This window comes from Vanellus vanellus (assembly GCF_965231255.1).
Source record: "Vanellus vanellus genome assembly, chromosome: 20".
Taxonomy (NCBI): Eukaryota; Metazoa; Chordata; class Aves; order Charadriiformes; family Charadriidae; genus Vanellus; species Vanellus vanellus.
In genome coordinates this window covers 4,467,677-4,756,034 of record NC_138925.1, presented here as the reverse complement: position 1 = coordinate 4,756,034, position 288,358 = coordinate 4,467,677, and the positions used below count along the sequence as shown (strand labels likewise).

The following is a 288,358-nucleotide window of genomic DNA, read 5'->3' as shown; positions in this document are numbered from 1 at the left end:
CATATAGAGTGAGATAATCAGAACTTTCTGTGTACTTTTTCTGGTGATTTTAATATCAAGATTGATACAGGAGATGACTGGTAAATAGCATGTCATTAAGTCACATATACAGCTGTGCACTGTTTCTCTGATCTTTTTAAAAGCTTTTTTTTTGTCTTAGGTTAAGAAGGATATTAAAACTGGCCACTCAAAAGGTTTTGGTTTTGTTCGGTTTACGGATTATGAAACCCAGGTGAAAGTAATGTCTCAGCGGCACATGATAGATGGAAGATGGTGTGACTGTAAACTTCCCAATTCTAAGGTACTTTGGTATATATTGCTAGTTTTGTTTTTACCAAACACTCGAAGTGCACCTCATAGCAAGCAGTAACTGTGTTAAGTGAGCAGATGAACAGATTATTAATCTGGTCTTGGATGTGGCTTTTGAGTCTGTGACAAGTACAGGACAAGTGAGAGCAAGGAAGGAAAATAGGGAGGAGGTGGGTGAGCAGGAAGTGAACAACAAGCGTTGGGAAAATAGCTCATTATGTGGGGGAATCAACTACAGATGGAAATCTGAAAATGTGTTTTAATGTCCAGCAGTACCTGCTTAACTTGTCTGCTGTATGAATGAATGGAGAATAACACAGATGGAATAACTAATCTAGGGAATGAGTCTTTGTTTGAATTCAAAACTGAACCTCAAGCTTCTGTTTATTTCCTGTGTGTATATATGCAGTTATTACAAAAAAAAAAAAAAGCATTTTCCTGCAGTGGCCTTGTCCCTGTTCTTGTGTATTGCTCCAGTCTTCATTTTTGTGTGACTCTTCTCCATCTATACCAAGGTGCAGGCATGTTTTGAACAGAACTTTGTTTTTTTTAAAGTCTGTAATTTACAATCTCAAACTTTCTTGATCTTCAGTCCTCAGAACAGGCGAGATTAAAAGAAGCCTTTACCATAATTGCTTCTCAAGGATAGTTGTGATTTCTTTCATTTTTTTTTTCTTTCCCGCCTTCAATGCTCTCCAGCAAAGTCCTGATGAACCTTTGCGTAGCAGAAAAGTGTTTGTTGGGCGCTGCACTGAGGACATGACAGCAGATGAACTCCAACAGTTCTTTGCCCAGTACGGAGAAGTGGTAGATGTCTTCATTCCTAAACCCTTCCGAGCTTTTGCTTTTGTTACATTTGCAGATGATCAGGTACGTCTTAAAATATTTTAACTTCACATTTCGACAGCCTACATTTCAGTAGCTTGATAAAGCATTATTTCTGGAACTACACATGGGACACTTACTTGTCCACTGTCTTGAGAATTCCAGCAGTACTAGCTTGGTTTGATTTATTGAACTGTCTAAGGTTACACTTTTCAGATGCTGTTGTACAGACAAGTTTTTATACTGCAGCTAGTATAGTAGTGAATGCAAAGATAAACCGCTTCAAATTGGATTAAGTATATGCATATGCTTCCTTTGCAGGTTAAATATCTGCTCAGAATCATGTGGGTTTTTTGTTTTGTTTTGTTTTTTGTGTTGTACTACTAACTTTAAAAGGAAAGAAGTCTAACGTATTTAATCAATCCCTTATTTCTTATAGGTTGCCCAATCTCTTTGTGGAGAGGACTTGATCATTAAAGGAATCAGCGTACATATATCCAATGCTGAACCTAAGCACAATAGCAATAGACAGTTAGAGAGAGGTGGAAGATTTGGTGGTAATCCGGGAGGCTTTGGGAATCAAGGGGGGTTTGGCAACAGCAGAGGAGGCGGGGGAGGACTGGGTAACAACCAGGGCAGTAACATGGGTGGAGGTATGAACTTTGGAGCCTTTAGCATCAACCCTGCCATGATGGCAGCGGCACAGGCAGCCCTGCAGAGCAGCTGGGGAATGATGGGCATGCTGGCTAGTCAGCAGAACCAGTCGGGGCCCTCGGGAAACAACCAGCCTCAAGGCAACATGCAGCGGGAGCAGAACCAGGGCTTTAGTTCAGGAAACAACTCGTATGGCGGTTCCAACTCGGGGGCAGCGATAGGCTGGGGCTCGGCCTCGAACGCAGGCTCCAGCAGTGGGTTTAATGGAGGCTTTGGTTCAAGCATGGATTCCAAATCGTCAGGCTGGGGAATGTAGACGCAGTGGGCTCTGATACTGACTCTATGGTGGGAAATCAAATTTTTCTAACTCCTGGTAAGTATACTGTAAATTACATATATACTAAAATTTTCCAAATCAGTTTGTTCAGTGTGCAGTATATTCAGCAGTATTTTTGACATTTTTCTTTTTTAAGAAAAAAAAAAAAAAGAAAAAGAAAAGAAAGGTAAAAGGAATTTTCTAAGTTTTGTTACATATCTTGTTGGAACACTGAATGTTTGGAAGCGGACTGCTGTTTGCCTGATAGGTAAACTAACACTACAATCGATAGGAAAGGGTTCTCCTGTAATACTTTGTTCCTTGTTTCCCGGCTACCTGAATTCTTTGCATGTTCAAAATGGAAACCATTGGTCAGAAACAGCATTCTCTCCCTCTTGTTTTTAATTTGATCCCACCATAAGACTCTCCAAGTGCCCCAGTTGGAGAACGCAGTGTCGTTTTTGTTTCATTTGTTTTTTTTAACACTGTCTCCCCTCCATACTAAAGTACGATATGAAGGCTTCATTTAATCTCCGCAGTTCATCTCATTTCAAATGTGTATGGAAGAAGCACTTCATTGAAAGCAGTGCTGTAAATATTCTGCCTTAGGAATACTTCTGTCTACATGCTTTCTCATCCAAGAATACTTCATCACACCGCACATGCTGCGTCTTAGACGGTGGGTGTTCCATTTTTATCCGCTACTCTTTATTTCATGGAGTCGTATCAACGCTATGAACGCAAGGCTGTGAGATGGAACCAGAAGGCTGTTTGAACTTTTGAAACCTTGTGTGGGATTGATGGTGGTGCCGAGGCATGAGAGGGCTGGTATGTGCGAGATAAAGGAGAGAGCGCATGCAGAGACCTGGTGGTGCATTATGGGATTTTATTTTACTTGGCGAGATGTCTCTCAATCCTGTGGCTTTGGTGAGAGAGTGTGCGGAGAGCAATGATAGCAAATAAAGTACGAGTGTTTATTGCATTCAAAGGACATCCATATGTGGAAGACTTTAAGTGGGTTTTATACCTAGTTAATCAATTAGTTGAATGTGTTATGTGAAATGAATATTTGTATTTTTTTTCCCTTATGTCAACTGCTGTGAATGCTGTATGGTGTGTGTTTTTTTTTCTGTTAATGATCTGTAAGTGTGGTAATGTGAATTGAAGATGATGGGGTTTGTGATGAGAACATTGAGCTTGTGGTGTGCTTTGCAGTAGCTCTTGTAGCAGAGATCACTGGCGAGCTCAGTGTGCCTCTTCAGGGTGGAAGTTCCACTGTCTGTAAGATATCCATAAGAATGCTGTTTGCTGCAGTTTCGTGTTTGGATGCTTTTTATAAGATTTGTCACTGTAGGAAATTCTTAAATAAAACTGATTTAAGTAATATGTGTCTTTGTTTTGCAGCCCTGAATGCAAAGAATTCATAGCAGTTAATTAATTTTACCCTTTTGAGATGAACTTCTGTAAAGCTTTTTCGCAGTAATTCAGTTTGTTTCAGATAAGCATGCTCTAAAAGTTGACAAGTCAAACGGAGCCACCGCTCACCACGTATCGATACCTGACACCCAACTTTAATCCACTGTATTTTTGCACTGTTCAGTGATACGTATAGATCTAAAATCCAGTTCCCACATGTTTGGGTGCCTGCACCTAGAATGGTAAGCAGTTCCTTCCAGATTGCATCTGTACCAAGGAACGTTACTTACTTCTTATTTTAGGAGTTGGAGTTCCTTATCAGAAGTGGGTTGGGGGAGACAAACACTGTCAAGGTGTATTTCTGTCCACAGCATCTCTGTTGGGGATGTAAGTTTTTAACTTGTTTTTAGACCGGTCCACTCATGGGAATTGGGCTTCTGCAACACTTGTAGCTCAGAAGAAAGCTATAAACTCATGTTTAAAACTAGGCACAGGAAAGACTTTCCAGCTGAATAAAGCATTAGTAAATGTATGTAGACTTTATTACAGGTGCAGAAGTGTCAACTAAGAGGCAGCCTCTTAACAAAGAGCAGGATGTTTCAGCAGAAACTGGTGGGACATCACTTCCCCTGGTGGCAGGAGCTTGAGGAATTGTTTCATCTACTTGCACCTGAAACCCACTGCAGCTCGATCCATATTTTTTATACACCATACTTCTGTGCTGTAGCTAAGAACATTCTTAATATGGATATTTACACAGTTTTTAACCTATTTAACTTTTATGGCTTCATTACTGTGTATTATATTGAGGCTTCTGAACAGAAGTGGACAAAACTGCACTACTGTTAGTTTTGCGCTTGCAGTATTAAAAAAGCTGGGTCTCAATGTACATCTTGAAGGGTTTAAAGAGGGGTTCTAAACACTCAGGCTGAGAAGTAATCCCACACTTCTGTTCATATCCCACTGCAAGAAGTTGCTTAGGTATTTTTTTTCCTGCACCTGTCAGAATAATCTCCAAACTGTACCATCTGTGAATTTTGCATTTTAGCACTTGCACTATTACCAGCTACTTCTGCTGAGTAACACTTAAAAATGGTATTCTGGGACCTCCAAAGACTAACTGTGACATCCCCTGCAAGGAACTTCATGGTAAGTTTTTGTAATTAGCATGGCTTTAATTTTGTTTAAATTGTCCAGGTTTAGGTTTTAACAGGCTGGTTTGCAGCATTGAGTAATCTTTGCTAATAATTTTAGCCTTCCTTCACCCTCAAACAAAATCTCTGAAAAATTTAGAATAATTTTCAAGTTTTACTAGTATTTTCTAACTGCATTGCATACTCTAGTGTTTCTAAGTGAGTAAATAAACTACTATTGTAAACATACTTAAGTGTTTGGAGTCATGTTTTTGTTTTTTTTTTTTTTAGAGACTTCATTTTCAGTTACATTAGAAAGTGAAATGCTAATGAATGCAAGATGCAAGAAAGAGGAAGTTTTATGTAAATTGTAAGGGAATATAGTCAAAACATGTTTTTTTATAACATTGCTTCTAGTTAGTTCTGAGAATCTGTTGTCAGCTGAACATGTACTGAAATTACAAATCTGAATGTGAAAGCTTATTCTTTATAAAACTATGTCCAGAAAAACAGAGGTTTTGCAGCTGACAGCAGGAGCTTCTTTAAGGCAAGTGCTGTACAGCTGCCCCTACACTGTACAGCAGGTACCTGCAGAGGTACTTGGAAGCGTACAGTATTGTACATAAATGCCCCCCAGTACAGCGTGCAGCTGGTGCTGCTGCGAGTCTTCCAACTACCAGCACCCAAGAGGAAGTGGCGTGGGTTACCTTGATGCTCTGTATGCTTTTGCTGGGTGTGCGTTTATACAGGAGCTGCAGTCTTACAGGAATCTACAGCGCTATTTTAAAAAAAGAAAACAAAATATACTTTAGTATGCCTTCTTTAGGCAGATGGCAATGTTGTAAGACTAAAGTTGTTTTTTTTTTTTAACAGCTTTTGGGACAGAAATAATTATTGTGTTTGGATACTCAGGTTTTTTTTTTCTTTAACAGAATTGTTAAGCTTAATAAGCATCAAGGACTTAATGTTGCTTTCTAAGTATTTACATACTCTAGATTTATAAGTAATTCTTACCAGCTGCTGCTTAAATTACATTAAAGTCTTTTAAGAATTATTTAAAATAATGTTTTCAATCCAAGGGCTGTAATTGGTATAGAACCCGTCCTGCCCTGCCACAGCACAGTCTGACCCCCAGGACCCAATACCAACCCTATACCACAGGCAGCCCCCGCCCTCAGCTCCACAGCACGTCTGCTGTTACCAGAAGGGCATTTCCATTAGACGGTTTATTTCCGTACACATCTGTACATCCTTTCCAGCTGATGACTATACTACTATACAGCAGCAGAACAGAAGAGCCTCTTGTCTCGGTTCTTCCCCACCCCAATACAGCTACCCCATCACCTGTCTCATTTAAAATCTATTTTTCCTGGTGAACAAATGCGTGTGATATTGGTGCTAATTGAGACTTTATGCTCCAGTCTAACCAACCCAATGTCATTATCAAAGTTGACAAGATCATTTTTATAACCTTTATGAATAACAATTTTTCCTGCCTGGGCTTCATAATAAAATGAGCATTTGTTCAAAATCCCCAATTTAATCCTCAAAGCTTGAGGGGTTTCTTTGATCAACTACAACACAAGCAGCTGTTAGAACCCAGTTGTCACACAAAAGCAAACCCACCTCCTAATCCTTGCTCTGTAATTAACAGCACTTGCCAGGGAAATTCTCCAGGCTTGGCTCGCCATCCTCCATGCGTACGCTCCACAGTTCCACTTCGCGTTCCACAAACTGAAAAACAATGAAGGCAGTAATAACTGTTAAACATTTTAAGATTTGGACAATGAATTATTATGATTGTATGGATTAAATTAAGTTAATGATTCTAAATGTAATTCCTAGATTGTTTTGGAATGGTAAAATTGCTTGCAAATGAATATTTGATTTAGAGTACAATTTTCATTAGTCAGTATTACATACATCCTTTGGAAATGTTCTGTAATCAAGAGCGACAGTTTTGTTTAGGAATTTAGGCATAGAGAAGTGAGTATTTGTTCTGAATGTAAATTAAGGTAATTGGAATATATGGATATTCTAATCTAAAAGATAAGAGGAACAATTATGCTTTTACATTGTAAAATGTTTCTTCCAAAACTCAGTCTTGAATCTTGAATAATTTTACAGAGTAACTAATTGAGCACTTCAAGCATTAAAAAAAAAAATATCAAAAATCCCCAGCCCAGTACTCTGCAGGAAGGGCATTCAGTGGCTTTTTCCCCCCCACAAATACCTCTGGAGCGTGGTTCATTTTTCCTGTCAGAAACAATGCCAACCAATTTAAAAGCAACAACAGTTTAGTTATTTAGGAAACTACATTCTCAAAAGAGCTGTAATAAACTGAAGGATCAGCTTTTTCCTCTCTTCAAAGGGAACAGAACTGAGTTTGTGGCAATACCCTGCAGCGCTAGCAGCAATAGGGGAGCCTCAGGCAAGACCAAGGCATGTTAAAATAGTAAACAATTTAACAGATAAATGTTAGGTCGGTATTAATAACTACAAGGAGTGCCAGTCACACGGTTATCGTAACATTTTTTAGTTTTGTTATTGTTCCTACCTGTTAAACAGCAATCGTAGCACTTGCTGTTTTGAAGATTAGTAACGTGAAGGGGGTAATCTGGTTTTTAAAGTGAACGTTCTACACTGGGGTGGTTCTGCCTCATCAACTTAAAGGTACCAAAAGAAAATCTGAGCAAGCCACACCATTATAGCTGCTACTGAACTCTTGACATGAGGAGTGGAATCACTTAGTTGAGTAACTTTTACTAGCCCAGCACTGGTGGGGCACTGCAGGGTGGTATTGCAACAAGCACTGCAGAATGGAGCCTCACCCCTTCATTGCAGGAGGCGCGATGAAGTTCCAACTCAGGGGCACGTAAGTGCATGACTTCAAAGCAAGCTGTGTCCTTCGGCCTCACCGTCTGTAACAGCGTGACTGTGGGCCAGCAACGGTCAGGACCAGCTGAGAGGTTGTTAATGATTTGGAGGCAACTGCTGATTCCAACTATTTTGTACATTCACGCATTACCTGGTTCACAGATGGGAGGGGTTATTTTACCTTTTGGGTTTTTACAGTATCCATCATCACTGCATATATATTTACCCGCATCTCACAGAGACAACAGAAATAAGAACAAGTGAATAGAACAGGCGGGCATTGTTTTAAAGCAACACACAAGTGACACCCTACACTATTTTAGGTCTCCTTTGAGTTTACTGCAGACCTATGCAAAGGCGACTCTGCATCACTTACCCTCCTCTGGCTATTCACAGAATCTAATACTATTAAACACCACTAACTGATAAAAACATGTTAAGGTCCCAGCTGTAACTGAATTAAGCCTACCTGGGGTATCTTTCAGTATGCTTAGGGATGCCTCCTTAAAAATGCAAGTAATACTTCCCAAAGTTAACAGCCTTTGCACTGTGTTTCAGGAAGGTTCTGCTGACTTTTACGGGCCTGTCTGTGTGTCAGGGGTGCTCACGCTGCACACCACCAGAACCAAGCACCACTCTTAATCTGATGTTTAGGACCCACCGTTACTATTAGCCTTTATGGTGCAGAAGGGGGCTTCACCCTGGTACTGAACTTCAGCGCAGCCGGTGGTCTTCTTGGGTCCTTTAACATAGCACTGCTGCCTATGTCTGCAGGTTGACCACAGTCAACAACTAAAGCAGTCAAAAAATACATTAAAAAAATGAAAAGCTAGTACACTGAAAAAAGCCAACCTAATCAAGCAGGACTCAACTGTGATCTCCAGGGAATGGTACAGGGCGTCTTTACTCGTGATAAGGGAAGCACCGGTGAAGGTTATGTGCTCCCAGCTGGGTGGGCAAACCAGGAACACTATGGCTGAGTGCTGGGAGCTGGAGAGGGTTTAGCAGATTCTGTGGTTTCCTCAGAAAGTTTGCACTCCCATCACTAGACTAAGCTGTGACTATGCAAGACTCACACTGCACACCGTGTACACAGGAAACCGATACATACATTAACAACCACAGACTAATTAAAGATAAATTGTACCAGTACTCTAAGAGTACAGGTACAGTATTTTTCTCCTGTGATGATTATGCTTTTGCTACTTACATAAAACTGTTGGCAGATCATACACTACTTCAAAAGACGCCGCATTTTTTTTCTTCTAAATAAAGTGCTTTTTAGAGATTATAAAGAATGGCAGAAATTGAAATATCTTCCAACTTACAAATACAAAATGCACTTTGACAAGAAATGGAACAGTTACCAAGCACAAGAAAATGTTTCTCATACTGGAACTTCTATCATTGTCTTTACAAAACCAATGGTTTAAATATAAATATTTACCCAGAAATTGTCAAATTCACAAATATTAACACTGACTTACTGATGCACTTTGCCACTGGTTTGTTCCATGAAGCTTCCCTTTGACATTCCTCTACAAAAGACTTCACAACATCTTATTTCTCCAAGAAGCAGGAATAGAAATAAAAGGTCAAAGGCAAATCATCGTATGTATCAGACTGTGGGCACTAATACAGGCCATAGCGGATGGCTGTGAATGGGAAGGAGCGTCACCCTTTCTGAATCTGGAGGCTACTTTGCCTTTGTTGTGTAGCAGTTCCACCACTTACAGCTGCCCTGTCACCAGCAGCGATGGCACAACATGCTGGTCAGTGCGCTTCAAGGCCGCCAAGGAACACAGCCACCATGGATCTCTTTCCACACACCCCCGGCTTTCCTACTACTTGCAGTTTAATACTAGTGCTCGCACCAGTTCAGTTATTCTGGGTTTCTACATAACCAGTAAATGTGTGCAACTATGAAATCAGATTATAAAACAGCTGCAGAGGTAAGCCTGTGCCTTCCTAAAACACAATCACCTAACTATGATTTAAAAATTTTACTGTAATCATACGTGCACTAGAGTATCTTCCAAAACTGCCTGCTGGGAAGTGGGATGTTTATTAAGAACCGAGTCTGAAATGTGGCATTCAGCAGGAATGCCTGAGTATTCCAGTTTTAACTTCCCTGGAGAGATGCAGTAAGAAATGAAAGAACATTAAAAATTCTCGCTACACTGATCTTGTGAAATCTTTTGTAAAATCATTCTTTTCTTCCAACATAATTACAAGCAAATCTCTAAGCAGCAGTGTTCAAAGAGCATCAGCACGCGCATGCATACACACAGGCGTACACAGAAACATCATTCTTTGGGGAGGATATCAAAGAAAGGACAATTGCTAACAAATTCCGTGCACTGAATACAGCTCTTAAGGTAAGCAACAGAAATTGTTAATGAGAAAAGGCACCTACATGTCTGATCCCTGAGAAATTAAGTCCAATAGGGCTGACAGCGCCATGGTTCACCTACTTCAAGTAGTACATATCCGATGTCACAAGAGAGTGCACAGTGGTCACCCAGAACGTACTGCACTTGCACCAGTGCGATGTGACCATGGGGTGGTGCTTCAGGACTGGGACACGGCAAACCTGCAGAGGATCAGAAAACAATATTCCCCTTAAAAATGACTTTGTTACTTACTGCTAAAGGCTCTTTGGGGAAACCCCACCCTTTCTCTACCCTTTCTCTACACTGTTTCACTCACATGGACACAGATCTACAATTACTGAGAAGGAAAGGAAGAACTGTGCCTGACTTACTGTGGTGCTTTCACATCAAAGGTGTGCATCGAGCAGTGCAGAGCCAGGCTACACTGACAGGACTAGCCCAGTACATCTGTTGCGTAAACATGCACTTTGTAACTCTTGACAAGTTGGGAAAATTGTTCCCTAAAATAAAATCATATGCCTGGACCTGAGTTGAACTGCAAGATCAGCTGGAATTCTGGAGTTCTCTTAAAACTTTATTTCAGAAGTAAACTACGTGGTAGCTATGTTGTTTAATAGATATGCTACTGAAAACTAAGCATGAAGCCAGTTTCAAAGCACCACTATTTGGTCGCTATTCAGGCCTTTCCAGGATGAAGTTCTGGGAATGGTTTGGACTTGAGAACTAAACAGAGGTCTCCCACCCACCTGTTGCTGTGTATTTTTCTTCTTTCACCCAGTGTGTGCTCCCGAGGTATCAGTTATGAAAGTAATAGTCACAACACTAGCCTGTGTCTCAATTTTTGCAGGCAAAGTCCTTCCACAGAATGGGCCAAATTGCTTTGTGGGTGTTTAAACCTGGAAAAAACGAGAAAAGGCAAACTAACTGTCTTTACTCCTTTCTCCATGAGGCTTATGGGAGAACAAACTGCTTTTAATACAGTGACTCCCCAAACTTGAACAGTCCTTTCTTGTAAATTTTAAGAAAACAGGCAGGTGGTTAGAGTGATGGCTCGTCACTCTGGTAACTCACAGAGTGCCTTTTCTCTGAGTATCCCAGCTGCTATGGAATTCCTGGGAAGCCACCAGGTCCATTTTATAGATGCAAACTGAATGCAACAGATTTAACTGACTCCCCTGGCATCACCCGTCTGTGATAATCACTGAGATTGTGATGAAATCTATCACACCTGTGTATGCTTCATTTTGGTTTTGGTGAGTTTTCCAAAAGACAAAGGTGTTGAAAGGGAGGGAAAAAAAAAAAAAAAAAACAAACAAAACCCAACAAAACTGAAGGGACGAGAAGAAGAAACAAATGAGAGATACAGGGAGACAAAATTGTAAATTAACATGGTGAAACACAGGCTGAAGAAGATGCAGTAAAAGAACTGGGCCTGTCTCACAACAGCTGTGATGAAATACAGTAAACTTCACCTTACATTCAGGACATCACAGGGGCACAACACTCCTGGGTGTGTCTCCACATTAAGGGTCTCCATGAATTCCAGCATGATTGGGAAGCCGTCTTCTACCTGGGTATTGTAGCTGCTGGAGCTGGGCAGGGGATAAGGTGTTGCACAGTCAGGGCTGGTGGATTCTCCAATTCTTTCAGTAAAAGTCTGACTCTGACAGTGGTCTAGTTAAAAAAAAAAAAAAAAAACACAACAGAAAACGATGATCATAGTCATAATAACTCAGTTCAGCTGTACTGGATAAAGGTAGTGGATCTTTTTCTACACTAGTCTATCCCTTCAAGAAAGTTTCAGCACCATGTATCTACCTACCTATGACACAGTGACACATTTCACCAGCGGGCATCTGTCACTATTGAGAAAATTGCCCTCTCTCTCTCTCTGTTGTGGTAGGACCAGGGCATGAGCATTACAGGCCTCCTACCTCAGAAGTGGTGCAGGGAAGGACATCGGGAAAGCAACACTTAGACAGTCACAGGGCTGGAGGTCAGAAACAAGTGTGATAGCTGAAAGCTCATCAGAAACATCCCAAGGTGTTAAATTTGCAGCTTGTCTGCTGCACTGGAGTGTGGAGAGTGATAGGATAGCTATCAGCTCCTCGATTCCAGAAGCCTCTGAATCCAGCTTTCTTTTTAATGCCTTTGTTGCCAGACATTTAGAATGTAATTGTATTCTCTGAGCAAAACCAGCTGTGCTTCTTGCCAACACAATTGGAGCCACAAATGCTCCCTGCTGAAGAGAAGCAAGAAGGAACAGCCACAAGTGCCCTGAGGATCTCTGCTTGTTGACAGCATCTGATCAGTGTGAAGTGGTGCTTTGATCAGATGGGAACAAAGGCTTTATGATGTGCTGCAAAAGCTGTATGAGCAATCCTTTAATTGATGAGGAATGCTGGACCGGCTGATAACACCGGCATAATTTTGCACCACTGTGACACTGAATTAATTCTAAGAGGGAAACTGTTTGACTTTGAATTGCATCCTCAAACACACCATGCTAACCTCCACCAACAAAAATGCCATTATCCAGTCATTAATTACAGACTGTCATCTAAAACAGACCATACAGTTTAAGGTTGTCATTTTAATGGAAGGGGACCAAGCTGTGAATGAGAAAATGAACATTATTGTCCCTTAAGTAACTATGGATTTCGTTAGCCAAGATTCTAAGCTCCTTTTACTTCAGAGAATGAAACCTGCTTCCACCCTACAACAGCCCTACATGCTGCTACAGGAAGTATTCCAATACAAGCGTTTACTTGGAAGGAAAGCAGCAGTAGGTAAAATCATAATCTTTTTATGTTTGTATGGCTCTTAGCGCAACTACAATACCACAACACAAGTAATGATGCACTTAGGTACTAAGTGTTTCTTTTAGCACAAGCTGTAATTTCAGAACAATCTTTCTCTGCCCATCTTCCCAGAAAGTTATGAGCAGCTGCTTTTATTTGACATAAACCTATCCATCACCACAGTGACCGAGCATGTGCGTGTGCTCTACTCTGAATTCATTGTCCTAGGTTTTCAAACACAGCTGACAAATACACAGTAAAACAGTTAATAAATACCTTGACTTGCCTATTCTGTTAAAACTGAGCACTTTCGTAATTTTTAAATCCTGTTTGAAATGCCTCTCTTGATCCAAAGAAGCAGAGAAAGCTTGACTAATTCACCTGGAGGTTCTGGCTGCCTCTGAATCTAACTGAACAGCACACAGCTTTGCACCAGCAGAAATTGAGCTACAATGGGAATTAAATCTTTTCCTTTCATGTTATACTTGTAGAGGATTATCATCAAGTGGGTTTTTTCCTTAATTGTTATTACCTCATTCTTCCCAGCCAAATGCATGTTTCTGTAATTCCACTGATTGTGCCACAAACTACAGAAGCATTTGATGGCTACGTAAGAATAAAGCATGTTTTTCAGCACACTCCTGAGCTGCTGCAGGTGCTCCTTACAATACAGCCAGTGACACAAAGTTCACTGTCTCTCTCCAGGGTTTAAGGTCCCACTACAATGCTTCCTTCTGCCTGCTGTAAGCCGAGGCTAAGAAACACCCCAAAACCTACTTGATATGCAGCTTTAGCAGTATACTGCTCACAGCCATTTAAGTGGAAAAAAAAAAAAAAAAAAAATCTGCTTCTCTTAAAAACTGAAATTTCCTCATGCTGCGAATATCTGTCCCAGCTCTACAGCTCCTACAGGAGTAGTCTGGAGGCAATTATAGGAAGAGATAGGAATGAAAACATGGACTCCTTGGGTGTGAAAAAAGACTCAGCGGGAAGTCCTACCATAAGCATACAAGCCACAATATAATGAGTACTACCCTTACACCTGTAACTCCCTACTGAAATCATTAGCAAGGCAGAATCTCAAATCTTCTGCTAGTTCTGCATCAGAATCCTATTACCTACATAACCCTTTTTCCCCGGGCATGGGATCTACAGTGTAAAGAAGGGATACTCAGGTTGGTGAGGTTAAATTCTCTACAAGAACCTCAGAGCTGGAAGGCAGCAACACCTTGGCTTCTATTTACCGTAATGATCATGTCATCTTCTTTCCTTGAAGTATGTTTAAAGGAACGTTATTAGACTAAAGCTCAGCATAAAAACATGTAAAAGAGAAATGGTGGAGAAAAGACCACTGTGTGGTAACATACACACACATATATACATGTAGAGACAGACAACCACTGCATATAACCAAACATTACAGTTTCTGAGGGCTGTTTACTTTCTCTAGTAATAAAAGGGCAAAGGGACACATGATGAAATTAAAGGCCGAAAACCACAACTCTGATACAAAATCAGGACTAAGAAATAGCATATAATTAATCTGTGCAACGCTCTGTCATATGAAATTTAAGGCAGATATACACTAGTGCTCTAAGTTCATCTTAAGCTAAGTAGCAGACAGCACAGGATCTGTTGCACAGGATCACGCTTCTGTATGGAAGTATACTTTAAAAATCACTTACTGAACTGTATCTTCCCCTGAAGCACAAGAAGCTGGCCGGTATCAGAGGCAGGAGATTGGACATGGGGGATCCTTAGCCTGGATCCATTCTAGCACACATATTCCAGAACTGCTCCGAGCTGCCCAGGTGCTGGTTGAGAGGCTCTTCAGGGCAGTGATTGCCCTGTGTTCACGTGGCAAGAAATAGCACCACGTGCCTGCACAGAGCTGGGATCCCCATATTTTGTTACAATACAAGCCAGAACAGTGACCCATTAATACCCCACTAATTCAGAAAACTGGCCTTCACCTTGTTTTGAAGGACTAAAGGAGGAGAAAGACAGAGACTAATAGTTCTTATGCTTCATTACATCTGTCTCCTTTAAACTCAATTTCCTAATTTTGACGTGAGATTTTCATAATACAGTTTGGAAAAATGTGAGTCATCACCAATAAACTCTCTTGACTTGTGCTCACATGAGTAGCCAAAATGAGCTGACCCAACAGAAGATACTCTGCTAGTCCAAGGGAATTTGCAGCTTGAAGATGAAAAGGCTTAGACTGGACCTTATTTTTCTCCTAATATCTCCTGGATGTGGCCACTGGGAGTTCTCTTTGTCAGGGCAGTATTTTTTTCCATAAGTTTGCAAGCAAGAAAGTCATAAACTAGCCAGCACAAAAAGGATCAAATAATTTTTTAACATCTGCTAGCAGAAATGCTGTCCCTTGCCTTCTCAGTGCAAGCTTTAGAGCTGTCCAGAGAGTGCTCAATTATGCTTAGGCCACATTTTTAATAGAATCACAGCGAGCTGTTTGCCAGAGGCTTGAACTCTGAAAAATGACCCCCTCAAAACCTGCAAGTCCATTGTCATTGGCTCATTAGGTCTCCAATGAAAGGTGGGTCATAAATTGTATCACCAAGCCATGACAAAATTTCAAGCTGCTTTGATCACAATGCACTGTGACCATGAAACAGCTTCTGAACAAGATTAAATACAGCAGAAATAAGCCTCGGTATCTGCTTGCACAGCTACTCTACCCCCAGATCAGTTCTATGCAGCATTTACCTTCTATGACACTTACTAAGCATCTTCCCAGTAAGTCAAGGCAGTGATGTTACCTCTTATTTTGCAGATGGATGCGCAAAGCTGGTAGCAAGCATAGCCCAAGGTAACACAGTAGTCTGCAAATGCAGTGTCCTGAAGTGAGTCAAGTGTCTCATCTAAAACTCTCCATCCCCTCCCACGCTCACTTGGAAAAGTTACCCCATTTACTCCAGGCACTAAAGAGTGGAGATGGGGTTGGAGAAACCGAGCCTCAGAAATTACAATTAAAAGCAACTCCTGCTAAATTGCAGAAATAAAGAAATGCTGACTGACTAATGTTCCTTAATGCCTTGAGCTTTTTAATCTTGAGCAGTTCACCTACAGCTGCTCAGCTCTGACTTGTTAACCTCTTGCAATAATTGTCATGTCTCCTACACAGATTTGGGGAGCTCCAGTCACTGACAAGCACGGAGCACTGCATTTCTCCAACAAGTTTTAAGAAGATGGTCCCTGCCCAAAGAGGGTACCGTCCAAAAGGACAACAAATGGATATTAATGGGGAGCAGTGAGAGGCACTATGAGGGACTGAGACAGTATCAATTAACGCCACAAGCAACTGAACTGAAGAACAACATTCCTTGTGTTGCATCTATTGCGGGGAGGGCACTGTTGCCTTCCCTTGTATGAAGGCAAGACACCTAAGCTGCCATGGTGACATTCATATTATTTTACTAAACTCCTGGAACTCTGAGGCTTTGCTCACCAGAACACATTTCAGCTATAAGGCTAGGCTCCCAATGGGAGATATAGCCAGAGTCACAAAATTTGGATCAAAAGAAAAAATAAATTTCAAACCTTTCCCAAGAGTGAATGGGCACTGAAAATAAATAGTTTCAATCTACAAATTTGGCTGCTGCCAACAGCATATCTAAAAGGAACATTAGGAAACAAATGTGTGGTTCTGTTCTTGCTGCAGTTTAAGAACTATGGAAGGTCAAGCAACAAGAGGTGGACAAGAGATTCAAGAATCTTCCGGTACCTGTGATGCTCAGGGGCCTTTCACAATGGCTTCTCTCTTATCAGTTCCTGCCTTATCTACTACCTTCTTTTTTCCCTAGTGACACATGGGAAATGTACAAAAATGAATGCCCCAGAGGCTGCTGTCAGCTTTCAACAAGGAACAGCCTCTTTATTGTCTGCAGGAGGCAGGTCTGAAAGGCAAGGAACCAAGACATACAAGCCACAGCACAAGAGAAGCCTGCAGCCCTTGGGCAGACTGCAACAGGCAGGTCAGGAGGGAGGGCAAACCAGCTCTTCCCAGCACATCTGTCTCCATCTCTGCCTAAGCGAGGAGAAGCTTAATTATCTCACGCTGGAAAATAAAGGAGAAAAAAAAAAAGAGCCTGTCAATATCAGCTTGCTCAGAGAGGAGCCCAAAAATCAAAGGGGCAGCTTTTGCTCTCATCTCATGAAGGCGATCCACAGAAAACTTTGCTTTGCAGCCCAGCCCAGTGGCTGGAGCAGCTTCAGCACTTGCCTCTTAAGGTCTCTGAAATCAAGTTCCAGCACATCAGCTGCCCCACAGTAACTCCTAATGTGCACATCTCCACCCATCAGGGTAGCCCAGCCCTTTGATATTGCAGATAAACTCCCTCTGCTAGCAATGTGTTCAAGGAGAGGGGCATAAGTGTGCACACATGAATGGTCAATGCAAAGCTGCTAGTCTGCTAGTTCACAGCTATTAATTTTGCACCTTCACATTAAGACCAGGCATATGCTTTATAGCATAAGTAAATCCATATACTTGTGCTAAAAGCCATCACTTTAGGAATCGCAGGTTGAATGAACAGGTCTGTTTGAATACACTGGAGATATGAGGAGTTTAAATCTTGACTCAGACCCGGGCAGCCATGGCTGGAGAGGGTTTGTAAGAGGCTGGAGTTGGGGAGCTAAGTGCCAAGGCACTTAGCACTGGAAATTAGATCCAATGCTGCATTTCAGCACGGGTGAGCTCAAAGAAACTATCTTCCCACCTATGACAATATTTAGTGAGCAGTATGTGTGCTGGTTCTTTCCAGACAGGATTCAGCTCCAGGAGGGCAAAGCTGCACCTACAAAGGATGAATCTGACACCACATGTAGGCACGCGTTTTACTGCAAAGTGAATCCTGAAGTGCTGATCACTGCTCTGATTCAGACAGACACTTTGCTGCCTGACAACACATAAGCTTTCCCTAGTTCTGAACTGAGAAGCAGAGCCAGGCAGGTGAGCCAGGTAAACCTCATGCTGTATGCCTTTCTGAACAAGAGATCTGTGCCTGGCCTTGTCTTCCACTTAATGAGTGGATCATTGTATCCGGTGTCAGTGATATGTGGACTGTGCTGTTTCTTGGCCTGTGTCCTTCCAGGGGGAGTAAGCAAACTATTTCTTCATTAAGACTTCACAACTTGATTTTAAGTCTACTTAAAATCTACTAACTTGGGTCCGGAACACGCAGTATCTCAGTACCCGGGGAGCAAGATACACTGGGTTTTGCAAGGCTGGCTGCATTGGCAGCCATGAAAACTGAAACTGTCTGCAGTGAGAAACATAAGACAAATTTCTTGCTTCTCCATTCAATCTGGCTAAAGCTGAACACTGGTGGATGTTGCCTAAGGAGTAACCAAAACCAACTGCCAGTGCACCATTTTGCTGTGACACAATATTGCTGTCCGTAACAGCATCAATTAGCCCACAGCCACTCTGCAAACCAGGGCCTCTGCTCACAGCCCTGACTAACCCCCTGTACATTCTTCCTGCTGTACCAGGCGTATAGGAAATACTGAAAACAACAACAAAAAAACCACAGCTTTCATCTTGATGCTAGTGTTGGGACTGGATTTAAGCAGATGCTGTAAGTAGGGAAGCATCTCCCAGATCTAGCAAGAGCTCACCTGTGCACGTCCTCTTGTTTTCATGCAGTGTGTAGCCAATCCGACAGCTGCAATAGTAGCCTCCCACGTAGTTGTGGCAGTGATGATTGCAGAAGGGTTCACCATCAAACAGCTCTTTGCACTCATTGATATCTAATGGGTGAAGCACAGAATTAGGCAACCTTCAACAACATTTTGTCTTGGACCAAGCCACTCTGTTTTGTGAGGTTGGCTCATTTGCTTTTGGTTCCTGCACCTTTTTGCATCTGCCTCCATACAATGAGACCGCCTTCTCCCACCTCCCGCCAGCAGCCACAGTCTATGAGAGCACAGAGAAGCACCAACCCCACTATAGCTGTGTCTCTTGCATCTACAAGAGGGGCTGGTCTCTTACCTTCGGCAGCATAAAAGGCCTCAAAGCCTGTGAATGGTTTCTCATTGGAGTAGTCAGACCGAAACACTACCATGAGGTTGTTGTCAACCGAGATGTATGTCTTGTTGCCTGGAGCCTCCTCAGTGTCTGTACTATCCTTTCCACACAGCGTAGCCAAGGTCCTCCCACCAGAGCTCAGCTGCAAAATGAGCAGACAAATCTACCAGATGAGCACAGAGCTTGGCTCTTCCCAACCTGCAGCCATGGTTTGGAAAGCATGTGTTTAATGGTGTGAGAAAGGAGGCTTGGATGCTCTCAAAAGCTGCTTCTGGAGGTCAGTCCAGATCCAGGGACAGATATGAGATTTCCCCTATTCTCTGTGACTTAAGCCTGTAATGTTGTCTCCCTTTTCCCTTTCAGAGGCCCACATAAAGCTGTGATACCAGCCTGGGCTATCAGCACCATGCTTTGTTTCTAATGCCCTTGTTAACTTGGCACTCTCAGTGACAATAAGATCTTGGTAAAGCCAGAGACAATTGGGGTAAAAAAAGTTTCATACACTGAGAAATTCAAATATATATAGTAAAAAGTCCCCTTAAACTAGTGACTCATTTGCTCTATGATTCACTTATTGCAGTTCCAGCTCTTCATTTATCTTGTTTTCAATACAAGAGAAATATTCTGATACATGGGGTTCGTGTTGTACACGGTAGTGAGAGAACTGTGTACTACAGACCTACCAGAAATGAGGACTCTGTCCCACCCAAAGGAAATTACATGAAGAACACCACCGGTTGGGGGAATGGGAGCTGCTTGCCATAAAAAAACATGGAAATGAGATCTTCCTTAATGGAAACAAGGCTGCCTGATTTATTTCCATCAGATTCAGAAGTACTGCTGATGCACTGGTCTTGCATACTCCCTGTGAATACAGCTCCCTCTTTAATGTATATCAAGCTGTGCAAACAACAAAACGAGTGCAGAGGTAGCACGGCCTCAAATCAGCGACAGTGCCACCTGACTAGAGCACATGCTAGCACATGGAGTACAAACCTTCCAGGGATACCACTGATCATCCAAACACTTCCCCAAGACAGTATCTTTGTTTCTTTTGCTGAAGTTGTTTCTCACATTAACTAGCAAGCACACTATAGCAAGTGTTCCAAGTGCATGTTTAGACAAGATGACAGTATCTTGTTTAGACTATCGCTTACACTTTTACAGTCTCCCATTATACTTTGTGTAAAGCACTACTTGTTAATTTAAAACACACACTGTAACTTCAGCAAAATGAAGCTCAAATGTTGTTTTGGGCAAGATTTCAAACCTTTTACTTCACGAGAGGGGAACATCAGAATTTTCTGAGCCCAAAGAACTCAAGTTTCAGATGTTCCAACATGACAATCAGTTCTGCTTCCTGGTCCAATGGGCCTCAATAAATACATCATTTAGAAATCAGCTGAGCCTGAACTTTACTAGCAGACTCGAATCAAGTGCTTACAACAGTTATGTTGGTCCTGCATGTGTCCAGGATAACATATACCCAGTTTTCAAGAACTTGGCCTGCTACACATCACCCTGCCCTACACATACCTTCACATAATCGTATTCACACAGGTAGGACAGCTCCAGGTTGAAGTGGGTGAAGTAGATGCGGACAGAATATCCTTTGGGGACAGTAATATTCCAGATTCTCTCCTTATGATTTGGGTAGACATTTGGGAAGTTGGGGGACGTGATCCTCCCATACATTTTCTGCAGCACAATGCTGCTGCTTGCTCCACTGTAAAGCACAGCTAGCAAGACAAAGAGCCTGTGTCAAAGGAACAGAGATTAATGGAGAAAGAGTGAGCTTCAAATCAGACCATACCCCAAACGCCACACATCCCAGTTGCCAGTCTCGATACCAAATCGGATTATCTGAAATAGATAACTGAAATTGTCATGCCCAACACCCTTCTCACTTGACAATGGAAGAAATCAAGAGGTATCAATGCAGTTACACTGTAGTAACGGCTAAACAAGAGGAGAATCACATTCGTGCCTTCTAAGGCCTGCACAGAGCCAAGTGGCCAGAGGAGCTGGGGAGGTCCCTGCGACTGCACTCACCTCATCGTGTTGCTCTCCTGTCTGAGCCTGCTCTGCTCTGAGCCCTGGGGAAGGAATCTCTTCTGATGTATTTGCATTTGGGGGTGGATGTATTTATTGTGTGTGCTCTGCTGTGTTTGTCTGGATGTTGAACTCTGATGTTTATCTCCCTTCCACCCCCTTCAGCCTGCTGAGTTCTGGGAACAGCAATCACTAAAAACCAGGCTTGTGTTCAGCGCATGAGGCCCCAGTCAATGACAGGGAGAGGCAGACAGAGATGAAGCGGATGGATTAGGAATGCTGCAGGCTCTTGGAGGGAGCCCTCGAATCGCAGCTCTGCAGGAAGGCAGGCAGTGGGAGGAGGCACAGAGCGGCTCCAGACAGTGTCTGGATGGGGCAGCGAGGGGAGCTGGGCAATGCTCCCCTAACCAGATGATCTACAATTACTATTAATGCAAACAGCATGTTACTGAAAGTACTGTTTCTTCCATTGTCAGAGCAGGAAGGTGTTGAAAACAAAATAAAGGGGCACATCACAGGATTTCAGAATAGTGAGCGAGTGTGGTTAGGTGGTTGCGTGTAATGGGACAGGAATACTCAGGCGACACCACACTACAACGCACGCAGGCACGAGTTTAAGAGATGCCAAAGTCTTCCAGTTCTCAGCTGCACATTTTAATCCCGTGTGAGCTTGTGTTCCCTGGAACCTGCTTCATGCCTTATTGATATGCATGGATGGCTTTTTATCCTGTCCACCCTGGAACACAAATACGGTAAAAATGCATACTTAATAAATTATGTCTTTTGAACCCGGCTTGCTACAGAAACAAGACAAAATTCCTCTGTGCTCACATCTGCCTGTGTAACCTAACTTATTAACTTTAAAAGCCCAATGGTCGATTTCTACCAAATTTGGCAGAAGAAAAGCAGTTCCAAGGATATCAGTGCAATGGAAATAGGTGGATGGATAAAATAAAATTAATTCCTATTACTGGGAATTCTCTGAGGAAAAAAATGAAGATAGAACTCAAATTTCTTTTAAACATTTGTGAATCCACACAGGGATTTCATACCACTACAAGACCCCAGCGAATTCAACTGGGAGAGCCAACGCTATAGCACATAAACCGTTATTAATTCCACTGCTTGAAGACTGCTCCATTCCAAGTCCACATTTAGGTTTCCCGTAAAATTCCTATTCCAGCACATACACCTAAGTTCATAAAGGGTAAGAAGTGAGATATTTTAATGCAGAAGCTAGGTCCCACCTCTTCCCTGACAAAAACAGAGAGATAGGAGGAAAACTGATTTACAGCAGGGAACAGACTACCCACACTGCACATGCAGGAAATTTATACTGAGATATCCTGTAATTAAATGGACACCTTTTCATACTCATTTTTGAACAGCCAAAAAATCATTACCCCAGGCGGTAAAGTTGGTGCTGGCAGGAAAACAGGAGTTATTGCATGAACAAAACTAAAGCCAACAAACCATTTAGCAGACTGCAAACAGAAAACACCATTTAATAAAAGTGAAGGAGAAACCAGTAGCAGTAAGAATTAATTGCATAGCAGCAGCACCTACAAGCATAGTTAACAGACAAGAACGCAGAGGGGAACAGCTTTTCCTAAGGCCCGGTAGCTGTTAAAATGATCCTACCAACACATGCAAGATGTGGACTTTATACTGGCTGAAAATGAGGGAACAGAAAGAAAATTTTGCAAAAAAATCAGTCCATGCCTAACTGAGCAGGTGCCTGATTCCCACAGACATAAATACTTCCAGAAGTTTCCCACATTAGACTTCCAGCTCAGTTCAGCAGCAGAGTCATGGAGAGTCAATTCTGATCTCAGGTCTGAAAAGTTTCTTACCGCCACAGAATTTGATGAGGCCCCTGAAGCTGACGATTGCCGCCTGGCACTGAAATAAGAGAATTTACTTAATAAACTGTAATCCTGGAGACTGAGAAACTGAATGCTTGGTGCACATACTGGCTTTCCTCTGGCACAGTCTGTGGAGAAGTAAGACTGCTGTGATTTTAGTCCTTAGCACCTGACATGAATGATACCAAAAATGTCCCTGTTTCTTTGGCCAGAAACCTTCCACCTCCAAAAGGCTGTTGAGCATCAGCTAGCCAGGTGCAGCAGTATCTTGCCCACAATTTCCCTTTTGCCTGTGCAAGACTAAGCCAGCCTGAAGGCTGAGTGGACTTCATCCATTTCACTGCAGTTTCCATCTGCCTGTAACTTGCTGAGTTACTGATCCACTTTAGGAAGCCTGGGTGTTATCTGAAATGACAGATGCCTCTTGAGAAGTCTGTCCAGCTGTCTTCTTGTGCCCCTGTCTCCTTCCATGCTCAAGAGCTGAGGTAGTACAAAGGCAAGCCATCATTTTCAAGAGAACCACCAACATGTGTGAAAGCCAAGGTTCAGAGAAAGATCTTTCCCTTGAAAAAAAAAAAAGACAACCTTCTGACGAATGGAGGAATATGGAATGACACAGAGATACTGGAGAGACCTCCTATAAGCCCATGATCTCCCTCAGACCCTGCAGAGTCTCTCAAAATACAGTTTTACTACTCAACGCTGAAGTCTGTCAAGGACAGGTTTCAAATCCCTCCTGTGGCAATAGTTAAGTGCAGACAGCTAAGCCAGACACATGAATAAATCAGCAAGCGCAGAGCTGCTCAGCCAACAGTGCCCCTCAGGCTGGTACCACTAAGATCCAGAGACCCGATCTCCACCTTCCCTGCAAAACCAGACAGCAGCAGGAACCAACTGAAAAGATGAAAAGGCTGGAAAGCAGCTCTGCAGCTAGATCCTTCATCGAAGTTGTGTGAGATCCAGGCTAAGTCCCAGGTTAGCTCTTCAGTTCAGACTTCCCTCTGACTCCAAGTTTTGAAACTAGAAAAATGTCATCTGAGGTAAATTCTGCCAAACCTGTGTTCCTACAGAAAGAGCTTCATTTGTGACAAACTCTGAGATCCTATAAAAATGAAGTCAATACAACCCCACACCCATTTAATCAAAAAAGACCCAGACAGCTCTATTCTCAAATGGCTCATGCAAAACCACACGCTGCCTCAGAATATCATCGTGTGCTGGGGGAGAAAACCATCTCCGGGCCTTTCAAAGGCAGCTCCTGCATTCTAACTGCAATTCCATGAAAAGCACTGCAATGACTGATCACAGTCAGGACCATATGCTTCAGGTCTAATAAACAGGACAGTGAACATCTGAATGTGCCTCCAGATCCAAAACACAGGTACAGTGCCGAAGCAAGAGTCTGGTTAATGAATGGAGGAAAAGCATGCACACGCCTTCCCAGCTTCTAAGATGAGACAGTGCAGTCATCCACCGTAGCAGTGGCTATCCTTGTGTCACAAACCAGGAGAGCAAATGAGCGCAATAGCTGCTTGCTGTGATCCCCGAAGACATTGCTCCCCACTGCCCCTTATTTCTCAAATGCCAGCTGCCTCTGCAGAGCCCTAAGAGATTGCCTTGATGCTTGCTGTTCCGTGGCTAAATCGAACCCTCCTGCACTGAGGGGTTCAGAGGACTGGGGGGAGAACGCAGCAAAGGAAAAGGCGTTCTGTTTTCTCATTACAAATCAAATAGCGTGACTGACATCAAAAGACAAGCACACAGACGGAGCAAGCAGAGCATAGAGTGGGACAGGGGGAAGAGCCTGGCTGCTGTGAAACAAGAAAAAAAATCTTGCTAGGGCAAAAATAACAGAGAAAGCTCATGCAATGGGACAAGATGTTTTCTCCCTTCAGTTAGCGCATGCCTTCCTCCTTCTCATACTTCCCTATTGCTATCTGATTGTTTTATATTCTCTTTGCAAAGATGAACTCCAGCTGCTACAGAGTGCTAAGGCACGTTTCTCCAGCAATGAAAAAAATCACTGAACATGTCCTCTCTACTCTGCACTAAATGACTTCCAAAGGACAGTCAACAGAATTCTACAGTGCCGTCCTTATTTGAAAGCACTCAGATCTGAGCTCAAATTGTCTAGGAAGATCAACAAAAACTCTGGGGTAAAGATACTGGTCAACAGCTTTGCTCCTCTGGCATGAACAGAGCTCTTAAAAACAAGGGTATGGTGGTGCTGGTCTCAGGCTGTGAAACCACAAAGTTCAGTGCAAAGCACATGTCTCTGAACATGTGTGTCTGTGCACACGTGCACATGCACATATTAGAGACCACACACACACAATTTATACATTATGTAAGTGTACACAATCACAATGATAATGTGCAAATACCTGTATAACTTCTGTTCAACTACGTAGCTACAGAATCCAACAGCATGTAATTTTCACGTGTGCCAGCCCATTTCAACCACTGCATGGATGCATATGTATGTATTTACGCACATGACTATACAAATTCCAGGGCAAACCCCTGCACTGCACACACTCATCCCCTTGGGGAGAGAATATGACAGCACACAAGTAAGAGATGCTGGTCACATTACTCTGCCTCCTCCTGGAAAAAACTCCTGTTCTGCCACGGGGAAGACAGCAGAACTGCGTAGGTCAGAATCTCTTTTCCCCTTGCCTGTCTCCCCAAACCCATTAGCCTGGCTCTCAAAGATTGAACTAGCTCACAAAGCTACTGCCTTGCTCCTGCCCACATCCTTGGTAGCTGCAGCACGTCTGCTGGGCTGGCTCCAAGTCCATGACTTCACTAGAGCAGCTGTTTGTGCTAGGAAGAGAGTTTGGTTACAATTCAGATACAGCTAGAGCCAAAGCGACAAAATAAAGTGCTGTCTTCTCTCCAAGCAAAGATGCTATGCACGTTACAAGCCCAGCCAACACATTTTCCTTGGTTAAGCCTGCCTCCAAACTAAGAGGAACAAAGGGGACGAGTGAATAGCACACGTCTAACATGTCTCTCTTGTCCAACATGAAGTCTCAAAGCAGGAAAGGCACACTGGGAGCAACAACAAAACAAAGCACAAGAAAAATGTGACCAATCTCTGTACTAGAGGACACAAAGACCAACCAAGGATGAGTCCATCAGGATCTCCCTATTGTGAATAGAGTGAGGTTAATCAAAAGCCACCCCTGTACCTATTATAGCCTCATTCAGCAAGCAGCTTGGCCTTGTGAACTAATTAGAAGACTTCTCAGCTCCCAGAACAGCACCCAGGAATGCCAATCTCATTTAGAGAGTGATTTGGGGTTACACACCTGCCATGATGCCTGGAAGGCCTGGAAAGTCACTTGCCAGCTTAGAAAAAGCTATTAGCATATGCCATTCCCTCCAGCACACAGTCTCCAACAACAGGATCCACTTGAGCAGTAGCCTCTCTCAAAAATCATTCTTTCTCAAGGGAGAATTGAAAAGCAAGCTTGGCAGAACCATATCGATCTCCTGCTGGAGTTTCCATATGATCCTCCACTGTTACATCCTTTCTTAAACAAAACTTAAACTCCTTCCTATCTGCAGAACCAGACTCTGCAGAGTACAGCAACCACCACTACATTTGGGATGTAGCCCTTGTTTTACAAAGAAGGGGAACCCAGACTTCGTCATCCACACTAAAACCACAGCAGGCAAGTTGCTCTCAGCAGAGAGCACAAGGTCTGCCTTTGGAAGTCAGAGTTTGGCTGCTTGTCTCTATTTTCATCTCCCTTTCATTTCTTCCTTCTTTCATGACTGCACTTCCTCTACATGCAATAATTAACACTGAAGAACTGTATTCACCTCCCAAACGTGTAACTTGCTGAGACTGGAGGAGACAGTAAATTCCTGAGGCTCCCTCCCCCCTCAGGAAGAGGGAGAAGCTGAAAAACGTGCTGAAGGATAGGTTTCAACAGCATTAGGACTGGCAAATTCATTAAACCCACTTGCGACAGGCTCCTTGTACATATATACATCAAAATACATTTTCTATTCACCCATTCAACTCAAAAACATTTTTCACCATTTCTCTTCCTCTGCAATTGTCCATAACCTCATTTTTTTCTAACAAAGAGGCTATTACCCCACTAATCTAGACAAACAATAAAGCCTGCCCAAAGCACTCCCAAAATAAGAGCTATTGCTCAGACATTAAAGAGTTAGTATGATACATTGAAATGGACAAATCTTCCCTCTGGCTAAATCCCCCACTGAATACACACAACCTCATTCCTGCCTTGGAGAAAATAGATTGAAGGCCATGTAAGAGCCAACAGTCGCATCAATCAGAACCTGTATATTAAAATGCCTGTAGCACTCCAGGAAAAAAACCAAAAACCTTCCAAGCAACCAGCTGTGCTAAACTTTTGCTTACCACCTCAATGGAATAATATGCCTTTCCCAACTATTTAAAATCAATCTCCCTTCAAAGAAGTCTCAGATCCCCAACTGTTCTCCTCTCTTCGGAGGAGAAATTAGGGATAAGCAACGTACCTTCTGCATGCATTGCCTTTTACAAAGGCTGGCCTTATCTATCTTATTTTTAAGGCATGAATGTCAAATCTGTTCCTGCTCAAAAGAACTAGAAGTGTTCAAACCGAACAGTATCTTTCAGTCTAGATCTAAGCTCACTTTTGCCAGAATTCCACCCTAAAGCTCTTGTTTCTTGCCCCAGGGAAAAAAAAAACAAGCCTAACAAAATGCAGGGCAAGAGTTCTGTGCTGCATGGCCACTTTACTCATTTTTTGCTTCTTTCACAGAAATCTTCACAAAGTGATAACCAGTGAAACATCCTTTGCTCCTGTGTGCTTTTGTTTTGGGTGATGACAAACACTTCAATTTGAGGTGAGATTGCTATTGTTTCATAGGGAAATTTAACAGAGTGGGAAACTTACCTGGGCTTCCTGCCCCTCACTTTTCAACACGGTTAGTGAAATCCACAATGCTGAAGTTTCTGCAGAAATCATGACTGAAGCTTGAAGAATAGCAGGAAACTGCAAAAAGAAAGTAACAGCATTTAAATACAGTTTTCAACAAAACACAATTAAACAGAAGCACTACAAAGGAGGAGTGAACTTGTGCCAACACAGCACTGTATTCTGCCTCAGAAAAAAATGCATTTCAGAGATAGGCAGAGCTATAACCTGGCGGTACAAAAGCAAATACTGAGGTGTTGGTACTCAAATACTCCTTGGATTAAGAGGTTACCAGACTGCTGAGTATAAGTGATTACATATGTGACTTCTTCACACCTGCTGGCCATATTGCCACTTGTTTTTACCTACTGACAGCAGGCCCATCACTTGTTGAGTCTCAAAGCTGCATGCAAAAAAAGCCCGCTAGAAATTGCTGACATATGCTGGAGGTGTTTGGCCTGCTGGCAAGCAAAGGGAGGCTTGCCGGATGCTATAGCCCTCTAATTTAAAATTAGGCACAGAGCCTGTGAAAGTATATTCTAAATTGCTCCCACCATAATACCTGCCAGTGACTTCTGGTAGCCACCAAACAGTTGCAAGAGCTTACTTTGCTCCAGCAACACTCACCTCTACTGGAAAGGCAAACAAAATCATTTGGTTATATGTGGAGTTAACTTGGTACAAGGATATAGGTTTTAACCTGGATTCCAACCTGCATGCCAAGGCACTCACAGCACAGAGGTTTTAGTTAAGCTCTGAGCCTCCTTTGCTAACAATTGAAAATAAAAGAAGAAACTCTGGGGAATCAAAATGAACATACTTCAGGTACACCTCTGTGGGGCAGGCAAGAGGGAAACAGTTTGCTCTATTTAGCTCTTGCTATAGCCTGTGTTTATCTGAAGTGGCAAGAGCAATACAGAGCCACCAAGCAGCCAGCAAATTAAAAGATCATTGCATGTAATTTAAATGTTTGGCTGGGATCCCTCGAGGCCTGGTAGGAAGAATCTCTGAGGAAAGGAAGATATTTTGTTTGATATATGTTAGCAAGGAGGAAACCGAGCCACAGCACTAGCACGGCTGGAAAAATTATTCTTGCTGAAGTCACATTATTCTAACTTGTCTGTTAGCCTCTGCTTAGCAGCACTGTAATGAACCAAAATTGCAGCTGACAGATTGGTGCTGAGAGTTTGTCTCATTGAGGCTACCACATGTGGATGGGCCATTACTCTTTCAATTTTGGTCTCTGATGCCTGTTAACATACATTAGGCTTTTCCATATGGTGCTTTTTAGCCTGGTGTCCAGGGCAGCTGCCTGGGCCTCTGTCCCCACCCACACGCTCAGGCCCTATCTAATGAAAATGGATGATGGCCCCAGCTTAGTAATGGGACACAGATGGACCAAATATTTTTTTGCTTTGAAACATATTTTCACTTAAGAAAGTCTCCAAAGACTGTGAGGTTTTTATTCTTGTATCACTGTAATATTCCCCCCTAATACACTGCAATCTTAGACAGCTGAGGAATACAAAGTTGCACACTTTCAGCTTAACTGGATTTGGAAGTCTACAGACCAATGTCCTATTCTAGTACTGCTATTCTGCTGATGGCCTTGACAGTCAATTGCACGTTCTCTCCCTCTCCTCCGCTCTTATCTCACCTCTTCTACTCATGCTGAAAGATCTTCAGCATGAGAAGCTGCATTTTTTTGGGCAGACCTGTTAAAAGAAGGCCTGACAGGCTGTCGAACCAGCGTTAGCTGAGGGACTGTACTGCCTCCTGCAATACAGATGGCAATGATAAATTAAACAACTGTTTTACTATTATGAAAGCCTTGTGCAGACACAGCAAAAGGAGCCCCCACAGCCACAAGTGAGAACACCACTGAAGGGACTGTGCAATGAGCATGGCAATCAAGGGTCATCTCCCAGCAGGACTCCTCATTCTTCAGGTTATTCTTCTTGTTAATAATATTTGTATTGCAAGAACAAATGGGCACAAGCAGAGTCCAAACGCTACAGAAAATTCAAACTTCCACATAATTTGTGGGAAAACAAAGCTCATCTTTTCGATGACACCAGCGTAGTACCAATAAATGTGCAGAATTAAGAGCCATCTGTACCTTGGGCCAAGTGTCCTATGCCATAAGTTGCCACTGCAGGCCTATAGCCCAGTACTGTTTTGCAAACAGCATTTCAAACACGTCTTATGCTAACTTGCTCTTGGTGGCCAGCCTGGCGCATCTCATACTCAATTCTACGCAGACTAGACAGGACTCAGTGTCAGGCTGCACAGAACGAACTCCCCTTTGCTGACTGCTTTGGTGACCCACTTGTTCTGCAGTACACCCTCTAGGAGATGGAGTTCCCTCGTGTTCTGTGTCTGTACTCTGCACCAGAAAGTTCCCCAGGGCTCATGAGGCTGTCTCCAACTTTCCAAAGTGCTCCTTGTTATTTATGGTTTCTGCCCTCGTGCTAAGTCTTTTCAAATAATTTGGAAATAATCCCCTTAATGCTAGGGCAGCGTTTGCCCATGACATCTCATTTACCAGGCAGTCTGTCTTCCCAGACAAGTGAAGCCTAGTTAAATGTTTCTGAGGGACAGGGCGCACGTCCGAACGTGCACGTGTGAAAATGGGATGGGACTCAGGAAAACAATTCTCCTTGAATCTCTCAGCCTTCATTACAATTCTTCTTTTAAGTGCCAGCTCTGATTTATGGCATGCCATTCAGAGGCTACAAAGGCCTGCAGCCAGAACTGACCAGCTCTCAGAACAGGGCATATAGAAACAGGAAACATATTAACCTGTCTCTCCGCCTGCCTAGATCCTGCAACTGATAGAGGAGCTGACAAAGATGGGCTGGTCGTGGCACGTTACTTCCCCCAAGGACATTGCTTGGGGCTGTGACTGTTCAAAGGTGGAGACACCCAGAGCTGGGTGAAGATTCCCCAGGTGCAGTAGTTTGGACATAGCCCTATCTTGTGCCCCAAGAAAGAGACTTCCTGGATTGTGGTCCCCACCCTCCTGCTTGCTTCCTGCAGGACCTTCAATATAGTGGCCGGGACTTTGGCTTTTCTCCTGTGAAATAGGAATAATCATTCTTGTTTGATGCACAAGAATGTCAGCAAAGGTGGATCATCTTGCAAAGACTCCTTCATGTAAACAGCTAGTTAAATAAAAGTGGAAGCAACTACTTACCTGAAAAAAAGAATACGCAAATAGAGACATGCACAGCCACTTTCTCCTTGCAGCAATAACACTGAGTGATTTCATATTTTATACCAAGCCACAGTAATAACATAAGACGACTGACAAAATGCAAGCCTGCCTGTGACTAAGTGGTTAAAGGGAGGGAGGACATACCCTTACCTCACTCTACTGGGTTTATATACCCTCTCACACAGCTTCTGAGCCACACACTATTTAGACAGCTTTGCAGCATGGAGACATTCCCATTTTTATTCTAAAATGGAGCAAAAGGCCACCAGTGGCATTTCTTCTCAGTTATTCTGCTTCTAGCCCACTGTGTCCCATGGCATGACAAGCTGCCTTCCAGCACTGAACAGGGTTCAGTTACCCTTTTCAGAAGAGCAATCATAAGGCACTTTCCAGCCCGCTGGCTCCCAGCAGTGGGTAAATTCATCAGTTCACTGACGAAGATGAGCATTGTTTGCAAGCCAATATTTCAGAGCACAAAAACTGCTGTTTGCTCCCCATGGTTCTGGGCCCCTAAACTGTAAATCCATGGCGTTTTGGGCAGCTGCAGCTCCCTGTCTGTACACCTGCACCTAAGCTTCTGGCAGCGCACCTCTCACCATGGGACTGATTTACCCCTGACTAGATTAGCAGCACAAGGCCAAGGACAGAGGCAGAGCTCTCAGAGCAAAGAAAGGCTTGCATGGAGACACGTTCTGACCTCTGGGTTTCACTCTGAGCAGGGGACTCCCTGCACAGAGTCTTGTCCCAACTGGAGGAGTTAAAAACTCTGTATAAAATATTATCACAGAAATAGTCTCCCTTTCTCTATTAATTAAGCTGCTGCCTGTGCCAGGTTCAGCAGATCAATACACCCAGTGCTATCCAGACAATCTGCTCTTGTTCAAATATATAAATAAAGTCACAGTGAAATCAACCAGGTTTGAAGAATCTTCCTTCTTTGTAACAGTGACTGAAGCTACAGTGTGTCTAAAATGATGGGCTCTAAAATCATCATCTAAGAGACCAAATGCCTCCTGGACAATTTCTGGAATGCACAAGCCAGAAGTGGGCAGCTTTCCACAGCCATAAATCCTTGGCTTCTTTCACTCTGTCAAGAAGAGACTAAAATACCCCAGCCAAGCACAGCACGGCGAAATTGAAGACATTTTTAACAGCAGACGTACCTAACCAGCAAACAGTCATACAATAGGAAGTTGACCTGACTTCAAGCCATATTCAACAAGGTCCCAGCTATAAAGATACGCTATTTTTTCATTTTTGCACTAAACATTAATCGGTTTAAAAAAAAGAGTCCTCCAGGTCCCCAAGGTACTGCTAGAACAGAAATTCCTTATTCCCAGCTGAATGCCCTGAGCCCAGGGAATTTGTATGCTCTCTCCTCTGGCATAGCTACTTATTCCCTTGTGCGCTGTGGTCCTTCTAGACAACAACCTTTATCCAGCCCAGCATACCACCTAAGGCTAAGACATTCTCTGGGGAGGTGGAAGACATGGATTTGTTCAGATTTCCTTCACCTTCCAAATGCTTCCTCTGAGACTACCACAAGGCCCACATAATCCTAACAAGTGGGAAGCAGACATGCTGGAAGATTTGAATCCAGATTCAAACAGTTCTCTCAAAAGCTCGTATCTTAAGGGACTGAAATGCTTGCTTTTTTTCATCTGGTACCTCCCTCCCAAGACTGCAAAATGAGACACAAATCTAAGAGGGAAAGCTCAGTCAGCTCCAGAGGTGCTGGAGTCAGCAAAGGGGAAGACACAGATCAGACACGTCTGTTAGAGAATGCTCACAGGCTCAGCACAGGTAAACTGACGGCCCTTTGCATGGGGTACAGCTGCTCCTCAGCAGTCTGGGTTACAGGCTGATAGCTTCTAGAGGCTCTGGTTGTATTCCCAGATTTTTGCAAAGGACTTATTCACACAAGGTGATTAACAGCAGTGTGCTGTTCTCCATTAGCTCCCGTCTTGCTTACGTGACACAGTCCCTTTGATTCCCAAATATTTCCTGCTTTAAAGACTCAGTGATTATTATGAAATAGAAATTTAACTTTAACCACGACAGATATTCTGCAGTAACATTCCGGCAGAATCTTCATTCTGAAAGTTCCCCTATACCGACAAGTCCCAGTTTGCTGTGTGTCTCCGGATAACTGATTTTTACCTACCCGCACTTCATCATCTACTGCCTTAGCAGTAACTCTGACTGTAACTCCTTATGAATCTCTGAAGAAAAGCAACATCTCTTAAATCCTTGTTGGAAAAGTAAAAAGCACCTTCTGATTTCCCCTCTCTCAAGCATTTACAGCATACAGACCTTCACACTGCAGTTTCACGCACAAAGCACAACACATTAACACTGCCTGTCCTTCTGACCTAGTCTATGACAACTACAGTGCTCTGGCAACTCCATCTCACTCCCTGTCATCCTCCTCTCAAATCCCTGCAAGTTCTATCAGGGTTCAGCAAAGACAGGAAAAATCCACTGTGTAAGACATCCTCCCAATTCACCAAGAGGTCATTTGTACTCAGGATTTCCTATGCTGCACATGTCTTACATGAAGCTACTGTACATTCTGAATGGTCAAGGTAATAGCTTCTTTCACTGAGCAGTCTCCATGGAATATAAAATGCATTTACAGCCTGCTATTGCTGAGGGGTTTGTGAACACAGGAGCTCAGAGAAGTAACTGAAGTTAAATCTTCAAAGCCCACTTCACAAGTAAGAGAGGCTTTCAGAGCTCAGGGAACAAGGTCACTGAACAAACTGTTTACAGTGAGTAACAAAAAGACAGTGAACAAATGCCTTATTTGACCTGTGTTATTCTTCCACTCAACAAAACTGAGTGTGGCAGGAAAGTCAGCAGAGCCGCAGGCAGAGAGAGGTACGTGTGACATCATGGTTAGAACAAGACACAGAGCAATGTCTCTTGGATCACTATCTCCCACCACCAACCCCAAGGCATAAGGCAAATCACCTAGCCCATACTGCCAAGAAAGATAAATAAAAGCAGTGCTTCTGTGTCACAGGGATGTTGTCAAGTTTGTTACTATCTAAACCACCAACTTATCAGACAAAGGTTGTCAAAACCAAGCAGCCTGTCAGAACACATTCCGTGAGCCACTACATTAATCTATGACCAAAAGCAACAGCAGAATTAACTTGACTCAGTGAAGAAAAGATTCCCCGTTAGTGCAAACCCACTTTATTTTAAATTAACGGACTCACTGCTTTTCAAACACTTTTAGTGTTTCTGAGCAGTCAAACATGATAACAACATAAGACAAAAGACACCCTGTGCAACCTTATGCTTCATTCTCTGTGCAATACTAGGTTTAACCTTAATTTTCTGTAGCTGTAATCAATGCTAAAGGTGCCTCACCTTTAGCTAAAGGCCCCGCATTGTTTGAAAATGACAGACATAGGCAGTACCGTTGTGTTCCCTCTAAATTTAACTCCATTTGCCAGTTACCTGCAGACAGACAGTATCTTTGTGAAGTCTAGTCAGATTGCAACTCTCTCCTTTGTCTGAGGCTGAAAATGCACAGTGAAGTATTGATTCCCTGCTAGCTTACTTGACAGTATCTATTAGAACAAGATCTTCACTACTAAAAGCACGTACAAACAAGTCACCATGGAGGGTACTAAATTTCAAATTAGTACCTCCCTAGTTCCTCTGTCATATCTGCCCACATATGCACATTCTTTGATTTCAGAGTAAATGAGATTTACTCTGTTTTCATCAAGGAATAAGCTGCCTCGGACTACTTCACATGGGATAGGATATGCACAAATGGAGTTACCCCTGGGTACTGAATATGCTGTAGGTTCACAGCTGAGCTTGTCCCCATGATAATTTCTTCGCTTGCCTGCAGCTCAATGCATAAGGTTAAAAAATAAAAAATAATAAAATAATAAAATAAATACCACTGGACCGTGTATTGAATTAGGTGAGGTCAACGCTATGTGTGCTAGCTGACTCTAAAAGTTTGCCTTCTGGCATCATTTTTACTTTTTAATGTGTCTTTTTAACTTTTTTAAAAATTTGGAGATTGCTCATAGGTATTATCCATTTGCTCATATACACACAATTATTCTGAGCTGTGACAAGACTTTAAAATGCATTGGCTATTGCATCTAAAAAAGAAAAAAACATACTCTCGCTCCTTTCTACTTGTTATGTACCACTATAAGACTTGCAATTCTTTTGTGAAAATTTAAATAGAAAATGCCCATATATGACACGTTATTTATAACCCTTCGTTAAGCCCCTCCCACTGAACTGATTTATCATGCTACACTCCCTAATATTAAATGCCGTCATTGGGCAGGATCTCACATTGCTTCAGCCTCACCACATTGACTTACCAAGGAAACAGCAAAATTAAATCCAACTCAAACACTAATTTCAGCACTGATGAACTAAGCTGCCTCAACTGTCCTGGCCGCTATCCACAGCACGTGCACTGGCGGTGCAGACTTCCTGCTTGGTGCTCAGCCAGTGTGCCTCAGCCTCCACTAGCAGGAATCATCTGTAAGGATGAAAGAAGAGTTCAACTTTCAAATTTACTTCCAACCTTGAGAGTAGCTGGACTACTCTCTCCTCCAGGAACCACTAAATAATACAGCATACACAGTTTGCTGAACAGGCAGTCTCTGTTAGGGGCAATCTCTATGTCCATGTGCTCTGGGGTTTCTCATTTTCAGTACACATTGTCTTGAACATTATTATCATAGACAAGATTTAATGGTGGATAATAAGGCAACTCTTATGAGAACACTTCTTCCTGGTTGGTCTCATACCGCTACACAGGTCTTAGTAACAATAACGGCTATAATTAGTTCTCAACAGTACTTGTCACCCACGTATCTCAAGAAAAATTGTAAAAGGATAAAACAGCTATCACCCCATTTTAAAGACAGGGAAATTGAGGTATTGAAAGGGAGGTAATGATAAAACGTGAATGCCAGCAGCAAAGTGAGGCATAAAACCAGGTCTCCTGTGTCTTAGGCTGGGTGCTCCAGGGAACACAGCTGGAAAGCTCCATATCCCATTACCCATATACTGAGTTGCTGAGTTGCCCCAGCAAGGATCTTATTTTTCATTATGGAGTGAAAAATAAAACAAGCCACAGGGCTCTAACTCCTCCTGCAAGCCAGAGACACACAGCCAGAAATTTCTATGGCAAACGAGGCAGTGAAAATGCAGCCTGACACACAGCAAAGTGGCAGCAGCAAGCCAGCCCATCTAGGTGCTGAAGTGGTTGTATCACTCATTATTCAGGGAGAGCGGGGGAGTTGGAAGCATTACTTCAACTGTAAGAAAACAGGCTGGCTGCTGATTAATCCAAAACGCTGCTGTTGAGATGTGAGACCTCATGGTTGCTGGCCTCCAAAACCAAAATGTAAACGTTCTAAAGCAAGCCCCTACAAATAACTACCTTCCAGTTCTCACCAGTGGCCAGTCAGGCCTTGGAGACAGGCTCAATAACATACAGCTGATCTGCTATTTTGGGTGGTCATTCCCAGCAATGTCATATAGCTCTGAAACTCAAGTTTGATGCTAAGAATGAAAGCAAATACAGCAAGTGAATTTCATACCTTTTTTTTTTTGCCAGCATGCAAGACCAAGGCCTCAGCAGTCTCCTTTAGAGGGGCATATCTGTGCCGAACTCAAATACGTCTACCTTCCATACCTCTACACTACCTGTAGTTCTAAAACAATGGTTCAAAAAGCTCCTCAGCAAGCCAAAAGAAATAAAACAACAGGTCCTACTACTCTGCAGACAGCAAATGGCACCCAAGAAGATGAGTAAGAGAAATCAGTTGTTTCATTTTTAGTTTTTTTTTAAGCAAGATGACAAGACACCAAGAAACCATGAGACAACCAGAGTCCAAGCTGTTAGCCCCAGGAACAGAGCTGCTTTATTTTAATCAGTTTCAGATGCAGAGCCCAGCACTGCAGATGCACATGCAGCCCCAGAGCACCCAGGGAATTGCAGATACCTGCTCTCAAACCAAAAGTGACCAAGGGCCATGCTCTGGGCACGTCTCTCCCTCCCACCCCCCAGCAGCCCCCAGACAATGCCCCTGCACCCCCCACATACAGAGCACTGCCTGGGTGCTTCTCTCAGCCACCCCTGTCACCACCAGCCTGGAAAGGAGCACAAGGAGCTGCTCACCCACATGCCTGGGACCAAATCATCCTCTCCAGATCACTGCATGGCAACTTATCCTGACTGGGGGCTGGCACAGAGGGCCCTCCTCATGGGGTACAAGCCCTGCTGCCCAGCGCCTGGGCCTCACCTCACCCTCCCACCCTGGCACAGAAAGGATGTGCACACCCACCTGGGTCCCTCAGAGGACGAGGGGGCAGCTTCAGCACCTTTAAGGGCGGCTTCATCCTTGGCTCCCACTGCGGAGCTCCTCTCGGGAGAGGGGAGAACCTCAAACCCCCGCCACAGCCCCACCGCACACCCTCAGCCCCTCGTCGCTGCGAAGCCCCTTTCCAAAATGGCCGCCGCCCCACCATGGCCGCCCCACAAGATGGCCGCCGCCTTCAACGGCTCCCCGCGGCCAGGCCCGCCCGCCTTCCCCGGTGCGGCCGGGCCCACCCCACCCCGGCCCGGCGGGGCGCAGAGAGGCAGAGACGAGTCCCCGAGGCGCCATGCTTTATTCTCAGGGTTGGAGAAGAAAAGGAAGGGAGCTCAGGGGACAGGGCAGCCGAGGGAGGGGAGGGTGTTTACAGGCGGGCGGCCCGGCAGGGCCAGGCCGGGCGGCACTAGCAGGAGGTGAAGGTTTTCCAGAAGAAGTTTTTGCAGGGGGCCTTGCGGTCCCGCTGTGATAGCTGGGCAAGCCGCCCCAGCACTGCCCGCTCCTCCTCCAGCTTGCCCTCCTCTTCCATGTCCGGGGAGGCTGCCTCGCGCCCTGTGTCCATGCTGTCCAGCAGGCCCGCCAGCATCTTCAGGATGGCGTCTTTCCGGACTGTGCTCTGTTCCTGCGGGCAGAGAGCAAGGGAAAGTGACGGATGGAGTCCTGTCCCCCATGGCTGTGGAGGCAAATGTCCCCTTGTGGGGTCCCTTCTTGATTCCCTGCCTGCTGCCGTGTCCTGTCCACGGAACCGATGCTTTTCCCATAAGCAAAGCTGTGCTGGAGCTGAGAAATCTGTGGCTGCAGAGGTCACTCCTCCCTTCTCCTGTCGTTCCCCCCCGCCACCTGATCCAGCTCAGCTGTGCCATGTTATAACTGGAAAAGAGCTGCTAACAAATAGGCATGAATTGGCTATAAAGTCCCTTGCTGCCTGCGCTAATTAAATTTCATTGAATGCCAAACTGCCTTCTCTCCTCGTAAGCCTGGGCTCCCTTCACTGCTCTGACTGCCCAGTGTCCACCATGGGAAGATCAGGGAAGAGGCATAGAGTCCTGAGCAATATTAAATTAAGTGCAGCAGGGGCTGCAACACTCCGTAAAATGCTGAGAATGAAATGCAACAAAGGAGAGGGCTGGGTTGGTGGGGAGAGAGACACCCTAAGTATCTGGCGCAAAATATTTAATCAGTGGGGACAGGCGGCTTGTATTTCAAGAACAAGAACCGGTATTTCAATAGCCTGACCTTGGGGGAAGGCAAAATAAAAGAGGAGCTGTGGAGCTCCATCCCTTTGCCATAGCAGTATACAAAAGAGCACAGCCTCGGGTTTGGGGCTTGAAGGATTTCCGCCAGTAACAAACTGTGAGTTACCTTGTTTCTCTTAACTTTACATCCAGCAAATCTGAGGAATTAGCTCTTGCCTGAGTATTCCTGGTCTCTGCGACTCATTAGCACAGACAGCTGGTACTGGACAAGCTGGGATAGATGGTTTGACAGGAACAGATCCTGTTTCCCATGCAGATGGGAATGTTGGAAGCACATTTCCACGTCACTTCTCACAAATGCCATGTTTATTGCTGGGACTGCTGTATCTATCCACTGGCGCTGTCAGCACTGGTATTCACTAAGGACCACTTGGTAAGCAACTCAGAAGATGGATAAATACAGGCAGCGGCAATTGTTTTTTATGTTACAGAATGTTTATGGATATTTTTTAATCACTTTCCTAGCTCTATTAACTAACTCTGCTTCCACACAAGAGAAACTGAGGGACAGAAAAATTACATGCTATATTTGTAGCAAGAGAAAAAATAAAAGCCAGCTTGTGCCCAACCTGATTCCTATTCCTGTGCTGCAAGTACAGAAATGTCTTGAGCCTTCAGGAGATGGAGCAGGGCTGGGGAACCCAGCTAAATGTGTCACCTGGGTCACGTCTTCCTTGTAAGCCTCTTTCCTAGATGTAAGTGCTGTTTTGAAATAACCTGTTCCAAGCAGAGCCAGCAGCTTCAGACTCAGGGGTGGGGAAGGCAAAGCTCAGCCTGCTGTTAGGGGATATTCCTTACGCATGATCGGCTGTGGCTGTTAGTGAAACTAGGCAGCTCTTCCCCTGCACTAATCCGTTGCCAACATCCTTTCCACTTATAGCTGTTCCTGAGCTGCAAGAGATCAAGGCACTCTGGCAGCAGCAGAGATCTTAGCATGGGTGGTTTGTGGCACACCTTTGGGTAGCTGCTCAATTCCCTGTACTACATCCACCAGTGCGTCAGAACGTGCAGATCTTTCTTTTGCATTGTTATGCATTTTATGGTGGTTTATATGTAAAATCCCAATATTCTTCATACTTAAAACATTTGTCTGAGTTACAGCAATGGTGGCTGTAGGGATTGGTTCATTAGTATCTAACTATTTTTTGGTTTGTAGAATGCTCTAAAGAGAATCATTATATCTATCATAATTATATTATTATTTTGTAAGCAACAGTGTGTAGAAGACTGAGTCATTACACTTGAATTCATTTTCACCAAAGCCTCATTTACTGATTTATTCCCTACAACTTGTTTCTTTTTTCCCCAGCAGCTAGGATTTGCACCAGAAAGTTTACTTTTTAAGCACTGGATTTGTTATTGTAAGAACCTACAGCTGAAAGTTTACAGTTATCCCCAGAAGGGTTAATCCCAGCCAGCTGCAGAAGCTCTGATCTCTAACAGAATGCTAGCCCTAGCACCTCACACTATATACGTTTCCTTCTTGCAGCCAGTTCTGTTGTTAATGGGATGTGAGCCCACTCCTGAAGCAGTAAGACACTGATGGATGAGCTGGAGCCAACGCAAAGACAGAAAAAACGATGTGGATACGCACAAAGGAGAAGTTAGTGTCTTTGAAACCAACACTGCGATCTTTCACTTCTCTGGGTAGCTCCTCTGCAGGACCGAAATAACAGCAGCCGTATGGATACAGCTGTGAACTGGGCTGGCAGAGCGCGGGGTGACTAACCACAGCTCAAAGAAACCTCAGGGATGGCAAGGAACATGCAGGTGAGACAACTGCGGGGCAAGGGCAAGCAGAACAGAGCACTCGCTTGTGATTATGTTATGCTATTGCTTCCTACCCCTTTGGCCTCTTAGGGAAATAGTCCAGCAAAACAAAGTTATTATAGTGCTATAGCCATTATAATATTAGAGTTTTGCCAGTTGGTAGGATAATTATATTGCTATAATAAGTTCTGCCACTGCATAGAGCTGTGCTGGTTCAGAGTGTAATTATTCTAGCAGAACTATGTCAGTATAACTCCCCTTGTGAATACTACTCTGGAAAAAGCAATTTTATTCTGATATAATTACTTCATTTATTATTCCTCTGTTACTTTCCTACTGAACCCATCTTTTAAACATTTGTCCTTCCCATGAGTCCTATTTAAAATATCATCTCCCTTGATCATTTTACCAATTACGTATCTTTTCTCTCCCTCCCTAGTACTCTGCTTTATTCTCTCATGCTGCACTCTTTCAGCAATATTACTTTCTCCTTTTCCCTCCCCTCTTTGCTCTCTTCTTTTTGACAGTTTTTGCTTAGCTCAGACTTCACTTTTGCAGTTTTCTGGCATCTGCCCTAGTACCTTTCCTAAATAAACTGGCTAGTAAGCTGTAGTAATAGCCTGTGCTTCAGCAGCGCATGAAGCGTAGCGCCTTGGAATATAGAGGGGTGGACGAGTTGTTTGCATCAGGTAAAGCCTAATTGCCCTTATTACCCCTCCCCTGGCTCCAGCCTGCTTCTTCATGCTCCCACCTCACCCAGTTCCTGCACAGGGTACATTATACTCACCCTAGTGTTCTGTATTGCGAGTCTCTCTTCTCCAGGCAGTGCAGTGGCTCTCACGCTCCATACCAGCAGCAGAACGGACACCAGGCTGGCCACCAGCTGCATGATGTACAGGCTGTGACTCCTGTGCTGAATGAGGAAGACTGGGAGAGGGAGCTGCTTCTGGGCTCTCTTCTGCCTCAGACAATGGCTGCAGCCCCTTTTATAGCCCTCCCCCTAGCCCAGTGGGTGACGCAAACAATTAAGTCTATATCAAAGGCAAATTAGACTTTGGAGAGGTTGTTAACACTTGGCTGCTTGAGTGGGATACTTCAGTGCCTCTGTGCTTTCCATGTGCCAGACCTGCAGAGACTGAGGAAGTAAAGGTTTGGGACTCTCCAGTAACATGCTGTTTCTTCACTCTGAGAAATTGTAGGCACTATCTGTGCCTCTCCTAGCTAGCTGAATTCTGCTTGGGAACGTAATGTTGGACAGAATAGGCCACCAGCTTGCACAAACCTCTGGCCAATGCTGCATGATTCAGAGGGAAGAGGTAAAACTTCTGGCCACCGGTACTTAGATATGGGCTCGGACCCTTGGCCTGTGTCTCCAAACAGCTCCAGACTCTAAGGGTATTTGGATCTGGATCTCTGCATCCAGTCATGCGTCTCACTGTGGAATGCCAATATGCCTCGCTTTCCCTGTATGGGAACACGGGGACACAGGCTGCAGCTATGCAGTAATATAATCTACCTTGAAAATATACATAAGACTACCTGGAAGCTAGTTGAGGGTTTTTGTTTTACTGGCTTTTATTCCTAGTATTGTTTCAGTATATCTTGAACCTACCACAGAAGTATAAGTCAAGACAGTGAATCCTGACTTAGAGATGTTGGGTTTAAATGTATTAAAGGGAAAACAAAGTACTGAAAGGGTGGTTAGAGCTGGAGCTGCTCTGATCAATGAGGCTTCAGAAAAAAAAAGCTCATGGTATGCTGGCACTGATTAATTGGACTGAGTTCCTACCATTTCAACCTCTGCTTAGCAGTTGGCAATAATGCTTCTCCCTTTGCCCAAAAGGCTGTCCCACCAGTGGGATTGATTTGTGGGCCAGCAGAAGGTGCTATTAAGCACTGCTATCTGCTTTGCATTGTCCCCATCACACTGGGATGGCATCCACTGTCACATGCCTGTGAGATACAGAGACAGAGCTAAGATCCCATCTCACCACTAGCCCTTTCTCCAGAAGCATTCGCCTCAGGGCAAGTCCTCTTCTGACCCTAAAAAACGACAGTCAAAAAGTAAATTCTTATCCAAATTCAACACATTAAAAAAAAAAAACCACTGGGAGGTGACTTGGCCAAGGGGATGCTGTGGCAGAACTAAGAACAGAAGGCAGAAAAACCTGTTCCCCGCTTCTACGCTTACCAGCATTACAGCTCCTGGAAACGGCATGATGAAGCTTTGCCTGCAAATAATCCAGCTCCTAATGCCAGTTACACCACACTGGATGCTCTTGAGGGAAAAGATGCCATCACTTGCATGCATATTTGAAAAGAAATGCTGGATTCCCTCACTGAAAGATACAAAGAAAAAAACCTTGTCTGAGTCATATGGACTTGTGGGGAAAATCTAGCAATTTCTAGAAATGAATTTTCCTCAGAAAACTTTGTAACCTCATTGTTTCTCACCCCCGTCTTGTGAGAGCTGGCTTCCATGCACCACTTTCAGATGAAACATTATCTGTTTCCTTTTAAACTGATCTTGCCAGTTTATCAGAATTGCTGTGTTAGTCCTTCGTAATGGATTCTGTCAAACACTTCCCAGCCAGCCTGGGGCTCGAGACAGAGCAGTGAGGTACCAGGCTCCAGCAAGCAGACAAATCACAGGGACTTGCCAAATGACCCGCGGCTGATTTGCTCCAGGAGAGGTGAAAGTGGGAGAACAGCAAATGGAGAAAGCACACTTGGTTGCTCAAGAGGAACAAAGGGCAGGTACCTGTTCGTGTGAGCTGTGCCTGGGCTGACAGGCAGGCAGAAGGTGAATCCCGTACTGGTGGTGATGAGGCAGGACTAAACCTCATGGGCCTACTAGCCCAAAAGCTAGACAGACAGCAGAAGCAGTGCAGCCAGGTCTCCATGCTGGGGGCCATCTGGTCTAACCAAACTGCTTGTTCTGATAAATATGGTTTTGTTTGCAGCTTTGCTTTCTGAATGGGCTGTTTTCTACAATGCTTCATTGAGCGAATGGGGTCACAAGCGTGACAAGGCTCTTCTGCGAAAAAAGGGATGATGTGCTGAGCGAGAGATCAGCTTCTGGGGAGGCCCACAGGGATGTAAACAGTGACCAGGCTGCCGTGAATCTGTCCTGGAATTAAAGGGCAGTAATAAAATAGCTGTTACCCCTTGAGGGGGTTGGCTTTGGAGACAGTTTCTGCCAGATACGCCAGCATCAAACCTGTGGCCCCGCTGACAAGCACAGCACAGCCAAAACCTGTACCACTACCCTGGGCAAGGGACATCAAAGTGCTTACACTCTAGTGCCCACAGTAGGACTGGGTCTCTAAATCTAAACAAATTCCCTCCGGGCTCTGCTACAGCATCTCTCAATATCAGATGTGTCTTTTCCAGATTTCTCCATCCTCCCTAGCGCCCTTCCCTTCCCTCACATTCCTTCTGCTGCTTCCCCTACATTAGTCTGTCCTCCTCAAGCTCTGGTCCTCTGGCCCCTTTGCAGAGACCCTGCTGCCACCACTCCTGACCACCCCGCCATCATAGGCTATAGCACTATCTCCTTTTCCAAAAGTAGTAAAATAACTCTGTGGTGGTAAAATTTACTCTTTTTAGTAACTGGAAAGAGTTCATCATATAGCACCAGGATTGTTCTTCATTCCTACTGTTCCCTATTCCCTGTCCCCTTGGCTGGCTGACCTTTAAGGCGGCCCCAATTATTTTTTTGCCAACCCTTTAACCTTTCCTGTACAGTGATAAGCATTTAAGGTCTTCCCTTGGAGGAATAAATATTTCTGACAATTCTTTCCTTGATTTCCTCTTACCACTTTCTCTCTCTCTTTTCTGACTCACCCCTTTAGAAGTCTTCTTCCTTGATACTCTCTTCTGTCCGGAGTTCAACATGGTCTGAGTGGGTTTCTACCACTCTACAGTGAGGATAGATCTATCCGAAATCAGCATACCTGTGAACACATCCATGGGAACCCAGTAAAGGTGGGGATGCTCCAGAAGGAAGTTCAGCGTACATTAACTTGCAAAGGCCTGGTTATCCGAGGATTTTGGCTCACAGTTAGCATGGCTTCAGCAGAGGTGCAGACTGGGTTCAGAAGTATGGCAGAATATGCTTACACAATCACATAAGACAACCTCCATCTTTTTGTGATGAAGGGTGCAAAAGCAACACTTAATGGCAGAGGTTTTATCCTTCAAGAAAGAGGTCCCTGACGTCTCCTCAGCACGTCTGTACAGCAGTGAAGACTGGGCATTGCTGGAATACAAAAGCTAAGACTATGTCTGGCACCAAATGCCACATTAAGGAATGAGATAATTGCCTGGATATTTGCCGTCTTCTGCCCATTTGTTGCCTGGTCTGGGTTCAGATCACCATGTTTTGAAGCACGTAGCAGAATTGCATCAGGCTTCCAGAAAAAAGTCTGGTTCCCAAAGGTGAGGCACTCAGCTGCAGCTGAAGGAAGGGTTCAAATGCTTCTGCTTTCCTGTCACTGGAACCCTTATTCTCTGCCCTCAAGAGTCCCTAGTTACAAAGGCCAATGCAATAAATAAAGCAATAGTCAGCTGACAGTTGTGAGCCTTCCTGGAAGGGGAAACCAATTTGTTCATGGGCCTGAAATCACAGCTCATTTATCAGGCCAGGCTTGCAGTATTCCTTCACACTGTGCTCCCCAGGGGCATCTGAGAAGCATGCAGGTGGCCGTTCCAGCCATGGCTTTTCATCGGCACTAATCTAACAAACCCAAGGAAGAGACTGCGTGAGCGTGGGCTGGAGCCTCCTGCTCCCGCTCATCTCTGATAAGAGCTGCAGAGCAGGTGCAGGGAGGAGGAGGGGAGTACCGCAGGGATGCTGCTGTCAGAGCACGCACGACTACAAGCCTGTTACAGCTCTCTAGGGAGGTGGAGCAGGCGGAGTTGTGCTGCCTTCTCTGTCTGTCAACCCCAGAGGGACCGCAGGAGGACGAAGGGAGGGTGAGCATAACGCTTCAGGGGTATGCTCAAAACCTTTTGTTATTTCAAAGTGCACGCAAAGTTAAACATTTCAGTTATTCCACCAAAAACCTTCCTCAAAAATAACTACTTGCTATGAAACACTTCTATTTCAAAACACCTCTATTTTCCATTGAAAATGTTTTGCTCAGCTCCAAGTAAGAGGCTGTGAAGCAGGCTGAGGACACCTGGGGTTACTGCCTACTGACATATGAGCAGACCTCTGTTACTCCAGACCCATCCCGTTGGTGGCAAGATTGGCTGGACAAGACTTGGATAGAAATGTTTCTTTACCATCTGGATTTCCTGAGGGATTGCATGTGCACTGCGCCTTGTGGGAATTCAATCAGAAAGAGATCACCGGGGATTTTAACATGTGGGACTGTGAGACTGCCAGCAGCACAGAAGGGACCGCTCGGCTGGGAGAGCTTTAGACAGGAATCCACGTGCTCCAGATAGTGTAGGGTTCTGGTTACTCCTCTCCCCTGAAGATGGGGGGTGAAACACATGCACGGTCATCGCATACATTATCTTGCCCCTATCCCTGGCTCACAGAGTTAGCTTTGTTAAGTAAACTCCTTCCTGAAGATGCTGTGGGCTGCTGGCCATCTGATCAGTACCAAGGAGAGGGCAGCCACGTTCCACAGGGTCCCTGCTCCAGCCAGCCCTTGTCCTCACCACCAGTGTATATTTTAAAAGCACTTAACTCCATCCTATACATGACCCGGAAAAAGCATCACCTAGACTTCTCAGTATTTGACTTGGTTAAATTTCTCATCTTACTCTTTAACATTTTATCTGACTCTTTTGCTAGACCTGAGCTACTGTTTCATGCTTTTGTCCATACTTTTCCCTCTTCTTCCCCCACAATTTTATCAAAGGAACTCTCCTCTTCCTGAGCTTGGTGGCACCAGTTATTACTTTTTTGACTGTTTGCTTACTGAGGCTGCTGTTCTCTGATGAAAGATGAATTGTCATTCTTACTTCAGCAGTTTCTTGCTCCAGCCAAGCTTCATCAATAATTCAGCAAATAATTCGATAACATTAGCTCTGGATGAATGACACTCATGCCAATTAACTGGCTGAAAGGGCTCAAGAGATACAGGCAAGAGATTTCTCTTAATTTTTTTAAGCCCTTTTCTAAACTTCTAAAAATTGAGTTAGTTCAATGAGTAAAGCACAGAGCACAGAGTCTAACACAGTTCAAAAGGCGCCAAGAGACTTAAGCAATTGATGTGCTAAAGCCCATCAGGCTCTGTTCCCTCGCTTGTCTCCACCTGCTCTGACTGATATTACATTGTACGTTACTTGGGACAAAGCCTATCCCTGTTCATATGCTCCTAGCTTAATAAGATGCTGGAACATGACTGCAGCATGTCTAGACAAACAACATCTTTGTGGATCTTTGCTTATGAACAGCCTTGCTTGACTAGCCTTGAGCAAAAGCCAGCTAAAGCTTTGAAAAAGTTACTCAAGCCTTTTAGTTGCCCACCTGGAGACACTGCAAAGACTGCTTTCGAGTATTCAGTGCTCAGTTCTATACGAGGCCCCATTAGTTTTCTCCTGTTGGGCATTACCCAAATTGCCAGTCTCTTTTCAGTCCCCAGCATCCTTGGGCACAGCATCCTGCAGCTCACACATACATTTGTAGAAGGGATAATCAATCTGTAGACACAATTGCCTGACAGATGACTGCTGTGCCAAATACCATTGTAGCAGCATTAAACGGCATGCAGATCTGGTGGCAGCTCTCACACAGGGGTGACTTTTAACAGTCCTGAAGTGCTCAGAGCTGCTCAGATGAAACTAACTATAGATGAACAAAATCTTGCTCCCTCTCTTGCTGCACTGTTAGAGTGCTTGATTCAGGCACCGACCTCTGTCTTCACCTATTGCAAGGCACTGAGGTATTTGAAGCTGCCTGTAAAGAACAGTGATTTGAAATGACTCCGAAACTATATATAGGACCCTATAGACAGAGTATGTGAGACTCAAATGGCAAACAGCCTTGTCTTTCTGCTCTCATCACTGGCCACACACTGAACTTACAAATTTGGAGAGAGCTCCGAGAAACAAAAGGAATAATTAGCTGCATGAAGACTAGTAACAGGTTTGAGGAAGCTCCTTCCCCCCTGGGCATTGTTGTACTCACCAAGAGTAGGTGGAAGGCTTGAACTTGTTACTAGTTGGCAGCTGCTTTAAGGCCTTCCTGGACTACAGTCCTGGCCTTGATTCCCGTTCCAGGAGAGAGAAAATGCCAGAGGTAGTTTTCTATCAAGGCTGAAGGGCTGAGTGGGATTCAGGTCCCACAGCAATTTAAACAGGAGTAGCTAGAACCAGCCTCTATTACTGGTCTGCTCTTTATAATAAAAATACAAGAGTTGAGGAATGAAAATGCCTCAATAGCCCTAACTAATCAGAAGCTGTGGGAGAAAGGGGACTGTTACCCAGACAGTTAACAGACAAAAAGGTGCAACGTTCTCAACAAATACAAAGGAGATGCAGACTCAGCTCTGCAACTTAGCAATGCTTTGCAAACCCTTATGACCATAAAGAAGCTGTATTCATACTGGTAGTAGAAGGGGGCATTGGGAAAGAAGTGGCAAGTCTCATCAGAAAGGGGAGAAAATAGGAGGGTTGGTACTGGCACCACAGAAGTCCCTTGCCATAGGCACAGAGTGCCTGCATGACCTATGCTGTTTGTAGGGTTCAAAATTATGGCAAAGCTCAACCCCATCCTTTGCAAAAGTCTGCTCCTTCTGGTTTTCTCTTATCAAGCCAAAAAGCCTCCCTCAGAAGGAGCTTTTTTGTCTTCTCCTGATGCCACCTAGTGACTGTTCCCAGCCCGTTCAGCCTGAGCTCAGTACTTGGTTCGGGCCCTTGGAGCCAGTAAGCCACGGCAATTTTTGCAGAGGAAAGGATGGTGCAACTGAGTGGGGCCAGTGATTGACAGGAATTACGTGATGCTAGCAGGGAAATGGAGAGCTAGAAAACAGCTTGGAAAGTTGTACCAGAGGCAGCATTTGGACTAGAGAATAGCTTGGATAGAAGGTACTGACTTCTACAGCATAGAGGATGACAGAAGCCGGAGCTATTAGGCAGTCAGGTTATAATACAAAACATGCAATGGGATCACTCTCCGGAGCTTATTTTTGATGGTAACTTGTTATCCCTAGAGACAAGGAAGAGAGGAAGTCAGACCAACTACAGCACGACCCTGGATGTCTTCTGACAAGCACAGCAAACTTTCAGGATCTCTGTTTCTACCCCCACACTCTCCCCAAAGAAGCACAGCGACCCACACTGATATCACCTTAACCAGAGCCGAGTATTTAATTGATTGCAAGGGAGTGATAACTGCACAGTGGTTGTGCTGGGAAGATACCCACTGCACAGTGGTGGTACGGAGTCTTTAAAACAAAAGTAAAGAAGTGGAGGCAGATCCATCTCACCAAGTACAACGGAAAACAACTTATGCATCTGGGGATTCTGGGGGCAGCATTAGAAATAATAATGCTTCCTAAGGACTAGCAAGTACCCAGGCCTGAGGCATCTCAGCATGACTGAGATGAGATTTGTCAGCACAACCGACTCCCCAACATCAGTACTTAACAGCAGGCAATGGATTTAAGGTTTGTTTTTTATATATATATTTATATTTATATATATAAAGCGCCTATCACCATATTGATAAACATTCTTTGGAAACACTCTGATGGCAGAGGTAAGAACAGGCGTCAGCCCATTGGTACCTCAGCACTTCTGTTACCAACCAATTTAAAAAAAAAAAAAAAGCCACAAGACTTTGCTGCCAGCCTGCCTGGCTGGTGTTTAATACTGCTACTCCATCAGGGTTGGAGGGAGACCTATTGTGAATGGCAACAGTTTGCACTGTGACTTCTCCAGCTGTGCTGCAGAACAGTGCATGTGTCGCAGAAGGGCAGTGGGACATGAAGGCTCAGACCCGTTACCAGTCAAAACGTCTCAGCAGCTGGGAGCTCCTATTAGGAGAGAGCAAGCTAACTTTGCGCACAAAGCTCTCGCTCTCTGTGCTTAAGGCTGAGTCAGTGACCCTTCTGGACTCTTCCCAGGCTTCAGAAGATCACCAGACAGAAATACGTGTCAGTTATAAATATATCATGTCAGTTGCAGAGGGCAGAGGTGGGCACAGGGAGGGGAGAATTTAGAATGGGTACAGGGAGGAGAGAAAGGAAAAAGACATCTTACGTTTCCAGCACTGGAAAGAACAGTTTTGACCTCACGCAATAAGTCACTGGACCTTTTCAATAGTCTTATCTGGCTTATGCCCCATCATCTTTAACACATCATCAAAGGGAATGTTGGCTGGCAAAGGGTTAAACAATCCCACACAGTGGAGAGCAAATCTGTAGTCTGCTGGGAAGGTCCCCACCACATCACTGATGATCTCAGGGTCCAACTTGAAGGAAGGAAGCAGCTTCTCAGTCTCACACATCGCTCAGGGCCTGGAGACAGCCAAAGACAAAAAAGCATCAGGATGGACCTGCAGCAGCTTTACCAGTCCTCAACAGAAATATGGCTCTGAAACACAACCATGGCATTTGCCTTCATCCCTAGGACACTCCGAGGAATTTTTTTTCTGGAACCTGCAGTTGCAACCCAGTTAGGAGATGACGGAATGATGCAGAAATACAGACTATCCTTCAACAAGGCAGACTGAACTATGCTGCAGCATCTTTTCTTTACCCTCTGGTTTGCGCTAGAAACCACAACCACATTTTGTCTACGACTTTTGGAGCTTTCCAATGGGAAGCACCAGTTCTGCAGGGTCTTGGGCTTAGTTTTGGTAGGTGAAGTAGGAGTGATCTGCCATCAAGGCATGGGACATCACCCCAAAGAACAGTTCCAAACTGAACTCCTGTCTTCCCAGACTGACTCATACTCTGCTATGTCATACAAAATGCTGTCCTGCTCTGACTTGCCCACAGAAGCCTTTAGGGCTGCAAGAAATCCTCAGTCCTGTATACTCCCACTTCTGCTGAAGAAAAGTCATACCTCGTCCTTGATGGAGGAATAGCCGTGCAGCCTTGCTTACCTTCCGTGCAAACTCTGGCAGAATGAAAGCTGCCCGATGAATGTCAGAGTTGTAGTATTTCAGACTCCTCTCCTCTACTTGTTGCTGTGAGAGCTGCTGCACAGGCTCCCGGAAATTTGTGTTCTGCAATAAAAAAGCCAGGTAGCTCTGTAGCGTTTGGGTAATGAGCAAAAGGCTGTGTGACAGGCATCCTGATTCGTGGCAGAGAACCAAGAGGATTCACAGGAAAACAGATGACTTTCTGTTCTACTATGAGGTCAAAGGTTCTGCGCAGCTCCAGCCCCGAGGGCTGGAGTTTACACTGTGTACCTCATGTGACTAGCCCTTATTCACAGATGTCAGTGTATGAGGTCAGACTGCGTGTGAGCCATGTGCCAGATGAAGCTGTCAGATTGTGCCTGAGCATCGAAGAAGCAAGGCTTTTGCTCTTTGGAGCAGAATCCACATCTGCGTTAAGTCAGGCACAGCACATGCTGCCAGCACCCCAAATAAATCAAACACAGCAGCAGCGCTGCTGGCTCCCTAAACCAGTGTGACAGTTGCATCAGAGTTGCTGTAATGCAGCAGATTGGGAAGAGAGCAGACCTCAGAGATCTGACACAGAGGTACCAGCGCACATCCTAACACTGACTCTCACTTGGTGGCCTCTGTACAAGCAGATTACCAGTCACAAGCTGATTCTTATCAAGCAGGTGCCCACTTCATAACAGCCAGCATCAATAAGCCAAAGCCTTAATAGGCTCTGGAAACTGGTAGTGGCTTCCTCCCTTCCAAATTCAGTTGTACTAGACAGAAAACCATGTCATTGTCTAAGGCAACTGGTTACATTACTGGCCAATTCTACACTTCATTCAGCACTGAGCAAGCTGCGCTGCAGCTCTGGGGCCCTGAGCTGGTGGAGTTGGGCCCCAGCATGAGTCTCGAGGCCCCACAACTGGGAGAGCTCTGTGCCACAGCTCAGGCTCTGTAAGGGACAGCCTGAGGCAGGCTCTGCAGGTGCTTTAGGGAGTGGAAAAGGGCACTTCAGGTGCCTGAAACTAACCGGGTTCTTGCTGCAGAGCATGAAGCCAATCTGCCCGCTGGGATATGTGGGGATGGTGCAATAGGCGTATTCCACAACAGGGAACAGAGACTTGCAGAACTGACGCATCTCCTTAATGAGATCCAGGTGCAGCCACTGGCACTCACCTACAGGGAGAAAGGAAGACAGGATGCAAGGTGAGAGCTGCCCCTCTTCTCTGCACAGGCCTGTGCCAGGTTAACAGTGTTTCCAAGTCCAAACCTGCTCTACTCTGAGCAGCTCACATGGTGAGATAAGACCCTTAAACCAGTTTTACTAAGTGCAGTCCAGCAGTTAACGAGCTGATGTATACAGATCAAAACCGTTCCTGTACCTGGGAGCTGAAATAGATTTCACTCCCTGTGTCACGTCTCCCAAGAAGAGAGTCCTCTTTGTGCCTCACACTTTGCATGCAATGATCTGGCATCAGCCTCTGCCCAGAGACAGCATCCTCACCTTGGCAGCAAAGAATCCCATCTTCTCGGAGGGCTGTCTTCATCAGCTGGTAGTAAGATTCTTTGAATAAGCTTTCTGCAGGACCTGTGAGAAAAGTGAGTAAAGAGATGTGTCTAGAGAGAGGCTAAGACGGTGGGCTTGAGAGTTTTCCGAATGCCCAGGCTGCACAGGGACTGCGCTGGAAAAAAAGAGACTTCAAATGGCTTTTCAGTGATCAGAGCAAAAATGTTTTGACCCTGGGTGAACCCCAGCCTGCACCTACCACAGCAGAACCATCAGGATTTTAGCTTTGCTCAATAGCAAGCCCAGGACCTTTATCAAAGAAAGTCCTAGCAGCTGCCTCTTGCTTCAGCAAGCATTTTTTAAACTGAACTCCTGCTCTAAACTGCCTTTTAAAGATGCCTCTCTCTCTGTTGACTATAGCAAGAGTGAAGGTGACTCAGGCACTCATTGTTAGGTCCCTAAAATGAGGCGCCATAACTACATTTGGTTCCTCTTCTACTTCAGTTTTCCCCTTCAGAAATACAGCAACCTCACTACAGCCATCTTTAGGCTAGGTAGCTACACATTCAGTGTGTGAGCCACTGCTTCATTAGTGGACACATGTGCAAAGCTGTCTTTGCCAGCATGGTGCTGTATCCCCCACGGGATTGCTGGACTCAAGGATCAACTCTGCCAGAAGTAATAGCTGCTGGAGTTGAACTTTGAGGAGAGAAACGTGACAGCCGGCTTGAAGACTTGCCAATACAATTTTCTGGTCTTCATCCTTCCCTTTCTCAACCAAAAGGACCAAGTCAGTGACAATCTTTTCACCTGAAAGAAGCCTTGGCAGGCTGGCATTACTTCCAAGAGGGAGGCAGACGACAAAAGGAGGAGAAGTATGGAAAGCAGTACCCTTTTATAGCCAGAATTCTTACCCATGGGGTCAGACGAGTCCGTGATAATCACATCAAAGGCTTCTTGATTTTGTTTCATGAACTCAAAACCATCTCCCACATGCAAGGTGAGCTTAGCGCTGGAGTACCCCACTGCCATCCCTGGGAGGTATTTCTTAGATACCTGGATCACATCCTGCAACAGAGAGAGCACAAGTGGGTCAGTGGGGGCTACAAGGAGCTACTTCTCAGGCTACTGTGCAACTGCAGCTGAAAGAACAGCACAATGAGTCATTTCCTTCCATGCCTTCAGCACAAATCCAACTCGCTAGCTAGATCCTCAAGAGCTGTCAGCATCTTCAGCCAACACTCAGCCCTTTCCTATGGCCTCAGGGTTCAGTGACACTGTTGGTCTGTCCTTGCCAAACTCAACAAGAAGAACTTGAAGCTTCAAAAGCTCCCCAAGGAACTAAGAGAATACGATTACGGATCTGACTTCTCTGTGCTCCTTTTCCCTGCAGACACCACTTGCAGAGGTGATCTCAGCCAAAGACTTTTTTTTTCTTCCTAAATAAAACCATGCCAGCAGGTTTCTGGATGCAAGATAAGAAATATCCCCACCTCTGCTCTATATTTTATTAATCTCCCTATAAGATACAGTTTTCTCTCTAAAATGGTTAGACAGCCGCTGCTCTAGGCCCAGCAATTGTATTGAACACTACCAGCTTCTCACAGCTGGCAGGGACAAAAAAATATGCTGGTGTCAGGCAGTGCTTGTTCAAAACCAGGCACATATGCCTACTTAGCTTGGCAGCCTGTGTACACAATCTCATAGAGTAGCGTTTCCCATTCCTAATACAGCCTCGCTTTGAGGAGACAGCAAAACTTTCTAAGAAAGTAAAATATCCACACAAACTGACCGAGAGAAGGAGGACCAGCCCATCTATCACGGAAACAAATACCCCCTGCTTATTTCCTGCTTTCAGTCGCAGGAGACTGCTTAACAAAGCCACCATCCTCCTCTGGCAGGAACAGCGCTCTGTTCTGCATTGGGGGGAAACCAGCACCTTCACAAAGCCAGAGCTCTCCTCCTCCTCCTCCTGATCCCATGCTTGGCCCACGCTGGCCTGGAAGGGCCCTATCCTACGTGTGTGAAAGGAATCACATGAAAGAGGCAGCCAGCTGCCACGTAGATGACTCGTAAGGCAAAGAGGTGGCGCTGTCAGTGTCACGCCAGCAGAACCAGCAGCAAATGCACTCGCTGCTGACAAGGGACAGCAGGTGAAGCAGCAGCTCCCGTGGATGCTGTGAAGTAGGGGCTGCTTTTGGTTGGGCAGCCTGCCTGTCTGACCAAAGCCCCGGGGCACTTCCACACAGCTGGGGACCCCAACGCACCTCATCGATTTCACACTGCACCACGGACTCCACGGTCGGGTGTTTCACCACCTCACGCAGCACTCCCCCATCGCCGCCACCGATGATCAGCACCTGGGAGAGGAGAGGGCAGAAAACCGGCCATCAGCGGGGTCGGCTCATGGGGGGAACTTTGACGGCGAGGCCTAAAGAGCCCTCCGGGCTCGTCCTGCCCCGGCACTCGGCGATGTATTCCGGCGGCCCACGAGGGCTCTGTCAAGCGCCGAGGTGCGCCAGGAGCGACGGCCCACGCCAGCCTCTTGCCGCGGCAGCCCTGCAGGGGCCGGCTGGGAGGCCGGGGGCCGGTCTGCGGGCCCCGGGGTCGGCTCACGGGCCTCGGCTGGGGAAGACCCCGCGGAGGGGGCCGGGGACGACTCACCTTGCGGGGGTCGGGGTGGCTGCAGAGGGGCAGGTTGGCGATCATTTCCTGGTAGGAGAACTCGTCCCGCTCCGTGCACTGGATCACCCCGTCCAGGACCAGGACGTTGCCGTAGGTGGTGCTGGGCAGAGCGGGGAAGCGGGGTTGGAGCCGGCCCGGGCCCGGGCCCGCGCTCCCCCGCCCCCTCCCAGCGCCGCCAGGACCCGCCGCATGGCGCTGGGCGCCGCTTTCCCTCCACCACCGCCGCCTCCCCGGGCCGACCTCCCCGTCCGCGCCGCACCTGCGGAAGACGAGTATCTCCTGGTAGCGGGAGCGCTGGTGGTGCAGGAGCTCCTCCACCTGCAGCGACATGGCCTGTCCCGGCCACAACCGGCACGTCTCTCGGAACCAGCCCTCGCGGATCAGCCCCGCCGCTCCCCGCTCCATCCCGGCCCGGCCCGGCCCGGCCACCCCCGGGCACCTGCGCCGCCGCCGCCTGACCCCGCCGGCGCGGGAGCCTGAGCTGAGGGGACCCGCGCACCGCACCGCCCCTCCGGCCGCCAGCGCGCGCGCCGCCGCGCCCCCATTGGCGGAACCGCGTGGCCGCCGCGTCGCCATTGGCCCGAGGCGGCGGTGACGTCGGTGCCAGCAGGGTAGGCCGGCCGGCCGCCCCGGGGCCACGTGGGGCGGTGCGCCCGCTGCGGAGCCGCCCCCGACACGGCGGGGAAAGGGCGCGTCACCACCGCCCCCCCCCCCCCGCTTCCTTTTTTTTTTTGGGGGGGGGGGGGGCAATCGCGTTTGGATGTTCTGAAAGCACATTCCGTTCTGCCCTGGCGCGCACCCGGAAGCGTTACAAAAGGTGCTACAAGGAGCAGGCGGGGGAGACCCCCCCCAAGGTTACAGCGGGAGCTCCCCACGCACGTCACGCAAAGAGCCGCAACAACCGCAGTCTCAGATCGCGGAATTCCGGGGCTACAACTCCGTCCGATCCGTAGGTGAATAAAGCATCCAGGGATGTGCCCGTCGCTTCCATTAAAGGCATTTTTAAAGCCCACGGCAGTAAAGCCTCAGCTTATTAAGGGAAAGCAGAAACGGACTAAAATTACGATCATCCTTGAAATGTCACCTTGCACAGAATTTTAAGTAGAGGACTTAACGAAACTACAGAAATTTTAATGTCTCCACAGCCAATGGGGCTTTCAGGAGGAGTTACTCGTCCTTCAAGTCACAGAAATACCTGAAGCAGTAAAGCTGACAAGAAGGGGAACTGGCAGCCCCTGCAAACACACTTAAGAGACAATTGCTATTTAACCGCCTCTTTTCAAAAACATTCCCCAATATTCTGCCATGCAAGCAGATTTTATGAGCAGAAAGGGACTCTGTTCTACCATTACAAGGTGCTCGGTCAGCACTGCTCGCACTAAGATACCTAAGAAGGAAAAGCCCTTCTCTGTTCCTTCCATTACCTACTCCCCAGAAATACGTGAAAAGACTGAAAACAAACAAACAAGCAAAATCCCAAACCTCCTCACAGTCTTTGTAAAATAAAGCCCTCGGATTAGGGATGCAGAAGGAAGTTTTTACTGCTACCCACTCAGTCCTTGCACCTAGAGAGAAAGAAATTCTGTCATTGCCAAACAGGTGAGTATGAAATGGAAAATCCTTAGAAAAGGAAATCACAGGGCAAAGACAATGGGAAAGGGAGCAAGAGCCATGGGTCAGCACAGCCACCAGTAATCCAGGAGGCACGTCTGCCACTGATTTAGTGTGGCTTCAAGCAAAGTCCTGTCAGCCCTACCCTTCCATACTCCCCACTGTTAATGCTGCTTACCTCTCTCACAGCAGTGTTACAGCCTCGTTGCCAGCACTTAGCGTAAGCTCTGCCATCAATCCATCACTCTCTCTACAAAGGCTTCAGGGTAACTCACTGTGGGTATTTAAAGCTATGAAACGTTAGCATAGCTGTACGGAGATTCAGCTGCAGCACAGAACCTCACTGCCTTTCCCTGACCCAGTATTGCACTCTGTGCTTTTACCTTCTACCTAATACTGTTGCTTTCACTCTGCAACTTTGGGGCGAAACCACTGGTCTCTGATCCAAAAAGTACCCTAACTCTTTTTTCTCGTGAAAATCTTCGCTTAAAAATACACCAAACACTGCTAGGTAAACACACTCAGTTTTCGTATTACCTTGTCTTGGAAGACATGAGCTGTGCAGTCCAATTCGTAAGCAAGGTCTAACATAAGAGACAGTCTGTCCTTATTTCCTCCTCCGGACTGCTGGGGTTTCAGTCACATCTACTCAATCTCTCTATTATTTTTGTGCTGGCTTTAGAGATGCCAAGAGGTTCCTCTCATACTCCACTGACATGCTGGTTCTGGACTTCAAGCAACTCCAAGAAGTGACAAGTTAATTGTGTTTGAGGACACAGGATAAACTTTCAAAATTAGAAAAAAAACAACATTGCGAGTATAATTAGAAAAAACCCAATGTGAATATAATAAAAGTGAAATCAATTAAGATGCTTTTCCTTTTGGAAAAAAAGGATTTTAATGGGTTTAAAAACTTTTCTGTACAAAAACTGCTCAATGACTGGTATTTGCCTTCCCATGGTGACAATACTTCTGACTATTGTTCCATTCAGCAGCAACTCCTGCAGGTCCTGCAACAAGGACTATCTCTTTGGCCAGTGGTGCCTGGAACCCCTGCAAAAGACAGTTACAGACAGACTTTAACTCTTGCTCTAAATGCACTCAAGACTGAAAACCTAGGTTGACAGGTTACAATGATTCTACTGAGAAAGCATCATGGTGCAGACAGAACCCTTCTCCCTCTAATGCTGCCCATATGTAGTGCTGCTCTTTTATGGCTAAATAATACACAAGGATCAAGCCTCGTACGTTACACATCAAATATCTATTCAGAACAAGAATGTTAATATTTGGCAGTACTATTATTTATCTTCCTCCTAAGCTAGGCAAATGTTCTCCCCACCTCTACCCATCTTTTTGGCCAAGAAAGCAACTCCCACATCTATTAACACAAACTTTTACCTCAGCATTTCAAACCTTCCAGCCAGAATTGTCTTTGATTGCATTAATCCTGACTAAGCTTTTTTTTTTTTTTCCTTTTTCCTTTAAACTGACGTCAAACTGTGACGCAACCTCTTCCCATTAAACATGTGCTTATGCTCCTACAGCAACAGAGGACAATAGCTACACTTTGCCCATAGCTGCAGGGCACAGGCGTGAAAACGCTCAGACGAGAGCAGGCTCACAACACACCTCTCAGCTTTGCCCGCCAGGTAGGACATGCTTCGGTTTCCAGACTGTTGAAGTTTGTTAGCCCCAGCAAATTTCTGCACAGAAGAAAAAAAAAAAACAAAACAAAACACACCACCACCACAGTGAGGTACCTGCCAAATACAGTACATTCCATGACATTCACGTGCTGTCAGGTCCCTCCAACTTTAAGGAACACTGCTCATTTAGACCGTGAGCTTTGTTTTAGGACTTTATATGCATGTGCACTGAAAGCATCTGTGTAAGTGCTGTTCTACTGGTCTAACCTTGACATGTGAGGCACAATACCCCACTGACAACAAATCTTACTCCTCTAGACAGAAAGATCTGTACAGGTTGTCCCAAATTCACCCATTGATTTCTTTTTTTCCTCCTGAAACATGTTTTAACTGACACAGCAAAAGGACTGCACAGGAAACAGTTTCCCCCACTATCAGGCATAAACTTGTTCAGCTTCTAAAATATGATTTTTAATGAATATTTAAGATGCCTGGTACCATTTGCCCTCCAGTTAAACATGCAGGAAGGCAGCATGCACAGCAGAGAGGCTGAAATGCAAGAAATGAGCTTCAGAACTTAAAATTAAAACTCAAGCACCCAATGAGTTCATGCATGGGCACCCTATTACTTCATGCCCAAATGCCCACTGACGTCACACATCAGCACCCAAACACTCCACACCTGAGGAGGAGCAGGGTATACATGCAGGGTATACACGGCAGCTTTCAGGCAACCCAGGTCTGCAGCGGTGACACAAGGTGAGGGGACACAACAACACAGGAACTGCCCTGTGCTGGTCACAGGTTTCCCTAAGTACATGTTTGACTGTCTGTTTTCTTTCTTCTCTTCAATCTCTCAATGTCAATTAGCAATAAATTAAATATAATTTCTCTGAGCTGAGACTGTTTTCCCAACGACAGTACTTGTTGGAGAATGTGGGCAACACGCAGACCTGCCATGGCCTGAAATAACCAGACTGACTTTGAGGTTTTTGAGAGTGCCTTGAATTTGGTATCAGGAATTTGTGGTGGTGTGCTGTGGTCTAAGTGTCGTGCCTGTGATATATGGGGATGTAGGTGTGAACAATGTATGAAGAGGTGGGAAACAACATGAGAGTCTGAGGGGCCCCAAGAGAGCTTTTCCTGAATGGGAAGAGGCTATAATACAAAGTATGAGCTCGTGATTGAAAGCTGCACCTCAGTACCAAGTGCTGTTAGGGAACATTCTGCAGATCCAGCGTCATCTGCCTTTCCCAGTGATCCTCCAGCTGAGTACATGCTATCACCAACATTTCTTTTCCTTCTTTCATGACATACCCATACCTTGCCTGCGTAAGCTTGCTTGGCAGGATCAAATTGTGGCAACTGCTTCGTTTTACTGCTCCCTAAGGGAGAGAGGAGAGAAGCTATCACTAAAATTTTCCAGAAAGAACAGTACATTCCACGGTGTTCCTCTGATGATAAGGAGGTTTCACTGCTGTCTCCCACATGCTAAAAACCAGAACAGTCTCTTAAGGGCAGGAGACACTTTTCAATAGATGCTTATTACAAAGGAGTCAAATCTCCTTTGCCTCCTAGCTCCTGGGGTCCAATTAAACAGATGACTTTCTCAACAGAGAAAAGAAGCAAAATCCGAATCAACAATTGGCTGATGGTTTCAGGATTTTGTTTCCACATCAGAAAAGGGATGCTGAACTGTACATTCCCCAACTTAATTTCTTTTAGTATTTCCCCACTGAAAGGTAAGTGCATTGTAACAGTTTGTACTGTCTTGGCACCTACATTCATGCACAGCCTTCTCAGGGCTCGGCTGGCAACATTTTCCACTGCCTGCAGCACTCTCACAAGAGATCCAGATCTTACCCGCAAACACTTTGAAGTTGGACTTGCTGTAATCAAAGGGGGTAAACTGCTTCGGTGCTTCCAACTCCTCTGGTTGCTGGGAGGCTTTTGGCCGTTTCTTTTCTTGTTTTGGCAACTCTGTTCCCGTTTCACTCATGACCCTCTCCCTCTTCTTATTAGCTTGTTCCTGCTGTGAAAGCAACCCACAGAATAGAAACAAGGACAAGTTCAGGAGAGGAGAATGAAACATCTCTGTGTAGGCATGAACACCAGCATGAAGATGAACTGCCCAACGGACCTAGGCCCCAGTGACAGCCCCTGTGCCAATAACAGTGTGGGGAGAAAGCACTGTGCTCTTCTTTGGGTCTAAACTGCCTTTTTTCTTTTTTCCCCCCTCATAACAGGGACTTTTCATATGAAAAGCCAAGTTGGCTTTTCAAAGGATACGAGAGGCTGAGATCTGCTCTGGCCCCACAGGTGGGTTTGTGGGAATCTAGGCAAGCAAGGAACAGCAAGGTGCAGCAGTGGAAAACATTCCCTACTGAAGATATGGAGGGATGCCAAGATTTGCACAGCACAGTTGCTAGGGGCCTGTTGCTACACACAGAGCAGAACCATAGAACCGCTATCAGAAGACTGTCATTCAGGTATTTCAGAGTTATAGGGCTCAGGGTTTCACCCTGAATTGTGTTATAAAGCTCAAAAGAGGCAAAGGCTGTAAGTGGGGAATTCAGTGACATACCATAGCTTGCTGACGAACAGACACAATATTTTCTGTTGCCTCTTTATATACCTTCTGTGCCTGGTCACGAGCAGCTATGAAAGCAACAAACATTACTGTAAAAATCAGGAATAAGTTACACAGGAGCTTAGAAAAAGCAAGCAAATCAGCTTGTAGCAAGTCTTAAACTAAACAGAGTACAATCTTTGTTGAACAACCTCATCCATCAGGAAATCCATCATCTAAGGTTTTCTTTTAACTGGGAAACAACCTATGTGTGTTGGGAAAAAGCGTGCTAGCCAACGCATTAAGGAAGGGAAGAATGGCTGTACCTGACTGCTGGGCTGCTTTCTTTTTCATTTCATCCTTGGACTCCTTCTGTGCTTGTGTCTGACTCATCAACTTCCATCGATTGCTGATCTGCAATGAAAAAAAATTTCCTGGTTTCCTGGGAACACTTTCTTTGATGTTTTATGGCAAAAAGGAGTTTATAAACTTGCTACCACATGCTGGTCTTCATTAACAGTACAAAAGATCAAATTGGATTGTAAAAGAGATTAAGATCTGCTGCACCAGGTAAAGTAAAACCATGTGCTTTAAAAGTTCTGAGCTACAAACAAGCCATGAGAACAAAGGCAGACATAGACTTCAGTAGTAGTTCATAGCTTTGACAAACAGGGACATACAGTGGAATGTCTCCAATCCCTGATTCTTCCAAGGATCGAATGCTACTGAAACAATGAACTACAGATTCAGAAACATGTCAAGTTTCTCAAAACTTGTATTCTTTTTCTAAGGAGATTCTAAGGAGAAAAAAAAAAAAAATCTTATATTGCTGAGATTCCCAAGGCAAAATAATCTACTTATTTGTTTCTTTTATACCACTTGGCAGGAAATTTTAGCACGAGACTTACTTCATAAATTTTTGATGACGGGTCAAACTTTGCAGATTGTGAGACATAGGCAGGATTCTGTTCTGAAGGTAGGTACTGTGGAGAGGAAAAAACATTTTGCTTTAAATATAACATATGACATTTAGCTCATTGCTAAAATTCTATTTAAAGTGTTCCAAATCAACAAGTTCATATTTGAGAAATGTTCCACAGACAGATCACCTTTTGGAAAAAGAAAAGTTACCATAGCTATGTCCAAGAGAAATGTTAAAGAAAAAACACACGAAAAAACCCTGAAAAACCAACCCCCAACCACACACCAGAAAAAGTTGTATTGATATTATTTCCTAGTAATTTGCAACTCCAAATCTCTAGCAAAGCATTCTATTGTTCTTCTGATTCATTAGAAGAGTAAAATCAGCTCACTTACTCTAGCCATAAAGTAGAGATGAAAATGCGATGCAAATTAAAAAACCCTCAAACTTGATTAAAAAAAAAAAACAAACAAACAGTGAGATGTCTGTTTACTATGTAGAAAGACATATATCTAACAGGCATTTCAATGTGTTTTGAAAACAAGTCCACACGTGCGTGCTTTGCAAGAAGGACAATCTCTCTTGATTCCATTAAGAGCGCAGCAGCTGAAGCTATATCAAGCTCTTTCAGATATGCCTAGAAAAACAGCTCAGGGCATCCTCTGCACTAGGCAGTTTATGAGTCCCACTACAAACATGTATTGGGAGCTTTTACCATTCTAAATGGATTTTCAAAGGACTCCATTATACGCTGAGCTTTCTGCTGTGCAATGGTTAAAGCCTTCTCATTTCCTTCATCTTCATCACATTCCTAAAAAAAAAAAAAGAAAAAAGGAAGAAATATTAACATTAATAATTGCTGTTTCATGCATGCTATTTCTCACTCTATCCGAAACTCCACCGATGGCAGTAACCCTCCAGAAAGATGTAATTAACTTGCCGGCCTCCTAACCTATATGCCTTGGTTATGCCATATGTTTGACAGGAAGCCTGTATCATTTCCATGTATGTCCCACCTTACTATTTCTTGCAACACTTTCACACAGTTTTATCAGATTATTAAGTATGTTGTCTAATACTTAAATACTGACATTATTACAAACATGTTGCTTACACTGAATATGGTGACAGTGGCAGTAGCAACAAGACATGTTGACTCTGGCTGAACATCCTGAATATTCGTTGTCTTCTCACTGTCTGAAAAGAGACAACCGTGTTCCAAAATTGGTGCAGGCTCTGCATGAAAAGGAGACAAAATTTTTATTAGATATTTTACTGCTCTTTTGTGTAATGAGATTTCACTGAAAGTTTCTTCAGGGCTGCTTACTTCCCCATGTCAAAGCCACATCATGTCATTATTAGCACAGTCTTTAGGTTAAATCCAAATTACCCAAGGCAGAGTTGTTCTGAAAATCAGCCATAGGAATGCGGGAACTGTCATGCGGTCCAAAGAGGGTATTCTCCAGCTTCTGCAGAGAGATTCAAATTACAAACACCATTAATACACTACTCTATGAATCTATATATGTTTTCACATATTGCAGAGATGCACTAATGAAAATACAAATAAAAGTGTGAAATTCAGAGACTGAATATTCTTAATATAGCTCACCTGCCAGAACACATTGCATCTGGCATCAAAACGATATCAGTGCAAATACCCACTGGCTCATGGAGATACCTTACTTCATACACAAGAGGAGAGTAAATGAGTCAGCCTTAGAAACTCATCTGAAACTTCTGTTCTTACAGATCAGTCAATATAGACTACCACACATGAAACTGCCCAGCAGCCAGTGTTTGCTGATGAAGCCTTAAGTGCTGCTATTATGGTGCTTTGTAAAATACCAATTTACAGCTGGTAATATTATGAGCCTAGCACAGAAAAGTAACACTAAGCTAAAGCAGACAGCTGCCAAATGGATGACAATAAACAATTTACTAGAAGCTAAATTTTTGCTACCTTTGTTTCTGAGTTAAGGCTTAAGAAATTAGGTAACAAATATTAGGTAAACAGTACCTCGGGGTTGGATAGAGGTGCTCTCTTCTTGACTGCCACAGCAATCTCCGACTAGAATGGGAGAGAAAGATAAGTCAGTTAAATGCACCTGCCCTATTTCTTCTAGGTTGGCCTCCTTTATCAATGTTTTCAACACATTTATTACAAGCTAGCAGGTTAATAAAATTACATTTTTTCTTCTCCTGTAGTGGATACATTGAAACACCTCACACAAAAAGGACATGTTCATGTTCACAATTGGTTTTGTTTCACTAAAGGAGGAAGACTGTATTAATATCAACATGCTAACAATACATATTTTAACTAACGAACCTCTTACACCTAGGGTTTTTTTGCTTCACCACAGCTGAAAACGATTTATGAATCCATTTACATGGCAAACAAATTCCACAAGGTCCAGCTGTTCCTCACACAGGCAAACACGATGTGCAACGTATGACAGAGAACTGCACCCTGTTCAAGCAGCATCTGTTCTTTTACTGCTGTAATCCTCCAGCAAACCACACTGTGTGTAAGTCAGTACACAGCAGACAATAGACAGGCAAGAAGAAGTTGCAATATATCTTTCTGGTCTACTACAGAACACTATATTCACAGTGTTCGAAGAGCAAACTTTAGCATACACATCATCACAGGTCACCATTTAGCCCCAGTCCCTGGCTTATGGAAAGCAAGTGATGAGTCTCTCGTGTGGTAACAGCTACTCCTACCTTGAGAAGAGGCATCTCCCGGGCCTGCTGAATGAGAAGATGCAATTCATTAATCTGCTGGCGAACTAGTGGTGGGATTGGATTACAGCAAGCAATGATGCCCTGGGGTTCTCTAAAGAGAGATGAGAAAAATTCAGTGCGCTATATTTATGGCTGATATGTTCGGCATTTGCATTCACAAGACATGCAACCAGACATTACTACAGTCCTGACTGTAACAGAATAAGACAAGTCAGATTAATCTGTTAGAGTTTACTCTCTGTGATGAAAAATTCTCCTGTACCAGGTTTGTGCAGATAAGGAGGAACTGTTAATTCAGCTCTCCTCTCACTTTTCTTTTCTGTGGTCTGTCTATCTGTCGCCATCTTCATTTTGTTCCTTGTTCAGTATTCATCTATGGAAGTTGAGCCCAGCAGTGGACTTGCGTTTAAAGATGTTAGATGATGAGTGTGAAGTGTTCGACAAAAATGTTGTATAAATAGGGTGTTTTAAGGGGTCTGCCCCTTGCCCCCGCCCAATTTAGGAACTCATTCCTCTCTTGCTCTGTAATACTGTAGGAATCGCAGGGGGGGATGTGTTTTATTAGTGGAATAAAATCAGAGAGAGAGATATCACAGAAGAAGTTTGGAGCCTTCTGAAAGAGCATTGCTATTTATTTCTTTTCCAAACTGAAGAACTATAGAGAAAAGCAGTACTAAGAGCTGGAAGAAAGGGACTGACTGCAGAAGTAATTACACAAAAAACAACTTGCCCGATATTAAAATCAAATGAGACTCCTCAAGGGTGAACAAAACTTACTTGGGCAGCTCCTCTGATATCTTCAATAGCATATGATTTGGTAGCACATATCTACAACACAAAGAGGCAGTGTGAATGTAAGAGAATGTAAAAAACTCTTAAAAATACATTCAGAGTGCACAAGTCTGCCCCAATTACAAGGTCTGAAAAGATGAAATTGGTTAAAAAGCAGTTAAGTAGGGCTGATACAGATACCTGCAATAACTTACTGCTAACATACCAGGACTTCAAAAGCAGCCTGAGGTAGGCCACTAATTTCTGCAGGTAAGAAAGTGGTTCCACCTTGGGGCGGAGGGAAGGGGCACAATCCAAGAGACTCACTGAAGTATTAAGTCAGTGGCTGTAACAAAAGACTTCCTACCCTGTACTCTCATCCTCTTGACGCGCCATCTTGTCCCTCCATGCAAACAGCAACCTAAATGCTGCCAGCTGCTGTGTGTTGAGATGTTTTTTCTGCCTCCTGTAGAGCTCAAGGTAGGATTCATCTGAAAAGAGGGGCTTGATGTATTTCTGGACAGAAAAAACGAAACACTCATCATCAGTATCAGATTTGTGTTTTCCAGTTTGCCTTGCTTCACCGAGACAGGCAGAATCTCACACAGACATAAAGGAGAATGAATAAACTCAGGTACAATGTGTCTTGGAGCTTTCACCCTAACTGCTGGTAGGACCCTATTCCTGAGAAACATGTATCTCATCCATTTTTAGCGGAAAACCACCCTCACCAACTCCAGGAGCAGCTTTAGACATAGAACATCTTCAAGCTTTACTACATTAGACAAGCCTTACTTTCATAGATAGTATTTTCCACAGGCACAATATAATTATCTCATAGGCTTTGAACTTCTAGGAACATCCAGTAGAACTGGAAATGTAATACCTTTCTTAGGAAAGACACACCTAAAAGCATCAGGAGGCCAAGGAGTGACAGCATGCAAAAAATAGCAAGAGGGCATCTGAATCCAAGGATTTTAGCTAGTGAAACAAGTGACCGCACACAACCGGCTCACAGTTTATGAGCTGTTTTCAGATGCAAACAGAGGAAAAACACCTATGTCTATGCAACAGATGTAGAATAGGCAAAGAAGTTTCTGTCCTATTAGGTCCATACTCTGATCCAGGTAATGCAATCAGGTGAAGCTTTACCTTCAGGCAGATGTCCTTGCTGCGTTGCCACACAACCTGCAGCTGATTGGGCTGCTCATTCCCTCTCTCCCACAGCGCCTCCCTCACTTTATCATAGATGTAGAGCAAGTAGTGAGTGTCATCACGGGCATACCGAATCATTTCTTCTGGCAAAGGGCTAGAAAAAGAGCCAAAATTACACTAATAATACATTTAGTTCAGAGCAGTAACATGCTCTCCACTCTCCAATCAGATGGCATTTTGTTCGCATGCCGGAGAGCAGGATTGCCATGCAGCTATGGCACTAGAGTCAGATGGCAGAACTACTTGCCATGGTATTTGTCGTAACTCTTCTCTCTCTGCAGAGCCTACACAAAGTAGGCCTGGGATCTCTGTGGTGTGCAGGGTCCATCTGCTGAGCCAAGCTCATTGCTCCAGCAGCATGCTGCTCTTCCTAGTGCAGATGACTGAGTGTTTTTGTGGGGGCTCTAGAGGAGCAAATACTAACTTTCTTCATAAAAATACTGTAGTGGTTAAGCACCGTTCCTAAGAATTGAGCTTCCAGGAGCTTTTCTTTACTTAATCTTCCCTGATCTTCCTCAAAGACCTCATTTTTTAAAGAAACTTGGGCAAACGTAAAGCACAGCCTGGTAAATGCTGTACTCGTTCATTTTGAGACTAACCTACAAATATGGGGCTTGCAACTAGAAACATGCTCCTGCTCTAACAATACAAACAAGGATAAGTGCTACCTTGGAGCTCCAGCCCATTTAAGGGGTCAGTTTTTACCGTATCCTCCAGTCAGCCAGCTGGTACTGCTTGTCAGCATCTATGTTGCAATACAGCTTTAGCAAGTGGTCCAAAGAATGCCTGCCAAGATTGAGGAGACGAGCAGCTTGGTGAGTATCAAACATGTTCACCAAGTACAGACCAAAGTCTTTTTGCAGCCATTCCACATCTGAATCAGCACCATGAAGGACCTTGAAAAGCAAAACAAATTGAGAATGATATGAAGAACATTTCTACTCCAGGCTGGCAGTGCTATGGTTTCACATTCATGTGCCTAGGACTGGATTTCTCCTCTCTTTGTCCTTCACTGTTAAATGCAGAACTACTAAGTGAGTGGAATTGGCAAGTAAATCCCCACTTACTTGAAGGAAACAGGCACATGAACAAATTACAATGAAAGGAGAACCAAGTGACCAAAACAGAGCACACAGCATGCTTTTAACTATAATAAAGCTTAAACTAAGGAAAAGAAAAAAAAAAAAGGAATTGTGCTCGTCAACTGGTGAATTTGGCAGCTGACCTTCACAATTGCAGGGTCTGTGAAGGTCTCATTGAGAATGTTCATGTCGCTGCGCAATTCCAGTGTATCAATAATGAAGTCTTCTGTTCGGGTGGAAATCTGCATCAGACATGTCAAGCCCAGGAAGCTCCTGTAGGAATGGTGCTGAAAAACATGGAAGAGAGGTGTAAGCTAGGATCCATTACAGAAGTAATACTATAAACCAAACAGCACTCCAAATGAAGGAAGAAAAAGTAACAGAGGACTTCTTAAAGAAAAAGACAATTGGATGAGCAAGGCTTTCTCTTTGTAGTCACTAACATGACACAAAAATACATGGGATGAACTGAATGAAGATCAAATTCAGTATGAAGCATGCAGCCGGTACTACCATTGGAAAACCTATAATATTGACACAGTTTAATTCAACCTTCTAGATAATATCTGACAGGTCAGGGTCATGAACTGTCCTTTCACGTCAGAAAGTACAAAAAGCAGGAGAAAGGGAAGACTACAAAACAGATCAGAAGAATATAATGGTCTCCTAGGTACTAAAAGTATGCATGTAACTTTTAAACAGAAAAGGCAATTAGATTACCTCTAAGTCCAGGGCAAATTCTTTACAGTTCATAAGCTTTTCATTTAGTTCTACCAGCTCATCCAGTGTGGTGATAAAATGACAGGGTGTTTCCTTGATGGGCCTGTACATCTGGCAGAGCAAATTATTAGACACGGTATGTTCTCTGTCAATTCCCTCCCCTGACCTCCTCCCTCAATTCTGAAATTCGTCGAGTATGGCTGGCTGTAAACTTACTGCATCTGCATTAAGTTGAAATTAATGTGGGCACCAACCTGGGGTTCTGGTTTCTTGAGAACTTCATCTGGTGGAGAAAAATGCTCCAGTTCATACTGGTAAGGGTGAGCAAACCTGTGGAAATTAGGAAGATGGGCACAGACTAAGTTTTGGTCATCTTTATGAAGCCAGAGCACAGAGACTTTGAGAGCTATGGCAGTTTCCCTATTGAGTAGAAATTTTGTCTCTTATTAAGCATAGGTTTAAAATAACTGCAGATGTCTAAGGCAAATCACACGCAACATAGTGTGTGGACACAAACACATGCACAGCTGTTACACATGAATAGCATCAGCACAATGGGACCATACAAGTGCATGTTCACCAACGCTACTCCAAGAACCTTGCTGTCAGTTTAATTTCTTACATGTCTTGCTCAGTTTGCTGTGTCCTCTGCTGGTGTATGAAGTCTGCCAAAGCAGCTGGTACATCCAAGTCTTCAGGCCGCTCCTTTCGTTCCCGTCCACTTTTTGTGAGGGCTGAACAACCAATATGGAACAACTGGACTGGGTCCCACACATAACATGTTCCCAGCCTACTACTCTATCCCTCCACCCACCACAAGATCCTATTAAAATCATAAATCTTCACAGTTTAGACCTGCAGCTTTTGCTGTCAGCAAAATTTCTGTCTGCACCTCTAATGGCAATTCAGTTACTAGATTTCACCAGGCTGTTGTTAAGCAAGACCCAAGATGGTTCTGCTCAAAATCTTGGAAGGAGATTGAAAAATCTTCAGAAAAATCTTTCAATCTTTCCCAGTTACTAAAAGTACAACCGTGTCAGTGCAGACTAAGGATGAATCATCATCAGCATGTTGCCGAGACAGGATGTTATGCTGGTGGCTTTGATAAAGCACCCAAAGCAAAGGTATGTCTAACCATACACCTGCCGCTCCTAAATAATTAGAAAGAAGTATCTGTAAAGCCAACTAGACTAGTCACGACCAATTCTGGTGCCAGAGTGACTCTCATCACGCACGTTCAATGGTGGTAAAGAGAAGCAGCAGAGTATCTGCTTGTAACAGATTATTTACTGTATACCAACAAGAAGAGACTGTATGCTGACCTACCCTTACATTGCACATATGTAAACAACAGCGTCACAGAGCTTGCTACACCTAAATGGTCAACATCATCTGCTGTTACTTGTTTTTACAGTCAATGATTTCTCCTCTAGACTGTGAGGACAGATCTGTGTCAAATACTCTCAAGAGGTTACCCAACAAAAAATAAAGTCCTTACCTTCAGGCAAAGGTTTCAAAGCATTTGGCTTGATAAAAAGTTTAGGTACAAACGGAGTGTTGGAATTGTCAATCTTTTCACGAAACTTAAGCTGTGGTCGAGAGATATTCTTGGCATGAAGCAGTCGGAAGGTTTCAGATTGAGTTCTCTTGTGAGATTCTCCTGCCTATTTAAAAAAAGGTAAACCACAGGTAAAACTCACAGGATTTAACTGATTTTCAGTTTCTTTTACTCAGCCTGACCCAATATTCAGAGGAATAAAGTTATATCCCAAACTCAAAATTCTTTTGCAGTGAGTCCAGCACCCAAGACTGAAAGCTCACTGAATCAGGATCCTAAATTCATACGAATAAGAAGAAAGGCTGTTGGGTACATGAAACTGAAATCGCAATGGAAAGCACACAGAATCCAAAATCAAGTTTGAATAAACAGGAAAAGAAAAAAAGAGGGAGGGAGTTGGGACATGTACAAAACTTTGTCAGAACAGCTAACTACTCAAATCAATTGGAAAATCATTAGTGCCAATGCTGGGAAAAAAGCTAAGGTAACACAGCAAACTGAGCACAGAGGCCTCACCTTGCGGTTCCAGCTGGAAATGATCGTCTGTGGGGGCTGTAACCCAGCAGGGAGGACTGGTTGCTGGTTTTTGTTCACTCCTGCTGCTTCATCCAATAAAATACCCTAAATTCCAGAAAAGTGAGGTGAAAACCAAACACCTGTTAAATTACCATGCTCAGCCACTCTAGTCAGACTGAATAAAGAAAGTCACACAGGTGGATACCTCCACAGCCATTTCCCCTGAATTCTGTGCAACACGAGACAGACAAATGTAGGAAGGAGTATGCTGAATATCAGGGGTAGGAACAGTTTCCTCAGAGAGGCGGCTCTACAAATTTACAGATTTGTTCTCAGGTTGTGAAGTTCTTCTGCCAAAGTGTGTTTAGTTTCCTCACAAGTCACATATTACCTTCCTTCCCTTTGGGCCATAACCCCCCTGCCTTAGCTGCTGTGACCACCAGTCTACCACATGGAGATGTTTTTAAAATAAAAAGGGACACCATCAGATTGAGGACACACTAAACATAACTGTAAAAGCACTACCACTCAAATTCCTGCAATGAAAAAAAAAAACTTGAGGCAACTGAACAGTTTATAAGAACAACATCCAGAAATAATTTGCTTACCACTCTTTCAAGAATGACGTCATTGGAGTCAACCAGCATATCAAATTTATCATCCAGCTCTGTCACTTTGCTGCGATCTTTCATGTAGCTACGGCAGCCGTGGTATTGCATCACCTTGCTCATGCTTGCAGAAGAACAGTACAGCTATTAGCAATTTGAAAGCAGGCATGCTGAACACTAAACCGTTCCATTCTCTTCAACTCTCTACATCTTCAAAGTTTGAAAATCAAATGCGGTACCTATAGGTAACATCACCTTAGCAGTAAACAGAAGAAACATCTATAGAGTATTAACTGGTAGCATTGATTTCTTATGAACCATGTGACTTTTTAAATAGCCTAATGTGTTTTATATCAGCTTCTGCTTTCTGCTCAGCTCTTTATCCGATTCATTATGAAAAGCCCTCTTTAAACTTGTTACTTAAACTGTCAAGTGCTAGAAAGTAGCTAAAATTATGTACGTTGAAATAAAACATCTTTTATCTACAGAAAGTTTGGAGTCTCCAAAGAAGGGTGCTACCTTCTGTTTTGGATTGGAAGCAACAGCCCAGAGACACAAATGCATCCTTACCAGTGAAGGAGACGGTCACCCTGTGCTTCACAGTACGCCCGGAAGCCAGGGAAGCTTCGGTAGAAGTCGTACTCATCACCAGGCTGAGGAAGCCCATTAGACGCCTTTGTTGCAGCTACCACTGTGCCAAGAGCATACTGTGCAAGAATACCACGTTATTAACGGTTTTTCAGTATTTTGTTCCTCCATTTACCCAGGATACTACACGGTAGAAACACATTTTGCCTAGCTTGTTTGAATTGTGTGGTTCTAGTATATAACATCATGGGGCCTTTTAACATGAATAAGTTTACAGTCATTTAGTTCTAAGGAGACCTTCACACTGATGAAAGTCCAACAACAAGACTTAAAACTCAGTCTAGTATTTAAGGTCTGAAAGGAAGCTTGTTAATTCAGCATGAACGCAAATAATGACTTTATTATTTTAACATAAAAACCACCCTGCAACGCTTCCTGCTTGAGAACCGGCAGTGTTCCCTCTCTTGGAAGAAGTAGCAGCGTGCACAGGCGAAACACAACGAAGCTGATGCTGAGATCTGTAATCCGAGGGCAATGCCCATCGCCAGGTGTCCACCAACGGCCCTCACCAGGGTCCTCAGTCCTCTACAGTTCACGGACTTGCGTGGGGGAGGCGGCAAACCCCCCCCGCCCCCCCAGCACAGTGACGCTGGGCTCACACCACCGCGCTCAGCACACCGGACCCGAGCCCCGGGCGGCCACAGGCCCCAAGGCGCTGCCCTGCTCCCCGGCACCCTCCCTGCCCCGGCCGACGGGGAGCTCCCACCGGGGGGACTCCTCACGGGTGACAGCTCCCTCAGCGGGGGTCCCCAGGCCGCCCCCACAGACAAGAACTACAGCTCCCGGCATGCCCCGGGCCGCGCAGGGCACGCCGGGAGCGGTAGTGCACGGCGCCCGCCCCGCTCCCCCGGGCCCCGCCGCCCCGCACCTTGACGAAGGCGTCGGCGTCGTCGAAGCCAGGCAAAGCCGCCGCCGCGCTGCCCCTCTCCGCCTCCGCGGGAGGCTCCCCCGCTCCGCCGCCCCCTTCCTGCCCGGCGGGGCTCTCCGCTGCCGCGCTGCCGCTCCCCCCACCGACGGCGGCCGCCATGTTGCCCCCGCAGCCACGCGACGCTCAGGCGCTCTCGCGAGAACGCGGCGGTCGAGGGGCGGGGACCGACGGAGGGACGCGTGCGCATGAGGAGCGAGCGGCAGGGCTGCCCTCTAGCGCCCCCAGGCGGCGTGGCGGAACAACCTCCCGGCTGGGAAGACGGGGTGTCCCCGAGGTGGGGGGCGCTGAGGGGCAGCCCTCGGGCTGGAAAGTGGGGAAGCCCGGCCCTCTTCCCCGACGAGCACCCACTCTGCCCACCCAGCAGGGCCAGGGGACGGGACATTGCCACACAAAGCCCCCGACCGCCACTGCCCCTTCCCCATTTTTGGGGTGCAGCACGGGCCCAAGGGCTGGGGGAGCCCTGGCCGGGACAGCGACGCACCCCACGCTGTCCCTCGAGATGCGGGAGGGCCCCGAGGACCAAGAAAGCTGATGCTCTTACCGCATGGATGACATTCATCTGCTGGAAACGAAAATTTAGGGGTTGTATGGTCAGGTTTCTGTTCTACAAGTGACAGACACCATTCAGTCCCGGTAACTCTGCCTCCCGCTGCTATCAAAAGGGAACTTTAGCCAACCACCTGAACTGATGCAGAAAAAGACAAGTCAAATCCATGGCAACTGGCAACTTTAAAAAAAAAAAAAAATAAAAAAAATCTTAATCTGCTTCCCTGTCTCTTCCTAAGAAGTACTTGGGAATAAACAAGAACACATTCAAAACGTTTACATTTTGGTGTAATTTATTGGCACAAAAATATTCAAATACAACATGGCATCTAAACATGGCTACTCTGTTGTATTTTGTGCATTGCTTTTAATATGTTTAATTCATAAATCATAACTTTATCTTCACCCTCATGTTTTGTAACCATTATTTTCTGTTTCAAGTTATGACCAGTTCTCCCCACATCTGCCAAGTACTAACTTCCCCCTAGTTATTTCCCAATACTTCTTTTTAATCCAGACACCGCGGGAAGCTCCCAAGTGGTATTTCATTTGTACCCTGCATCCAGTTTGCCACCAATCAACCTGCATAGAGGCGCTGGGCTTTGCTCAGCTCCAGGTCTTCAATTCTTGGATCTGCCCCGACATCCTGATCTATGCCGAAGCATGACTCCTGCACTAGTGTAACGAGCACACATACAGTTTCCAATTCTGGGGCAAGAATCAAGTTTGAAAACAAGGTAACAGTATGAAACAAAGGTAAAATTCTCCTTCTCTTCGCTTTCTTTCCAGTTATCCAGCTCACCCCCAAACCTAAATGAAGCCTCCTGCATAAGCGCATTGAGCTCACTGCAGCCACACCACAGGACTGACCAGGGCAATAATTAATCTGCAAATGACTTAGTTACATTGCAAAGTAAGTCAAAACCCGTATATAGTTATTTTCAATGGATCACCAGTTCCTCAAAGACCAAGTGGAACCATAGACATCTGTGGTACAATCAGTCTTCACTGTCCTGGAAACCCAAATCAAGTGTTGTGTTTCAGACAGCTTGTGTTTTTCCAACAGCAGCTATACATTGGCTTAAACCAACTTTTAATATACAATAACTCTTTTCATTTACATTTCAAAATATTTGACAAAGGCTGTATTTCAGTCCAACGTTCAGTTTGTGTTTGTAGAAGAGCAAGTTTGGAGTGCAAAAGCCTCCAGAATAAAAGGCTGTGGATACTTTGGAATCTTCTGTTACCAGAAAGGACACCTAAAGAAAACAAAGACATTGTAGTAACTCTGACTTGCATATAGTTTCACAAAGGCAACATTGAGAAGGACTGAGATTCCATACTAACTAGGCACCATTTTAGTACAGGAAAAGTTGACAGTGATTCCCAAGCTTCTTTCCAGCTAACTAATGTTTAAAAATGTTAAAAAGGTCTATTTCCTTAATCATAGTCCAAAGAGCTAACTCTCAAAATGACAGTAAATCATCTTTTTTTTTTTTTTTTTCTTTAGAACACGTGGTTCTTCACTGTAACTGAAAGCAGTGACCACCACATGCCGTGTTTCAAACACTTTAAATGTTCAGGCTGACTGCAGTTTAAGTGTTCTAAAATCCCTGTCACTACTTACAACAGCAGCTTTCCGACAGAGGACTGGGTGGGATCGCTGTCACAGGCTTGCAAAATTCACCAGAGCAGATGCAACATGTGGTAAAGCTCCCACATATATTAACTACCCAAGTGACCTTTTCCTTACCCGTTCTCTGCTCAGATTATTCAGAGAAGAATTTTGCCAGGTTAGCTGAACAACAAACTCACCATCCAATGTAGCACTGGCACAGATTCTCGTGAGAAGTAGCTTGCTTAATGAGCAATTCTACTTGTGTGGGTACATCAAGAGTTTCGTCATGAGAGAAGTCTCGACCTTTGAAATTAAAGGATGAAAAAAACCCCATAAATGGAAGTCACAAATCATACAACAACTTGCGTCTGGGTGGCAAGTTAAGGACTGATAGGACTTTAAGCTACCTTTCCCTTACAGTATACAAAATGCTAAATTTTGCAAACATGGAGAACCTCTAAAGGCATACAGAGCCCAGAACTTCATTTTCCCTATTATTCCGAGTTCTTCCTTTTATCTGCTCCAAATAGTGGATAAACCAACAATAGATAGCTTTCCAGTAGCTGGAATCCTGGTCCTAATCCCTTCAAATACATTATTTGGCAGGTGGGGAGTAGTTTCTTACAAAATTTAAGAGCATAAAATTTCGCAACTAAATGCTGCTAATTATAAAGCAAGGATGGTAGAAATTCAGCTTCCACCCACAAGCTAAGATATGCAAAATATGAAGTCTGTTTAGTTACAAACACCTCTGTACTTTTCAAATCGGGCTCTTTTGTATCTAATTGCAGGCACCAGTACTTCGGTGTTAGACAAAAAGGCCTTATCCACTTTTTCAGAGTATGTAAAATTCAAGGATTAACACAAAATACAGATACTAAAAGTAGTGCTGATCCATCTCATCATATTTTATGTTTATCTTTTATAAACATAAAAACATGCTCACCAGTGAGCTTATCTCGAACCCTGTTGATGATTTGAATTGCCTTCTTATTTAGAGCTTCTGGCTTCACTAGACCATCTCCTACTAAAAGACAGAAGTAGGAAAGAGAATTAGGACTTCATCTGAACAATAAAAGCATTTGTACCGCTGTTACATCTGGGCTATTCCCAAATACCACAAATACCATTTTCAGAGGTAATTATATTCCTCATTTATGCTGACAAGGAACTGTATCTGTCCCATCCCATCTCATGTAATTGTATCTGGATCATGACTAAATTTTCTGATCTAAGAATAATTCCTGCATCAGTATAGAAACAATGAAACTTACTGAAGGAATGGATGGATTCAGGCACTGTGGTCCCAGTTTTCTTATGGGCTGTCTCACCCAATTCCACACTGTCCAACATTTCTATTGCAAAAAACATAAAAGCATAAATGTGAAGCTGAAAAGCAGATAAAATAATATTCTTCTGGAAACATTAACAAAATTGTTAATCAGCTCATTTGAAAAGCATATTTGACTGTGACCAAATGTACCACACATCTCTATCACTAATGGAAGCATATCACAGGAGCAGACATTCTTTTTCCCTGGCTAAGATACTGAAAGGGCTGATCCAACTTTTAGGAACATTTTGTATTAAAGTGTAATTAAAATATATTTTGAAACGACGTACAATTAACCTAAAATTACAATCACAAAAGTATGTTTATTTGTAGAGCTCTCCATAGGAAACACTGTTCCTATTTTGCAGTCCAATAGCAAATAACTGCTAAGATTCAACACAAAACTCTCACCCTTCAGTCAGGTGACTACTTGCAAGGTTTTGCACACTAATATTTGGTAGCTGAGTAAATAACTGTCACACGTCAACTAGACCTGGGATTACACCAGTTCATATGTGCTCCAGAAAGGTGTTAATGTAACTGTAAAGGAGCATCTGCTTTTTGAGCCAAAGTACTGAACTCGCCACTTCCAGTCCTAAAGCTAACAATAACAAGCTGTTTATCTGTCTACTTTTGAGAAAAGGGCTGAAAGTATTTATCCAGTCTTACGCACTGCTAAAAAACCCCGCTCCAAACATTCATGATGTACACCATCTTTTCTACTCACCTACTGACTGACTAGCTGAGTAGGAGTCTGTTCTTGTTCGTGAGCGCTTGTTGCCCTTTGTATTTGCTGCAAGAAAACAAGTTGAAAATTATGGCGTTTCAGTATTTCATAGCAAATTTGTCCACAAACAATACAGATTTGACTGCTTTTCTCTTTCTCCAAATTTTATGTAACCCGAAAATAGCTTTCAGTCTCCTGATGAAAACTAATACAAAAACCACCCAAACAATTATGCTTGTAGCTTAGTTTGGTGTCTGTTTAGACACTGTGGTAATTTCACATTACAATCCCTAAAACCGCGTGCACATAGAAATAGCATGCGCAAACCAACAATTTTATCAGATTGTCTTCAAACAGACGTTGGATTTCAGGCTTCTGGATTTCTTGTATGAAATCAGACTGATTGTTCTCTTGCTGTCACTGTTTTATCAGAATCACTTACTGTCCATCAGCCGCCAATTCAATAATGGATCATACACAAAGGCTTCAAGCACGGCCATGACACTGTCCTTATGTTCGCGCAGGACTTCCATCACTGTGTGACAGGTGATTCTGTAATTGCCATCGAGGCCCGTCACCTTCGGAAGAGAAAGAAGCGAATCAACCATGCTACGTCGTTCGCTGTGCAACTTCAAACCTAATGTTCAGGGAGCAGGCAGCAGCTTGTGCTTTGAACTGGAATTCACTACGCTTTGCTCATTAAGAGAACAAGACAGAAGTTCATTACAAACTAAGCAGCTCTCTTCTGCCACCAAGATGATCTTTCTGAACTACCGTGCCATTGGCTGTGTCTGGTTGATGCAAACAGCTATTTCAAATGAGGAAACTAAGGAAGGCCTAAGAAAATAGAAGAATTTAATGATTTTTTTTGCATTAGGAAAAAGTTGCTTTCCGCTGTAACGTAAAGATCACAGGAAATAGTTTAACTTACAGAAAATGTAGCTGAAATATTAACACCTTCAGTTCTTACAAGACTGGAGAGGTTTAGTGACAACAGAAAATACAGGAAAAACTGAGAAACGTGCCGTTTTCCCTAGAAACAATCCCCTCCATGTTAAAGAGGGGATGCTTACCTCCATAGCATTTGTCAGCATCCTCGTTAACCTAAATGGAATCTTCTCAGGGAACTTTTCTCTTGTCATTGCAACCTAAACACATGATGACAAAGAATTAATGAATTAATTGCTAACTTACTATTTAAGAGTTAATAAATATTGAGGGGGTTTTGCTACAGTCTTGAAGGCTGTATCCCAAATAGGAAATAAAGCCCCAGCTTTATGTTCCGCAGTTTCCACAAATTTCTGGGAGAAGCTAGAGTAACTCGGTAACAGAAGGAAAACTCAAGCGTGTGCCTAGCTGCTAGTGTCAATAACACAGACTGCCTATCAGCAGCTTGAATTGCTCAAAGAAATTTCATGAAACAGTGATATTAGCACTTCTTTGCTTGTTCCATTGGGCAGCTAATCCCCAAGCCATGCCTCTGAGATAAAGTATCTATTATTTTCATCTTGCCTGTAGGTAATGTGAAGCCCAAAAAAGAGCCAAAGGACTTGCCCAGGATCACACTTTAAGGTCAGTTTATCCTGGCTTAAAGATTCATTTCTGTTCCACCAGAAAATGGTGAAACACTGCGGCAAATTTAATGTCCAAATTCAAAGATTTACCTCAAAACAGTCCCCAAAGTCGATATGCAGGATCTTTCCACTCAGTCTGTCTAACATCAGATTGGAGGGGTGTCTTTGATGAAGGAGTAAGAGAAAAAACAGGGTGACAGACCGTTATAAAAACCCAAAGTAATTCACAGCAGCTCCAGTCTGAAATGATATTTATCTTCATGAACAAGAACAGTCAGTGACAGCCGGCTTGCCCGAGATCTTCAATCTCAGGATGAACAGAATAGGTTCCTGACAGTGCATCTATCACATTATTTTTGTAATTACCTCTCAGGAGCTAGAGATCTCACCTTGGAAGATAAACAACTTATTGGACCAGAACCATCAGTACATTTCTTTGATACGAACATTTATTTTGTAGTTAAGATAATTTTTTCTACTTGTTTTATGCTTTTTCATTTTTTTTGGTATTGAAAAATGTAATGAATTACGCTACAGGTGAAGTAATGCGAATTGGATTACCACCAGAAGAGAAGAGAATCAATCCAGACCAGGAAAACCACAGTGCTGCTATTCATGATGACCTGTTCAAATTTTGTTTTAATTAAAGTTTCAGAGGTTTATAGTTTCATAATCAAGACCTTTAAGTTCAGGAATAAAAGATTTTGGTACAAAAACATTTGAGGGTTTATCTGTATTTGCATTACAGACCTTAAATCTAAAATGACTTTTCTTCAAAAGTATTTGGGAAGTTACAATGCCCCCTTTTGACAGTAAGCCATTTACTAAATCAAACATCTGCTCATTTTATCTTTTTTTTTATTATTTGCCCAATCCATTCGGATTGTACATACTTCCCTCCAGAATACATCTGCATTGCAGATCAGAAAGAGCACCATATTAAGTAATAGTTAAACTAACATTAACTTTCATTTGTTCTAAGTCTAGAGCAGTCTTTGGGGAGTATTTACGGGGACTTTATGTGTGTCTCTGACAACTGCTGTGAACATACATAGCAGTAGAGCTTCCCACTTCACAGTATAAATATCCACCAGGCAAGAAAGTATGCAAAATAAGTAGTGTTACTGAACCCATTTGGAGGGAAACTCAGAAGACCTCTCCCACTAAATACTTTCTGGGTTTCTTTTTGCTGCTTCAGGGAAAAAAAACAGATGCTTGATCGTGGCGCTTTTTTCCTCCCCATAGGACTGTACATGTACATCCAGCTTTAACAGACTTTGGAAAAAAACACAATGCCATATGCACAAAAGCACACACAGATTGGTGGCAAAAGTCAACGATATTTCTGTTTCGTGGAATGGATGGAGAAAGATTTCCCATTCTGTGAGTAAAAGGAAAGGACAAAATTAGAACTTGCGGTCCTTGATGTAATTCTGTGTGCATTCCTCTCAAAATGGAAGAAACTCTTATTTGTACTCAAGATACACAAGCCCTACATCTCATGTCTGCAGTGATGAAAATAATGGCAGCACAATTACGTCCTAAAAGATGGTATCATTACAACTCAGCAATAACCACAACGAAAGATGTTATCATAAGAACAGATCCAAGGAATTAATTGATAGGCCTACACAGTCTGTGATTTTATTTAAAAGAAACCTTTACAGTTTCACTTACCTGTCTCCAAGGCCCAAAATGTACCCAACCATTGACATCACAGCTAGTGAACGAGTGTAGTTTGTTCTTCTGTCAAACCACACCTACAAGTGGAGACAAAATAGAAAAAGCCAGGCAGGCATGTTGCACGTTTCAGCTTGTACTTTAAATGTATACATTAACTACTTGCATTTTGCACTAAGTGAAACTGCGATATGCTTAGGTTCAATACACTCCATAAGCCCAAGGGGGTTCAAACATCCTGTGGCCTTGAATTAGATGTCTTCGCCATTAAGAGAATATATTCTGAGGATCCTGCTTTTCTGTCCCCATGCACAGTCTATGGAGCTTCAGTCTCTAGCCTTATGCTTTGGACTGCGCTCTGGCAGCCACGGTGATCTGAGCCTTATTAAGGCCCCTTGTGAGGGGATACACACGTGTAGATACACGTTCTGCAGTGATTCATCTGGAGTTTATGATGAATAAACACCATCTCTCACTCATTCTGCAGAGAAGGTAATTCCACGTTATGCTGATGGCCAAACAAAACCCATTACATGCACTGAACTCACCTCCGAGCTTGGACTTTTCAACCACAGCAGTTTGGCAAGATCATCACCAGCTGTGTTATTGACCGCATGTTCAAATACTTCTACTTTCTGCATCAGAGTCAGGTGGTCATAATCTGGAGCCATCTATAATTGAGAAATGACACTCAGCAACTTAAAAAAAAAACACCTCCAGTTTTACTAAGAGAAACACAGTAATCACAAACAACTTCCATATAAACTTAATATGAAATTATTTGTAGGCCGACCAGTATGTTCCCAAACACAGTGAGATGACTACCCAACAGTGAAGAATTCATTTTAAATGGGACAGCAAATGATTTAGCATCCACAAAGCAGTCCATGGCCATATTTAATTAAAATATTGCACAAGTAAATATGTTTCAAGAAACATTATCGAAATGAGTCTTCTGGGTTGGCACACGCTTTCCTTTTTGGCAGGCAATTCCAACTTTTTCAGTAATGTTCAGTTTCTGCAGTCTGTCTAATTTTGGCCCTGTTGCTTAGACACAGTGTTTGTAAATGCCAGCAGCACGGCACCTTGTATAAGGCACATCACAGTCATGCAAAATTCCAAACACATTTTAGTCACCAGATGGTAACAACTTGTGGTCACTGCTAAAACAGGAAAGGAGAAACAAATAAGCGTATGTCCAATTTTACCTGTTGGTAGGATTTTATAACTCTTGTCTGATATTTTTGCATTTATTACTGGTACCAATAACAATCAGAAAACAGGTAAAGGAAGAACAAGCTGTGCAACATTATTCTTTGTTAAGACACTGAAGTCCTAAAAGAATGTACCAAAACCTCTGCCAGCTTTGCCCTTTACCCTCAGCATGATGCGATGTTCAATGTTGAGCAGGATCTTTTTCTTCTCTCTGTAGTCTCGGATAAGTGCATGCAGCGTGTCACAGTGGGGGACCCAACCAATCAATCCTGAATTTGTAGACAGTGGAATAACAGCGTATCTCTGGATGCTACAGGAAAAAATGGAGGATCAGAGCTCAAGTTGTCGCGTGTTGTGAATTATTACGTTTCGAGATGCTTAAAACAACTACTACTAAATCTGATTCTGATCCTAATTGTCTCTTCAGTAGTTGCACTGCTTTTCTTCATTTCAAATGGACCCAAAACATGCATTTGAATAGAATGCTGCCAGATAATCTACAGACATCCTCAAAGCTTACGTGGTTTTCACTGAAAGACTGCTTTTAGAACATACATGTTCTGTCACCCACGATGATCTATTATTTGCACATGACACTTGGTATGTTCGTGCTTGAAAGACACTGTACAGAATTGCAGTCAGTAACTATTCACCAAGGTATTTAGAGACTGTAATAAAAAAAATCCTTGACAAAATCCCCTGTTGTCAGGCTCCTAAGGCAGCGCTCAAGCTATCTTGAAATAGGGGTTGCCTCAAAGACCATAACTATTTACGAGATGGGACTTCAATTAAATAAATCCCCTCAGGATACATTTCCTCCAAGTTTGAATTCTATGAATGTTTTTTTTCTTTCTCTCCCTTTTTTTTTTTTTAATTAACTTAGTTCCAAGATTCACCATTTCCTCACAGACCAGCTGGCTGTGCTGAGCGTTACTTGGAAACTGCACCTACGGAGGCTGTACTTGGGCATAAGCACATTCAGTGATTATCCACAACACATACCTGAGGTTTTTACGAAGAGAAGTTGGGTCATTTGCTAGCAGAGTGTTGACCAACCCAAAAAGCTGCATCACTCTTTCATCTTGGCGAAGGTCTTCATGACCTTTCAGAAGGAATACAAACTCATGCCCGTTGCTTCCTGCAAAAGAATACACACAAGTTTACTCTTGCTGAACAAACAGACAAGAGTAAATACACGTGCAGCCAAGAACTGGAAAGCGTGGCAGTCAGGCTGACCAGACCACTAAGAAATACCTCACTTGAAAGGAAACGTTGGAGAGGTTTTACCTCATAAATACACAGTTTGACCGAAAAGCAATGACTGTTTAAACACTAGAATAGCTACGTGAATACTGCTCTCTCTTACCCATTAGTGTTAACTTCCTGGGCCGCTGCTTGGAGGTGATGACTTGCAGCGAGGGTGCAATAGACTGAATGCGTATGATGGGCTGATTGGGATCATACGTTCCTGGCACTGCCAATTCCAGGTCCCGGCACATTAAGAGCTTTGGTGACACGTACTGTAGTTCCAAAGAAGTGAGCTACCAAAACCAAAAGAAATACAACACCCCCCCCAGCATTTCCGTTAAATCTCACCGAAACATCTGAAGAGTTCACACTGTCGAGGGATCTAGAACAGTTCAGTCAGTCGTCAATACTTCAGGTGTCTGCAGAAATGCTGCATAAGCAGTGCACTTGCAGCAAATCATATGCAGGTATTTTCAGAATATTGAATTTGAATGTTTTGAATAACCAGAAAACATGAAACAAAGACAAGTATTGACAACTTGCACTGCAAGACCCACAACAGAACTGTACCTCTCCCCCACCTGAGGCAGCTGCTTTGAGATACGCCGGAATACATGATAATATAGATCCCAAGCCTGAGTTAGGTCTTTGACGTTTCCTGATTTCATGTACTTCCTGCACCATTCCTGAGCTTCCATTAGATCTCTGCCATAGGCCTAAGGAGGAAGTGAAAAACAACAGAAGAAAAAAAACACATTTCTACAGACTACAATGGAACAGGTGGAGACTGCTTAGTATCTACAAAGAGCACCACAGTCTATTTTCAAATTGCATCACAAATATGTGACTTCACATTTTTATAGAGTAGCAGAATTAAAGATCCAGAAATTCCTGGATCCAAGACATGCACTGAGTTTATTAGACAACACTGCTCACGAACAGACTTCATGATAGGAGGCAACAGAAGGAATAGAATCACCCTTTAAGGGTAGGCTCACAAGCTCAAATTAATTCCCTTTGCCGGCTTGAGAGAGGTAACCTCTACTATCTGTGCTAGTGGTTACCATGAAGGAAAGCAGCCTGGAGTTAGAAGGATTAACTGCAGAGCAATTGTATGTTTTCCAGACCTTATCAGACACCCAGCCAATACAAAATTCCAGCACAATCTGTGCTACCATGGACCCTATAGCACTGTAGTCACTAAAAGCCATGCAGATCTGAAGAGAAATGTCAATAATGAAGTCCACAACTAACATAATGAGTCCCAACAGATTTACTCTTTCTGTTAGATTGCAAAGGTCCTTGTAACACATCTGGGGCAGGTGGCTGTCCTGCCTGTTTTTAGGGGCATGCAGAAGGTTATGCTCTTGGCAACTTGCTGATACCTGATTGAAGGATGTCTCTTTTAAAGTCTGAGGGCCACGCTCCATCATCGCATGAAGTGGTTCCAGCACCTCAAACATTCCCTTCACATTCCTTTCTCCAAAGTATAGACGAGATGCTTCTTCCAACCCTTCATGCCACATCTCATGCCACAGGATGGCTACACGGATTAGCTCTTCACTCACCTGGTTTAGGACAGGACAAAAGATTGAACTCCTAAAGAAAAACACTATGACTGTATACTGACTTACAAACGCAAAACTACTTTCTTCTCTAATGATTACGAAATATTTTTTACTGGCAGCTAGAGGGAGCCACAACAACTCCCACAAATCTGTCACACTTTTTTCTGTAAGAAGGTGATCAGGCTTTTCTCACCTTATTTGTTCCCTTTGAAATTTTCTATATATTTGTGTAGTTTGGCCTGAAAGCATTACTTTTCATATATTCATAAAAATCTTTAGCAAATTAATTAAATGACTCTTTCCATACTATGCTCAGTAATTTTTGTTTCCACTTTTCATTAAGCAAAAATATCTCTTTATGAAACAATGACTCTTCATTTATTTCTTCTCTAAATTTATTCATAAGGAACATAAGAACTCAGTGTTTGAATGTTAAGGTCCTTTTTAAATTAAAGCATTCTCTTGATATTATCCTAACGCTGCAACTTTTCCAAATGCAAAAAAACCCAAATTAATTGTACTTGAATAAAATTAACAATGAATAGTCATTTTGTGTTATTATACTTGTGGTACATCCATTCCTGAAAGACAGTACACTTTATGGTACAGTAAGTACTCACCATCATTGCCTGCTGCACCAGAGTGTTACTGTGCTCACACATGTTTTTCAAGATCTTATTTGCAGCGTTGTGACGAGCTGTGGTTGTAGATTTAGAGGCCACAGTCAAAGGATAGATCAAAGCCTACAAGGGACATCAGCCAATACTATTTTAGAACCACACAGAGGAGCTACATAAATTGAAAAATTAGCAAAGCATTAATAAATAGCAGCCTTAGGGCTAGGCAAAAGAAAGCAAGCTTGCTTCTGGATAGAAGTGATAGGAATTTGCTATTCAAAGTGTTCCAATCTGAAAAGCTTACAAGACTAATTTATTGAGTAGCAGAATGATTTTGAGAGCCTGTACCAACAGAAAGCTTTTTTTAGTATTCTGTGATTTTCCACACTGTAGGAAGAAATTCAGATAAAACGCCTGTGAAGTAGCCTCTTAATCATCACTTAATGAGATTTAAGAAGGTGATTTGCACTACCCAGTATTCTATGAGACAGACAGAACTTTCCCTGCTGCATGGCTCATCCACCTCTTCTTTCCATTTTTATGTGAACAGTGCTGAGGTGAAAGAAGCAGCAGCAGAAATAGTCCCCATCCGCACTATCCTCACTTGCTGTGATTTCCAGTGCAGGTATCTAAACTAGGTGAAATGGAACATATAGAATATGGAACATACAAAACGCCTGTCTATCAGTCTATGGAAATTCCTCCTCTAAGCCAAAGCTTACCTGGGGATGGTACCGTCCAATATCTGTGAGGAGCTGATGAATGAGACGCCCTACTAATGGTCGAGGGGTATCAATTCTTGCAATAAGCTGAGGAATAACCTAGTAGTAAGGATAAGTAAAATAAACATGCCTGTCATCTCGTGTTTAGGTCACAAGCTGTTCTGCCCTCTGCTACAGACCTCACTCTCTACAAGAGACAGAGAGGTTCACCACTCATTTTTGAGATGGTCAGAGGATAACACCAAGTCCCAGTGTCAGTAATGTTGAAGAGCTCAGCGAGATGACAAGCATTCTGTGCAAAACCGTTACAGGATCCTCTTATCGAAAGAGTTAGATGTGTCTTCAAGTGTAACACTCAAATAAGAAATAAAGCCTTTTTTAATTTATTTACAGAGTCATTCTAGAAAGCAATCTTGAAATAGACTGTCTGAATTACATCAGAGCAGCACAGTGGTGTTTTATACTTGATCACTACTGAATGCACATCATTTTCAATTTTAAAATTTTCATTTTCTCATTCATATGCACTAATCTGCATATAAATACAGAAATGCATGCAAGAATGTTTCTCATGTCTCTGTTCAAGATGCCTGTTAAATCAGTTACAAATTGTACTCCGCACTGCTCTCACCACTCACCTACAGAGGATTGTTTAGCAAAGGATCATCATGGATATTGTATAATAAATCCGCAAGCTACCCCCAGAACTAAGACTTGTCTTAGCCCTTTGCATTCCTTACCTGCAGCCAAGTGTCTATTTGGATTGCCTTGACTCCTTCTACCAAAGCCTCATTCACATCAGGCCAGTGACCATAGTCAAACCACAGAGTAAGGACTCTGAAGAAGAGAAATGCATTTGTTAGGAATGAAACAAAAAACCCCATTCCAGTAAAATACCTTCAGACCCGTTTATAAGTGACTCTTCTTCCCAGAACCCAGAGATAGTAGGACAAGGACTAATGTACCTAACATAAGTTAGCTTGGACTGAAGCATTCAGTTATTTTAACCATAAGGAAAAAGACCAGAAACAGGTTCTAACTAATCTTAAACCATGTGCCCTTATCAGCTGGATTTCATTTACTACGTGCTTTAATATGTACCTTAGAGTGTCTTGTAGGTTGTTTCCTCGAGACAAAGATATGGATCGGAAGAAACCCTGGACAGCAGGGACTGTGTACATCAAGAGGGTCTTGGACAAATCCTTTTGGAATGAGAATTGCTGCATTAGTTCTACACAAACACATCAGTCCACATGAATCCTGAACTCAGCAAGGGTAAAGAGGAAGAAGTACATGGAAATGTAATCCACATTATAGCTGACTTCTGCTCATACTCCTCACAGGACACGTTGCTCCTGGAATTTATGTTTTGCTTGATTACACGTAGGTCTTTCAGCCTGACAGGGAATACACTGTGAAGTGTTTTTATACTTCAGTTTGTTGGCAAAACTATGGACAGCAAAGCAGCGTAAAAACGACAACCTTACTATAACCGGTAAGTAAAGCAGATTCCTTACAGTCTTTCTCGAAGGGCTTAAGCAGCAGAACTTCTTAATGCACGTTGTATCACCTATGATAGCCATCCATGCCTTTGCCTTAGTTCACAGCTAACTTACAATCATTTGCATTAATTTAGTCCTCTTCCCTGAAGACTGAGTTAACCTGAACTTCCTCACTTTTGCTGTAAGCTATGAGCATATATATACATATATACAGACAGCTTCCACAAGCTAGGTACGCATGGTAGCTTGTTCGCCACCATAACGTTTTCCTGGGTCTAAGCAGTAAGCAACAATCTCTCAACATAAACAGAGAAGAAGTGTACCTCAGTGACTTTTTTCTGCACCGGAGATGGGATGGGACTGTTCTCTGTGCTCTCTGCATCACTCTCACTATTGCTGCCCTCGGTGTTAGCACTGGTGATGCTGGCTCCACTGGCATGACGTAGTTTCTTCTTCTCATCTCTGGCCTGGTTTTGATGTTTGTAGTGAAGTACTGCTTCAAAGTTCATCACTGCCCAGGCATGCCAGGCCTGCCAACAAGAGAGAACAAAAGTCAGAAGGAAGATGGATCCTTTCTGCAACCTGTACTTTCTAATTATTACAGACAACAATCCAACCTTTCTGAGTCCGCAGACAGCAGTACTAAATAATATCCAGCATACAACACAATGCTTTGCTTTCTCTAATCGCTTGTAGTTTTAACTCTCTTGTTATCTTAAATAACATCATGGTGAGTTCTTGGCCAGAAGCTCCCTGTTGAATATTAAGGCAAAGGAGCTCTGCAGCAGAAATTAAACCACATTCCATTCACATACATCATAATTTCTCAAATCTTAAAATTAAGATTAATGTGTTAGGATGAGGGGAGGTGTAACAGGAAGACATACAGAAGATGGCTGCCCCAGAGAAGATCTGGCACCAAGTATTAACAGAAATTTCACAACCTTGAAATCACAGGGTCTTTGGAGAATTAGCAATGAGGCTGCTTTCCTAGTTCAAGTATACTGAGTGTGAACAAATTAAAGTTTTTCCATTTAGATTATCCTTTCTCCTTCACTGTTAACTGACAGGAGAGAAAGTCCCAAAAGCTTTCTCAGTTTTTGCAATCCTACTTGCAGTAACAAGGCAGATAGTTATAGGAGACCTTCCTATGAACACCTTCCTTTCCTGTAGTATGGGATGAGATCAAACTTACTAATCTCTCTGCAATGGTGCCTGGATTCTTTTCCTTACTGACCTTGTACCAGTTGCGATCATGCTCTGTTGCAGCACTGTAGTATTGCAAGACTTTGGGGATGGTACTCTCGTTGATGCCTTGCAGGTTCAGCTGCCACTCACCCAGTTTCAGGAAACACCTGGTTAAGCAAAATGATTATTGACTCAGAACCTAGAATGGAAACGAAGCCTGATGGATTAAGAGGCAGACTTCTTATCTGAAGTCTGAAAGACATTTCTGTGGTAAACCCACTCAGTAAGCCTCTTCCGCAGTCTGGGAGCGTACGTGTTAACATGTAAGGTTCAAAACACCTACAGCCTCCTTGTAAGTGTGGAGCTAACCAGGTAACAGTTTAACTTGTAGGGAGAAAAATGAGGGTCAAACTTTTTTCCTCACTTATGTCAGCTGTAAATAAACATAAGAAGTAGCTAACAGTGGCATCAAAAGACTTCCTCAGTATTGATAAAATGCAGACAGCATACATGCTGGCTAGCTATACCTATCACCATACAAACCAGCCTTCTGGAGAGAACACTGTGACAAACAGCGGGAACAGAGAGCAACTGCTCTTCCCCCAAGCCAGAACCCCATTAAGTCATCCCCTCCCAGAGGAAAGGAAAAACAACATATTTTTACTGCAGCAGGGTGGGGCTGTGAAGGTTTGTGTAAAACATAATAGTTTGCTCCCTCGGTAGGCTTTAAATACCACAGTTACACAGCTGTCCTTTCTATATTTTGCATTTTCCAGAAAGCATTGTGCAAGAAAAATACTGTGCGCAACTCATTATAATTTGTCTTCCATGATAGTAACCCTGAAAAAAAATATCAGATGATGCTGTTATCAAGTTCTCATTCTCATAAAAGCAAATTAAGTGCATGTTTCCCTTTAAAAAAAAAAAACAACAACCCAAACCTTCAGTATTAAGCCCTACGCTATCTCTTCTGTACATTGGGAACAACAGATCTGGCACCTCCAGATCCATAGAGGAAAATGGAGGTTACAGATGTGTTTTTAATGCAACAATATTTTAAGAGACCATCACATGCTGGGCACTTATTGCCCAAAGCACTGCTGTTGTATTAAGGGCACACGTTGCCAAGCACAGATGTGCCAGGCATGCGGGAAATGTTTCTTTCCTACTGACTGGATCTCCTGAAAACCAAAGAAATAGCCACGCTGAGAGTTCCACCTTCTGCCAGTGAGACACAGTGCTGGAAAAATACAACCAGCCGCCAGTGACAAATACAAGCTTGCTTAGGCCGATGTGTCACAATACATTCACTAAAAATTTTATGATAGATAAGAAAGTAATACCACATGGGTCTCTACCAGCTAAGTGAGACACTCCCTGTTCCTTTTAATCAAAGCATGGGCCTTGTCTGAAATGTGGCATCTGCACAGACCCTGCAACCTCAGGAAGGACATCACTTTCACTGTATAGCTAAAAGGTGTCCAAGGACCAGGTGCTGACCGTGCCATGAGTTTGTGGAGTTCCTGCTTGTGCTGCTGGTCCTCAGTCGCAATAGCATGCTGTGCCTGCTGCTGCATTGTCTGCACGAAGTGCTGCATATGCTGGAACGCATCAATCTGTAATTGGATGATGGTTGCAGTAAGGACCACAGGGGTTAAATACAACTTCACAACAGAGGAAGACATTGTGGAAATAAATTTTCACTGAAAACAAAAAAATACGGTTTTGTTTTCTTTCAAAGCCTTTTAGCCATTTACACCCCTCTAAAATCAGGTTTATACTCTATATACGTAGCACCAAATAAATGAAGAGGTTACAGATTCTTGGCGTCTCCGAAACCTGGCCAATGAATTGCTACACTGAGCACCAAATAACTGCATCCTTCCGATGCTGGGCACACCTTCAGATCATACATACAGTCAAAAGCATGACTGACCATAACATAAGCTAACATTGTGCTTTGATGTGCAAGAACTCAACACTGGCAAAGTGACAAGGTCACCCGTACAAGAAGAAAAGTTCAGCAGCAGAGAATGTCCTGTTACTGCCCATGCAGAGTGAGATTCTAGTAATGATATAAACATGTCTCGTTCACAATTCAGCATACACATTGAAGACAGTCCAGCAATTCCAACAATCAAACAAACATTCATAGCTTACAAACTTCATCTGACCAGTGTTTGTATCATAACAAAGAGGATCACAGGTTCAGAGAAGCCTGTCTATAATATGCTTTGGCCTGAAAAAAAAACCCTGAGAAAATAGTGCCTGAAGCAAAACTTGCAGCTTCCTGATCTTCCCTCCTATCCCCTCAGCTTTGGCTACGCCGACAGCACACATCTTTCAACAAATTAAAGTCTAGATTCCTTCTAGGGCTGTTTAAGAAGTACAAATGTACATTGCTCCTTTGGCAGCAGATTACACAAGTCAGTAGCGCTAAAGCAACTTGCACTACCAAATTTTGAAGAAAGAGTCTTTTTGAAATTCCTTGGAAAGAATTGTGTGTTAAGAAAAATTCAAATTAAAGATTTAAGAAAAAAAAGCGTGCATGCTTCACTGGAAACAATTAGAGTAAAGCTCTTGCAATCTGCAAGGTCATTTCAGGTCAGAAACTGCAGAATATGCTATTAAGAGTCCAATTTACTTCTGTTCCATCTACAAGAATGAGCTACTATAGAGTGAGACAAGAATCACCTCATCTATCCCATTCAAATGTCAGCGTGCACAAGTCAGTTGTCAGGAAAAAGGGTATTAGCCCAAGGTGAAATAAAAGAAAGTATCACGCTATTAACATTAACAGGGGGCATTCCACAGCTGGGTTAGAAGGGGAGGGGGAAATAACAACCTTATAGATCGGTATGCTGTTATGCCAGACATTTATCCAAAATAGACAAAAAGATACTGTTGAACAGTTATGTGCCTCTCTCATATATAGACACCCCCAACAATCTGCTTTTCAGCTTCCATTAGTATTGAAAACTGATCACCATAAACTGCCCGGCAGAGCACTTAAAACTGAAAGCAGCAGGTTTTCTTTAACAAATTAATTCCTAAGTTTGTATGCAGCCTTGTTAAGGTATATGTCTGTAGAATGTAGCTGCTGGCAAAGGTCCTTGTTAGAAGAAATGAAATAGGGTCTACTTCTCCATCATTTTAGCTGATGTTTAAGAAAAGACTGTTGTGCAGCTCTGCAAGTGCTAGGTGCCTGGTTTCCATCTAGATGCCTTTTTTTTCCTGCTGGATCTGACAAGTGCCAAAATGACAGTAAGGAAAACATTTTAGGTCAACCAAGCAACCTTTAACTCCTTAGCTAGAGAAAGCAGTCATTTCCTACCATACCAGCCTACCTCAGCAGCTTAGTAGTTAGGATACCAAATGAAGTGAACATACACAGAGTTATATAAAACTGTGGTCTACATACATCACTAGGTATAACTATGTATTATTTAGTTAATGATAGTCACTCAAAATAGGACATAAGGATACACCCAAACATGTAATGCTCCCAGTACCAGGAGAATTCCCTAAACGCTTTCAGTATTTGGTATAAACAAACACTTAAGTCTCACTCCAGACTTCAAACTCTTGTACCATAACATAGCTGCTTCTGCCACAGAGCTGCACTTTTAACCATGAATTTCAAAAGTAAGCATCTACTTCCCAAGTGCCGCAAAGGACTCAATCATTGAGTCAGACCTTCCAGCAGAAGGGTGATCAGAGAAAGGGGTGAGACTTGCCTGCAGGTCTAGCATTAGACCTACCTTGGGTGAAGTATTTCTCCCTCAGCACTGTAAACAACATCCAGTTTTAATGTGTTAGAAAAAAGGGGAGGGAAAAGAAAAAAGCCCCTAAGCACAGAGCTTATGTACTGTATTTTAATAGGAAATCATTCAATGAGCAAGAGGAGGTGATTCTAACCACATCTGTTCCTCCTCATCTTTGCTGCTTTTCTTTTTTTTTTTTTTTCCTCTCTTCATGGGTTCCACATAACTCTTGCATCAGTTTATTTTAGATACCTTCTCTTCCCCCGTTCCCTTAATCTTTGTGACTTCTTTCGTTCTCCTTTCTACAACTACACCCATTTCCTGCATCTTGTCTATTTCTTTATCACAGGTCAAACACAGAAAAGTCCAGTTTCACTCAAAGAGGCAGGCAGAGAAGACCCGTGTAATTCTTGGGTCATTTACTGAAGAAAGTAAGAGATCATTACACTATCTTACAAAGCCAATAGAACAGGACCTCATCAGCAGCTCCTTCTGTTTTTTAAATTCAAATAAAGAATAGTTAGGTCATGGCAATGTTCCCATAGCAATGGCTCTGCTCCAGTGCTGGCAAACCCAACAACAGGAAAAATAAAAAAGATGTGGCAGAATATGAGGATAAATGGAGGCTTTAATGTATATTAAAAAAAAAAGATAAGTTATCCAGTCTGGAGCTTATTGGATTTGATTATGTAAATTCTGCCTGTGTTGCAATGTCAAAAACATTCACCCTAGGCTCTTTGGAGCCAAACTGTTCCCATGACAAAACCCCATGTACTTTTCAGCTCTCTTTCAGTTAGAAATTTTCAATAATGCCCTTAATAAAAGTCAGTTCTGCTCAGCAACTAAGTACAAAGTGTTCAGGATACTTTTCTGAAACTGCTAATAAAAAAACCCCTTACTTCCCTCTTTCAGCATGTAACCATGACCATAGATACAGTGTGGAGACCTGGCAATCAGAACAGTGGATGAAAAGTCAAGTACCACGCCTGCACAGTAAAAATCTGGTGAGGACAGAAGAGCTACTATCGACCATTAATCTTGGCTGCATCCCTTGGGTACCTGATACTGGTTTAACAAAAATAATCTTTCCATGTAGGAAATAAAATTAGGGCCAGGCCTTCTCTGTCGCTTCAGAGTTTTAAAGGAAAATTTCAAAAGCTTATCTTCTGAATAACAATAAGGAAAGGGATTAGTTACACTTTTAAGGATGAACAAAAATACAACTTTCAGCCTTGAATTTGTTCTGTGGGGATTATGAAGAGCTAATGTGTGTGGCACCACACAAAACCCGAGCAATGAAACTTAGAGTGCTATGTTCTTTTGTACCTTACGGGCGCTCTTCCACATGTGTTTCATGTATGCATAAGTCACTTGGGGATGTACTGTTGGCAGTGGGTGATCCAGCTGTCGAGATGGATCTACTCCCAAAAGCAGGACAAGTGTCTTATGGGCCAAAGCCTGGAGAAAGTTGCAAAGAGAAAAAGCAGGTTAAAATAAGCTTGTTCTCACCTCCACTTCATATTGACTGCAGAATTACCCTCCACTAAAAAATACCTCTGACCCTCCAGATAAAACACAGACATATCAACCTTATTACCATTCCCTGAACTCATAAGAATACCACATGATAAACCATATGTCTTCATTGGGCTCAGAGTATTAGAATCTAATTTCAGAAGCTGGTAGAGTGTGAAGTCTCTATTTCAAGTACTTTTGGTAGTAAATCTCGTGGCGTGTGTTGAAATAGGATTGTAATGTTCAACAATAACAACATCACATTCTAGATTTGACAAAGAGTGCTTTAGCAGAGAGAGCTGGTATTAATAATTACCAGTGCCGCATAAGATCTGCCAGGTATAGTATGCAACAAAAATTTGGCTCTGAGGCTCTCAGGTGTAATACTAGTTCCACCAAAATAACCTTGGCTTCAAGCATGAACTCTACACTGTTACAATTCTAGTATTTCAACAATTTTTGACTAGTCTCCTCCTCAGAGGAGAGAGAGCCCATTGCACTCAGGCAACAAAAGTATTTGGAAATGCGTAAGGTTGAAGCAGCATGATGAAGCCAATCATCTCAAAATCTGCTGTAGAGGGTAGAGCTTGACAATGCTCACCAGTCTCCCACTCTTGCCACACAAGCTGGCATACTTGAGCCAAGTTCTCATGTCCTCATGAGGATTCACAACAAGAGATCGGACCATCAATATTCTTTGCCAGTCTTCCACAATCCGTTGACAGCCCTGAGAGAAAAAGGAAGAGAGACCTTGTTAGCGTTTTATCTCCAATCTACTCCACAGAGCCTTAATTCAGAATTAGAAGGGACTTTTCCCAAGATGGAGAGACTTCAGTATCCATAATTCACAGCAGGCCGACATTACAAACTAGCTGGCTATTTTTTTAACACTGTAATGTGTGAAGCAGGTTAAGTCCTTGACTCTTACACTCTGCAGCTAGCTCAGTGTTTGCAGTCTAACGATATGCTCTAATGGAAAAAGGAGAAAAGCTTCTAAAGCAGAAATGCACACAAAAATCAGAAAAGCTCTTTGTGCAATTCCAAAACGAGTCAAGTGTTTTACAACCCTTCTCAACCTAGTTTTGGAGCCTATTTTTGGTTTAAACAGTGACAAATCTCAATAAGAAGATGGTACAAAACCAAATGGTTGCAAAGATATTTTTGTTATTGCCCTTTCTCCTCTCCTTGCATGCGTTGCTTTTAGAGGCTGGCATGACTGAACTGATATTCTGCCAGGAACTGCAGTTCCAATTGCTATGCTGCTTGTGCGAGCATTGTCTGGTCCTTGTCTGTCTGAAGGGAGAGGCACAACAGCATTGTGAGTCAGAGCAGGATGAGTCTGTATTTCAGACGTTCAAGGATGCCACAAGAGAAGTAGAATTGTGGAAGGGACAGCAACAACAAAATACACAGTGCTTGCTGTAATGGTCAAGTTTTTCAGTGTAACAGTGATGCTCTGAAGTTCATATTGATCCAGAGAGGACTTAGTTTTGAGGTAAACAAGAGAATTTCCAATGGCAGCAAGCACCTTAACACGAAAGCACCTATTTCTTTCCCTTTTCCTTTTCCCCCAAAATTGAGGGCTGGAAAGTTAGGCAAAACTTGTTCCCTAACACGCTCATAAACCTCATCCAATAAACATTTTAAAATTACTAAAAAGCAGCTATAAAATGTGTAAGAACTGTATGTACTGCTTTCAGGACTATAAACAGCTGTATTCAGACGTTACATTTCCTGTCACTCTCAGTTTCTCCACCCCAGTGGAATGCTCCTGAGCTTTTCCAGACAGGAATGCAGATGGGAGACGAAAAGCTTTGTCACAGTTTCCTGAACAGCTAAAAAATATGCAGCAGCAACAGCTTTTCATAAGGAGGCAGATACAGCAGTCACAGTGAAGAACTCTGCATAGGGAGAAATTCTTCCTCCAGGCAGTTGATCAAAATTTGGTATAATGAGAGCATTTTACCCTCATTATGCTTTCCCCCCACACTTCCCTTGCAGGAATCACCTCTTTAAACCATATTCTGATATGTGCTATTTCATCTGATGACACTGACTTTCACTCTAGGGATGTGTCTTGTAAGGAAAGAGTCTCAAAATATTTGGTTGATTTAAATCTTCAGAGGTGCTTTGGATTTTTGCTGTTGAGAGTAAGAAAGGCACAAACTTCTCCTCAAATACAGGGAAAGCAGCACTGCTAAAGAGGACAAGGCTAATCAATTGGAAATATTCTTGTAAGAGGTCAAAAAGGAACAAGACAGTCTTCTACAAGAATGTGAGTTCTCTGTACAGTTTTCCAGCACTGTGAGAGAATTCAGTTCTCCTTAAAATGCAGCCAGCCAGGTAAAAAGTTCAAATTAGCCTTATCCAAACCAGTATTTCCAGGTGCGATCCAACACTGAGATAAGCAGCCCTGAAGATATTACTAGTGTCTCCATTCTCTACACATCTATTTTAGTGCTTAAATCACACTACTACAATGTCACATCAGTAGACACTTCAGGAACGTTAACCAAACAACAACAACAAAAGCAGCCCAAGCAACCAGGACAAACGCAAGGGAGACAGAAAGCATGTAGCCATGTAAGCGCATATGCTCTCGGGATAAAAAGAGAAATGGAAAGATTTGCTGAGCCACCACACTGGCTCAAAAGGAAGCTGTTCATGCCAGAATAACAGCATCGCCATCCTTGATCTTTACATAGACGTACCTGCAGTCTTTCCCACCAGATCTGGCGGATGATCTCACGGCGTTCTGGTACAAGTTTATACTGGATAACCTCTTCCAGCTCTGACAGCATCTGGCAGGATACCATAGCCTGAAGGAAACAATCACATTCCATCCCAATCACTACAGAACAAATCTATAATTAAGGAACAGTATTTTGGCATCAAAATCTTACGTATGTATGCTGCCCAAGAGGTAAAGTACAGACTGCTATATACTGGTAGCTAGATGATCTGCTGATTCAAGCTTTCTAAATATTAATTCTTATTTCTTTTGAGGGGGGGCTCTCACTTCGCTGTTTAATTTGTCCCAAAGCTGGTCTTACAAAGTTCTATTTCTTATCTGACAGGAGTCATTTAGCTTGGGTGCCCACACAGGTCTTATGTTTGAGACCAGTGCTACTTAGAAGTTTTATGCAACTTCTAGAGACAGTCTGAAGCAGCAATACAGAGAATGAAGGCTGAGAGTTAGACACTTACCCCATAGGCTCGACTGTAGCTCTCTCCTGCCATGGCAGTCAGCTCAGCATCTAGCAGATCTCTGGCTTTGTCAATGCACTGAAATACAACAAGATATTGGGGCAAAGGTGGTATGTTTAATCTAGAGTCAACTGTTGGAACTGCTATTCGTCTGTTTCATCTCATGAACAAAGCTGGTATTGTTCCCATTCTCCAACAAGAACCAGGGAAGGATGTTATCAATTGACAGGAAAAAGAATTGACAGGAGAACAGTGTCCAGGGGCAGGTATAGGGGAAGTCAAGGGGGCTTAATTTATCATCTGCACAGTCCGAAGTTTGTCTTTCTACCGAATCAAAGTTTGCAGTATTTCTAATCCTACTGTCATTGTAGAGATCATCATTAACAACATTTGTAGAAGAAAAGAGAAGTTCACATTTTAGTGCATGAGAGTCAGTTGCAAAAAAGCCTCAAGAAATCTGTCTTGGTAATATACAATGATAGAAAATAGCTTTCACCGTTTTACATAACCCAACAGGTTTTTATGAATTTTACAGGACAGCAAATTCCATTTCTCCTCCTCCAACTAAGACATGCACTTCAAGCATGAAATAAATGCTGCTCTGGTTCCAGTCATTATATAATCTCTCATCTATAGGTTTTCCTGTTCAAAATGTTAAAGGTTGATCACAAACTCTACCCCTTTGAATGCCTGGCAATTTTTACTGTGCACATCACCCAGAAATCTATGTATGGGTTTTGACAGAGCAGAGTGAATTAGTCCTTTATCTAAGTTGGCAACCAGCACAGAATTCTGAGAAATGGTATTGAGCTTCCTTGGAAAGTAAGCAATATGCTTCACATCTACAGAGGGGAAAAACCAGCTCTTCAAATCTCCTGTGACAAACAAGCATACCAACGTGGCTCTGTTTAATAGACTTATTCCTTGCCTTGATTTCTCACCTCTAAGATTTATCACTGCTACCAGAAAAATTTGAGGAAAAGTTCTAGCACATGATATATACAAGCACTTCACTGAAAAAGCTGCAACAGATGGAAGTACACAGAACACCCATGAGGAATCGTATGTGTGTCTTATGCCGTGAATGCCTTTTATCAAGCAGTGCTTTGTAGAATGGAACCTCTGCTGAGATAATCCTTATGCACTGTCTAGAAAACAGACATAAAAGTAAAGAAGCCTAAGAATGACTAAGGCATTCTTACACTCTACAGCACTGGTGCACTACTGTCTGTACACATATTTACTGCTGGGTTTCTGGAAATACAAGATAAGCTCAATCACCAAGGTCTAATACATCAATGGAAGAAAGGTTATTGGGCAATTCAGAGTTTATAGGCAGCTGCTTTAAAACAGCTTGTCTTTCCATGCAGTAATATAGCATAGTTCATCTTAAACTAGCTTTTGGGATGCCAACAAGGAAGATAATTACCTGCTGAGCCAGTGAGAAAAGGTCCTGATGAAGAGCCAGTACAGCCCTGTAGAAAGCACCATCATGGGTGTCCCTTGGGATCATGCAGGTATATTCTTCCATGCTATCCCACTGACCTGCAGAGACACAGATATCCTCACTAATACAACAGCCTTCTCTGCAAGATAAGAACAGACCTATGCTACAGTGCTTAGACATCAGCAACTAGGCCTGAATGCTGTGTGGTACTTCTACAGTTAAGTTAGCTCTCCAACAGCTTGTCTTTATATACAGAAATTGTATATGTACACACACAGGAGAGTTATAGACAAGCAGAAAGATAGGCATTTTTCTTTAGGCAAATTGCTATCCTCATGGAGAAGGTTCTTGCATTCCTTGTGATGAAAAAGTTGAGATGCTGACATTTCCAGAACATTCGAATGAATTAGTGCCCCACGAAGGGAAAGATTAATTTTCCTCAGCAAAGGATGGCAGACAGCAAGTGATTTATAAGCTTTTACAGTATATATCTGGCTATCAGGATAACTGATATTTGGACCATTTATAGATTTATTCCACTCAAGATCGTGTACTCAGCAGACACAACCTATCAAATGCTCAATAGGTATTGTTCTAGTTTGTAAATAAGTCTGCCACGAATCTGAAAAATTCCATGAATCTCATCTCTTGTCTGAGCTATGTTCAATGTAAAACTAAGTACAAAGGACCAGTTATGCAACTGATTATCTGTACAGACCAATACAGCAGTCTCTTTGATACTTTAGACCACACCGGGACACCTTATGTAAATGTCGGTCTTCCAAAGGGCATCACTGCTGAATGACACTTACTTCATATCCCAACGCAAATAATTTTGTTCTTTGATTTTGCTGTTTCTTAGATTTTGTAATTCTGAAGTAAGTTAAAACTATCTGTGTTTCCATACTGTGGGTTGTCACATACTACCACACAAGGATACATTACCTAGACCCCAGGCGGCAGCAGCAGCCATCCTAGCCATCTTAGCTTGAGTTTCATCATTGACCTGTGTCCACTTTTCACAGCATTGTTGGTGGAGCTGCCCCCTAAGAAGAATCCACAATTTCTGATCAGCGAAAAGCCCCTCCTAAGAATTCCACCTTTTTAAACAACCACTTTCCACAGATAAGACCACAACCAGCCCCATCGTTCTTTTTATACAGAGTGTTGAATAGGGTTCTTCTCCCCTGCCCAACTCAGACACACTAGTCTGATGACCAATACCCCATCATCAGAAAATAATTTAAAGGCACACTATGCTTTGAGAACACAAATCCAGACAAAAGTTTGCATTTGTTCCTCAGCAGTTAGTAATGCCTACTTTACTAATTGAACTGTCAACTCCATTCTACAAATACAGAAAAAAACACCATTCCCAAGAAAAAAAACATACCACCACCAAACAAGGAATGCTTAAAATTTTTTGCAAGTGTCAGTACAAGGAACACATGATCTGAATATCTTGTATATGGCTCCTGCTATAAAACATTTTGTAGGAAAACATCGTCAAGTTTGAAGACAGACGCCTGAGAATCAATGCTTCTATAACCCAGTATGAAGACTTGTCATGGCAAGATCTCAGAGGGGATCCGAATCTTTCATCTCCAGTGGAGGGGAAGCATCAGGATTTTTTTATATTATTTCTTTTAAATCAACTGTGAATACTCCGTTAATCAAACCAATTACTGTGGGTGTTGCAGTTCCAGAATTTCTCAGGCTGGATACTCTGTAGCAGTGGAATAGCTGCCAACTGTGAGGGAGGGCAGCTTGCCTTCTCTACTGTCATCCGCTCCCCTCCCAAATAGGAAAATGAGTTAGTCAAACAGAACCGATGGGCTGCCACAGGCAAGATAGTCATTCTGACAGCTTAATGGCCCAGGAGGAAAAAAAAAAAAACAAAAACAAGCAGCCACAAAACAAATGAAAAACCAAGCCAAACCTAGCATCAGCAGTAAATCAGGACCTCAGAGATGCTAATAAAGTAGTATGGCTCTTGCAGACATGACTACATCAGGAGACAAATGGCTGAGAATATTTTGGCTGTACTTCCAAAACGTCACTGCACAGAGCACTGAAATAATGACACTGCATAGCATCGGTTCTAGAGTAACCATCATATTCTGCCAAGCAGACTGCAGGAGCACAAATAGTCAAGTTGAACACTATTGAAGAATATCAGCAGCCAAACCACGGGATTCTCAGTCTCAGGGTGATGTCTCTATAGTCAGTTGCAAGGTAGCAGACAGCACTTTGCAATGGCACTTCTGAATTGTAAAAACCATCTGCAGAGACGGAATGCAGTTCCACAACAGCAAGCAACAGATGTGTATATTTAGCTCCCACAGAAGAAAAGCATCCTTTTGTAATATATTTGTCACTGGTATGTGAAGAAGCAGGAGGTTCAGAGAGGACACTTTACAAAAAATACATGTCCTGCAGGAGGGAAAAATCCTGTAAATCCCTGGTGGGAATTGCCTACTCCTAGAAAAGATGATTGAGAAACACTCAGTAAGAGGATCTATTTTTCCTAGTGAAAAAGCTACGCCCAACACGCCTCACCCTCATCTAGAAACAAAAAGGGCAGAAAAATGCTGTCAGAATTATGTTTCTCAAACAGCTCTGTTTCTCTAACAGTAAAATGACTTTAGTGAAGAGGAATCTCCTCACTGTGTGCCATCCCATGGGTTCACGTCAGGACCCATCAGGAGAGAGCTCTAGTGACACGATAAGTTCAGTAGAAAGGCGGAACCTGGACCAAATCACATATGCCCCTGGGTAGAACTGCATGCTACAGTGCACAGGATGCCTTCTCCAATTACCTTCTTTGAATTGAAATGAACAAGGAGAAAAACAGAAGCCCCCAGTTAACTAGCAAGCTATAAGTCACTAGCAGCTCACCCTCTCAGAAAAACTGACTCTAATCAGTTACATGTTGACAACGCACATTTAACATGGGTTTTGAAATACCAAATATCCACAAAGACTTAATGAGTGCTAAAAGAGCATAGTAATGAAAAACTCAGCCATCTACAAGATGGGCAAAAGGGTTTTAAAGTGGGAGTAATTTATTTGGCATAATGTTATACCCAGGTGACTATTGGGAAGCAGACAATTTCACTAACAGTTGTGCCAAAGACCATGCATTCTGGATAGGCATAGGTCTGACCATGAACAAACATAGAAATCTCTCATGTCTTAATCAGCGTTTAAAAAGGAGGGCTACAACAAGGTCCTTTATGATTGTTTTTGACAAGTGCTGCCCAGTTAATGTTTCCTAAGAGGTCTCCTCCATTTACAATTTCTTCGTTACAAATGGGCTTGATCTGGTCACGAGACTGCAGATTCTCTTTCACAGAGACCTTACCAGATGGGCCGTCCCAAAAGCCTTAGAGATGTTATTACCAATTCCAACTTCAATGAACAAAGTGAGAATTCGCTGGAAATTATCAAACTATTAAGTAAGCAGGACTAAATAGGAATTCAGGCAAAAAAACTTCACCTGGATGACAGCATCCAGAGAAGAGCTAGGCACCATCTGTAAAGGCACCGTTTTCCTCATTCTTCAGGCATTCCCCTCTTACCATTCACCAAGTGCTTCCAAGCAACGCATCCGTCCTAGCATCAGCTCAGGATCATCTTTGTTTGTGTCCATCTTCTTGTCATAGGCCACCAGAGCATCTTCCCATTCATGAAGCTTTTCATACCAGGTAGCTTGAATTTCCTAAGGAGGGGGAAAAAATCAGAATAAATAGTGGGATTAGTATTCACCATTCTATATTAACTATACAGCTTTTCCTGAAAAATTCTGTCTATGGGGGTCACTTAGCCCTTTTTTCAATCTAAGTATCCTCGTAGACTTCAACAATACAGAGAAAAGCCTTGAGCTAGTGCAAAATTCCTGAGTATTGCTTAACCTGCACAGAAACGAACTCAGGTTTAGCAGGGGATCAATCCAACATCATCCCCTATTCAGTGCCACTGAAATACTAGCTCAGTAGCTGGTGCTTTTCTTTTTGGAGAGGGGAAGTGAGAAGAATAGGAAAAAGGGTAAACCTATAAAATATTCCACTTCCCATTCTTGCATTTAAACAAGAACAGCCCTGTGTTCAGGAATGGAATGTCTAACCAGAAAAAAAAACCCAAAGCCAAAGAGCACACTGTGTGTCTGGCTACTGCTAGACTGTTTTTTAATACAGCAGGTAGTATGATGTTGGGGTCTAATCATAGCCCTCACAAGGAAAGGCTGTGGTTTGTAACTTTAAAAGTTAGCCAAGCAGTGATCCTTATCAGCTGCACAAACTTTTTTTCAGTCTTTGTTTCTAGATTTTGTTTCTAATTTTCAAGAAATAAAATGCCTTAATATTTTTTCCATACTTATCTGTGCCAATGTTTTTCTGCTCAGTCCTTGGCAGCTCATGTCTTGACATAGACTGCAGAATAGATTCTTTTCTCAGCCCCGTGGGCAGGGTCAGTATAAACCACGCTCTGCATGCCAGGTCTTCCACTTAGGACATTTATATACCAGTCTTTTAACTTCTCAACTCAGTCATAATATTTCAAGTAAGTTTCTGAAAGTAGAGCTCACAGCTCCTCTTATTTCTTTTCACTGCCTATTCTGGCAAACTCTGTGTTTTGAACTAATTTACTGCTAGAACTACATTAATGCTAAAGAGTGAGGTCAGAATTAGGTAACGTAGAGCTTTGCTCAATCCACCCAAGGAATCATAAGAAGCTGCAAAGAAGTTCTGAAGTCCGTACTTCTCCCAGAAAGGATTTCTTTTCCAGTCTAGGTCAAAACCACACATAATCCTACACCAGAGGAGTTCCACCATTTTGTGCTTATACCTGTTCCCACTTTCAAGTGGTTCCTAATAAGAGGGGCTAGTCTATCCAGTGCTGCTTTCCTTTTCCCGATCACCCTCAGGCACTGCAAGAATTATCACTGCAAAATCATATTTTTAACAGAGTAGAATTGGCAGGACAGCATAGATGCTTTAGTCCTGAACACAAAAAAGAAGGAAAAAAAGGTAAGTCGTGTATAGAAAGACACAGAACAAAGACACAACGGGGTTATTTTATTTCTGTGAGCAGTCAAAATTGTGAGGGACTGGCTAATCTGCTATTCTAAATAATACCTGCGAACTCTCTGAAGGTTCACGTGCCTCCTGGATGAAAGAGGGTAGAGGCACAACTTCCATTAAATCCTTACCTTGAAGATGTTGATGCAGTTTCTCAAAAACCCTCAAGCATTTAAAGCTTAGAACAGGAACTTCCTCCCTCCCTTCTGAGATTCTTCTAAATAAAATGACTTATTTTGTGAAGTTGCTAGCTCCCCACAGCTGTGTTTAGTGTCAGTGATAGCTGCTAAATTCTCCTCCAAATCAGGTTCTTGCACAAATTCTTGCAGCTTTCCCTAGGTCTCTTACCTGTGTGCAGTGTTTGCTAATACACAGTTAAGTACGCAGTACACATCCCCATAGGCAGCAAGGCACCTTCAGGATGAACGAGGCAATATTATAAGCGGGGATAGAACCTCAATGTGATTGACTGAAAAAAAAACCACACCAGCACCACATACACACACAAAAAAAAAAAACCTACACAAAATATGAAACCATAAGACAAGAAACAGGACTCACCAACTCCCCAAAGTGCTTCATGGCATATTCCAGTACCCCAGCAGCTGCTTCTGGCTGTTGCAGTTTATTGTTAATGCTGAAAAGATAGGAAGAAAAAGACTATTTAACAAAGCTGGCAGTTATTAGGGGTTGCTATGAGCTTCTGCTTGATAATACCAAGCTCTATCAGTTAGAAATACCAATGGGACACCCTCCTTTTTCTTTAAAATTTTCAAGTGAACGATTAGACTACATAAGATGCACAATGACTACATATTTGCAGAAACATAGGTGCACACATACTTTCTGCACATATTCTCAAGACTTGTTACACAAAACAGTGACTGCATATGATTATCAATTCTAAATAGCAGCCTCCATAGGGAGAATAGTTTGAAAGGTATAATTTCTCAAACAGCTGCACTTATTAAGAGCTTTACAGTACTCATTTTTCCCCTCCTTTCTCTTAAACACACCACCAACACCTTTAAAAATCAGAGTAGAGATTTTAATGCTCCAGGAAACAATCTACACCATTAGAACAGTTGACAAATGTCACCAGGAACACACCTGCTGACTTCCCCAAAAGCTTGCAACCCTACTTTCAGTCTCGTTTCATATAATATCTCTGCACTGGTACTAACCAGTATTGCTGCTCTTCTTTTGCTGGTTTTCAAGTACCTGTCAGAAACTCCTGCCATCACAACCAGACCTCATTCTGTACCAGTGAGGCACCTTGCTTTGCAAGGCGAGTTGAATTTTGTGAAGCAGAAGCAAATAGGCTACTCATGAGCCTGGTTCTCCAGTTCAGCAACATGATGTACAGCTATTCTCTTAAATCATTTTTTTTTTTCTCCACATTGGTTTTCTGATCTTACTATCAGAAATGGCTCTGTCTGCATACTGGTGCTTAGTGATCAGTGCTTTGCTAAACCCCAATTTTAAGAGGAAATAAACTTTTTATGAAGCTCCTGCCATTTTACAAAGCAGCTTCCAGAAATGCCCCTTCTTGCCTGCTATCATGAGAATGACTGGAGATTTTTTCCCCCCTATGAGAGGCATGTTGATTTGTAAGAGACAAGAAAATCTATAGTATTAAAGGAAGTACTCTGAACAGATAAAACAGGGAAAAATTTCAAATGAGTGCTATGTTTCTTCTGTGTGTGGAAGTTTCCTTTCCTGACAACTAAAGAATGGAGCTCCTAGACACACTCTGCGTATCTGGGAAGGTCAAGTAAAATACTCTTGGAAATAGGACCTCAGAACGGTTGAGCTCAAATCAAGAAAACACCATAATCACAGTTCAGGAAGACAGGCACCCAAAAATGGGTAGCACTTGAAATACATCCATGCCTTTTTTTAGCAAGTTAGTCAAAGAATATACTACCTCCAACGCCTCCCAAGGGAAAGCTAGGCAGCACTGCCTCATAAAAGTGATAAACGACTGTACATTTCATATCCTGATGATTTAAAGAGCCATTGGCAGACACATCACTTCCAGCATGTCAGACAGTTAATTACTTCCAACTTATCTTTCTTTGTCAACGCTTCCTGACAAAATTGGCCATTATCTTTTATTCTTCAACAATTAGCACTGCTCTTTTGCTGGTGCTCCCTGGTGCACTCAATTACTCTTTTATTGTTTCTTACTTTCTTGGCTGTCCAATGTAGAATTAAATGTTTCAAGGCTGTCTATGGCCGGGTTTAAGCAAAAGGGAAAGAAGGGATGGGAAAGGAGAAAGACTTTGATTTAAAAGAACACATAACAGTAGATATAATACTGTGTTGTCATTATTAATCATAAAATATACTCTCTTGTAACAAATGGTCTAGCCCACACAGCAAGTAAAGATGATAAGCCACTGACTGGGAAATCTCCTGTCAATTATTTAATGTTTTGATGTACCGCATTAAAATAGTGTATACACAAAATGGGGGGCATGAAGGGGCAGCAACAACATTCACTGCTTTGGCAAAAATGGACCTAAACACAGACATGTACAACTGCCAGGAACAGTACAAAAGTCCCTCCAAAGCAAGACTCTTGCATCAAAGTGGGCTTTATTGCTATGGCTGAACATTCACTCACCTATTTCTTTGGAGTAATAAAACTTTGGTAATCATTCCATCACTTTGCTATTCAGTTTTACAGGCTGAGGGAAACACACTTATGTGGGGATTAAGTTCTGATGTTGTGTTTTGGAGGGGTTTTTTGTTTGTTTTGAAAGATCTCAGATTTCTGCTTTTTCTCATCTGCTGGATTCAGTGTGCTCTGATTGTTGGAAGTATATTGACAGTTGCAAAAAATCACTATCGGAATGTGTTTTCAACAGACCCACAGCTCTCTGCATACAGATTCTGTGAGAGCAGGCCAGCAGATTGTACTACTCTTGGAAAAGCATTTCCACATGGAGTCCTGTTAGCACATTCAAAATACCTGTTTAGAAATCATCCTGCCATTAAGGCATTGCCCCTCTCCCCGCAGATCTGATGAGGTCTGCGCTCCGGCAGAATCTTCTTGAATTTTGTAACACTCAAAGCACTACAGAGCTGGAGACCAGACAGAATGAACAACACTACAAAAAAGCATCCAGGCACAGAGAAGAGGCCCTGAAGGGCTAATACTGCAGCCAGGCAGAGTTGCCAGGGGGTTTTAGTCAGTGTTGCTGCTGGAAATCAGAGCAGTTTACCGGATTAGAATCAGGAGGATAGATTTCTCCTTGTATCTGGAAAAAGATAACTACAAAATCCATCTGGATTAAAGGAGAAGGTGGGAAAACATCTCTCAAGACAGAGACAATGCTGCTGGCTAACTCAGCAGACAGTAACTTAAGTCTTTGTTTACTGGGTGGTGTTCCTTGCAGTTGTTCCTAATTCAGGATAATATGAAGTTTAATATTAAGGCAAAGATCAATTGTTCTCCACATCCACTGAGGGTGGAACATACTCACCTGTTCATTTTTGTTTAGAAGCTAGAAAAAAGCCACCACTACCACCTACTTTACTTGAAGACTCAGCAGCAGGGCATAAAAGGAGACTACCACATCTCCTTTCTTGGAAGTTTTTAGGTATAGGTTTGGTAGGTCAGAGGTTACAGATGCCATCTTTCAGGAAAGGCGTAAGTATTCAGCTGTGCTGCCTGGTACAGACTGGCAGAGTCTTCCAGTATTAATGCTCAAATAAAATATTTCAAAATTATATATTTTAAATGCCACATGTATATACATAAAATCGTCTGAAACTATTTCAAGACAGAGCCGTCCTCATGTTTGCAGTCAGACTATTAAAATGGGAGTCCACAGAAATAACAAGATTGCCTAAGTCATATCAACAAGATTTTGGTATACTTTGAACTAATGCTTTAATTTCACTGTTTAATACCCACTGCTTAATTTCACATTTTATGCAATAAACAAAGTGATTAGAAGATACAACGAAACCACATAAGATCCTTATACTTTCCTTCAAAATGAGGATTAATCAGTTGCAAAACTGATTTCCATCAATAAAGTTTTGTATGAGTTTGGCTCACCTGGACTCACTGCCTAATTACACAATGCAGCACAGCAGAATTAAAATTGATGTCAGTCACAGTAACAAAAGCATTAATTCCTATAGATCTTAAGCAGCTGTAAGGGGCAGCTGGATAAGGAAATGAGACTGGCACAGAAAGCTTTGTGAGGAGAAGACAGTTAAGTCCAAGACTACAGATAATTTCCACCCTCCCTTTATTAATCAATACCTGTACTGTAGCCAGGATAACATCCAATCCTCCTGTCAAACCTTAACCTATTTGTAGCATGATCATGATGAGTGGGATATTAAAATATTACAAGCCTTCTGATGGAAAAAATTTTGTAGGGATGGAATGACATAGTAATTGGAAAAAGTGACCCTTGGCAAACTCCCTGATATAAATCTTGGGCAAAAATCTTAAATCTTTGAATTTTATTAGTAGTGAAATTTTACATAAACTTACCGTTTGCTTATTAAGATATCAAATAAAAATGGAAGTCTTAGATGTGCAAAGGACTAAAATGTAGCACACTGATCTAGAATCACAAAAAAGAACACTATTTAAGAGAAATATACTCCTATTGCTTGTATATTTTAAAGGCTCTTTAAACAGAAACCAGACACGAACAGGGAATGAAAAACAACTTTACTGTCTTCAGCAGGAAGAGCACTCAAATGATGGACTTTTCTTCTCCGCAAACCCCAGGCATAAATGTCTAATGTTTACTAGAAATATTATCTTTTATATAGTCCTTGGAGCTTTCCAGTCTTACAGTATCTTTGAGGGTCTCTAACATTATTATCTGTCACTCAAAGTATATTAAATTTTCAAGAACGTAGAAGTAAGAGACTGGACCCTTCCCTACATTCCCATAAAAATGAAAAGCTTTCTTTTAACAGAGCCCTTTCAGGAGGTCCCAAGCCTATCTGCGACAGAACACACACATTTCCTATTGCCAGAAAGCATCTCAAAATTTGGTAGAGAAACCTTTTTTTTTTTGTTGTTTTGTTTTGGTTTTTTTTTTTTTTTTTTGCAATAAAGCAGCTTGTGTGCAAAGTCTAGACAAGAAGGCAAACTATTCTTTTTTCCCGTCTCCCCAAGTTTGTTTAAAAAGCTCCTCTATGTCACAGATTTTACCAACCTAAGTCAAGCTAGTTTCTCCTTCTGAAGAAGCGCTGAGAGCCTGCTTCTGGGATTAGAAGTGGAAGGCACTGCTACTTTGTGGATACTTTGGGGAACAGATAATCCTCTGGCAAAAAGAATTGGCTTTGTTGGCCAGTTTCCCCAATTCTACAGTTTATTTGTGTTCAGGTATCCCTGAGTCCTTGATTCAACAAACCTCAGAAAACAACCAATTGCCCCCCAAACAACTCTAAAACTGAATGCATTTCCACCATGCCACTCAAAATTATTCCCATGCTGGGAACAAGTAAATTTGAGAAACCAATACCAGCAGAGAGCTGTTTTCAATAAACAGTTGTGATGACTGACTGCTTACTGGCCAGAGCAGCAGCCCCTTCAGCTTTTCAGCAAGGGCACACCACATTGCTCACAGGCATTATAACTGGCCAAATTCCCAATCTTTATATAAATGCCTGTAAATCAAATAAAAACATTCATGAGCTTCGAAAGGAAAAGCAGTGAAAACTGTTACAGTAAAATTCTTAGCCAGCCCTGCTGCTCAGGCTGCAAAAGGTTTTGTATCACCTATTCCTTATTAACCAGACTCAGTGAAGGCAGAGAAGAAAAAAAAAATGCCAAGGAAGATATTTAGCAGAAATATTTAGCCAGAATCTTTGTGTATTGGTTATGCAAAGAAAGGATACATTAAATAAAAAAAGAAGTCACAAATGATTGTAGGAAGAATCTGTGTTTTGTTTCCCATCAGGCCCTCCCGCTTGTTCCACCTGTTCCCATATAACTTCAGGGATTTACAAGAATTATTTGCAGTAGACAACAATTTATTTGACTTTACTAGGAATTTAGTCATTACTGTAAAGCTATAGCAGAGCAAATGCTAGAACATTTATAAGCATCTCCAAAGCCAGACGTGAACAGTTTCACACTTCCTGGAAGGGGAAAGCAGTATTTCACAGACACGGCATGGACTCCCGCGATCTGCCGGCAGAGAGCTGATGAGAGCCTTTGCCATCTCAGCAAGCACCAGGAATGCTAGATTCTAAGCATTTGCCGGATGCATATTAAGGGTTTTGCAATAACTGACTACCAAATAAATAGCCACAGGGCACTGAGCTTTTCTTCTTGTCTCAGCTTCACATACACCTGCCAGAACAGCTTCCCAGAGAAGGCAGTCATTTAAACCCATCGCTGATTTAATCTGGCCCTCCAGGGACAAGAGAGGTCTGGTTCCAATCAAGTAGTACTAATATACTTGAATTTGGTAACATCAACCAACATTATAAGCATAGGATACATACTAACTGCAACCATGTTTAGACTCTATTCTCCAAACCACTTCAAACCAACATCATTAGCAAAGTCAAAAAGGATTTGCCTCATGTTCTTGACTTCAGGATCTCATGCTACCATGTAGCACACTATTTCCACATACAAAATAGAATGGAGAAAAACTAGGACAATGGATTTCAAACCAAATGATACTAGATTTCTCTGTCAGTATTGGGCGAAAGGAAAAAACAGGATTAGGACCCAGTAATCACAGAATTAGTTTCTCCCTAGCTATGCCTAAAACTATGTCTCTTTCCAAAATATAACAGGAATGTCAACTTCTACAGCTGATCTAACCTGGCAATGCCCAGCATCACTACTATTGCTGCCTAAGTGACTACAACTCAGGTCTCCATGCAACAGGCAAAGACTCATCTTTCAAATATTCACAAAGAAGTCAAATTCCATTAAGGCTAAGGTCTCTGCCAAGGGAGAGGGAGATCTGACTGCCCAAATCTCTCTTAATGCTTCCTCAAAAGTAATGACAGATGGGAAGATTTGTGCTCTTATCCATTCCTACATAATATGTCTGTTGCCACCCCCTTACACAGAACAAAGTGAGAGAACAAAGTAGTATTATCTCTGTAACAGGTAAATCAAAGTGCACAAAAAAAGATGGCTTGCATTACGATACACAAATCAGAGACTGAACCCAAAATAGAACCCTGGCTGTCTCATTTCCAATTAATTACTCCAGTTGAGAGAGGGGATTTGGAGGCCTTTCTGTACTGTTTCGTAACATCTGTGTGCGACAGAGTTTGGCTGAACCCTGGATCCTTCCAAAATTTGTTTCAAGAGGGTAGGCATGAACCTACGAGTGACTCCCCTCTTCCACATCTGCCCCTTGTGATGTGTGTGTGAAATTCAGACCGTACAAGACAGATAAGAGAGTTACAGTGAGTAAGAGCAGCAGCAGAATGGAATGGAGTCCTATGTAACATGATGGAGGGGTTAGCAGGGTGGCTTTTTGGGGTGGAGAAGGCAGAGCGTGGCCTGTCCTATTCTTTGTTCCAACTTCGACAAAAACACATTTCTCATCACAGGAAGCCTGAGAAGAATTTGCCCCTGGGAATGATAGAAGCTCCAGCTGGAAGAGGGCTCAGACAGGATTAGAGGCAGAACAAAAAGGTCAGGCTTTTATCCGTGTGCAGTGGCACTTTCTGGTCTGATGTATAAAAAGCAATTTTGCTATGGAAGGTTTCTGGAATGTCCATGACAAAAACCTGACTGAAGCCTACGGTCTGCTGTGGAGGTACCCCCAGTACTTTAATCAAATTGCACTTACATATCTCTGACAATATCTGAGGTCACCAATACCACACAGCAGCCTCACCAGCTGATATTACAGACTACAGGGGTTTCTGCCTGAAGTACAGCACACAGACTGTCATCCACCACAAAACTCAAGACACTCATGGCTGCCTGTTTGGAGACCTCCAATTCTGACCTCCTCCAAAAGATCCCCTCTTCCTCCTCTAAGAAAAACTCAGGTTTATGAAACATCTGGATTCATATTCCACCCCTTCAGTGCTTTGATGCTTTAATCTTCCTAAATCTTTGCACTCAGTGGGGTCTCTCATCATGATTCCACAGAAAAACTATTAGCCAGCTGCGGTGCAAAGCAGAGGCAGAAACAAAGCATCTAGCAACAAGCGTGACAAAGCTAAGGAGGAAGTGAAACTGTACCACCAAGAAATTGTGCTTCCTGTTTCTCTAAAAGTGGATGTCAGATCAGCAAAGCTTTTCTAATATTTTTTAATTAAGCAGAAATCTTGCAGCCACTTTGGATCAGCAAAAGAAATCTAGATTGGATAACATGTCTTAGTTGGGTTTGCCTAATTTTCTTTTTACAAAGAGCAAAAAGGAGCTTTCTTTTGTTTTCTTGGAGACCAAGAAGCTTTCATGGCATTTACCCCAGAAGCAGACACATGAGCCATTTACTCCTTCATTGCATCTTATCTCTCCCAGCTATCACAGTCTTTGCAGGAAGATGCAAGAACCCACACGTTGGGCAATTACAGAGCAGCTGGCCTGTGCGGAAACACCGTATCCATAAGGATCTAGAACAAAAGTTGCAGACCTTTTGCAGAAGGCTGCACCGTTGCTGAAAGAGTTCTACTTTGGGATCAAACAGCTATAATCAACTTTAGACCTGTTAAAAGACATGAGAGGAGGCTGGAAGCTGCTGTCTCAGCCAGTTGATACTTAACCTATATTCTAGATGTTGAAAGATTTAAGATTTACTCTTAAACCTACACTTTATGTAACTGTGGACATTTTAATTACGCATAGATTTTCCTCTCTTAAAATCCTGTTAATAAACTGGCCTCCATAATACTGAAGTTAGACAGATCACCTTGCCTGTAAAAAAACATCTCGTCAATTTTAAGTACACTGTCTTTCAGCATTACTTAATGTCCTTTCACTTGTCCACTCTAAGTAAACAGAGGCATGGGTTTTGACTTACATGTTTTGCAAGCTTCTTTTCATCTCATCCTCAGATATCCCATCTCTAAAAAAAACAGCACTGAATTCTACAAAACAAATAGTGCAGAGTCACCAGTGTCCAGCAAGAGGAGGATTAGATGCCGAACTGATGAATTTACTAAAATATTTTCTAAATTAAGAAATACTGCAAGCATACAGTTACCCCCTACAACTTCTGGGGAATTAGTGGAACTTGTTGCAGCTAGGGCTACCTGCTAGGGAGTTACCTTCCTTGAACTTTCATAAACTCATCCTGTTTGGACAGCCTTTTCACATTCTGGACCTCTACTGCTCTTATGTTACTGAGTGCCAGAACTAGTCACCAAGAGGGCTACAATCCAATAGGCAATAATTGCTGGAAACTCGTCTCGTTTCCTAGCCCTCTCCTACACCCCTTCAAGACAGAACTGAGTGAACTCTCTCCTGCTCTTCCCAATCTTTCTTGGCTGAAACCTGTTCCAATTTCACCCTGTAAACACCTGATATGAACAGATGAACTGGGAGGGGCCAGTTTCATAGTTTCAGGGGGGTGGAGGTAAATAGAAAAATAGTATATAAGATGCTTTGAGACAGACTTCCAAAGTGCATAGACTCTGACAGGAGGGGTCTGAAAAAAAGCTACTTCTTCAGGCTCCACCTTCAGAGACTCGCTTCATTGGAAGAAAGCTAGGTACCAGTCTGCTGGAGCACTTGCAGAAAGTTTCATACCTATCCCAGCTGCGTTCAGACAACCCGCAGTCAGCTGCAAGTTTTCTGTTGCTGTAAGCAAAAATGCCAGCAAGATCCACTGCTCAGCTGGCGTGGCTCTGCATTGTCACTGTGTCTGTGGCAATCTATCCAGCACTGCTGCAGAAGCCTCCTAAAAGGAGAACAATCAATGGGAATGCACAGTCCAGGATGACAGGCTGCTGTGATGAGATTAAGGAGCTCAAGCTGCAAGTAGCCAACCTGAGCAGAATGCTGCAGGAGCTGAGCAAGAAGCAAGAAGGCGACTGGGTGAACGTGGTGATGCAGGTGATGGAGCTCGAAGGGAGCACCAAGCAGATGGAGTCCCGCCTCATTGATGCCGAGAGCAAATACTCCGAAATGAACAACCAGATAGATATCATGCAACTCCAGGCAGCTCAGACGGTCACACAAACTTCAGCTGGTAAGGAGGGAGTCGCCAAGCTCCCAGATACACCTCTTAATGCACAAAATGAACTAATGACTAGTTCTTAATTCTAGCATGTCCTGCTAATGTGATTATCGAGTACTGAATACTTCTGCTTAAAGTACCTCTGCAGGTAGGTGATCCTGAGAAAACTAGTTTTGAATTCATCTGTCAAAAATCCAAAGATCCAGCTGTATTTTAATATCTGTATGTCTTATCAGGGAGTGGAAAAAATAAACAGGTACTGTGTTTGTACAGTGAGGAACTCAGTCTAATATTTTATTTGCTGAGCACTACAGTACCAACCCAAAAAGAAAGGGAGCTGGCTTCTTCAGGGAATGGCTCTGGCAGTAATATCCCTGAGTGCACAGTGTTGGCAGGGGACTAGAAGTTGGTAAAACAATTAGAAATGCTCTCTAAGCTTTACCAGAGATTTGTAATTGTACCTTTATGGCAATCTCTGAACTAGAATAAAAGAATGATCAATTATTTGAATGATAATTCTCCAAAATTCAAGGTTGTAGATGACGCAAGATGCAAACTGTGATATGAGCTTAGCCAGAACACAGTTAAATGGTTCAAAATTCTCTCTTCCCTGAGGGAAGATTTCACTGCACGCAGTGATTGCACAGGCCTGTACTAAACATAGAATGCAGGTATGTTTTGTAGGTCAGCTATCTGTAAAGCCACCTCTAGAAAAAAGCGATGACTTTTGTTGACTTTTCTCTTAACATGTAATTCACTGTAACAAGCTTAAAACTTCATTAAAAAGAGACTGCTGTTGCACAGAATGACTGGGTTTGCCAAAAGACCTCATTTGCTTTTTTTTTTTTAAATGCAAAGGAAAAACTAAATCTATTTACTAAATTCTTCTTACAAAAAGTTCCACTTGGCTAGTTTTGACACACCACTGTTTACAGTAGGTCTTAAACAAAATTTTACCATAACTAATCTCTTTGGAGCTGTAGTAAAAGTTTGGAAAAAATACAGTAACAGACTGAAGAAACTGTCCTAGAAGGTATTTAAAACGGACGTGTCTCATCTCACCAGGTTAGAGACATTCAGTCTGTACTAAATTGAAAACTGTCAGAATGGATAAAGCCTTGCTTCAGCTAGCTTACCCTCCTCAGAAGAATAGCTGTGCGTTTTACCATCTTCAAGCCAGCTCCTGCACAGGCAGGAAAGGAGCCTCACAGAGACGGACAGACTGACTGCAGCTAAAAGCTATCTCTGTCACAGGCTCTAATACAAAAAGTGCTGAGCAAATACGCCTCATCCACAAACTTGGTAACCTGTTCAAGCACACAATCAAAACAGGCATCTGGCCCCAGGCCTATACATTCTATTAGATAAGCCTTTATTATTTGGGGGGGTGGACAGCAAGTATCTACACCTTGTTACCTTCCAGCACAGACATACACAGTGGCAATGTGAAGAGAACGCAAAGATGTCTCTTTGGATAGGAGAGGTTAAGAAAAAACAAAAACAAAAACAAAAACCCCAAGAAAGAAAGAAAATATCACAAAGCCCCACTACTACAACCTCTTTTTCCAATGCATGCGTCGATCAGAACTAAACTATTTCAGGAAAACATTAGACTTGTGGGAAGTCGTCTTCACTTAATTACTCCTTGCACTGCAAACTAAGCTTTACAGAAATTACACTTAGAGGAGTTGTTCTTGCTGTTCAGATTCTTATTTTCTGGTTCTGATTCAAGTAGATGCTGTCTACGACTGCTCATCACTTTACCAGAGGAACTACCGAATTTCTGGTGTTTACAAGTTACCTCCTGATGAATTTTTGGGGAGCCCAGATCTGGAGGTAAGGATGTTGAGTACAAAATGTATACGGCACATCTTTTCAAATATAATCAAGAAATACTTATCTACCACAGAGATGAAAAAAGCACATACTGGGTTATGATACCCCGCACTTTGAACCAGCGTAGACAAACTTCAAGGAAGGAGAGAGTGTACATTTAAGAGGGAAAACAGAAAGAGCGTTCATTTAATGAATTTTTCCCATGACTTAAAGAAAATAGGAATTTCTTCAAGTTGTGAAATCTGGAACAATATCTTGTTTTGTGTTAAGAGAGCTGAACCTTCCCAAGTCTACCGACAAGTAAACACTGCCTTTTTCCCTGTTCTAGGTGTTCTGTGACATGGAGACAGATGGAGGTGGCTGGACTATCATCCAAAGACGTAAAGTTGGTTTGACATCTTTCAATAGGGACTGGAAACAATACAGGGAAGGATTTGGCAATATTCGGGGAGATTTTTGGCTGGGAAATGAAAATATCTACCGACTTTCAAGGCGCCCCACTGTTCTGCGAGTGGAGTTGGAGGTAATTAATAAGCTCTCAATTTCAGCAGCAAAAGGTTTTTAGTACAAAGTGATTCTCTAGTAGCAGATATCATCTCCCATCTCTATAGGAGGCCCAAAGAATTTGCATGCTTTAATTACAAGAGAAGGACAAGACAGCATTATGCTATCCAGCATGCAAAGTCAGTAGGACAACCTTCTGTCTGCATACAGATTGTGGTTTAGGGAACATGTGGGGCTCTAGAGAATCCTGCAGAACCCACTGCAGACAGAGATCAAACTGCTGACCACCTCAGATTTAAAGATTCACAGAGATATCCCATAAAGCTTTAAAGACTGAGTCTCCTCCTTTTGCAGCACTTCCTTCCAGCCTGTGTATGAAAGAGTTTGCATTGTATCACCCCCAAACAATTTCTACAGTCTACTAAAGGCTTGGGTTTGACTTAGACTAGTTAATAACTAGTACAATAGCTTTGAGGGATGGGATAAGTATAACGGAAAAAGTGAGCTGAAAGGCTTTATATTAAAAGCCACTCTTTCAGAAAGGAATAAAAAAATTACTTGAGGCAGCCCACTATGAGACAAGGATGTTGAATGCAAGAGCCGTGCACCAGGTTTCCATACATATTGTTTAATACCAGTGCAGATAAGACTTGGAAATATGAAATGGAAAGTTTCTTTGCCTTGACAGATAAGTTTCTGCAGTCTGAGACAGAAAAATTTCATGAAAAATCTAGGACTGAGAAGAGATATGCAACATGCAGTGTACACAACCATAGATAGTGGAGTCTTTTCATAACTATTCTAATAGGACCTATTTCTTCTTCATTGTTCTGTGGCAGGACTGGGAAGGTAACATACGCTATGCACAATATAAGCAATTCACCCTGAGCAATGAAATCAATAGCTATCGACTTTTTGTGGGGAACTACACTGGCAACACAGGGCGTGATTCCCTAAGGTACCACAACAACACAGCCTTCAGCACGAAGGACAAGGACAATGACAAGTGCGTGGATGACTGTGCTCAGTTCCGAAAAGGTAAAACATGCATAAACACCTCCCTGTCCTGAGAGAGCTGCCTGGGTAATATGTAGAGCCCAAGACTCTCTCCTTCCAAGTAACTAGTAAGTAGCATCTGGACGGCAAATGGAGAGGTCACCAATTCTGGAATACACACTTACCGGTTATGTGGGAAATCCAGCAGTTAAAGCCGATTTACGCAGAGCCAGACTGTATGTTATAAACACCAGTACTCTTCAAATGATTAGTGTATGCTCTCACCTACGCATACTGTTATTGAGCCCATTATGCACATCTGCCAATCTGCCAGACTATCTCAGATGTTGATGCAATTCAGTGATGCAGGAAGTTATTCCTGTATATCCAGAAGGTTTTTATTTCTTCTTATATTTTTATGAGGTTTCAAGTTCTAGTATTAGGGATTTGTAATTATTCTCTTATATTATTATCCTACACACACCTCAAGGTTCAATCTGAATTCTAATCTTTATTCCTACTCTATTAAGAGCTTCTAATGAGGTTACTGTCTTCATTCAATTTATTATATGAGGTCTGTCACAAAGATAATTGTCTTCACTGTGTCTTGCCCTTTATTTTTCATTTCCCCATTGTGGCCCCACACGACATGCAAATAAAATTGTTGGTATCAGTCTCAATAAAATAGTGCAGCTTACTTGCAGAGTCCAGAAACTTTCTAAATGCCTTAAGATGCCCAAGCTAAGAACCCAGATTAATTTCCTATGCTAACTCTCAGAGACAGAAACATATCAAGGAAATATTTTAAGAGGAATGAGCAACTGAATGAAAAGCTACTGGACTAATTTGACTATGTAACCGTAAAGCCTTTATGTATTTAGTATCTACGTTAAGTTTTGAATTTACCTGCAATCCCAGCTATTAGGGCCATAGGCTCCAGGGATTAAAAGATGCATTCTGGTCACTCTCCTCAGGAAAGAGCAATAATTCTTCTTATTAATACAAAACATACCTGTTTTAAGTAAATGGCTCAACAGCAACCTATTAATTTGTTTTCTGAAAAGGTGGATATTGGTACAACTGCTGCACAGATTCCAATCTGAATGGGGTTTACTACCGCAAAGGAGAACACACCAAGAACATGGATGGCATCACCTGGTATGGATGGCATGGATCAACCTATTCGTTGAAGAGAGTTGAGATGAAGATCCGACCAGAGGATTTCAAACCGTAGAGGGAACCAGTATTTGATTGCACAGTTACATGATGCCACTGCACAGAAGGTGGGCAATGGACAGCTCAAAATCAGCCAAATAATTATTTGTTTCATCTAATATTTGCAACACCTACATACTGGCTACACATACACACAAACACTAAGGCACACTAAGCACCAGCCACAGCCACCAATGTTATCAGGGCTCAAACTTATTTCTTTTTCTTGAGGCTTTTTCCAAAGGAAAAAATACTGTGTTAGAATAGGTTAGACAGAATGCACTTACAGCACCTTCAGCAAACCTATCGGTGTGTTTTCACTAGCATTATGACTAGTGGCTTGCCTTAGTATTAACCAACTAGGCAGGGACTGAAAAAAGAAAGCCTCCTTGTTGCCTTTCCTTCAGCGTCTAGGAGTAAGCATTGCTGAGTAACTCCAAGAGGGACTCGCATCACAAAAATGACATACTCCTTTCAAACCAGAGCAATCAGTGTCCCTGATACACCTTCCTTTAGTGTACAGTAAGTGGCTTACATTCCCACAGAGGAAAAAGTAAGCTTAAAAATTTTGGATTAATTAGTATTGTCCAGGTTCTCTCCTGAAGTTTTACTGCCACCTCCTGCTGCTGCCTCAAATAAATCCCCATAAAGGGCTGCGCCCAGCAGATAGTAACCCAGGAGAAAGGATTTGTCACATATGCTCTGTAATGTTTAGTCCTATCCACAGATCACCTAGAGGTTGATAAACTAGAAAGCAATTTTCTGGGAGGCCACCAAATTATGTTTAGGTTAGAACATGTGTGCTATATGTCAGTAAGACTAAGAGAAAAGAGCAGGTTAGCAAAAAGATCCAGACCCAGGCACCCAGCCAAAAAAACTCAACTCCAACACTTAAAACCACTGTACCCATGAGCAAAACACTAGTACACACCAGAGAATCCATAAGTGCCAAAAGTTATTCAAATGTAAGAGAATGTTTGCTAGCATACCACGCTGAGGAATATTAAAATCTATTCTGAAAACTACCCCAATTACAAGTTACCTAGAGATATTATGTTAAAAAACAGTATGTTTCTCCCTTACATAACACAGTGTTAAAAATAACAGTTAAAGAAAGAGATTCCTTCTGTAGCCATACTGTTGTTTGAATATGTTGGAAAAGACAGTTATAGTTAATATATCTATTTTTATTCTCCTTAAAGAGTTTGAATCTAATTTAAAGTGTTCAGTCTTGTGTGAAATGGGAGATAAAGGTGTCTCGGGAATTGCCTTACATATGTTTGACTATTCATACTGTATATTTCAACTGTGTGGAACTATAGTTGGAAACATTTTAACTGTGGTCTGTAAAATGGATTTTTAAAGTTTTCTAAACTTTTTCATTTCTAATAAATTGTCTTTCATTTTTAATCCTGCTTTACTTCAAGTCTTTGCTCCTTAACTTTCTTCTTGATACACAAAGAAACAACTGCACAAGCAACTGAAGCCAGGAAAGGGAACACACCAAATTCTATCTTTTTGTCAGAAAAACAAGAGAGGACAAAGGATAAAATAAAAGAGTGGAAAAAACAAGAAAGCACAACGCCAAGGAACTAGGTGGGCTGAAAAATTCAGCACATACAGACAAAGCTAAGTTCTTGCTCAACCAAAATCAATTTGTCCATCTTAAATGGTAGAGTTAACATTTCTGTGATATGAAAATGAGATTCATGTTTTAAAACATGTAGTTTAGTACCAAATCCTGTACAGGTATTTCAGGCTAACATCATTCTTGTTGACAAAGCTCAGGAAAAAATACACTCTTGTTATAATTTCTTCTATTTGACATAAGAGGAATGAGACCTAACTAAGCTAGGTGAGCAGAATTTGATGAGCAATTTTAATTAAGAACTTCAGCTTTTCTGGCTTATTTATACGTAGATGCAGAAATCTCCTATCTAGCTTACAGCCACTCCATGACATCCTATACTGAACTTAAAGGGTGAGAAGTGGAAATCAGAAGACTCCACTTTTTCCTGCATAACTTCCCACAGCTTCTACCATAATTTTAACCACATAATAGAAGGGCAAAACTCAGCAGAGTGCACATCTGTGAGCCAGTTTACTAACTAGCTTACTTGTAGGCTTACTAGCCTACAACAACGTCTTGTGGCAGAGAGTGAAATCCTAAGAATTGCCTAGATTCATCCTAATGGTATCCTAAATTGGGTACTGATACAACAGCAGAAGTCTCATCATTAGTGGTCCTACCTGATGAGAGACTCTAGAATGGCCGGGGTGGGACCTTTTTGAAATTCCAGCTCCTTGTAGTGAAGGGCCTTGGCATATGCTCGACATTTTGCAGCTCTTTCCCCCAGGAGAACAATGCCATTATCATCTCTCAAAGGCAGTGGACCCTGTGTAGAAGCACATACATCAAAAACAGGATGAGTATAAAAAGAAGACAGTATACATGAACTCTTCATACTCTTTCCATAGACTAGACATCAGCTAGCTAGCCCACATTAGAAAAGAGTTGCCAAACAGCATCTCTACCTTGTCACTGTGTTCCATGAATTCCGCTAAGTTCAGCAGTGTCTGAGTGACTTCTGCAATGTCCTGAGAAGTCAGGGCCAATTCAATGCTTCGGATCAGCTCATCCTGCTGGTCTTCATTCAGTTCAGACCAGCATGAAACGAAAGCAGCATTGAAGAGATCTCTGAGGAGGAAAACAAAAGAGTGAGAGGTGGGGATTCATTATTCATGAGAAAGTCTATATGACAGCGAACTTGCCTTCTTATTCAGAGGAAGTGTGCTACAAAATGCATTTATGTCTACCTGCAATAAATAGTGATTAGCTTCTATAAAGCTAACTTCTGTACCCAATACTTACCAAAATCTGCATTTTAAAAATATATAATAGGATGAGATACTACAATAGTAGAAATATTGTCCTATTGTATGCTAGCAAGTATTTTAAGCTAGAACAAACTCTTCATAGCGGCAAGGATGCTCTTCTTTTCCACTAGGAAGAACCAGGCCTAGCCTGTCTTGGATCACAAATGAATGTAGTGAAAAAGATCATTGTACATTTCTCTGGACACACATGCTGCAACGCTTGTATTTTCTGTGCTTACTAGAGGACTGCAATAGCTGGAGTTTGTGTTAGTGGTAAAGCTTGAGAAGGAGGAAAGGCGATGAAGAACAGAGACAGTGACAGCCCTTGTCACTGCTAGTACTGTGGAGAAATATTGTGGGATGGGTTTGAGATACATGGTGTATACGCAGAAGATGCTAGCATTACCTCTGCCTACCTAGGAACTGCTGGCTTTTCAGCATGCTGTTTGCCTTTCTATTTCATAAATTATAAAATTCACATTTAAGACAGAATTAAACCAGGAATGAACACTTCTCTAACAGCAGCAGTCAGATTCATATGCTCTGAGATGACAAGTGTATATCATCAAGAAGAGATAAACAGGCAACTGCTTACAGAAACTCACAAGTTTCTCCAGACATGTGGGTTGCAGAAGAAATAAAGCACTGTAGCTTATTGCACTCAAAGGCATTTTTGTTCACCCACAGTAGAACCTTGAAACTATTTCATAGTCTGCTGTTTTTCCAACTTCACTTTTATGTGTCTTATGTTATTCCTAGACTAATATACAGAATTCCACTGAAAGATTTTGTGCACATCATGGAGCAGCCAATTGGGAAGGGTGGAAATGAAATCAAGTTGCCAGCTATTTGATTTGTCCCAAAGCAGGAATTATCTCTATTTATGGAACCTAAGAGCTTTTAAGTAACTTCCTTTTTTCCTATAATATCTGGCTTGCATCTGCAATTTTAAGTGATCCCAAAACCCCCAGAATTACTCTACCGAGCCATGGGATTGTATGCCTGAGCCAGGGCCCAGCATGAGCGCAAGGATGGTGAGGAGGAATCTTTCAGTAGCTCCAAACTCAGTCTTCTTAACCACTCCAACCAGTCATCTTTGGAAACTCTTCTTGCTGCTCCCCAGGCCTGCAGTAAAAAGCAAGACAATTCAACTACCAAAGGAAGCACTATCCAAAAGCAGAAATCCATCAGCAGGCAGCATTACTTCTTTACAGCTCCAAATCACATTGCTGAGTTTCCCTTTTCAATTCCCAGAAATCCACTCCCTTTAGCGAATAATTTGCAGTACTTCAGTCTCATTTCTAAGAAATCTTCCCTAAATGTATTCCTGTCATGAAAGGCCAAGTATTTAACATGAATAATTCTTTCCTTACGAAAATGCATCAAGTGCTCAAGCCACTGTTGAAACATCAGCTTAAAAATACTTAATGAGTTTAGAATTACATTTTTAAGTCCAGCATTTTCAAACCAATCCATCCTGCTACTGAATTGACTGATACATGCACTAACTGTTCAAATTAACCAGTGTTTAGCTGTTAAGTTCTATACTGGCTTCAAAAGAATATAGCACTGAGATATAACAGAAGTGGCTGATGAAAAAAGGCAGAGGCTCTGGGATAGATGTCTCTAGAAGCTACAGATTCCTTGTGATCTAGGAAGTTTTGTTCATCCTTCACATAACAAGAAAGCGTCAAGATTACTTCACAGCCATTAATAGTCTGATAATTCAGCTGCTTCTATCTTTAAAGTTGCTTAGTACCTTCTAATTTTAAAGACAGTCTCAGACACTACTTTGCCCTCAGTTTTGTACAAAGCTGGCAACAGAAAAGAGATGTAAATAAATGTAGTTTAGATGCACTGGACAAACTCTTTAGATGTGATATGACAGCTCCTGACTTCAGCAAACTCATGCTGTGCAGTGCTCCAGTCTTACCTTCTGCAGGTTGATGGTGCTAACATGTAATTTCTTCATGGGACCTGTTTCCACAGGACCACTAGCCAAAGTTTCTCCCTGGTTGCTTCTCAACATTCGGTGCTGATAAATCAGGGGATCCTCTTCTTCATCAGCAAGAGTATAGCCCTACAATAAATGGCTTACAATGAAGATCACACCCACACATACAAAAGCCAAATGGATGATAAAGTCAAAGCACTATCCAATCTCGAAATCCATAAAGCAAACAACTGTGTTTCATTATAACGATTACACCTTATAAACCAGAGAACTCGAATGATATCCCTTTTCTATTCAAGGTAACTGTTAAGAAATCATGGCTCCTAGTATTAAAATCCAAAATAATACACCTTAAAACAAGCACTCTTTCATATTTGACTCACTGTGCTACTTGTTCCACACTAATCAAATTCCAAAGCAGTTACTGAGTTTTTGAAATGTGGGACATATTACAGAAAATACTAAGATAGCAACGTCTCCTTAAGTCCTGAAACTGTGGAAAAAAAGGGTAAATCCACGTTTAAGAACTACTGAGAAAAAGGTAATGACACTGGCTACAAGTTTAAGTTCTTACCTAGAACTTGCAGTGACTTTTTCTATAGGAAATAATTGATACCAATTGACAATAATTTTCCTCGATGCAATCTCAAAGTCTCCTTAACACACAAATACAGCAACAACCATGCTTCATTTTATGATTAACTCAAAGTGAAGTTTTCAGCTACATCTGGTTCAACATGAAAACATCCCCAAAGTGCCCTTATGCAAAAAGCTATGTAATTGTTAACTCACCTTTACAATTCTGCAGATAAGAACATCATATCGTTGATGGTTAATTCTGTGTCGCACCAGAACTTTGTTCACCATCGGGATAAAAATCTGATACTGTACAGGGGAATGCATCAAAAGCTAGTTACTCAGTCTGACCAAAAGCAGTAAAATTCCACCTTTTTTTCATTGATGTTATAAGAAACCAATTCTGAAAGTTTGATTTCAGTAACTCCCAATTCCAGAAACAACTAAGAGATGAAAAATCTGTTTTCTTTAAAATCCAGAATGAGCTCATTACAAATATTCAACTTTAAAGCCTTGATCTTTGGGCCAGTTCCTCCTTCTATGAGTTTTCAAGCCTAAGAAGAATATTACCTTCTTTCCCAGCTGGAATACCAGAGAGGAGAGGGTGTCCATTGCAGTTGTTCGTAGCTCAGGGCTCTGATCTAGTGTTCGCACGATGGGATGAATAATCCGTGAAGCATAATCAGTGAAATCCAAGGACTCTGTCAAGCGGTCCACTGTTTCTAGAGCAGCTCTAAAGTCAGAGCAGAAAGAAAGGAGGACTTATGTCTCACGATATAAGGCAGGAGAAACCAGATGTAAAAATACATAAGTGATTCATGCTCAGTCCTCCTAGGCACCAACAGTAACAAGGAAAACATGTCACCAGAGCTTTGTTAATGCAGCTAGTACTTGCATGACAGCTTGCAAGCTGCAGTGACCAAAATACTGGAAGGTGAGAACCAGAAAGTAACAGACTGTACCCAAAAAAGTTAATAACAGTGCTGTGATCCCCAACCAAAACTAACCTTTCATAATGATTTAACACAGAGAAAACCCACAAAAGGAACTGAGCTGTATTTCATTCTACATGTGGCTAGGGCAGCCATTGCAGAACTTGGATATCACAGGCAAAAGAAGCCACCAATGCTTACTTGCGAGCCACCACTGGGACATCTGGGGCATCAAATAGTTTTACAATGGGAGGTAGTAACAAATGAAGGTAGTCATCCAAGTTAGCTCCAAAGAGCTGGATCGCATTCAAAAGCTGGAGGGAAAAATCACCCAATGTGATTCAAAGTCACAAAAGAGATGCATTTAAAATAAGTCAGTATCCAGTGAAAAGTTGCTTCAATCCCGCACTTTAAACAAAAGTACTGTCTGCATCATTCCACACCAAGCCACTGCTGAACTGTACCTATCCCATTTGCTTGCAACACACAAGCAGCAAAAGTCCTGTTGGAGCATTACACCTGCCTCGGCAATACCCAAATCAACCCAGCTGCTGCAGCTTCCCACTCACCTTGACAGAGACAATGCGACCCTGACTATTGTCATGCATGAAGACCCGTAGCATGTGAGGAATGAGCTGAGGCAAATAAAGTTTGAATTCGCCTCCTAGAGCTACCACAATTTGCTCAATAAGTAGGATAATTGTGCTCTGTATGGAGTTGTTCATGACCCAGAAGTCCTACAAAAGAAAAAAACAAAAAGGAAAAAAATTAGACCGTTCAACTGAGCTGTGCCAGTTACAAGAAAAGCAAATTGTAGGAGACCGTCTCTAGATAAATTCAAGATTGCAGGGAAGGACTACACTTCCCTTATAGACTAATATGAATTGGCAGTTCTGGTCTGTTTTTAAAACACTCTGTGCCCTCGGTATATTTACAGCTGTTAAAAACAACCTCTAGGCAATTGATTTTTTGTAATCCTAAGGGTTTGCAAACAGTAAGTGAAAATGAAATGAAATGCCACCTATTTATGAACTCCAAACACCTCTTGCTAAAACTATGTTTCTGGAAGTAATAAGTGCACAAAACTCAAGTGCACAAAAAACCTCAGGCACTAGCAGAATCTAGGAGCTGCTCTTATTGCAGTTACTAGTAATAATGTGTATTATTGTTTCAAATACATGTTATCTCAAAATAAAATTATTACTTCAAATACATGGCATTCTGCACTTTATATAAGTTTATGAAGTAATTGATATATTTGATAATGACAGAAACACTATCCACCTTGCCTGACAGTAAAAAGCTGGCTTAAAGACTGTACTCACTCTCATCAGGGTGACAATTTCATCCATATAGGGTCGAATATGACTTCTCACAAAGGACACCAACATCCCTAGCTGCTGGAACAGGAACTGGAAGGAAAAAATGTGTAGTGATCAATGTAGCTTCTTCAAACATCAAAGCAATACTGGGTAAATGGCGTTTCACAGGCCAATTGCAAGCTCATTTACCAAACAAATAGCATGCATAGCTCCTATATGCTCAAAATCTGGGGCTAGATTCTTGGCAGCTTTGGCTCAGTGGTTTGCGTTTTTGTGAGTGTGTGTGTGGGGGGGGGTGTTCTGGGTTTTTCTGTTTGTTTCCACACCTCCCGCCCCAGCAATTTGCATCAAAAATTTTATCAGCTCAAAACCTCAGAGAGTCAAGCATACCGATAGGGGTTTATGTGTCAGCAAATTTAGTGTCAGAACAGACTTGCAAGCACAAACACCTCAACTACAGAGGTTTGTAATTTAGGTTTGAAGGATGCTTCCAAAAATGTAGCCCCTAATCTTTTCCCCCTGCCTGTAAATCACACTGGCACACATTTTAAGATACTCTTTCTGTACTCTTTCCCATCCCCACCAAGATATATTGGTGAAAAGTTACTGGGGAAGAGAGTTTGGTCCTTGACAGAAACATCACAGGTTTTTGACAGATGGTTGATTGTATCATAAAAGAATTTTGACCGACAATTTTATTTGTTATATGGACTATGTCATATGACTATGTCATATAAACTACGACAGTTTTGCAATTCCTTTTGCCCCAATACACTCTTATGCACTCACTCATGACAATGAATTTACTTTTAAGATTGGTATGAAAAAACGTGGGTTAAATCACTTTGTCCACAAAATAGATGTATACAATCTTTTGCTCTCCAGAAAAATGTAAGTTATCATATATTAAATTTGATTTCCTCATGCAGTATTTGAAGACTATAGTGACAAAATACAAAAGTGGAGCTCAGAAAAAGAGATAACAAATTTTTGTGAAAACTAAGTACAAAATAACATCAGCTACTTTAGTGAAAGCAATGCACCTACATTTACCAAAAATTAACCCTGAGCTCCTGTACTGTGCCTTATTTTGGAGTTGTGAGAGGATTCTTACATATAGGACAAGGACCTGCCTCCTTTAGACTTTAGTGTCACGTGTACCCACCTCAGCTCTTCTCCCCAGTACACTTTCACCATCTTCTTTTACCTGAAAATTTTTAAACAGAGAGTGCACAACTGCATAGCTTTCAAGCAAGTTAGATCAGTCAGGTCTAGAAGTTCGGCCAACCCAGGCGTGTGAGATGCTTTCCTTCCAATCTGAGTAGTAGTTCAGTCTGGGAGAAAACAGTGGTTCTATAGCAGGGTTGGGATTCTGCTAAGGGAGCACCCATCCCACCTATAAAACACAGTACCAATAACTAGTACAAACTGCCCTTCCCACCCCAGAGATTTCAGCTGCCTGAGGAAAAGGCTTGGCAAACAGCAGCCATCTCTGGTTAGGTGAACCTTAAGCCCGTTATTCTCTTCACAAAATTCTCATTTCCTTCTAAAACTGTAACTTAAGTGGGAAGGAAGAGAAAGTGCTGCTGGGGAATCACCACCCACACTGTTCTGAATGTTAGCAGACTGTAGCAAATTGAATTTTCCTTCTCACAGATGAGCTAAAGTACATGGTTGCATCAGAAATTTAATTTCTACCTCTATTATTTAACAATACTGTTTGCAACAGTACATTAATGCAGAGATCACTGAAAGCTCTGGAAGCTGCACAGGCTGTTTTCCTGAACAAGACCAGCTCGATAAAAAAACAGAATCAAATATTGGCCTTCTAAGGATTATGCTCAGAAGTAGCTGTTTCAATAAGAAGTAGAAAAATTGTTTCCACCGGACAGTCTACCAAATGCTCACAGGAGAGAAGAAGCAGAGCTGAACCTCACTTCTGCAGCATGCTTGGCAGCAACACATAGCACAGCAATGCCCAAAGCCAGTCACATTCTCTTTTAAAAAATGGATTGCTATTTTAAGGCAGTGGAACAGGAAGGAAGGAGTGGTCCTTTGTACACTCACCTCTCGGATGGCACCATCACAAACCCGTATTACATTAAGGAACGTTGGCATGACCTGAGGCAGGAACTGCACACACTTCAGCCCAAGAGATTTGAAAATAAAGGTGATGGCCTGAACTACCATAGTGTGGTGTTGGGACAAGGATTGGTCTCGGAAAATTCTCATCAGTGCCACCATGGAGACAGCTGGATAGAACTCATCCAAAGGGAGGTTTCCCATGTTCACCAACATCTCACTGGTACTGTAGTCGGCTAGGAGAAAGAAGGTAGTGTCACAAGCTACATATTAAATGGTCTTGAAGCACTCTAGTATTGGGTGCACTCAGGAGCACCCAAGGATTAGATGAAAACACGTACACTCATAATTTGTTAAGAAGAGGAGACAAACTCGTAACAACAAAACAAAACCAACAAAAAATAATAATAATAAAAAAATCAAGACCTCTTTGTAGATTATAAAACTATTCACTTGAAAGAAATTCAGATGCTTACAAGAATCCTGGCTGGATTTGGACTCTGAGAGGCTGACGGCTGAAGCATCTCGTGACTGATCAATCATGCCAATGTTAACTTTGTGTTTGTAAGGGTCCAAAGCACCCAGCAACCCTAGCACACGAATAGCCTGATAAAACAGAAAGAAAAAGAATATTCATCAGAACTTCATCACCAAATCAAAAAGTCAACACATGAATCCACATGCTTGGGAAGATCCCGAGGAATAAAGAAAGAAGATCTGGAACTAAAGTGACTGCCTGGAAAAAACATCAATGCTTTCCATTCAATGGCTGGAAGCCATTTCACTGACTGAACACATTCACCCTCGTAATTCTGCTTATTGTATTTCTATCAGCCACAGCAATGATCTTTCACCTCCCTCCCTGCCTCGTGTTCCCCAATCCCCAAATCTATGCAGACACATTTAGTTGACAGCTCTCTCTTCCCAAAAAACTTTTAGAAATGGTTGTGTGATAGTTTCATGTTCATACCTCTCTACGGGTACCCTGGTTCTGCTCAGTCTTCAAGAAGTTCAGAAGTACCTCCAGCAAAGTTGGGTACTTCCTGTATGGTTCCACCACATAACCAGTGCTTGCCACAAGCTGTCCCAGTGTCCAAAGAGCCACCTGCAAAGATCAAACCCAGAGAAGATTAGTTTTGACCAGGGAATTTGTTATGTCCCTTCATTCATTAGTCATTTGACTTCTGCAAAGCTTCTTTGAGCATTTTAGGACCACACTGCAAACCACAGTCCATGGTTTGAAAGCCTCTTGAAAGAGCATTTTTTAACAAGCAATAGTAAAGAAGGTGATAATCAACCCTTCGTTAGACTCTGACTGCCATAACTGCCCTCACTCAGAGATACAATTCAAACAGACATTCAATTCAGAAAGTCCAAGCCTTCCAATAAAAACTGCTTCCTTTTTTTTATTTCTTCTTTTCCTTTCACAATTTTGTACTATGTCATAACAGACAGGCACTGCAATCCCTGACCTGCATGCCACAAATATGACCGTACACCCCACAAGAGAAACTTGAGTGATTTAAAAGTTCATTTCAGCAGCTATGATGGGACACATGGATATTTTGTTACAGATTTGGTCACAGCAGATGGCAAGTTTAGTGCAGTTTTCAAACACTTACCTGTCTTTTAGCAAGCAGGGAGGAGTCCTGTAGCATGTCCATAATTATAATGAAGAGCTCATCCACCCACTTCCTCATCTCCAGTCCACTGACCTATTCAAAGACAAAAATCAGTCCTTCATCTAGCTTTGCCAAAAGCTTAACAACTGACAAGCATATCAAAGAGGTACCTGCAGTATCCTTCCTTACCTGTGCAAGCTCCCCTATGGTAGCTAGGACATTGTTAATCACCCCTGGATTTGGATCTGGATCGGGATCTTTCAGTTTCACAATTAGTGCCTGGTGGGTGACAGAGGAACAAATTAGAATGTGTTCAGAAGACTCTTTGCTGTACATACAATACTCAAAATTATCTTTCCTTTTGTTTACACCTGAAATTGATTCCATAGGGGCTCAACTTGCATCACAGTGAGCATTTTAACAGTAAAAGAAACTTTTGTTTCACAAACTTTATGCAAATCCAGAATCAAGTTAGGCTACACTGTCGCATACGTGCATTAGTGTGGGTAACATCTGCACCAATCTGATTTTTTTCCTGCTATGAGGAAGCAAACGGACTGCAGCTCCTGACAATCATATATCCACTTGCTGTATCATCTCACTCCAAAGTCACCAGGAAATGTACAGAGACTCTACCTTAAGAATAGGCTCCATATACGGACGAATGAGGCGTGGAGCGTTAGAAACCAGGTGACCCAACATCCTGGCACTTTGCTCTTTAATCCTGCCAACACCACTGTGTTCCAGCTCTGTTAGAATCTGCAGAAAAGACAATGGAAGCATGAGAACAGGGAAAATAAAGGTAGGCAAAAATTCTTTGTATTTCCTCCTCTCCTGTCCAATAACAACAGAAGAAAAAGCAATCTCAGCACTTGTAAAGTGTGTTCTACATTTACACTCCATTCAGTCATTTATGTCTAAATGAAGCTAAAGTTAATTAGCATAAAACTGAATAAACGGCTGCAAAACCATCTACGTTTATGAAGTGGTGCCATCCATCCACCTAAAAGAAGCACAGAACATTCTTCCTCAATACAGATGGAAAGCACTCCAGCATGAATGTGGGCCGAAATAATGACAGCTATCCTTTCCTTTCTAATACATCTTTAGACTTTCAGTGCAAACATCTATCACTAAAAAGACTTCTTGAAACCTACTAAGTTGGGTAATAAATATTTTCCATCGGGGAGATTTGTTCCTCCAATTTTCCACACATTCACTACAGCTAGATAGCTCAGTTCTTTAACACCATCTTAATCTCAATATCAAGTACTCTATTTTCAGTGCAGGCATCCCTCTTCATTACCTGGATTAACATCTTGCGCAGAAAAGGCATGACAAAAGCAGGGTTCATGCTGCTCAGGCGACCCACAGTACAGATGGCCAGCTCTCGGATTTCAAATACTTGATCATTCAGGGCCACAAAAAGAGCTTGCAAATTTTCTGCCTGGGCAAGGTGAGCATCAAATCGCTCATCCAGAGAAGCCAACACACAGAAACGGATATCAGGGTCTGCAAAAACACATTTGTTTATCTTTAAATGCCGTAAACTCCTCTTCTTATCATTGTCCTTATTCACAAACTGGCCTCAAAAATTCTTCACAACCTCAGGGAAATGCGGAGAGCTTCCCCAGCATGACACTACATCAGTGTCTTACACATGAGAAACAGAGTAGTCAGCTCAACAGATTCAGTGCTACTCAGTAGTGCCCCAATACTCAGATCAGTACAATGCCAACCTCTTGCACCTACAAGTGGAACGTTTGGAGGCAGCGTGCAGAAAATGAACTCATCTCGGGTTACCATATTGCAACTGAAGGAACAAAAAAATCAAGTAGGAAGATTCAACAGAAGGGACCAATCCCTTCCAAAACTACAAAGCTGAAGGCCATAACACAGAACAACAGCAAAAGAAGCCTCGGAACTCCACCTAGCTCAAAGGATTACCAAGGGCACAGTTTGAGCATTTTGCACTAGTGTTTTATTAATATTTCAAAAATCAAGATCTGGGAAGAGAAATTAATATTTAATTTATAATTTTAATTTATAAAGAATAACAGCTTAAGTTAGAGGCAAATACGTTCAAATTCTGCCCCAAACATAATATCGTCACCTGCTCATGAGCTAAAATCAACATGTGGTAGGAGAACCCTTTTCTCTGAACCCCACACTAACCTGGGTCAGTTATTCCAACCACAAGCAGTTTGCTGAGAACATCAGCCACAACCTGCACTGCCGTCTGACTGACCACATGGGCATGACCACTGATCAGGTGGATGGAAGGCGTGAGCAATCGAGAGCAAGTGCGGGCTGCTTCCATCCGGATCTCCTTGTGTTCACTGTTGAGAAAGTGGTCTGCACAGTGCCGAACAAACTGAGTCAGAGAATGGCCTAGAAAGAAGAAGATGGGGAGTTTAACACAGGCTTACACCTCAATTACTGGTCTTACTAGGGAATATGAGTTTAAACAAAGTACTACTTGTACTCTACTCCAATGCAGTAGTGTTTATATTCCATACCCTTTGGCCCCCTGATTCCTTATTTCATCTTACCTTCAAACTCAAAGCTACCCAGTGTACGAAGGGCAAGGGTGATGCTACCCACATCGCTGGCCTCTGGGATGTTGGTGAGGCTAGGGGAGGCAAGCTGGTGGGCAAGGCCCTTTGGCATGCCTGGATGTCGCAGAGGTTTGTGCATTAGAACAAGGGACAGCATTTTCAGCAGCCCATCCTGGATATCCTTCTTTAGCTGGGGGATCTGACGACTCAAGTCATACAGCACAGCTGTTAGAGCAGGGCTGAGGGCAAGAAGCAGGCAGATAGTCATTAGAAAAGAAACAACGAGGTCCATATTTCACCTTTTTGTTTATGCATTTGCCCATCAGAAGATAATTGTGGGTGTTCACACATCACAGCAACACCTGCCAGCAGAGCACAGGGGTCCTTGTCTGAACTCAGGCACATGAGATGACCAAGTATGAACTTGGTGAGCAAACTGCCAGGACTGCAGCACACGTTCCCACATTAGGCACTATTGCTAGAGTATGGTTACAAGTTTAAGTGATTCCTTATACTTGTGCTTTTTAGACACAAAGGCAACTAAATTTATTCTAGATGGCAACATTAATCTAATCTAAACAGCTCTGTGCTACCTCAATACCCTCCCATACTAACAGCTTCATGAGCTAGGAAATTTCCAATAGGAACTGTCAGCTCCAAAGGTGAAAGAAGCTAGGAGCAAATATTTAGCCCTTCAATTGTCCTCCCCTACCAATTTGATATGGCAGAAACCTGCTGGCCTTTAGGGGCTTTCCAAATTTTTGCATGCTGTTTCCAAATGGGTTTGAGTAGTGGAAAGTAAAGAGATTGCTTTTGAATTCACTAGTTGTTCTACAAAAAGATTTCTTTACACAGAGACCAAAGCACTTAAGTAATTCAACAAACTCATTAATGCTTAAAATATATTATTCTTCTGAAAGAGCTCTACTGATCTTCTGAAAGATCATTTAAAAGCAGTGATCTTCCTTCTCAATCTGAAGACTTTCAAGGTCTCATTCTGTATGGCCAACAATGCCATCCAGTGGCTAACAGAAAAATACCTTGTACATACCTCAGGCCCACAGCCAGCATAGGTTCCAAAAGCTCTTTGATGTCCTGCTGGATACTGGGTCCCATGGCTCGTGCCAGCATACTAATGCAGGTAAAGACTGTGGCATCAACCTGCACAGACTTCTGCCTCCTGGAAAGGGACCACATAAAAGTTAATTAAGAGGAGCTGCTATTTTTCAAACATCTCTCCTCATCCCACCTCTGTGTTATCAGTTTTACAAAAATACCTCTGATTTTAATACAATAATTTGATCCCACATCACAAAAATTATACAAAGAACAGGTGTTTCAGTTTCTTCCTCTAACCTTCACATACTCACTTGTGGGCAAAGTCCTTTGGTGGCAGAGCTGCTTTTATGATTTCAAGGACTTTTGGCAGGTAGGCTTGAAACTCAGACCTCACAGCCACAGAAAGCAAACCCAAGGCCTGGAAAGCTGCTGTTCGTTCCTTCTCCTTCTTCACACAGCTAAGAACATGATTCATGGTGTCTGGAAGGTACTGATCAGCTGCCCAAAAGAGAGAGCAATACAGATACTGGAACTTATTTAGGTTTACACAATTGCATCACATTTGCAACTAAACCTTTACAGGTATAAATCTAGGGAACAGACACAGCCATATAAAAATTGCTGACATGAGCAGTGGCAAACACATGGCACCACATAATAAAATTTTCAAAGCCCAGAAGGCTTTATTAAAAAAAAAAAAAAAAAATCACCAAAATAAAAGAGCTATGAGAAAAAAACATTGCAACAGCTTCTATACACAAATAAGATCCAAGCACCTTGTTTTCATAGGGATTGATTGGAAAAATTGGAATAATAACACACAGTTGTTCCAACCCACTTAGAGCAGCTTGTTGACTTGCCTCCAACTCTCATACTCTCCTGAGCTTACTTAATAAATCAATTGAACTGTTTTAAAGCCAGCAGGTAGTTCCCATTTTTACTTGATAGTTCCTGGCACATGCAACAGAGAAAAAGGAAGACAACTCTGCTGATAATATTTGGAATACATTGAGTAGGAGTAAGAGAGCAGAGTTCAACCTTAAGTCTGATATACTGACAAAGAAAACAAAAAGGAGGTGATATCTCTTACGATCACACAATTCAGACAATTAGTTTTCAATCCATTTTCATTAGAGCCACACTTTGGCATCAGATATCAAGTCACACTTCTTCAGAAAAGGACAAAAAAAGATTGTCCTCCCACAAAGGAACTTGCTCATCTTACAAGCACCATGTTTGTACTGCTGCATTGCCTGCACAAGCTCATCTGGACCAAAGAGAGCTGGACAACTTCCAGCCCAATTTCAGCAACACTTCTAACATCCAACCATCTGTCTTGTCACCTGTGAATGCTGAAGGACGGAAAGCTGCCAACCGTGGTAGCAGATTGAGAACCGTCATCTGGATCAAAGAATTTTTGCTGGTTCTGCACTTGAGAACCCACTGGCACACCTGAAAGGAAATAGATTGGGCTTTGAAGGATGGCCATTGGCAGTAATGCACAAGCATTTATTACCTGGATGCTTTAAGGCATTCTACTGACATTTGGCTTCAGAGTCCATCAGAAAGATGGATAATTAAGACTGCTTCCAAAGAAAATAAATGACTTGCTCCAAGAGAGACAGCAACAAAGCCAGGATACATATAATTAATGAGTTTTGACGCCTCAATTCAATACTAAGCAGTATTGCCTGCTAAGTAAGGACACAGAGGACAACTGCTCTACAAGAAGTGGTAAAATGTTGGTAGACAAGTTGAAGACCAAACGCTTACTTGATCAAACTTCTCTTCCATTAGATCCCTGCAGCATCGACTTTCTACCAGTGTAGACTTTGCTGGGACAGGTGAGGTTGCAAACCCCATGATTCCTTGGTGGGCACTGTACCCCAGAAGACCAGCCAAAGCATTTGACTGAGAGGGCTGAAGAGACTGGAAGCTAGTGAATGGAGTGATGTGGCGAGGTTTGGTACTGAAGCCCATCAGGTCTTTGCAGTACTTGTCATGCACAAGCTGCTGTTGAGTGATCTCTTCCATCTCCTCTCTAAGGCGCTGGACAAAGTAGAAAAACATGTTTATTTGAAAAGAAAAAAAAAAGTAGCTGAATAACAGATTCCCAACACAAATCTCCTGAGCAGCATCCTGTATAATTGATATCCAAATGGCTGTAAAACATCAACTAAGCAATATCCAGAAAAAAACGCAACAGAGTCCTCATTCTATATAAAAATCTTTTTCATTGTAATTAATGCAGTAAATACTACTTTTGATCAGAGCTTAATACCTACTCAGCCCCAACCTGGTGCTGTTATTTCTCTGACACACTCCAATTTGTAATTATCAATGCTCTGACTCCATGTTCAGATGACTTTTCAGCCCAACAACCCCATTTCAAACACAATGGGGTATTTCCACAGATTGATGAGTTGCTACACATTGTCAATCAATCTGGCAACCAAAAACCATAATCCCCATCTTGTTCATTTGCTCACCTCTCCCTCCATACTGCTTATTCTCACTAGCTCATTGAGGATCAGTAAGGCACCATGGATTCGGTCATCACGGTTCATTCCTTTCTCTTTGGCCAAAGTCTCATCAAAGCCCTTCTCAGCCTCTTCATATGTATGCTTGGGGAAAAAGAAAAAAAAATACATCTCAGTGGTCATGCAGAAACAAAGCCTGTGGAAATAAAGTAGTACTGCCAGACAAGAGTTACTGATGTCCTGTAATTTTCCAAGAGTAGCCACAAACCTCAACTGCATAATTACAGAGTATAACACCACAAAATGTAGATTCACCCAGAAGTTGTGAATGCTGCAGAGCATTTTCAACAGCACTAATCAAACAGTGGGTCAACCATGTCACGGTACAAACTTCATCAATATCTGCATCACATATTTGACTACGAGGAATCCAAATTCACAACGTCTGACTGCATTGTTCAAACATTACATGATATGAAACCTGAATTCATGCGACAATGGCAGCAAAGCTAAGGTTCAGACAAAAGAATCCTTACTTTTTTCACTCATGTTTTATCTATACTAATAAAACCATCTGCTAGTAAGAGATGACAATAGATACCTGATTGCATGGCTGTAAAACTAGGTCAGGCTCAACAGCTGAAAGTAAGCTGTAGACAGAGCAACGGATTCTTGATGGAGTTAAGTCCCTTACTTACTTTTACAGTGCACTAAAGGAATAATGGCTTACAAAATGCATTGTATTTTCAACCCTTTCAAGGGAAGACACTTTTCTACTGACAATCAGACATACTGACAAAAGTGACACAGGTTCTTAGTTTAGACAGCTCTTCTAAAAACTGGTACTTGATCATTTGCATTGCATTATGAGGAGCTGCTTCAAAACAAATTTATTTTCTTACTCTGTACCACTGGGGCTTCTGCATCTCTTTTGGCTCCCGTTGAGTGGTGAGGATAAGGCAGGCTCTTAAGGCAGAAACAGCTCCCTCTCGGATGGCCTGTTTGGGATCCCACACAGCCACAAATATATTGTCAAAGAATGGCTGCACTTGTTGGAAGAAGAAGGTAGGCACACTGATTGCCAGCTCACGCAGGACAAGAACCTGGAGGTGGGGACAAAACCAGTAACAATCTGTGAGGATGAGCACCCATACACAAACCTCAAGATTTCTAGACCATAGTAGCATTTATTTACACTGTCAATGGCTGTGAGCCGGAGCTGTTTCCAGCTCCATATTTTTCACAGTTCCTAGCACAATGGTGTCTCAATCTTTAGTCACTGGGTTAAGGTAGAAACAACGAAGCTGCACTGTATCTGCCATGAGAACATCACAGATTCTCAGACATGGACTGGCAGCCATTCTGATCCTGACAAGAGCTTTTCTGCAGCTTTCTGTGCACATCTCCTACCACTGTTAACTAATCCTAACCATCCCGTTCCAAGATAGATGGAGACCAAAAAAGATCACTTACAGCAGCGTGTCTTCGACCTTCATTCCTGTCAGCTCCCAGCCATTCCAGAGCTCTTTTCACCTCAAACTCCACATACTCAGCTGTGAAGGTGTCACCAGCCATCGCAAGCCGCCCAATAGCCTTGGAGGCCATCTCCATTACAACAGGGTCATTGGATGGCAAGAGGTTCCTCAGGTAGTTGGCAAACCTGCCGATACGGGTGGCGTTACCTCCTTCAACACCAATAAGGCTTGCTGTAGAGAAAGGGAGTAATGTTGTAGTTTATCCCTCAGAGTCAGTGACGCAGACAATAGGTAATCCCTGGATGAGAGTTAGTATTCCCTATCTATTCCTTAAAGATTCCCATTAACTCCTTCTAAACTGCAAATCCACAGAAAAAAATAATAATCAAGCAATAGGAAAGGGCCACCATTCTTTCAAGCCTAAGCTTGTTAAGTGGGCAGGAAAACATATCCAGTAGCTTCATAGCTTTTCCCCATTTTTAGTTTAAAAGGAGAGAAAAAAATCCACCCTGGGATCACAGACCCATTCCCAACAGAAAGGCATCCGTCCACATGCAACTACTACGGCTGGTCTACCTCAGTAGAGAAGTCAAAGACTGAATGGACCAAGGAAATTGCTCTCCCCCTCAGCCCTAGAGATGGTCTCTCCCGGCCAGGGTGGAGGCACCTGGGCAGGCGGCAGTGTGGCAGAAGCTTTCACTGCCAGTGCCTGGGTTGTACCTGCTCTGTAGATAAAGAGGCCATCAGTGTCCAGGGTTGTCAAGCCGGCACCTTTCAACAGCACTAAATTCACAGAAACAATTTTAAAGTGATACTGTCAGCTTAAAATCAGATGTCGACAACAAAGATTTCTCTAGCTAAGGGACTTCCGCTGTCTTCAAACATGTTGGGATTGGATGATTATGTCTGTAAGCCTAAACCATAAGCACCTCCTTTTTCGCTATTAAAGAAGTAACTGCTACAATACAAGCTACGCACTTGGAAGGCAAAGTATTTACGCAAGCTGATTTCCCTATGAGTTAAGATGCAGGCAGCTCTGCCATGTCACAGCGAAAGCACAACCAGAGCAACTGATGGAGCAGCTGATCAGAATCAAAGCAGAAGCTATGCGAGCCCCTGCCAGGGATGGAAGCTGCTGTTATTGAGCCAGGTAAATTTAAATAACAAGAATCAATCTCCTCAGACAGAAACGAGTTGAGAAAGTCGGCCCAACCTGGTACATATAAATGTACAGCACAAACTGTTCTCAGGTGAGCTCAAGAACAGCATTTTCACGTGCTCAGCACTCACATTTGATGCTCAACTCCCAGAACAGCTCAGGGTCTATTAAGTACCAGGTTTTCAGCTACCCTGAGCACTCAGCAGCTCCCATGCTGACACTTACAGACCGATTTTCAGAGCCCAGCAACTAGCACACACCCAGTGTACTCTGCAGTCAGACATAAGGCCCCAATTATAGAAGCTCATTCCTTTTGAAAATCTGTCCCTAAATACAGATGCCTGAAGAGAGAACTCACCAGAGGCATTAAGTGCTTTCACTCACCTATAGCCAGAATGCCACCCTTCCTTTCATTTGCATCAGAGCTAGAGACCAGCTCAAATATGTGATGGTTCAGCTGATCGTAAAACCTGGTAGATTCTTCCTGACTCATCTGTAAAAGGAAAAAGTTCAAATCAGCTTTTAGCATTCTTTCCTGCCCCCAAAACTTCCATAAAGACAATGTTTCTTAGGTCACTTAAACAGAAAGAAATCAAATCAACCATACATTAGAAATACAAAACAGTATCTTTTCTTTGTGCCCTAGACGTATCAAGTTTATTTATTCTGGTGCTTGATGACCCATCTGTGTCACCACCTTGCTCACCTCTCCTACATGCTAGGGCAAAGGTAAGCTCCCTGCTATGCCCCATCTCCTCTGTAAGACCAGCTTCTGTATTCCCAAAACCTCCATCCCTGAAGCACCCAGTCGGTGCCCTAGACTCATACAATAAACACAGAAAAATTATCTTATTTGCAGCACTCACTTCGCGGAGCTCCATGGTGACATAATGCTGCAAGTCCTTTGCAGCTTTTGCCCTCGTCTCTTCACTGCGACTCTTCAAGCCATTGGCAAATTGTTGGAGAATGGACACAGTGCCCGACATGATGGCGGTACGTTGGGGCTCGGGGGCATCAAGTCCTGTAAGTTCTTCAGAAAGACACCTTTTTTTACTGCTTTCAGCTATCGAAATCTCTGAGCTTCTTTCTTAACGCTGTCCCCCTGCTGCCTTTTTACAAAACACACACCCCATTGCATGCAAGGATACTGTGTCAGTAGAGCATAAAATTACAAGTAACAACTATGTTCCTTAGGCCTTATAACCCTGCAATAAAGGTATATCACCAGGTAATATCTTGACCCCCAGCCTATTTGCTCTCTAGTTCCTCAAATACCAAAATATGCTCCAGTAGGTCAGATACCCGACCCAGTAGTGATCTAATTCTAAACCAAGTGTCGTGCAATAGCTAAAAAATAGCAGGGTCAGATTAGGGTTTACAATTACCCTATAATAATTAAGCGTAATCATCCTCATGATTACATCATTATCATATCCAACTACTCCCTGAACAGTTTCACTCAAGTTTCTCCACAGAAATTCTAGTATTATGTCAACCCAAGGAAGACTCAGCACTCAGGGCCTGGCAAGTGTTACATTCTCCAGTAGATATTTGCAGATGGGAAGTCTACTTATAGCAACACCAATCATTGCAACAGGATGTTTATTATCATAACACGTAGTCAAACTTTCTCACGAGCCTTTCTTTATGTGGAAAGTATTTTAGAGGCTTGACACCCCTCCCACCCCCCCGATTTTTTACATAAACCCAAACCGAGCATTTGACAGAAGGGCCCACAGCAACACAATGCATAAAACTTCAACTCCTTCTGCCCCAAACATCCCCCGCGCCGTCCCATAGATGCACCGAGATTAGAGCGTGAGGCGGCTTCAGGGCTTCCCCGCGGCCGGCAGCCGGGAGAAGCTGCCCCGGACGAAGCCTGGGGCTGCGGCCCCATCACCGCCGGCCGGGGTTTCCCTGCGCGGGGGTTCTCTCATAGCCGCACTCGCTGCGGACGCGACAGCCGGCGGGCAGGAGCCGGCAGGCCCGGGCCCGCGGGGGATCCCACCGCCGCTCCACAGGCCAGCGGTGAGGGAGGGGTGAGGCAGGGCAAGGCGGATACCGCCGCCGGGGCGGGCGCGGAGCCTTTAGCGGCGAGGCCGCGGGGGGCGGGAGGGGAAGGCTCGGGCAGGCCGGTGCGGGCGGGGAGCCGCGGCACGGGGCCGAGGCGCCCGCCGGACCGCCGGTGCCGCTGACAGGGCGCCAGCCCGACGGCGCTGAGGCGGGAACGCGCGGGGAGAGCCGTGACGGCGGAGCCGTGACGGCGGGGCCGTGACGGAAGGTGAGGGGAAGGGGAGGGGAGGGGGAAGGCGATGCTGAGGGGAGGCTCCGGACCCGCACTCACCGCCTCCGCCCCGACCGCCGCCGGCTCCCCCGCTCCGGGCCCCGCGCCCTCCCCTCCCCCGCGCCTGTCGGACCGGCGAGCCGCTGCCGGCCAATAGTCTCCCAGAAGGGCTTTGATAGACATTGCCTCTGACCACTAGAAAAAGAGCAAAAGGGAAGGAGCGCTCACAGCTCCGCCCCTTCTCCCGAGGAACCGCAAGGGGAGCCCAATCGCCTGCCGACCAATCATCAAGCCAGGCGGGAGCGAGTGGCAGTACAGCTAACCAATGAGAACGCTAGACGCGCTTGATTGGTGAAAAGTCAGCGCTAGGCCCACCTTCCAGACGCCGGCTGGCTTCCGCCCTGCCGTAAAGCCAGTGCGCCGCGTGCGCATGCGCATAGGGAGCAGAGTGGGGCGTTGCCCCGCCCGGTGTGCGTCTCTGAAATGTGTCCGGCTGTCCGCGACGGGACCAAGGGCAGGCGGGGCAGTGCCCGGCTACGGGCGCTCTGTTGTCGTCATGGCGCATATAGCAGTGTCGATTTGCGCTTCAAAGTGATCCCTTGTAGCCGTGCCTGACGACGTGGGCTGTTTAATGCTTACACTGGGTGCCGGGAGGAGCTGGCGGGTCGTTGGGGTACGCTACCCTTCCGCGGAACCCCCTGCGCGATGCCACGGGGGGCGAGTGAGGAGGGGCGGGAGCGGCCGTTGGGCGAAGGCGCGCGGTAGGCCGGCGGTTGGGGCTCGCGGGGCGCTGGCGCTTGGGGCGCGCGCGCGGCCAGACAAGCGGCCGTCAGACGGGTAAGGGCGGCGCGCGCCTCTCCTCAGGCACGGCTGTGGCGGCGGCGACCCCCCTCACCCCCTTCCCTCCTCGCCGGTCCCCACAGCGACGGACAGGCTAACGCGCGGCCTTTCCCCTTCTAGGTGCTGCTGTGAGGCGGGGCGGCAGGGAGAGCATGGGGCCGGCAGACCTGGTGCAGAAGATCAGTATTAGCGCCGAGAGCCCCCGGGGGAGCGAGAGGAACGACGCCGGCACCGCGCTGGCGGGCGCGGAGAGGGCCCCCCCCGGTACCTGGAGGCAGAAGTGTGCGGCCTATGTATTGGCGCTCAGACCTTGGAGTTTCAGTGCCTCCCTCACCCCCGTGGCCCTCGGCAGCGCTCTGGCGTACCGGGCTGAGGGAGCCCTAGACCCAGGGCTGTTGGTGGGAAGCGCCGTGACCGTCCTGGCTGTGCACGGAGCCGGCAACTTGGTGAATACCTACTACGACTTCTCCAAAGGCATCGATCACAAGAAGAGTGATGACAGGACTCTGGTGGATCAGATTTTGGAGCCTCAGGACGTAGTCCGGTTTGGAGTCTTCCTTTATACTGTGGGCTGTATCTGTGCTGCTGGGCTCTACGCTGTCTCAACACTCAAGCTGGAGCACTTGGCCCTAATATACTTTGGAGGACTGTCCAGCTCCTTCCTTTATACTGGAGGTAAGCGCTATGTGCCGTTTTCTGTGAATCTGAATGCAAATGTGACAGAATTAGCTGACTTGTCAGGGGTTTCTAGAAGATGCAAGTGATCTATCTAGTTAACCTCCATAAAATATTTGGTGGTATTTCCTGGAGTACTGGTACATAAACTTGTATTCTTTGCCACTGATTGTTGTGGGAAGGTGTGGGAAGAGACACACTGAGTTCTTCAGTTGGAAAGTGGTGTTGAGACATTGTTATTTGCATATACGGCTTTAGGTGCTCATCAGAACTGTTGCTGAACCTTTTCATGATGTGTATTTCATATCCTTCAGCAGTATAGCTGATTGCATATGTTCTTTTGCATTGGTGGAATCTGTTACTTTGCTTTGGAATGTTTTGGTTTTATTCTCTAGATGGAGTTTCATTGTGAATGTAGAACAGTTTGTGTTTGTTCTTAATAAGAGGAGAATATTTTTATTGGCTTCCTGTGTTGGGTAGATAAAAAACATAATTATTAGGAAAAGAAAAACAAACTCCGTTTCAAACTGTCAAACTTTCAATCAGTTATGTTAGTTTCCTTAAAAGAACCTTGTCAGTTTTGTGTTTTGTTCTGAGCATTTTAGATATTTGTTCAGGATCAGGTTCTAGTATGCACGATCACAGTAAAGAGTACCTTATTTCTATAGATTTCTGCAGAAATAGGTACTTCTAGATGCGAGGATGGGTATTAGAATCTGGCCTTTAGTTTCTCTTACGTTGTTTGACTGGAGAAATTCAGAAGCTGTGTTTTCTTTATTATCTTTGGAAAAAAGAGAAAATATGCTTCTCAGCCACAGCTACGTGTGCGTTGGTCATCTTCTGTGGGAAGGGCTTCTCTGTTATATTATCCATTCTCTTCTGTCATTTGAGTTGTTTGATGATGCTTCATTTTATTCTTGTGTCTTGCCACAGGAATTGGATTTAAATATGTTGCACTTGGAGACGTGGTGATCCTGATCACCTTTGGGCCCCTGGCTGTCATGTTTGCCCATGCTGTGCAGGTTGGTTATCTGTCTGTCTCACCACTGCTCTACGCTATCCCACTAGCCCTCAGTACTGAGGCCATCCTGCACAGCAACAACACACGAGACATGGAGTCTGACCGGCAGGCGGGTATTGTCACCTTGGCTATCCTCATCGGCCCTGCATTCTCCTATGTTCTCTACACCGTGCTGCTCTTCTTGCCCTACCTGATTTTCTGTGTGCTGGCCACACGCTATACCATCAGCATGGCATTGCCGCTACTCACGATCCCGATGGCATTTTCACTGGAGAGGCAGTTTCGGAGTCAGAGCTTCAACAAAATTCCTCAGCGGACAGCCAAACTCAATCTCCTCTTGGGGCTTTTCTATGTTTTCGGTATTACGCTAGCACCAGCTGGTGCTCTGCCCAAACTGTAACAAGAGCTGTAGAGTCAGGCCTCGCAATTCAGTATTAATGCCAATTAACAGTGGATGATGTGGGTAGATGACCCATTATGGACAGTGGGAAGAATGGAGAGACCATCTTGAACTGTTGGTTGTCTGTGAATTTTATAATTTCTGGTCTTGGTTAGTTTGTACAACAAACTTCAAGAAAGTGATTTGTCAGTTCTTTGGAAAGGGTGAACTGTGCAGCTTTGCTTCGGGGGAGCAAGGCAACGCGAGGAGAAGGAAACATTAACTCGATGGAAGTCAGATTGAGCCTCAAATACAAACTCTATGTTCCCTTCACAAGCACAGTGGTTGCTCTTATGACTCCTTTCCTTACCATGGTCAAGGAGTCCAGTGGCTCCTGTGTGGTAAACAGAAAACACTGCCAAATGTTTAGCATCACAATGATGTAGGTGCTATTACTTCACTCCCTTGTGAGCATAGTTCATCTGTTGTATGTTTTAAGCTTTGTTGTTTTTTTTTTTTTTTTCCCTAGACAAATTTTGAGCTTTTATTTCCAAGCCCCTTGAAATGCACTAGATACTAAATCAATAACTGTTGCTTCTGCTTGGTCCTTAGAGTCTAGAAATTTCAAGTTATGTATCTCTGTGGGATGTTGGTGCTAAATTGGAGCACAAATACCCCATGGCACAAACTTTAAGCCAAAACCAGTAAATTTCTATTCTGCTATGAAAGCTGAAGCTGTAAATGCAAATCACGCAACTGAAAAGCCCTCAATGCATAGAAAAACAAGTGGTTTCCATCTTTGCATTTGCTTAGAATTTACTCTGTGAAATGACAGTGTTGGAGTTAAGGGGGAGCCAACATACAGAGTGCCAGATTTCTCTGGCTGGATATGGATTAATGGATACAGGAGTGGAAGAAAAATTCTTAGTTTAAAAAAAAATATTTTTTTTTTCAATTGTCATCCTCTGTTTATTTAGAGGCCTGGAGTATTACAGTCAAATGTCTTACTATAAGAAGCCCAAAAAGAAGCTCAGTTGAGCAAAGGAGAAAGGTACAGTGTTAGAAAAAAATAAATCAGGATTATTGCATTGGCTATGCATAAAAATTAGGACTGGAAACAAGAAAAAAACCCACTTTTGTTAACAAGATATTTTCTAACAGTGTCCAGAGTCTGTGTGACTGAATCACATTTAAATGTAAAGTTAGCTCGAAATGAACGTCACCATTTCCCCCCCCCCCCCCCCCCCCGCCTTATGGTGGTGTTCTGTTTTCTCCTGCAGATCTTGCCACTTGGTATTCATGTGGTCATTTGGAGAACTGATTGTTTCAGCAATTATGTAGCAATGTGAAAAACATGCCAAACACAACTGGGAAAAAGTGCGACTTCCAGTGCAAAGATGAATTTGATCTATACTATGCTGCTCAGTGGCAACTGAATTCTGTGTTGAAGACAAAGTATTTGTTTCCTGTATGCAGGGTTTGGGTGAAGAGTTTGTTTACAGGAGTTGTGGAAAGCTTCAGAGGAATTGATATAGGTCTTGAACTAGGGATGCTGGTGCCTGGAGCATAACCTGGCTTTTGAACAAAATGGGAGTGTGCTGACCCACTATATGAAGGGCTTTTAAACCTGAGCAATAAACTAGCACAGTGTTATCCTGCATCTGTCATAGGTAAGTTATGCCCTTGTGGTGTTCATCTGAAGTATTGTATTAGTGGAGCGTACTTACAGTAGTAAAGCTGAGTTGATGATACAAGATTACATGGTATAGATAGTTATGCGACTGTTTTTATGGCTTCATGTTATCCAGTGTTACCCAGCTGTTGGTCTCCTGCTTTACAGCTGAGCTGTAGACAATGGGAAGGATTCTTTGCAGGAGTATTTTATGAGCCACAGTCTCATCTTTTATTAAAATTGGGCAAATGATCTCTCCAATCTGACAAGGCACAAGACAAGAGGACGTGGACTTCAGCAATTGTGTGCTGCTTTCTACAGCAAAATAGTTGTTTGGATTAGAAACATGAGCAGAAAATGCAGAAGTTCAGCTCAGCTGGATGGAGGGAGATCATCTAGAAGGTTTTGGAAACTGTTTTCAATACAGACATACACACCACAGTATCTACTGTTACTCCTCTGTGGACCTACAGAAGAACGAAGAGCCTGGCTCTGAGACCCACTTCACTTTTCTGCAAAGCAATAGCTTTCCTGGGGATATGGACTGAGCTGGTGAATCTGTTAACCTTGTAACTGGGGATATGTGGATTTATTAGGTTAATCCCAGCATGGCTTTGTTGCTACCCTTTGTAGCAGCTGCGTTCTTTATTTTATGATAGCTTGTTTTTGTGTAGCTATCAGTTTAAACGAATGGATAGTTATCTTTTTCTACTCCTTTTACATGAACTAGACTACTCAAGCTAAATTCCTTAAAGTAACTAATACTTGGCTCGTATCTTTGATAGCTGCAATTTTAATAGTGGAAAGATCTAGGCTATCCTTTACTAGCAGGGAAAAGCCCCCTGTGTAGGATGTCTGCTTACTGCTGGAAAGGACCAGTGCTTTTTGTTACAGAGATGAAGGAAGAGCTCACTAGTACATGTATATGTTTGTGGAACACTTTTCAAGGTGGGAGGGATTCAAAGCATTTTAATAGTAAGAATGAGATGAAAATTCAGTAATTCCTTACTAGCAGATGCCATTTGTCTCCAATTCCCTGTCTGTGAAAAACACTATCATTCCACGTTCTTAAGGTATTAATAAAAAAACAGCACATTCTTCACCATGGCTTTGAGGAAGTCATTTAACTTCTCTGTGTCTCAGAAAACAGCTAATTTTTGCCTACCTCACAGGGATGCTGAGCCAACATCGTTGTTATAGACAGCATTGAAAGTAAAAAGTGCTTTATCTCTGTGTGCTTTCCAAAAAGCATGTTAGTACTAGAAAACATTTTACATATGAACTAACCTAACAGGTGACTTAACCAATGTAAGTAGACCAAAATAATCTCCACATAGACATTGAGTCATAAGAGAGGTTCCTTTATTGGTTTGTTTTGTGATGAGGATGCTGGGTCTCTTTCTCTACCCCTCTCCTTCCTGTTCCATGCTACTTTCCCTGAATATAGACTTTTAAAATGTCTTACAGGTCTGTCTTGATGAGCTGTGTTGCAATGTGATGAGTCTGCATTGGTAGACGAACAGATCTGTAGCCCATCTGTTAATGTGTCCTAAAGCACCTCTTGGCCTTTCTTCTTATACAATAAAGTGTCTGAATGTTACTCTGTTAATTGTGCTGTGTTTGATTATTTTATATTTCTCCAATTGTATTTTTGCACATATATTAGAGCATCTTCCTGGCAGAAGGAGGGTCTTTGTCCACAGTGTTTATAGTGTAAGTGCATAAAAGATCATACTCTTCTTTGGTAGGAGTCCTTTTATGAATCATATAGTCCTGTCCTTCCATGTCATCAGGTAAAAAGTTCAGCAGCAGTGATCATCTTATGCTAATGGCAGACTTCAGAGTAGTTTCAATATTTTCATCAATGAGCAGAATTTTCTTTGCGGTTTTCTGTGTCATGTACTGTTCAGCATTTGTAAGGAGGTTTCAGCTGGACTTTTAATCTTTTTGATAAAGATGGACTTTTTCATCCTCAGTTGTGTGGCCTGCCATTCTTTCAGTGCCACGGTCTCTGCTCCTGACTTGTAGTTATTTTACTTGCTCCATAGGACTGTGACAGCACAATGCCTCCTCTGTGTGTGTCATAAATGAGCCTAAAGCATGGTTTGAAATGTTTGTGTCTTGGCCTCTGGTACAATCTACTATACAAGTGCATGTACCATTAGCTTAAGGAGACTAAGAAGCCTTATTTGTCTTAGATGCTTTCTGGCTCTTTTTCATATCTGATTAAAGTGGTTTGAACACTCTTGAGAAACCTCTTGGCTGTGCCACCTCTATTGTCTGTGATGCACGTAGCTGAAAACAGATACAAAGAAGGCTTGATATGTGAGAGGTTTGTGAAACATAATGATTTCAGATTTTGCTTCTAGATTAAAATCCATCTGAGCAGGAGAATGAAAGAAGTTCCTGCAGTAAAGTTTAGTGACTGTAAACCATTGTGGAGCTAATGCTTTTACCTGCAATGCTATCTTATTATCACTGTCTGCTTTGAAGTGATTTCTTGTTTGGGTTTGCAGGACATTCTATGATTTAAGACAGCTAGACCTGAAAAATATTTTTTTAGCCTTTCCAAGGTGCAGAGTGGGCCCCAAGGTCATAGCATTTGGAGATAATTTGAGAGGATAAAATGCAGAATAGCATGGCATGCAGGTACACATGGGCTGTGCTCAATAATCCTTCCGAAGAAATATGACAAAGCTCTTTTCTGAAACTGCAGAAACCAGTCTGCTGAGTATCCTTTAGTAAGACAGCATGTTGGGTGCTTTGTTAATACTATAATTGTTCCACACTTGCTCTTATAACACACTCTGTTTTGTCCTGGTAGCAGGCAGAGTCTATTAGTAGTCATCTTAAACTCACTTTAAAGAAACTGGACCTCGAATAGAAAGTGTTTAGAGTTTTGATATTCATACAATGTTGAACACCTTTCTGTCCAGTGCCTGCCTGGGTGGAGGCTGTAATTCTGATTGTCCGCAGATGGCAGCATTGCTCTTCCACCACTGCTGCAGCACCCTGTGGTACCTGTGCTCGGGGCTGAGAGATCCTCTGCCAGGCAGAGAACAAGGGCCACTGCAGAGCGCTAGGATTGTCCTTATTCCTTAGACCTTGTTCCACAGTCAAAAAACCCTGATTCCCTGTCAGAGAAGTGGTGGACCAGATTCTAGTATTGCTGCTCCTCTGCTGTTCTACAATGTTGATCCAGAATCATAGGTCCACTTAATTTATTGAGTGGCAAAATGTTTTCTGCAGCAGATTGTATTGTTATTGGAAGAGGAAGGAGAGGTGTCCCTCCTTCATTTATGGTTTTAGGGCTTGTGCAGGCTTGTGCAGCCTCAGGTGATTGCATTGGTCAGCACTTCCTTTGTATTTGGGAAGATTTTTTTACAGCCACAACAGCTGGAGTTTTGGGGGTTTTTTTCCCCCTCTACAGCCAGTGGATCAAAAATCTTCAGGACAATGGAGAAAGGAGACTTTCCAAATATGTACTTATAACTACCTCATTTTTTGTCTCTACAGGAATTCAAGTTAGCTGTGTTCGCAAGATTTTTTAGTGTTTGTCTGGTTGTACCTCATTGGGTCTCCTCTGGTGTAAGGCAACATGGAAGGTAAATGGCTGTAGATGAATTTCTAATGTGCAGATTATGTCTTGACAGATGCTTCTGGCCCAGGCAGGTAATGGCAGAAATGGGCATTTAAAAGAAAGCCAGTCAGCTCTGTCTTACATTTTTAAAGCCTTTGCTGATGGCTTAATAAGCTTATTCTGGTCAGACTCTGAGAGCTGAGCTTTCAAAAGAGTGTGGGCAAGCTGTGCATTGTGGGTAGTACAGTCCTGTGGGGGGAGAAAAATGCAGTGTCTGCACACCCTGTGAAATCTACTTCTGTTCAGTCAATTGCTTTTAACACTCACATCTTGAATCAGTGTTGGAAAACCTTAATATTTCCATAGTGTTGTTAGGACCTTGGACTATATTCTCCCCGTTTCTTGGGTGAGTAGACTGAGTCACTGCTGTTTAATCAAAGTCATGCTCCTTGGAGGAGAGTACATTAGAGTTCTTCTTTCCAGTCTGGTACGTTAATAACAAGACCTTTCCCCTCACATATTGGTTTGTCTTTTAGGTCACTAGTAGATTATTTTTATTTAAATCACCTTTGGTTGCTTTATACTTGGAGTTTTGCACCTGTTGAATTATGTATTTAAGGAATGAAATGCTGCTCTGGCTTTTTAAAGCTACTTTTCATTTTAAGGTGGAGCTAATTGTCTAGCTAAGTTAAAATCTATAGCTCCCAGAACTGCTAAAGATGTTTAAGTTTTGCTAAAACTCAGCACATCTGGCTTATTGTAGCTTTATGTCTAAAGGAAGCAGGCCCAGCACTGGATAGAATAATGCCCACGCTTTACTGTCTGAAATAAGGTTTTTGCTCTTCTATGTAACTCAGAGTAAGACCCAAAATGAACACGTTTATCAAGTTTTCTTTTACACCTTCTGATGATAGCTCTTAATACTTCAGTGTTTATCCTTTCTTAGCCTTTCTATAGAGTTAGATCACAGGAAAGCTCATGTTACAATCCCGATGTTTCAGTGGCCACGTGGATTTATCTGAATGAGAAATACTTGAAGGACATAGTTCAGCATTCCTTTGGGGTCAGTTGAAAGAGTGTGACTTGCTTCAACATTCAAGTCTCGCTGATCTGCAGGTACAGTGGGTTACTGACCAAGTGTATGTATTCCCTTGGAAGGAAACCTACGCTTGGGCATCTGTCCCAGACTTCACGTGTGCACTGTCTTGGGACAGAAGTTCACACACCGGAATTTACAACCTCTGCACATGAAGACCCAAATGTGGGTTTTTGGTTTTTTTTTTTTTTTTTTTTTTGTTTGTTTTTTTTTTTTTTTTTTTAAAAAAAAGAACAAAACCATAACCCCTGAGTGTCCACTGCTGACTTCTCATCAGGCTGCAAAGGCCAGAGTGGTTTGAAGAATTAAAAATCTATGGCACCATTGCGCTGCTTTCTCATGAAAACAACAAGGAGGAGAATCTGCTCATTAATCAGAAGGCTCTGTCAATAATGAATCGAGATAAACATGCTGGCCGAGAGATATGTCACATAGGCAGTTTGTGAGGGAGCAAGGAAAGCAGTGAGAACATTGCTAAAACACAGGATCTAGCATGCTGCTCTAAGAGCTTGAAAGTGATGGGACCTCAGCAACAGCAGAAGAGGTTAGAGTCTGCCTCCTACAGTCTAACTCTTGGTTGGCATCTTTCAGATGTCTTGTCCTAGACTTGTACTGGGCAGCTCTGCTGGTCTGGCAGTGATTTTAGGTGCTGAGGTGCGAGAGCCTGGCATCTGCTCTTTGTTCTAGTTCATTACCTGGGAAATGCTGAACAGCCCAGCAATTTTAATAAAGTTTAGAGTCAACTTTCTGCCCCTTCTTTTAGGGTAGAATGGAAATTTCTTTTAGTCAGTGGTTCAATTTGTGTAGGAAACAGTGACTTGTCACTGATTTAGCACAAAGAATAAGATGATGCACGTTTTCAGGTATCCTAGTAAGCGAAAAAGACGGCCTGTTCCCTGAATTGGCTGACTTACTAGTGGCAAAGGAATAAACCGAATGCCTGTTCCATATAAGGGGCAAATACAGACAATTTACATCTCACACAATGTTTGCAAATAAGGCTGTGAAACATCATCATAGTGTGGGAAATAAGCCGTTTCTCAGACTTTGACCTAATGGAAAGAGGGCCTAATAAACCGTCTTAGAATCATAGAATGGTTTAGGTTGGAAAGGACCTTGAAGATCATAGAGTTCAACCCCCTTGCCATAGACAGGGACACCTCCCACTAGACCAGGTTGCCCAAGGCCATGTCCAACTTGGCCTTGAACACCTCCAGGGATGGGGCCTCAGCAACCTCTCTGGGCAACCTGTTCCAGTGCCTTACCACCCTCAAAGTGAAAAACTTCTTCCTAATGTTTAATCTAAACCTGCCCTCTTCCAGTTTAAAGCCATTCCCCCTCGTCCTATTGCTACATGCCCTAGTAAAAAGTCCTTCCCCAGCTCTCCTGTAGGCCCCCTTTAGGTACTGGAAGGTTGCAATAAGATCTCCCAGAGCCTTCTCTTCTCCAGGCTGAACAGCCCCAACTCTTTCAGCCTCTCCTCATAGGGGAGGTGCTCCAGCCCTCAGATCATCCTCGTGGCTCTTCCCAGTCTTTTAGCCATTGTCGCAAGGGTTGATGGAATTACTTTAGATAGATTATAAATTACGTTCTGTATGGCATAAAGCCACTGTATGCCACAGGTGGGTCATATTTTAACCTCTGGGGGATAGCTCTACTACTGTATGAGTCTTAGCTCTGGTCGATATAAATAAAGGAGAGGTTGGGAATAACATGCTGGAGATTCATGTACTTTTTTTGTGTGTTCTAGAGCTAAATAAAGCCTTAAGAGTGTACTTGGTGCTGTGCTATACCATTCTCCATCTGGTCTTTCTTCTTCCTTAAATTAGTTCTTAGCCACCCAGAAACACAAAGTTTCCTCCCCAGTGATGTACTGTAGGCTTTCTATAAAGTTCCTTTCTGCATTAATCCCCTGCAGCATCACTGCTTCTTCAGACCTTTGCAGTTGAGGTTTCCAGGAAAAGATGGAATAACATTTGTACAGGGACAGGGAGAGGAGGATTGAGGGGAAAGATAAAGAAGGGACTTGGAGAGAACAGTTACATATTAATGAACTTCAGAAGCTGAAATCCTGTCTTACCTTGTGCCAAAAGATTTTTCTTTTTTTTTCCACTACCTCATAAGGCAGGAATCACATGCTGTTCTGTGAGCGATAGTGGGTCAGGGTGGCACACCCTACTTCTGTCCTCCTTTCAGCTGTGATAGCTTGAATTGTAAAATCTGTATCCCAAATTACCTAGTTTTCAAGGTCATTTGATCCTAGGATTTTAACTTACTCAAATGCAAAAGAAAGGATGAGACATGGAAGCTGAACCTAAACTATTCCAGGTTTTTAGTGCTTCTGTCAGAATCCCTGCATAAGAAGAGGATATGTGGAAATTCAGGAGTTCTGGAGAAAAAAATATCTCTTATATGTAGGGAATTTTAGCATTTTTATGTAGTGGTGCTTCATCCAGAGATATTCAGCATTTTCACAAAGATGATGGTATGACTCTTATGACTGAAGAGCCTGGGATTTGGAGAAGGGAAGTGACTTGCTCCAGTGTGTGAACTTTGCATGGGCCTTCTGAGATTGCAAGTCCCATGTATTTGTCTACTGGCCTACTCCTTGTCTTCTGCAGAACTATGTCCTGGGAAACCATTAAGCAGGACATTGGTCGGTTCCTTTTGTATGTGTGTGCATAGGAGTCTCCAGTTTTGAACAATGTTCATGGCCAGAAACAGTCAGGTCCTAAATTCCTCTGTCCCTTTCTGCAGTCCCTGATCAGTAGATACATGTGAGATACACCTATCGACAGAAGAGTACTGGGCTGAAGGCAGCAGCACCAAGACGTTTCTGCTTTCTATGAGTCAGGAAGGGTTGAATGTATGTACACATATGAAAGTGATGCACATTCCCATTGAGAGTTAACTCATCTCCAGATGGTGAAGAAATGCATCTAAGTAATGTAGGAGCCCTGAATATCTCCCGAGGATTGAGACAGAAAAAGAAGAATATCAATCTCTGTAGCAAGCTAACCCACAGGAGAAAAAAAAAAAAAAAAAGATTGTTTTCTAGAGATCTGTATGTTTTTCTGCATGGAAGAGAATGTTCATTACATTCTGACTTGTGTAAAAGGCATCTTATGGAAGAAAAGTTAAAGGGAAGAAATGTTTTCAGCATTTACTTGAGCAAGGCTTGGTACTTTCTAGGGAAAACTGAATTTACTGTAGATCTTTCTCTTACACTCAAAACCTGGCCATCCTAGTCACCACTTCCCTGCTAAGAAATTGGGGGGAAAAAAAAAATTGAAAATTGAAATTCTGTGAGGCCCTGTCTGTGTATGGGGAAGGGGCAGGGAATAATTTGTGTCCCGGGGAGGCAGTGCAGTAGAAATGTCTACCCTGCAATGGGAATAGTGGAAATACACCATTCAATTTCCATCTGCCAAACAAGAGCTTTAACAGTAAAGTTGACCCAAATTGTCAGGCTATGGTGGTGCATATAGAAATTTTGCATTTGGAACTTGTGTGGCTTTGAACAGTTTGGCTGAAATAGTAGTGTAAAGCACCTTGGGGATGGGGCTGACATTGATGGAAAGGGCCACCATCAAATGGTGCCCATCCAGGTGTGAATGTCAGAAACTGGCTCCTGTGACAGGAGAGCTGTTCACAATACTAGCACAGGCATTTGTAAAATGTCACTGGCCAAACACAGTCTGTGTCCCGTTTTTTGTCCTTGATGTGAAACACCTGTCCAAGGAGACTGGTGTTCCAGCAGGCACTGCTTCCCCTTTACTGGGGTGACAGCCCACTTGGACAGAAAAGGACATTTGAGTGCTGAGAGCTTTGAACTATGCACGTGATACCTGTCTGTAAAAGATGGAGACAACTTCATTATTCTGTGTCCTTGTGTAATAAACCAGTCTGGGGTCCTTGATCAGTTCAGGGACCAGCTAGAGGAGGAGTCGTTTACAATAACAAAGCTGATGTGGTTGGGCACAGAAGTAAAGGCATAAAGATGAAGGCGGTACCTGGTGGAGCTCTAATGATCTTATAACGCATTTCCAGAGCCCATTCCTAGCTGCAGTTTTACAGGTGGCAGCTGAATCAGAGATGGAAATGAAATAGTTTCATTATCAAGTCCTTACACTTCAATTTGCTATAAATTGTTCAAGTCACTGCCAAATGAGTGACAGCAAAGAGAGTCCTCTGGCTTGTTGCCTAGTCCATGAATATAATTTCAATCAGTGCTCACTGTAGACATCCAGGATGGACAGACTAGCATGTATATGTGGTTGCAAGGCAGGACTGAAGTGAGCTGGAAGAACTGTATAGGCGAAACCAAGAATGGGAATAGAATAGGGCTGAGGTTATCTGGCAGAGGTTTCTATAGTCCTAGACCTGGAAGAGCTGTCTAGGACTTGCTGGGATGTGCCAGGAGTCCTTCTGATCGTGGAGGACCTGGCTAACAGCAATCCGCTGTACTCAGCCCCTGTCCCTGACGCCATGTTAACTCACTGCCTCACCTAATGTTAGTCCCTGTGCTTTGTTCTGGAGCAGGGCTCTTTGACTGATGCTGCACAGCTTATCTTATTGCCTCACCAATTGGGATTCTGTGCTTGCTAGAGTTCAAGGTTGGGATGTAAAAATCTGTGCCAATCTGAAATTTGCCATAAAACTAGTTACATGTGAATGGATGTATTTACCAGGCAGCAGGGGGAAATGAGTTCAGCCATTGATAAAGGACAGAGTCTTGGTTCCTGACAGACTTTTTTGTTTTATTTCCAGTATAACCTTAAAAAGTCCGTATTTTCCTCATGCAGGCTGTTAGCACACTTATTAGAAACTCTTTTTGCCTAATGTAGTGCACACCTTTGTGCCCTGCAGTGAATTAGAAAAAAAACAGCAAAATGTCATCCATGAGACAGCACTGGTGTGTGAGAGGATTCACGCAAGATCCCTGCCTGCTCAAAAGGTGTAGTTAACTTGCAAAATCATCTGTGTGCAGTAAGCCTTACACATCTTAACAAACCAGTGGGTTTTGATTTATTTCCAGGAAGCACAAGGGTTGAATTTTCGTTTTGCAATGCTCCTTGTGCTGCCACAGCCTGGAAGGTGACATCATTTTATCTGATTGTCCATGATCTTTATTCCTCTTTTGACACCAGTCTTTGTCTAGTGTCTCATTCAGAAATGAGCAATTCCTTGAGCCTGCTCTCTTTTCCAGAGGCACATTCCTTCTCCTTATTCATTGGTAGAGTCCTTGCATGAAACATTCAGTGGTTGTTGATAGCAGTGATACTACCAAGAAGACACCAGATTTAATCTGGACTATGAACTTCATTAGCTTCTGTGAAGTGATCCTTTCAAACCGTTGCTGATTTGGGCTTCTTTTTTTTTTTTTTTTTTAGTTCTAGATTTAAGCCAATCGATGTTTTCTGTTCATTTCCTGCTGCAATGGGGATAGTGGGTTTGACTTGCTCTCTGTTTTGTTCTGCATTTGTGAAGATGTTTTACAAGAGCTAGCTTGGTTCCACTGTATTTACAAGCTCCTCTGTGCTGCAGCCAAACATTTCACAGTCCTTGAGAGATTATTTTGTGATTTAATATGGGTTCTCTATAAAGAATAGAACACCTTCCCATCCCCCATGCTTTTCTGCTAATGCTATTGCCTTTCAGTGCCATAACCTTGAAAAAAGCTGACACCACAGCAGCAATACTACCTAGACAACTTACCATCTGAGCATTTCACGGTGGGCTGCCAGATCTGAGCTGGAGAGGTATTTATCCGTCTGTTTAGACAGGAGCAGGGTCTTGCATCCAAGCTAGCCAGCCAGCGCCCATTAGAGAATGGACTTTATCATCCTTCGTGCTTGTAGATGTTGTGAGCTGTTGTTTTACAGCAGCTGGGAGAAGGGCATGTCCCACTCTGTTGCAGTGAGAAACACAAGACAGAAGCTGATCTATCAGAGCCTGACTTCCCATATCTGTAACATCCTTAGTTTTTCCCTCTTGTGATGATTTGAAAGTTGTTGCCTATCTCTTGCAGGCAATGCCGGAGCCTGCACTGGATCATGTGATAAAAGACTAATTGGGCATCTTCTGTCCCAGCAGAGTAAACTGAGATCATAACCTTTCAGGGATTAGGAATCCAATTATCTGGAGAAACAGCCACCAGATTGCTTAGTATTCCAAACCTGTACCATCTCCCTGCACTGGAAGTTTCAAAAGTCACCTAATAAAAAATATTAGAATTACTCTTAAATAGCTTCCATAAAGATTATTATTATCTAGTGATAATTCCATCTCTGAGCCTGTCTTGAGTACTTTCTGGATCCAGACAAGCCAAAGAAAGCTGATGGCTTTAAAAGACTACATTTATTTACAGGCCCTCTGGGGTGAGGCAGAGAGCTTGTGGGACTAACTGTTCACTTCAAATGCCTAAGAGGAGACTTTCCTCTTTCCTCCCCACTATTTCAGGTCTGATTTACGGAACTCAACACTGAGTTCCTCACTCAGGACTTAGAACTATCTACAAGAACAAAATTGAAGATGGGGTTGCAAATGCAGATAAAAGGCAGCTGCCTCATTATATTGATATTAGTGAGCATCTGAATAAGCACTTGCCTCACAAGGTTTAAAATCATTCTCGAGTCAAGAAGAGGTTTGCCTCCACAGTTTAGCACAACAAAAGCATTCAGCACTCATCATTACCAACCTGTAATAGCCAGAGTGAACATCTCTTTCTGCAATGGATGAGAGAGATTATTTTGGTCTATGAATCCTGTTCTGACTGCATATGCCAGAAGAGTAGATGCCCTCAGTAAGGGGAATTCAGAACTATTAATTGTCTACAGCAGTCTACTTGTTTCTATTTACAGAAAAAATGTGTGGCTCTTTGGGTTTCCTGTTTCTTGGGTGAGGTACAGGTAGATGAATGGGTAGATTTACACAATATACAATCCAGTGCAGTGGTGTGACATGGAACAAGCACGGGAATACTTGAGAGATTGAGGATACAGCTAAGGGAATGGGAGTATAAGATGTGATCCAAAAGAGTCTCCATTTTATACAGAGGCCTAGTGAGGATTGTGTGGACTGAAAGCACATCTGTTTCATAACAGAGGGCTTGCATTTGCCTGACTGCTGTTTCAGTATCCACCTTACCTATAGATTTCTGCAGAAAATTCTGTATAAGCCAGGCTTCCACTCCTGGTCCAAGGACATGGTAATGAAGGAGATCAGGAAAGCTCAAGAGTGCAAAATTCCATTTGCAGCCTTACAGAACATGTTCTAGAGCTGAAAAGTTTTATGTTGTATTTACTGCTTTTTCATTTGACTTTACACATTTTTTTTCCCAGTTTTTTCTCTTTCTTCTTGTCCTGGTTTGAGGACACTTCTCTTAACCTTTTGAGTCAGATAATGCATGTCTTTCCCCTTGCTGAGGAGCTGAAGGGCAGCACTCCAACTGCAGTCAGTGAAGTGGCAAAGTCAGAAGCATTTCAGGGGGAGTAATGGGAAGAATTTGGGTTGAATTGTGCGGGTCCCTTGCAAACACTATACAGCTTCTATTAATTTCAAATGGAGCCCCCCCAGGAAACACCCTATGAATTGTTGTTTTCTTTAAGGTTTTAGCGAGTGACAGGGAGGTGTGCATTTATTTTGTTTGCAAGATGGAAAATATTAGCGCAACAGGCAGTGTACAATGGGCTGTTCCTTAACCTGCAGACTGCTTATTCTTTGTAGGATAGTGGTACATAGTGGGAAGTTTCCTACCAAAGGAGTTAGGAACATACATAGTTTGTTCTTGTTTGCGTTTTGAGCACAGAGGTTGCTATGGCTATTGTATTTTGTTAGTTTAATATATGTTGAAGTCTACAAATAAATGCTGGGACCCAGGTGGAACAGATGAGATGTGACTAAGTTCTTGGATGATTGATAATGAGCAGGGACTGGAAAATCAATTGTGTTAATTCCTGGCTTGTCACTGGGACGGAGAATTAATGAGAAAATCCGTCTAACTTAATGGTATTTACACATTATACAGACTGTGATAAAATTGTCTTCAGGCGCTGCTTGGCATCACAATTATGGGATTATTCTAGATCCAGAGGCAGGAACAGAAATCCACAAGAATAAAAACTCCCTTCACAAACAGCAAACAAGGGATGACACGGACCAGCTAGGAGGGCTGAAGATAAAACAGGCAGGCATCATTTTTTGCTTCTTGTACTGTACGCTTAGGAACTTACTGAAGGGGCTGTGACATTGGTGTGTGGTGATTCATGTTGTCTGTGGTGCTGTGCTTGTTATAAACACCATGCCCCGTGGGAATCCTTCCCTCCAGGGGTCTCAAAGTACTTTGTACGCAGCATGGAGGCTGCTCATCTCGCGTGCAGTGGATTCTAGGTAGCTGTTTAAAACTTTTGAAAGACTTGAGCCCCATCTTTTTCTGAGTTAGGGAGTGGTCTGCAATTAGGCATGAAGAGTTTGTGCCAGACCAGCAGTAGTAGTATGGCACTGAGGGTGAAACAGTGGTGCTAGCCTCCCTACACTGACCTGCCAAAAAAATCAGGTAGGAAAGCAGCAGATGGCCGTCGGACTCCTGCAGAAATTTGTGAAGCTGTCAGTATCTCCTCTGCAGGACAGAACACACATGTACCTGCTTGAATGAGTGGGGGATGCTGGTCTTGATCATGACAGACAGAATAGCGAATCCATCTCCCCAACTGCCTCCTGTCCACCAGGAGTTAATCCAGCTGAGACAGCATCAGTATAATTGATAGGGTGTTACTGAATAAGTCATCCATAAACCTTGTGTGCTCAGAACACCTGCATCCCTCTTGCTGTTCTTGTCAACCTCCCTCTCCTTGCTGTTGTGCTTCAAACCAGGACACCCTCCCATCCTCCAGTCTACATTTAGGTATGCTGAGTGCTTAAAATCCCAGCAGCTCCCAGGGCTGTTGAAAGGGGAATGAACGGAGATGCTATATAGAGGATAACACTAAATTTGTTTGGTGTTTTCTGTCGAAAGATTTGGTGCAGGTTATTTTCTTTCCATTTTAATGCATCAAGGTCTTAGTTGTGTTAGAAAGTTTTGGAGAGAATGATAAAAAGTTCCTCCTTCTGACAGGCAGACAACTACAGGGATGGGGGTCAGAGTAATAGGCCAGACCTCAGAGATGAACTCTGCTGGTTCTTGAGCTGCCTAGATAACCTCTATATAGCTGCCTCTATAGCCAAGAGGTCCCAATTTGCAAATTTAGATTTTTTTACAAGAATTCCTACAGGGCAAGTCCTGGTTATCTCCTCTAGGTTGTGTTATCTTCAGATTTTCTACAAGGGTCATTGAACTTTCAGTGCCTTTCTTTGTAGTAGCCAGATCCTATTGCTAGCAAGAGATGTAAGGAGCATCTTTCTGCTACAGTCTGCTTAGTAAGAAAGGGACCCAGATTGTTCACAGTTTCCAGGCTGCTCTAGCAAAGATTCCCAGGTTGTCTTCTCTATTTGCAGGCTTTGAAATTACAGCTGTGTTGGATTCACTATGAGACTTGTCTGATAGTGCTCGTTTCAGAGATCATGTAAGAGGTATCCAATATGCTGGTGGGCAGGAACAGAGGCAGGCTTTCCAAAGCTTTACTGTGCATAATCTGCTGTGAAAGAAGAAAATAACATCCAGAATGAAACAATGTGGGACCTATTTTTCTGAGATACAAAGGGGTGATCTTTGTCAAGATTTAGATTTAGCTAAATTTTTTCACAGCTGCTCAGTAAAATCCTAGACTCAGGCAAAGACAATCTATGCTATGACTATTTTTAAATGCCGGAAAGGAAGTACTGTGGTGCCATGAAGAAAAGCAGCTGAGAGCTCCCAAATTTGATCTCTGTCTCATGTGTAGGTGTATTTCTCTCTCAGTATGTTGCCTAACTAGAAGAAATCGGTAACACTGTAAAAACAGGATTTCTAGGGTGTGACTGTTACATCTGGCAAGAGATGTAAAATCCAGTTCTTGCAGCTTTTAAAACATCCAGGAGAATCTCTCTTAAATGCCAGTATAAATGCACTTGTAATACATGGATTGACTAGTTCTGATTCTTTCCAGTGGAGGATAACCGCTTGCCTGCAGCCTCTCAGCTTTGCTACACATCTCCATTTAGCCAGAGGGGAATTTAGGAGCAGTATGCGGAAGCTGCCTGCTCGAGGCCACACAGTGAATTGGTGGTGTCACAGAAGAACCAGGAAGAGAAACTATTTGCTAGTCCTTTACTTTTTTTGTTTGTTGTTCATTTCGTGGAGGAGGGAAGATGGGATTAGAGGTAAGGAGAGCAATAAAGGATCATTCTTTGCTAAAATGCATTGAGAAATCTCTGAGCCTGAAGGAGTTTACCACTACACTGTTTCTATTCCTTGGAACTCCTCACAAAGGAAGCAGCTGTCCAGGGTTTCTCTGGATACATGTCCAAGGTGATTTGGATTTAAGGAAGGCACGTTGTTTCCCTTCTGAATGTAATTGAATTCAACCCTGACAAAGCCAAATGAGGTGGCCACTGTGGCTGCCAACTGTAATTAAGAACACACTGCTCTCTGAGTAAAAAGAAAGCAAAATCCCAATCGTTCTTAATTCTCATGATTTCTGACAAGGTTGTGGAAAGCTGGCTCCTTAATCCCCAGGCTATGTTCTGCTTGGAGTCCCTCTGCTTTCATGAACTCCTGCTATGCCTGTGTCACAGCAACATCAGACAGGAAGATTACTCTGCTCAGATTGTGCTGTACCTATATGCTCTGACATATATGTGTGCTGTCTCATAGTGCATAAATATGTGTTTGGATGGCCCCAAACTGGATCACTTGGGTGCAGAGAAGACAGAAATTATGAGGCTATGGGGTCAATCCGTAATAATGCATTATCTGCTTGGCTGATGCTCTGAATGTTGCTGTCACCAGTAAAAACTACACTGATGTGTTGTGGGAGAGGATTCTCAGCACTGAGAGCCTCAAGCAGTAAAACTCAGTGCAAGTCTATGCCCACTGCAGTGATCTGTCCTGAGAAGAGAGACAAAGTGTTACTGAGGGAGAAAAAGGCTTTCTTCGTACCGGGTTTTATGTTTAGAAGGTAAATTATAGAAGCAGCTAGTGGTTAAGGCATTAGTCTGCAGCTTGCAGGCTCATGTTAAATTCTTTGCTCAATAGTAGGTTTTGTGTCTGATAGTAGATCAGATGTTTCCCTTTCCTGGTCTCAGTCCCTCCTCTGTAAAATAGGGATAATAGCTCTCATCTTGCCAGAGCATTGTCCTGACACATCTGTTAAGACTCTGAGGTACATAGATACTGTTGTGATGAAAGCTTTGTCATTAATTAAGATGGAAGTTTAGATGTTTTACTAGGTGATCTCCCCAGGCCTGGTTCTGGGGAAGGGCTTGCTGACAAGAGGCTGAACCAGGACTTCCTTTCTTTTGTTCTGCTCTTGTCTACAGGGGAATTTTACCTCCTTCTGTTGTGGGCTTAATCACTGGAAACTCTGCAGTGCATGATAAGACTGTGAAGAAAAAAGATTAAAACGCAAAAGGATTAAAATCTAAAGGGCTCATCCACTGTGGGCTCTGGAGAATCTGCTCAAACTGAAGCCTCTTGGAGAAGCTGCATATATCTCTATATTAGTTCTGACAAGGAGAATGTCTCTGTGTTTCTGTTATTAAGGCTGAGCGGCTATGTTGCTGGACCTTGGACAGCACTTGGGCATCAGTTTCTTCGGACCATAGCCTGGAGGGGACCTTGATGCTATGACATGGAGAGCTGGAAGCTTAAAGTGGAAAATCTAGGTCTTAGGTAATACAGTGTATTTGATGGGGTTAACTTTGTTTTCTTTCCTGGGGAAACCATGAGAAGAGTTTCTCTGATTTGTTGTTTGGTTTCTTTTGAAAATACCTTAAACATTGTGGAGTGATAACGAGCATGTCTTGTGGCTGAATGCAGGCAGCTACATCCTTCTTATGCCAGCTTACCTTTGGGAAATGAGTAGGACTTAGACCAAGCATTACATCTCAGCTCTGAGAGTCTGCAGAATAGGGGAACCTGTGGTCTGCCAAGGATGGAGTTTGTGTCTTATCTGCAGTCACTCATAGATTTCGTTGAAATTAATTGTATGAATTGCTCAGGAATTGAGAATGAGTAGCGGCAGGGGGACAGGAGGACATGGAAATATATTAGTTTCTTGGGGAAGAGTCAACAAAATTAAAATCTCAGCATTCTTTTTGCTGCACAAGACTTATACTTGCATGGGTCCTCAATGGCCTTTGAAGACTTTTATGTGGCAGAGGTAAATGTTGGCAGTGCGTCAGTATGTCCTTTGTGGTAATAACAGTCTTCCATTTACTTTCAGGAAAAGCTACCTTTGCTTAATTCTTTAAAGGCTGGAGCACTTGTAGAGATTCATTATCTGGTTTCAGAAGTTCCTCCCATCTAACTCCACTCCTGTCTTAACAAGGGATTAATGTGTTGTCTGCCTGTCTTCTAAGTTATGATGGGAGATTGGAAAATGATGGACTTGACGGAGTAGCAAAACTTGATGTTCATCTTAGGGAAGCAGATATTAAAATACTTCAACAAAAAAGAATCTCTGTATGCTTCAAAACCCTGAAATGGCTGAGGGGCTGATGAGATGTAACAATAGGAATAAGGGGAAGGTTTATTAGCAATATCCCAGGAACTCAGAGTAGCTGAATATCTCATAAATCTTTCATGAATTTTACAAAAATGAGGGATGAAATCCTAAACACTGTAGATAGATATATAGAAAGATATAGATATATCTATATTTCTTTTTCCTGAGAATGTCTTGGTAAATTATTATCTTTAGAAATTAAGGAACTATCTGGTTGGGATTTATATTATTTTTCTGCAGTCTGAGAATCTGTTGAACACTTTGTCTCAGAGTATTATGATCTCCCTCGATAGAGGAAATGGGAAGGAGAACATTTTAAATATTAAACAACAGATTTGACTGTGAAATTGTTACTCCAAAGCAGGAATGGGATAAAGCAGGTAAACGAGATTGCACTCCAATTTATTGTGGAACCTCTGCGATTTCAGCTTGCAATAAATAATCTGATTTGTGCTCCTTGTTCCCTGCTGATGACCCAGTAAAATATCTCCAGGAAACCAAATTTGCCAGTCTCCCAAAGAGGGAGACACCTGGGGAGAGCAGCAGGGGGATGCATAATGTTCATTTCTCTTTGTATCTGCATTCCTTTATTACAGTTGACGTTGTAAAGGGGTCTGAGTCAGAACTCACTGAAGTTTATGCACAGCACTGAGTCCTTCTGATGGACTGGGGCCTGGCCAACAGCCTTAGGCAGCCACGCTGTGCCCAGGAATGCTGAGACACAGCACAGCATATTTTATGTTGCATGACCTGTACTCTGTGGTGCTAACAGGGGATTAGACAGTAGGTAAAGCATGCTCTCCCCCCAAAATCCACCCAAAAGATTCAAAAAGAGAGAAGAGGCAACCGAGCAGTACAAGATAACTCCATGGAAACTGCAGGTTGAGGGTTTAGTGGAGAAGGGCCATTGAGGAAAGGAGACAATTTGGAGATTTTCAGGCATAGAACAAAGTTCTGTCTTATTCCAAGTAGCTGTATTTCATCCCCTGCTGGGAATCTAATCCTCCTAGATTTTCAGAGCTTTGCCTGTGATTCCAAAAGTGTGTCAGCCTCAATGCCAGCTCGTTAGTAGTGTGTGGGAGCAAGAGGTCAAAAATCAGAATGAAATATGATACAGCAGCAAATGCTTTCTGAGCAGGCAATGAGAGAGAAATATGCTAGGGACTTCCTTGGCCTTGTGTCTACAGATGCTGTGCCTGGAATTGGAAAGATCTCAGGATCCATATAAAGGATCCTTGTCCCCTTCCCTAGCCTCCATACCATTTTTGTGTCTGTTCCCTCCATAAATAGTACCTCACTGTCTCTAATATAGTGAAGTTCAGTGGTTGGTATGGGTATTTCAAAGACCAAATAGTAAGATCTTACGCTCATTTCTTCTGTAGGCAACATTTTCCTCTCTGCTTGAAGCCTCAGGTTCTCCAGTTGTCTAGAGACTGCTATAAGCAGACTGCACTGTGAGAGCTCTGGACTCAGAGAAAGCACTTAGCATCCTTCTACTGTGAAACTTTTTTTGGCACGTGTTAGAAAAATGAGGATACTTGATAGAACTTCTGGGAAGAGAGAACTCACAGCTGAAGAAACTTGTCTTTAAGTGAGAAAACTGTGGCTTTCTCTGCTTCTGTGCATACACCCAGCTAGATGCTGCATTGACCCTGCAGAGAAACGGGATGGCACCCACAACAGGCTGAGAGCTTCCACCAAATTTTACTCTTACTGAAATTGTCCTCTCACCCGTGATGCTATGCTTTGCATGTCTGTGTTACATGCAGTTACGAAGGCAGCCAGATATGCAGGGAAATAAGCCTGCTTTATTCTTCTCGGACATCTTTTTATTGGCCTCTGTTGCTCAACTTTAACAAGTGCTGATGGAAAGGCTTGGGCTGGCAGCATAGGAAGCCCAAGTGCTCTGCTGCTACAGAAGATGGTTAGAAGTAACACCTCAGGTCTGCAGTCGGTGTGGTTCAATCAAATACACAAGCACCATTCTGCAACACGAGGAGTCCAGCCCATTCAGTGTGTAACTACTGAAAAGGCACTGCTAAAAAAGGATTGGCTACTGACCGCTGTAATAGGAGACTGCGGTGGGAGATCCGTCTCATTGCAGAAAATTGCCAGGACTATTGCTGTGATGAATATAAAGGCAGTCCTCTTCGAAGCTGCAGGGCTATGTTTCACCCTGTTTTCCTCTAGCTTTCTACCTAGCTGCACTGCCTATGCCGCACAGCAACTCTGGGATGTTGATAAACTGTAGTTACTGATGTCTTCAGGGAAATTCCAACAGGCAGAAAGGCTTTTTATCCCAGTGTTCAATCCCAGATCCCTTGTGTCCAGCTCAAAATACCTTGCATGCAGTATCAAGATTGGCTGGAGATAAGGCTTCTGTTCTATCACTAGATGGAGCTCACAACATAAGAAATACTTGACTAAGACGTGCTAGAAGCTTTGTTTTAGTCTGGCTGCTTTAGAAGATGCTGGTGTGGGAGGGGTGGCAAACTACTATGTCGGGGAAAGATGTAATGTGAAGAGGAGTGGAGCATGTGTTAAAGGAAGGGGGGTACTAGAGAATGGGGGATGAGGAAGTATAAAGTTGAGAGCTGTTGCCTTGTGGTGAAGATTTAAAGTGCAGTCCAATGAGACATATTGTTCTTTGAGGATCTGCTGTATCCCATATTTGTGCATAGTTTGGTCACCTGTCCTAAGAGCATGTTGTGGAAGTATGATTGGTAAAGACAACTACTACAGGATGATGGCATCTTATCAAGCACAGGTGTACATGGGCACATTGCATCTACAGGCACATTGTCATCGTTCAGGCACATCACAGAATAAAAGGACGAGTAGTCATCTGTTTGCATCAGTTTGTTTCAGCCTTTCTCACACCCCAGGCAAGTTGTCTCACTGACATCACTGGGAGGAACATACTTTCTGTATGAGGGAGGTGTCCATATTGATTCCTTTGTGTTCGCTTTCTATAACATTCATACCATCAAATTGTACTAGACAGGAGGGAAAGAAATTTAAAATTCCATTTCTGTCAGCATCAACATCAGAATCAATCAAGGAACTCATCGTTTGTTGAGTCATGAAGCAAAAATAATTCCAAATGACAATTGTAACTAGGCAACCTAGCCTGACTAGTGAGCAGTATAGAAAATGAAATTAGTGAAACATTTTGGTAACTGATTTCAAGTAACAAATCTGTTAGGTAAAAAAAAACTCCCTCTCTCCAGAGACATTTTGCTAAAGAATGAAGAAAAACTTGTTGAGAAAGTTATTTGTTGTGATTTACCTGGATAGTAAGCTCTTTGGGGCAGGGATCATCAGGGGTCTTTTTTTCTGTGGTTATATTGCACCTAGCACATGGGCTACCCTCTGCCACTTGTGGCCTATGCATATAACTAAATCCAAACAAATAAAAGTGGACTACAGTCGGATAATGTACTTCATAAATAGGTTGTAAAGGCTCAACACATGTCTAGTGTCTGAGTATTACATGTTGGGGTTGGTATAAGACACTTGCATCATGATAAGTATTTATCAAAATCTGCCACTCATTTATTAATGGATAGAACTTTAATGTTTGGTAACCACATTATTAATGGAGTTCCGATATACATGGTGGTGAAACGTTGATGAGAGCAGCACCAGGGCAATTGCGCCAAAGCTCAGTGTCCTGATGGACTCTACATGCAACCCAGCGCATTCCTGGGGATACATGCTGGAGTTGTCTTCACACTTAAATGATATTGGCTTTTCTAGGTATAAATCAACACTGAAACCTTGTGGCCCAAAAAGAATTTCTGCCACGCTTGAACTGGCTCAAGCAGAATCATAAGGATGAATTTGTTCCCTTCTGCTATCTCTAAGCATCACTGGGGCTTTGAAGCCAGCATGGTAGAGATGGTATCTCTTGCTGCCCTCATATCTCTGGGAAGTTGGAGTCCTTCTTAAGCCTTGGGCATTAAAATGCTCCTCCGCAGCCAGCCAGTGACAGCAGCAGCATGTAGTGGCTGTAGTATCATTCTTTAGTTTCTTAATAGCACAGTATAATGACTAGCTCTGTTACCGTATCACTGACACAGAGCATTACTAATTATGATGATTAATGGGTTTAATTTACTTAGAAAGAATAATGTGCAATAATTCCATTGTCAAAGCTGAAAATCTGGAGTTCCAGCTTCAGATCCTGTCAGCACTGTTGTTACAAACCCTTTTGTATTGGAGAAAAGTCATTGAGATATGTTATTTCCCACATGTTTTAGAATACAAGCTGCCTTGGGAATTTTCCTATCCACTGATAAGGCTGCTTTGCCACCAAAAAGGTTATTAGGATAAATGCTGCTTACTTTTTCTTTCCTGTGCTTAAAATTTTCTTTAATGATGCTTTTATAAACAATAAAAAATATTTATTACCTGTTGTCTGCAGGTTTTTTTTTAGAGATAGATGAGAGATAGCTCTTGGTGGTAAAGAATATGAATGGTATTATTCCATTTGAGGCAGCTGGCAAAAACAGGCCCTGTAGTCCTGTGTTTTCTAGCTCCCAGGCTAACTGGTACTGCCTATTGCAGGTCTGCTTGTCTCCTAAGTTCAAAGGAGCAGTATTGGAAGGGATTGCTTACATCAGGGTAGTTTCATGCTATTCCTATTGATGTGCAGTTTGGAAAAATTACAATTTTTTGTTGTGTCAAAGCCTCCAAAGATGATTGGGGCACCAGTTGAGCTGATTCAAAGGTGGTATAGTCCCTGCACACCCCATATCTCTCTAGGACAGCCTGGCTGCTTTTCCAATTTCTTCCCACTACCCAGGTTTGTCTGGCTGTGACTTCCACGCAGCAGAGAGTTAAGTTTCATAGATCAGCAAGATCACTTCTCTACTCTCTAAGCAAGGCAGAAGAGGTCAGATGCAATGCACCATTGTCTGTAATTCAGGAATCTTTATGGATTTAATTGTTGATTTAATTATCTCTTCCTGTGAGCAAGAAACAGTCCCCAGAGGTAAAATAATAAAAAAAAATTCCACATTTCCTCTCCCAGCTGTCATTCTGAGATCTTGCGACTCTGCTCACAGCAGCTATAAATAAACTGTGCTTAAACCCTGGTGACTATTATGATTCTAGTGAGTCACCCAATTGACACAGCTTTAATCTGTGTATCTTTGCCTCTTCCCATTACTTATCCAGTATCACATTTTGTTGTGAGCTATGCTTATGTCAGTACTTTGCATCAGGGTCCGTGTCTGGTAAAGAAACAGCTCCCATGCCCATAGCACTGTCTGTTAAGCCTTGATGCTGCAGAAGCATTAACAAATTAATTGCTCTGCAATTGCGGGGAAACTGAGGCAGGGAAAGGTCACCCAAGGCATCCCAACTGATTATTGACAGACAGGAATAGCAGGATGTAGCTATGCCCCCTTAGCCATTGAATGCTGCTTTCTAACTTAAATCTTGTCTAATCTGTGCTGCACGTGGCATAGGTGTTCGACCTTTTTTCCTAGATCTCCTCTTAAGCTGCTGGCCAGAGCAGTTGCCCTTTAATATTGATGCACGTGAAGGTCACAGTTACTTGCTTATGATCCTTGATAGGAAGATGATATTTTTCAGGTACATTAGAGGAAGGAAATCTGAGTGATTTATAATATTTAGCAAGGAGTTGTGAGAAATCTGTGATTTTTTCAGCCAAACCCAAGTCTCATTGAAGCCTGTACTTAGATTTTTCTGGCTTCAGTGAGAGTTGTATGAAGCTATTACGCTGCCAGTCACTGGTATGGCAAGGTGCTTAATGCATTTAAATAGGATACGTTGCTCCCAGCTTCCTGTCAGTGGACCAGTGTCAGAGGCTTATTGAGGTGGAGACTGCGTATCAATAATGAGCAAAAAGGTGTCTCAGGTACTCTGCAAGTCACCTGGGAGTCAATGCTTTTGGGGAAAAGCCCTTGCATAAAGAAAGGATATTGCCCCAGTTATGAATATCCTAAGAATCATGACCTGGGCAGCCTGCCTTGCTCTTGCTGAGCCTTTCAGAGCCAGCACGTTGTGCTGCTGGGGCAGCCCAGGAAGAGTACTCCTCTGCAGAGCCTTTGCTGTGTGCTCTCTTCTGTACCAGCCTGCATTGCATGCTGCTGGGTTTGCATACCTAATGAACCGTCAGCTTGCCAGAGAACTTGTTTAATTCTTCAGCTGCCTCTTTGGGTGCTAGCTCTAACCATAAAAAAGGAACCTGAAACCACCCACAGGCCATTGCGATGGGGAACTCTCTAGTTGTCTCTCACCTTATGCACTTTCCCTCTTTTCCTCTATTTTCTATCCTTGCTTTTGAGTGGGCTCTTTGCTACTCGTGTGTGCAGTAGAGGAGACGGTGCAAGATCCTCACTGAACCTTATGTTTAGCCCACAATTTTAAACTGTTTATTCCATCATTGCCCCTTCTCTCCCTCATAACTCCAAGCCAGATGAATCTGAGAGAGCCAGCAGAGCCTGCCACTACTGTTGTCTGCTTTCTTTCCAAGAGTTTCTCAGTCATAGTGCTCAGATGTAGCCTCCAGTCCACTCTTGAGCTGTCAGACCATTGGATTAGGCATTAGGACTGCAGATTTCTGTGCACTTCTGTCTCACTTCTGGTGAGACAGAGGGCAACTCCTGTGTCTCCGCTTCTCATTCGCAAAATAGGACAAGCCTTCTTTCCTCCCCATTTTTTCTCTGTTTTTAGATAAAGTCTCTGACGTATTGATATAGAACAAACACACAGTGCAGAAGGGCCCTAATTTAATTTGAGATCTTTAAAAATACTGTAATATCCAAGGGGATATTTTGTGGCAGTAAAAAGGATGATTTTGAACTGTATGTGATTCCTTACTGGCTCAGCTCTTATTCCGGTATCCATTAAATCTGTCTCCCCTCAAATAAAGCAGAATCTTCAGTATGCATTCCTGCTTGCTCCACTGAAACAGTTAATAGATAATGTCCTTGTTTGTAGTCCTGCCAGGAGTTTTTTAATTACCTGTATGGTTTTATTACATAATGGCAATGTTTGCTCTGTTAGGCTATTGGCATCTTTGCAGGAAGCAAACAAACCTACTGGCATCCATCAAGTTGAGTAATTACAGAGAGTTTGTTTACTTTTTTCAGTTTTCCTGATCAATACTGGCACTAGCTCTGCAGCTTGGGCTCTGAGCCTGGCTGCTCATGCAGCCAGTGCTTATCCTGGTGCCTTAGCAGTTGGCTAGCTGGGAGATGATGAGGGCTTGATAGTCCTGAAAAAACAGGAAAGGGACAGACACATGCTATAGTATCATCCCCCAGAGCACAGGCAATGCCCACGTTGTGCCCTGATCTCTTCCTGCAGTATTTTACAGCTACTGGAATCTAGACTTTGGTACCATAGGTGTTTTTTACAGGGAGCTGGGAAGTGCCTTTGGCTGGTTGTATTTAGGTAGGCTGGGTATCTATTCTGTGAAGCCTTCTGGGTTAAATCTGTGTTCCATATGCATTCCCTGTTGTAGGAAGCTGGGTCCACTGGCCCAGTTCCTGCCTTTCGGGCCTATGTTTAGAAGAAAAAACCTAATCCAGCCGAGAGGGAGGAAGTTAAGGGACAGCAGGAGGTTCTGACTCCTCCTCTGGTGAGGGTAGAAGGGAAAAGAAAGGACCAGACATTGAACTAAGTGGTTTCCATCCTGAACAGAAAACAACTTCTGTGTGCAGAGGCAGAACCTCTTCTGTGTGTGTTAGAATTTACCTGGCAGGGCTTGGTAATGTGTCGCCTGACCCTCATGAAGTGGAATGTGGTATGCACTGGGGGAAGAATGCAATGTCGTCACTATCTGAGCAGTGAGATGTGGTATAGCCTAGTGCAGTGATTTCCTGAAGAGAAGGGAAGGTGCAGTGAGTTCGGCGAGGAGGTGGGGAGACTGAGCAAGAATGCCAAAGGAGCAGGATAATTAATATAAATGGCAGTGCTTTAACCCTCTTCTCCAAGGCATGGAGATTCCAAATGCCCTGATACAGGGACATGTCTGTGGAGATAACTAGGAATGGGGCAACCACAAGAAAGTAGAGGAAAAGACACATATTACCCTACTCAGTGTCTGTCACCTTTCCTCGCCACAATGAGAGCCTTTGGGAAGTGGAACAGGGCCTTATGTGCTGACATGCTGTTGATCTGAAAACTGCTGTGTCTTGGAAAGTCAGAGCAAAGGTTCATAATTGAATCCAGCAGGCGCAGGAACCCAGCTTGGGGGCTGATTGGTATTCAGCTCTGGTGCAAAGTGCTTAAGAAAAAACTTATTAATTTCCCCTTCCACAAAGAGCAGGAGTGCGACAGTAATCACAGTATCAAGTCATAATAATAAAAAAAACTCCATTGAAAATAGCTGTTAAGACTCTGGAGGGTTCAGCAGGGGAAGATTGTATTAAGATAAAGTAGATTATAACACCGGCGGACATTAAAGGTTGTCATTGTATGGTAAATCACATCAGGAAGTCACAAAAGCTGCTCTTTACACAGTCAGGGATAGAATACTCTGATATAGCACCTGATTTATTCTCTGCCCCTGTTACGCCATCCCTTCAAGCATGTAGGTAAAAAGAGGCGAGTGGGAAGGGAAAGACTTGCCAACTAGACTGGAATTCTGAGCTGGTTTTAGGAAAGATGGGTGGGACTGGGGTGGGGCCAGATACATTCATCCCTTCCCCTTCTGCGTGGTGGTGGGGCTCTGTGTACGTACTGCAATGCAGAAGCATGGATTGAAGCTTTCCCCCAGACCCTTCTCTCCTGTGGAGTAGCAAGTTATCGAACTAGGATACATATGGTTCTAGTGCTGTATGTCCCACAGGGAGCATCCTGTGCTCTCCTTGATGATGGAGGCTGCCAGCTGGGCTCCTCCACTGTTCAGACTATTTCATTGCCACCACAGAGGCAGAAGCCCATCAGCAGTCCCCAGTCCCCAGTATATGTGTGTCCAGCCTGGTACATAGCCCCAACCCAATCCTTAGCATCCCAAAATTGTCCCAAGCACACCTACCTAACTTTCAGCTGTTCAAACCCTTTTGAAACTTGTCCTTTCCCCTATCTGCCCAAACTAAATTGCCAAAATCTCTTTACTCTTTGCTTAACAGTAACAATCCAGGAACAATGCAAGAACGCATTTAAACCTGTCAGGCATTTCCTGGTCAGACTTCACACATTACATAGCTTGAGCAAAGCCCTTTCGCTGTTGGAAGTGTGTCTGTTGGTAAGTGGGCAAGACAAGGACTACCAGCTCCCTCCTCCCTGGTCAATGCTGTGTGTGCATCTTCCTAGGAGTCTGACCCAATTCTGTCTCAGATATGGAAAAAACTAATGCCTAAAGTCCCCCCCTTCCCATTTTGCAGCTGAGTGCTTTCAAACTCCTGTCTATCATAGTCCTGTGTCCTTGACAAATACGCAGTTGAAAGTCACTTTGTATGCTGCCCCAGATCTAATGGTAATGTTTTACCGGATAGTCATAACAGCAAAGGGTGTGAATAAATCTGAATGAACAGGGCCCTGCCGCGGTCTTTGTCCTGCCACCCCATGACACCTGCAAAAGAGTCTTTGCTAGTGCAGCTTGTGTTCCTTTTGCAGGTGGTTTAATTGTAGCAGCACTGAATTCCTTCCAATGGTCAGAGCAAGCATTGTACCCTCCAGGCACCTTGGCGAAGGTTGGAGGACTGTCATCTTCCTTGCACACCGAAGGTGACCTGCTCTGTCACCATCAGTGACAGAGTGTCCTGGAAACCCAAAGTGTTGCCCTGTTAAACTCCATGACTGATAGTAAGATCTGCTACAGTCTACAGACTGGTGAGGCCCAGCATGACAGACTTGGCTTTTTTGGGGCGCAGTTATATTCAAAACTTTCCCCAAAATACCATTTTTTTCAACTTGCTTTTTCAGATCTGGCAAATATTGTTCTCACAGTTCTCCCTCCAAACATTGTTTGGCATGGAAAGCTGTGTGGAAGCGGTCTCTCTCCACCTTCTCCTAGGGAAATGTTACGGTGCCATTTGGGCCATTGAGACGAGTGTGGATGTAGAGGTCTTGCTAAACTTGCACAAATGTCTCTTTCACAAATGTACTTCTGCAACTGAAATCTATGCTTTTTTGCTGTCTTTGTCACCCTGATCTCTCTAGTTCTGGGTACAGAGTCAGTATAGTGGTTTCATTAGTGCTTCTGTGCTTTATGATCCTGAGAAGTGAGGAGAAGGCATATTAAGTATAATAGGCTTTTGCTGAAATGAATGTTAGCTTGTGTAGATTAACTTAGTAAGTTGTTTCACACCCTAATATGCACATTTAGGAACAATTTTAGAGTGTGAAAACATTTAAAAGGAATGCTAATTTCAAGCTGATGGAAGTATGTTTGTGTAGAGGATAATGAAAGCCAGGACTGGCCAGGCAAAAACCAAACTGAGTTAATTCTGATTTTTCTGGTTCAGCTGCATTGCTATGCTTGTTAATGGATTTCAGATCTTTTGCCTATCATGCTTCTTTATGAGTTCTCATGAGGTGGAGGGAGAAGAGAAATAAGTCACTACATTCCTAAAGGAAGTCAAGGGGAAAACATGAATAATAAAATGAAAGCTGTGGCAACTGCCAAAGAGCTGGAATGAGAATGGAATCACAGGCTGCATATTGCAAGTAAGCACTATGATTAAACTGCATGATTTCAGCTAACTTGCTAATACATGGTTTTCCAAAGAGCAGCCTGAATTCACCCAGGTGCTAAGCTCTGTTGAAAATATGAAACCTGTTTTGGGCACTGCATCTGTTTGCATGTTCTGCCAAAATAATATTGCCCCTTCTGTTAGAAGCAGATGAGTGTTAGTGGAAACCTGACTGTTCATTTGCCCCAGATACTTCTTTTCCCAAATATTTAAGCAGGTGTATTTTGCTAGCACAGAGTTTTTTTTAAGTAATTTGAAGTTGCATGCACAAGCACTCGGAGGAGTCAACATGAACATTTATGTATTTCTGTGCTCTTCAATTGAAACTATTCTGTCTTACTTACCTGGCTAATAGCAAAGGAATAGCTGGTCAAGGCAGTGAATTTTTATCAAAATTTTATGTCCAGTGCAGATAAACTCAGTGAACAGCTCTGAATAATGTCTACACTTCTGGAAATTCTGTTTTCCATCATTGTAGAATCACAACTTGTGTATATTTATCCTTATACAACTCTGCGAAATGTGACAGGGCCAAGAAATTGCATCTGGTTTATACAAAGGAAGCTAAAGAGGTGACTTGACCACAGTCTTTAAGTACAAGGAAAAGATTTCTGATAATAGAAGGCTCATTAATCTAGCAGACAGTGGCCAGAGTGTGATCCAGTGCCTGGAAGCTGAATAGCTGGAATTGTGTCTAGACTGACTCACTTAGGCTGGAAATAAAATTTAAACAATGCAATAATTAAGTACTGGAACAGCTTGCCTAGGATTGTGGTGGATTATCTGTTAGTAGAAGTCTTTGAATCAGACTGGGTGTCTTTCCAAAAAGGGTATGATATCTTAGGTGGCTAGGCTTGTTGCAGAAAAGAGGTGGTCTGTTTTCTAGCCTGTGCTAGGTAGGAGACCATGTTATGCAGGTTAATGATCAAAATGTTTCCTTTTGGTTATAACAGCTAGAAGCCTTGCTCCTGCTTCCACATAACATCTACCTTCTTATAGCAATATAAAAGGTGTCTAGAAAGGCTGTGGATAAAGTCCCACAGCTCATGGGTGGTAGGTTGGTCACTGACTTCAAAGGGATCAGGATTTTACTCCTTGTTTTTTAGTGGTGGCTTTGGTTCCTTCAGCCATTATCTATGGCAGGATGGTCCCACCAGGAGAGCTGTGCCTTGTAGGTCCTGGTATCTGTTGTTCTGTTCTTCTGGCTGGTGCAGGTGCTGGTCTCTCACCATGTGAAAACCACTTCTAAGAATGCAGCTAGTGAGACTCTTTCAATGCAACTGCGGGGTGTCCCTAACTGGACTCTGGCTGTCCATTACAGCTCTTTTTCTCACTGAATATTAGTATCTGAAACAATAGAGAGGCCCATTGTCAAGATCGTGGGGCAAGGAGAGAGAAATTGTAATCTAGAATAGACAGGCCAGAAGTGCTTGTTCTGGAGTTTCCCTGACAAAACTGAGATCTGTCTTCTTTCTTGACACTGGGAAGCTGAAGAAACTGTCTCCTCTATCTCATCTCTACCTGCTTTACATAAAGTATATTCCAGTCACTTTTCTGAGTATTCTGTCTTGCTCCCTCAGGGGGACTCCTACATGATTTTCCCAGGGAATTTCCCTCTGGATCTTGTGCCAAACATGCGTTCCTCACATGCTGAGAAGTATAACACGCCCAGCCTGAAACTGCACATACAAATAGACAAATAGGCTGTGTGTTTGGGGCCTTAGTTCCATCATCTGCTGTTGTCAGAAGCCTAATGAGCTGTGTTATTAAATGGTTCTTCATTGTTACCTTGTGCTGGTGACGAACATGGCCTGTGGGCAAAGAGGAGCTAAGCTTCCCCAATTGCATTGATTTCTCCAGTGCTCACAAATTCTGGATTGCATTGCTGACAGAGAGTTGGTTTAGCACTTTAGGGACTGCCCAGAGCCTCACCCCACCTATGGAAGGCAAATGTGACCCACAGAAGTTGCTACAAATTGGGCAAAGGATGGAGCTCAGCATAACAAATTGTCTCAGGAGAGAATGTACCTTGTGTATTTTGAATCCAGCCTAAGAATTCCCTAAACTGGGGAATTTCTCTAAAGATGCTTCCCTTGCTCTTGTTTTGCCAAGACTTGAGGCTGGGTTATCACTGTGATTTCTGCTGTGACAGTACATGGATTCCCAGAGGGCAGGTTCCTGCTCTATTAGGTACTGAGAGACGTGGTCGCTTCCCCAGAGAGCTTGCAGGTGAGGCAGGTAAGATAAACAGTGGACAAGTGGAGAAACAGAGGCATACACTGACTTGCTTGTCCATTTTATCTCACCTTGGTTGGCTGGAGGGTGGTTATTCTGTTATATTGTTAAGCCCCGATTCATTACTTGCTTGTATGTTTGAATGCTAGGGCTGGCTGTGAGGGAGTGACTGGGAACCTGAGGCTGGTGGTGTGGTCATAGTAACACTCAAGCATGTACCTGTTTATTGCAGCCCTCCTGACAAATAGCCATTGTCCCATGAAAGGGACATGTCAGATCCTGTTCAGAGGGCAGAAGGTATGAGTAAGCACTTGGAAAAAGAAAAACAAATTAGGAGAAAGTTTGCCTCATTACTGAGTAGCAAGTTGTTGATATAACTCCCACTCCTGCTGGCTCCGAGGGAAGGAGGTAGTGTCCAAGTATTTCTGTCTCCTAAGGGCAGTTTTGATTTAGGAGGAAGAAACAGGAAATAGCAGTGATATGACACACAGGTAATGCAATTATGATGATATAAAACTAACAGCAGGCATATCCTGAGTGACAGAACGAGGCTAAGCTGTGTCTGGAGCGTGGCAGAGTAGTGCCTAACTTTCCATCAGCCTCCCTTGTCTCATAGTGGGGTGTGCTGTAGGGAGCTGGAGCACCAGCAAGGGGGTGACAGGGCTGTGAAGGAAATAAATGTACCTGTACAGAATGCTGCCCCTGGGAATGGCTTGCTATTAATAACAGTAATAACATATGCCAGGATGTGGAAGAAGCATCTTTTGTAAAGTGCTGATCGCTGCCACTATCTGGGGTAGAAACAAATTGAAAAAAATGGTTTCATTAGTTTATAATGAACAGTAATGCCACTTTTGTATTTTTTATTATTCCCTTGTATTTAAATTTTGTCTGTAGGAGAGCTGTTTGTTTTTAGTAGGCCATGCTGCAGATTGGCAGGTAAATCGGGATGCTATATGAGGGAGGGTGCTCAGCAGCCCTAGACAGCCGTAACTAGAGTAGCCAGAACAGAAAGGTCCCAGAAGCTAGCTGCGCTGGAGTGTTATCCACTGAGATGAGTCATGGTCAGCTTGTTCTTCCTCTGGCCCAGATCCACTGCAAATGGAATAATTTGGAATGCCGCCCAAATCCCCCTGGAGCAATCGGGATGCAGATGGCGAGGAAAGCTGGAGGTGATTTCCTCCTTCCCTTCTGCCATACTAGTGAAGGCGCAAAGAGAAAAACCTTCCCTATAACAAAGGGAGAAGGGGCAGGGAAAGAGAGATTCACAGAGTTCCAACAGTTCTTGGAGCAAAGTCTGTGCTGAAAGTGAGCTGTCTGCAAGATCAAGGGGTGTCCATTCATGGGATTAAAGCAAGTGTGGATGCAGTGCAGAGAACCTAAGTCTGTGCAGCACTCAGGCAATGAGAAAGAGATTACCCTGAGAAGGGGTCAAGAATTGTTCTGAAGGAGTTAACCCGGGCAATATCTAACTACTTAGCTTCAACAGCTTTTCTTTTATTAAGGAAAACATTTTTGTCATTCTCATAAACTATACTCAGCAAAGCCTTCTTATACCGAATCATTTATTTTTCCACAGGGAAGGAAAGATGGCTGTGAGTGTAGGCTCCTTATGGAGAGAGTTGCAATGTGCTTGTTTGCATTGATTGAACGAGAGCATATCCTGCTGTTCTCTGATGCAGTGAGTTTCTCTAAAGGTGAGTAATCTCCAGTACCTGAGGATGTTCCCTTTGGGCAGACAGTACAGACTGCAGGCTGGCTTCCAAGGCACCAACCCAATGCACACCAGGCCAGAACTTGTGGAGGTTGGTCAGATCTGCAAGGATGCTCATACAACTCTGCTATGACATAGCTTACAAGAAATGTCACTGCCTGGGTTTAGGGAGGTTACAATACACTGGGGTTCAATGCCAAAGTCATTTGTACTTGAGTTTCTGTGAATGGGGGGCTTCTGATCAGCCTGGGTATATAAACCAGCCCCAGACAGACAGCAGGCAGGGAGGGCAGCTGCTACATCAGCACAGCTAGCCGGTGAATTGCCTAATAATCCTAAGCACGTTGCAGTGCCCTTTCCTGTGGCACTTTGGCTCTACCACATGTGAATAGTGACCCTAATAGCATATTATGTGTATGAGATGTCAAAAAAAATGCCTATCAACTTCTTAAGGTTTCGGCTCTCTGCTGTTCTCCCAGGAAGCAACTGAAATGGCTCTTCTTTTTCCTACTGCACTGGGGACACACACAGAACTGAAAGGGTCCCTTCACCTGTGTTACCCGTGTGGCCATATGGAAGTAGCAGCAAGAGACAAAGAAGAGGGAATTTTTCCTTTTTTCCTGGGGCTGAGACACAGTGCTCTGTGTGTTCTTTTCTCTTTTTTTTTTTTACTCTTTTTTTTTTTTTTAATGAGATGCACAATGAAAGGAGGAAAAGCAAATTTAATTATAAAGCCATGTCTTCCTTCCCTCTCTGTCTTTCCGGACTGGGAAGTGCAATCATCTCCCCTTTGATGCAAGAATGAATTCAGCAGCATACATTGTTAAATTATTATTTATTTAAAATGAAAGGAAATTACTTTCAGTTCAGTGCCAGTTTCTAGCTCAGCGAGAACAGCAAAGAGAGAAAATAAAGCAGCAGCACTTTAGTAGGCAACACGACATCCATGTATATGTGTATAGGCATAGCTGGTAAAGGAGTTGGGGTAACTGCAACAAAGGGTTGCATGCTTCCTTGGACATGTATTCCCCCTTGCTGGCACACAGCTGTTAAAAAAGCAGAGAAAGCATTGCCTTGTTTAACTCTCTAGAGACCCCTTTACACATTGAGTTGCACTATTCTAACACCTAGACCCTTTAAAATAATCCACTATACTGAATTGTAAGACTCCAATTTGTAGATGAAGAAAGAGAAGCAAAGACAAGTGAAGAAATATGCTCAAGGCCAGGCTGTGGATCAGTGAAAGAGCCAGAATTCAGGAGCCACAGGCCTCCTTAGTAATAGACTGCACGTGCCTCACATCTTTAAAACAAGCTGAGAACACTGGATGTGCTCTCTGGGACAGGGGCAATCTTCTTGGTATATCTTTGCACCTTGTGTAGCACTGAGGAGTCTTGGCTCACTGGCTAATGCTCCTGCTGCTACCAAAGTGTGAATAGCAGTATTTCACCAAACCAGAACCATTCTTGTTTGTCAGAACATCATATTTCAGAGCAAGCATGGGTCTGAGAGAAGGGTAGATGTCAATGCAGCATTTCTCTTAACCCATCATTTCATTTTTCTGGTTAGGAACCAGACATCCCCTTGTCCTTGCAGTGCAGTTGAGAGGGAGGACAAGGCCATCCAGCCTTCAGTTCCTCTGTCTCATTCTATTTCTCTGAGGTTTGAGCAGCCTGAGACTTTGTGTAAGGCCTTAATGAGGCCCAAGCAAAGGTTGACTTAAAAAAATTAAAAATTCCTTTATGATCTGTGCTGCAGATGGAGCAACAAATAGATAATAAAAGGGCTGGATACTGGAGGCAAATCCTCCCCTTAGATTAAGGGAAATTAAGTCCTTTGGGGTATGTGTAATGTATGAGGCTTCATTATTCTTCTTGAGAGAAGCAGCATATGATCCCTTGGTCAGAGAGATAAAAGGATCATAAACTGAAATGGCTCCACATAGTCCATGTGACTCAGACAGCACCAGAGAATCTGCTGGAGGTAAGCTGGATACAACTCAGCCTGCCTTGTGCTGTAAAAGCAGTTCCCATGACACTGGAAATCATATTGTCCCCATACTTTAATGTCTCTTCATGGCAGGTGGATACATGCTGCCTGCGTGGAGGTCTTAGGTGGGGAGAGGGTCTTCTGGAGGCAAGTGAAGGATCCCAGAAGAGACACATATGAGAAATAAAACCGGGTCAGGAAGTCTCTAATCCCTCCTTCACAGTCCCAGGTATTTGCTCTTCTCCTGTGCAGTCTTTCTGGCTGCTCCAGCTCATGCCCACCTCTGCTTTCTTCCCACAGAGGCTCTCCCTGACCCCCACCCTCATCTTTCTTGCACCTACTGAGTCTCATCCACCTTGTGATGCCCAAATACATTTGTTGCCCCTACTCGCAGCTTCTGAATCCTTTTGTTCATTTGATTTTTTTTTTTTTTTGGCCAAATTTTCATCTGATTTATACTGTTCCAGGAGGTCCTAACACATCCTCCATCTTTCCTGAGCTTTGGGAGCACATGCTTAACCTGTAATCGGCATAACTCAAAACAACATTGGTGTCTGTCCCTGGAGCAAAAAGAAATAATGTGTTTTGTTCTGCTTTTCCCTATTCAAAGGTAAATTGCTTTTCTTTCTTCCAAGAGCAGATGCTTACTTTTTTTCTTTACCTCTCTCCCTGGTGTCTAACACATCACGTTCTTTGTTTTTTTTTATGGAGTTTGGGGATGGAGAGAAGTTGTCTTACTCAGGAACTTGACATATCACTTAATAATAACTTGTATATCAAAGAGACAACATACTCTTTTACTCATTGTGGCACTGCACAGGCGTGGCTGTGTCTCTGAGCATCTTTTGAGTTTACCTTCTGCATTCCTGCCATACTTGTAGATTCCAGACACACTTATATCTGTGTGTGTGCCCTTTTCCTTTGTGTGTGCTAAGCTGTTGCACACGTATTTTTCTGGACTTGGGTGTATATATGGGCCTGGTGTAAGTACCTTGTGTGTTCTTGTGATTTGGTGCATGCCTATGTCCTTTTTGGTCTGGGGTATGTGTGTCTGTGTGCCTGCACTTTTCCGAGGAGCAGGTTGGCTCCTGCTGAGGAGTCAGCATTAGGTTAGAATACAAACTTTAGTGCCATATAGTGAAATGCTGCAGTTTCCTCTACATTTCTTCAAGTACAGGGCAACACCTTTTTTCCTCTGTAGTGGAGCTGGGGTTGATTCCTTCTGCCAGTGGCAGCTCCCTAACAATAAAGTGCCCTTTGCCATCAAAACCATCCAGTCATCATACCTGGAAGTGATTAATATCTATCACAAAATTCTGTAGCTAGGAAATGGGAAAGCAATTTCTGATTGCTGCTGGTATGGCTGACACCAGAAAGCCCTGCTCAGCTGTGTGAGGCATTGTAATTTGTGCCTTTAAAGCAGGACCACCTGAATCACTACAAACACACAAAATATTTTTCGTGTCTGTCATGCTGTTTTACTTCTGTGCCTCTGAAGTTCTGAGAAATCCTGGGTGGATTTTCCACTTTTGGCTCACTCTCTCCGTCTCCATCTTTTTCTTTTGTTTCTCTTTCTGCCTCTGCAAAGATGTCACCATGATGAAGCTCTTGATGGATTCCTGGGTGACTCCCACCCGGTGGTGATGGATTGCTGCTCTCTCTGCTGCACGCTCCAGCTGTCTCTGCAGTTCAGTCTGCTGGATTGACAGGGTCCATAAATCACTCTTGGAAGGCGAGGTGCTCTGAGAGCTACGGCCCCATTTGTGATGTGCTGATGTGACATAGCCTCACATATACCACTTGCTTGCACGTGGACAGTGGCAGATTGGGGTGGATGTGGATCTCAGATCTGACTGCCAGGCTCTCATATGCCTCTCTTTGGGTTTGAGGAGGCTGGGTTAGAAGGGCTGGGAACATGCTGTCTCTCCTACTGCTGTTTCCTTTCTGTGCTTCACAGAATTATAAAAAAAAAAGAAGGAGCTGTGGTCTAAGGAAATCGTAGCGGAGAACTGGGACAGTGGGTGGTAAGGAGACAGGAGTGATGCACCATGCAGTCAGCTGCAGAGCCTCCTCACAGATGTAGATAGAAAGTAGGAGAAGGGAAGAGTTTGGATAGTGCTGCTACTTTTGGTTACTCCTCCCTTGCCTTTTCCTGTGTGGAATAGAAGGAGCTGAAGGGCACAGTGAAGAAACCCTTGGGAGAAAAATAGGGGAATATCAGCAAGGCAAGAAGGTGAAGCTGCACATTAGACTATCCCCAGATGCAAGAGACACTTAATCATTGCGTGTGTCCAAGAATTTGCCAAAGTTGTCCTTGGGAGCCTCTGCAGCAGTAGTACTTCATCCTCTTGATGCACATGCCCCCTGTGCACCATGGGTATAGGACAGACACTATCAATCGTTCCTGCAAAGCGTCCGAACGTCTTCCTGGCAAATCCTGCAATTATTTAACAGAAATTCCCTGGTTTATTTACTCCTGGGTCTCATCAGGGTAATGACAGCCTCAGAAATCTCTTTAACCACCATACCAGCTGTGGCTTCGTGAACCTCTAGAGTGGTCCCCAACAATTGGGGGCCACCATTTTCCACAGGGTGGCAGCAACATGCTTCCATTTTCCATGCTGAGCAAGCGATCCCACTTGGGTGCTTCTCTGTCAAGGTTCTGGCTAGGATTAAACCTGAAAAGAGAAATATTTCTAGGAGGGAGAGAGGGGGAATTTGCATGTACTCCGTGCAGACAGTAAACATCCCCAGATGAAGCATCCTGACAATGTTAAGAGACAGCAGGCAGAGCTATATGCAGGATGTTTCTCCTTCTTTCCAATGCAGCATGAACCTGCCTTCCAGATTAACCCCACTATTTTGTTCCCCCCTTGCACAGAAAGCCCTCAGGGTGGGAGAGAGAGAGATTTTGTTTCTCAGAGGTTGAAAGTGTGAAATGACAGATGAAATTTTTATTATGATGATTTTTATTTTTGTATCTGGGTTTGAAATGATGGTGAAAATTCTCAACAAAAATACCTTATGAATATTCAATTACAGCACCAGCAACACTTTGCAGTCATGGATTATTTATATACGAAATAACCAAAGCTTCATAAATAATAAAATAGCAGCAATCTCCGCTGTGTTTTATGTTCCCCATAGCCAGCACGGGGGCGGGGAGGATGTGTCTTTGTAGCACATTTACATGCTGAATCAGCCCCTTGCAGGCTGGGAGCTGTGGGGAGGACAGAGATGGTTGAACAAAGTGCGCAGGTGAAGGCACTGAAGGTGTGGATGTGCACAGCACAATATGTGCACAAGGAAATGTTTCATTTGCTCCAGTGCTTGTGGGTGCATCTGGCTGCAGAGGACTTCTGGTGTAGCATGAGGCATATGTGTTTGTGAGGACAGAGGTGGGAGTACATGCAGAGGGATTGCAGCAAGGGGAGAAAACTTATAGCCAGGCTGTGTTGCTTGTGGGCAAGAAGGTCAAGCACTTGTCTGCCTTTGGCTTGGTGTAGCTTGACAGCAGCTCTCTATATGTCCATAAACATATGGCATATCCTCATATTCTCATGATGGACTGCAGTAATAGCAGAGCATCGAGTTGTTTAAGGAAAGGAAGCCCTCACTTCTCAGACTTGGCCCTAATTGATCCATGCTTGGCAGTTTCAGATCATCCAGAAAGTCCCATGTTGGCAGAGTTAATGATACCCTCTTGGGAAAGGCTCAGGTTTGCCTAAGTGGGCATAGGTAAAGGACAGGGCAGCGGGCTTTCCCTCTAGCCAGAGCAGCACCCACTTGCAGTCCCCTCTCATTTATGTAAATCTGTGCTTTAATTCCCAGGACAAATCTCTCTCACTGCCATCTCCCAGCTGAACAAATGGCATGTACTATGCAGCTTGTTATACACGAAAGAAGCATGATTCTGGAGAATGTCTAACAGAGTTCCTCTCCTCCAGCCTAACCCCACTATTCAGTCAATAATAAAGCAGAATAAGACTTAATAGCTGCTTTCTTTAGGACCAGACAGCAGTGTGAGTACCTGATCTTTGCAGACTCCACTGCTTTCAGGAGAAAGGCTCTTCTGCCTAGTTGCCTTTGCTGGATATTCAGCAATGAGTAATGTGGGGATGAAGAGAGACAACTGAGCCCTCCATTGCCCATGGTCTTCCCTCCTTTCCTGAAGGTTTATGCTGATGTCCCTCTCCCTACAACTCCCACTGGGAAGCACTAAATGCCAAATCAGTAAAAGTGTTGTTGGTTGCTCTGAGGGATGATTCATCACTCCAGTTTGGTGGCAGCATATTTATCCCCCCACCAGCCCACCCGGAAAGGGAAAAGAGATTGCTGTCATCCCTTTTTATGGAACATATAATCAGGTGGTAACACGGAGAGTTGCCTCAGCTCAAAGTCATTCAGGATGAATTATTCATTTGCTTAAAATGTCTTAAAAAGAAAAGGAAATCTTCTCCCTGATACAGTGTCTCTTCCTGGCATTGCTGCAGTCAGCTATTGCTTGAAGAGTCCTGGTTTGATGCATAGCATGAAGTATGGACAGTTCCCCACCAAGGTCCCAGGACCTTCTGCATCTCTCCAATGGCTGGCGTAGCACTTCTGCACTGTTCCCAGGGAATAAGATGAATATCCCTGCTCAAAGTTCAGGAACAGGTTCAAATGTTTCTCAGCATCCTCCTGAGGGCTTGTCAAGGGTGCTTTGGGTGCACCTAGGTCTTTCTGGTCTGGATCTTTGCACATGGGAGAATTTTAACTCTTCTCTAGGGTCCTCACTGAAGGCTTCTCACTTTTATCGCCCTAGGAAGATCTGCCCCATGAGTGTTGTCCCCTCCATGAAGAAAACCTCCTCACAGTGAGCTCAAGAAGGGCATGGTTCTCAGAGAAAAAAGGATGAGATGAACTCTTATGAAAGAGCTTCAGAAGCAATCATCTAACCACAACTGTACCCGTATCTTGCAGGATCAGCGAATCCAGCTTTTTAGAGATTTCCTTATTGCTGCTTCCTAGTCTGTGTATGAGGACAAGTGATAGTTTCTGATACCTTAAATTGAACGTCTTTGCTTTGGATTGCTTAGTTGGAACTGACCGAAGCTCTGACTAGTTTTTTTTTTTTTCCCTAAACCATCTTATATAGTAAAAGGTTTCTTAAGAAGGGAAAGTTTATATAATAGACCTGGAAGAACATCTAGCAGCTTGGAAGCATATCTGAGGCTGCTGAGTCACTGGAGCAGAATTAGACATCTCCCATGGAACAGGCTTTCTACTGAGGTTTACTCATCTTGCCAAGATTTTCACACAAGACTCTTTCTCAGTATTTTTAGCTTTTTGCTGAAAAGTGTGGGGGTTTTACCACTGGAAAATGGCCTCTAATTAAAACTTTCCTGAAAAATGTTGGTAACTGACAAATATGGATTTTCATGATTCTGTAGTATTCTCATGTGGTTATTTGGAATAATAATCAGCTTTTTATATTTACGAAAACAGACCTTTTCAGGTTAGAGCATGTTTTTGTTTGTCTGTGTATTGAAAAATATTAATCATGATTCTGTGAAAAGTTTTGAAAGAACTGAAAATCAGCTCTTCCATTTTCCATCTCAGCTGACAAGGAAGAAGGAAAATGCTCTTGATATACAGAGAAAATCCCTCTGTATCCACTTTCTCCATGTAACCAATTTGATGCTCATCTTTTTCCAGAGGAATAATATTGGGAAGCAGAAGCTGCCGAGAAGGAGAAAGATTCTGTACCCATATCACTGGAGAAGGACGTGGAAAAGAACCTCTGGATATTCCAGTGGCTTTCAGGTAGGAGGTACAACACATAGCACATGTGTTCCTGGGATTGCACGATGGTTTCTTTTGTGCTGTGCCATGGCGCTACTGTGAGTTGATTCCTTACTGCATCCTAATCTGACTGTGCAAAAACATTAGAAAGCCCTTATAACCCCCAGAGCTACCCTTGTCTACCTGCCCTTCAAATCTGTCTCCTTGAGGCTCTTCTTACCATGTGCATTAACGCACACACACAAAAACCATGACAGAAGAGACTGTCAGAATTCAGAACTATGACAATACTGGCAGGATGTCCTTGGCATAGTCAGCTGAAATGTTTCGTTCTTAGCAGTAAACTATTTAAACTTGGATCCATCAGGAAATCTTGGAAAGATCTTGCATCTTTCTTGATACACTCTTTGGTCATTGTCAGAAAGCCATAATTGCTTGATGTATTTTATGTCACCTGTCAGAACAGTTGCAAGTAGTGTTTCTTAGCACAGAGAGAGTATATCTTTTAATAGTGAGTACTTTCTGTTGCATGATCTCAATGTGCGTGAGGTAAATAAACCCTCTACTGTGAAGGAATGATGTGTTTTATCCCTGGTTTATGAGTGGGGAAATTAGGTCAAGAAAATCTACACAAGATACATGTGAGAAATCCGTGTACAGTCCCCTGACATCATAAATGCTAAAGTCATCCTTCCCTCTCCACATTCTGGAGATTAAGCAACCAGTTATTGATGAAAACTCTTTGTTTTAATGGCTATTTCCTCTCTATTGCTCTTTTGGGGAGGGGGTCTTTTTTATTTGCTTTCCACTCATTTATCCTCACTTTAAATCCAATAACAGAAAAAATTAAATTACTTTCTGCTAAGAACAAGCCCATGTGTCTGAGCTCTACTCTGTCCTGGAGAACTAGGGCAGTTCCCCTTTGCCATACAGGTAATTCAATTTACAAGGAGTTTGTAAGGTAATGGTGAATGAAGCATGAGCTTGTTATGTCCATGGAGAAATTAGTTCTCAAAAGAACACTGCTGAAAGAAGTAGGGAAGGAAAAATGAGCAAAACTAAATAAGAAAGGTTATAAACGCATTAAGCTGGGCTTCCCTACTTCACTGTTTGGAGCTGTCTCTGCTATAAATTGTATTGATTAAGAAACTTATTGGAGCTACCTGCTGCTATCAGTTACTTTCCACTTATTGCTTTCTTTACCTGCTGGGCAGTCGATAGTCTGACAGAACTGAAGCCCCAAGTCTTCTTAACCTGTTCTGGAAAACAGAAGAAACTAATTTCCACTACTGCTGTTTCCTACTGGAAAGGGAAATAAGCCACATGGCTCAGATGGGTGGGCTTTTTGTGGTGTGTGGAATTAGGATGGGAGAAGTCCATGAGCCTAGGGAATATGGGAAACCCTACAAAATGCTGTGGACTGATGTGACAGGCAGTTCTCAGCATGTAGTCCCATGGAGTCCTGTCCTGTGCAGTGTGTCTGAAGCTGGATACTGCCTCCAGAGCCTCACACTGCAGAGCAGACAAAGGCATTGTCAGGTAATGAAATAATGATGTGAAAGGGATGAGATGGAAGATTCTTAGGACAGCATAATCCTCTGTTTTTTCCACCCAATGCTGCAGTGACTCTGGTAAGTTAGGGGAAATTTGATCTAACCCTATTAATTTTATGGTATAAAGGAGTGGAAAGCAATAGAGCCACAAGAATATGAATATCAGCAGCCCTTGTGCTGTTCTGGAGTCTCTTTGTAACTCCCTTTTATAGCCTGTAACGATTCCTCTGTAGCCTGCAATTCTTGACCCTTCAGGCTCTCTGATGGTGAAGGAAATGATTGGCTGGTTTTGCTGATTCTTTATATAGATCTCTCTATATATAAAAGATAAAAAATAAAGCAAAGCCTAAGTCTTCTTTTCCAAAATCAGACCTCCAGAATCAGAGCAGCCCACAGGATTTTCTTGGCAATAATCCAATAAAGTAAATGGAAATGAACATCCAAGTTGTTGAAAAGGCTTTGAAAGTCTCAGCCTAAGTCCTTAAAAGTCCATTTACTTTCTCACTGTATGACTTCGGGTCAGCTTGGGCTCTTGACTTCACTAACTGCTTTAAAACTACCTTGAATTTCTCATCTTTTTTATCCTATGGGATTTTTCTTTCTTTGCCTTTTTTCTCTGACCCTTCAAGAATCCTTTTTTTCCCCCTTCTTGCACAAAACTAGTGAGCCAGAGATGCAGGGCAGGGGCAATGTGAGGGCGTGCCTGGTTCAGAAATATGCCCCTGGCATGCCCTGCAGCAAGATCACCTCAGGCTGTTGTCAGTTCTTGCATGCTAAGCAAAATCGGGCTGGATGACATGCTGAAAGAAACGTGGAGTTTGGAGGAGACAGTGTTGGGAACTTACTGGCTTTGTCTGCACAAGGCACTTAAGTGTGACACCAATTGGTTTGGTCCTAATGTTGCCATGCAGTATGGGGAATCCATTGAGGAACCAGCGATTTTGCTCAAATGTTGCCCATTTCCATGGTATTTACTGTGAACTTCACATTATTTCATCTTCTTTTTTCAACCCTGGAGATCCTAGAGGACAAGATACCACAATATATTTTGTTGCATTCAGAAGTCAATTCCTGTCTCTCACAGTTGCAGTGAAAAGTTTGAACATTTGACCCAGATGCAACCTAAAGACTCAGAAGCCGGAAAGCAAAAGAGAGCCCTTATTTATAAAAGTATCCCGTTTGATAAGCCAGTGTGATGAGTTATAAAGTGTCTGACTTAGATTTGAATTCAAGGGACTAAAGGAAGCTGTAAAAAATGCTGGCTGCCAGCAGCCCTCTTGCCCATGTGTATCTACTGATCTTGGGTGCCCTGGCACTGATACCATAAGGAGGCAGGGAAATCTGAGTACTTTCTAGAAGCGAATCCCTTGAAGGCATTTGTCTGTAGGATCCTGAATTGTTAGTCATGTTTGAAAAAACAGGCTTTATGCTGACTGTATGAGTGCTAGTGCCAGTGGGATTTTGGAGGATGCTGTGTGGGCTAATACAAACTGAGCTGGAAAATGTAGCGTTATCCTTTGTGCCTAGACTGAAGCAGTCCCCTAGCAGGCTCTTGGAGGCAGCTGGTGCATCTCGAGCACACTGTTAGCAGGTGCATTCTTGACCTGGAAGACCAGAGATCTCAGGGCATTTTTACTTTTAAGGCACTGTGTTTAATTTCTTGTGTTGTGATCATTGTTCAATATGGTGTGAAGGCACTGGCAGCCCATCTGAAGTCTTCCCTTATACTTTTAGCCAGTGGGTCTTTACTTTTTTCCTGGTCTTTTGTACCAAGGGCTCTTGTGCTGTTCTCTACTCCAGAGATCGCTGCATTTTATTTACATGGACAAACCCAACTTTTTAATGTAAAATGCTGAACGTGACTATATATTGCAGAGAGATATTATTTAGTATGCAAAAAAAAAGACAGTCTTATTCTGGGGTGGCAGAAATTTGTTTTCATTTGTTAGAGTGCAGTATGAACTCGTTAATTTGATAGTGTATGTATAAGTGCTATCTTTCTATTAAAAATTGTGACAAATTCACCCCCAGATATCTCACAGTTACTGCTCAGCTTCACATCTTTGCATATTGAAAAGTCACTGTGATAAAGGTGACTGAACTCAGATCTGCCTGGTCCAAAATTAATCACTCTTCATACATGAGCTAAAAGAATTTACTGAGGTCCTTTATGAGCAAGACACAGGTAAGGGCTGTGACACAGCTTAGCATCTCTGAATCTGCCGGTCAGAGGGCGATGAAATGCTCATGTGGAAGAATACAGTGGCACATGCACATGTCTTCTGCCAGTTCATTTGCCTAGGGTGTATATATGTCAACTGCCACATTAAAATTGCAATGCCTGTAATTACAGTCATGAGCCATATTCCTTTGACCTTCTCCGTATTCTGTTTGGACTCACTCCTTCTGCCAATTTAGCTGGGCAGGCAGAAAGTAAATAAATGCTCCCACCTGGCAGGTGCAGAAAGGTTAGATTTGCATAAAGTGGCCAGTGTAAATTTCTCCTGTTTGTTGTCACCTCTTCTGTCCAACTGGGAATTCCAAGGCAGAGATAAATGTCATCTGGAAATAGCACTTCAGTGTCAGCAGTTAATCTCCTCCCGCTATTTCCCTGTACCCACTTTGTGCTGCCCTTTACCACGTGGATCAGCCTCTTGTGGGAGCCCCTCATTACTGGGCTCTTCTCTTACTGCTTTGCTTACAGTCTGGACTTTCCTTTTATGTTCTCTGTTTGTAAATTAAATTCTTCTTAACTGGTAAGTCACTGTGCTGAAATGGTTGTGCGAAACAGCCTGCTACCAGTTTCATTCCCTGAATGGTGCAAGTGTGTCTCTACCCTCTGTTCCTGAGCCTTGATGATTAAGAATCACATAGATTCTATGTCTTCATCATACAGTGAGCAGATCATATGAGAGGCACTGCAAGTTCCCAGGCTAAGAATTCAGCTCTGCGAGGCTGTAAGCTGTTCCTGAGGTCACTGACTGCTGCTTGTTTCCCGATATTACTGAGAGTCCAAGAGAATCAATTGGAGTTCTGCATCTTGGTCACTAAAATCTCGGCAGTGCTTATGTGTAAGTGCTTGTCTCTTGCTCAGGAACTGTTGGCTAATGGGGATGCCACTGCTGAAAAGGAGGAGAATGAGAGCCTCATGAGTGGGTCCAGTTTTTCAGGTCTTTGATTTGGACACTCATTCAAGGGCCTGCTGCTGGTGGACTGTGTTACATGTTACACTATAACGGTTGAAAATACTTCACTGGATGAGAGCAGGGACTCCCCATTCCTACTTCCCCACTTACTCTGCTTTTAACTCTCTCTGGCTATTAGTGCCACTTAGGAGGCAGAGGACTCCTTAATAACCTTTTCTCTGATATGATCTCTCTCTGATTTTGTTTTTCAGATTTTCCTTGTTTATTCTAACTGTTCTTGGTGATCTGCTCCAGCTCTGGTTATTTTTTCTTCTTCATCATCTTCTCCTTTCTCTTCTTCTTTCACACACTCATAAATGCCCCTTCAACCATTAGGATACAGTAAACCTCACAGCTCTGTCTTGTAGCTCATGCTCAGATCAACCCTTGTCCTTGTATTTTGAACAGTAGCCTCCATTGCTTCAGTTTGTACCAAACAAAGAGACATGTAAGTGTTCCTTGATTTAGCCTGAATCAGAGACAGCTGCTCTTCTCACGTGTTCCAATGAGATTTAACCTAGCCCACAACATATATATATATAAAAATAAATATTGCAGTTTCCCTTCCACTTTACCCATGTGCCAAAGTGATCCTGTCTTCCAAGCAGCCACCTGCCCCCTGTTTTTTCCAGCTGCCTCCGTCTGTTCTCAGTAGAGTCCCCAGTTCCTTAAGAGCTGTTTCCTGGTTGGTCTAAATCAGACTCATCTGTACCCTTGGAATAAATTGTACGATTGTTTTGGCACTTCTCCAAGAACAGTTTGGCCCCTTCGTGTTGGACTGTGGTGAACGGATGGCTTTCTGCTCTGCCTCCCCCTTTGTAATGTGTTCAAAATGTGCTGTTTCAGATGGCCTCTCCAGTGCTGCTATTGCTGCCTATAGTAAGAGGGAGGAGGTGAAAGAAATAGATCGGTAATTTGGTTCTAAATCACTTCCCCAACAAAGCCAGTGCTGAAGGTCACTTGTAATGAAGCTGTCATATGGGTAAGGCCTCACAATCAGGGAGAAAAAGAGGAAAATGAGGCTGGAGATGAGTTCATGGTAATCTTGAAGCCATTTCATGGAGTTGCAAGTGTTTGGATTGGAGTCTGGAATGCTAACAGGAAGGTCACGAGAAACTGCTTGTGCGGAGATTCTCTGTTGTGGTAGGAAAGACTGCATGGTCCTTTAGGGGTGATTAGCCCTAACTGTATGAAAACCTGCAGGCAGAGTCCCATGGTCCAAGCTCCTCAGTGGAAGTAAATTATGAGATTAAACCATTGTGACCCTGCCTGCATGCCTACGCAGTGATTAGGCATAGATTCACATCCTCTGAGAACTGCAGGAGGGTTTTCTTTGAGGTTTGAAGCCATAGTTTGGAGACCCCAAAAGGAGCAAATAGGATTTCTTAATAAAAAAAAAAAAAATTATAAATTGTTGAAAATCCTTTTTTTTAACATTTTAAATTTATGCTTTTAAATAAAAAATGAATTTACCAAAAAAAGTAAATGCATCTTTTAAAGGTTGACATAGAATGAGTTGGTTTGAAATTATTGCAAAGAAACCTATTGATTGATCCAACTTGTTTTTTTTTAGGCAGAGAGTTTAGGTTCAGGAGGATTTTTGTGGTATTTGATTTTCCATCTGGTTTCAGGGTGGAAATTATTGTTTGTCAAGATTGATATTCTCTGGCTTCCGTCTCAGGCTAGCACTGTGTCTGGGTGTGGGCTGCCTACGGCTTTGGTGTTTGGTATGAATTGACTCCCTCTGCTGCAGTTCAGCTCAGACCACAAATCTTTCTTGGCACAAAACCTGTACCCATGTAGGCAAAGTTTGGGAGCTCAATTCACCCATTCAACAGCAGGCCCAGGACAGTTAGAAAAATGCTGTGTTGTACACGGGGCTGAGACTTGCACATGAATCCTGAGCACTCCCCTTAGTGCTGCTTGTCCCTCGGCTCCGTGCCTCCATTCTTATCTGCCCAAGCTTCATTCTGGTTCCCAGTGAACCAAAGTGTTTATTGATGCAGCTTCTGATTACATTTCTTGCCTCTTTTCCAGAATTATTTCCCCTGGGATTTCCCAGAAAAGCTCTGGAGCAGCAGGGGGGGAGTGAGGGAAGGAAGAACAAGCAAGGTTCCCATCTGATGTACAACCCTGAGATGCTCAAGAGACTGCGATAGGCTGGCCTGTACTTATGGTGACATCATAATAACTGTTCACTGGAATCCATGGGAGGGGTTGTGAACTTTAGTGTGAAAATATTTCCTGTTGGTGTTCCTGGATCTAACTCTCTCTCTCCCTCCTTCTGACCCACCTCCACAGATTTCTTGTGCTCTTTGGAGAACCCAGATCCCCAGCCCAAAGACAGCATTATTTTAACTTGGCACTTAGACCCCAGGACTCAGGGTGATATTTATACTGGCAATGGTGGGAAAAGGAAAAGAAATAGTGCAGTTGCTGGGTTTTACAGTGCCTGTTATGTTTATCATCATTGAAGTTCACTGGAAAAAGACTTCAGGAAAGACTGGCAGGAAGTAAATCTCTTTCTTCTCTGAGGAGGCTCTTTGGATTGTGAGAGATTTCCATGGCTAAGTTCAGAAGGAACTTTTTCAACTGCTAGGCAGGGGAATTTTATAGCATAAACGATGTATTTCAAGGGGTCTCCTCAACAAATAGCAGTGTATCTCTTTGGTGCAGTGCCCTTTGGCACTGGGTAGGGCTTTGGACCACTGATAATGAAAAGGCATCAGTCGTACTTTACAGCAGTGTTTGGCAGTTGCTTAATTGTGGTGTCAAAAACTGCGTGAGAAACCAGGCATGTTGAACTAGACTTTCAAGTGTCTTTCAGGGCTTCTGGAATGAAGCTTGAAAGGAAAAGTCTTGAGGGTGTTTTGTCATGGGCTTTTGTTGGGGGAGGATCTCAAATGTCTGTGCTTTGGACATCACAAAGCCAGCATCCTTGGAGAGCTTATTATCACAACTCCTTGAAAAACTGGCCACTCCCAGAGGGCCGCATGTACAATAATGTAATGAAGAACTGTTGCCTTCAGTCTCAGGCTAGAGCTCTTCTACATCACACCCCCTGCCTCTTTGTACAGCTCTGGACATGTGGCCTTTGTTTGACTAATGAAGCTGTCTGGAGCTTTGAAAGCCCAAGCATGCTCCTAGTGCTCATTATGTGGCTCCTACATCAGGAGCCTCCACCAGCAGCAGCGTCACTTAAATAACTGTTTTTTCATAAAAACTGAAAGGATTAATGCAATTGGGAAAGTAAGCTTGGAGATGCAAAGTCATTTCATGGGGAAAACAGCGCAGGTAATTAGGCTTGACAAAACTTGTTGATAAGTGACTACACCTTTGAAGGGAGTGTAATCTTTTTTCACAAGCGTCATGTCTATACCCTGATGAGTACCACATGTGCATATATAGATACAATGGCAGGCATACATGCACATTTGTCTTTGAACACATGCCAATGTATATGCAGTATACAGCTGATATGCAATATCATGAACTTGTGCATGTAAAGAAATATTCTTGGTCATAATACTGCATAACACTGCAGATATGTGTGTAAGTGGTGATGTGCACACATGACAGAAGCTTGGAAATGACAGAGAAATAGTTAATTATTTCCATGCTCTGCTTGTGTTTTCTGCAGTTACAAAATCTGCTGTAGCCAAACAGGTTGGTTGGTTTGCTGGAATTTTCCATCAGCACCCTCTGTCCTAGTGTTTGGTTTTATTTTACTTATTTATTTGTGTGTCACACTTGCGTGACACAATGCATGTCACATTGCATGACAATGCCTTTGTCAACATCCAAAAAATGCCTATCAATGTAGTGGACATATAAATAAGCCCCCAAGATCTAACTTATGCATGTTCAGATAAGCAGGTCTCCCAAAAGCCTACTTTTGAGTGGCATCACCTGGTGTTGCCCCTGTGGCATAGTTGTGAAAATGGATCTCTTCCAATATTAAAAAAAAAAATCTGAAATTTTCCTGCAGTTTTTGTACTAGAAAATTGTGTCCTTGGTTGCAGGCTTATCTGTTAGACAATGCATCTTGACGTCATCCATCCTGAGCCAAGCTGTGGTCCATCGTTTCCTGCTAGAACACATAATTGGGCTGGGGAGCAAAGAGCAATTGTGGGATACAAAACCAACTCTCCATGAGACTCTTCACAAAGATTTTTCACAGTGGGAGCTGGCCACGTTCCCCTGAGCTGCACAGATGCTTGAAAAGGGGGCTTGAATTTCCATGGCAACAGACTGCATTCTGCTGACTCTGGTAGTCTGTCACTCTCCTGATATGTCTGTCACCCCTGGTGCTCTGAGGTTCAAGGCCAACAATGTGTGATGGACAAAGATTGAAGTGGGGTTGTGCTGGGGTCAGACATCCTGGTCAAGGGAATGTACTGCAAACACACCAGGGGAGAGGCACTGTGAAGATGATGCAGGCAAATCCTCCTGTCTGACTCAGGCATCAGTTACAATAGGATCTTCCTAGTTGAGCCGTTGTCTGGTTACTAGGATGCTCAAAGGCATCATGTCACAATATGATTGTGTCCCTGTCTAGCTCCTCTCATCTGAAGAGCTCGGGTTTTTTGTATATGTCAGATAACTAGATCTCACAGTGACTTTATGAGGCAGTCACAGGGGCGAAACTGAGGCAGCCCAAGGAAATAGCTAGATACACAGAAAATGCTAGCTCCAGAGCTAGGAGCAAGATCAAAAAGTCATCGTTTCCTCTGTTGCCCCATCTCATTGTGACGACCTATCACCTCTCATGGAACTTGTAAAGTAGGACGATATTCCTGGTAATTTCTTGAATAACTTCTTAGAAGAAAAACATTTATCATGCTCATACTCAAAATAGTAGGTAAAAATGTTATAGTGGAATAGAGGATAGCAGCTATGGACAAATGTGAGGAAAGGGGATTATGTGCTAAGAGATAAGGGTCGGACTAGATGATCTCCATGGGTCCCTTCCAACCCGGACCATTCTGACCATTCTGTGATGGGCTAAGGAGTTTTTTATTTTGGGATGGGATAGAAGCAGAGGAGGGCAAGGTGCATTAACGGCAGCGTGAGGCTGAGTGCAAACTCAGAGGGATAGGAAGGGCTCTGTCTGTCTTGAGTTTATCCTGAGTTCAGTGCAAGCTCAAGGGCTGGCACAGATTTTCTTTCCCATGACCAATGTATTTCCCATGAGCTACAGGAAAAATATAGGTTACAGCTTACAAGAGAGTGTTTGCTGAAAGGGCTGTGCATTACTGGAGCCAAAACATTGGAGCTGGGGGAGAGGGTAGAGAGGCTCATAAAGGAGATTGCTGTGATGAATTTTGAGATCTTTGCCAAGCTGCCTGGAAATGTCTTATTTTGACATATATATATGAGGATCCTGGGTTTCTGTTGTCACACAAAGCCACTCCAGCACAGAGGCACTACATGTGGCAAGCTGGGCTGAGAGGAGGAGGTAAGGGAGAGGGATAGTGTGATGTCTTATTCTGTCATGTGGCAACATACTGGTGTGGCTGTTCTGCAAAATGGAGGGGACTGGCAGGCAGAGCACTAGCCTCAACTAGCTACACTGAGGGAAAACCCCCATATCTTGGCCCCCTCGGGACACCACTCGTACTGTGAAAGAAATATGCAATGAAGACATCACTTCTGTGTGCAAATGTGAGAGGAGCAGGATGCAGAGAGCTGCATCCCCTTTGAGAATTGGGTTATCCTTAGGGAACTGGCACACAGGGGAGGCTGAGCATCTGTAGGCTGGCAGGCAGCATTTGCCTCTGCTGAGCAAGTGTGTTTATCTCTAGAGCTCTCAGCAATGTTTATGGCTGAGGAAGGGTGTAAATCTCATTGGATTCAAGTCCTTGGTGGATAATTATTCCCTTCTTCTTCCACCCCCACACCCCATGCCCTCCTGCCCTGGATATGACACACTGTTCACAGACTATAAATGGATGCAATGCTATGCTTAATGTGGAGAGACATCTTATAATCAGGTGAAGCACAGGGTGGGAGGCAGCTTGCCAACTCCTGCTGCTTCTCACATGTAGTCAGTCCCTGGGCCTCCTATCGCACTCATCTGTGGGAAGCTTATTTCTTCCATTTCCCCTTAAAATGACTTGTAGCCTATAAAGCCTGGAGCAGGGCAGCTGCATGCTCAGAATCCTAACGTGCTGTCCCTAACAGGAAAAGGTGGCAGGGTACAGGGAGGGAGGCCGTGCCACTCTAATGCCACATCAGGACTGTGGTTTGGCTCTTGCGACTTATGAGGCTATCAAAGCCTCTCACTTAATTACAGCCGTAGCAGTCAATCTTTCTTCCTGTTCATTATACTTCCAGCCAGGGTTAGCAGTATTTTTATTCTTGAGGCCTCAGGAGCATTTTCAGCTCATAAGGAATCACAGCCAACCACAGTGACTGGTACGGGTTGCATTTGTAGGACTGCATTCCTGCCCCATGGCTGGAGGAAAAGTGTGGGGCAGTAAAGCTTGGGACATCTGGCACTGCAAGATTTGGTTCTGTTTTGCACGACAGGGGTCCATTGAATGGGCCCTGTGCCTAGAGAGGCAAACAGGGCTTTGCATTAACTGGATGTGACCGGCTGAGTTGCTAGATCCCTTGCATGGTGGCAGTTAGTTGTTCCAAGGCATTATGACTAGGCTGAGTGTAACATATCAAGTCATTATGGCATTATCTCTTCATTACACACAAAGTGCTGTTGGAGCTCAGGGAGGAGCACAGGGACAAAGACGGAGATGCAGGAAGCGGCTCATTAGCTGCCCAGAGGAATCAAGCTGAACATCTCTTTTTCTCAGGCAGAGGCTCTGTCATCACCCGCAAAGGACAAGTCTATTAGAAATTAGGGCTTGGCTCAAGGACAGCTGTGTGTATCACTATGTACATGTGATAATAGTAGAGTATGTCACCTACATACACCCCTGGACCAACTAACACACATACAATGCACATTTTAGATAGTCCCATAATGCAAGAACAAGCATCTTCCATTACTGTCCACTTAAATTTAGAAACACATGTACCAAAACATGCTCTTGCATCTACAAACATGTTCATCTGCTTATAGGGACTGCTTACAACCATGTCCAACACAGTTACATCTAACAACCTCACCAAAGAGCATGCACCGCAACTGCACCAAGCTTGGTCCCTATGGACAGGGAGTTGTCTCTCCCCTGTATTCATTCCTCTGTGCTCACACTGTGCACTCAAGTGCATTCTGTCCCTTCAGCTGTGAAATCTGCTCCTATGCAGATACATTCACCAGCACAAGTATGTTCTTGCTTTTCCCTTCCTTCCAATTTTCCTTTATCCTGGTTTCCATGAGTTCTGCTGGCGTGCACTGGGGTTCCCACAGGTTTCCCAATAGTCATGCCCTGTCAGAACCAGCCGGAACTCTTGCAGTAAAAATGAGGACTACCATAGTGAGCTGGCACCATGGCTAGGTGAGCTTTCTGGTGTCAGGCCCCCTTTCATGGGCGCCAGGAAGCATTGCAACTTGCATGTTATTCTGGATGAAGCATGGGAAGCAAACTCCCAGTGGTCTCTTAGCTCACCCACCAGCTGCTGGACTTTGTCTGCAGTGACTTTGCAGCGCGGCTTATTCCTGCTGCTCTCCCTCTTCAGACATGGATCAGGAGGCCATTAACTTGTTTACTCCATGCTGGCCCCAGCCTCACAGACTTCTTGCTGGACAATATATCAACAAAAAGCATTTGGCAAGATTTATGGGGCTGTTGCTGCCAACTGTGGACTATGGAAAGTAAAAAATGTCCTTTCTGAGGCAATAAAATATAAAACGGGACCCAATTTCTCTCCAGGGTAGGAATCATTATGTTTGACAACGCTGTAAAGCACATGGTGCTACAGCACAGGGGTGAAAGCCAGAGTAAACGCTGCCTTCGGAAACCTCGTTCATTGCAAAGCTGGGATGTGTGATTCATTGCAAAACAAGACAGGAAGGGTCTTGGGTGGAGACAGCCTCCCTTCAGTCTTTCTCTTCTCTGAAAGGACCAGAAATCCCTCTGCAAGCTTTGCACAGATTTTCTGAAACTGAATTTAAATTCATTTGGGTAAATTGGAGTGAGTATTCTGGGTATATACAGCAAGACTGGTTTGCACCTTTATTAAATCAGTTTAGCCTAATTGGCTCACAGAATGATTAAACTGATGGAGTTATATGAAGGAGAATTAGAAATCAGGTCTGATAGACCTGAATCCTTGTCTTTGTGCAAGAGACTCTGGGCTTTGTACAAAGACTTTGTACAAAGACTTTTCTAGGGGAGAGAATAAGTAACAGTTCACAGCTGATTGATTTCCACTTGTGTTTTGTGCCTGTTTATCCTTCATTTTGTCTGTACCTATTGTTGTGCTGGTCTGTAGATACTGTCCATCTCTGGCAATGTTACTGTAGTGAAATGCTAGCTACAACAGTTTGATTTAAGTTACACTATGATAGATTTCTAAAATCTATCTGAGGCGAGGGAAAGAGGAGGTGTTATGTCAGGTAGGAATAGAAAATGAAGACGAGATGAGAAAGATGTAGCTGTAGGGCTCAGTTGTTCCCCTGGGTGTGGATGGGAAAGAGATGTTCACGCTAGAAATATAGTGCAAACTGCATAGTCTCATCCCCTATCCACTGTGCTCTGCAGAGCATGTGTGCTGGCAACGTTATGTCAGCCTGGTGGGAGAAGCATCTTCTCTGGGTCCTTTTAACTTCATGTCAACATTTCCAATTCTTAATAAAATCAGATTGCCTCAGGACTGAAAACTCTTGCTGTTTGGTTCTAGGAGGGCAATAATGAAAAGAGAGCCCTCTGAGAGGAAGAAAAAATATACTGGGCAAGTCTGAGATTTCTGTCCTTTTCTCTAGGCTGACTTCTCCTGGAAATACACCCTGTTCTTGCTTTATAAGCACTAACCACTGGCTCTGCAGTAGTAGTGGTGTCCCAACAGTCTTGTATTTGGCTGAGCTTGATGCTAGATGACCCTTGGTAGATCAGGCAATTTACATTATAAAGGGGGCTGGAGAAAACATAAGGTGGACCTGTCCTTCATTCTATGTATCTCAGGAAATTCAGTGTAAATGCAAAAGGCAGGGAGATCACCATAAGCCAAGCCAGCAGGGGGGTTTGGCTTGCCACCAGCATATATCGTACAAGCAGAAGACAGAGTACTCCAATAAGTGGTTACTTTGACTGCATTTGTAGATGCAGACATTTACCTGAGTTGGGCATTGTAATCACTGGCAGCTCACAAGAGCACGGTAATAAAATTTTGAACAAATGCTCTTCTGGATTAATGGCTTTGGTTACCACTTCCAGCAGGTTGAGATTCCTTTGACCCTCAGCAGTGCACATTATTGTTAGCTTTTTCTTTCTCCATTGGGTTTCTTCTTTGATGAATAAGTTTCTTTTCTGAAATATTCTTAGATTCTGCTTATCTGTTTTCAAATGCTTTGTATCCAACTAGGGCATAATTTACACCAGTACTGAACATACCCTATAGCCTGTGTCCCACTATATTCTAATAAAACTCTATAATATAGATTATATGGGCTAAATTTTCACATGGTCATAAGCAAAGGCTGGGCTATTTGAAAGAGGTAAGCACTCCCTTGATCTCTCAAATGCTGAACTATTTGGGAATTCCAATCCGTGTGGTGATGAACTGCACCTCCCTGCTGCTGCCTCCCCTTTCTTCTCCCCAGCTTCTTCCACAGTCTGTGTTTTGTACATCACAGCCACTTTGGTAAACACATAAAAAGATCAGTCCCCACCGGCTCTAAAACACTAGAACATTTTCACACAACTGCTGCAGAATAGGTAAGTGTATTACATAAGGCACTCTTAATGTCAGGCAAAGGAGATGGTGTGATTATGCTGTGTGAAAGAAAGGAAAGAACCCTTAAAAACAAAGGAAAAAAAGGTGAAAAATCACACTGAGGGCAGCAATTTCATGTTTGGACAAAACCTGTTTCTAGTGAAGAACCCCTCTTTTATTTCCCTTGGTTCTTCTTATCATCTCCCAATGCCATATCTCCCTGTTCTATCAGGAACCTGCTCTGGGGTTTATTCTTTACTATGCAAGCTTGTCATGTCTGTGTTTAATGAAGTTTAATTATCATCTGAGATTTGATGAATAATTATAAATCTCTTCAAGATGCAATCACAAGCACTTCATGGTTCATTAACAGTGGAAAATCAATTGTAATTCACGCAATCCCTCTCTCCTGACCAGCCATACGCTTGTTCCCCCTGTGCACCTTGTTGTTCCTCGCTTATTTCTACACTGGAGAATACATTAATCTGTTTTCCTTTGAAACAAGTTAGAGTTTAGCTAGGGTAGGGGCAAAGAATTGAAGAATGCAGGAAGTGGGAAATGGGAACCTAGACAGTGATGTTAGTTAAGCCTACATGTGAACTCTGTCCCGTGCCGTGTGTGCTTTGAGGGTGTCATGAGCTCCAGATTGCCAGTTTCCTTGGTTTGGAGACACTCACCTCCAAGAGTGCAGTGGCCTCCCTTTGGGAATTGTCTTTGGCTGTATACATCTTTTCCTTCTTTTGATCTGGTCTTCAATTTGAACTCAAGTTACAAGTTTCCCTGTTGAAAACCTCCTGAGATCTGTGAGCCTTTGCACTATTTGAAAAGTAAGGACCAAAAGTTTATTTTTGGTGGGACTGAAAAAGCTGGAGGTGTCAGCCCTGGCACAGGAAGCTATTCAGTGCTATCTTTAACTTTCTAAACGGCAGTCAGCATGTGAATCCAGCTGCACAATGATCCTGGAGTGACCTTTCTAATTGGAACTCTTTAACCTTTCTGCACAATTATAGCTACAAAATTTTACTCAATGCAGAAAAGATGGTTGTTTTCAAATTTTTTTATAAAGGTTAAAAGATTGAAAAATAAAAGAGAAAGTGAGATAGAGAAAGAGGGATGGAAATTAATGCAGCTGAGTTGCGGTTTCCAGCAGCCCCAGGAGAGCTCTGCAATGAAGATGACATTTCCATACAATTGACATTTCCCGGCTGGAGCAGTCCTCTGATTTGCAGCTGCTTGTGTGCGAAGACCATCATGAAGAGGATCATTTAGTTTCTCATATTCATCAAATAGGATTTAATTTTCCCCCATCTCCACATACCCCACATTTCGTTTCCAGAACTGGCACGAGCTGCAAACTCTGCCTTTCCTTCACCTTTTGTAGGGGTGACCTTTGCCAGACTTCCTGCTTTTTCAGCTCTCTGTGGAGTCTTGCAGAAGTGAGAAATTGGATTCTATGGAAAAATGGATGGAATGGGAACCATGGCTCTCATGACTGCAGCTTCCAGTTTTGGAAGTGAGTTTCTGTGTATTTTTCCATTTATTTGTATGATTGCATGTTTGTGCAAAAGCTGCTGTACAGCACTACAAGGACACCATGCAGAACATAGCTTTGGGGCTTTCAGGGTCTGCAGGCTTGTACACAGGCTTCCAGCATCTTACATACAAGTCCTTCATGGGTGATACTTCCTCCTGGGCACAGGTTGCTCTGCAACAGAGTAGCTTTTCTTCCAGATTGTAAAAAATTTTCCAAAGCATGTGTATCAGACTGCAGATGTATGCTCCATGACACTACATCGCTTTGAATCTGCTTAATTCAATTTAGATGAGTAGGATATGCATCTTCAGCTGAATTATTCCTCTTCAATAAATATGTTGCTGCAGTAATCAATTGGCACGTAATTAACAAACAATAACTATCTTATTAAATCTAAATGAAATGCAAATGCAATCCGGATTCATTTAGATCCCCAGTGATGAGTTCCTTTGCGTCCCCTTCAGCCATTGCTCCTCTTGAACAAGAGCTGCTGCCATGGCTGTCGCTAGATATGATAATTGGCAGGCTGCCTTCTAGCGCAGTGTTGAACCAATGTTTCATGCGTGCCTTGCGCTAGCACAGCAAGTCACTATGGGCAAAGCTGGATCAATTCAGTCGGCAGCTGTAGGCCACAAGGCACAGTGCTTTTATTAACCCTCTAATCCTGATGCTTTCCTATAGGGGCACTTCAGACAGCACAGAGATCAAGGCCAGCCCTTTCTTTTCACTCCTTGCCACCAGCGATGTAGCTTCTGTCTTTGCCCCAAACCATGGCTATTCTAAGCCTCTGCTTCAGTCCCTCTAATCAGTGCTGTGCTACCTTGCAGTGCCTAGCTGATGTGCAGCTGCAGCACTTCCCTAGACTGAAGCCGCAGCTGCTGTATGTGTGCTAACTGCTTGCCCTGTCGGTCTGCTGTCCCTTATTGCAGCTGCTCCCCTGCCTGCCTCTCCAAACTGGGCTTTCTGAACAGTGCTGCTCACTGGGCACAAGAGCGGATTAATGCAGTTTCTGGCTGGGAGCTGTTGTGTTGCTGGGAGCCCTGATGGATGGACGAGAGTAAACTAGAAACCCCAGCAACTTGGTGAAACAGGCTTTGCTAGCAATCAGATAATATTATTGTCCTGATCAAATCTGAATTCAGGTGTTTACCGTGGGATGTGATTTTGAATTGGATGACACAAATTAGAGACAACATCTAAGTCACAGTTGTCCTAAACTGCCATGTAACATTGGTATGCAGTGCTCATAACACACAGTTTCGGATGAGAAATGGTTGTGTTCAGTGGTGAATGAGCTGATCTTTACCTGGTGTCGTCCAGGGCTTTGGAGCAGCACTCGAGGCACTTGAGTTCGTTTCTGGCTCGGCCAGTAATCTGCTCTAATACCTTAAGCAAGTAGTTTAATCTCTCTGTGCTTTCATTTTCCTGTTTATAAAATGGCTGTAATGATACACACTTTCTGCATAAAATGCTTCAATATCTTTTGCTGAAAAGATCTGTGCAAGACTAGATGTTTTCTTTAATATCCTCTAGTTTGATGTTTTGCTAAAATAAAGACACTACAGATGAGATGATTAGATACAATTTTGATAAGTGTTGACAGGTTGTTATTAGCAAGAAAGCCACCGGAAACCATTCCTTGTAGATTTTGACCATTGTGGGCAAATTCTTTCCTATAAATGTACCCCCCAGTCTTACTTGAGCACAAGTTACCTTTTGACCCTGCTTACACTGAGAGAATTGATGACTGACGAAGAACTTAATTATTTAGGAGAGAAACTGAAGACAGGGATGGTATGCTGGCAGATAATTGTGCTTCAGTTACACAGAGTAACAGAAAGACTTTGATGAGTGATATTCCTATTATCTTAAATGTGTCTACAAATGAAGGACACTCCTGTAAAAGTAAATTGCCTCTGAACTTCTTTCAGAGCAGAGATATACATTCATAGAATACATTCACAGAAGTACTTTAGCATCTTTTAGAGAAGAAGTGCCAAGCACAGTGGAAACTTCTGCCTTAAATTTCCAGATTAGGATCCCCAGGCCATATTCACACTGCTTTTAATTAATTGATGGTTCAATTCGTGGCATCTTGCAGGTGCAAGGTAAGGTAGTCCAAGAGAACATCTCAGATGTTTCTCAATTCGTCATGCTGATTTAGGCCTGATTCTCAACCCAGAGGAGCTGAATAGTTTATCATTGGCTTCAATTGGAGCAGGGACAAGCCCTTTACAGAAGGAGGCTTTGATTACTGTGCAGTGGTGGTAAGGGTCACTTACAGGGCCAGAATGTTTCAATAGTGATGTCTCAGAAAGAAAGCCGTGTATGCTTCCAATGCAGAATATGTAGATCCCTGAATTCATATATGCCATAGTGTCATCTACGGAGCTTTGAGCAACGTGGTCTGGTGGGAGGTGTCCCTGTCCATGGCAGGGGGGGTGGAACTAGGTGATCTCTTTAAGGTTCCTTCCAACCTAAACCATTCTGTGATGCTGTGATTCAGGATCCACCAGATCCATTGTGCATAGGCTATGGTGGATATAAACTGGAAATGGGGCATTGACCTTTAACATATACAGATGTACAGCTGCTGAGCATTGGGTCTAGGGTGATAAACTGAAAAAATATATACTTTTGTCCTTTATGAGATGCTCTGCATTTGTTGGAAATCTAGCAACTGCCCAGATTGAACAGTGGCTTTTGGGAGGGTCTATACAAAACTGAAGGAGTGATTTCATACTCTGTCATAGCGGTCCAGGCTCATTACTGAGCAGAGTGTCATCTACTGCATGCCAAGAATCTTGTTTACATATTTTTTTAAAGAAATTTTAATCTCAACACTTTAGTGAACTTGCAAGTCATATGGGAGATGAAACTAGGAGGAAGACCCAGGGGACTCAGATGGGAATAGTAAAGGCTTATCCATTTCAAAATAGAACATTATTGCCAATGTAAAGCGCAAGGGGCCAACTGCAGGGTTTGCCTAAAAGCATTAGAACAGTGCAGGACTGCAAAAAGGCTAAACCCCACATATTTGTTTTCCCCACACCTGCGGCTGTCTGCCATGCTACTGAGTGGGAAACTGCTGAGGGCTTCTGTAATGTATGCTGGTTGCTGTATGAAGGTCTATGTCTTTGCTTCTGGCCATACCAGGAGTGGGTGTATTTTTCCATGTATGTAAGTAGAAAGAGAGAGGGAGAGATCACTTTCCTTCCCTGTTATTTTGATGATGACACTATGGAATATATCCCACCAAGGGAAGCAGACCCTGGATGCATTTCTTTATTGCTTTTTACCTGCTTTCACCATATTTGGCAGGGTGAGATAGGTGCAACACAGTCTCACTCCCAGTGGTGACAGTTCACAACTGCTTTGCACTGATACAAAGTGGGATACAAGAACACAGTGAAGAACAGACAAGGCTGGTACCTGGTAGGAGTTTGTCCTATGTCCTGGAAGTTCCCTGTATTGCACATTCTTGCCCTGCTCTTCTTTGGGGAGGAGGGTGAGGGATGACTTGTGTTAAATGAGGGAGCTGCTGTTTGGGAATCATCTCTATTACAGAGCCATTAGATAGATGTTCCTGAAATAGCAGCAGATCAATTGATTCATAAGTAATTAATGCATTCTCCTTCCCTTGGGCAACTCAGAATCTACAGCTCGGGAATTAGATAACACAGCTTAGCTCTGTTCAGCTGAGAAAACATTGGCACTTGTGTTCCTCATGGCCCTGCACATACTACTGTAAGCACCGTCTCTTCTACTGCAGAGACTTTCCCTTCTTGTGTTGGGAGTCCTGGCAATTATCTGCTGTGTGAAATGGAGCGTCTCCTTCTGTGGCTGCTAGAGAATTCTGGCTTTAGCTGTTTAAATGGATCAGTCACCTGCATGCCCTCGCAAATGCTGCAGCTGTCTCACCTTTTCCTCATTTGTCTGGTAATGGCACTCTCAGTATTGTTGCCTGCAGCAGTGTGCAGAGTGAAAGACCAAGAGATGCTTCTGATCAACATCAGTGTCATTGAGAACAGAATCTGATCCTTTGCAATCTTACAGAAAGAGCGTTGCAGAACTTTAAAAAGGGAACAAAGTCTGGTGCATCCTTCTATGAAGACTCTGGTGCACAGTATCAGAGGTGAGCTTGAGTTCTGCATAGGTTTCTGTATCTCTCTTAGTGGAGCACCAGCACTTTGCAGCTGTGTAGCCAGGAACAACTTTTTCCTTTTCTTACTTCAGAGTAAGAAAAAATAAGGCTTTCTTTCGATTCCTTATAACAAACAACCTGTTCATGGCAGTGGTCCTTGTATGAGAATGATCGAGCAGCAAAAACCAGCGTACCTGCAATGTGGCCAGCTGGATGGCATGGTTCTTGGGAATTCCAGTGGTGTTCTCTCTGCTGTCAGGGACAGTTAGATTAAATGGAAACAAAGACCTTCAAAAACTTAGGCTGAGTTACTACGGCTTTCTAATCTTCTAATATCCTGCAGATGCTCTGATTCAAACTATCTGGGCATACAGTAGGGATTGAGCAGTGGGCATGCATTGGATGGAAACAAACCAATCTCCTAATATTTCTAAGGCTTAGAGGAATAGTATTATTTTTATTTTTATTTATTATTTGCAGTCACTACAAACAGTAATTACCAGCCTCCCAGGGGAATCTGCTAGCTGTGCATCCTGCTGGGCTTGAAAGCTACTGCATTCATTTTGTGTTTAAGTTGATGTTTTAATTAAACTGCCCCCTAATTATCTTAACTAGCTTTTAAATAATAACTTTCCACTGAACCATTCACATCAGCTGCTAATTGGCTCCCTTCTGTTTACATAGATCTGGCTGGCTCAGACAAATGTGGCAATGGAATGGCAGGAAGGTTTGGGAAGGGGCTACGCTCCCTTTCATACACTGTGCTTCTGCTGTGTTTGCCTTCACGATAATGAATCAGATTCCAGGGTGAAATGGAGTTGGCTATGCTGGCAAGTGCTTCACCATTTATTCATGTACTATGTGTGATGGGGCTATTATATGCTTATGTTTCCACAAGTTACTCTTTCTTCAGGGCATCTGATCACTGGCCCAATGGCAAATTATTCTGTTTCTGTGTTCATCCAGTTTGGACTAATTCACAGTGCATAATTAATGGACTTTGACCCTGACTGGGAGCAGGGTCAGTTTTTGGCACAGACAGTGGCATTAATAATGGTATGCAGTGTGCACAAATTGTAGAGGTCACCACACAAGCTCAATAGTTCATGGGCTTGCTGTGTCTCTTACTTGGTAGGACTGGAAGGAAGAGCAGTGTATCCAGAATTTCAGGCATCCCTCAGCATGCTGATGTTACGCCTTCCACGAGGTAGTATTTCCTGTGCTGGGAGAAGGTTAGCATTGCCCGACTCTTCCATTGCAGCCTTTCCTTTGCAACCCGCAACAACCTTTGAGTGATGCTCTATGGTACCAGTCACACTCCTCCCCAGCACTGACCCATACAGCTGGGTGGAGGAGCCTGAAGTGTGGACATGACATCTGATGCAGTCTTACAGCAAATATGTCTTTGGTAGAGGGTACGTGCTGGGGTTTGGGGGTGTCTGTGTGTTACTTACTGGATTACTGCATGCAGGACTAGATGCATATGCGTGGGTTCACACATGAGTGTGTGCCTTTATGTGTACTGCAGGCTGGACCTGTGTGCACATCTGCAAATCACTGCATGTTTCTGCAAACTGGGCATGCATCCATACTGGTGAGCCAGTATACACGACTGCACACACGCTGCACATGGGGATCAGATTTGATTCAGAGCTCTGTAGTTGTGTTATTTAAATGTTCTCTGCTGGATTGCATTCCCAAGGTTCAGATCTATATATTATATCTTATGCAGTTTGTCAGCCTGCTTTTTCCTTCTTGTTTTCTGTGTTTGTTTAAAACCTCTACCACAAAACCAACAAAGCATGGTGTGAAGAAAAGTGTCCCAGAGGTAGGAGGTGAATGTATGTAATCCTTCATTACTTGTGTTACCAATGCAAAACCATCCTACATGCGATCAGCTCCCATTTGGAGATGTGTGCTAATTAGACTTTTATTATAATGTGTATTTGAAAACAATTAGAATTACAGTGCCAGCATGTGGCTAATTCAACCTCACAATGTTGATTCGGTGAAGTCAGCAACTGGTGACTTAGTTTGATTGCCGGAGTCCATGTGTGTGTGAATAGCCTTTGGTCAAGTGCCACTGCAGCCACCTGCCATCAGAGAGGGACACACATACTCTTCAGTGCTCCTTAGTATCCTACAGGTTTCTGTCTAGATTTTGGGGGTATAAGCGGCCCAGGGCCCTTGAACATTTATGTTGGGCCAGAAAAATAAAGTATGCATGGTGGGTAGCATGCCGGAATTGGGTGGGCTGGTTACAGTTTGTCCTTTACCTTACCATCAATCCACATTTTCTTCTGAGAGCAGTGGAGCTGATATGTCAGTATGTGCTCCAGTGCCAGGCTGTTGTAACGCAGAGATTATTCATCTGGGGGTGGAGCAGCACAGATCTCAGTCACGTTTCTTTTGAGTCAAAACTCTAAAAGTGCTTTTAGAAGGGACAGCCCTAGAATTATTGGTGTGTGCTTGTTTCTGTGGTTTTCTATAGCTTTGTGGAATGAGGCATAACTCAGGCCACCAATTTGTCTGACATGACACCATCGGCAAACCTTGGGGCAGTGATCACTGCTGGCCGACCGGAACCATTACCTGAAAGAGAAAGGCTTTCCCTTCATTGCTATTCCCCTGATTCATCTGGAATTGCTCCAAAGATCTCTGTTGCCAGAGGATGCTGAGCAGAACGTATTCTTGGAGATAAGTAATTCTTCCCCCTTGAGGAATTGGCATTCAGCAATCCTCATCTACTCATTAATTTCCATGTCACAAGACAAAATAAAGGCCTTCATCTTCTATTCTTCCAAACAGCAGAATTTTGCCTGCCTTATAGGAGAAGCCCCCTTTTGCCATCATCACCATCTGTTTTCAAATAGACTGTTAAGGAAATCAGGTTTGGTTTTGGTTTAACAGAAGACTTGCTATTTGTCCGTAAATCCCTTTCTCTTTGTAAAGGCAGCACTGTTTCACGTATAATTGTAACTGGTTTAACCTCTGCAGCTGTACTTTCATGCTTTATGTCCTGTATGTGGGTTTTCTAACCTGTGGCTGTTAAATCTGGAGCTCTGGAAAGGGGGGAACAGGAAGAAAAAGGCGATGTGGTTTGCAGGGAATGGCTAGTACTGATGTGCGTGGTCTCCCCAGCCGCCTCCTTTGAATGCATTGACAGGTGCCTTTTTTGGCAGCCTTTGTCTAGCTTCCAGTCTCCGCCTGGATTAATGCAGTGGTAACGCAAGTTTTAAGCACCTTGCATGCACTTCAATGGCTGTAATTGTCAGTTAAAATTTGCTACTGTAATAAAATAAAGACCCTTGAAGGGATAAAAAAACTAAAGCTGGAGATAAGGAGCTGTTTTATATTGACTTTCATTCCAGAGACTGGAAGAAGAACATAGGTTTTTGTCATCTCAGCAAAGCCTTTATGCACCAAAAAGGACAGAAAACCAAAGAGAGATACAAAGATTGATGGATGAACAGGAGGACAGTGGGGAGGATGCACAGAAAATAGAGTGGTGAAAGGGATGGTTTCCCGTGATTTCAATTCTGTGTTAACAGACATTAAGTTGCTTCTTCTAAGGGCACCTTCACAATTCCAGAGCAGTGCAGATGTGAGCACAATGGCCCTTCAGCATTTTGCTGGCACCTAAGGGGAGCTTGTGGGGCTTTTTTAACAACACACACAGATGTCTGATGAGAGAACTACCAATTTTTGCATGCAGGCAGGAAAATGAATGGGATGAGCTTTGTTCCCCTTTTGTGCATGTTCAGCAGAGCACAGCGAGGCATGCCTTTTTCGACAGGGTCTTTTTGTCAGGGATACGAGGAAACCTGAATCTTTGATCTGCCCAGTGCTCACCCTAGTGAGCTGTCTGTACTGATCCCAGTACGCAGAATATAGCCCAGAGTTAGCAGAGTTGAGAACTAGGGTAAATTCTTTTGCTTTGAGTCAGTAAATCAAGACTCAAGCGGAAGTTTTCCACTGACATTACTGAACATTTTGGCACCAGATTCAATAGGATCAGGGCTTCACCTTAGCAGTCTTTCTGAAAGGCACACTTTAAGCTAACCACAGGCTCTTGGACTCTGTGCGGCAATGTCTGGCTGAAATGCTCCACGCTTGCCTATGCAGACTAGACTACTGCAGGACTTCTAGAGCAGATAGCATCTCAAGATAGTCCAGAAGACCATACGTTCTTCCTTTTTATCAAAATGCAACCTCATTATTTACAAGTATTTGCGCCAGTGGATTTGAAAATGCAATGTGAGCTACACTGCACCATCAGTTGGGTCCCATGTTTTATTTCCTTCCCTAACTCACCGTACCTGTCTATTTTAACTCGTGCTATGTTTGGAAGCCAGAATGTGCTGAGCACCTCATTCTTCTTGACCAAAACCTCACATTTTCCTTCCTTTTTCAGGGAGGCCAAGAGAACTGAATTATGTTGTTCAACTTCCTTACCTTTATTTAAGACAAGCTGTGCTCATTTTCTGTTAATCAGTTTGAGCTATTAACACCACAATACAGAAACAATCGGACTTTGTGCCTGGACAGTAGTCAGATTAATGTGTACACTGGAGCTAGAACACAAATATACTTTGCTGTGAACACAAATCTTCTGATACCTCATGTGAGCGCCAGGTGTTATCTAGTGCTCTGCTGTCCTGGAATGAGGCAGGTACAGAAGGCTCACTGGATTTTGCTGTAATGGAGAAGCGGGTCTTTGGGGATAGTTTGATCCCTTTACAGCTTTAATGTTAGCGGAACTTACTCATTTTGGCCTGTCTGTTACATTCATTGTAAAACTCAGCTGCATTGTTAAAACGTTGTAACTCAAAAAAACTGGAGAAAGGAAAAGGTTGGATTTTATCAGTTACATAATTTTCTTTTAAAACAAACAAACCATTTTCCAGTTGACAGGATTTATGTGGGTACTTAATCTGGAGCCAGTCAGAATCTCTAAAAATGCAGCTTCCTAGTAGCTGGCTTGCTGTAATACCTAAAGTTTACAGAATTGGTGCAGCCAATCTGGGAACCTCAGAGAATCATATCAACCCAGTTCCTTTTGCTGAGAAAAGCAGCTTGCTTCTTTTTATGACGTTCTCCCACCCTTTCCACTTCCCTTGATTACTGTTTTCTTGAAATTAGCTCCTTAAAATTCTTATAGCAAATCTCCTAGACCTCCCAGCTGACACATCTATCTTATGCTGCTGTACTCCTTCATAAGAATTCACACAGAGCATGTGAAGTACTTCACATTTTGTTTGCTAATAAAGACCATGGAGGGATGTTAAACCAATAGAAACCACCTCACAAGAAGATGGGTTGAAAAAGATTATATTGCCATATCCTTTCTTTGATTCATAAGCTCAACTCCCACTCTGCCAATGGTTTTAAGCTTGATGTTCCAAGAAAAACGAGAAATAGAAGGCACTGTGGCTTAATGGTGAATGCACCAGCTGCCAACATTGCCACCAGCTCAGTTCCCTGGCTTCAAACCATGCAATGTCTTTATGTGTTTTTATTTCCCTGTGTGTGAAAAAACAATGTCATATTCCCTTTTCCTTCCTTCTTTTATGATAATCCCCCCTCCAAGGTATTTCTGGTATTTTATTCAGTGCACTTTAGTAAATCTGTAGCATGCAGACCTGCTTTAAAATTTGAACTACTGTGGAGATGATTGGGTAATGTTTTCCAGTTTGTTTACCTTTTATTTAGGACTCCAGGGTGAAGCATCTGGAAACAATTCCCTCTGCCATGCTCTTGTCTCTTAGTTCACTTTATTAATTAAATATTTATTTCTTTACTTCATTATTTCAGATTTTTAGTTGTCTTCCATATCTAGAGGAACTGAGAGAAATATTTAATTCCTTGTCTCCTGCATATGCTGTTTCTTGGGGACTTCCTCCAGAAAGTGCTGGGCTTCTTTGGTGCTTTTTTGAGCTGCCATTTCTGAGGAGTTTTATATTTACTCAATTAGCCAAAGGTGATTATTTATTCAACCGTAAGGAAAAAATCATAAGCAGCTGGGAAGCTTTATTTGTACTTGTGTTTTTCTTCTCAAAACTGCAGTTTGTTAAAACCCGCTGTATGAGTATTTAACAATCATTTTTTCCCTCATGCATGCTTATTTAGGAGAGGAAAAATAGACACTGATTGCATGGTGTAGCTGATTAGTTAAACAAATGCTCTGCAAGCCTCAGCTATACTGGAGCTTTCTGTATTGACCCCATATACTATTTCTCTGCACATAACAAATACCAGAGTGGTCTATATTCACACTTGGCATAAATTGGCATAGCAAGTGCTGCTGATTTACGCCACCTAAAGTCGTATTTACCCTGCTAGTAACGATGGATTTCATCAAAACTCCTGATGCCACTAGCAGAGATTGTAATGAGAACAGGATGGGCTGGGATCAATAGCATTTTGATTTCCTTAGGTCTGCAGTCCTGTAGCAAGCACAATTTTTTCATTATTATTCTTTCAGAACCATGGCTGGCAGCCAGAGTGGTTCCATGCACTGCACTGAGCTCTCTGAGGTATTAAGTTGTGTCTCTTGGTTACTGACAATGGCATGCGAGTCTCTGGTGGGACTGTATAAATTCACTGCAGGCCTGAAAAATGGAGAAATTACTCCCCAAATATATTTTCCTAATCCAGAAATGCAGCAGAGTCAGAAGCAACAAAAGAAAACAGATTCTGCCTTGTTCTAACAAAGTTTCGCCTTCCCCATATCTCTGGGGATCTAGTATTCTCATTATCACTAAAGAGATGGTAGCAGTCACGGGCACAAAGTGACTGAACGCATAGGAGATACTCATTTATTCTTACAGATGAGACAAATATGGAGAGACCAGGCAGGGGGGAGCTGGCAGGGAAGATGCAATACTGCCATCCCCAACTGCTGCAGCTTGAAGACACATCTTTCGAAGATGTTCCCAAGACACAATTAGGGAAGTAATTAGATAATCCTGTGAAAAACATCCTGGTAGCCAAGTATATTGTAGGCAAGGAGCTGAAGAAGTAGTATACTTCTGTCCATGGCAGTTGGTAGGCATGAAAACTATCTCCTTTCTACTATTGCAACAATTTGTAAAGTCTAGTCTCCAATTCCGTTCAAGTCCAAACAGAACTACACTAATGTGAAGTGTGTTGATGAAAGTGCTGTTCATCCAAAGGACTCTGGGCAGGATAAAGGGGTTTTGCTAATCTGAAGTCTTGGATGGACGTTGTATCACAGTGAACCTAACATTTGCATCTTTCGTTTAGCTTTTCTAGATAACAGTAGTAGATGGGATGCAATGGGAATGCATTCACAGAAAGAAGCAATGGGATGGATGGAAGCATACACACCCAGGACACCTGGAAAGCGTGTGCAGCCTATACTGAAATTTATGCTTCTATTGCTTGTATGTGCTCATTTGAAGCTGGCTCAAGGACTCACACTGCAGGCAGACTCAAGGTGCATTGCAGGTGAAGGTAACAAGATAAATCAGGTGCTAGTGCTCATTTTTACAGGAGAAGGGAAGGCAGAAGTCCGCAATGATCACATCCAATTGGAATAATGTCAAGGCATAAGCAGGACTGTTTAAATTTTCTGGGTTGCCTTTTCGTCAGGGGACCTGAACACTCTGAATTGTTTAGCAATTATGGATGTAATAACTTGACAACATTAAATATCATTAATGACTGATCTAAGGGAACTTGCAAATGACCATGTAGCTACACAGTGTTTGCAGCATAAATACCAATTAACATTGTAGCTGTATCTGTTTGTACTTAGTAGATTATATCAGGGAATCCCACAGAGTGGGAAGGAGTGTCAAATGATCTAAATTAGGAGAAAAGTGGGATAATATGAAACTGATAATTAAGGAAAATCTTGTTCTTCCCCCTGAAACCTGAAAAGCAATATGTATCTGTTTATATCTATGTCCATCCATCTGTCCCTACCAAATTAGGCAAGGTTTTGCTTCAGCTTAAGCTGCGGAGGCCGTATTCTTGGAGTAAAAGACTTAGGACTCTGCATTTTGCTCTCAGTGATTTATACAGTAATTGTCTGCAGTATGCAGCACATGCATTTGTTTCAATGGGAAGCTGGAACGTGCTCCAGTGCAAAGGTACTTCTGGACTCCCTTCAGAGCCCACGCTGAAGGCCAGTGAGTAGCTGTCACAGTCACAAGCCACAGTGCTCTGGGAGCACCAAAATGATGCACCAGCTCATCAACTTCAGCAAAAAGTTTATATCTCTGTCTGATGCACTAGTCAGGAAGATGTTTGTCACTCCATGAAAAGGGGAGAAAGCAGCTAGTTACCCGGGGTTTGCTTCACAAGGAAGCTTGGGAAGAAAAGTTTGTATTTCATTGTAGACAGAAATTGCTGATGCTGTTTCTTTCCCATTCCCTTGACTGTAAATGAGATCTGGAGAAAGGGACAGAGAGAACAAGGAAAAAGAATTGATAAAATGCCATACTGATCTTTGGTCAATAAACCTGCTTCTAATTAGGAACTACAGCAGCAGCAGGTGCACAGCGTATGTTTTGCTGCAGTGTACTCATCCAACAGTAAGAAACCAAATTTTAATAAAATTTGCATCAGCACGAATGTGAAGTAATCCCAGTGAAATCATGGTGTTTATCCTGGATTTGTACCGGTATCAAAGAAAGCAAAATCTGTCTGATTTGTGTCAAGGGCCTTCTTTAGTGTAATGACTAAAACAGCCTTGCATTGCAGTTTCCCTTTCTGCAGGCTTAAGGATGCCCTTCTTTTCTTTAGAACCAGGGTTGGGGATTTCATTTCTTGGCCAAGTGGTAAACACTCTGACCTTCCCTTCAGAGATGGTGGCCACTTTCCTGATTGGAATTCTTGATTTTATGTTCAGCTCTAGTATATACAGGAGTAACTCCATCACAGGTGTTGGAGGCAACATCTTTTATGTCTGGCCTAGTATCCTCAGGGAACAGTAGTAATCAGGCATTTGTTTTTTGAAAGAAAGAAGTTGTAAAAGGAATGAACAAGTAGAAGTGTGGAGAGAGCGTTGCAACTTGTATGGAAGAGGTAGGAAGAAGAAGAAAGGAAAGATACAGTAGGAAATTGAAGTGACAGGGTGGAGCATTAGGTGATGCAGATGGGCATCTGGAGTTCTTCCAAATCACATCAGAAGAGGACCTGTCCCACAGCTCCCACCCCAATGACTTGCATTAAAAATCTGTCTAGCAAATCAATGTCAAGTGGATACTGGCAGCAAAGGCATGTTGTAGGGTGAAGTCAAAAGACCTAGATGGATAGATGTGAATATCAAATGCACATAAGAGCTGGCAAAAGACTTTAAAAGTGGTGACTAGGACACAAGCATGGGAGAGCAGTACAAGGGAGGGCAGCACAGGAAACACTGTACTCTCTAAATGTGTCAGTCTCAGAGATGTGACAGCTGTCAAGGCAGATGACAGCCTGATGGATTGCCAGCTGCACTAACAGACAAATGAATTCTGTTTATTATGGAAGATTTTATTTTAATAATGTGCTGCTTTTTTTCCTGTTTTCCAGAATCAGAGACAGTTGGTCTAAATTCTGATCTCTGTTAGATGCTGTTAGAGGTTTCCACTGAAATCGAAAAGCCTTTTACATCCCATCGGAAGCATGATTTCGTTCTAGCTCCATTGGTCTCGCTGGAGTTAAGTCTACTCTGAGGGGAGTTGGAAGGATTCTATAGGCACAAATGTATAAAAGACCAGGGGATGCTCACATAACTATGTGGCCTCAAGTTAGTGTAACCTTGCACTTTGGAGAAGCCATTAATTTTTCTTCTCTTTTCTCCTTTCTCCTCCGTGGAGTTCAGAAGAGGTTGAACTGCAATGCTAAGCACTTATTCAGAAGACATTATCTACACCTCTGCTCTCTCCTTGCCAAAACGTGCCTGTTCCACTCAGTAGGTTGGCTGACAGGCAAGAGCAAACAGCCTTGGAAATGCATTGTTCATCATCAGACAGGCCAGGCAGTGAGACACCTATCCCCAGCAATTTCTGGAGCAGGTTATCAGGACATCAGTGTTTTGTTGATGTTATTGTGTCTTTTTCCCTGCCAGAGAAGTGATAGCAAGGGGGGCCCTGGTGATTGTTTAGTTCTGTCATAGCTAGGAAGGGAGCAGGGCCATGCTTCATTCTTGTTTTGTTGTTATAAGCTCATTCAGTTAATTCTTCCTATATGTTTATTTGTTTTGTATGTGAATTTAGCCCTCTACAAGTATCAGCAAACTTTTCTGCACACCTTCAGAGTCAGTGCAGTGCAAGTAGCTTCTTAACTAGGTCTTAACTGGAAAGATATTCTGTAGCAGGAAGGATTCAAGGTTTATACCTGACCTGCCATTCCATATATAGCCCGACTTCTCTGCAAGCATATCCAGATGCTATCTGCAGCTGTGATTCCACAATCATTGTACAAGATCAGTACAATCCTGGTTCTTCTGGCAGGACAAATTTGATTCTTGCACTCTGTTACACATGGCTACAGTTCTGTTGAATTAGTCCATGCACATAGCTCAGAGTTTATGCCAGTTTACACTTTTATGTCAGCTTACAGAGTCTGTGGGACGACAAGCAATACCTGATCCAGCATAAAGTTAGAGCAGGGCAGACAGATAATGTACGTGGTCCTTGGCAATGTGATGCTTTGTCTGGGACTGTCCTCCCAGCTGCGGAGAGTACAGAGTTTGAACAGAAGGAACATTGTGGAAGACACCTGGAAAGGAAGAGGGAGACTGGCTAAGCTGAAAAAAGAATGGCAGAAAGAACTAGAGACAGAAGAGCAAACAGGACCTAATCCTGTATTGTACTGAGTTCCCTTTAAGAAGCATAAACTGCCCTCAGCTCCCAGTGACTGCAGCAAAGGTGGCTTTTACTGAGTATTTATATCACTTTTTTATTGTTCTCACTCCACAGTTACAGACAGGATTAGGACAGAGGCAGGAAATTCTTAGTACCATGCTGGATCTTACCCATGGTAAAAGAAAACAGTAAGGGCACAGCTCGGGGGTTGCAAGAGATCCAGGGACTGGGGACAGGCAGGAAATCTGCTCTATCATTTATCACTCCTGCTCCATGGCCCTCTACCAAACATCAGCAAAGATCCCTTGCACTCTTCAAAGTGCAGGAAGCCATTTTCCAGGGAGGGGAAACAGAGGCAGGGAGAGAGGAAGGCTCCGTTTTCCAAATGAGACTATCCATTTTGGATGGCTCCATTTCCTCCTAAAACATACACCAAGTTTGTGTGAGATCCTGCATGTCGCCAGAAGAGAGCCAGAAACAGAACCCAGGAGACCAGACTGCATAAGCAGGAGTTGCAGTGTCGCATCCCAAAACAGCTGAAGGTGCAATCCCTCCATCAAAGGCAGGGAGGAATCTGCAGCTGGGGTGCCAGCTGAAATAGTTGATGGAAGAAAATATTCACCTAATCCTTAATTATTTAGAACCAGAGTTAATTTTGCAGTTCCTCTGGCAGGTTTCTCTGGTCATTAGGGCACTGGCAATGAGTCTTTCCCAGCAATCCAGCTATCGATCAATCTCTCTGAAGGCTAATGTGTCACTGAGAGCTTGGAGATAGCTGTGTCTCAGGGCAGAAGCTGAGCAAGCCAGAATTTATCCGTGCTCTTAAACTTTACTTTTCCTTCCTTCCTCCCCCTCCTCTCAGAGAGATGATAAAAATAAAGACACATAAACTCAAAAAGAAAGAATAATGGCTTCATCCTGCTGAGGGACTGTATTTTGAGATTTTGGCTAGCTTTCATCATAAATGCTGCTGACTTGAAGAAATTCTTTTGATCATCTAAACCTTGGCTGGATTAAATTGCCAAATCCCATTCGATTCCTTGGGATTTACAACAGATGCTGAATGAAAGGTTTATCTGTGGTGCACCAGGCCTGCATGGCCATTCAGACCTCTGCTGTCCTCAGAGGCACAGGGCAGCACTGGAGGAATCATCTTTAACCCCTCCTGTATTGTGTCTGAGAAAGTGTAGGGATCACCTGATCCTACCCAGGGCACAAGGATCATTTCTAATGGAAGGTCCTGTACAGGGACATTCCAGCTTTCCTTGGAGACAGGAGATCCATTTGTGCAAACCCCAGCCCTGAAGGGACAGGGTAGCAGTGTGTAGGAAAAAGGATTTAATTCTGGGCAACACTCTGCAAGATTTGTTTGCATTAGCTCTCTACTTTCTTGCTTTCTCCTTCTGTCCCACTTTTAACATCACACGAAGGTTTGGGAGTAGTGGGAATAGCTTGTGTGTTATTAATGCTTGTAACCAGTGGCCAGGCTAACTGAGCCATTACAAAATCAGCTCCATTTCATGCCCTCTTTCCACTTTCTCTGGCTTGACTTTTCTGCTCTATTTGTCTGAAATGAACAGAGATGAAGTGCAATGACTTACAGCCTCTCCTTGTTTCATGCTCCAAACCTAGAGGGAGAGTAGAGTGTCTGGCTCACAATTTGTGGCTCTACTGCAGCACAGCCTTTCCCTAGCAAGTGCTAGCATGCACAGAATCCTTCTCTCCCATTCAAAACCTAACTTGTATGCAGCACCTCCCTCCTTTCTGCTATTACTGTCCCTGCTCTGTACACTTTTCTTCCACAGGCTCAAATCTGCCAGATGTTGAATGTTCCCTGAGAATTCCAGCAGTGCACAATACTACACAGGGATGTGTAGTCCAGATACGATAAGTGAACTAATACTTATGTGATTCCTCACTCAGATCCAGGGGGATTTGGGTACTAAATGAGGTCCTTGCCCAGGCTCCAGGGAGAAGCAAAGAGGCTACAGGAGAAAAAGAGGCTTCTTCCTCTGGGACCCAGCTGTAGCTTGCATTGCAGTTGTAAGGTAGACACACAATATCCGTGACCCCCACTGCAACGAGCTATTATAGCATTGCTGCTGTGGAGGCTTCTGCCTCTCCATGCTGTGGGAAGAAGGTGGGAGTTCTTCCTGGAGTCAGCCAACAGTGAGAAGCCACCACACACTGGGGCTTCATGAAGAACACCCACCAAGCATGTCTCCTTGTGCTCTTTGCTGGTTGAGAAATTGTTCCGGCTCTAAGTTTTAATCCTTTCCATACAGAAGCTTCCAACTGGTACAGCTCATTCTTCCTGCTTAGCTAAATGTGTTTTCAAACACTAGCCTGAAACTTAGCGGATGGTAATTACACTTTGACATTAATATTTAAACCACAAACACAGTTAGCGCTCTAATACTGTCCCCAAAGGCTACTGCTCATTTAAGTTTCATTCTTATGAGACTTAATTATTGTCAGGGATGAATTCTAAAAGGCAAGAAATATTACAGCTGGAAGACTAAACATTCCCTTGATTATTAGAGCTACAGGATTTGGGCACAGAGTATGGAGAGGACCTTGGCTATGGTGGTAACATTTATACTGCTACTGAAATGCGGTGAGTTTCTAAATCCCAAAGCCTGATTTTAAATGGCTGCTGAGATGTCTTTGTACTTACAATTATACAGGGATCTCAGCATTCAGTTAGTTTAGCCAAAGAATAACTTTGCAAAAGTTAGATGTCATTACCTGTTGTACAGATGGAGAAACAGCAGTGTTTTGAGGGCCTGACCCAAGGCAGCATCAGGATTCTGTAGTCTTACTTAGCCTTCCCCTCTCTGGGATAAGTAGCTGAGGTGGTAGAGTAGCAAGTGTCTGATATTTCAGGCCTGCCGCTTAACTATTCTTCAAGCTATTTCTCCAGCGTAACCTCTTTATAGACCTTGTACAAGAAAGGACCCTGGGATCACACATTTTCAAATCAGTTTGTGCAGCCGCAGTTAAGTTCCCAGGACACGAAGAGCTAGCCAGCCATTTTAGATGCTTTTTAGCATTCTGAAACACACTTCATTGTTTGCAATACAATAGGGCAATCCGTTACAGAAACACCAGTAAAAAAGTTAGATTTTCTGCTGGTGTAACTCCAGAAGCATCAAGAGACTGGCCTGTGAAGGGAGTTTGGCTGAACACCACTTACTTGATCCGCAGTCAAAACTGAGTCTGTTCAATTATTCTCCAGATGTCTCATGTCTCTGAGAGAACAGCTGCACACTGGCTGAGAGGAGAGCAGCAAGCTGCAGCGAGGAGGAAGAATTCCTCGTGTGTCTCTATGTCGGCAGGCATCCCCAATAGATACCACCCAGCAACAGCATGCCAACTGTTGTTTAAGAGACAGACAAAAAGTCATGCTCCCAGGGTCATCATAGACAATGCATGAACTCAACCAAGTTCTGCCCTGAAAACCAGACAGTGTCAGAGGATTTTCTCCATCAACAGTCAAGATTTGTTGTCCTTAGCAGGTTTCAGATGAAGGCCTGAATCAGAGCCAAATCAGGTACAGGTTAGAGGCCATTTTCTGTCGTGCTGCATTAAAGGAGAAGCCAGTATGGATAGACTAGTTCATGGCTGGAGTGTTTCAGGATCAGGGCACGTGTACAGACATGACTCTCCTTCAATTCTCCTCCAGCTGCACTTTGCTGAGGATCTCCTGATTTTTGTTTTGAGTGCAAACAGAAATAGCCCCACAGATAATTAGCTGAAATCACCAATTCTACCTGGCTTAGCAATAGCAGTTGTAAAATGGCTTGTTTCCAGTCTTCTGAATGGAAATCATGAATTCCCAGAGGTCTGATCAGAACTGAAGCCAGGTTTAAATTTGCCACCTTCTGTTTGGAATTGGGCCTTGAATGATGTTGCACTGGACCCAAGCTTACTCCAAAATTTTGCAAGTCTTGGCAAGCCTCTGGCTCAGTGTGGGATGAATTCCAAACCTGAGGCTGTACCCCAAAGTATGTGAGCTTTCCTATTTCAAGATGTCATTACTTACATTTTGCATGATTCTAATAAAAATCATAGCCAGGAAGTTGAATTTTGTTTTTCTCCTGCCTCCCTTCCTCTTTGTCTCAGCTTCTATGCTGTGCTGGCTACCTAACAGTGATATTGTGTGTGGTGGGAAACACAGACCTAGTGGAAGGAGAGAAATCCTTTGACATGGATCTTTAGATTAATTACTAGTTTCTTTAACAGTCTTAAAGCCTATAATGAAGGACAGTGCAGACTCTACCACCTGTGTCCAAGGAAAGGCAAGGCTACTTGCCATCTGCTCCCTCGGCCTAAAACTAATGAGCGCATTAACTTCCAGAGAGAGATTCATAAACTTCCACTGCCTGAGGATGCTATGAACTGTTGATGTTTAAAGAGCAGCCTCCAAAAATTGCTTAGCTAGCTATGCTCCATGTTATTTAGAGAAACCCATCAGAAGGCTCCCATTATTCACAAAAAGGTGTGTGGTTTTTCTGGGGGTGATAGCTGTATTATAGTAGATTAAATCTATCATTTACATTGCTTGGGAAGCAGGACTAGTAAACTCACTCCTACCACTCTGGCAGATGATTTAAAACTAACAAATACAGGCACAGTGGATGTGAAGTCTGTGTCCCCCTGCACAAATGCGCTATGTATGTAGGATGCTGGAGCACCAGAGTGGCTATTTATATGTTGATGTAAATGATGACCCAAGGAGCAGTGAAACCAAGAGGGTGTAAAGGACTCAGACAATGAAGTAAGTATCAGGAGCAGGAACAGAAGTCACAGGTCCTATTCTGCTTCCACTTTAACCAGCGTGAAAAGCTTTTTTCCATACTGCTACAGCACTGCATTAATTTTTTCCATATCCTTCTAGTCAAATTAGATTTGTCCTCCCTTTGAGTGTCTAATTAGTCTCTATTTAACATGCAAGTGCAATGTTTTAAATGAGAAGCCTTGATTTGTGGAAAGAGGCACTGACGTTCAATCTATATTTAAATTCATGGGCAAACAGCCTGTGGACTGAGATACAAGCTGACAGTCATTGAAGTCCCCACGGAGGTTGACACTGAGAGCCTGAATCACTGGTGTGTTTACCCCCATAAATTGGTGGTATAAATGCAGATTAATACAGGGGTGACTCAGATACATTGACTTTAACCCATGTTGTTTGGCTGGCATAGAGGTGGGGCGCACATTAATGTGCCTGCTTTGAATGTCCTAGCTTGTTTCGCCTTGTACCTCAGTTGAATGCTGATCTGAACCGTTTCATGTACATTTTCCTCATTTTTAAACACCAAGCCTCAAAATTTTCCAAGTAGCTCTTTAGGGCTTTAGCCATGTGACTCCCATTAAAGACAACAGCAGTCACGTACTACATTCTCATGTGCAGATTTATCCTGAAGCATCTTGGGATGCAGCTTTCGGGAGCCATTCTGCTTTTTGGCAGTTTCCAGTCAGGGAAGGGTGGTGAATTTCCCTGTTGTGTTGTCTGGTGAAATGTTACACTGTGTGAAGTTGTTGAGCACCTGCTTCTTCACAAAGGGAGAAGGTTGAAACTGCTCCCTGATGCCCTGTAGATGCTGCTAAATAGATAAAGAGGGAGTTGGGGTCAGATGGATAATTGCTAAAATGGGCAATGTGCTAAGTGCTCACACTTTTTAGCATTGGAGCTTTGTGCATAGTGAGTTTAATGAAATTAAAAAATGAGAGAAAGCAAGTTTTTGTTGTTGCCATTGTTGGAGCTGACATTTTCCTAGAGGGCGTGATGTTAAGCACTAATGCAAAGAACTGCACAGCAGAGGCCATTTGCTCTACACAATCTTTATTATGTGTAATACACAACTTTCAGAGTGTGGTCTACTGGCCCCTTAGTTGTTAGCCAGCTGCATATAAACAGACGTCTGGGTAGCATTTTGGTAATATTTGAGATGCTAGTGACCCAGCGGTGGCTGGTACAGGAGTTTGGACAATGACACAGCCTATAAAAATGAAAATGATACAGCGCAGTTTTAAATCTCATTTTGTAAGAGACATGGCACCATTTCTGAGGTGCAGGGGTTAGCTTTTTCCTTTGGATGAATGCGCCTGGTGCTTTAAAGAAAATATTGGGCATTTTCCAAGACCCACTTCTTCTGTATGCGGGTGAGAGGTGCCCTGGGAATACTGATGATCAGACCAACTCAATGAAGGGCCCAATTCTGTCAGAGCACCTGACTCTATTTAGGCAGTTGGATTTGTTGTGACATAAAATCCTATTGATGACTCTGAGAGAGACTTGCCAAGAGATAATAAAGAATAAAAGTGGAAGAGTGTTCATCTGCAATTACCTTAGCTGCTTTTAGTAACAAAAGAATGAATAATTTTGCATGCAAGTGAAGCTACGCAGAGATTAATTTGGCTTACAGCTTTTATTTTTTTGCGAGTTCTCTGTACACTTTTCTTTTCGAAGTCTATTTTTCTGCTCACTATTTACAAAGAGAGATTGACCATGACACAGAATGAGCACATGGTAGTTTTAGGAGTAGCCTGACATGGCCTGTTTATCCTTTGATTGCAAAAGCACACCAGATAGAACTATCTATCTAGTCCTCCTTCTGTAATTCCCTCTTTTTCTTGCTTTTATTCCTCTTCTTGAAAACTCTTAATAGTAAAAATGCATGGGAGCTGGGAGTTTCTTGGCCAAATTGTAGCACAGGAGTAAGCTCTCTGCTCCAAGACATGAAAAAGAAAACCTCAGAGGAAAAAATATAGGGAGTTAAGATGGAAGTGCTGATACGACCTTAACTCTAGTGTCATCCACAGCAATGCTTTAATTTATTCAATCAATTTCAGGGCCCTTAGGCTGGGAAAGGATAACGCTAGGATATTAAATCTGTCCCTCTCTCCAATCTGTCACCAGTGTGTCAGAACACATTGATTCTTCTAGTCCTGCTTTTATTAACTGTCTCCTCAATGTGGCCTCTCAGTCTATCACACACTAACCTGCAATTGCTTGCTGAGTGCAGGACCCTTGGAAAACCTCTGGATTCTCTGCTGACCCCATTTTTTAGCACTGTCAGTGCGGATGTGATGACCTGCTATTACTGTATGTCATTCATCCCCACATATGTGGGAATTGCCACGGAAGACTAGACTGGAAGTCTATTTTGTCTTCTACCCTCTCACAGACTAGTGATAGGTGCATCACAAAAGATGTGCTGTACCTAATGAACTGTGTTGTAAATCCCATGGCATGAGGAAGGGTGGTCTGAGGGATGTTCTTCCTAGATCCCAGTTGATGATGGTGTGTGGCCTGCAGGGTGGGAGCTAATCACCCTTGTATTTTATCTGCAGCTTAATTAGTTTAATTGTACATGCCATTGATGCAGATGGCATTTCCAGCTTGTAGCTGTATTGGGCCCTGGGGCCATCTCTGTCAGAGAAGTGGCTGCCTAGGGCAGTGAAAGGCTTAATAGTTGCTCACTGTGCAAATAGCTCAGAGCGGAAGGGCAGGCATTTCCCAGTTTGACTAAAGTGTCAAAGCACCTAAGGCTGGCCTGACTGTCCCTAAATTAACTCTGTGCTTAAGAGTATTATAAAAAGGGCTAAAATCATCCCTCCTATAGCTTGCTTAGTATGGATTCAAGTCATTTTTAAAGGCTAAGTCTGCTTGTAAGCATCCTGTGGATTAGTTCCCAAATGCACTAGTGGTTGGTGTCACTAGTTTTTTGGGTGTCCACCTTAGTGACCAAAGCTGGCATACATTTATGTCTCTGCACAGCTTTGCCTCAGTGATAACTGACCCCCAATAGCACAATGAAGCACATAGTTACGAACATTAGAGCTGGAAGCAACGTTTTGATCACCTGCTCTGGCCTTCTGCCTAACACAACCTAACGACTCTAACCCAGGCTGCCTGTCTCCTTGGTTTGGACTGACTCTTATTAATTTTAATTTTAGAAACTGCCAGAGCTGGAAAATCTATGAGGCGTCTTTCATACGAGTTGAAATGAGTCATATTAGTCAGGGAAGTAAATTGCCCAGGAAGCTCAGCAGAGTAAGGGAGTTACATGTATGGCACACCCCATGTCACATCACAAGAGACTGAGAAAGTCCCACCTAACAACCATTGTCACAATGGCTTCATCTAGCCCTGTTACTCCTGCAAAATTTGAACAGAGGTTGTTTAAGGTTCCAATAATCAACTTCCCAGCTGCAGCATCCAAATCCACTTGCAGCTTTGAAAATGTCAGTCTTTTGGCTATTTCCTGATTACATTATCCACAGCCCCAGAGTGCTTTAGAGATGGTCCCAGTATTTTAAACACCACAAAGCTGGGCACTGGCAGTGGGCTTCTTTGGAAAGCTATGAATTTTTACCATTACTGGAAACACTCTGTTGTAAAGAGAGGTACTTTTCCCTCTGTAGTCTGAGTAATTGAGACACCTCTCTTTCTTGATTTATTTGCCCATAAAATTCCAGGTGTTTTTGGCACTGCTTCTTTCCTGTAGTGTGAGCAAATATTTAGCAGCAAATCCTCACCTTAATTTCATTAATTATCTGCTAGGGCTGGAAGCCTCTGAAATAATGTCTGATTTTAATAGAGATCTCACAAGCAAAATAAGCTCCCAGTACCTCCACTTCTTTCAAAGGTCTTTTTCTCATTTTATGTTGAATCTGGTTTTAATTCCCTCTTTTTCACCTTCCAAGGACTTTCAGGTTTCTTTGTTCTCATCTGAGATGGAGAAGAATAGGTAATTGTGTTTCATTACCATGTGCATTACAGTCTGATCCAGCCTAAGTTTCTCACTCCCACAAATAAACAATGACATAAAGTCCCTAATTCATCCAAGTGATTTTTCTTTTTAGTGCCTGCATGCATAATTATTCACTGTGTCTGTCTGTGAAGATCAGGTTGGAAAGAAAGAAGCCATCTTGCTTTACTGTACACATCCTAGCATGAATAATATACAGAATGAGGAAAGGGGAAGAAACAGCTGAGTAAAGTCTTCCTGAAATGATCCTATTCAAGATGCAGACTCTTATTAGCTGAAGTTTTGGCCAGGGACCCTAAAGCAGCTGAGAAATCAAGATACTTTTTTTTCTAGAGAAGTCCCTGCTGCCTGGGCTTCTTATGAAGTTGAATCTCACTTTGATAATCTGTGATAGTCCTGACGTGTTCTGCTGCCCCTTACCTCCCTCCTGCTGCTGCAGCAGCACTGGGACTGAGAAGAAATTAGCAAAATAAAAAGACTGCCAATTGCTTAATTAAATATTAAATATTCATGGTGATGGAGGGTGGTGCTGAGTGTCCAGATCCCCACTAGCTTACTGATAGAAATACCCCTGCAATCACTTTGAAAGCAGAGTTGACTAGGAAAAAATACCAGAACAGCCAAATAGGTGAAGACCAGCTTAGGGTGGTCTCCACTGCTTGACGAAACCATCACAGGCTATGGATTTCTCTCATTATTCTCTAATTGGTAAGGGAGAACTCCAGGTGACTGAAAAAGCCATTTCTCTTCTGATACAATTTGACCATCACCTTTCCCTTCTTCTCAGCTCTCCCCTCTGCAATCATTTGGCCAGGGCCTATAGTTATGGGCTTTGGGAATAGTCTTGGTCTGTGAAAACAATAATGTCCGTGTCCCAGGGTCTGTCCGGGCCTGAAGTTGGCCAACTCGCTTTCCAAGGATTGTGCCATGTGCTTTGAGAGACCCAAAGACCTACAGATTTATCACAGACTAAGAAGCACCGTCTGATCTGTAGTTTTACACTGGCATACTGCCTCTTAATTTAGAGATTGCATTCTCTGGGTATGCTGGTTGCAGCCTCTTGCAGCCAAGAAGCAAAACTTTAGTCTGATTGTCCTTCTGGTTGCAGGCAGGCTATCCTGAACAGTCATCACATTGGCCTTAAAAAGCTAAGCAAGGTAACTTGTCAGATGGAAGCTCTCCATGGCATCTCAGGGAAATAATGTATTTATTTCAATAGATCAAAGGCTGATCTATAGCTCCAGGCATGGAGGCGACCCAGTAGCGCTCCTCCATCCAAGCCAGCTTGAAATTAAAGCCCAGCATGACATTTGGTTATGGAGAACACACATGTGCAGGATAGACACCCCTCTCTATCATGACCAGCTGTTGAAAAGTTGTAGTACTGTTTTTCATCAGTTGCAGAGATTTGTCCAACTGCAGTGTATGTAATTACATCCCGCCTGTCTGTGCTTTTCCGTCCTTTCCATTTCATTCCTGGCTCGTACAGTGGGGGGCCTGGCACAGCTCCTCTCTTCTCAGTGGCAAAACCTTATCTCGCTTCAGTGGAGCAGGGACAGACTCACACAGTCCAGACATCATTGCATGTCACATCATTATGCGCAGTTTAAGTATCAGTTGTGTTCCTCCCATGACGTGACTGTACTGCAGGGAGCTGAGCATTTCTGTTAGCGTGCACAGAGCAACGCTCGCTGAAGTCAGGGGAAACCTCCACTCACTACAGTGGTGCCTTTCGGGCAGCCTGGTCCTGCTTTGCCCCAGAAGCATCGCCGACCCCATCATTCTGCGCAGATTGAAGACTTGTAGCATCTTAAAGTGGCAAAAATGTTCAATTTTCAAAACTTGCCTTGCAGTTTTTTAGGAAGCAGGAATGGGTTACTGTTACTCAGTTTGTGCCTCTCCGCTTCTCCATCCTTATCCCTTTTCATAGAATCACAGAATCATAGAATCATAGGGTTGGAAGGGACCTCGGGAGATCATCTAGTCCAACCCCCCTGCCAGAGCAGGGACACCTTACAGCAGGTTGCACAGGAACACGTCCAGGCGGGTTTTGAATGTCTCCAGAGATGGACACTCCACCACCTCCCTGGGCAGCCTGTTCCAGTGCTCTACCACCCTCAAGGTAAAGAAGTTCCTCCTCATGTTTAGGTGGAACCTCCTATGCTCAAGTTTGTGCCCGTTACCTCTTGTCCTGTCACTGGGCACCACCGAAAAGAGCCTGGCCCCATCCTCCTGGCACCCACCCTTTAAGTATTTATAAGCATGGATCAGGTCCCCCCTCAACCGTCTTTTTTTCAGACTAAAGAGACCCAATTCCCTCAGTCTTTCTTCATAAGAGAGGTGTTCCAGTCCCCTAATCATCTTGGTAGCCCTATGCTGCACCCTCTCCAGCAGTTCCCTGTCCTTCTTCAGCTGGGGAGCCCAGAACTGGACACAGTACTCCAGGTGCGGCTTTCTTTTGAGAAACATCCAGCCCCTCAGCCTTTAGCCCAGAGGAAAACCCGGTCCTGCTATACCCAACTAACAGGCACAGAGGTGAGCTGGGTTTTCTGCTGTTTTGTTCTCTGGGGTGAGGAATAGTGCTCTGTATTTACAGGCATCTTTTCGATAGGAACAGAAGGCTGTTCAGGGCACTGCTGGGTTTCCAGGTAGGGAAGTTTGTGGCTATATCACAGCAAATCAATCTCTTGCACATAAAATATCACTATAAACAGGGAACACATTTCTCATCTAGTCACTGTTTCTTCTGGGACAAACAGGCAGATCAGAATTTCCAGGAAAATGAAATACATCTTGCAGAGGATAGATCGATGTGCTCGTTTATGGGGAAGAGCAGAGTGCAGGCTGTGTGCAGGTGTAAAGGGGTGACAGCTGCTATCAAATGCTTTCCAAATCTTATTAAATATGTTACATTGAAGACTTTGTGGGGAAGGCTCTGTGTGAAGAGGGATGAGGGAGGCAGAGAAAGGGAGGAATGTAGGTTTCATTGAGCAAGTTTTCTTATTATCACTCCTGAGAGCAGTGTGTGATATGTATGAAGATGTGGTAGATTGGTGTGTTAGTGAATTTTAAGTGGGAAAAATCACTTTTGTTGGAAATGCTTTAAGACAGGGTTTCAGTCACAGTGAGCATGGAGAGTGCAGTCATTTGCTTCTGTGTATTTAACTAGTTGATCAGTCAGGACAGTAATCCAAGGACTGGGAGAACTCACTTTAAGAGGGCCATGCCAAAAGCATTTAGAAGATCCCCCAGAATAATTAGGTGCTGTATCTCATCTTCACTCCCAAATATATTTGTTGGTTTGTCTTTTTTTTTTTTTTAATCTGAATCTTATCTTCCCATACATATAATAGGGAATATTAGCAGAGGGCCTTTGGAGACTAAATACATCAGTCATTAACACAGTACACAAACATCCTGGCTGGAAGGACTCACAGCACTGGGTGGACAAATAGGTAATTAGGTAGTGGTAGATAGACAGAGAAAAGCAAACAGGCAAACGAATCTCTATCTGCTGTATGGTTTGCTTCTATAGCTTATATAAGACTCACTGTTGCAAGTCACTTGCTGAATTTCTGCTCTCATCAGGAAATAAACATGTGGTTTGGAGCCCAGCTGTCAGCACACTGACATTTAAAGGCATTAGTGAAACCAGGTATTTACCTGTTTGTGCTTGGTTGGAAATTCCTTCCAAACTTGGTGACTCTATCGAGTTAAATGGAGAATTGCAGCAATTGTTGCAATCAATTGATAGCAACACAGATTTCTGAAGAAGGATGTTGCATGGGGGAATAGCACACCTCAGGTGGAAAAATAAGGGCTAACATCTGTTTCTAGGCCTTGAAGCAAGATCAAAGTATATGGAATGGAAGGCTATAGTTCCCATAAATAACTTTGCAGGCACTGACTAGCATACATCCACAGTCTAGAACATTTTCCTAATTGTCCCTCATCGGAACAGTTGCAGCCCCAAATTGAATTGCCTAGTTAGGTCATCTCTGAGTCTCCTAATCATGTGTGACATTAAACACTTATTCAATGAAATTCTTTTCTCCAGCACTAATTATTAAATGTGAAAAGTTGATATTGAGCAAGGCCATTGAGCCAAGACGATTCAATAACTAGCAGGGAGGAGAGATTATTTCAATAAAATAAGTTCACTTGAGCCCGATGGACTTCCCAAGATGCACTGGAACAATATGACACATGAAATTGTCCTCTGGCTTGTGTTGACAACTCTAACTGTGCTATTAAAAAGCCATCAATGAACTGGAGTGAGGAGTTGCAAGAAAGGACACAGTGAGGGGGAAATTGAGGGCATTTTAGACAAAATGTAGGTAAGTGGTGAATATAAAATGCATCAAGGCATGGCTGGGAGACTCTGAATTCCCCGGTGATCTGCAGTGACAGAGATCAAAGAAAACTGCTGTTTCTCTGCAGGATTAACAGGCAGCCATTATGTGACCTGCCCCTGCACAGCGGGACAGGCTTGTCCACCCAGCGGTTTTCTAGCTAAAAGACCCCCCAGTTTAGGAAGGAAATTCTTTGTGTTTGTGCTGGGGAAAACCTCCAAGTTAATCAGCCCTCCCTTTGGATGTGGAGGCTGTTCCCCAAAGCTGTAGCTGGAAGACCAGTGCCAAGACATACCATGTGATACCTACATACCAGTCCTGCTAGGTCTGGACAGAGAGACCTGTGATGCTTGTGCACTAAAAGACAGGTTCATAAAAACAGAAAGTACATTTTGAAACCAAGCTCCTTCTGCTACCTTCTCCTCCTCCTCCTTTTCTCTCCTCTTTTAGATTTGCTCCCTTCTCTTTCATTTTCTTCTTCTCTCTCTTGTTCCATATGCTTTGCCTTGTCTTGTTTTTCCCCTTCTCCATTACTAACCTGACCCTGAGAGGTCCAGTTTGTAACCAGGACTGCTCAGAGCCAACACCTCTGTGTCCTTACTATTTTCTCCATATTTCATGGGACCTATGCCTTGTGTTCTCTGTCCTGGGATGCTGCTGACAGCCCCTTTAGGGAAGGAAATGCCATCCTATAACAAGTCAGGTGGTATGTGACATCCAATTATCCAAACAGAATATAATGTAATTTCACCCATGGGCAGTGCTGAAAGGAATGAATTTCCTCTGAGTGTGATGTATGAAGCCGCCTCTGCTATCTCTGTTTGCTGAGCCTCTTGCTTCATTCCTAGGTCCCCGGCAAATCTCTAAAGCTCAGAAGACGCTGGAGCACAGCACGTTTCACAGCTGAGGAACCAAGATAAACCAGAGACATAGCAGCTTGTTGTTTAAATCCCAGAGCAAACAGAGGCAAATTAGAGGTCTATCTATATCCCTCCCTTTCACTCTTCTGTTTGTCTTTTTCTTTCTTGTTTTCTCTCCTCTTTCCCTTTTCCTTTGTTCTCTTCCTTCTTTGTTTCTTGTTGTGATAAACATGATTCATGCCACAGTGGCATTCAACCTTAGAGGCTTTGCTTTACATCAGGGGAATGGCTAGGACAAGACAGGACAGTGCAGAGGATTTGGCAACTTGTATTTAACCTGCTTCTCCCAGGGATGAGGTGCTGGTCGGGAAGGCGCTGATTGGGAGCTGTGCTGAGATGGGTTAGTTAAATCCTGAAGGGAAGGGCCAGCAAAGGCACTGGGCTTTTCTTCAACCTTACATCTCACAGATTTTACTATTAAATAACTTAATACCTACTCTCCAGTGAGGAAGTCTATAGCATTCCTGACTGACTCTGGTTTGGGACAAAAGTTCAAAGGTATGGAGGCATCTATAGAGAAAGAAACACATCTAGCAAAATGTTCAAAGCGCCTAAGCAGTTTGGGTGTCTGACTGTGAATAGGAGGGGGTCACTCAGCTCTTTGGGTGCTTATTGTGGTCTTGCTGCATGAGTGTCTGCATCATGAGTGCCAACAGCCCACAGTAACTCTGGCCTTGCGTGTTAGCTCTGGGCGGTGGGTACAGGAGCCTGTTGTGCTGCCTCTGAGTACTTGCACCCTGTGTCTGCCTGCACTAAGCACCGTATTGTTGCTCCTGAGTTAGAAACGGAGCAAACCATATTCCCGAACGTACAGTGCCTCAAGCAGCTTTGGGAGGGGTAAGCAGAGACCTGGATGTTATTAACATGCTACCCTGAGCACTGAAAACTTCCCTCTTAGCAGAGAATTGTCCAGATGTGAGCAGCAGATTATGCCATGATTAATGAATCACAGGTGTGAGAAAAGAGAAGGGGGAAAGGAGAGAGGAGTTGCTGTTAAGGAACACGTTGGGTGTTCGTGCAATCCCTGGGCCCAGCTCTGCTCCCTGACCAGCCAGGTGCTGCCCCAGGGGCTGCTGTGGGATTCCTCAGGCCAAAACTGGGCACAGCTATGACACAGCTTCCATGCTTCCTGATGAAATGCCTTGTTGCACAATGGAATTACTAAGACTAAGGGTTGATTTTAGTCTTTTTGATGCCCCGTGCTCTAGAATAAGCTTTAGGACTTCTTTGTGGGCTGTCACTACTTTTGTGAGCTGAAAGTGGTGTTATTCATGCCACTATGGAGTTGTAGCCACTCAGATCCAAGCAGAGGAGTTGCTTCCAATGTGTACTAGTCTATCTGAGATTAGCTGTGAGATTACCAGAATGTAACAGAATGATGGTCTGTCTAACCCAGGACTGTGCCACTGGAACAGGACAATTACACATACTTCAGAGGGAAACATAAAATGTGTACACTGCACGGCATTCAGCATATAAAGGCATGCGACTGGAACACTGAGGACTGTTTGCAGGGCACTCTCAGTATGAAATTGCTTTGGCTAATGCATCATGCCCGTGTCTCCTCTCAGGCATTCCCTTGACTGGCACTGGCTCTGTGCATGCCACTAACTGGGTGATGAAGAGGCCAGGATACCTCTCTGCTCTGCAGAGGATTCTTGATAGGTTGTTCCCTTCTGAAGGTTTGGAAGGGGGTGATAGGAGAGTCTCCTCTTTGCAGCACTGGTTGGGAGGCTTAGGAAAGTCTGTACAGGAGTGAAAGGAACACCCAGCGCTGCCCTGCACAGTCAGGAAACATGAAAGCAAAAGTTGTGTTAATCCTTCTGAGCTGGACTGTGATGCAGCCTTTAATTGTAGGATCACACACATCATGCAACACATCAAACGGCATGCTCTGCAAACTCCAGCTGTATTCTCCTAAGCCACTGCCTTCATGTTTATTTAAAAGAGCTGACTGTGAAGCTTGTTTAAAAGTACATCCAATGGAAAATGACAGCAAATTGTGCTGAGAGCAATTGTGCAGATCCCAAAGGCCTGAACGTAACGGAAACCCCTTTCCTATGGGAACAGCACAGGGAGGATTCAGGAGAGTCCTGCCAGCCCTTTTTATGTTTCTCTTCTCACCTCCTCTGCCTTTCTCCTTGGTGTTTAAGGTAAATACCAACTGGTTGCTCGAGGCATCTTTGGCCCTCTGAAGTGGTGGTGCCTATTTGATCTGCCATTTGAAAGGACATTGCAGAGGTTTGGCATGTGTACGTCTTTTCTGCTTACTTGCTGTGTCTTTGTCAGGGGTATAATTTAGGACTAATTAGTTCTCAGCTCTCAGGCCTCACAAAGGAGCATCAGCACCTGATGGACTCTATTTGCTAAAGCCTTTATGAAACAGGAACATGTGGCTCTTTCATCTTATTGTACAAATAATTAGAATAACTTAGCCAAAGTCCCCTGGGATGCCATTCATGCTTAAAACACTTCCCTTCAGTGACTGGCTACTTTGGCAGTCAGAGCAGGAGGGGCTGAGACCTCCTGCCTGAAACTCTGCCAGCCTTTCGTCTGTATCCCTGTGGGCTCCAATCCTTTCCAAGAAGCTGTATTTCAGAATTGTGCCTCTCCTAGAGAGCAGCTGAAAAGCAGGGTGACATACAGGCTTGGAAGAGGCGGAATGGATGACAGATTGTGTATGTGAATGCAGTAGATCCTCTAATGACTCTTCTAGCTTTGTGGTCTGGTACACGGTGCATGCCCTGTCCTGGGGGAAAATGAGGGCCTGTTGCCTTTCTGTCGGACCCATCAACTCTATGTGGGTCTGGGTCACCCCATCAGCTCTGTACAACAGAGAAGCACACACATGTATGCTCAGTGGCACTATCTTTGGTGCTGGAGTGCCTTCGCATCTTTGAGACCAGTGGAGTTCAACAGTAAAGGTAACACCACCTCAGTCAAGTGGTTCTGTGCGTTGCAAGTTTGAATCCCATTTGTGTCCATAAAGATCAAGATCTCCGAGATCTCTTCTTTTTTTTTTGGTGTGACAACTTGTCACAGACAAACCTGAAATGTTTCACATCTCTTGGATTTCAACCTTTCGCAGTCCTTCCACTGTCAGTAACGTAATCCCCTCACGCATATTCAATTGCTGCCTTGGGTGATAATTTCCCTGCTTTAATGTATGTGCACATTAGGTTGAGTTACAGTTGCTGTGGGAACCATAACTTTGAGTTTTATGGTTCAAAAAGAAGAAAAAGAGTATATTTATATACTTACTTTATTTTGCTTATGAATCAACATGTTAATATTGATGCAATGGAAGAAGAAAGAAACAACTTCTAAACAGAAAGCAGAACATCAAATACTGATCTATTTATTTTCCCTTCTGCAAAGTTCCCCTAACAGGCACGGTCCCTGCAATAAAAAGGGAAAAATTATGAAGTAGGGAGCAGACAAAGGGGAAGAAAGAAAGCAGCAGATAGCTGAGAGGTTAAATTAAGTTGTTGAGAGATAAAATGTTTGCATTTACCAGTCATAGATCGCAACATGCCAGGAACCTTTGTATAAAACCAGCCAATAACTTCAGACACAGATCAGCAGGCTCCAGAACTTATTGTGGGCAATTCAAGTTATGCTGCTGTTGTCATTCAGGGGAGTATGTAGGGAAACAAAACAGACACTGAAAAGCACATGGGGGAGACCTAAAATCTGTTTATGGTGTCTCTCCCTCTGCCCTGGGGGAGCTCACAGGTTTGTGAATTTAAAGCAGAAAGGTTTGTTCCTCACAGATTCAGATTAACTGGAAAATGTTTGTAGGACACTCGAGCAGAAGACTGCATTAAACTCTTTTTCCATTTCTCAGAATGAGGAATCTGGTTTTGATCTCGTACTGGTGTTAGGTCAGAAGGAACTTTCTTCAAGTTAATAGTGTTAGATGGCATAAATCAGGAGTAATGGGGGAGAACCAGGCTGTGTAGCGTACTGCACAGGTGTTTCACTTCCCAGCAGTGGCCAATACTGTGTCCTAGTCACAAATTAATATGATGTAGATGCTAAAGTACAGTCTGTGTATACCAGTACCTTTCTAACATGGCTACTTCTGACGAAGCCACAAAGTTATCTCTTTTCAATTTCTCTCTAATTTAAAAAAATACAAACCCTTTCCCTCTCGCAGCCTACAGCCACTCTTTCACTGGTCACACTGCCTACTGTGATTTAATTTGTTATTGATTTTTACTGAGGTAGTGTCCATAACGGAAGTGAAGCAGCCCAAATCACAAGTCTCTCTTGAAAATTGTGACCAGCCTCTTACCAGCCTGTGAAAAGGATGATTAAAAATGACTGGAAAGGCAAAATCAATCAGGTCCTTTCAGAAAGTTGTTTGGGTGCATAAAAACAAAAAGCAAACATTAGCAATATTAAAATCAGATTCTTTCAAAAGCTTCAGCTAGTCTCCTGTGTGACAGAAATAGTTTTGTTTCCTAAACACAGAGCAGGGATTTATTTCTACGGCAGTGATGGCTGAGGAGGAGTCACTCTAGTGTGTCAAATAAATAACGTATGTTTCTAACATTATTTTGCACTCCAAAGCTCACAAAAGTCCTAACAGCCTTTAGGACAATAAATCTAGAGAGCGGGTTATAGATTTAACATTTTAACTCCTGGATAGCTGCTGTGAGAAAGAGATTAAATGGGCACTCCGGTGGATCAATGGATTCTCAAGACACACGTTTGCCTGCTTGGTTAGGCTCTGATCCTGCTGTGGTTACGGCACTCAGAAGACTCCTGTGGAGCTCACTTGCAGCCCTGCGCACTCATTCCAGAACCAGCTCCAATTCCTTTTGGGGTCAAGCATAAGTTTCAGTGATGTATTCACAAGGTTGCTATTTTCCTAGGAGCACAGCAAGTGGATATTTATAGATGTAACCTCAGAGAAACCTTGGGAAGCAGTGAAGTGTTAGCATACCCATGGGAATCAGACACATCCAGGCATGAAGTGACTTAACCTGGTGCAGCCCCATGTCTCACTCAGCACTTACTGTCAAGGTCCTCAGTGGGTATAAAGTGGTCTAAATCCATCAGATTCACTTGCAATACACTGACCACACTGGTCTACACCATGAGAGCTGGCAGCTGTGGTCTCAGATGGAGTTGACGTGGTTGCTGACTATAAGAAATATCTCTCATCAAGCTCAGCTGGACCATGTACTGTGGTATGTTGATAGAGTGGGTGACTGCAGGGAGAGGGGTCCAGCAAGTTCTCTCCATCTCCTCTTGTAAGGCATGAGCAAGGTTTGGCCAAGCCATTTCTGTTCCTGCCTGTCAAACGTGCTAGTTCTGCATTTCCATTACATCAATTATGGCCACAGCAAATATTTTATTTCAGTGAAACGTGAAAGGAAAGGAAACTACTTCTCCTTCCTGGCTCAGGGTGGGCTGGATGCAAGTTGGAATAAAAGAGATGGGGGGAGAGCTGGGGAAGCAGCTCTCCCAGTTTGTGGATGAAGTGGCATGAATATGTATGAGACTGTAATTGGCTCCCACACGTAACCAAGGTGCCTGAAGGCCCAGGCGTACTGTCTAATTGTTGTAGACAATTAATAACTTAGATTCTACTAATTCCATATCGTGCTGTGCAACTCATTACAGGAGCAGAGAGTGAGATTCTCTGCAAAAGCTGCTTGGAGATATGGAGGTTTTGGGGATCCAGGCTCAGGGGCAGAGAAGGTCACGACTGTGCTGGCACCATTCTTGTCTCAAACAGCAATGAAGAGTCATCGTAAATCACAGCCACAGCAGTAGACAGTGACACTCAGTCTGTCCTTCAGCCTTTGGCTGTGTTCTGGAGTCACAGGGAGGGAGAGCTCTCACCCTCTTGCTCCTCCCTGCAAACAGGAGCTGGATAATGAGTCTGTGGGTTTAGTAAAGCACAGAGCAGATCAAACCACATCCTTCGTCTTATGACCCGGCTTACACATTTAGCTTTCTTGTGATGATTGGAATCCCATAAGTGAAAAACATAATTAGACTCCATTGTGTCCCACCCACAGGGATGTCCTGCAAACTGTATGACTAGTGGTGGTATGAGACTTCCTGAAGCCCGCTTGAGGCTTTCATGGTAACCTGCCACCAAAACCAAGTCTCCTTGGGAGGAAACACTAGTAATTGTAAGAAGGGGATGTGGCAGCTAACCAGTTTGTTCTCTGTTGCAAGGCCTGGAATAGATGCGGACAGTGTATGTGGGAGGACTCATGCTAGCATAAGCAATGCCTCCCTGCATGCCCTGGGGAAAGCTGGTACCACTCTCAAGCCAGACTGTTTTATAAGTAGTCTGAGCAGTGATGGACCCTGGTTTTCAGAGTCTAACAAAGCTCACTTTTGCTGGGTTTAATGCACTTGTCACAGCATCATTCATTGAAAGCAAACAGCACCTAAGACTGCAGCTCCCAGGTGCTTGAGCACCCAGGAAATGGATGGTGCTCCAAGCCGAGATTTTGCAGGCAGTATGGAGCACGTTACATCTGGAAGCAAGTGATTTTTTATGCTGTTCCAACAAGCTCCTCCATTAGCTACTTCTCCCTTCCCCTTTCACCAGCATTCATGTACTTGGGCTTGCTAGGTCTTTACTGCACAACTTCAGTGACTTTCTGTCTCCTATTCCTATTTTAACTTTCTCCTTTCTCTTCCTATTAAAAGTTTTTCTGGAGTTTCATGGTAGACATAAGAAAATTCCTCTTCCGCAACTTTTCTATCCATCTGTCCTGGTTTCAGCTGAGAAAGAGTTAATTTTCTTTCTAGTCATTGCCGTGAAAGTAATGTCAATAATGCATATTGGTTTAGTTGTTGCTAAGTGATGTTTATGTTTTTCAAGGACTCTTTTCAGCTTCCCATAGAAGCTGAGAAGGAGCATAGACAGAAAAACGGAATGGCCAATGAAATATTCCATACCATAGACATCATGCTCAGTATATAAATGGGGGCTGGCTGGCAGGGAGAATCTGCAATCACTTCTCGGGGCAGTGCCAATTCACTGCCTGGTGAGAATGACTTGTGTCATTATTATTATTATTGTTGTTATTGTTATTATTATTGCTAATTTCCTTTTCTGTTATTGTTTCTATTAAACTGTCTTTATTTCAACCCACAAGTTTTTTTCCTTTCCTTTTCCCCTCCTTCTGTCCCTCTTCTCCCTGCCCTTCAAGGGGAAGGGGAAGAACTGCACAAGCAGCTGTGTGGTCCTGGCTGCCAGCTGGGGTTAAAGCATGACACCATCTTGCACAAATTCTGTAGCAGCGATTGTAGGTACCAGTCCTATGCTGTAGTTTCTGATGTACCATTTTTATTCCCCTTACCTGTGTCCTTCATTCTTTTTCTCTTTTGTCTGTTTTCATTTCTGTACCCACATATTCCCCTCCTTTTTCGCTTTCCTTCCTGCTCTTTCAGGCAGCCTGACCGTAGCAGAAGAGATTCTGCAAGACCACAGTCCTATCTCTGTGGGCGGAAAGGGGCTCAGTGTCCCACAGATTGACGCCTGGGCTTGAATTACAGGGGGAACCTGGGAGGGATCCTGGATGCCTTGTTTTGGGGCAGGGTCATGTGATCTACATGGGATGGTTATAGGGATCCAAATAACTACAATTCTAAAATGTAACTGCAGGCAAAAATGGGAAATAATTATAAATGAATGTAACAGACTGCTTATGGGCACTGGTGGAACTTTAATCTCTGGGCCTTATTAAAGTAAACACATCCACGCCACCCACCAGCTCTGGCCATTCCCACTGCTTTGCCATCTGTTGCAGGATGGCTGGATGGACAAAATTTCCATAATTTGCAGAATGTCCTCATGTGAAACGCAGTAGGAAGGCTGCTGATAGTTTCCAGTCTTCTGGCTCTGAGGAGACAAAGCTGGGCTTTTTCTTTAGGTAGGAGATCCGGACTACTTCACATGTAGCTCTTTCTCCTTTGAGTTTCAGAACTTGCAGAACTTTTCCAGAATTTTCTGAAACTCTCCTCATTTTTACCTAGGGAAAATGAATTTCCAAAACATCCCATGGACTGCAATTTCAACAAAACAATTCTCTTCCAGCACCTGAGGCAGTCTGGGAAGCAAAATAAACAAGTAAAACCCAAGCCACACACACTGCTTGAGCTTAACACAAATAAATCACAGAAGTATTAAGTTCAGTTCTAAATTTCTCTCTCCATCTTCCCGTCTTTCATGCTGTCTGTTTCTTGCCTGAGAATATTTTATCAGTCCTGCAATCTGGATTTGTCTACAGTTTATCTTTTTCCTATGGCTATGTTTTGTTTGTCTGCTTCCCTGTTTATACTTCTCACTTCACCTTTATACTGATAACACTCTGTTGGTAGATAGATGCATGCCACCAAAAGCAACTGCAAAAGATATTTCTCCAGCGCCACCTCCCAAGGGACAGTTTTCTCCATTTTGGGAGACCAGGGGCTCTTTTGCAGCAATGGTTCTAGTTCTCAGCTCCAGCCTCCGCTAGAAGTGACCACTTCCACACTGGAGGCAGCACAGCTGGATCTGTCCCCACACTGTCATGGGCACAGTTCACAGTCTTCCACATGGACACAAACCCACTGACACTGGTATGAAGGGCTCTGGTGAATGATGTGGAGCCACCACAAGAGGCAGAGCTGGCCTGTCAGAGCCTGAAGCCACCCTCTTTGGCAAAAGGCAATCCATGTCTCCTGTCTGCCTGGGCTTCAGTGCTCTGACACACACACAGACACACACGCACACAGAGCCTCTTTTCTTGCTCTCCCATAGCAAACCAGACCACTTGTTAGCTTCCTCACCCATGGGGTAGAACAGCCTTTCTCCCACATGAGCGGTTCAAGCAGGCTGATGTTCAGATGGAAATGCCTGCACAAAGCAAAATACAAAGCTTCATTGAGAATAGGTGGAGGGTTTCGATTGTGCTCCCTGTTTGCTCAGGGCATGAAAACAGCATAAGCTTTTATTCTGTTTCATCATCTAAGGCAGGATGCTTTTCTTGGGTAGGTGGAAGGACCTAGAGATGAAAGGAACACTTAGCTGCTTAGCTTCCCAATATATAAATAGCTGTTGCTGAGATAACTCTGTGTGTGCTATTTTAGAGGGGGGACAAAAGATTTATTTGCCAAGTGGATAGCATATAGAACTCTCTGCTACTGGGTGTTTGAATATACAGGTAATGAGTCATATGCTCCATTGCTAGGAATTGGCCTACCTTTCTGAGATCAAAATGGAATGGGATTGATTTATAGGAGCTATGAATTTGGTCCATGTTTTCCCCCCACAGTTAATTTTATTAACAGGAAAAATACCTGATCTAAATGTGTGGAATTTCAATGACATCTTTTCCTGCATTAATCATTAGACTAGAATGCGCCCTGCGTTTGTTATGTGCACACTGGAATATTTCCCATTTATTGTTCGTGGTGGTTTACATCAGGAGAGGAAGGTTTGACTTTGAGGAATCCTTTTGCTTGCTAGGAATTCCTGACCTAGAACCTTCCTAGGAATTTTCTGTTTTATAGGAATTTTTTGCTTTCTGGTAAGTTTCTGACCCATAATCACTTCTGCCAGCTCTCCTGGTTCTCCAGTAGGTGAAGAGAATGGTAGGTGAAGAGTAAGTGAAGAGATTCCTGGTGTTCCAAAGTGGTGGTGAGTATGCACCCTTGTTTCAGCATGTGAATGGGTTAGTTTAATTTCTTGTCCTCCTCTTTTTTTTCTGATTCTTATTCTGTTCTGTCTTGCTGGAGCAGGCATATCTCCCATCTGATTCTCAGAAGCACTTTCCTACTGCCACTGCCAATATGCAAAACCTTCTAATTGTCCCCACTGCATAGCTGGTGGGGAAGGAGTAAGAAAGGATGCTTTGCTTAAAAGCATATTTTATTTTTATTACTCCACAAAGGAATACCTGAAACCCCAAATATTTCAGCTTAAACTAATATATTTTGGTTTCAGACAGTGCCTCTTAAAGATTTGTGTTTCCAGTGAAGAGCTGAAATTTTCTGCTGGTACCGTAGAGCATTTTTTGAGAAGCCCTTTATTCCTATTGACATATTTGAAAACAAATGGCCAGGTTTGAAAAGCTTTGAGCTCTCACAGATTCAGTTACAGGTAATGGGTGCTTCGGGTCTGATGCTTAGGGGTTTAAATATAAATTTGAAAACCTACCTTTTGGCATCTGGATTTGAACATCTTGCCTTTTTATTATTGGAATGCCTGGACTTTTCCTCAGTATGACTGCTTCTCCTTGTGGTGTATTCCTCCTTTGGGATTTTGCCTTCATCAGAGAGAGAATTTCTGAAATGCATCAGGACACAGAAGGCTCTGAGTGATTTCTGTCTGTGACACAGAGCAGCTGAGAGGACCTGAGACTTCTGCTACATGAAGGTCAGGCAGCTGCTAGGGCATTTCTGTCAGTGAAAATGCAGTTGAAGAGATCAGTTAACAGCTCTCCCTCCACGGTGTCGGGAGGGCTCAGGGGACTGGTAATGGAATATGGCACTTTTTGCCTCTGCTTTACCAGTTAATATTCTCTCTGGTGAGTAATAAGTGAAGGCTAGTGCCAGCTGACTGTGATTTTTGGCCTCTTTGATGTGACCTTGTGGAGTGAACTTAGTTTCTAAATGCCAGATTCAGCAGCCTTCCTTCAGTGCTGTACACAGGAAAGAGCGTTGCGGGATGCAGCGGGAGGAGGTATGTGCAGGCTGTGGGTGGCAGAGTACAGCTTTGAAGGGGCAAGTTTAGAAATTTACTCTTCCAAGTTCACTAACACTGGGGTCTGATTGTGGTAAAGGCAGCTGGTAAGAAGAGGCAACAGTGGACAAGTAAATGGCACCGCAAACCCTTCCCACCATTGGCTGTGAAGAAGGGAGCAGAAGGCTAGAGGAAAGCCAAGGCAGAGATAACCAGAGTCACTCATTCAAGATCCCAGAGTGGATCCTGGGGGTCCAGGAATAAAAGTGTCCTCTGGACTGTGATGTGCATCAGACCATCCCCTCTCTTTATAGATTGTTATTATTTATGTTTATACTGTTAATCATTTGAAGAAAATCTATCTATAGTAAAACTTCACTTATTATGTCTCCCCTTCTATGTTCAACTCCCACTATGATCTGTGTGGTAGAGTCTATTTAGGGACAGCACTTTAACCAGAGGGCAGGTAAAATGGTATTAGATGCTTTACAGGTGAATGTGAAAAAGAAAAGTTGAACAATTGCAGAGGGGTTTCTACAGACTTGGAGGCTCAACAAGGGGACCAGCTCTATAGAAAAACACAAGGGAGACACAAGGCCAAAGATGAACTATGGAATAGGAATAGGAGTAGGAGTAGGAGCAAGAGCAATAGCAATAGCAAAAGCAAAAGCAAAAGCAAAAGCAAAAGCAAAAGCAAAAGCAAAAGCAAAAGCAAAAGGAGTAGGAAAGGTTGAGCAGCATCTGCCAGAGGAACACTATTAAGAACAGGGCAACACTGTCCCAGTTCATCGGTCCCTGCAGGGAGACAGCTGCTATGCTTGTTCTGCTGACTTCCACCTCAGAGTGGCCTATAATGTATAACCTCACGAGGAGGCACAGAAGTGGCCTCATCTCTCTTTGCTCCCCTATGTCCTCTAATGTGAACATTGAAATAAAAGGAAAGGATGTCTTGTTCAAGGTCGCATAGTGAGTCAGTGGCAAAGCTAGCTGGGGACAAGCCTCAGGGCTTCTTGAGTCCCTGGCCTGTATCCACTGTGCACTCACTGGCACGAAGCAGCTCTGCAAATCCCGCATTCATTACAATACAATAAAGCTTTGCTGCATGGGTCTTTTTTTTTTTTTTCCCAATGTCTCTCAAAAACCCAAGACTGATTTGCATTTTAAAACCACCAGTTACCACTCAGGAAAATGCTATTCAGTAGTTCCTGGAGCTCAGGAGTAAAGATTCTCGCTCAGTTGTTCTCTCCCAGTTCTTTTGCCGAAAATATATTTTTGTCCAAATTGCACAATACTTATTGCTAATGTTTATGTCATGAATATTCATGACATCCTGGGGCTTTGAGACTCCAGTGGAAAGGCGAGCACAGGAGGCATGGCAGCCCCGATACTCCTACACTCCATACGTACAGGGTAGAGACATCAGGGTGAGGCTTGTTTGGTTAGGATGTGAGCTGTGGGATACTAATGCAGTCTGGAAGCCTTTGGGGAATGCTGGTGAAACTCCATTAAACAGCGCAGTGAAGGCCTTTTGAACAAACAACTTCCATAAAGCCATTAGCCTCACTTAATTGCAAGGAAAAGGCCCCATGCACAGTGGGGGTTTAGAATACACTGTCTCTCTTCACATCTGTTTCTTTTTCTCAGGCAATCTGCAGCCGGGCCTCCCTTCCCAGAGAGCTTCAGGACTGGGGAAACTCTTCCTGCCCTCAAAAGTGCCGGATTGTACCTGTCAGCAGTGGCGATTTAGTTTTTCTCATGCAAATTTAGACTTTTGCTTGAATGCAAAAAAGCCTACCCCTACCATGCTGCCCTGTGGCCCAGCAGAGGCAGCTGCCCGCGAGCAGCGTGAGCCCGCAGGCAGCGTGAGCCCGCAGCTACACTCTGCCTGAGCCGAGCTGCTGTGCGCGGCGCTGGGTCACGCTTCCCTTTCGCTGATGTGGCCGAAGGCTTCCAGGCTCACTGCTGTTCAGATGGTGCCATCTGGCTCTCATGAAATATATGAGAAATGTTATCCAATAAAAGAGGGGGATGGCTGGCTGCGTGCCTTCACCTCTGTGCTCTTTGGGGAAAGGATTGTTTCTGCGTCTGGGAAATGTTTAACATAATTTTTGAGTACTAGTGTTGCCTAAGTAAGAAATAACAGGCTGGCAGTTTGAATTCAGGCCTGAGTGAGTGGTAACTAGAAGCTATTTTGCTTGATCAGGTCAGGGCTGAGGTTTATAAATAAATGGCACACAGAAATAGGTTGTGATGTGGCTTTGTTAGTTTTGTGGACAGACAGGAACTATCCCTTTCCTTGATGTTCTGTCAAGCAGGATGTTTGGGTCAGGAAAGAGGAGGAGAAAAAATCTGAGTTCTCTGACAGGAAGACACTAGGAAACAAAGAGCACAACTTCAAAAAGGCTGAGGGATGTTTCTAAACAGAGCGTGTTGTCCCCATTCCCCATTCTTTTCCTCTGAAAGTATGCTTTATCTGTGGCTCAGCATCCTTTAGGGATTGCCCCCAGGAGCTGAGGGTTGTCGGATGCACCTGCAGATTCTCCTGGGCAGCTGATGAAACAGAACCTCTCTGTCTTTGGGGGCTATTGCCCTTTCTTCCTGGGTTTCCCCATTATTTTCTCTCCAGTTCATTAAGCTTACTAGTGTATTCAAACAGCCCTGATTAACAGGAAGCACTTGGAGAAAGCTGCTCAAATAGGAATGGTCTGAATTTCCAGGGTCTGAACTCCCAGGGCCTGATTCTGTTCTCAGCTGTGTCACCATAAACCCCATTGACTCCTGAGTGCGTACTCAGCAGTGACATTCCTGTAGCTGAGGTCAGGCCCAAAGACATAAGCCCACTCCTTTTTCATGCACCCACAATCTTGCACTTACTAATGCACAGTGCCACCCTTTGATCCAGAGGCTTCTCTCCCCCAGCCAAGCACACACATTCATTTACGCAAACGCTGGTAACATGGTGTATGCTGCAGGGACGGGCTGGCAGACTCTGCAGGCAGTCATGCATATGCACTCACAGGTATGCATTTCCCCTTCCCCAGCCTGGCTCCCAAGCCAGCAATGGTGTTTAATAGAAGTTCAGTGCTCAGTTGTTACCCAGCCCGCGCTGCTGTATGGCTTGCTGTCTGGTACAAACGTGAAAGCCTTTCAGGCAATCAGGCAGTAATAGACCTTGTGGAAGCTGAAAATCCCCCAGATAAAATTTACAAGGCCTAAGAGAGCCTGTCTGGCATTATTTAACGCTTTAGTAATGAGCACCTGAACAGGAAAGATTGCTTGGGTAGTTTTATTCTGCACAGATGAGCAGTCAGAATTTCAAAGAGGGGCCATAAATATAAGCAAGCGGAATGGCCGATGGTGCCCGATTTTGGTGCGGAAGGCAGTCGTGCTGAGGCTGCGAAAAGGTTAGAGAGCATGAATAGAGGGGAGGATGTTTTCCTTCAGCTTCCGAACTCCAAAAGGCATGCTTTAGCCAGGAATGGCTTTAGGTGCAGTAGCAATCCTTTTCCTGCCTGCTGGTGACTGTGTGCCTGTGTGCATGTGGCATTTGTGAATACGCAGCTTGCTAACGAAGACTGCAGTACAGTGCTAATGTCTCTTGGTGTCACGCATGTGTTTGTGTACCTGTGTGGTTAACGAGGACAACAGCAGTGTGCAGCACCTCAGTCTGTGTGCTGTTTCCCTGTGCACATGTGGGGTTAATAAAAGTCACAAATAATGCTAATTCTTTGTAGATGCATTTGCGTTGTTAGTGGAATCTGCAATAAAGCAGTGAAACCTTTGTGTACAGTTATGTGCAAGTAATGTAGGTACAGTTTGATGCAGGTTGCGTCTATGTGCACGGTTAGTGCTGCTTATGTAGACAGTTCTAACCCGCGTCTGAGTAAAACACATTCAGTGTTGCTGATTTATACTAGTAATGAACTATTTATTCATTTTGGCAACACATGCTGTTTTGTTGAACACTTCTGAGAGGCCTGAGGGAGGGAAATGATAGCAGTCAGAGGCTGATGCTCTCTGAGCACAGAGAGGCATGGAAGGAAATGCTAAGCCAGGTATGGAGATTTCCACTATGCACCATCCTGTGCCTCCCGTCCCCAAATATTTAACATATTTTATTTCCTTCCAATGCAGAATGAAAAGAGACTGAAATCACAGAAGTTGCCATAGATCAGGACTGTCAACCCCTAGGCACCTGTTCCCATCCAGGTGAGTATTCTATTACAGGGCTTTTTGAGTGGTGTGCAGACCCCTGTGTGTTCATGGAGTCATATTTAACAGATGAATGCGACAGTCTGAGCATCTCTGTATTGACAGGGAAAGGCATATTCTTCATGTATATATTGTAGGTGCTAACATAGCAAGAGAAACTTCTAGTTCAGCTAAGGGCTAGCGTATCTGTGGGGTGTGTGGCAAGGGAAGGTGTCGTGTGTGTTTACGCTGTTGGAAAACCATGTACAAGTTTTAAAAGCTAAAGCTGTCAACTAGATGTACTTCTGCCTGCGGAGAGGAGATGCGTGCAGTTTGTTTGTGAGCAGGTGTGTCACCATCACTTTGTGTCTCTGACTATGTGTACATCGCAGGACTTGGTGCACTGCATGCTTGTGTAAAGAGGGGAGCAGGGGGGCAAAGATGGTCTCACACGTGTGTGCCTGTCTGTGCCTGGAGGGGTGTTGGAAACGCTGCCAAGGAGGATCGTGTTATTGTCTGAATGCTCGTACTCAGCGCTGACTGATAACTCCCTGCCGTTTGCTGGGCTCTGCTGTGTGATTGATTGAGCACTGTCCCTCACATCAGCGTGGGCTCCGCTCCCACCACTGGCAAAGTTAGAAAAAGCGAATTTTCCCTTTCCTATACACTTGCAGTTTTCAACAAAATTGCTAACCCCTCACCATCACCTTCTCTGGAGAAACCTCCATCACTGGCAGAAATGCACAAAGCTGGTGGAATGCAATTTTACTTCAGAAACCTCATTAAATTTGCATTCCTTGGAGCCCTACAAGGAAGATGATGCTCTGGCTTTGTCTGCCTGGCTTCCTATTCACTTCGGGTGATGCATCAGAAAGAGCACAATGCCTCCGACACAGCCGCCAGCCTGGAGACAGACTCAGGTGATGGGCCTATTTTACTGTGCTGATCTCTATTTGTTATTGACATGACAAATCTATCTAAAAACTGGGGTGAGGGATATTTTTCCTAGGCACCATCAACCCTCAAATAAGCAAGAATATTGGGCAAAACATGCTCAGATCACCTCTGTAATGTAGCCTCATTAAAAGCCATTCCCATCAAGTAGTTGTTCAGCAATTTACTGACATAATCCTGCTTTTGCAGGAGTCCACATTGTAGTAACAGGTCACCCCAGCAAACAGGCTAAGGATGGGGGAAATGTTCTCTTCCTGCCTCCAAAACCAGAGTGAGTCACAGAAAAGCACACAATAAGTAAATGCAAGACTGCTGTATCCAGCACAGCCATTAGAGACCTTCTGTCAACACTAAGCAAAGCCCCTGTACTCAGGGATGTCTTTATCACAAACGGGACTCTTGACTCCTGAAAGCCAAGGCAAGGGTCCGTGGTCACGCTGATGACCAGCTGTGCAGAATGCCCAGCTGCGTAAGGGGCAAGGATGAACACAGAAAAGATTTTCTCTACCACCCTAGTTAATAGATTTGCCACCTCCCATTTAATGACTCCTGCTTAATTCAGGGATTGTTGGTGCATACCTCTGCTGCTGAATGCGTATCGATGTCTCCTATATGGATCATTTATCCAGCGGTGAGAGTACCAGCAAGGAAACCAGATGAGTCCATCCCAGAGCCCTGGCTCTTAACGCAGGGAGGACCTGCGCCACCGGCCAGTTGCTGCAAAAGTTTCTGGCAGTTTCTGATCCAAGACCCGCCTGGTACCGGGGTGGTGGTAGCACCTGCCCTGGCACAGCCGGCTTCCCACAGCCCCTACTCCTCAGCGTGTTTCACCGGGCACTTCCCCCCCCTCCCCCCCCATCTCAGACGGTAGCCCCTAAACCAAAGGCTCCCTCCGAGGGCGGCAGGGCCGTCCCAGGGAGCGCCCGCAACCCCGCGGGGCCCCAAGCGCCCCCCAGCCTCGGCGGCATCTCCCGTTACCTGCCCCCTCCGACGGGGAGCCGCACCGGGGACCGTTCCTAAGCACCCGGTACCGCTCGCCCCGCGCCCGCCGGAGGCGGCCGCCCTTCCTTCCGACCGGGGCCGGGCCCCGCGGCGGGGCTGCCTTCCCCGCCGCCGTCGCCGCCGCACCGGGGGCCGTCGCGGGCGGGGGCCGCGCACGGGGCAGGGTTTATAGCGCGGCCGCAGCGCCGCCCGCAGCCCGGCGGGGCGACGGCGACGGCGGTAGCGGGTAGCGGCCGCGTCCGGGCGCGGAGCTCCGCAGCGGCGGGGGCTAGCGGCCGCCCGCCCGCCCCTCCGCCCCCGGGGGCCGGCGGGCAGTGCTAGTAGTCGGCCGCGGTGAACGGCGGAGCGGCATTAAAAGGCGGCGGCGGCTCCTCGCCGCGCTGGCAGCCGGGTGAGGGCTGCGGGCACCGGGACGCGCCGCTGCGGGGCGGAGGGACGCGGCGTTGCAGGACGGTAATCCGGTACCGCGGTACCCTGCTCTGCCCCGGCATCGCTGCCGACCCACGGCCGCTGCCGCCCGGCCTGGCGGAGGTGAGTGCTGCGCTCCGCGAAGCGGCTCCGGGAGGAGGTGCGGGGAAGGAACGGCCGTGGGGCACAGCCATCGTCTGCTGTACCGGCTCCTCGCTGCCCGCCGCCAGCCCGCGGGCGCTCGGCGCTGCCGGTGAAGGTCGCCGGGGGGGGGGGGGGGGGGGGGCTGGTCGGGGTCCCACTGTGGCAGTTAGAGGAGAGCACAGAGCTTGCAATCGCTCCCCTTCCTCCCCAGTTTACTTTTGGGCTTTTTTTAAGCCCACCACCCCTCCTTATTTATTTTTTTTCTGCGAATACAACAGATAAATCCCTCAGTTGTGTGTTTAGCCAACTCTCCCTGGAAGCTCTGGAGAGTTCATGAATATGCAGAGAGGAGAGCGTTTCCCGGGGAGGCTGCCTCTATAATAAGCTGATTGAGCTGTGCCTGCAGCAGGGCTGTTCTCCTGAGGGAAAAGTTGGGCAGCAGAACTGAGCAGCTTTGTGTCCCGGACTTCGCGGGGGGCTGGCCTACCTCTCTGGGGGGGAGGAGAGCCAGCAGAGGCATTCTCCATGGTCAGGGATGGTAGCAGGTCCAGCCAGACAGGATCCTCATCTGACAGCAGCTGATGTCAGATGTTTGTCTAGATGTAAAGAGATTTGTGTACCTGGCACATGTAAGGTAACCTTTGTGTTTTATACTGGCTTGTGTAGAAATTGAATTTTTATGCCTAAAAACCTCAGGTCACTTAGTGAGGGCATTACATTGCTTAGCAACAATCCCAATTGCAGCCCAGTCCTGGGCCCTTGCTATTCCAGGTGGTCTCCAAAGACATGCCAGCAAAAGAGCCTGTGTCCTGGAGAAAACTAACTATTTCATGTTCCTTCCTATTTGGTGATGTGCTGACCAAACTAAAAGAGTGGGGCTGGTTGCCACTGGCCAGGTATTTGAAAGCACTTGGGAAGGGAGGGAGCTGCTGGAACCTGTGTATAACTGAAAATCTCTGGGTCACAGGGAGTAAGATGAAAGTGGCAGGTCCCTCGGGTGTGTGTAAGACCTTGCATCTGCCCTGCCACTGCATCCTGTGTCACTTGCACTTTTGTTTTGTGCACAGGCACAGCAGTGTGCTGGTTAGCAACCTTAGCTTATGCAATTATTAGGATAGCATTTTGACAGCTGTGCTGAGTCTGTTAGAGTTTAATGTAATATGCAAACAAATAAGTTCCTTTAAAACAAGGCTGATGCATGCCTTCTTATGCAGCTGCGAGACATGACTCAATTAAGTGGGATGAGGACTTGTGTATTGGAAGAAAAGTACTTTTACAATTCAAATGACAGAATAAACACACAGACTTTTTGCTCACAAAGCCACACATGTATACACATAAAATCTGCTACCTTAAAAGCTCAATTTTTTTAAAAAACAATTTTCCCATGAAAATTTGGGTGAGCCTTTGAAACTAGCTTTCTATTCTCCTCAGTAAAACTTTGCTTGGGGACAATATTTTTCCCTCTTCCTCCCCAACAACCTTGTGAAGTGTTGATAAAGATATTATCCACAGCATCAGCTTCTTTTGATTGCTCTTTTAGGCTGTGTGTCTAGATGGAAACCTAGCAACACAATAACTGTATTGAAGGGTGATGTTTCAATAGCTGCACTTCTTTTGTCACACTGGATGCATCTTCAGAGGTTAGACTCATTAAGCCAGTCTCTTTCCCCCTTTGGAGCCTTAAAGTTTGAATCCCTAAGCCTGGAATAAAACAGACCTGATCCAGTGAAAAAGACAATGAAGATGGAATGGAAATGCTTAATATGATAAAAGATCCATTCTGCTTTTCTTCCTGCTGCCCTGTGAATGTCTGCTATATTCCCATGGGGAAAATACTCCACTAGGGAGGGAGAATGCCAATCTAAGAGAAAAATGATTCAAGGAGAAACTAGCCATCAGCGTTCGTGACTGTTTCACCTACACACACAGGGAAAAGCTAAGGGACAAACGGCCCAGAGCAATATATAACAGTATAATATGTGAGAACCAGACTGGGAAGTAGCATCAGCATCGTTCCAATCACCTACAGTAGTGAAGAATGTGATTCAGTTTCTGCAACGTACAGGGCCAAATTCATCCTCAGGGGTAAAAGAAGAACAAACCAACACACTGAAGTCACTGACGCTTTATCTAGATTTACCTCACTGGCTATATTCTACTGTTCTTAACTATATTGACGAATACCGTTGTTATGCATACTGTGTCTTTACAACAGTGGAGTTAAGGCACTGTTATAGGCAGTCAAGGTGACAATACCCGACTGGCTCTGTGTGATTTAGGGGCACAGAAATGATGGATTTCAAACTGGTGAAAATCTCTGTTAGTTTTCAGGTGTTTGGGGAGAACGCCTTTGCTAGGTGCTAAAAATTCTCACAATATCTAGTATGTCCTTGGCCACACCTCCTAAGATCTTGTACTTTTTCAGCATTAATGAATTAAACATCACAAATGCTTTTGTCAGGCCAATAGAAAAAGTGGTTAAGTTACAGGAGAGCTTTGACCACTTCTGTATCTGTTATTTCTGAACTGTTAATGAGAAGGGTTTTTAACAAGCTCCATTGGGCAGGAGGTTACAGGGATAGCTGTGCCGTGTGTGTACATATATGTAACTGTATAGCATGAGAGTGATAGGATGTGTGCATTTTGGTATGGTTCTGGGGGAGGGTGTGAATATGGTGTTAACATTCTGCATCCAAAAAACCACAGCACATCTGAAATCCTCTTGTGATGCCAGTGCTCTGAGATAAGTGCTGCTTATACAAAGACTTGCCTGTTGGGTACAAGTACTTAATAAGTAAGCTTGACTGGAACTGGAGAGGGATAGGAGTTCATACCCTGACGGCATATGGAAAATCTGGATAAGCTGTGATTTTTATTTCTGAGGTTTGAACAGGTCCTACTGTGAGTCCCGGGGTCTCTGAGTGATGCTGCCATGGTCTCTATGCATGCCAACATGCAGTAAATCCTGGCAAGGCTCTCTTTAGCACGGAGCATTTAGCATACAGTTGGTTTAATCCTCTAATCTTATCGAGCACTGACATAAATGAGAACTGAACAGATTAATTCATTCTAAAAAAAAAAAAAATCAAACCCTGTTATATTTCTCAATGTAGTGCACCAGATTTCTCCTTTCACTTACCTGATTAGCTTATTTTTTTAATCCATTATTTGTTTAAAAGCATCCGACTATAGATTTGGGCTCAGTGGTGAAAGGTAATTGGCTCTCCCGTGATGCGAGTTTATCTGCTGTTAAAGTAGCCTCAGGGGATTTCAGGATGAGAGACAGTAATGTGGTCTGGGAGGCTTGGTTACTGGAAGTTGCAATGTTGGCAGAGCAAGGAGTTGCTGGTAAGTGTGGGTACTTGTTACCTCCTTGGTGACAAGCAGTCCCGTTTAATTTTTGTCCCTTTTGTGCCAGTCAAGAGGAGTGGAACATGTCCTTTGCCTTCCTCCTTTCCTCACACCTCCCTGTTTCTCTCTACATAGAGAGATAAAACAGTTCTCACGAGGTGTGTGCACAAGCTGCCATTTGGCTCTGTGAATGTGTGGCCAGGGGCAGGGGAATGTGTTTCCAGACCTTGTGATGAAGTTCAACAATGAAATATTAGTTTCTAGCACTCCGTTATGTCTCCCCTGTGATACCACAGAACAGGCTATCTCTTTAAATGATTGATTTCACACAGATTTACTTGAGTTCATTCATCTTGATGCAGCTTTACCAGGGTGAATTTTCTCTGAGGTCTAGCCTTACTGATGTCTTTTCTAAGGGCTGGATCCTGCCTCCTTTTCCTTTGCAGAGGAGTACCTTATTTCATGAATAGCTCTGCTGCATTCAGTGAGACTGTTTAAAGAGTAAGGTGCTGTGGTGCCTGTGACTCAGACTAATGCAAGTCAATTTAAAGGACAGATTAAACGCAGTGTGAGTATGGATTGCAGTGCCTGGCCTTTAATGAATAATTCAGGAACATGGAGGAGACAGTGTAACAGTTAAGCACTTAATCCAGCTCTAGGTGAAGTCAGCAAGAGACTTTCCATTGACCCCAGTCCAGAATATGTTTCAGCATGGACTTAACTGTGAGTTTGTAAGTTGTCCCATTGATGGCAGTGTGCTTCCGGTATGAGCTACAACTGTCTCAATTAGCACCCGGTAGAGTATTATTTACGACCCTCTTGCCTCTCATACTGTCGTTAACTGTCCTCTGCAGCACTGTGAGAGAAGTTTTCTGAGGTCTTGGCACTGCTATTGAGTCATGCTTTTCTAGTATTGAAAAACAGAAAAAAATAATAACTGGAGTGCCATGCCATTAATGGGAGAAAATACAGACACAAAAAGTTTGGCAAAACAAGCTACAAAGGTTTAATTTTGGTTGCTTAGGGCTGGGGATGGTGTCCTCCTCTTACAGGAACAAGGCATTTGCATGTCATGTGGATTTCACCTGATAGTGGGCACTCAGCACTTCACAGCTTGTGAGTCCGCTTGGTCCTGCCAGTGGCTGAGTGCCATCTGCCTTCATGGGGTTGAATTGAACCCCCAGGCACTGGAACTCCTCCTAGGAGACGCATTGTGGTGGGGACAGCAGAACAGCTGTCTTCTGCTGATGGGAAGCAGAGGGTGCTCTGCACCCGCAGCTCTTGGTTTGCGCTGTGGGTCTGTAGTAACTGAGGGAATCCTGTCCTTCCAGCTGCCCCAACGGGATTTGCTCTCCCATAAAGGCACAGCTCAGTGCTAGTCATAAGCAGCGCTGATTATTTTATGACAGCAGCATCATTGACTTGGAGGGGCAAAGCATCTCCTCTTTCTTGTTGTAACTCGAAGTATAAAACTTCCAGGGAAGCCTGTGCCCTTCCTCTCAGCCTGTAGGTCCCGGCAGTGCAGCAGGCTTTGCTCGTCCGTGGGGAGGCAAGCATGCCCATGGGCTGTCTCTCGCACTGAAATTGGGGCTTCATAGATACCTGACCATTTTTCCTGTTTTGAGTTATATCTTCTTGCTGGGAGGTTTGGGGAATAAGGCTGAGATACTTTCCCTGCCATCTGCCTTAAGGCAGCAGGCTTGAAAGTTGGCACAGTTAATTCCTGATCTTTGCCAAGCTCTGTTAATAGAGAACGACTCCTCCTGAATAGAAGGCAGTTTGTGTTACATAAATAGTGGAGAAGGGGGAGAGGCCAATGTGTTTGCAGGGGGTGAAAGACATACTGGCAGTCGTCTGGTTCCGAAACTGCTGCTGGTTTTGACTCTGCTTCTTTACGGAGGAGAGTCAGAGGTGAGAATCATTTATTTTCTGCCTGGACTTCAGGGTATGGATGCTCTTGCTTCTGGGGCCGGGTTCTGCAGCTGCGGTCTCACTCGCTCTGTGTAAATGCAATCACATCAGTGAAGTCACTTTGGATTTGTTACTGGGAATGTGAGCTCAGGATCTGTCTGCTCAGATGACTGCATGGGTGAGCTTTTATGGGCTTCAGGGCATCCTGTCTGATGCTGCCACAGATTTTCTTCCCATCTTACTTTTGCATAGCAGAAATTTCTTTGTGAACACAGAGTAGGGTTCTAGGAGATCTCTAGTTTTACTGTGAGCTCACATGGCTGTCTGATGTTGGGCTAGCAAGTCAGAGTCTCTGTTTCTTCATCTATATTATTATTTATTAAATACATATCACCACATAATGCCCTGCATTAAACTGTCACTTTCATTTCCAGGGTCATTTGGCTTGATACATTGTTTCTTTCACAGTCTACCTATAAAAATGTACCATAGGAGCCCTGTTTCCCCCTGCCTTCCCGTGTGCTTAAAGGATCTGTGCCTTTGCAGACCAATAGCAGAGAAGGAAATTCATGTGTTAGCATCACAGGCCTCTGCTGGGTATTACATTTTTTCCACTTTATGATATTGAGCATGGGAGGAGCTATGGTATCTCTTAATCAAAGCAGAGGACTGAAAAGAGTTGGGTCTTATTGTTGCTCTGCCACAAATTTTGTGATTTTGAGCAGAACTGGAAGGTTGCTGTAGCAAAGACAACTCTGGGTTTTGGATGCCTTAGTTTCTGGGCACCTAGTTTTTGTCACTGTTCACTGGAGTTTTAGGTACTACTGCTGCTCCCCAAATGGCAACTAAAACCAGGGTCCACTTAACAATATTAGTTGTAACTTGGCTGGTCTGTATTTAGCTTCTGTTAAAGTCAGCAAAAGTTGTGGCTGAATTCCAGCAGAGCTGGAGCTAGACTGTGGAGCCTTGCTTAATTCATTTGTAAACTTGCATATAATCCGACCTATTTCCCTAGAGAAATAAGGGAATTGGATCTGATAGGTGTTTGCAAAGGGTTTATGCAGTCTCTGATAGAAGCTGATATGATGCACAAATGCAAAGTGCTCTTTGTTCCTAGGGGGATATGCTATACGTTGACTTGTTTCTTGGCTCTGTTTTACACCCAGGAGCTCAGAATGAATTGCTTTTGAGTGCTGTATTAAGGTCTGTGGAGACAATTTGGGGAAAAAAAGCCAACCTAATCCTTTCTACTGCTTGGGTATGGCTGAACATACAGCACACTTGATTCCCTAAATCAAATAATTTGTCTTTTTGTTCCTTCTTTTAACAAGGCAAATGAATGCCTGAGGAAGATGGGGCTGCAAACTCAGATTGAACTAGAGCCCAACGGGGCATTTTAAATGTGTCCGAGAGAAGCCCAAAGCAACCCTGGCTCCTGCTTATAAATCAAACCCGGCCAAATCCTCCATCTTCATATTTCCTCTGCCACCTCTTTCCCTCCATCTCCCCCCTCACGCACCCTCCCATTTGCTCACCAGCTAACAACTCATGCGCCAAGTTTAATCTCCAAGCCAATTTTTATGGCTGAGTTGAAATGGAAAGGTGGACAGGCCCACAAGAGCATAAAAGTGACTCAATAAAACAGTGGGCTCCGTTTAAACTGAGGTCTGTGAGTCTGGATGATATAGACAGCATCTTGTTTTGAAAGCTTAAATCTATTTTGCTGGAAAGCTCGGGCTAGTTTTTGAACCATGCAGAAGGCTGCTCCTTCTGGTGCTTCCGGCTAACCGTTGCAATTTCCAGACTCCAGGCCCAGGTGTTGCAAGCTGTGGTTCTTCAGGACCCATTGAACACTTGTCAGTGCCTTGGACTCACCTGAGTATCAAATCTGTGGACGTGCTTTTAAATGGAGTGTCTCGGAATCTGATGTGTATGCTTTGAGCCATTTTTTTTTCCACATCCAAACTGAATTTTACTTCCAAGACCACCCCTTCTCTTTCTCCCAATCCTAACCCTGACATCTCAGCTCTGTCACTTCACATGGGGCTCTTTGAGACAGGGAGCAAGTGGGCAACTGAGCTGTGGTCATTGGTGTTTTTTGCTCCATTTCACTTTTGTCACTGATGTCAAAATACTTGTGCACAGAGCATGGTAGGACGCTGCAGCATCGTAGGGAGCTATAAAACACCAGCCTATGACAACTGGAAACAAGATGTATCAGCACGTAAATGTTTCATCCCCAGTGGCACTGCTTAAGCTGAAGAAAAGAAGCTTCTTTCCTGTAAATCTGCTACATGGAGCCAATTCCTTGGTGAAAGTTACCTCGCACTAACTGCAGAGTTCTTAGCAATTCCAGAATAATTCTAATTCCAGGATAGTTCTGTGTAAGTGGTACAGTAAAGCATTTGACCTTATGTATATTCCAGTAAGAGAGCTATACTGTAAGTAGCAAAGACAGATTAAGTTAAGACTATGATGACATTTCCTTTACAGACCTCTTGCTGTTTCTTGTATTTCTCCTGTATTTCTGATGTGTTGTGGGGGAGATCGTTCCTTCTGGATCCAAATCTTGGCACACATGCAGCTAAATTCATTCTTGCGTGCACACCACCTGCCTGTATTCCTGTCTATTCAGTTATGTTGCAGATCCTGGTACTGTTGGCGTTTTCATTCCTCTGGCTGCTTTGGGGAGTGCCTGCAGTGAGTTAGTTTCCTTACTCAGCCAACTGGGCCTGGTTTCCAGAGGGCCAGACGCAGTTCCACTTCAGCGTAGGGCACTGGAGTGAGTCCCACTGAAAATCAATTTACAAATGTCTGTGCAATAATAGCCTGTGTTTGCTTGTGGAGGGAGATCCCAGGAGGCTTTGGGACAAGGCATGTTGTGCAAGGATGGAAGATGGAGTCTCAGACCCCAGAATATGAGAACAATTCAGAATCAGATGATGTGATTTGCCCCAGGAAACCTAGAAAAACTAATAGCAGAGCCACGAATGTTTTCTTCGTCTTTGTGTTTTAACTGCAGGACTCGGTTTGAGTAGCACAAGTAGAATCTCAGCCTGTGAATGCCTGACTGAGGAGTGTGGGATGTGGTAAGGAACTGGGAACAATTGCCTGAAATGCTTTGATCCTTTGCCAGATGGCAATCCCTTGGTATCCTTTGGGTTGGATGATGGCCATTCATGAGCTCCTGAGCTCGTGCAGCTTCTGTGGCTGTTAATATCTGAATCTTTGGTGGTAGAAGAGGCATAGGGACAAGAGTGGTGTCTGCTGCTTTCTGAACTGCTTCTGTGCTAGGCTTAGAACATGGTCTGGGTCTGTGTTGGGAGGGAGGAGAAGAAAGGAGAGAAAAGGGACACTGATGCTGTCTTAGCTCAGTCCTCGTGGCCTGAATCTGTATCCTATGGACATAGCTTCACTGGCAGCTTCTGGGAGCTGCCACCAGCAACATTTCCCTCCCTTGCCCAGGGACTAACAGGAACCGGCTCTTAGTGTCTCTTGTGTATATTGGGAAGCATCCTGGGCTCTCCTTCAGATTAATGTGTCATTAAAGCACATTTGCTTATTCTGAGACCCTGCCCCCTCCTCTGCTAACGGACTGCAGGACTGTGCTCATTGAGCTGTGGTAACATTTAATGCGCGTTTCTGCATGGTTGGTGCAGCTGGCAGTAAGCTTTAAGTCCTTGTACTGGCAGGGGATGTGCTGACGTGCTGTTCAGGCACTGAGGCATCTTGTCTCGTCTCCACATCCTCCCCTTCCCCTCAGGAAGTTTTCCTTCTGTTCTGAAGAACCTTGTGTTCACCCAGGTCCTGCTCTGGAGCAGTCAGCTGTGGCACTAGAGGCTCTCCAGCCTCTGGGTTTTACAGCTCTGCTTCCAGATTTCTCACTGATCCTGGGAAGATGAAAAAGCACTGCTTTTTCTTCTAATTCCAAAAGCACCAGGCTTTCATGGGAGGAGAGCAGCTAGCTGCATATGTTTCGGGGAGAGAAAAGTGTGGGAAGTAAGAAAGACGTACCTGCTCAGATCCCACTTCACAGGCTGCTGAGAACCAGCAAGCTACAAGCTACTTTGTGAGTCCCTCCTGATCCAGCAGTAAGTTTTCCATGGGTGACGATGGAGTGTGGTTTGCTGCAGTTATTCCTACTCAGCTGTAGTGACTGCCAGGATGAATTCTGCCCAAAATTTAGGCCCTCACATTCTCAGAAATAAGAGGCCGTGTCTATACCACAGATGAGCTGGGCTCAGTGCATGGAGCTGGAATGGTGCGTGAATGACCTGGGGTATGTCTTCTGCTCCCTCGTTTATGAGAGGACTCCAGCATCACCCATTCCTCTTTCATGACAGTGCGTGGAAAGCCCTGCTGAAGGATTGAGTACGACTGAAATGTCGTGGGAGCTGTGTCCTGACCACAGATTGCAGTTCTTACAGCCTTCCTGTTGTGAATCTGGCACTTTCTAATGCCAGTAAATTATAGCAGCAAAAAGGCAAGACCTCTAGATCCATTAGAGTGAGGCTAGGTAGCATCTGGATTGAGCCACTCTGACCTACACAACTCGGACACTTGTGCAGATGGGACTTTCCTCCTGTACCTCCTTTTCCTGGAAGGTCAAAGCATGATGAGCAGAGCTGGATGAATACAGAGACTTCAGGTGAAGGGGAGTACTTGCAAGATTTTCTTTCAACCTTAATTGTACTTTTTATGCTGGAGTGGCAAGAAGTGGAGATGAAATAACTGCCTGTGCTGTGGCTGGCAAGAAGGACTGGCAGCACAGGTTGGCACTGCTGCATTGCCCTTCATATTGCTGCCCCCAGAACCACAGCCAGCAAAGTCTCCTGAGCACAAACTGCTGCTTAGGCTGCTGGCGAGAAAGCAGCTCACACACTCGGGGAGGAAGAAATTGCCCTCCTCCTTCTCAGTAATGAACTAGCAGCTTATGGGGAGACTCTGGAGAGGGGCCTTTAGGAGAGGGCATTTTGATTAGTCCCAGAAGCACAGTGTGCACACAAGCAGGCTATTGCTGGGGAGCTGCAGATGCAGGGGAGCACACAGCCAGCCCTTGTCTTCACGCTTCCTCCTGCTGCAAGGAGCAGGTGTGGGGAGCAGGGGCAGAGCTGGGAATCACGCAGCTGAGCGTGGAGCGGTATCAGTGCCCACATTGACGTCAACTGGGGAGCCTGAGCATGGAGTGGAATAGTAAATGACTTGCAGGGGCTGACAGCAGGACTTGGCTTTCCTTTTCAAGGTGGTAGTGGTTGTGTGAGGCCTGAATTTATCTGCATGAGCTTTGGGGGTGGCTATTTATTCCAGGGGCTTGGGAATTGGTGAATCCTCTTGGTGGTCTGAAATTCCTTCCTGGAGGGAGTGACACTTCTTGGGATAATAATAGAAGGCTCTGGTTTGTGGCAGCCATCTGTATTTAATGATCTGTAAAGGCTTTGCTATGAGTACAGGTGCTCAGGGATAGACAGTGGAGTGTGGAAATCCACACGCTTTTAATAAGCTTGTTATCCTGGGCCCCTGGTTGGTGGTTCCAGGGTGCTTTTGAAGTCTGTGACAAGGCACCCAAAGGCACACAGCTGATCCAGAAGCTACCCCTTTACTTAGCCACAGAAAGTGGCTCAGACAAAATCGAAGTAATTTTTGTAGTGGTTAGGTAAGTCATTTCTGAAGCATATCAGAGTCTCGGCTTGCTTGGCGCCCGTGTGCAGAAACCTGTAAGCGCCACATGCCTGAGTGACAGCAGGGCCTTATCATTAACACAAGCAAGTAACTCAAGTGGTAAACATGGCACAAGGCTGCAAGGCATGTTTCGTGAGATTATAACCAAGAAGCTGTCTTCTAACACCCACAATCATTAGTTACAATAACCAGGAGCAAAATATTTTATCAGGAAATGAATTTTCTTTGGCAATGACATGCATGTTAGCAAATTTCTTGTGTAGGTTTACCTCTGCAGCAATCCTGGGATGGCAGGGCACCGAACATGCATGGTTTAATGCTAACAAATCCTGGTGACCTTTCTCTTTGAGAAGTGCCAGTATCAGTACTTTGAAGCAAGTATTTTGGTGCAATTTATTGTGTACTTTTGTTTTTTGTTTTGTTTTTTTTTTTTTTTAAATCTGTCAGGATACAGATTCTTCCTGGAGTCACTTACGAAGTAGCACCCTAGGACAGACCTCAGAGCTGGCACCTGCTGGAGCCATGGTGGGGCTGCCTCAGTTTCCCAAACTAGTGCCATATGAAGGCCTCCCCCTGATCCAAGGTTGTGGGATCACCCTTTTTCCTAATTAAGAAAACATTCAGGAAAGGTGTGGTGTTAAAATAGGAAACTCAGATGGCTGAGCTAGTTCTTATTTGCAGGCAACTTACTCTTGGCAAAGCACAGTAGAGCTGCTGATTTCTGAAAGCAACAAACAAAAGCAAAAGCTTTTGCTGTACATCCTTGCATGGATCACAGCTGTAGCGTTACCTAGTTCTTCTGTCCACTTTCTTCTTGGTGTTTTCTGTGTGCAGGTAGCGGCATCTCACACAGCAAAGCAAATGCCTTTAAAACCAGTCTCTCCCTTTTCCCTATGTACTGATCTTGCAGTCCATTTTTCCAGCCTGTTTCTTGTCCACTTGGCTGGGTTAGAGGTAAAGAGCAACGAGGGAGCTGATGGTGCTTGCATGCTCTGGTACTGTTAAGATTTCAGAGGTGTCCCATTACTGGGGTGCATGTCACTGGCTAGCACAGATATGAAGTTGGCTCTCGTTGTAGAGGTTGGATGTCCATTGCCAGCATACACGTTATGTTGCACAGCAATGGGTACACTTGATGTTTCAGCTCAAATGATGCTCACAGAACAAAGTGGAGTTTGCAGTTTGTTGCACACAGCCCCCATCTGTGCCGTTCTGTGCACTCTAAGATATTAGGTATCTTGTCTGTCTTAAACTAGGTGCCCAAAACAAGTGTCTTTTTTTTTTTTTTTTTTTTCTTCTGAGCTCCTGCATCTGTCAGATGTGGACTACACCACCCCCTCCTCCTCAGAGGTGCCAGGAGAAGATTCAGTGCAGTCCTGTTTGTTCAGCCCTCAGACTCTATCGTGACAGGCAGTGTTGAAAAGCTCATGAGGAAATTAATAATTCTGCCTCTGAGCCAGGCTTGAGCAGCGTGCAGGAAATGAGGCGTGAGACCACACGCTGAACAATGAGGAGAGAACAAGGTAGCGAATAGCTGCTGGGTTCAGGGAGCATCATCCGTTGCATGCAGTGGTGGAGGCCAGAGTCCTTGCCTTTGGACACTGGGCTTGGAAGAAAAACTGCACTGCAAAGCATTTACAGAAGGGGGGCAAATTAAGGATGCTGTGTCAGCCCTGAATTTGGCATTTCCTGACTGGTGAGTGCTTGATTTGGCAGCTAATCTTTCCATGCTGTTTTTGGCATGCAATTATGAGTAGATCTAATCAATGCTTGTCAGACACCTGGAATAGCAGGCAGGTGCAGGCAGGAGATCCTCGATGTCATAGGCTGAGAGTGCTCCAAGCAGCCTTTGTCCGTTCTGAAAGCAGGTTGATAGATCATAGAATCCCTTAGTTTGGAAAAGACCTTTAAGATCCTCAGATCTGACTGATTCCTTCTGTTTCGAGCTGCTCTTGTCTTAGCCAGGGTGTAAAAGTCCCTGTAAGGGGAAAGAAGGGTAGGACAGTCAGCAGTGAAAGGACACCTCAGTTAGGAGTGAGTATGCATGCATGTAATTCATTTCATAAAGCTTGGGAGATCAGACAATCCTCCATCCTGTATACAGCCCTATCTATTGTCTTGCCTCCTGTGGGCAAGTGGAATGGAAGACAATGAGCTTTAAATACGTATTTTTTAAAAAAATAATTTTGTTGAACTTTTTTCCTAGCAAACACATTTACATCATTGCGCTGCAATTCTGACAGCACTGTGCTGCTGGAGCATTTTGATGTCATTCTGATCTGCAAAGTGCCTGGAGTCTGGCAATGACTTTGTGTACCTTACCAAAGGATTTAAAGCAAGTGGGAAGGGAAATGCAAAGGGCCCAGAAAGACAACAGATTAAAGCCTTGTGGCTGCATTGTGCTGCACAGCTGGAAAAGTAGACCTGCTTGATTAATAATGGCGGAGCCAGCCCAGCCAGCAGTTTAAACCAGTGTCTTTAAGCACCATGTGCATCTCTGGCCTTGTATCCCACTGATAGAGGTTCTGGGTTGTATCCTCAGGCACATGTTCTGGTCCATGGCTGAATTAAGCCAGTGTTTTCAGAAGTATTTCAGGAGATTCAGGCTCAACTGCCCAGCCTGCGGTGTCCTGGGTCTGCTTTGTTTTTCCAGGAGTTCAACACTTCTGAAAGTCAGACCTCCAATTAGGAGCCCAGAAATTGTATCTAATTCTTCCTTACTGTTTCATTTTTCCAACTGGTGAAAGGTAGTCTGTGCTGGCAAAGGGCAGCACACAGCTTACTCCATGCACTCTGTTACGGCTCTGATAAGAGGAGAGCAGGGTACCTGAGAAAGCCGTTCTCAGTTGTTTTTTAAAATGATACTTCTAGCCTAGTCTCAGTGATTCAAGTGCAGAGCAGAACTCTGGTCTTGAGTCTCAGTTTCCCTGTGGAGCCCTGCTTTAGTGTGGGTATCCATTAATGATGCCCTCTAGTTATTTTACATGGCCAGAGCTGTGTACAACATTCTGCAGCATAACAGGGCCTTGGGAGGCACTGTGTCCATACCTGCTATCATCTGTGCATCGTTACAGAGAGGTGGCTTTTTGCAGGAGCTGGATGCTCTTAGGATGGTTTCGCAAGCACAAAGCCCATTTCTTTCTCTTAGAGGAATTTTATATAGCTGACAAAGGGGTGTACAGCTGCCTTTGGTAGAAACTCCAAGAGTTTTCAGGAATACCAATAGGACCACAATACTGCTAGCTCTGCTCTGAAAGATTTGCCCATGGGAGAAACAAATGTGAAGTTTAATTATTTTGTCGATAGGAATCTCCCGTATTACAGAAATTGTCTTGCCCTCCCCTTCTAGCCTTGTGCTTTCTTTTCTTTTTTCTTTCTAGCTTGCTGATACACAAGGCTTCCTTTTTCCTGTAGGAAGGAACAACTGAGTAATTGAAATGGAACACTAGTGAGGATTTTTTAATCTGAAAGTCAGCATTAATTAGTCAGGTCGGGTGTAATTAGCTTCCTCATCTGTCACTGCCTTTCCCCAACTTGTCAATGACTTTCTTCTATCCTAGATTTCACTGAAAAAGAACTCTGTCGTGTGGGAGCTGCATGGGGGTTTTCCCTGGTTGGGGTGCAAGTGAGTGACAATCCCTGCAGGGCTGTCTGAGCTGGATCCCACCTGCTGCAGTCAGGGTCAAAACTCTTGCTGATCTTAAGGTCTCCCAGGTTTGGCTTTGTCCCTTCTTTTCTGCTGTGTGTCAGGCTCACAGGAGTCATAATTATTCCTGACCTGTGCTCCATAGCCCTGCAGTGCTTTAAATGCTTAATTCATTACTCTGATCAGACTGGTAAGTTGCAGCAAGGAGGATGCCCCGGTTAAATTGCTGAACAGGGGTGCAGATATCTAGGGGCTTGGAGGCCCAGTCTGCCAGTCACTGCTTCATCTATGACAGTGATCCAGGGAGGAAAGGGATGGGCCTCTTCTATTGGGATCTGGTGGCATTTGTGGCTGTGGTGCGGAGATTCAGCTGCAGGTTGTCTGGTGTGCAGGGCTGGGGGGCTCACATCAGGTTTGATGTGAGATAGCCTCTATGCTTCTCTGGACAGAAGTGCCAACTGAAAAAATAGCCTTGGCAAGGACACCCTCCTTGTCTTCCTCCTACTCCTGTCTCCATACTGCTGCTGTGTCCTTGAAGAGGCAAACCTGATCATCGGCTGGATCCTGGCGTTATTAGTACCTTCTATAAAGCTGCGTATCTTTACCAACACAGGGTTGGAAGATGTGACTCTCTTTCATGGCCATACGCCTCTTTGCTGTGATGGATTTTCTGAACTCACATCTTCAGATCAGGAAGGTTCTTCATCCTGGGAGGGTGCTGAAACTGCCCAGCAGTCTGAAGGCTGAATGCTAAGGGAGGAGGTTTTTTTATGTACTGTACAGCAGACTCCCCCTTCCTTCCCCTCTTGAATCCTCCTCCTACCCTCCCTTTCCAGGTCAGTTTTCTACAAGGTCCCTCCAAGCCCAGCTCTGTTTGCTTGCCTCTGCCCACTTCCCCTTTCCCCATCCCCAGGCAACTCTTGGCTGCCTGAATGAGCGAGGCAGCGCAGGCAAACGTCTGCCGACCCCAGGCCAGGAGGTGGGTGAGCTGTGCAGGCCCATCTTTGCCAGAGGAATGCGGGTTCTCATTTCTATGCAGCCATTAGGTGAAAGCCCCTTCACAGCATTCTTTCTGTAGGCAGCTCTGCAGAGCAGATCTATGCAGCAGAGCTCTGCAACCCTGCTGTTGAACATCATCCATACCGTGGTAGTGTGGGGAAGGGGAAGGGGCCCCACAACTTCCCTGTGTCAGGTACCCTGGAGAGACCTGCCCCTTGCCCCTGTCTTGCTCCGTGAGCTGGCTGTCTGGCATGCGCGGTCTGCCCAAGCAGTGCAGAAAGCAGAAGCTGCTGCAGGCTGTGTGGGTAAGCTCGAGGAGCTCTTTGTGCTCAAGCAGCTGGTTCAGGGGCTGTCCTTCACTGGCTGTGTGGTGGCAGCCTAGCCCCTTCTCGCCATACATCTATTCAATGTTTGTATGTTTCTGGTGGAAAACCCTGAAAGCATCAGGACAGTGGGAACACGGTCCCTGATGTGGGCACCCCATGCAGCTGTGGCTGTTGCTTCCTTCTTGCCATCTGGATCAGGGCTGTCTGTAATGTGGCATTGTAGGTTCCTGCAAGATCTGGCTTTGCGTGGCCAAGCATGTGACTTGGGAAGCAGAGGGTATTTTCTGAGGCAGACCTGCCATGGGGTGATGGTGGAGGTTTTCACTTAAAGTATTTATTTACTAAGTACTTTGCCCAGTTTCCTTTACCTTTTTCTGACTTAATGGAAGCTATGCCTGTAGCAGCACCTTAAATCTGAGCCAAGAACATTCTTTACAGGAGGTTCTGCCACCCTACAGAGTCCTGACTGGTTTTGAACCAGGAGGAAGCCTGTTTGCTTTGGAAGGGGCAGAGGGAAGCCTAAGAAATCTCAATGCCTACCTCAACAGGCTGAATCAATGCCTCTGCTCCAAAGAAACAGATCCTGGGCTCTTAGGAGTGCTCTTGTCCTCTGCTCCTTCCAACCTGGGGCAGGCTAAGCTTGCACAGAAGTGAGGCAGAACTTTGATTAGGGCTGCAGGATTAGGTCCACTGTGCATATCCTGGAACTGAAAAAGTAACTGGGCCATGCTTCAATGCTGGGAGTCCCTGGGTAGCACAGGAGTGGTGGAAGGAAAACAGGCCAGCCCCCAAGTAGAATTCAAGCAGAAAAAATGCATTTCACTCCCCTTCTGGCTGATTTCAGGGTTTATCTCCCTCGCCGATTCAATTTGCCGTGTTTTGGGTTGGATAAGCTTTCATCCTGACCCAGGCAGGATCTGACGAAGGCAGTAAAGCCAGATGAGTCCCAAGGGCAACACTAAGTGAGCTGTGTCTGGCTTTGCAGCCAAATCATGTGGTAAACTCTCTTTTGAAGGGAGTTCAGAGCTGTGGTGGAACTAGGGCAGGATGCACACACATGCTTACCCGCATGCAGAGGGAGGCTGTCACCGTCAGGGGCGGCGCAACCTGGGTGCCTCCCTCCCTGCCCTGGCCCTTCTGCCTGCACCAAATCTTGAACCTTCCCTGACTCTTCTCATGTGAGTGCATATAATCTTGGGGCTTTTCCAGCATTTGCTGTGCTGGGGTTTACACCAGCATCAGAATTTGTACCAGTCTTTAGAGGGTAGCATACCTTGGCCATCATACATTGTGGGTGCCCATCTTTTATGGGGTGGGTTTTGTAGTCCCTATAAGAGTGGATGGAAGAGCCAGAGGGAGATGCCTGAGGTCTGATACCTTCCTTGAGTTGAGGATTTAGCTCTTGGTTAAAAAAAGATGGTATGATCCTTTTTCTGCTGGCTTATTACTATCTCAGTCTGTCTCGTTTCCCTTTCTTGTCACGTGCAGGCTCTTCTGTTTCAGGATTAGAATCTTTTCCCTCCTTCTCCTCAGTAGCTCAATAAATGGGAAATTATTATGGCTCTTTACCTCTCTTTCTAAAGAGAGAATACATATGCTTGATCAGGTCTTGCAGTAACTCCATGCTGGAGTGGAGGTAACTGCATGTACACACCAGCTTGCACCACTCTGTGCTGCTAATGTGAGCAGAAGTTGTAGCTTGGTTCTCTCAGAGGCAGAATGGTGATAGTACTTGACAGCCCAGTAGTAGGTGGGAGTTACACGCTGGCCATGGGCTTGCATGTGCTGAGGATGTCCGTCTGCAAAGATGAGCAGCGTGGGGGGAACCATGAACTGGGGCTGGTACTGCGCAGTGTTCGGGGGCTGGCGTGCCAGCAGGCGTTGGGCACTTAGGAGGATGTCAGTGCCCTCCACTGCTTTGTCAGCATTCATGGGATTATGGCTGCTCAATGGGGAGAGTTTGGGATTGTAAAGTGTGGGAGAGAAGGCAAAACTGCAGTAAAGAGCAGCTGGGAGAGGATTTATATGCAGATTCAAGGACTTGGGAATGCCTCCTCCCTGCCGTGGTACAAGTAAGACTCTCTGTAAGCAACAGCAGAAGAGCACGTGGATATGCATGGTCATGGAGCTGAGGCAGAGGAGCACCTGTGTGCCAGTAGCTGTCTTGGGCAGCCTTGTTCATATGCTCTTGGCCTTGCTCCAGGGCCCAAGGCTCATGCAGTGATGCGTGCCTGTTCAGGGAAACTTTCAGACGTTCCCTGGCTGCTTAGGATTATGCATCCTGAATATTAAAGAAATCTTAATGGAGACAAAAACCAGCTAGATTTCTCCTAACATTTCCAGAGACTTGAAAAGACCCCCCCCCTTTGCTTTGTTCTTGCTAACAGCCCTATATGTGAAAAGGGAAACAACACAGCAGAGTTTTGGGAGCTGCCCTCTCCTCACCCTATTTGTTAGCCTCCTGAGGATGTGGAGGTCTAGCAGAAGAGGGACTGTGGCCATCTGCCATTGGTGGCGCCCATCTGCTTTTGCACTATGAGTTTGCAGAGCAGGAGGAAGATTCAGCACCGGCTTACACATGCTGTCCTGCACAGCTCTCTGCAGCCTGGCTGAGGTGGGTGAGCCAGCTGCACAGCCCTAACTGTGGCGAGGGGGTGGAACAGTCCCTGTTCTCACACTGACAGGAAGGGTGGGATGTTTTGAGACAATATCAGTTGCAGATTATAGCCGCTGATCGACATTGGTGCTTTCCTTGGTGTGGGCAGGAGCAGGGAGGCTGGAGCTCAGAGGTTCCCTGTTGCCCATAGGCTCTGCAGTGCTGGGAGCGCTCTGCCCAGTCTGCCAGCACAGATGCTATCCAGACCAGAGTGAATCCCATGGGAGCCACTGTGGCCAGCGAACAAAGCCACAGGCATCACTCAGGCTGACCAGAGCCAGGGAGATTGCTGTGAGTCTAACCCCTTTGCACATCCCTCTTTTGCCAGGGAACATTCCTGCCCCATTGCTTTTCCTCTGGGCCCAAGTTCAAGGCAGCTCCCAGGTCTGCTGAGGACCTAGAGTGAAGGGGTGCTGGCAATTCATCTTCCTGCTGATAGAAGTCCTGTTAAAACAGAAACACTGGTTAGGAGCAAAGCTCATAAATTGCTTCTGGCCTATGTGGAAATTGCTGGCAACTATCAGGGTCAAGCAAGGAACTGAATCTGTTCACTCATTCAGTGAGGGGAGGCTGCAGGCTTTGCTGCGGGGAACTGGGAGAGGGAGGGACACGTACAGGGTCTGCCCTCAGGGACCACCACCTGTGGCTTCCTGGCTTGGGAGGCTACTGTGCGACACCCAGGAGGGGCACATGGGAAAGTCTAAGAACCTGCGTGTGCTGGAAGCCCCCTGCAAAGGAGAGCACCTCCCAGGGACTCTCCCTTTCTTTCCTGCCCAAATGTGGGCTGATTAGGGAGAGTTTCCTCCTTCTCATTCCATGGGACAGTAGCTGCTCTTGCTTCCTGGTTGTTCCGTAGGAACCAGGGAAACCCACTCCATAAACAGCATTCCACAGGGGTGGAAGGAAAGCGGGGTTGTTCAGCCCCTTCCTTTTCCATGCTGGCTGTGGATGGCCCTTCAGGGGCTAGAGCAAGGTCACAGTGAGTTCTCAGGGAGGGGTTGGTGTGTGCAAGTGTGTGCATATGTGTGTCCGCAGGTATGGGTGCACGTGCTTCTGATTCTGTGTGTGTTCACACATGCATACTTTGTGGAAAAGACAACTACAGCTATAAATAGCTGGGGGAAAATCTATTGTTAGATTTAAGGAGAGGAAGATGGGGTCCTTTGCGTTTTTCATCTGGTAGCATGAACTATTCCTGGGCATGAGAACCAGGTTAGCTAATTAAATGTTCCTGCTGCTGCAGTCTGAGCAGCATACTGTGAATTCCCTGACATCTCCATACCTGGTGTTCCTGGAGCCATGCAGAGCCCTACTCTGCCAGAGCACTCTGGGACTGTAGTTTGGACTTCTTCCCTCTCTGGTTCCTCTGCCAGGCAGGGTGTGGGGTACCCCGTGGTGAGCCTGTTCTTTCAGTGGCTGTAGCAGATCGGTGGGGTTTGAAAGAGTCGTGCTTTGCTGCAGAGGGTGCAGGGCTGAGAGCTGGAGTGTGCCTCTATCCCTGGCTCTGCTGCTGAGACCCTTTGGCAACTGCTATGGATTCATGGCTGCACCTGGTGACAGCCATTGCTGGGCCTTGCTGACTGCTTCTCCCTACCTCTTTGTGCAGGCACTGGACATGGACACAGAGGATGACCCCTTGTTACAGGATGCCTGGCTAGATGAGGAAGATGAAGAGGTAGTCTTCAGCTCCCGAAAGAGGTGGGAAGGTGCTCTGTTGTGTGGGAAAAGCCCATGCAGAGTCAGGCCCCTGCGTGTCATGCTGCCAGTGTCTGGCTTCTGGAATGTTGTTGGTTGGGTATTTACCAATCCATACTGCGCTGGCTTCATCCTCTTTCTGGGCTGTGCCATCCCTGCTGTGCTCGCTGTTGTCATGTTCCTCCACTACCCAGCCCTGGATATTGACATCTCCTACAATGCTTTTGAGATCCGCAACCACGAGTCCTCTCAGCGCTTCGATGCACTTGCCTTGGCCCTCAAGTCCCAGTTTGGGTCATGGGGGAGGAACCGCCGGGACCTGGCTGACTTCACTTCTGAAACTCTGCAGAGGCTCATCTTTGAGCAGCTCCAGCAACTTCACCTCAATGCTTCCCACCTGGGGGTCAGTGCACGGGTCAAGCGCAGTACCCCAGAGGGCAGGACGAGCTCCCCCAAGCCCCATGCCCACCTGAACCCAGGAAACCGGACTTCCCGAACTGGGAGGGGTACCCCACGCTGGGACTACTCCAGCACTTACATCAGTGCCAACACACAGACACATGCCCACTGGCGCATTGAACTAATTTTTCTGGCTCGGGGGGACTCTGAGAACAACATCTTCACTACTGAGCGCCTGGTTACCATCCATGAGGTTGAGCGCAAGATCATGGACCACCCTCGCTTCCGGGAGTTCTGCTGGAAGCCCCACGAGGTCCTGAAGGACCTGCCCCTGGGCTCCTATTCCTACTGCTCCCCTCCCAGCTCCCTCATGACCTACTTCTTCCCCACTGAGAGAGGAGGGAAAATTTACTATGATGGCATGGGACAAGACCTTGCTGACATCCAAGGTGAGCTGAGGGCTGTGGGTGAGGGCTGGCATGTTTAAGGCATGCATCTCCTCCAAGTTCAACCAGTCACTTACTGGTGCACAGCTAAGAGGGGTGACTGCCTTGTGCAAAGAGTAAGATGCTGCTGTGTTGTGCCTTGAGGAATCATCTTTTCTGCACTAGGGCCGCTTTTCTACCCTTTCAGCAAAGCCCCTGCAACCTCAGTCATGGGTCACAGAGGCCCCAACAGGTGAACGAGAGGGACAAATGATGGGGAGTCCTGCATTGTACAGATGCCTTGTTCCCTGTGAACGACTGTGGGTAACTAGAGGAATGTCAGGTCTTGGACAGACAATAGGGACGAGCTTCCCTGCACCATGCAGCAGATGAAAGAGGTCTGTGGGCTGCTCTGGAGCTTGAAAGGCAGCTTGTGAGTCACCAGTTGGAAAGGCATCTATAAGGAGAGGAGGAGGAAGGCCCTGCCTCCTCCTCCCAGCTTTGTACCCTGTACTATGCCCCTCTAGTAGAGCAGAGGCTTTGGATGGTGAAAAAGAGGTGAATCATGAGGAGTCTGTGGGTGTGATGTGGCTGTGGGATGAAGCCTCCATCTGTCTCCCAAGCGAAGGCTGGAGATGATAGCAGTCCAGGAGCCATGCAGAGAGCAGGCAAAGAATTAACTCCATCTGCTCCAGTATGAGTAATAGCTCTGCTACCATATTGGGAAAGAGCATAGTTTCTGGGTCTTTCTGGTATGAACTCAAGGGAACTTGGATTCTGGGGGTAGACAGGCAGTGTTTCTTTCTCATAACTGACTGAGTGCCACCATCTCTGCATCCTGGACCCCATCAGATGGCAGAAGTACCAGGTCACAGCAGAGTGACCTCACCTTCCATGGGTGTTGTTTAGCTCTTGTCCTTCCCAGTGTGATAGATAATATTGGCCCAGTGTGGGAGAGCTAAGCGCATCCAGCGGTGGGCGTATTGATGGGCAGGTTGTGTGCATTGCTGCTTGGGGCAGCTGTGGTTCAGATCAGTCAGGTGGAAGATGTGTCCCTAATAGGGAACTCCATATAGGCAACATGACAAGCAGAGTCACAAAGCAGAAGCGGAAGGTGATTCTTTGTAATCCAGCATTCCCCAGCCCTCCTTGCACCCCACAAAGCAGCAACAGTCAGCATCACTTTGAAAGATGTTTCCCTTTGTCAGACTAGACCCCATGCCTTGCCAAGTTAACTAAGCAGGACCTAACAAAAGTGTCACTGCTTTCTCCCACAGGGTCCCTGGAGCTGGCCATGACCCACCCCGAATTCTACTGGTATGTGGATGAGGGCTTGTCTGCTGAGAACATGAAGAGCTCCCTGCTGCGGAGCGAAATCCTCTTTGGGGCACCACTGCCGAACTACTACTCGGTAGAGGACCGCTGGGAGGAGCAGCGTCACAAGTTCCAGAACTTTGTCATCACCTATGTGGCCATGCTGGCCAAACAGTCCACAAGGTGAGGGTGTGTGCAGCAGGGTGGGTGCCTTGCTGGGAGTGGGTGAGAGAAGGGAAAGGCAGAATTTGGAGAGCATGATGCTTGCTGTTGCACTAAAGGAGTGGGTGGAATAGGCCCTTCAGGGGCCTCTGTCTTAAGGTTTACTCAGGGCAGATGTGCCTGCTCTGCTCCAATAGCCCTGCAGTATTCAGTCTCACCTGGAAGGCACTGGGCACAGAAGGCTTGGCATGCCAGCTCAGGCTACTGGTCAGTGTCGAACAGTGCCCATGGTGTAGTACTCTGGAGGAAGGAGAAAAAGCATCTCCTTTGAAATTGGGCTGGGGCACAGTGTTGCGAATGAGGGTGGGAAGCATATGGCGGACATTCACTTATGTGCTTCCCTTTAATGCCACTTCCTACTGCAGCAACATGCTGGAGACGTCAATAGAGACAATGAAAGGGAGCCAAAGATTGAATCCAGTGCCTGCCTTTCCACTCAGCCCCTGTCTGGCATTGAATCAGTTTGCTTCCGTCTCACAAGTCCAATTCCACTGGCTCCAACAGAGCTGCTTCTCTGGCTTCGTGGTCTGAATTTGGCTCCGATTGGTCTGATGCAGGGGGTGAAATAGTCCTTACTCTAGGCATCAGCCTGTGGATGTGATTCTGCTTGTGTTCATGCCAGTGTAATTCCTTCCAGAAGTGTTCTTTGTACAGAGAGTTGGGGAGGGGAGTGTCAGGGCAGAATAAGTTTCAGGAAATGCAGACCTGTTTCACCATCACATCTGTATGACTTTGGTTGAATAGAGCTTTGCTCAGTGCTTGTAAGAGGGAGATGGTAAAACAGAGCAAAAAGGGCTAGAAGAGTAGCCCAGTGTCCAGACAGCTGAAGGAAGTCAGCGAGTCCGAATGTCAGAGTAACTTCTGAATCTCCAGCTCTCTGCTGCTCTGAATCTCAATAGCTCCCAGAATGAAGGGATTCCATCTTCAAAAGTAGGGTGAAATGCAGCCGGCCTTTGTCAGCCCTGAAAGCAGGCAGCCACAGAGCGTTCTCAGCAATGGGCTGGCAGAGTGGGTTGCAGTTACAGGAAGCTGAAAGGGAACTGGGGCCAAGGCTTGGTTCTGAAGCTTGGATCCCTGATAGCTTCCTATGGTGCAGTGGTGGTGTACTCCTGGTTAAATTATCTTGGATTACTTCTGCTCAGAGTCTGCTTCCAGAAGCAGAAGCTGGTAAATCATATGGTTCCTGATAAGCTCTCACTCTGCCTGCATCCACTGGTTATTACCTTTGTGCTTATTATATTAAGCAATGATTAGGATTCCAGATGGAATTGGCTTTGGAGGCTTCAGGAGCTGTTTGCTGACAGCAAGAAGTCTATTAGTGCCAAAGACCCACCATGTACTGGAGGAATTTTAAAAATATTAGACCTGCTCTTTTATTTTTCTCCCTTCTCATGCAAACTTCACCTCCAGCAGCAGCCTTGTTCAACCTGCTCTCACCACCCTGAGCTGTTTCTTCAGAGAACAGCCAAGTTTATTAGAGCAGTGACCTCCTTTGGCTCTGGGGGAGACATGCTTTAAATCTCCTGGCTCTGCTCCCTTTACACTCAACTCTGCCTACTCCTCTTCCTTCATATCTTCCTACCCTAGCAAAGTCCAGGTGCTGTATGGAGGGACAGATTTGTTTGACTACGAAGTGAGGAGGACCTTCAACAATGACATGTGGCTGGCCTTCATCAGCAGTAGCTGCATAGCTGTCTTGGTCTACATCCTTACCTCCTGCTCAGGTAGGCTGCAGTCACGGCTGCTCTGCTCTCACACAAAGCCAAATATGTGGTGACTCCTGTGTCTGTGCAAGCCCCAGGAGAGGCTCTGATGCTCTGACAATGGTCTGATGCTGTGGCACAGCAGCATGCAGAAGGTCATGCAAGTCTGATTCTCCAGAGCGGAGATTTGTGGGCAGGAGCGGGGGGAAGGCTCACAGGAGAACAGGAATAAGATGCAAATTCCCATCTTACTAATGTTGGTGTAAAGCTGATGTAATTTCATGGATGGGTGCCATGGGAAGGAGTTTGCAAGCAGTACTCTTACAGCCCTGAGCTATTCTGTCACCAATACACTCCTGGGAACCAGTATCGCAACAGGGCAGGTGTGAGGTGTGTGTTCTCCCAAGGGGTGGCCAGTGGTACTATTTTTTCTATGTTCCTTTCCTTCTTTAGTGTTCCTGTCATTCTTTGGCATTGCCAGTATTGGTCTAAGCTGCCTGGTGGCTCTGTTCCTGTACCATGTCGTATTTGGGATCCAGTACCTGGGTATTCTCAATGGCGTGGCTGCCTTTGTCATTGTGGGGATTGGTAAGCATGTCCTTACTCAAAACCTGCCTGTGCTGCCTTGCCGTAGATCCTGCTTGCAGGTGAGAGAAGGGTGATGCAGGTTGAATTTTCAAGCCCTTTCCCTCCATTACCTGTAAGTGAAATATTTGCAGATGTTGAGATGAAATTAGATAATTTCTTTTTTTTTTTTTATCATGTGTCCCTACTGCGAGCAAATTATCAAAATCTCCCCTCTCTTTTCCCAGGGGTTGATGATGTCTTTGTTTTCATCAACACCTACCGCCAAGCCACCCACCTCAAGGACCTGCGCCTGCGCATGATCCACACTATCCAGACAGCAGGGAAGGCCACCTTCTTCACTTCCCTGACCACAGCTGCAGCATATGCTGCCAACATATTCTCTCAGGTACACTTCAGCTTTGGGATTTGGGGCCTTCTCTTTCTGCCAGAGGCCCTAATAGAGTGGGAAGCTGCCAGCACCATCTTTCTGCCCTCTCCTCCAGCACAGGGGCTTGCTGGACTTGCTTGCCCTACAGGGCTGTCCCTTACCTGCTCTAAGGCAGTGGACACTCTCCCTGTATCAGCATCCAAGCCAATATTTCATGTGCCACCTATCAGCTCAGCTCTGTACCTACCAGGTTTGCTGACTACCATGACTGAGGTCAGCACGTGCTATTCTCAGGTTCCTCCAGATATCTCTTTCTGGCCTGATGTCTCTCCAGGTCTCCTGCCCTCATTGATCCCAGTTCCATGTTCTCTCTGTTCATGTAGATCCCAGCCGTGCATGACTTTGGACTCTTTATGTCGCTGATTGTGTCCTGCTGCTGGGTAGCTGTGCTTTTCACTATGCCAGCTGCTCTTGGAATATGGACTCTTTATGTGTCCCCACTAGAGAGCTCCTGCCAAACCAGGTGAGCCCTGGAGCCTCCTTGTGTGGGTGGGAAGTTGTGGAGCTCATGGCCAAAGCAGTGTGCATATCCCTGGCCTGTCTTCTCAGTTATCCTCATCCCCCTCAGGCAGCTTGGCTTCCCAGTTCCCTGTTAGTCTCTAACAGAAGGGAAATTTAACTTCTGCCATTCCAGATTGTAGCAAAATGGAAGAGGCAGGCCCCAGTCTTATTCCCCCTGGTATATGCACAGGTGCCTCCCAGGAGCCAGACTCTGCAATGCCAGTCATACCTCTTCGTTGAATCTCACGGAGTATTGGAGCCATTTGTGTCTTCAGAGCACTTACTCACAGCTAAATCCTCAAGCTGTGGAGACACAGGCCCTGCAAGGCAGACAGAACAACATTGCTCCTGCCTGTGAGCACAAACAGTGCATGCAGATTTGTATTTGAAAGTCAGCACATTTCCCCTTCCCCTGCTCTTTAAGCAGCGCAGATGACCTGGTCTGATTTAATTCATTAGCAGGGAGATGAACTGCTGAAACTCCCGTCACTCAGCACCCAGTGTTCATGGCTCAGCCGTGCTCTGTGCATCCAGCCCAGCCTGCTGCTGCTTTGCCATAGCAGCTCAGCCCCTGACCTCTCAGCACTTAGCAATGGAGATTGCTCGTGGCACTGCCTGTTGTTTTTCCAAGTAACTGGAGCAGGCTGTTGCTGCTCACTGAAGGAGCCCACTGGTAACTCTTAGCAGGGTATGTGGCTTAAAACTCATGCCTTTTTCTCTTTCCCTGCTCCAATCCAGCTGTAGTCAGAAATGCACCAAAAAGAGTGCCTTGCACCTGGCTGAAGATCTCCTCATTGCCTCGGAGGCTACCTCCAGAGCAGGCAGAGAGACGCTTCCTTATCTCGATGATGACATCCCACTGCTCAGTGTGGAGGAGGAACCTGGTATGTGCCTGCTGTGTAGTGCCTTCAGGGGGACCACACTGCCCTGTTCATCCTGCAGTTCTTCCTGTCCATGGCTCAGTTTCCCTACTTTTAAGCTGGAGATAGTGCTGTCACAGGGGGTGTAGGAGTCTTAACTCACTAATGATTGTAAGTTGCTTTGAGATCTTCAGTGGGCGTTGATACGTGCTTTCTAACTACTTTGCTAATCCTCTCGGGTCTAATATGGGTTGTACTTTCTGGCTGGAATCACTAATTGTGACATGGATGTAGCCATGAAACATCTAATCCATAGCACCAGGACAGCTCGCCTTTGAGTAAAGGAGTTTTCCCCTCTTCCCTGCCATTTAGAGCACTGCAGGGAAGCAGGTGAGAGAACACTTTGTTATTCTTCAGCATCGCCTCCTCAGAGCATCTCCTCAGAGGATCTCCTCTGTCATGGCAAGAAGAGGGCAACGACTTGTCTGAGACGACATTAAGAAATCTAGAAAAAGAGCCCAGAAATTCCCTGTCTCTTGTTAGCAGGAGATAATCCTTCTAGCCCTGATTGAAGATAACGGTGCCTATGGGGTCATGCTCTGTTGTACTTGGCTTTTAAAACTTGCTGGGATCTCTTCCTTCTAAAACCCACAACGGCAGTGGTCTCAGCATTGCGTAGCCTTCAGGCCTAGCAGCAAACTGGAACTGGAGGCAGAGAGCCCATCAACCCCACGGCAGTGTACAGACACCCTCCCTGCAGAGTAGGCTCTGAGCTGCCTTTGATAGGTGGCAACTAGGCTTTGGCACTGTGTTGCAAGAGCTGTCTCCTTAGTATGCCAGAGCCACATGTAATGGTAACGTATGGAAATAACAAGTTCCCTTGAGCAGAGTAAACAGTGGGATGCTTTTCTCCAGGGGCCCCTAGGCATCCGATAACTTGTGAAGGAGCAAAGCAGCTTGTTCCAGTTGGTGACCAAGCATGGTTTGTGGGTCACCTGTAGAGCACACCAGGCACACTTTGACCCTACTACAGCAAGTGCCCACTTCTCAGCTGTAGAGAAGAGGGCAGTTCCCTAGGCATCCCTGAGCTGGAGTGAAGAGATCAGATAGGAGCCAAGTTGCAGTTGGGAAGAGGTCAGCTGTGTGTAATTAGCTGCAAGACCTAGTTAGTGGAGGAGAGGGACAAATTTTGCTTGGTCCAAGAAGCCTGCGGTGTCCCTGAGGCCATGCGGACAATGTTAGTGGGATCTGGCAGAGAAAGAACAGCCTGAAGCATAGGCTTTGGAGTGAGCTATGGATTTAGAAGTGTAGCTGACACATGGGAGTGACTTGACAAAGGTGCTCCCTATGGCATCCTGAGAAGTCACTGCCTCTGCCTGGGTCTAACTCCACCTCTAGCTTGAGTGAGTTGTACAGCACCTTGCAGAAGATTTTGTAAAGGAGAGCAGAAAGCTATGAGAGACACTCGTGACACTGAGCACTGAGGCTGCCTTTGATTTCTCTCTCTTTCTAGTCTCCCTGGAAATGGGGGATGTCCCTTTGGTATCTGTGATGCCAGAAAATCTACAGCTCCCTGCAGAGAAGAGCAACCGGGGTCACTTGATAACTCATCTGCAGGAGCTGCTGGAACACTGGGTGCTGTGGTCTGCAGTGAAGAGCAGATGGGTGATTGTGGGTAAGGAAGAAGTGGGGTATTCCATCTGCGTGGATTTTTAGAGGGTTTGACAGCGTCTCAGTCAGCCCCCAAGCCTTGATTATTAGCGACAAGAGACTGAGAAAAGGGCCACAATAGGTGGTTTCTAACTTGGTGAAAGAGTGTCCCAGAGCAGTCAGTCCCTAAGGGAACTGCATGAGGAACTCTGAGGCTTTTCCAGCCCTCTCCTTTCACTTGGATTTGAAATAGCAAGTCCTGATGAGGTTATCCAGGCATGGGCTCATTACAAGGAAGCCCAGCTGCCAGTGTGCTTTAGGTGCTGTTTCTTTTTCCGTTGAAAATACCATCTTTCTGTCACACCCCTGCTGTCTGAGTCTGTTCTAAGTGCAAGATACATGTAGGCTCCCACACACTTACCTGGGCTTCTCCTTGCAGGGCTCTTTCTGCTCGTTTTGCTCCTGTCCATATTCTTTGCTAGCCGCCTCCATCCAGCTAGCCGTGCTCCAGTCTTGTTCCGGCCAGACACTAACATCCAGGTGCTGCTAGACCTGAAATACAACCTGAGTGCTGAAGGCATCTCCTGCATTACCTGCTCAGGTGAGAGTTCTGGTCCCCAGACCATGGTGGGTGCAGCCTGGCCTAAGCCCTGGGCTGGAGGAGCTGAAATGTGAGGTAGAGGCCTACATTATTCAGATATTTCACTGGACATTGGATGGAACCCATTGAAGGGAGGTGCACATTGGCTGTGGGATGGTTGACTTGCCTGTAGAAGTGGAGTATTTTGAAAAGTATTTCCTGCTTTAGCCACTTTAGGAACTGCCTGAGTGTTTCTGCTGGAGCAATTCCCTTATAGTCCATGAAAACGGACTACTTGTAAGTGCTGGTCACATGCCAGTGACCAGCCAGGGGTCTGTGGCTCTGTTCCCTGCTTAAGGTTTGATGTTCAATAGCAAACTCCATGGTATGCGAAGGGCTGGTAGGTCTCTTGTCATGCCATTCATTCTTTCCTCCCTGACTAACCTTGTGGGACAGGTTTGTTTCAGGAAAAGCCCCACAGTTTGCAGAACAACATCCGAACCTCCTTGGAAAAGAAGAAGAGGGGCTCAGGGTCAACTTGGGGAAGCAAAGGCAGTATAAGTGATACAGGGCAGCAAGGTAAGTGGGGCACGATGACTCTGACCCCATTTGGGTCTAGGGCCTAAGGGTCCACTCGGGTAAAAAGTCATGTAGTCTAAATAGCTGATGGGAGTAATTCTCTCCAGATCTTGCCCCGCTGAGCCTAGCTTGGTGCTGAATGTAAGGGGCATCATTACAATCCCCCTTCCCCTGAATGCCTACTGTTCTCTAGGACATGGTCCTATAACCCAGGTGGCAGTACAGTCTGGTGACAAGTCCCTCTGCTCTGCCTGGTCTAAGTACAAGGCTAGGAGCTCAGAGCTGTTGCATCCCACTCCTGTGTCACAAACTTGTTGGCAGGCCGTGAGGAGAGTAAATTCAGCCTGCTTTGCAGGGGATTTTGAGGATAAAAGAGTTATTGGGCCAGGTCCCAAGATGACATGAATCAATAAGCCATCAGGAATTACTGCAGCTCAGGATATATTTATGAAAAACCTTTGAAAGGTGTGCTGTGCTTCTAGAAGGCAGAGGCTGTGCCTGCTGCCCCAGAGGAGACAGACCAGAAGAATCCTCTTTTGCTGCTGTCCATGTCTGCAGGATTTGCTGACTAAGAAGTACCACTAGCCCTCATGCCCTCTTTTTTTTTTCTTCAGATCTCCAGGGGACTGTGTATATCTCCAAGTCCAGAAGCAAGGGAAGGCCAGCCATCTACAGATTCTCGCTCAATGCCAGTGTCCCTGCCCCCTGGCAGATGGTGTCACCCGGAGATGGGGAGGTGCCTTCATTCCAGGTGAGTCAGTCGAGGGATGTTGGACCTCTCTATCAAGAGTGCAGCACTCACAGGTGAGCACAAGAGCCTCTTCCTGTTTCTCCACGGGTTCCTGGCTAGCTCGGGGTGAATTTTGCAGAGCATTGCAGTAAGGTAGCTAACACAGAGGACATTGTGCCTGGCATCATTAGAGATTATGCCTCACGGTGCCACAATACTAATCTGTTGCTGTTGCAATGTGACTGTCAGCAATTGGAGCAGAAGTGTGGGTGTCTGTGGAGATCAGGTGAGGCATGGCACCAGCAGCTGAGCTCATTCTAGTAGAAACTGCTACTGAGGCAGCTGGATTCCTACTGCTTCCTTCTGTCCATCCACAGACACAGGCAAGCAGGCAACACTGCTTGTGCACAGGCCGTATTGGGCACGCACACCCCCAGGAGGACAGAGGACTTGTTTTCAGATGTCCCTCACCCTGGACAGAGCAGCCTATGCCACAGAGAATGGGGGTGGTGAGGGGCCCTGTCACACACTGGCCAGCCCTGGGAAGGAGGCAAGCTGGGGGCTGGCTGGGTTTGTGCCTGCAGTGCTCATTCTGTGTGGCTGTGCCAGCACTCAGGGAGGAGGGGAGTGTGTGATGCTAATGTGCAACAGGCTGCAACCCTGTGGAGTTAAGTGTCTGTTTTCATTAATCCATTGCTTAGGTGTATAGAGTGCCTTTCGGTAACTTCACCAGGAAGCTGACAGCTTGTGTGTCCACAGTAGGGCTGCTTAAGCAGACGAGCCCCAGGAAGTGGATGATGACCACCTTGTCCTGTGACACCAAGAGAGGCTGGAAGTTTGACTTCAGTTTCTACGTGGCCGCCAAGGAGCAGCAGCGAACACGGTAACCTTTCAAAACCCACTCAGGGCCAGGCAGCAAAACCAGCACAGCCGATATGGGATGCCTAATGTCCAGTGCCAGTCCTGCCCTCAGTTGGTGCCATCCATGGCCCTAGGGCTTGCTTTGCTGCAGATGTGCCTCACTTTTGCAAAGTTATTTTGCAGGCCCATAGCATTAATGTGCCAAAGGCTTGACGGGTGCAGGACTGTGACTGGGGGCTTCTTTGGGTGGCAAAAACACATTGCTGATCTTGATCTTGCCCTTACCCACCTGAACTCTTGGGCTGAACAGGCAGCACAGATTATGCAAGGGCTAGCAGTCCAGGTCTGGAGTTGCTCACCTCTTCCTTTCCTTCTGTCCCTGAGAATGTCTGTTTCCATGTAAAGCTTTGGACAAATCATCTTTACTACGTCTGGTCCCCCATAACAAACTTTCTTTGCTGCACAGGAAACTGTATTTTGCCCAGTCACACAAGCCCCCTTACCATGGCCGAGTGTGTGTAGCACCTCCTGGCTGTCTTCTCAGCTCTAGCCCAGATGGACCCACCAAAGGCATCCTTTATGTTCCCAGTGAGAAAGGTAAGCTGATGAGGACCTGTTCAGACATGCCTGGTTGTCTGGGCCAGAGTTACACCTTTTTTTGCTGCCTTCTGATGTAATCAACCTTTCTTCTGTATTTGACAGCAGCACCCAAAGCAAAGCTGTCAGCCACTTCTGGATTTAATCCTTGCATGAACACAGGCTGCGGGAAGCCAGCAGTGCGGCCACTGGTAGACACAGGAGCCATGGTGTTTGTAGTGTTTGGTATCAGAGGTGTTAATCGCACAAGACGTCCGGACAACCACGTCATCGGAGACATGGTACACACATTCTGGCATGCTGGATACACAAGCTCGGGGCAGCTGAGGGAAGGATGGTCTCCCCTGGATGGTGTTTAGTTAATCCCCGCAGCCCAGGCAGTGTGGTCCAGCAGTCTAGACAGATGGAACAGCAGAGATGGTAGCATTGTGATGAGCCAAAAGTACATTTCTGTTTTAGCAAACTCACAAATAATGGAGATCAGGAAGCCCTTACTGAAATCGCTTCAGACTTTCAGAAAATCTCTTTCTGAATGCAATATCTAACCTTCTAATTTTGAGTGTAAATCTGGCTTTCCTGAGGATTTTAGAAGCAAACCCATCTTGAGCTAAGTATGAAAATCTCACTACAAATTCAAGATCCAGGGAACTTATATTTTTCTCTAATTGTTTATCTTGTTATGAGATATAAACATGAGAAAATACAAATCGATTACTCCAGGGAAAGGTTACTAAATGTGACTTTTCCAGGAGCAGCTTATCTCCCAGATCTGATACCTTGACACATTGACAGCCTTTCCCCATCAAAATTAGGCTTATCTCTGGTCACTTAGCAGAAAGCTGAAGTGCATCTGCTGTTCTTCCTGCCTTCTGATCTGGGGGCACTGTGCAGAATCAGCCTTTGCCTGTTTCCTCTGGAGGGGGCAGCATAAAATGCAGGCAGTGGAGTGGGCAGGAAGCTGGGGTTGCATGCAGGGCACTGCTGGGGATTCAGAGCTGTTCCTTAGGCAGACCCTAATGATTTTGGGCATGGATGGTGACTGTTCATTTATCAGTGCTTCTGTTGTACTGCCTGACTTCTTTTGGGAGGGGGGTAGTGTAGCTTCTTTGAGTTGTCTGGTGAGGCAAAGATGTCTGGTGGGTTTTTTCCACTGTATATCCTGTGGTCTGTATAAGCTAGTCCCAGACTGTGTAGCTGGGAGAGGACTCAGCTTCTGCCTTCTTGTGCCAGTTGCTCTGTGTGTGTGCCTCACATGTGGTGCTCTTATTGTTGTGTCTCCTTGTGAAAGGGCAGCGTTATCTATGATGACAGCTTCGACCTCTTCAAAGAGATTGGCAACCTGTGCCGCCTCTGCAAAGCCATTGCCAGCAACGCGGAGCTGGTGAAGCCAGGAGGGGCTCAGTGCCTGCCCTCTGGTAGGTAGGACTAATGCCAGCCACGGAGTCCCTTGGGAGATCATGGTGGAGACTTGTTTTCACACTCCAGTCTGAGTAATGTGGCTTTTAAACTTTCAGATCCCAGCTTGATGAAGCAGGGAGAGGAAAGGAAGGTACCAGTCAATGATAAATGCAGGCAGTGCAGGGAGGAGAGGTGTTTCCCAGCAGTCAACTCTCCTGTCCTAGTTGCAGCACAGCTCTGCCTGTTTCCACCTGGCTTAGGTCACAGCTCACATCTCCATGGTCCATTCACCTCATGCTTACGTGTATTGTGCTGACTGTTTGGGGGATGAAAAATACACAGTGAGTGGCACAGGAACATGACTGCTGTTCTGCAGCTCTGCTTGCAGCAGTGTTTGAGCTGGGGTCCTCAACAGCAAACCAGAAAGGGTAGCTGTCTCTTTCTTGCCTCCTTTTCTTCCCAAGGCAGCTTTACCTTTTTAGAACATGCCCCTGATCATGCTTTCTGGGAGATGAGAAAGACAAGTGGTCTCTTTGACTCCAAAGACACTGGGCATATTCTTCAGGATATAATCCAGTGAAGATAAGAATAGAATTGCATCTGTTCTTTCCAGTCATGGGTATTGCTTGTGATACACTTACAATCTTTTGGATGAGTAAATATCTTCTTAGTAGCTCCTGAGTAACCAGCAAATCATACCTGGTCTCAGTGTGATGAGGCTACTCACTGGCCCTGTGGCTTCACATACCAAACCAGTCACCGTCTCTTCCAACTTGAGAGGTCACAATGTTGTGGAGCTGAGTCTGGGAAGTGTATACTGACTTCAGGCCAAAAGCCAATCTCATGCCTGGAGAAAATACCTGCCAGGCCAGGCAGACAGTTCCTCGGCACTTGCTGTTTGTACTGCTTCCCGACAGCTGGGGCCAAACAGCGGTGGTGGTAGTGTCCTGTCCAGTGCTGGTGGCACAGTGTCCTCTCAAGCTAGCAGCAGCTGAGGGCTCTGGTCCTGAGACCTCAAGGGCTTTGGCCAGTCAGATGCAAGAGAAAGCAGCTGCTGAGAAATGGGGCCTGCAACTTTCTCTTGTTTCCCCCCCACCCTTGCTCCAGTGTGCATACCTTTCCCTGTCCTGTCTCCATCTCTTGCTCTTGCTTTCTCTCCAGGTTACAGCATCTCCGCATTTCTGCAGATGTTGCACCCTGAATGCAAGAACATCCCTGAGCCCAACCTGCTGCCCGGACAGCTCTCTCATGGGGCAGTGGGGGTGAAGGATGGGAAGGTGCAGTGGATCTCCATGGCATTTGAATCGGTGAGCACATGGCATTGCCATCTGTCCTTGTGACAGTTTCTTCTTGTGACTTCTTAAGGTTTAGCTCTGCTCTTTCTGCACTGGCCACTTTCATTTGCAGCCATAATTCAGTGCGTAATAGTGTTTGTGCCTTGTTGCAGACGGATGCCTGTACTCACAAGTTTGCTAGAAGTGGCTGCTCATGCCACAATTAGCTCTTACTGTGAGACCTCAGGCAAAGATCTGGTGGCAAACTTACCCATCTGCCACTGCCGGTTCTGCCTGGTGCTACAACTCCAGCTGGCTTGTTCTGCCTCTTCCCTTGCCATGCATACCCTGCCCCAAAGAGCAGGTCACAAGAATAACCTGTTCATCTTCTTACAGACAACCTACAAAGGGACATCTTCCTTCCAGACATATGCTGACTACCTGAAATGGGAGACATTTCTGCAGCAGCAACTCCAGCTTTTCCCAGAGGGCTCTGCTCTCAGGAATGGCTTCCAGACCTGTGAGCACTGGAAGCAGATCTTCATGGAGATTATAGGCAAGTGACTGCCATGTTTCTCTCCCTGAGGACCCCATGGTCTCAGATACATCTTCACAGCACACTTTGTCGCATCTGATGGGCTCATGTTATATCTTCAGTCACTTACCATTGCTGTGGAAACTCCTAAAGCCTGTTTCTGACAGTGTATACTGTCAAAATCCTAGGCAGAGCCCAGAGAAATAGAGAAGGGAAGGGCCTCTGCCCTGCTGATGTGAGAGGCAAGAAGCTGATTATCCACTTACCACTTTCATCCTTCCCTTCCCATCTCCCCACTGTGAGTCCCTGCCTGCCTTCTTACCAGCCGGGACAGTGTCTTTCTCATCCTAGCTGTTGCCTTCCAGGAGTCAAATTAGCTGGCTCTTTTCTTCCAGGAGTGCAGAGTGCCCTGTATGGTCTCGTCCTCTCACTGGTTATTTGTGTGGCTGCAGTGGCGGTGTTTACCACTCACATCCTCCTCCTGCTGCCAGTGCTGCTCAGTATTTTAGGTAAAAAACACCAATGCCAATGTGTCATGCTTTCTCTTTGTCTGAAATTGGTGGGTTGTGGCACTGCTGAGTCTCTGGTGATTTGAACTGAATTGCTCTTACTCTGTGTAAAGCCTTTGGCTTTCCAGGAGCCAGTCCTGGTATACCTAGGTGAATGGGAGAAACTCTCAACAAATGCACAGGAACCTCATTGGAAAAGTAGATTTGTGTGTCTAATTCCCAGTGTGGTTTATCTATACAACCCCTTCTATTTGTTTAAATAAGGGTTTTAGCTACACAAATGCCATCCCTGTCTGTTATGTGTAATAATGTGATTAAGTCCCACATGGTCTGAATAACAATTGCGCTCCTTCCCAAGGATCTGCACCATGGTTGCTGTTTCCAAGCAGTGGGAGATTTTAAAAGCTGAATATTTTAGCGGTTTTGTTAGTATTTGAAGCAAATTTGTAAATAGTTCCCTCTCCCTGGCTGGTGATTTGACGATATTGTGGACTATGTGTGTTGCTAAACTTCTCAGTTGAAAAATCAAATCTATCATTTTAAAACTGCTTAGTCTCCCACACATGACTCACAAACAAACATCATTCATGCCTTTAAGAAAAACCTGTGCATGTGCTCAGCCTGTATGTAACTGCAGCAAGCAAAACAAAGGGTCCTCTTTCCTGTAGCGCATGTGTACACACACGTACACTTAGCTGGGCTTGGATTCATTTAGCAAGCATTAGTCTAGATAGGCAAACTGACAGACTGATGCCAAATATTTAATTGGGCGCTTTGCTGTCCCCAGCAGGTCTGATCACCTTACTGAATGGTCCCTGTGGCCAGTGGAAGGTGAGGGAATTGTTTGCCTCTGTGGGCAGGAGGGAGTGTGTACAAGATTCAGACTGGCAAGCATGCAGCCCTGCAAGGGTACAATCCCAGACTCCCCAGTCATTGACTTGTATCAGTAGGCCTGGGCAGCAGACCCAGGGTTCTTTAAATTTGCCTAACGTGACCTTCTTCACACAGGGGTGGTCTGCTTGGTGGTGACCATCATGTACTGGTCTGGCTGGGAAATGGGAGCAGTGGAAGCCATTTCTCTCTCCATCCTCGTTGGCTCCTCTGTCGATTACTGTGTGCACTTGGTGGAGGGCTACCTGCTGGCAGGGGAGAACCTGCCGCTACACCAGGCGGAGGTGAGTATGGCCTTGCATCTATTCCCCTCATGCCCTCCCATGCCACTCGGCTGGGACGCAGGACCTAATGTATGATGGGCAAGGGGGGATGTGTCTTGCCACCCTTGCAGCATGCCTGGGATGCTTACTGCTTGTCCAGCTCACTGGTCAGAGACTGATGTGAACTTGAGTACCTCAGTACAGTAAACCTAGCTGAGGGTCCAACCCATATGGTTGTCCCTTTCTTACTAGCCATGGCTGTGTCCAAAGCAACCCCTTTTCATGTCCCAGTGAAGACAGTCTTGTGCTGGAAAAACCCTACACTCATTCTGTAACCTCTGCAAATTTCTTTGCTGTGCTGTTCTGTACCTCCAGGTCTTCTCTAGTCCTGTTAATATCTTTTGCCTCTTTGGGAAGATAGATACCGCAAAAGCTTGAGGATCTCTGATCCCAACAGAGCCTCTATTGTGCAGGCCCAGCAGTCAGTCTGACATGGCTTAAAGGGTGCACAAAATCCAGTAAACTGCCTGTACTGGGTTTTAACCTCATGAGAGTTTGCCCGGTGTGCTCAGACTGCGTGAACTGTCCAATCTGCACTCACGCAGCATCTTTGTCATGAACCAGGACCCTAGGAGCTAAGTCACCCTCTCAAAGGCTAAAATATTAGTGCAGCCCCATGTGCTTGTCTCCACTCCCCCTTTAACACTGCTGTCCCTTCTGCCAGGACCCCACAGCGTGCCGCCAGTGGAGGACGATTGAAGCAGTCCGTCACGTGGGTGTGGCAATCGTCTCAAGCGCCGTCACCACAGTGATTGCCACCATCCCGCTGTTCTTCTGCATCATTGCCCCTTTCGCTAAGTTTGGGAAGATTGTGGCCCTCAACACAGGAGTCTCCATCCTATACACATTAACTGTGAGCACGGCCCTGCTGAGCATCATGGGGCCTGGCACCTTCATCCGCAGCAGGACTTCCTGCCTCAAGGCTGTGGTGGGGGTGCTCCTTGCTGGCCTGCTGGGGCTATGCATCTGCCTCGCCCTGCTGAAGAGCGGATTTAAGATCCCTCTCCCTAATGGGACAGCCCTGTAGATCCTATGCCAAGAGCTACATGCTCTGTCCTCTTGCTCCCTTTCTTTTTTCTTTTTTTTAAAGGATATTTTTTGTAAGAAAAGAAAAGAGGAAAAAAATCCCCTTTTTCCAGAAGTTTTTCAACTCCAGATGCACTTTATTTTCTAATGGGTTTTGCTCTAAACTTGTATTTATTTTGGGTAGTGATGGATGGATGATGGACAGTGAGCCCAGGGAATAGCTCAGCCCATGAGCAGGAGGGGAGGAGATCTCCTTCGCTCAATTTTCTTTCTGCTTTGCTTTTCTTTTTTTTTTTTGCTTTTCTTTTTTCTTTTATTAAATGAACAGAGGTTTCTGGAACCGCAAAGCTAAAAGGGGAGAAGTTGGGAAGCCCATCTGATCCCTTTCAAAACCCTTCCCTCTGTCCCTCCCCTTTGCCAGGGTCAGCATTGCAACAAACACCCTTAAGGTGATGTCCTACCCTCACACCAAGCCTGTGCCTCATGACCTGAGCCTTTGAAAACAGTGAGCTGTTGGACAGGCCTGGGAAAGAGTGTTGTCTGGAGCCCTTTGCTGTGCCCTGTACCCAAGCTAGACCAGCAGTGAACTTGCTGCATAGGAGCTCTTATGGGTGTCATTGTGGGATCCAAAGTAGAAGATATGTTGGGTGGCACCACCTGCAGTGACCTGCTTTCATCATTCATGGAGGGTGTCAGGACACATGGCTTTCCCCTTCTTTCTGAAGGGATAGCACACCTTTTGCTGGGATCCTTTGCATCTGTGAGCAGTCATGAGGAATGTAATCGGTGCCCTCAGCAGCCTGCTGTCCTCTCCCTCATTTCAGTAGTGAGGCCAAGGCATTATTGATGCCCATTCCTACCTTCTGCTCAGTGTGTGACCTCACCAGTCATTGCTTCTGTTCTTCATGGTGGAGAGAAAACAGGCAGTCTTGAGGTCCCTGCAGAGCCTTTTGGTCTGGCAGTCAGCTCTTAGTCTGAGGACATGCTAACCACTGGGGCCAGGTACAGCCCATACCTGGTGGCACGCATGAATAAATAGTAGTGCATCCTCTGTGGCAGCTTGGAGACACCCTCCATTGTGGAGACATGAGAGCAGCGGATCTTCAGCCTGTGGCTGCTGCCTGCTCAGAGCAGATGGTTTATATTAAAGTAAAATGAAATCGCAAACTGGTGCCATTAACAAGTACATTTTAAGCATCACTGATTCTATCATATTTTTAAAATTGAAATAGCTAAGTGTCGCATATCAATGCACACACATCTGGTCCTCAGCAGAAGGGGAGGGGTCTGTCCCACTGGGAGATGCATTAAATGTTATTTACAGGGATGCCAATAGAGGGGGGTGGCCAGAAAGAAGCCTGACTCCATTTGTTTGCAGATACCATGTCCCTGGTGGCTTTGTATTCTCTGTCTGGATTGACCGCCTTTTTAAGATGGAAGTTCCAGGAAGCCCATCCCCATTGCCAGCCAAGTTCTGGGGACTGTGCTGCTGAGACAGACCAGCAGCTGCTTCTGCTTGGCTCAGCGTATCCCCGCTCTGATCCCTGCCAGTCTTATACCTTCATGTCATGTCATCCCTGTGAAACTGGATCAAATGTTTGTTCCTAAAGTAGGTTCTCCAAGGTGTCAGCTGGAGAGAGGAGTACCAGGACAGGACATTTGTTGATGCCAGGGGAAACCCAGAGTAATCCTGCTGCAGGCAGTGAGAGTGGTGACAGCATGAGGGTATGAGCAGAACAGACCTGTTTTTTTCCTTGCCATCCCATGGTGCAGCTGAGTTACGTCTTTCTGCAAAGGCTTAAATGTTCCTTGGTGCCCACCTCTTATCTGCACCAGTTCCTTCATAATGAACCCTGTGCCCATGAATAAATGGTTCTGGAAAGGATTTTTGACTATACTTAAGCTGTGCTGCTTTGATGGCTGCTGTGCACAGTTCAGCATTGATCTGTATGCCATGTCTGTTCTCCATATTTAATGACTAGTGGTGCCCTCAGCACTCCTAAGTGGCAGTGAGCATAGAGGACAGTGTGCTGATGATATCCAGCCCCTTGAGACCCACGTGGCTGTGTGGGTCCTGCAGGGGTGAGCAAGGTGGCCCTAGTGCTGCTGGCGAGGATGCTCTGGCTGGTGACTTGACCTGAATTTAGCTAATGCTTCAAACTCCTTGGGGCGATTAAAGCTGATGGATATTTCCAGGTCACCAGACAAGGGAATAAGGTGCTGAGTGCACCCTTAGAGGAAGTTCCTCCTTCTATGAGCTTGAAGAAACCTTGAAAGGTCTAAGACAAGGCATAGATGTGCTTTGAATACTGCAAAGTTTAAAGCTCGTTTAAGCCCCTGGTGTTCTATGTTTGTGCTCACTCTAAAGAGGCTACATAAGCCCCCACACCTCCAGAGTGATTCTGGATACACCACGCTGGGACCATTCATGCAGCCACTCTTGGAAGGCAAAGATAATTTCAAAGTAAAAACTTTTTATGTCTCTTGGGTCTGATCTGGCAGTGTCTGATCTGCAGACAAAAATAACAGAGTTCTGGTACCTGACAGGGTCTGTCCTGTTTTCTGGAGCAGGCAGGGGAAAGGACAAGCTGTCATTTTTCCCCTCCTCCTTCTCTCTGGCCAGCCCAGGCACGCACAGTGCAGAAGAGTTGGCTGGTACTAGCAGGAGCAGGGCATCACCTTGCCTTTTTTTGTCCAAGGTGGTACTGGGAGAGCAATGGCTGAAGTGAATCAGAAAGCAGAGAGAGAGAGAAACCAAGATACAGGCAGAGCTGTAGCAGATGATTCACAAAGGCATATTGAGCAGATTGTGTCCCTCCAGCGAGTAAACTGAGGCAAGGAGAGGAGGAGGAACTTATTCCAGGTTGTAGTAGGATGGCAGAAGAGCCAGGAGATGATCCCAGGTGATACATTTCACAGCGAGGACCCACTGGTTCTTGGTAAGCTGACAACTTCGTTAAACGTAGTCATGATACTTGTCTTAAGATCTAACTAGACGTTTGCCCCATCACCATTCACTCTGCACAGCCCTGTGGTCAGGGTGGCTGGTGCTTTCTCCATGTGCTGCAGACTGAAAGAGGCTTAGAGGTGGGGCACGGCCTTCCCCAAAATGCTTACAACACCCTCATTTCCCCAAGCATCTGTGGAGACAATAAATCAGTAGCAGATGTGTACATCCATCTCCATGTAGGCAGTGTCCTCCTTGGCATTAGCAAATAGTCATAAAATTATAGAGGTAAGAAAATGGATGGATTTATCTGAGCAAATGCGAAGGTGGGGCTGACAGCCCTGCCGGGAGTTGGTGCTCCAAGGCAGATGCTCATAGAAATAAAAAGCAAGACCTCACCTGTCTGGCGCTGTTCCGGGAGCAGATGCTCGCCCTAAATTAATTCCTCCCACATCTCTGCCTATCTTCTTTTTCTGATGATGACTCTGTTTCCCAGACCATCTCTTGGGCCCTGTTCTCTTGCTGAGCAAGGTTCAGCCTTCTCTGTGGTAGTTGCTTGTGCCTAAGGTGCTCACAGAGTCTGGACTAAAAGTGGCTGGAGCTTGTCTTAGGGAGAATTTCTCAGACAGAGGAAGCTAGGGAGTTAAAATGCTTCATATGAAGCTGTCAGTATTGATGCTTTTAAACAGTAGAACACAGCAGACCGGCCTTACTTGGAAGAGAATGCTCTGATTTTCCATTTCAAAACAATCTTGCTGCAGTTAAAAAGAAATGTACACAAGTTTTCAGTTACAGCACACTGCAGTGAAATACTTCTGTTAACTGCCCACTCCTTCATTTCTACTAAATCCTGTTTTGAGGTTTACATTCTGAAAAGTTGATGTTAACGTTTCAGGATGGGGGTTATTCTGAAACTGTGCAGTCTCCTGCAAAACGGAGTGGGTCCTGTCCTGACCTGAAGCTCTCTCTCTGCCAGCCCAGGGTAGTCGCAGAAGGATGCCGCTCCCCAGTGTGGAAGCACTGTGATGTATACATGCTGCTCCTTGCCTTCAGTGGAGCTGCTGCCTGAGTTTGAGGCTCCCCATGGCTGTGGACACTCGGGTAGAGCCTCTGTTCACAACAGCCCTGTTGAAATCAGCTTTGGAGCAAAGCAGAACAGAGCTGACGTTATTTGCAAAGATCAGTGTCAGAGGAAGCAATAGACCTGGGTCTCCTCGCTC

General features: G+C 44.1%; 8 protein-coding genes across 9 annotated transcripts in view; 3 read left to right on the top strand and 5 right to left on the bottom strand.

Moving 5' to 3' along the window:
* TARDBP (TAR DNA binding protein) overlaps positions 1 to 3,488 on the top strand; it is a 6,124-nt gene extending 2,636 nt beyond the window's left edge. The window contains exons 4-7 of one of the 2 annotated variants that reach the window (XR_014269884.1): positions 161 to 301; positions 1,009 to 1,179; positions 1,574 to 2,161; positions 2,714 to 3,488. Coding sequence is in view for 1 of the 2 variants with exons in the window: in XM_082493673.1 (XP_082349799.1) it covers positions 161 to 301; positions 1,009 to 1,179; positions 1,574 to 2,104 (843 nt within the window). In the remaining variant the exon portion in view is untranslated. Of the gene's footprint in view, positions 1 to 160; positions 302 to 1,008; positions 1,180 to 1,573 lie in introns of both variants that reach the window. The other variant, XM_082493673.1, reaches the window with a different exon arrangement.
* A 2,383-nt stretch (positions 3,489 to 5,871) lies between these two features.
* MASP2 (MBL associated serine protease 2) lies at positions 5,872 to 20,486 on the bottom strand. The gene is given in 15 exon segments (XM_082493578.1): positions 5,872 to 6,203; positions 6,205 to 6,277; positions 6,279 to 6,387; positions 7,682 to 7,762; positions 8,192 to 8,287; positions 8,290 to 8,322; positions 9,018 to 9,089; positions 10,001 to 10,123; positions 10,670 to 10,694; positions 10,697 to 10,813; positions 10,817 to 10,819; positions 11,401 to 11,597; positions 18,368 to 18,499; positions 18,741 to 18,918; positions 20,313 to 20,486. Coding segments are annotated over 15 exon segments (1,599 nt in total). The 5' UTR covers positions 20,472 to 20,486; the 3' UTR covers positions 5,872 to 6,002.
* A 17,027-nt stretch (positions 20,487 to 37,513) lies between these two features.
* On the bottom strand, positions 37,514 to 41,453 carry LOC309680046 (somatostatin-2-like). The gene is made up of 2 exons (XM_082493533.1): positions 41,038 to 41,453; positions 37,514 to 37,846 (listed from the first exon to the last, which is right to left on the bottom strand). The coding sequence occupies exons 1-2, from the start codon at positions 41,137 to 41,139 to the stop codon at positions 37,631 to 37,633; spliced, it is 318 nt and encodes a 105-aa protein (XP_082349659.1). The 5' UTR covers positions 41,140 to 41,453; the 3' UTR covers positions 37,514 to 37,630.
* A 7,122-nt stretch (positions 41,454 to 48,575) lies between these two features.
* On the bottom strand, positions 48,576 to 55,014 carry SRM (spermidine synthase). Its single transcript, XM_082493374.1, has 8 exons — positions 54,783 to 55,014; positions 54,503 to 54,623; positions 54,106 to 54,198; positions 52,753 to 52,906; positions 51,836 to 51,919; positions 51,362 to 51,507; positions 50,320 to 50,442; positions 48,576 to 49,729 (listed from the first exon to the last, which is right to left on the bottom strand). The coding sequence occupies exons 1-8, from the start codon at positions 54,926 to 54,928 to the stop codon at positions 49,712 to 49,714; spliced, it is 885 nt and encodes a 294-aa protein (XP_082349500.1). The 5' UTR covers positions 54,929 to 55,014; the 3' UTR covers positions 48,576 to 49,711.
* A 1,999-nt stretch (positions 55,015 to 57,013) lies between these two features.
* Positions 57,014 to 72,170, bottom strand: EXOSC10 (exosome component 10; the record flags this gene model as incomplete). The annotated part of the gene is made up of 25 exons (XM_082493354.1): positions 57,014 to 57,187; positions 57,767 to 57,840; positions 59,107 to 59,168; positions 59,647 to 59,815; positions 60,368 to 60,441; positions 60,679 to 60,766; positions 61,261 to 61,335; positions 61,990 to 62,085; positions 62,389 to 62,510; positions 62,665 to 62,743; positions 63,295 to 63,345; positions 64,005 to 64,116; positions 64,803 to 64,853; positions 65,164 to 65,312; positions 65,949 to 66,105; positions 66,717 to 66,907; positions 67,237 to 67,380; positions 67,814 to 67,924; positions 68,068 to 68,143; positions 68,436 to 68,547; positions 69,312 to 69,477; positions 69,888 to 69,992; positions 70,496 to 70,619; positions 71,066 to 71,202; positions 72,012 to 72,170. 25 exons carry the CDS (start codon positions 72,168 to 72,170, stop codon positions 57,157 to 57,159), a joined length of 2,715 nt encoding a protein of 904 aa, XP_082349480.1. The 3' UTR covers positions 57,014 to 57,156.
* Positions 72,171 to 72,898: 728 nt separating this feature from the next.
* MTOR (mechanistic target of rapamycin kinase) lies at positions 72,899 to 134,143 on the bottom strand. The gene is made up of 53 exons (XM_082493629.1): positions 134,078 to 134,143; positions 133,648 to 133,756; positions 132,616 to 132,802; positions 132,297 to 132,425; positions 131,240 to 131,484; positions 130,863 to 131,078; positions 129,994 to 130,199; positions 129,324 to 129,446; positions 128,877 to 128,966; positions 128,688 to 128,780; positions 128,036 to 128,170; positions 127,542 to 127,671; positions 127,051 to 127,301; positions 126,149 to 126,190; positions 124,987 to 125,073; positions 124,231 to 124,398; positions 123,863 to 123,975; positions 123,300 to 123,462; positions 122,946 to 123,038; positions 122,133 to 122,279; positions 121,182 to 121,324; positions 119,858 to 120,020; positions 119,573 to 119,718; positions 103,182 to 103,257; positions 101,124 to 101,263; positions 98,483 to 98,588; positions 97,525 to 97,635; positions 96,096 to 96,173; positions 95,600 to 95,707; positions 93,490 to 93,615; positions 92,700 to 92,831; positions 89,110 to 89,225; positions 87,659 to 87,776; positions 86,745 to 86,951; positions 86,021 to 86,121; positions 85,660 to 85,756; positions 84,920 to 85,018; positions 84,201 to 84,323; positions 83,398 to 83,580; positions 82,594 to 82,728; positions 82,131 to 82,305; positions 81,767 to 81,902; positions 80,927 to 81,074; positions 80,098 to 80,220; positions 79,547 to 79,629; positions 77,960 to 78,032; positions 77,369 to 77,443; positions 76,738 to 76,873; positions 76,296 to 76,361; positions 75,510 to 75,590; positions 75,182 to 75,262; positions 74,433 to 74,538; positions 72,899 to 73,876 (listed from the first exon to the last, which is right to left on the bottom strand). The coding sequence occupies exons 1-53, from the start codon at positions 134,096 to 134,098 to the stop codon at positions 73,861 to 73,863; spliced, it is 6,555 nt and encodes a 2,184-aa protein (XP_082349755.1). The 5' UTR covers positions 134,099 to 134,143; the 3' UTR covers positions 72,899 to 73,860.
* On the top strand, positions 112,405 to 117,528 carry ANGPTL7 (angiopoietin like 7; the record flags this gene model as incomplete). Its single annotated transcript, XM_082493695.1, has 5 exons — positions 112,405 to 112,783; positions 114,507 to 114,607; positions 114,936 to 115,130; positions 115,951 to 116,149; positions 117,172 to 117,528. The coding sequence occupies 5 exons, from the start codon at positions 112,405 to 112,407 to the stop codon at positions 117,339 to 117,341; spliced, it is 1,044 nt and encodes a 347-aa protein (XP_082349821.1). The 3' UTR covers positions 117,342 to 117,528.
* Positions 134,144 to 140,694: 6,551 nt separating the features above from the next.
* Positions 140,695 to 284,192, top strand: LOC309680111 (protein dispatched homolog 3; the record flags this gene model as incomplete). Its single annotated transcript, XM_082493619.1, has 23 exons — positions 140,695 to 141,217; positions 142,151 to 142,239; positions 183,921 to 184,028; positions 266,711 to 267,647; positions 268,901 to 269,120; positions 270,747 to 270,883; positions 271,316 to 271,450; positions 271,675 to 271,835; positions 272,201 to 272,340; positions 273,117 to 273,262; positions 274,752 to 274,913; positions 275,328 to 275,489; positions 275,925 to 276,047; positions 276,662 to 276,798; positions 277,479 to 277,660; positions 278,105 to 278,235; positions 278,341 to 278,516; positions 279,524 to 279,650; positions 280,795 to 280,940; positions 281,304 to 281,463; positions 281,838 to 281,951; positions 282,960 to 283,126; positions 283,830 to 284,192. 23 exons carry the CDS (start codon positions 140,695 to 140,697, stop codon positions 284,190 to 284,192), a joined length of 4,746 nt encoding a protein of 1,581 aa, XP_082349745.1.
* Positions 284,193 to 288,358: the final 4,166 nt, after the last annotated feature.

Coding starts and splice junctions, on each gene's coding strand:
- LOC309680046 (XM_082493533.1), bottom strand. CDS start 41,139: ATGCAGCTGGTGGCCAGCCTGGTGTCCGTTCTGCTGCTGGTATGGAGC. Junction 37,847..41,037: donor TCGCAATACAGAACACTAGG/GTGAGTATAATG, acceptor CTCTGCCCGCAG/GAACAGAGCACAGTCCGGAA.
- SRM (XM_082493374.1), bottom strand. CDS start 54,928: ATGGAGCGGGGAGCGGCGGGGCTGATCCGCGAGGGCTGGTTCCGAGAG. Junction 54,199..54,502: donor GCCACCCCGACCCCCGCAAG/GTGAGTCGTCCC, acceptor CTCCTCTCCCAG/GTGCTGATCATCGGTGGCGG. Junction 52,907..54,105: donor TGCAGTGTGAAATCGATGAG/GTGCGTTGGGGT, acceptor TCTCTGTTGCAG/GATGTGATCCAGGTATCTAA.
- MTOR (XM_082493629.1), bottom strand. CDS start 134,098: ATGGAAGAGAAGTTTGATCAA. Junction 132,803..133,647: donor CCGTCCTTCAGCATTCACAG/GTGACAAGACAG, acceptor TCTTTTGGGCAG/CTGATCAGTACCTTCCAGAC. Junction 131,079..131,239: donor GGGTAGCTTTGAGTTTGAAG/GTAAGATGAAAT, acceptor TCTTCTTTCTAG/GCCATTCTCTGACTCAGTTT.